Consider the following 288358-nt stretch of genomic DNA (forward strand, 5'->3'; position numbering starts at 1 on the left):
CACTCACAATATGAGTCCTTCTATTAGGAGAGACATGCTTGATCTCACAGCCTGATTTGTCTGTTGTAAAATCCGAGTGCATCAAAATCATGGATTGTGTCTTAAACATTTTTGTACCTCTAATATTCAATACCATGTTTGGCAGTGAATAGGCATTTAATGATGATTATCAAATTTTGAATAGTTGTATTTAAAATTAAAGTTTTGTATTAGTGACAGTCTACGTGTATCATCCTCGGATTACTGGGTATAGCCATATGATTTTTGACCTTCTTTTTAACATGCATATTTACTCTTTCACCAAACTGTTATTGACCACTTAATATGTACTAGCTGAGCAATGCCCTGGTAATGCTTGGAGCCAGAGAAACTGAAAAAACAGACATGTAACCAAATAAGGGCACAAGTGTTACAAGAAGATGCTGTAATTAGATTCAAGGTACAGTAAGGGCACAAAAGAGGAAGTGATCAAACATCAGGGAATGGAGAGAAAATAACGGCTTTATGAAAGAAAGGACTCTTGAATGGAATCCTGGAAGATGAGCCATTGTCTCTCTGAGGGACAATTTGGGAGAGGCTATCTCAGGTCTGGGCATGGAGGTATGAAATATGCACACTCGGAAAGGAATAACTATTCAGTAGAACTGGAGGAGGACATAAGAGAAGCCATTGAGGAGGCTAAACAGGTACACAGAGGCCAAGCCCAGAGAGGATTATTGGCCAGTCCCTATAAACGATGGTCAGTCTCTGATGTCTGTGAGTTGAGGGAAGGGCATGAGAATTATGGAAATTCAGAAAGGGCAGCCTGATGGCAGTGTGGTGGTCATATTGAAGGAGGGAGGTACTTGTCTTGGGCGGCAAAAATTATTCCAGAGATCTACAAAAGTGAAACAGGGTGTACATTTAGACTCCACTCTGGAAAGTAGGAGGAGATCGATGATGGACAAAATATTAAGGAGGTAGATTTGAAGGATTTACTAACTGGATATGAAGGGTGAAGAAAGAGATGATCATCCAATAAGTTACAGGTTTTTATTTTGAAGAATTTAGTGTTTGGTGTATGCTGCCATTCAACAAAATGAGAACATCAGGGTGAGAAATAAATTTTAGAGGAGTAATAAATACACAGAGAAAGGGGAGTCTGTAAAGAAGACCAAGAAGAAAAGTAAGAAAATAATCATAAAAGAACCATGTTGTAGAAACTTAGGGCTGGAGGATTTCCAAGTGTAGAGGATTATCAACAGTTAAAAATGCTATAAGCCGGCCTTGGATTGTAAGGACTGAAAAGCATAAGAAATATATTAAGATATACACAGCTGAGTTCAATAGTGCCTTTGACAAAACCTTGGCATAATGTGTAAACGTTTATTCAGTTACAACCCACGTTTATTGGAGTTAGTTCTTCTAGGTTTCAAGTTCTGGGCAAGGAACTGTGAATACTGACCTGAATAAGCCAAGCTCTGTTCAAGGACTCATGGCTCCAGAGAGCAAGACAAACTTGTCAACCAAGGTAGCCACTTGATGGAGCAACCTCACCTTGATTGAATATAAATGTGAAGCTTTAAAGATGTCCTTTATTGCCTTTAACCATAATATGCCCATTTTCTCTTTCCAATACCTGAACAGAATCTGGGTAGAAATGATAACTTTCTGACACATTTCAGTTATTAAATTCAGTCCAGGAGATGTTAAAGCTTCGGTAGCATAACCACTTCAAACTTCCTCTTCCCCCACATTAGGCCAGACCTGTAGCTCCAAAGACCTGTAGTGAGAAGAGGGAGGATGGTGTCTCTGGAGGTACCCCTCCCTCCCTGTCCTTTGGAGGACGCAGAGATGAATTTAGGCACTGGTTGCCTGTACATGGTGTGTGCACATCCCAGACCCATTTGTTTTCTTCGGATTCTATCAGTTAATTGTAGCCTTTGCCAATACTTGGCTCTCTGCGTAGCATTTGTGAGCAGTGTCACTTATTCCTGGTCTCTTTTCCTGATGGAGGAGAGGTGTCGTCCCTCACATCATAGCCCTACTCCACGTGCCTCATTAGTGACTCTGCCAGGAGCCCTATAGCGCCCTCCTGCAACCTCTGTGCTCCTTCACTGGAAGCACAGGAAGTACTGGAGTATGATCTCACTTGCTCTGGGGCTGCAGGGAACTGTAATGGAGAGATGCTTATCCAAGTCTTCTCAGGCACACGCCATCACTGTCCCTGCAAGGACTTCAGGTGACATGTGGTTTCCACCTTCAGAAATGTCTAGATCAGAAACTGGCTCCAGTCACCATGTCTGCATCCCCCTCTTAACTTAAATGGATCCATGTCAAAACTCAATTTTGTTGACCACACCAGGTAAATCTGTAGATCCGGCAGCTCAGCAACCATCCAACAAGGGCAATAGACACAGTCTCTTGTTCTGGACATCTTTTCTTGGAGCAAGTTCCAACTTAGCTGTCCAGATCTCTCCTTATCTCCATGATATAGAATTAAAAGAAATAGTTTTTCTTTAAGTAAATTCTGGAGAAAAGTGTCTACCCCGAGTTGTTGGTGAATCTCTTTAGAATGTGGGTGCTTGCACTGTTTATTCTTCAGTTTGGGGACTTTGACAAAATTCTGGGAATACGGGAAAGTCACAGTCAATAACCTGTTAAAGAAATAATTATAAAATGCTATGTTCTATATAATTATGTATGAAAAGTATAAGCATATACCATCTATAAGGAATAATACTGAGGAGGTGGTAATTAAAAATAGGGAAAACAAGAGGAAAGAAATTATGCAAATCAGAATAAGATTCCCAGCAAAAGGCAAGTCTGAGTTGGGTTTTCAAGAATGAGTAGGAATTCATTAAGGAGATTATGGTGTTTATGCTAAGAATATTCTTTTAATAATCCATTCTGGCTACCCTATGTAAAGTGGAATTTAGGTATGTGGGATAATATTGTATAACTTAGTTCTGGGAAGCATAAGCAGGTCCATGAACTTGGGAAGGTCACTGGGCAGCGATGCTCTATCACTCTCATTCCCTCTGTGTGGCCAAATGACTTTCCCTTTAATTCTTCTCTTCTCTCTCTGTAAATTGGCTTCTTGGATCACTCAATCTGCTTGGCCATGGCTAATCATGGCTACCTCAACAGGAAAACCAGATTGACCTTCCAGTTTAGTTCCCCAAGGACAACTGACTAACCAGTTGTCCTTCTCTCTCTAAAATTCCCTGAAGAAAAATGCTGCCTACCTGGACAGATGCCATGAATCCACTCCTAATCCAATTACATAAGGCCAATCACTAGAAAGCGACATAAAGTGGTTCATGGGAGGAGGTTGTGGACAAAGAAAAGTCTCTGCTAGGAGGCGTGCATAGAAAGGAAATGGCCAGGCAGCGTTCAGACAAGAAGAAAAGGAACTTCAGACTAATGAAGGATTTCGGCTTAGGGGTAGGTTTAAGGAAGTTCATTGTATGTTTGTATGTTTCCCAATAACTTGGGAACTCCAGGTTAGACAGGGTTTCACTGCTAAAGAAAATTTAGGGGACCCAAAAGGATAATGTTTAAAAAGTTATGTTTTATTTCAGGAAAGGGGTGCAGTATAGCAACATCGTTAGAAGAAGTAAAGCATCTGAGCCAAAGACTGTCTCCTGACAAGGGGCCCAGAGAGGTCAGGTGTGAGCTCCTCTCCTTCTCTCTCTGAACCAGTGAGCATAAACAAACAGGGAGCATCACCGAGCTTCACAAATTTTTTATGAACACTCTGCCCCATAATAGCTAATTCCAGTGACCCTGGAACTGGCCTTCGTGGTTGGGCTAGAGTAGGAGATCTACCTGCATGTCTCTGACACCTAGTCAAGGCATGAAACGTGGTGATGGGTAGTATTGTTCTGTAACCCTGAGGGTGAGATAAGTTTCAGGGGGTTTGTATCAGCTTGTCAGTATTGTTCGTTACAAACTATGGGTTCAATGATTTCCACCTAGCCTCCGTGAGACCCCTGAAGTGTTATGCCATTGGGGATGGTTACATAACAAGAATATTCCTACATGACCAGCAAAGTATAAGAAACCTGACCTAGATTCCATATTACACTCCCTGGTTCAGAGGAATTCTGTGCCCATGTATGTTGTTCCTAATCTAAGAGAGGCAGTAGACAGCCCTTACAGAGGGGAGGATGGTGGGAACCTGCACTTGACCTTTGTGGACCCCCTTATTGGAAGACAGTCTTTGGCGCTGATGAATATACTTACTTTACTGTTCTTGCTATATTGTATCACTTTCCTGCAATGAAGCATAAATTTATAAATATCATTTTAGGTCCTGTAAGGATTTTCTGGCAGCTACAGTTGGTAATAATATTTATTGAATTTTACCTGAGTAACAACAGTTTAGCTATTCTAAACATGTGCATATTTATGTTACCTAAAGCATAAAGCTTTCCAATAGTGTGTACATTTTTAAGGTTGGTTGATAAACTGGTCTGGACTGCTCCTAACCCTAAGAGCATAGTCTACTGGATAGTCAATGTCAGTTAGATATGAGGCTTGGGGAAGAAGGTGTTTGTAGATAAGAGAAAAAATACTTGCTTATCCTGGTGATGACACCATCATGAAAGGTCTTGAGCCAGTCGTCTTATATGGAGTTATTACTCTGGGGAAAAAAATCCGACTTTAACCACTTGAAACGTTACTCTTTCTTGTGGACATTTCGTGTTGACTGAGAAAGTTGCTGGAAGTGGCCATTTTTCATTTTGATCACTTAAGGTCTAGCTTTAAATCTAGCATTATGAATTCAGTATGTTTACTGCTGGTTCCTCTGAATTCAGCATATTCCCTGGATAAAAACGGTCTGGCACTTTGTCCTGTGGGAGTTGTTCATATCTGAAGTAAACACTGAGTGTTAATGCATGTCAAATCTCCTCTTGCCACTTTGAGATTTTTAACACCTGCTAGCTCTGAAAGTTAAAATGTGAAATCAGGTGAAAAACACTACAATGTTTTTAAAATTTAAATCTCAAAGAACTGAGGACATAGTTCAAGAATTTTAAAAGTTCAAATGTTTTGTCAATAAATAATAAAAAGTAATTTGTTGTCTTAAAGAAGGAGCAACAAATATGTGATACAACTGAAGCATTCGAGCAAGGGCTCTATTAAATTACTAAAGTCAGTTCAAAGAAACATTAGACCTATCAATTAATATACTCGACTGTTTCTGAAGAGAGTATGAGTTAAAATTTTTCTCAAAAATTGATACTAAACAAAATGTCAAACACAAATGGGGATTTAATTTGGTATTCTTAATGTAATCATGTACTTTAATTTAGACTGTATGCCAGTTAAAAAACCAAATGGATCTACTGTGAGACCAGCCATTTTAGAAACGAATATAGCTGAGGAAATTATGACAGTTGTTATGAATTCCTACTGATTACCATAAATACATGTACTTATATACATGCGTGTATATTCATATGTCCACATACACTTACAGATATATAGATATATTTCAAAGTTATATGTTACATGATTAAAAAAATGACTATACATTAGTAGGAAAGCAACTCTTGAGCTTTTCACAGATCTTAAAAACAAGCATTTGAGAAATGAATAAAGAGGAGAAGCAAGAGTGGGGGAAAGGGAGGAAGTAGGAGGGAGATGGGAAATGCCCCTGGGATAACAGTGTGATAACTTGGTGCATTCTGAAAATGTTATGTAATAGAGAAGTGACTCATGTTGGCAACTACAAATTGGTCTCACAGTTTCATGTCATGACTGTGCTAAGTACTAACCAGGCTAGAAATGCATTAATAGAAAAGACACTGGGATTGGAGGCAGGAGATCTGGTTCAGATCCGGGGCTGACACTTGAAGCCCTCTAGGGACTCAGTTTCCTCATGTTCCAAGTAAAAGAAAGAAAGTGACTAATGATTCATACCTCAAAATTTAATGTGAGGGTTAAATGCTATAATGAAGCAATGAGAATATTGCCTGCTGTCAATGAGTGTTCAAGATATACTATCCCTTCTCTTTTTCCCTATGAGAGGTGGTGGGTTCTTAATCTGTACATTTTCTTGTTTGTTTTACATGCAGATAGGGAAAGGCAAGAAACTATCTCAAGTTTTTTTTTAATCTGTGATTTGGAGAAAACATGTTTTCAGTCAAATTATCCTTGTGCATTGACTGTGCTATACTAGATAGTGAGAGCGTTAGTTTTCAGACTTTTGTGCAGGAATAGTAAAACAGAATTCTATACATCGATATGTTTAAGCAGAATTTCCACTGAGCAGTTCTAAAAGAATTAAACTTTTTTGTTCATATCCTCCTAATTCAAATTTTTAAATCAGTTGCTGAGGCAGAGACTAAAGATTACTTTTTCTTGCCTCATTGAAAGAACTACAAAAATAACATTTAAAAAAATACTAAAATATTATTGTGCATTTGATTAATTAATATGTTTAATATTAATTATTTTAGGTATCAGATAAGACCAATAACCTAAAAACTTTGTTTATTCAATCTGTTTTTATGTTCCTAAGATAAACTTTTTATAAACTATAATTTTATTTTCACTAGATCAGAATAATCTCAACTTTGTTTTACCTAAATCACTCAGTAGATCGATAAAGTTTTAGTCAGGAAAACGGGAACAATAGTCAGTTTTCAACAGAGGATATTTAATATAAGAATTGGTTAAATTGTATTGAAGGGCTGAAAAAGGACATAATAGGATAGCACAAAGATTACTGAGTGCAAGAAGCAGGTATTGCTCCCGAGACTGGGGCCACAAAGGCCAAAGTTTGGAGTTATGGGAACCTAAAATCTGAAAGCAGGCCTCCTGTCGAGCTGGCATTCACGCTTCTGAGGAGATGGTGCCACCAGGCTTGTGCTGGCATCACAGGAGCTCAGAGCTGCAATCAGACCCATGAGGAAATCAAACCCACCAGGAGGAAGCACTGCCTAGTGGCTGGTGCTGATAAGTCAGAAGCCCAGGAGAAGAGTCCCTCATTGTAGGGCCTCAGACATCTGAGGAGAGGGTGCTGCCCTCCTGGTCCTGAAAACCCAGAGAGGAGCAATGAGATTGGTTCTGGAAATTAAGAACAAAGCTAGAGATGAGGACCGATCGCTGCTGCTGGAATGAACGAAGATGGCTGGAGTTGGGTGACACTGATGACAGCATCAAGTAAGAAGGGTCAAATCCCTTCTCCCCTGCATCTATTATGCCTCTAAGGTCCCCATTTGGCAGAATCCAAACAGAAAGTCAGCAGGCAAGGGAACATGATCTGTGGGTCCTAGCCCCAGTACCAGAGAAAAAAGAAAGGAAAAATAAACTTGGACTTAACAGCAGTAGCTTTGTAACTGGCAGAGTGACACTTCATAAGTTTAGCAAAATCTTTCTTATCATCACTTTTTTCCAGCAAATTTAGTTACCCAGGTATTAATGTGTGCTTTTTTTGTAATACTCCATCAACAAAGAATTGAGTATCTGGTATTCATGGAAAACAAATTAATGTTGTTGTATAATTTTCAATTCAATGTTAAATATCTTGATTTAAATACAATCAGAGAACTGTTGAATTATCATCATCTGTTCAATTAATTACCCAAATATGAGGATCTAGTGCTAAAGTCAGCATTAGTTCTGATAAATTATTACTTTTTATCAAAACTCTATAAATATTCATTAATAAGATATATCTTCTTTAGGACTCTGTAAAATGATGAATAATTTATTATTATAAACTATTATTAATAAATTATTATTATTATTATTATCATCTGCGCAAATACTCTGCTTTGGTATTTATTCATACAGTAGAGTCCTGTATCCTGAATCTGCCCAATGTTGAAATCAAGCTCCTCTATTTACTGCATCCAGTGATGGAAAATGTGATAGTGATTTGATTAGGCACATAAATACATGATTTTAGTATATAAAGAAACTAGCCCTTCATGTTGCCAAAATTTTTCCTGCTTCTGTAATCATCTCTGTTCCTGGTGTCTCTTTTTAGCACCTATGAGGCTGCATTTATTTTAAAGTTTCACTTGAATCACAATGTTGTCACTGAGTATACATAGCAGAACACAAAGCACATTCTATCACAGTTGGAAGGACAGGAAATTTGAGAAATATAGTATAAAATTAACACAATAACCAGAGTATTCTAATTTTCCCCAAGGAATCCATGAATCTACACCCTACTGGATGGCAGCTCTCACACTTTCATTTGCTTTTCAGCGTTTCCAATAATTCTGTCTTTGAAAAGTGTTTTTGCCAGGATTGATGGCTGCAGAACTGAGTCTGGGAAATAAACAATCCAACATCCAGGTAAAAAGAATGAAGAAAGATGAGTGAGTTCTTCAAAGTTGTTCTTTAGTATTCTGATGTTTCTTCACCCTATAAAAATAAACAATTTTATCGTCTGGATAAGTTTGTTTTATTAATAGGAGAGTATGAATAATAAAAAACAGTAAAGTAGAAAACTGGATAAGAAAAGGGAAAGAATTAAATGCCTGAACCAATCTTATTCTAATGAAAATTTTAAATAGCCAAACTAGGATGATACAATATTTTTACTGAAGTATAACTGAGTTACAATATTATATTAATTTCAGGTGTACAGCACAGTGATTCAACATAATTGATTTACAATATTATATTAATTTCAGGAGTACAGCACAGTGATTCAATGAACTCTACAGATTATAGTCCCTTAAAATTATTAGAAGATGATAGGTATAATTACCTCTGCTTTACAATATATCCTTGTTGTTTATCTATTTTGTACATAGTCGTTTGTATATCTTAATCCCATACCCCTAATTTGTCCCCCCATAACCACTAGGTAACCACTAGGTTGTTTTCTATATCTGTGAGCCTGTTTCTGTTTTGCATATACATTCATTTGTGTTATTTTTTAGATTCTACATGTGATATCATACAGTATTTTTCTTTGTCTGACTTATTTCACTAAGCATAATATTCTCTAGGCCCATCCATGTTGCTGCTAATGACAGTATTTCACTCTTTTTTATGACTAATATTCCACTATATATATATATATATGTGTGTGTGTGTGTGTGTGTGTTTGTGTGTGTGTGTGTATATATACACACCACATCTTATTTATTTGTCTGTTGATGGACACTTGGGTTGCTTCCATATTTTGGCTTTTGCAAATAGTGCTGCTATGACCATTGGGTTGCAGGCATATTTTCAAATTAGTGTTTTTATTTTTTCCAGATATACCCAGGATTGGAATTGCTGGCTCATATGGCAGTTTTATTTTTAGTTTTTTGAGGACCCTCCATACTGTTTTCCATAGTGGCTGCACCAATTGGCATTCCCACCAACAGTGTACAAGGGTTCCCTTTTCTCCACATCTTCTCCAGCATTTGTAAACTTTTTGATGATAGCCATACTGACATGTGTGACGTGATATCTCATTGTTGTTTTGATTTGCATTTCCCTAATAATTTTTTGAATAATATTTTGGATCAATATCAAAATAGCATTTAAATCATCTCACAAGTGCAGCAGTCTGCCTTTAGGAAGTTTTTGGAGCAAATTGCCAGGTTTTCAAGATAAGTACTGTCAAAATCAAAGCAGAACCCTGGTCCCTGGCAGGATTCCCTTGGGTCAGTGGACAGTTTCCTGCAAAAGGAAACATTGGAATCCAAGGAGAGACTGAATCCTGTAAACTGGAAATCAAGGAGTGAAGAAGTGTTTGGGAACCTCCTGGATCCTTCCCCGGGACACATATGCCAGGCACCAAAGATAAAAAAAAGAGTGGGTCTCATTTGTTCAATAAATAGCCATTGTATGAACTGAATATTTAGTAACACATAGGTCCACCATCAGAATTTCAAAGCCCAGAAAAATACATGTAAAAGATGAATGCCTTAGAGTATAAATGATGCTCTCTATCATCTGTGCCCTATTTAGCAGTGAGCATGCACATCTTCCATTGAATTGTCTGGACAGTTTGGAAATGAAAGTCCTACAGGATAGAAAGTTTAAGAGTTAATGGATGCTTTTGATCTTCCAGCTGGTTATAATAAGGGTGGTGAAATCAGACAACACATTCTTTATAACCTGATTATAATTCAGTTCTTCAAATTCTCAGTCCTAAACACCAATGATTTTTAGGTTAACCTGTCCACCACACCTTTTTTAAGAATGAGAGCTGAAATGATAAGTCATATGATATTGGATAGAATGGTTTCAGAGCCTTAAATTCAAGCTTTGAAACGTTATTTTTGGTTGTACATATTTATTTTAAAATATTCATAGTGCCAGTTTTTGTTCTTTACCCCCAGATTTTGTTCTCCACCCTCTGAAGCCTGTAAAATACAACACAAGCACTTATGAAGGAGGAGATGCACTGGTGCTAATTCTATGTATTTTATTCCCTGGCATATCTAATTATGAGAGAGTAGACGAAGGGATTAGTGTGTGTAGGAAAATTGCAGCCTCCACATCATCCACTGGGGTGATACTGGTTGGTTAATCTTGGGCCAGTCCCATAGTTTCTACAAACTTCAGATTTCCTGGGAAAAGTATGATGACAAGGCTCACTGTGTAGCTACATAGTTTTATTTGAAAATATGACTAGCATTCTGAAGTATGTTATCTAGAGCTACCGTAACAAAATGCCACAGAGTGGGTGGCTTAAATAACAGAAATTTATTTCTCATTTTTCTGGGGCTAGAAGTCTGAGATCAATGTGTCAGAAGGGTTGGTTCCACTGTTTTAAAGAAACGGGGAAACTAAGTACTGGAACGTAAGTCAACCATGTGAAAATAGGACTTATGTCTTTAATTCTTTTACCATCAAGTTGCAGCAACATGTTTGTTTTCAGAAGATTCTTGGCTCGTGCAACTTCACTTTCAGTGACACTTGTACAGAGTCGCATCCTAAAAACCGTTTGGAAAAATCAAATGTCAAAGTAGTTTGAAAATGTTATGCGTTTCATGAGTTAATGACCTAAAGAAAGAAAGGATGCTATATTCTATGTATTACACCACAATGTACAAGTGATTATGATTTCAATTTAGTAAAAAGCTGAAATTACTAATGATCCCAACAGTTAAGCAAATGTTAAAATATTACTGATTATTTTCCTGGTAGTGTTAATTTCTCAAAAATGATACAGTTAGCAGAGATTCAATACAATATAAAAATAGGCTGACCGCATTTTGAGAAATGCTACAGTCATTTTGAAAATTCATGAATCCCCATCTGATAGGATCTGACTTGCTAGGGGATAGATAGGTCAGTGGGTCATTGGTTTCTCAAAAGAATCCAGTTGAGTCTAACTTAAACCTAATAATTAATGATTACACTCCAACTAGACTTAGAGAGATGTAAGCCATTTAAGAATGGTGGAGGAAAGGGACCAGAGCTAAATAAAAGTTTTCCAAGGAAAAAAAAAAAAAAAAAGAAGGGTTGGTTCCAGCTAAGGTCTCTCCCCTTGGCTTACAGCTGGCTGTCTTCCTCCGGTGTCCTCACATTGTCTTCCCTGTGTGTGTGTTTGTATCCTAACCTCTTCTTCTAATAAGGCCACCAGTTATATTGGATCAAGCCCACTTCAATGACCTCACTTAAAGTTAGTTACCTCTTTCGAGATGCTCTTTCCAACTACAGTCATATTCTGAAGTGCTGGAAGTTAAGACTTCCACGTACAAGTTTGGGAGGGACATGATTCAGCCCATAACACTTGGGATATTAATTCTACTAGCTGTTAGTGCCTTGGTAAATGAAGAGCAGTATTTTAGAAAGAGAAAGTCATGAGAAATAAAACGACAAAACTGAAAGAGGGAAAGGTTAGGGTGAAAAGAGGGAAAGAAAAATCCTGACTAAATGACAGGCTGCCTAATTATGTAAAGCTTCTGCATTCTATCCTCTACGTATTCAGAGAGATTTCTGTATTGCTCTACCTTCATTAAAGGTCTCAATATGTCAATCAGAACACACAGTTCACATATGGGAAATTTCTTCATGATGCCTTCTCTAAATCCATGGAAAAACTAAATTTTCATACCTGGCAGGCGTGCAGAAGCTCAACACCATTCCAGCACTGATAGAATAATTCGAAAGGATTTAGATGAGACCTGTCATATTATTACCATCTCTAATTAGCACTCTAAAAGGTATAACATTCTTTCTGTGCAATTAAGCTCTACTCAGAAAGGTGTTAAATTCATTTTTTCTCGGGGAGAGGAACGATGTGGAAGAAATCTTGAGAAGTAGGGTTATAGTAATCATGAGGGCATAAATCATCCAGGCCAAAAAACCAATGCTTTTATAGAAAAAAATATCATGCAAAAAATAATTCCATGGATGTTATTAGTTCTTATAAGCAGGAATCAATAGAAAACATGTTCTGCAGTGTCCTCTTGTTTGGGTAGGAGTTAAAGACTATGCTCCTTTCTGATAGGGACAAGTGACTTTATCTAGACGTTTCTCCTTGGAGAGCAGTCTCTCAGATTCTGACCCTTTCCACAGTGGAGAGAAGCACTTGCCTTGCTTCGCTACTGCTCTCCTCTGCCACTCTGCTAGGTCGTTTTTAGGCCATGATAATAAAAGATGCCTGAGAAACTCTGCTCATCTTCAGATAAGTCTCTGTGTACCATTGCAACAGGCATCCCATAGCTTTGTAATAAAGATAGGGGACCCTCACCACTGGCAAGATTCTCAGTCAAGATTTTAAATTTCCTGAAGAAAAACAGTGTATTTTAAAGACACTTAATATTAAACAACTCTTTTAATGACAGACGTATATATATATATGATTATTAACTAGATATTGTATATATATGCAAACAACGTTGAAAGCTCTTCAGCTATTTCAGTTGATGGCTCCCAAGATGCAGCTGGCAGTACTGATGCAATTTGATAGATTTTGGGGGAAGCTATTCTAATAGAGCTGACTTTAATGATAGGGAAGGGAAGGGAATTGTCTTGGACAAAATAATTTTTAATGTCTTTAAATATTTTCATCTCTGACAACTTTTGGCTCTTCTAATTTGTTTCAAATTTTCAAACTTCCTTAGATGTCTAGTTTAAAATACAACAGCATATACTATGTATATGTTGTGAATGGCTGACTCTTAACTCCTTCAGCTTCACTTCTTGATGCCAATCATTTCTTAAAGTTTTAATTTTACAGACAATAAAATTGAATGGTTTTAAATAAATTATTTTGAGAAATTAGTAATATATACAAGATACTCTTGGGCCAATTCTCCTTTGCTTCTAAGTAAAAAAAATTTTTTTGTTGCTTGACCTTTGTCTTGGTGTTTTTCTGCTTAACTGGAAAAGTTTTTATAACCTCATTGTCTTTTTCCTAAAGTTAGTAGCTCTTCTATGTCCAGAACTAAAATCTATCCCTCACTTCTGCACGCATGATTTCACCATATGCAGCATTTGTCTCAGGAGAAGAGCAGTAAAATGATTGATTAGCCTGCTTTTTTTTCCCCCTAAAATATGCTTTATAAGTTAAGTAGAATCAGTTCTTTCACATACCATCAAAATAATTATTTATATATATTATTTCAATCCATTTTCACCAAGTTGTGAGGTTGGTATAGAAAACCCTTATCTTTTCAAGAGCAAAGAGCAAGCAGAGAAAAAGGTCAACGGCAAGCATTTGGGGCTGCATTGTGTGCTGCTTAAGAAGAAAGAATATGGAGACAACATGGCTCATCGTTTACTAGTTGTGTTACATATCACATAAAGAGGAAGTGACCTTAGATAACTACCTCATCAGAAATTTAACTTGGAAAATGGCATTGGTAAATCTTTTTGTGTAAAATGCAGGAACATTCATACAGCTGTATAAAACAGCATAAAATACATTTCTTTGAGAATATGACTTCTTTTTTTCTAAGGATGTATTTCTAGCAGTGAATTGCAGTCAAAGGTATGGACATATTGAATGGTTTTGATATATATATATATTTTAAAATTTTTTTATAAAAGGTAATTTTTAATAGGAGAGTCAACAGGTTATCTCATGTTGCTGGACATACTGATATTTTATTTTTTTCCTTTTTCTTATATGCATTTATGTACTTTTCTTTAATGAGCATATACTTTTCATGTAACAACAAAAAATAAAGGAGAATTATATTTATAGACTATCATTTCAGTCTGTCCTGTCATGGCAATCCATTGATTTTTAACATATCTTGAGAGTGTTTTTTAATTATTTAAATGTTTCCTGCAGGTTAAGACCATAATCCAAGATGATCAAGAAGATTGAATTCTCAATTAATTGATTGTTGCCAAAGACTCTCATACAGAGATAAACTAAGACATTAAACAGAGGTCCCTTTTATATTGAAAGCACCTGGCAAATAACTTGACTACTATTCTTTCTTTACTGTATATAACATCTGCATTACGTGTATATGTGTGTATGTGTATTATATTTTTTTGTCTACATCTTGATGATCTTGTAAGTATATGCTATTTCCTTACTTGAAAATCAGCTGCACACATTTGAGTAATATCAGTTAGATTTTTTATATAAATCAGTTTTTCCTTTTGATGATTACATTATGTGAAGATGTCTGAATATTATTTTTTTCTTTCTTAGACATGTATTTGAAGACATATCTATGAAACATCTAGATTTCCTGTAGAAATTGGAGATTTACATATTTAGGCAGTCTATTTCTGTACTTTAAATTTTGGTAATGTAAAATAAAAATACACAACTTTGTTTTTTAATCATTTTCATAAGTTTAATAGCCAGTACTATTTAAAAAAATACTTCTTTGTGGTAATCTGATTACTTGGAGTTTCTTCTTATCCTGCTCTAAAAAACTAAAACAGAAGCTGAAAGCATTTAGTCCAATATTTTAAGGAGGAAAGTTCGGGGGAATTTAAATGGAAATAGGCTCAGAAAAGAATCTGTGACTTAAAGAACAATCATTGTTTACCATAGAGAAGTTGATTTAAAAGGAACTCATTCATAATACTTTATACATGAAAAAATTATTAGACTGAATATACAGACAAGTTCTTGTCCTACTTTTGTGAAGATAATAGAAAAAAACTCATTATATTTATAAAAAGTAACAAAAATAAATTAAAATTAGACAATTGATTAAATACATGATATAGTGTAATATATTTAGGCAAAATGTTATTACAACTCTGTTTATTTACATGGATATGTTTTGATGTTAACGTACTTATCAAGTAACTATTAAGAAATAATTTTTTTTTCTTGTCTTACTCTCTTAATAATATAAATTTCCAATTTTAGGTGGGATAACTAGCTTTCAAAACATTAGTGATGTGCTTTTTATATAGTGTTGAAGAAAATTTCTTAAATGTCACTTCATACTGTTAAATTATTTACAGAGGAAAGTATATCAGATGCCTTGATAATTATGGTATTATAAGAAACATAGTCCTTTTGCTAATTTGTTATGATTTTTCTGTTTATGAAGGCGTTATAACTTCAGTTTAACACATCATACAAAAACATTATACATTTTCCTGAAATGTTTCTTCATCCATTTATTTTGTGCCTTTCTGCACACAGATGCTGTTGAAAAGTATAAGTCGATCTGTCACTGTCCCATCAGTCTGTCCATTCTTCACTCAGTTGGAACATTAGAGGCTGAGTTTATCTCTGAACTGGATATTCATTCTGAAGCCTCAGGGTTGCTGTCACAATGAGTCTGGCAAACTTGGAACAGCACTTGTTGTATCATTTTATTTTTCTCCCTTAGAAAATTAACATAATTCATACAGAACTCTGCTACCACCCCTTTAAAGAAACCAGGTTCCAAGAATTTAAAACTATCAATAAAGACAGTGGCATATTTCTATTTCTCTATTTTATCAGGTTCCTCAAGCAAATTACCATGAGTGTTGTTGCTACTGTAATCTACACATTAAGGAGAGATAAGAGATATTGGCAGATTTTCCGCTAATGACCTCTATCAATGTCTCTTGACTCCCCACACGCTAATCTCCCCACAACTTCCCTCCCTGGTTGGAAATGTTTTACTTGCCATAGTAAGGCAAAGTTATTGATGGGGAGGCATCAGATACCTCAGACGTGTTGTGGTGGGAAGGGAGGTTGGGGAGGGCTGGGAATAATGTTGAAAACTCCTGCAAGGAAAAAAGTGTTTCCTAGGGTACCCTAAAATATAGAGGCTAGATAACAATAATGGCTACTTGTATTGAGAGATTCCACTGTGCGTGGTTCTTTCCTAAAAAGCATGTTATTTATTCCTTACAACAATCACACAAGATGTCATCCCCATTTTACAGATAAGAAAATTAGAGGTTAGAGAGTTTGGATACTTGCTCTCAGTCCTGCTACCAAGTAGTAGAGCCTAGATAAGTCCCTGCATTTAGCCTGTACCCAGTTCCTCTACTTTCTGAAGTCTACCATGCTTACTCACTTCTTGAGTTCATAAATATGTTTTCCCTTCAAATATTAAAGTTATTTGAATTTTTTGTTTGTTTCATTTTTAATTAAAAAAATTTTTTAAATTGAAGTATAGTTGATTTACAATGTTTCAGGTCTACAGCAAAGTGATTCAGAATATATATATTCTTTTTCAGATTCCTGTTCCATTATAGATTATTACATGATATTGAATATAGTTCCCTGTGCTATACAGTAGATCCTTGTTTTTTTAATCTATTTTATATATAGTAGTGTGTATACGTTAATCTCAAATTCCCAGTTTATCCCTCCCTCTGCCTTTCCCCTTTGATAACCATAAGTTCATTTTCTATGTCTGTGAGTCTATTTCTGTTTCATAAATAAGTTCATTTGCATCATTTTTTTAGATTCCACATATAAGTGATATTATATGATATTTGTCTTTGTCTGACTTACTTAGTATGATACTCTCTAGGTCCATCCATGTTGCTGCAAATGGCATTATTTCATTCATTTTTATGACTGAGTAGTATTCCATTGTACATATATGTCAATGGACATTTGGGCTGCTTCCATGCCTTGGCTATTGTAAATGTTGCTGCTATGAACATTGGGGTGTATCTTTTCAAATTAGTGTTTTCATCTTTTCTGGATATATGCCCAAAACTGGAATTGCTGGATCATATGGCAACTCTATTTTTAGTTTTTAAAGGAACCTCCATACTGTTTTCCATAGTGGCTGCACCAATTTGCATTCCCACCAACAGGGTAGGAGGGTTCCCTTTTCTCCACACTCTCTCCATCATTTATTATTTATACACTTTTTGATGATGGCCATTCTGACCAGTGTGAGATGGTACCTCATTGTGGTTTTGATTTGCATTTCTCTAATAATTAGTGATGTTGAGCATTTGTTCATGTGCCTGTTGGCCATCTATTTGAACTTTTGGATCCCCAAATATTTAAACATCTTTTCTATCTAGCTTTAAAGTCTTTAATCATAGAATCTTGCATGTCTTAATATTCTTAGCACCAAAAACCACAAGGATATTTAAAATGATGTCCAATTGAATTTTACATATCTCACATGGCACTTTCTTGTGGCTACAATTTATGGTCATTCGACATTATTGAGGATATACTACAGTATTAATAAATATGATAAATACATTGTGCTGGAATAAATGTCCATTATTTTTTGCTGCATGTGGTATTGTAGAAACAACATGAAGTTGTCCATGGGGTCAAATTAAATAATCTTCTCTGAACCCTCTATGTCTTCTTTATTGTTTTTCATATTTCTTTGGAGTAACCCTGTCTCAAGTGCAACCCCTTTCCAAAATCACACACAATGCCATCCCAACTGTATGCATTAGGCTTTCCCTTCTGTGCCCACTATGAAATTACAAGAGAAGCCTACCAAGATCTCACTACCTCCTGTTTTCCATACATCTACTGAAGATGAGAGGAAGGTGCAGACAGAGAATAAGAAACAAGTGGCCCAAGAATCGACATTACATTGCTCCTGTGTTCACAACAAATATGGAATATTATTCAAAGATAGTAAAGATTGTATTTTCCTTACTTAAACACATTAAATCAATTCTTATCCTTCCTTTAGCATATGGTCACGGGAAGCTTCCTTATTTTTCATGTTGTTCCACTTTGCACCTCAAGCTTACCACATGGCACACCTAAAAAATCAGTTGTTTTATGGGGAAGACAAAGAGAGCCTAGGTTAATCATGCATTTCATAGACTGTTAATCTTTAGCTAAATTACTCTATTAAACTCAGATAAAACAATCCTATTAAAAAGTAGCAAAATATTTAGATTTCATTTGTCAAAGAGAAAACCAAACATGAGTGTAGTCATTAACAAAATATGCACATCAGTAATGCCTCCCAATAGGTTATCCTTCCATACTCCTTATGAGGTACAGGCCATTCAATGAGTTAAATTTTTTTTTTTTTGTAGTTTAAATTTTAAAGTTATATTCAAACAGTTACAAATTTTCTCAAGGCTATGTTGTCACCTAATGATGAAAAGAAAAAAAAATCTATTAACTTTCGGTTCCCTTCTTTGTCCTTGAGTTGTTCTGCCTCCTTAGGAATACTGAGCTAAGAGAATACAGGTAGAATATAAGAAATGTCGCTATTAATATCACCAGTAATTAAAAGTTTATTGAATGCTGACTTGTTCAAGGCACTTTGAGGGATGAAAAGAGGAGTACGCAAGAAGGAAGAGATACGGGGACATATGTAAATGTATAACTGATTCACTTTGTTTTAAAGCAGAAACTAACACACCATTGTAAAGCAATTATACTCTAATAAAGATGTTAAAAAATAATAATAATGTGAAGAGTTTTGAAAGGTAAAAAAAAAAAAAGAGGAGTAAAACATAGACTTAAAATTTTAAATGACAAAAAATTAATTTATAATTTTCATTTTTTGTGTGTGGGTGATGAGGAGTCATCTTCCCCTATAATTACCAATATAGAAATGGCAACATTTCAAATATGAATGCAATGTTTTAGAACATAAATTCTCCTTGATTTCCATTGTCACCTCCAAATTCAAATGCTATTTCTAACAGAACTGGGTCCCACTTTTTACCTCCCACCCTATGCCATGTCCAATCTGCAAGGTTCCAGGGATTACTGCCAATTCAGGAGACAGTTGTGCCTTTTGGAACAGTTCCTGCTGGATTATCTCAGCTTTGCCACTTAAGAGCTATGCAATTTCTGCGTTTTACCAAAATTCTTTGAGCTTCAGATTCCCTGTCTACAAAAGATACATAATAAAACTTAACTTACTTGTTATGATTAAATGATCATACATTAGTCCTTTGCCAAGCATAATGTATCATATAAAGGTGTGGAATCATACCTATAAGAAGCACAAAAATGTAACAACCGCTTGAAAATAATGCTCTCATTGGTCTGCACAGGGCCTAAAATATCTGTCACTTTATTCACCCCTTTGACTTCTCAAGGAGGTCCCTGTTAACCTATAAATATGTCATATAATTGAATATGAAATATTCATCAAATATTTATATTAAATAACTAGTTGTGATGGGTCACAATGGAAAACATTTATTATTGGCAGTAATAAAAAGAAACATTTGGAAGCAATAAAGAGAAACATTATTGATTCACGCAACAACATGAATGAACTTCACAGGTATTAGGCTGAGTGAAAGGAGCCAGAGACATACAAAAAAAAATGTTCATAATGTATGGTCTTATTTTTATGAAATTCTAGAATATGTACAACTAAAAGGGGCATGAGGGAACTTTCTGGGGGACGAAAATATTTTATTTCTTCACAATGGTGAGGATAACACTAATGCATATATTTTTCAAAACTGATTTAAAGGAACACTAAAGAGATGAGCATATGACTGCATGTAAATTTTACTTATATTTTAAAAAAGCCCATTGAAACATTACTGTGTTTATTTAAAAATAGTTCTTATATTTTATAGATGCATGCTTAATTGCTTACAGATGAAAAGATATATGCAATTTTGGGGATTTAGTAAAGAAAAATGGAAGGCAGTAGTGGTAAAAATGGGGAGTGGATGAGAATATAGATGAATCGTGCATTGGAAAATAGTGGAAGTTGGGTGATATTCCACTGAGAGTTCTTTATTCTCTCTACTTTTGTCTATGTTTGAACATTTCCCGTAATAAAAAGTTGAAAAAAGAGGGATCATTTTGGTTCATCGCCCTTCACAAGAGAAAACTGAACAGAAGAAGGACATAACTTGTTCCAGCTCTCAAAGCCAGAAAGCAAACCAACTCCCAAGTTTAACCTACTTTCTCTGATCCCAAGGAAACAAAATATGAGCGTTTTGGAAAGGCTACTTTTCAAATGGGCCCACCGATAGTGCAAGGAGTTGTTTAAGCAACAAATACACTTGCTTCCAGTCTCTTTTGGTTTCAAATGGTTGTTTTGTAGATTTAAATTCCTTTTTACTCACATTTCAGAATGTGAGTGCAAGGATCAGAGAAAGCTTTTTTTTTTTCCTACAAAAAATAAACACAACACAAACAAAAAAACATACAGCAAAGACTTCTTTTCCCCTTCGAGTCCTAAAAGCACCCTCCCATTCCAGGCAAAGAAAGCAGAGGCAGATCTGTTACGGGGAGGCGCTTGGGTCTCCGTTCCGGTGTGATCCAGAACAGCTGTTTTCCCTCCAGCTCTGAAAGGTGAAACTGTGTTAAGCAATGCAAAAATTGTCTTGAAACCCGTGCGAGTGTCTGCCTGTGTGTCTGTGTGTGGGATGCGGTAGCGTGTCAGCACCGAGGACAACGGGAATCAGAAATCGGAAAGGTGAGTGGTGTGTAGCATCTCCCTTTGCAGAAGGGGCGGGAGAAATTGGATCTGCTGGGTCAGGAGACTCAGTCACGCTGGCTTTGTCCCTTCCAGCCAGGCCCTTGAATCTGGAAAGTAAATTCCATTCTGAGAACGAAAAGCCTTACAGCCGCTTGGTTTCGACGGCTGGGGACTATTCCTTCCTTGTTCCCCTGATGGGAAAAGCAGCGTCTGGCAGCCGCTGGTTGGTGGAAAAGAAAATGGTGAGAGTGGGGCGGGAAGAGGATTTGACGAGCCTCCTCCTGCCTCTTCAACCTGTAACTCTTCTTTACTAGTCTTCTCTCCACCCGCGAGACCATTTCGGGCTCATGAGAGGTTAAGAGCAAGCGTACATCTGGAGGCTCTTTAAACAAAAGCATCGTTAACGCTGTGTCCTACGACCATTCATCAGATTTCAGCGACCCGCGGGAAACGTGCTCTTGGCAGGGCCGGTGGGAGCACCCTGCCTAAGCTGCCTGTCTCCTTCCGCAGCTCCCCGAGAGGCTGGCTCTATCTTTGGGGGTCGATCCCCCAGACTTCCACTTCCCCAGGCTGGTTCTGACGTGGGGGTCCCCGTGAGGAGCCAGAGGGAAAGGCGGAGACGGGGAAGGAGGGGGGGTCGGCTGGGAAAGAGGGAGAGACATCAGTCCAAGCCTAACCGCTCCGAATCTCCGCAAGAGCGCCCGTGACCCCGGACTTGCAGTGAGCCCCAGAAGGCCCCACCTTCCCGTCTCCCAGGACCTGGCGGGCTGCTGGAGTTGGAGGGACCGCCCTCCTCCACCCCCCGTCCCCAGCCGAGAAGCGGAGCGAAGAGCACGCGGCGCGGAAAGCGGCGAGCGCCGGGAGAGGGGCGGGGCGAGGAGCTGACAAATCAGCTGCGGGGGCGGCGAGCGCCGGAGAAGGAGGAGGAGGACGAGGGGGAGGAGAAGGAAGGACCGCGAGGAGGAGAAAGAGAGGGGGCGAGCGAGCGAGCGAGCGCGGCCACGCGGGGTGAGCTGTGTGCCGGCCTTCGAGCTGAGCCGGGGACCGAGCCCTGCCTTTAGCGTCCTTGGCGCTCTTTCCCCTGCCTTCCCTTGCGACCTCCTGTCTTCTTCTCCCGAATCCTCCCGTGCGGGGGACGGGGAGTGGCAATTCGACGCCGGGTTTGCGGGCTGGCGTCCCACGCCCCCAGCCTCTCCTCGCACGGTTATGCTGACAGCCGCCTCTTCTGGGGACCACCCCTCTTCTGGTGCCACCTCCACCCTTCCTGTGCGCTCTGCATCCTCCCTCTTCCCACTTAAATAATATTTGGGAATTGTTTTACATTTTTTAAAAGTGCGGGTGGGGGAAGAATCCGAGTTCTGAGGAGCCGAGGGAATCAGGTAAGTACCTGTGGATCTCAACGGGCAGCTTGGGAAATCGTGGAGAAAACCTGGTGGGAGAAGAGTCATTGCGAACGCCCGGGAGGCGGGGTTGGTGCTGCTGCAGTGAGGACTCGCCGTAGTCGAGTCTCTCGCGGAGGTGGGTTCTTACCCCTAACGGTGAGCTTGCGGAAAGTAAATTCACCTGGCTTGCCTTCTGCTTCCGGTACTCCCCGCTTCTCGTCCTCAAAGGCTGAGAGGTCCGGATTCTCAGGGGTAAGCTGTTTCTTTGGGAAAGGCGAGGATGCTCGATGGAGTATGAGTATTCAACTTTTATTTTCCGCTTTCCTTAAATCCCGCAATCCGTTCTCTCTGTTAAGTAAACAAGCTGTGTTTGGCAAATCATTAAACGGAAGAGCAAAGAGGGCAAGCCAGCAGGTGGTAAGGGGTTAACAGGTGCGGGCGAGGGGTGGCCGGCGGGTTCAGCGCGCGGAGGACGCCCCCTCGGGGAGCTGGCGCGCATCCCGAGACTGCCCGCGGGTGTGAACGCGCGCCTGCGTGCGCAGGGCAGATGGCCGAGGGCAGGGTGCGTGGTGGGGTGGATTAGGGCGAGTGCGGGGGTGGGGGGGGGCTTAGGTTCAGCCACACCCAGAATAAGGAGTTCCCTCCCTTGCCCCCTTCACGTTTGACCTGTTAGCCGCCTTCGGGAATTTATTTTAAGAGTCCCTGACCTCGTGCCTCCAGCTCCCTTTGCTTTTCCTGTGACCTGTCTTCTAAACGTACTTCTAAGTTATACTGTTACCATTTGGACCCTGGGAAGTTAAAAGAGGGGTCAATCTTTTCATGTAATTCCACTTCGGAAAGGCTGTAAGAACAGCTCAGATGATTCATCCTAATCCATGTTTAGGCGGCTAGACTTTTTACCAGCCAAGATGGATGGGAGATGCTACATTTTTAATGCAAAAGCTAAAAAAAAAAAAAAAAGGCTGCTTTGTCCGATGGTGGAAATGGAGGTACACTTAAAAGAATCCCACACTTCTGGGGAGTCTACTGATCTTTCAGTGGTTTTTACCTTGGGTGGTTCTAATTTCGTTTTGTTTTACCCAGAAGTTCTCAAAGTGTATTTTGTGTTCTCCAGTGCGGTGTAAAGGAATTCATTAGCCATGGATGTATTCATGAAAGGACTTTCAAAGGCCAAGGAGGGAGTCGTGGCCGCTGCTGAAAAAACCAAGCAGGGTGTAGCAGAAGCAGCGGAAAAGACAAAAGAGGGTGTTCTCTACGTAGGTAGGTAAGACCCAAGTGTCACTTCGTTATTTATTTATGACTGATGCGTTAGGATGACTGATGTTTTAAATGCTGGTATTTCCCACTTGATTCAGTTTTGCATCTTCACTTGTCAAAATGATGAACTGAATCAGAGGTATGTGTAGGTAGGTGAATGTGTGTGTATGTTTGGGCTACAGTAAAAAGTGGGGCTATTTTGTTTCTCCAGATTATTTAATTTTGCAATAATACTTAGGACTTGGTTTCTTTTTTAAAATGAATGTTTCTATGCATAAGTAACTATAGCTCCGAGGACAGTTTTTAAAACTCAGTCTTAAAAAATAATCGAGACTATTTTAAGAATCAAACTCATACATGGGCTTTTGATTTCTTTTATCATCATGTATAATATATGCTAATTTTAGTGTATTCTAATTTAAAAATAAGACTTTGATATGACCTTGAGATATGTAAAGAGAGACCTGTGGCCCTAAAAAGGAAAGGACAAAAACGTCTTTGGTGGAGTTACTTCTTGCTACCACTTGGTAAGCTGGGGACTAAGTTCAAGAAAGTGCTTGAAGGCTGGTGATATCTCCGAGACATTTATATATTTCATTTATCAAGCGATACACACAATAAATGATGAGATTGATGCTTATTATTTCTACTTGTTTATAAATTCCCACCTTGGAGTATTCTTACAGACCCTGACTCTCATGAACTGTGTTAGGTTGGGTGTTATTTTACAAATCACCTCAAACTCTTTGGGGAAGAAGTAGGCACACACTAATCCATAGGAATAGACACATGCACACACATACACTTACCCACTGACCATTCTGCCTCTCCTCTTTCTCCTCTGAGCTCTTCCACATTCTCTGGCAGCAGCTGTAGCAATGGTAGCCAAAGGATGAGCAATAAAGTGGAGGATGAACATATTTAGAATACTCTGCCTGTGTCTGTGGGGTGAAAGAAAGCTACACCATCTCTCCAACATCGATGGGCTGGAGAAAAGTTATACTTGGAACGATTTTTATGAATCCTTCTCATATTTTTTTCTCACTGTTCATAGACTCTTTTTATGTTGGCTTAATCTTATCACAAATCTCTAGTTAAATTACTCTTTACCTTAAAACATATTTTCATTGGATTAAAAGATGTCACAAGAGGGAAAAAATTGATGAGTTAACTTCAAGTTTTTTTGTGAAGTGTGGATTATATCTTTTTAGATGGAATTTGGGACACTGAATCAGTGACATGCAGATAATCAACATCTTTGTATTTGTCCTCAGTTTTCCAAGTTGTGCAAGTGCATGCCTGCAACTATTCTTTGATTTCAGTTACTTTATAACTTACTAACTTTAAAGATTTTTTTAGTATGATAATATCCACTTTATTCATTTTTAAGGAGCCCAGAAAATACTGAATATTAAATTAATACATTGCAGTTTTCCAGGTAATAAGCAGGATTATCATCTGGAAAGCGTTGTATTTGTTGTCATTGTCAACTATGAGTTTGGGCAAATAAAAGTATTTTACTTTTTAGAGATTAATTCTGTTATTTGTTCTGAGATTATTATATGAAGTTTTAATTTGTTTATCCTTGCAGAGTTTTTGCGAGAATGTCATAATAAAGCAGAACATATGAATAATAACACATACTTTTAAAAAATTAAAGACTATTTTTTATAGCAGTTTTTAAGTTAACAGAGAAATTGAGAAGAAGGTACAGAGGTTTCCCATGTACCCCCTCCCCCCATACATTCATAGCCTCTCCCATTACCAACATCCTTCACTAGATGGTACATTTATTACAACTGATGGACCTACACTGACACATCATAATCATCTGAAGTCCATAGTTTCCATTCGGGTTTGCTCTTGGTATAGTATATTCTATGAGTTTGGACAAATGTATCATGATATGTATTCATCATTATAATATCTTATAGAATATTTTCAGTGTCCCTCAGCCCCAGGCAACCACTGATCTTTTTCTTTCCATAGTTTTGCCTTTTCCAAAATGTCATATCATTGGAATCATATATTATGTAGTCTGTTCAGATTGGCTTCTTTCACTTAATAGTATGCATTTAAAGTTCTTCCATGTCTTTTAATGGCTCATTTCTTTTTAGTGCCAAATAATATTCTATTGTCTCAATGTATCACAGTTTGTCTATCCATTCACCTTCTGAAGGACATCTAGTTGCTTCCAAGTTTTGGCAGTTATGAATAAATCTGCTGTGCAGGTTTTTGTGTGGACATAAGTTTTCAGCTCCTTTGGGTAAATACCAAGGAGCACAGTTGCTGGGTCATATGGTAAAAATATGTTTAGTTTTTAAAGAAACCATCAAACTGTCTTCTGCAGGGGCTGCACCGTTTTGCATTCCCACCAGCAATTAATGACAGTTCCTGTTGCTCTTCTTGCCTAGCAATATTTGATGTTGTCGGTGTTCTGGATTTTGGCCATGCTAATACGTGACTAGTGGCCACTAGTAGTGGCATCTCATTGTTATTTTAATTTGCATTTCCCTGATGACATAGGATGTGGAGCATCTTTTCAAATGCTTCTCTGCCACCTGCACATCTTGTTTGATGAGGTGTCTGTTAAGATCTTTGGCCCATTTTTTAATCAGGTTATTTGCTTTCTTGTTGATCTTTAAGAGTTCTTTGTCTATTTTGGATAACAGTTCTTTTTCGGATGTATCTTTCATGAATATTTTCCTGTCTGTAGATTGTTTTCTCATTCTCTTGACATTGTCTTTAACAGAAGTTTTTAATTTAAATGAGTTCCAGCTTATTAATGATTTATTTCATGAAACGTGTCTTTGGTGTTATAGCTAAAATGTCATTGCCATACTCAAGGTTATGTAGATTTTTTCCTATGTGATCTTCTAGGAGTTTTATAGTTTCACATTTTACATTTAAGGCTGTGATCTATACTGGGTTTTTTGTTTGTGAAGGGTGTAAAGTTGGTGTATAAAATTATTTTTTGCATGTAGATGTCCAGTTGTTCTAGCACCGTTTGTTTAAAAGACTGTCTTTGCTCCATTTTATTGCCTTTTTTCCTTTGTCAAAACACCATTGATTATATTTATGTTGGTGTATTTCTGGGCTCTCTTTTCTGCTCCCTTGATCTATTTGTTTATTCTTTTACCAATATCACATTGTCTTGATTACTGTAGCTTTATAGTAAGTCTTGAAGTTTGGTAGTGTCAGTTCTCTAATTTTGTTCTTCAGTACCATTTTGGCTATTTTTGGCCTTTTGCCTCTCCACACAAACTTTAGAATCAGTTTGTCAACATTCACAAAGTAACTTGCTGGGATTTTGATTAAGATTACATTGAACTATAAATCAAGTTGGGAAGAGCTGACATCTTGATAATATTGCATCTTTTATCCATGAACATGGAATAGCTAGCTCTCCATTTATATAGTTCTTTGATTTTGTTATCAGAGCGTTGTAGTTTTTCTCATATAGATCTTGTATATATTCTGTTAAATTTATATGCAGACATTTTATTTTTTTTGGTGCTAATGTTAAATGGTATTGTGTTTTTAATTTCAAATTCTACTTGTTCGTTACTGGTAGATAGGAAGGTGATTGACTTTTTAACCTTGTATCCTGCAACCTTTCTGTAGTAACGTATTAGCTCCAGGAGATTTTTTTGTTGATTCTTGGCAGTTTTATTTTTTCTTTCCCAATCTGATACCTTATATTTCCTTGTTTTATTGCATTAGCTAGGGCTTCTTGTACGATGTTGAAAGAAGTGGTGAAAGGGGATATTCTTGCTTTGTTCTTGGTCTTAGTAGGAAAGCTTCTAGTGTCTCACCATGAAATACGATGTTAACTGTAGATTTTTTGGTAGATATTCTTTATCAAGTTGAGAAAGTTCCCCACTATTTCTAGTTTACTGGAGTTTTTTTTATCACAAATAAGTGTTGGATTTTGTCAAATGCTCTTTCTGCATCTATTAATATGATCATGTGATTTGTCTTTTTGAGCCTGCTGATGTGATGAATTACTTAATTGACTTTCAAACGCTGAACCAGCCTTTCATACCTATGATACATCCCACTTGACTGTGGTATATAATTCGTTTTATACATTGTTGGGTTTGATAATATTTCATTGAGAATTTTTGTAAAGCACACTTTTATATATAGGAGCCATGGTTATTACTGTCAAATAAACTCTCTAACAGAATAATTACTTTGTCAATATGTTTTCTTTCTATCATTGCATCCTTCATTACAAGAACTATTATCAATAACTAGCTTGAAAGATTAGAAATGCCTAAGGAAAATTTTCTAATTTCACTTTTGCCTGAAGAAGTTTGGCACACGGTTTTCTTAAGCCTCATGAGAAAAGTAACCTCATTTTTACAATATTATATTTTTGACAACTATCTTTTAACTAATTGAAGAATCACCATAAGAATCAGTGTTATTTTTGTGATATTTTTTCTCCTTTTGTGATATCTTTGTGCATAAATTTTCAATCAACCTATTTCAATTTAATGGACAAAAAATTTCTCAATCAAATAGCTTAGAAATTATAAATTGAGAGTCAAATTCAAAAGCAAAAAAAAAAGAAGTAGTTCTTTCTATATAATGTCAAGTATTGCAACAGTAAAGGCAAGAAAATGATCTTCAAAACCCTTCCAATGACATTCTGCTCAGTAAGTAGCAGTTGTCAAGACTGTGGATTGATATCAAACTCCCAAGTCACAATATGCTTCACCTCCACCATATTCAGATAGTCAACATAACATGCACAATAGCATAACGGAGTCCTTGCAAAGATTAGGCATTACTTCTGACCTTCTCCACTCTGTAGCTTTGTGAAGTCCTGACAGACAAGAGGGGAATGGGTGTGGGCCACCTCAGCTCAGGGAAGCCATCAGATCTAGTGTCCCTTCAGCTATATCTATTATGAGATCTACCTACCTATCTATCTATCTATCTATCTATCTATCTATCTATCTATCTATCTATCTATCCATGTTACTAGTCACATAGCCACTTGGCACCTATTTTGTAGCTATATCTTTTCAATTACAGATTACTCATCAATTAAAGGTTAATCATCAATAACATATACTAATGAATAATTATGACAGCAAAAAAGGTGATTGGTTTGTGCAAAGCAACCTCATCAAGACTTTCACATATCTTTAATTCAGGATACTTTCCATGATTTAGCCAAAGATCAAATTATCAGTTATAACTGAGGTAGAGGGGAAAGACCACAGGCCAACTGTTAAAAATTTCTTTTTACTAGTCATTTTTTGAAATAAGGGGTTCAAGGAGTGGCAGGTGGGTAGTGATAAGAAATATTCTCTTAAATACAGGTTTTTCTCACTTTGCATAGTTCCAGTATACATGAACTTCAGTTACCACAGTCAGTTAAATAAAACCAGTCCCTAACAATACAGTTCAAATTTCTATCACTGCAATACATAAACTGTGAGTTATTACATAAAGTACAAACTTTGCTCCTAGCTCTTTAGCCCACAATCACTACATAAGTAACAGAAACTCATTATGATCCATGGCCAAATCACATGACTTCTTTCAAAGTTTATTTGTGATCAGTCCTCTGTAACATACAGTGGCTGTATGATCTGTTCTGTTATTCAGTTCGTACAGACAGCAAAGCCCATAGGTATGTTACCTCCTTGCCTCCCAATGATAAACACAGATGATATTTTACAAAAATGCATAATTGAAAGAGGAAATTGACCAAAGAAGTGAATGTCAGCAAAGAAATGAAGTGAAAAATGCTGAAAGTAAAATTTGAATCAGACATAAATGTATTTATAGAAGAAATAGCTGACTGTGAGAATGTGGATACTGCTGCCATTCAGGAGACTCTTGATATGCAGCCAGAGGAACTTCTCGAAGGTGAAGGTATCAACATAAATGGAAAATGTGTTTGAGATGAGTAGGCTGAAGCTGTCCCAGAGGAAGTGGTGCCATATAAACACCTCACATGAAAGAAACCATCAGAGATATATCATGACATTAAAAATACAAAAGCTAAGATTTTGGAAACTGACCCAAACTTATGAAGGAGTATGACAATTTTCTAAGACCTAGAAAAGATGCTCAGCTCAATATTGAAAGTTATACAATGGGGAGAAGACAAGCACTGTTTAAACCACTCATAAGTTTTTTACAAAGAAATAAAACACTTTTCAATGTTTTAAATTACAGTACACAAAATCAATATTACTTTAGTTAGTTTTTAATTTCCCTGTACATTTTTAAATGACTAGAAGAATTTTTCATGTTTTGACCAAATTTTAAAGGTCATGGAACAACAGTCATTTCTATCACTGATTAATCAGAATTTTCCTCATTGATTATTAAGATCACTTTCTATAGCTTCACCTCAGCTTGTGTGCAGTCATTTTATGATTCCACAATACTATGCAAAGTGATCATTGCCTGAAAAATACACACACACACACTTCATATTGCATATATGTAAAATACTATCCTGTAACCTTTAACATATTTAACAACTGCACAATTTCATTTATATGAGTTTACGATATGGTGATTTGTCCTGTGTTTTAAACTGAAAATCCCTTTACAAATATTATATAAGAAAAATAATAACAATTATCACTTACTAAGTACTGTGTACTAAACACTGTTTTAAGACCTATGCATGTGTTATTTGCTTTGATCTTCATGTTGATCGTGTGATGTGTATTTGTTTATTATGTAGTGAAGTGAAGATTTAAATCCAGAAAATCAGAATCCAGAGCTCACTTTCTTAACTACAAGGCTGTATTTCATTTTATGCTCTATATTTATTAGAGGTCCTTAAATACATTCAAATTGAAAGTTCTTAAATATACTTAAATTGCTTTATTAAATGTAGAAACTTAGCTGGACTGTTTTGTACAGTGTAAGTTTAAATGTAATGCATGCAAGTTATACTTAATGCCTTATTTATATATTTTTATTAAAAAATTCAATGAAAAATTTCAATATGATCATGTGTATTTATTTAAATCATATTATTGATCATCATATTATTTATATCATTGATACATACTTCTAAATAAATTTGGAACTAGAAACTGCCTCAGACCAGTGTTTCTCAAATTTGATCCATGTATTACCTGCATTAGATCATGAGGATTATTAAAAATGCAAATATCTGTACCTGATATTTACTGAATATTGAAACTCTCACTCAATAGTCAACATTTTTTAACCTTGCTTCCACTTAATTGATTCTGCTGCACTCTCCAGTTTAAGAACCAGCTTCTTAGAGATTATTTAGTTAATCTTATATATTAATTTTATTGGTAAGGATTTTTATTTGATAAGGAACTGAGGCTCTCCTACACTTTTTTCCTGTTGTAAAATGTGTTTACAGTTATTTCTAGTATACTCAGTAAGGGTTTATAAGTCAGTGCATTTTTAAACTGAAGATTGGTGACTATCTTAATATCCAAATATAGGTTTAAATCATTTCCAAGTTTTTATGTCCTAATTTCCTTACATTCTTCTCTGTCTAATAGAAGTACTTTATTTGACTTATAGGGTAATTTTCAAATGAATCTTCATTTTGTTGTTATTTTCTTCAAAAACATTTTATGAAAAAGCTGGTATCAATTACACTAAAAAATCCAATATTAAAGGGCTTATGAGTAAAATTGTTCACAAACTTAGTTTTAATGACACATATTAATAAATTACTTGTGTAAAAGCTTAGTAATGGTCAAGATTTGGGGAAAATTCCTATCTTGCCACTTCTTGAAGCTGGCATTAATCATACTTGAATGATAAAATACTGCATTCCTTCTAAAGGTTTGCCTGGCTTCGTAGAAAATATGGGCTTAGGGTCACAGAGCCCTTAATTTGAATGTGGTTGTAGCCAGTTATTACCTATGTGACTTTAGGCAAATCATTTAACTTTAATTTGTAATTGCTTCATATGGAATAAAATGGGCATGATATGAAATGGGTATTACAAAGTTTAAATGAGATGTAAAATACCTTTTACATAATAGGTGTTCAACAAATGTGAATTCCTTCTCTCCCTCCCCCATCTGTTTATTTTTCATGGGTTACCTAATCTCTCTTTTGTATTGTATTTTGGTAGAACTTCTGCAGTTCTGAATCCAAAATCACCTTCCCACCCAGCCCCAGTGTTATCTCACCATTTTTTTCCCCCTCTGTAAGTTGATGTGTGAAGTGGGACACGAGGGGTTGAAAAGTCATCACTGTGTGCTAAAATCATAATTGGAAAGTATCCTGTTAGCTTTGCTTTCTTCTATTTGTTGTAGTGATTGCTGGATTTCTTTGTTTTAGACTTTTTGCCCCCCTGAGGATATCTTAACACATGGGCTTCTGAAGATTGAGATACTGTTTTTCCATTAGATGTATTTCAAAGTAGCTCATTAGCAGTAAAGGCGACTTTGAGACTTATGGTTTCAATTTGTTTGTTTTTATAGGATCCAAAACTAAGGAAGGAGTGGTTCATGGTGTGACAACAGGTAAGCTTTGTGGAGCTTATATCCAGGGATGATATTGAAAATATCTAGTAAGCAGTATAACCCTAGCACTGATCATTCAGAATGTAATTGTAAATAACCACTCTGCCCATAGAGGAGCATTCTAGGGAACATCAGCTTTGTTTAATCTTGATTCTTTTTTTTTTTTAATCTTTTTTTAAAATCTTGATTCTTTATTAAATATTTTTAAATAGTTTAAGTATTTGTTGTAAATAAATAAAGCACAATGTGGGTAGCTGTCAAGAATGATGACTGAATTAACCAGTTTAATTGCTTAATTTATAGTAGTGTAGATTTGAGTATTCAGACCAACTTAGTGTTCTTGGCAAACCGATAGCATAAATATCATATAAGGATTGCCATTTTCAAGGAATGAATTAAAGTTTTCTGTAGTGTATAATGAAATATTCTGACACTACAATATACGAATTATAACATTTCCTTGATGATTCAGAAGACATTTTAGGAAACACCCTTGGGATGATCAGTAAATTACTTATTGTATTTATCTCTGTTTGGCCTAATTTCACCAAGATTTTGAATAAGTCTGTAAGAAGATTACAATAAATGAATAGCAAATATTATGAAAATTATGGTGGTGATAATGAGGAAGAGGAGGAGGATAATGATAGAAATAGAAAAATCAAGGGAAAAATCACAATTTAACGACCTTAAAAGCCCACAGACTTGCTGTGATTGAGTTTCATTTTGTACGTACTCCAAGCTTTCTGACAGGTGTGGTAAAACAAGAGATATAATCAGAAATATAATTCATATCATCAGAAAACAGTAAACATAACAAGGCTTCAGAAAAATAACATGCTTCTATTGATAAATTATAAAATAGAAATTGGGAAAATCAAACGGGAATATTAATACAGTATTGTGGTTAAGGCCATAAACACTGGAGCAAGACCTCTTTAGTTTGAATTTCTGCTTACCCCTTACTAGCTGTGTGATTTTTCTGCAAGATTCATAACCTCTACGTGATTCAGTTTCCTCATCTGTAAAAGAATTCAGTGAATGAATATATATAAATACATAAAATACTGAAGACAAATAGTATATATTATCTAGGTGTTACTTACTATCACTTTATAGTGGATCTATCTTGAGCTACATTTTTGCAGCTAGTGGAGAAAAGTATTTATATGACTATTTTATACATATTTTTGATAAAAAATTAGGGTATAAAATTAAAACAGGGAGTTCCCTGGTGGCCTTGTGGTTAGGATTCCCAAAATCGAGGCTGTGGACTTTGGGAGCAAATGTAGACTTGGGGTTTGCTGTATGCTACTGACTAGTTTTTGATTTTTATGTTTATCTTAGTATAGTTTTTAGCGTTTGTTATCATTGGTGGATTTGTTTATTGGTATGGTTGCTCTCTTTTTTTTTTTTTTTTACTTTTTTAAAAATTTTAATAATATTATTTTATATTTTACTTTAATAACTTCATTTTATTTTATTTTATTTTTTTCTTTCTTTCTTTTTTTTGCCTCCCTTTTCTTCTGAGCCATGTGGCTGACAGGGTCTTGGTGCTCCGGCCTGGTGTCAGGCCTGAGCCTCTGAGGTGGGAGAGCCGAGTTCAGGACATTGGTCCACCAGAGACCTCCTGGCCCCACGTAATATCAATTGGTGAGAGCTCTCCCAGAGATCTCCATCTCAGTGCTAAGACCCAGCTCCATTCAGTGACCAGCAAGCTCCAGTGCTGGACACCCCATGCAAAACAACTAGCAAGACAGGAACACAACCTGACCCATTAGCAGAGAGGCTGCCTAAAATCATAATAAGTTCACAGACACCCCAAAACACACCATCAGATGAGGTCCTACCCACCAGAAAGACAAGATCCAGGCTAACCCACCGGAACACAGGCACCAGTCCCCTCCACCAGGAAGCCTATATAAGCCACTGAACCAATCTTTCCCACTGGGGGCAGACACCAAAAACAATGGGAACTATGAACCTGCAGCCTGTGAAAAGGAGACCCCAAACACAGTAAGTTAAGCAAAATGAGAAGACAGAGAAATACGCAGCAGATGAAGGAGCAAAGTAAAAACCCACCAGACCAAACAAATGCAGAGGTAATAGGCAGTCTACCTGAAAAAGAATTCAGAGTAATGATAGTAAAGATGATCCAAAATCTTGGAAATAGAATGGAGAAAATACAAGAAATGTTTAACGAGGACCTAGATGAACTAAAGACCAAACAATGATGAACAACACAATAAATGCAATAAAATATTCTCTACAAAGAATCAATAGCAGAATAACTGTGGCAGAAGAACGGATAAGTGACCTGGAGGATAAAATAGTAGAAATAACTACCGCAGAGCAGAATAAAGAGAAAAGAATGAAAAGAATTGAAGACAGTCTCAGAGACCTCTGGGACAACATTAAACACCAACATTTGAACTACAGGGGTTCTAGAAGAAGAAGAGAAAAAGAAAGGGACTGAGACAATATTTGAAGAGATTATAGTTGAAAACTTCCCTAAGATGGGAGAAAAGATAGTCAATCAAGTCAAGGAAGTGCAGAGAGTCCCATATAGGATAAATCCAAGGAGAAACATGCCAAGACACATATTAATCAAACTATCAAAAATTAAACACAAAGAAAAAATATTAAAAGCAGCAAGGGAAAAGCAACAAATAACATACAAGGGACTCCCCATAAGGTTAACAGCTGATGTTAACAGTTTCAGCAAAAACTCTGCAAGCCAGAAGGGAGTGGCAGAACATATTTAAGTGATGAAAGGGAAAAAAAACCTGCAACCAAGACTACCCAGCAAGGATCTCATTCAGATTCAACGGAGAAATTAATATTTTATGGACAAGGAAAAGCTAAGAGAATTCATCACCACCAAACCAGCTTTACAACAAATGCTAAAGGAACTTCTCTAGGCAGGAAACACAAGAGAAGGAAAAGACCTACAATAACAAACCCCAAATGATAAGAAAATGGTAATAGGAACATACATATTGAAAACTACCTTACATGTAAATGGACTAAATGCTCCAACAAAAAGACATAGACTGGCTGAATGGATACAAAAACAAGACACGTACATATGCTGTCTGCAAGAGACCCACTTCAGACCTAGGGACACATACAGACTGAAAGTGAGGGGATGGAAAAAGATATTCCATGCAAAATCAAAAGAAAGCTGGAGTAGCAATTCTCACATCAGACAAAATAGACTTTAAAATAAAGACTATTACAAGAGACCAAGAAGGACACTACATAATGATCAAGGGATCAATCGAAGAAGAAGATATAACAGTTGTAAATATTTATGCAGCCAACATAGGAGCACCTCAATACATAAGGCAAATGCTAACAGCCATAAAAGGGGAAATCGACAGTAACATAATCATAGTAGGGGACTTTAACACCCCACTCTCACCAATGGACAGATCAAAATGAAAATAAATAAGGAAACACAAGCTTTAAATGACACATTAAACAAGATGGACTTAATTGATATTTATAGGACATTCCATCCAAAAACAGCAGAATACAGTTTCTTCTCAAGCACTCATGGAACGTTCTCCAGGATAGATCATATCTTGGGTCACAAATCAAGCCTTGGTAAATTTAAGAAAATTGAAATCATATCAAATATCTTTTCTGACCACAACGCTATGAGACTAGATATCAATTAAAGGAAAAAAACTGTAAAAAATACAAACACACGGAGGCTAAACAGTACGCTATAAATAACCAAGAAACCACTGGAGAAATCAAAGGGGAAATAAAAAAATACCTAGAAACAAATGACAGTGAAAACACAATGACCCAAAACCTATGGGATGCAGCAGAAGCAGTTCTGAGAGGGAAGTTTATAGCAATACAATCCTACCTTAAGAAACAAGAAACATCTCAAATAAACAACCTAACCTTACACCTAAAGCAAATAGAGAAAGAAGAACAAAAAAACCCCAAAGTTAGCAAAAGGAAAGAAATCATAAAGATCAGATCAGAAATAAATGAAAAAGCTATGAAGGAAACAGTAGCAAAGATCAATAAAACTAAAAGCTGGTTCTTTAAGAAGATCAACAAAATTAATAAACCATTAGACAGACTCATCAAGAAAAAACGGGAGAAAACTCAAATCAGTAGAATTAGAAATGAAAAAGGAGAAGTAAAAACTGACACTGCAGAAATGCAAAGGATCATGAGAGATTACTACAAGCAACTATATGCCAATAAAATGGACAACCTGGAAGAAATGGACAAATTCTTAGAAAAGCACAACCTTCTGAGACTGAACCAGGAAGAAATAGAAAATATAAACAGACTAATCACAAGCAATGAAATAGCCCAGGACCAGATGGTTTCACAGGCGAATTCTATCAAACATGTAGAGAAGAGCTAACATCTGTCCATCTCAAACTCTTCCAAAATATAGCAGAGGGAGGAACACTGCCAAACTCATTCTACGAGGCCACCATCACACTGATACCAAAACCAGACAAAGATATTACAAAAAAAGAAAACTACAGGCCAATATCACTGATGAACACAGATGCAAAAATCCTCAACAAAATACTAGCAAACAGAATACAACAGCACATTAGAAGGGTCATACACCATGATCAAGTGGGGTTTATCCCAGGAATGCAAGGATTCTTCAATATACACAAATCAATCAATGTGATACACCATATTAATAAATTGAAGGATAAAAAGCATATGATAACCTCAATAGATGAAGAAAAAGCTTTTGACAAAATTCAACACCCATTTATGATAAAAACTTTCCAGAAAGTAGGCATAGAGTGAACTTACCTCAACATAATAAGGGGCATATATGACAAACCCACAGCCAACATTGTTCTCAATGGTGAAAAACTGAAACTGTTTCCACTAAGATCAGGAACAAGACAAGGTTGCCCACTCTCACCACTATTATTCAACATAGTTTTGGAAGTTTTAGCCACAGCAATCAGAGAAGAAAAGGAAATAAAAGGAATCCAAATTGGAAAAGAAGAAGTAAAACTGTCACTGTTTGCAGATGACATGATACTATACATAGAGAATCCTAAAGATGCCACCAGAAAACTACTAGAGCTAATCAATAAATTTGGTGAAGTAGCAGGAAACAAAATTAATGCACAGAAATCTCTTGCATTTCTATACACTAACAACGAATAATCTGAAAGAGATATTAAGGAAACACTCCCATTTACCATTGCAACAAAAAGAACAAAATACCTAGGATTAAACCTACGTAAGGAGACAAAAGACCTGTATGCAGAAAACTATAAGACACTGATGAAAGAAATTAATGATTCAAACAGATGGAGACATATACCATGTTCTTGGATTAGAAGAATCAACATTGTGAAAATGACTTTACTACCCAAAGCAATGTACAGATTCAATGCATTCCCTATCAAACTACCAGTGGCATTTTTCACAGAACTAGAACAAAAAATTTCACAATTTGTATGGAAACACAAAAGACCCCAAATACCCAAAACAATCTTGAGAAAGAAAAACGGAGCTGGAGGAATCAGGCTCCTGGACTTCTGACTATACTACAAAGCTACAGTAATCAAGACAGTATGGTACTGGCACAAAAAAAGAAATATAGATCAATGGAACAAGATAGAAAACCCAGAGATAAACCCACGCACATATGGTCACCTTATTCTTGATAAAGGAGGCAAGAATATACAATGGGGAAAAGACAGCCTCTTCAATAAGTGGTGCTGGGAAAACTGGACAGCTACATGTAAAAGAAGGAAATTACAACACTCCCTAACACCATACACAAAAATAAACTCAAAATGGATTAAAGACCTAAATGTAAGGCTAGACACTATAAAATTCTTAGGGGAAAACATAGACCGAACACTCTATGACATAAATCACAGCAAGATCCTTTGTGACCCACCTCCTAGAGAAATGAAAATAAAACAAAAATAAAAATGGGACCTAATGAAACTTAAAAGCTTTTGCACAGCAAAGGAAACCATAAACAAGACCAAAAGACAACCCTCATAATGGGAGAAAATATTTGCAAATGAAGCAACTGACAAAGGATTAATCTCCAAAATATACAAGCAGCTTATGCAGCTCAATATCAAAAAAACAAATAACCCTATCCAGAAATGGGCAGAAGACCTATATAGACATTTCTCCAAAGAGATATACAGATAGCCAACAAACACATGAAAGGATGCTCAACGTCACTAATCATTAGAGAAATGCAAATCAAAACTACAGTGAGGTATCACCTCACACTGGTCAGAATGGCCATCATCAAAAAATCTACAAACAATAAATGCTGGAGAGCGTGTGGAGAAGAGGGAACGCTCTTGCTCTGTTGGTGGGAATGTAAATTGATACAACCACTATGGAGAACAGTATGGAGGTTCGTTAAAAAACTAAAAATAGAACTACCATGCGACCCAGCAATCCCACTACTGGGCATATACCCTGAGAAAACCATAATTCAAAAAGAGTCATGTACCACATTGTTCATTACAGCACTATTTACAATAGCCAGGACATGGAAGCAACCTAAGTGTCCATCAACAGATGAATAGATAAAGAAGATGTGGCACATATATACAATGGAATATTACTCAGCCATAAAAGAAACAAAATTGAGTTATTTGTAGTGAGATGGAGGGACCTACAGTCTGTCATACAGAGTGAAGTAAGTCAGAAAGACAAAAACAAATACTGTATGCTAACACATATATATGGAATCTAAAAAGAATAAATGGTTCTGAAGAACCTCGGGGCAGGACAGAAATAAAGACGCCGACCTTGAGAATGGACTTGAGGACACGGGGAGCGAGAAGGGTAAGCTAGGACGAAGGGAGAGAGTAGCATTGACATATATACACTAGCAAATGTAAAATAGATAGCTAGTGAGAAGCAGCCACATAGCACAGGGAGATCAGCTCCGTGCTTTGTGACCACCTAGAGGGGTGGGATAGGGAGGGTGGGAGGGAGACACAAGAGGGAGGAGATATGGGGATTATATGTATATGTATAGCTGATTCACTTTGTTATACAGTAGAAACTAACACAACCTTGTAAAGCAATTATACTCCAATAAAGATGTTAAAAAAAATTAAGTTAATCATCAAATAAAAAAAACAAGTATTCAGCTTACGTTTGCTCTGTTGCAATCCAAGATATATATAAACTGCCCTCTAGGGACCTTCTGTAAATGGGATGCTATGAAGTGTGATTTTTATAAGAAATGGATATCAGACAGTTGTAGACTATGCTGTATGAAGGGAGCCTATGTACAGTAACAGCTTTCCATTTTAATAGTTGAAGGAGAATCCATGTGGTTGAGAAAGCAGATAAGCACTTTTCAAGGTTCAGAGCCTGTGGTAGAAATTAAAGAATACAACTAATACTACCATCTAATGGAGACTGTGGAGATACGCTGCAAGGATAACTGTTGACAAAGTCAGAATTTTTGAGTCTTCTCCAGAATGACAAAATGTAAACATGGGTTTTGGGGTTCGTGTGTGTGTGTGTGTGTGTGTACACGCACACACGTATGTGCATGCTGGAGGTGGAGATACATACTGGGCAAGGAACAATTATGGTGCAAAACAACAATTCAGTAGTAAAGATATACCTAGAATTTTATGGGATCACAGGAGGAGGAACAAGGACATTTGTTGGGAGGAGAGGTTTTTAACATGGAGGTTGACATTTGAGGTGGGTTTTAACAAAGGAGTTCAAGGTCAGTGAATAATCCACTAGATAAATCAAGTCCTACAGAAATCTTTTAAAATGTGTCTATCATTGCTGTATGTAAACTCTGCCATTTTGTAATGTAACTAATTTACTTATTCTTACAGTGATAAAATCTAATAAAATTATAATGAAGTACAAAGTGCATTTTACTGTGCAGTTTATGTGCATTAAAAAAGTGTATATGTATGTAAATCTAGAATTATAAAAATAAACTTTCATGGCTGGCAGAAAAATGAGTCTGTAAAAAGATCAAAATTTATATTTGTCTTTGTGATTTTGTAACAAGAAATGTTCATTTTCAAGTAAAATTTTCTATTCATGTTCTTAGAAAAGAAAAAAATGAAAACTTAAAGCCCATAATTCACTATTTTTAAAGCATCAACATTCTGTAAATGTTTAAAAACATGAGATTTCCAGTACAGCTTTTCACCGGCATTTAAACTGAACTTTGCATTGAGAATAGCCATGACTAGTGAGCAGGCATCAACCATATCACCTGTTGTGAACTCTTCCTGGTTTTAGACTCTAGGGTCACTTCTGCTTCCCCACATTGCCTAGACTGAGGAGTGAGACTCTTCGTCCTTACAGACCTCTTCAGCTTCCTTGACCTACATAGTGTTTTCAAAACCCAGTCGTTTTGTCCACACGATTACTGTTTAATCATTGGCCTCTCCCAACTGGTGACATGAAATCTGTACAATAATCATGTGACTAGCCCATAACACTTAACAGCTAACATAGTGCAACTCATCAGATTCCTCAGAAAAGAAGGCAAACATTACATAGATAAAGGTAAGAATGCAAGACCCAGGCTTTATGAGTATAAATGTTATACAGTTTAGGTGAAGGGTTGTTTTGTTTCTCTATTGACCTTGAAATTGTTAACAGTGCAGAATCTCATCTTTTACCTCTTTTTCATAAAACTCTTCATTTAATTGAAACAAACTTTTAAATTGCAACTTCCTTTATTTGTATGGCGGTAATATAGAAAGATTAAATCAACAGTTAGATATAGTCTTAGAGAATTTTTGATGTGAGATTAAATCTCTTCTAATTCTAATCCCAAACTGTTTATACCCTCTTAAAATTTTAACTTATTTTTAAAAACCTACTGAATCACCATATTATATACATTTTTTTTTTTTTAATAAATTTATTTATTTATTTATTTTTGGCTGCGTTGGGTCTTTGTTGCTGCGCGCAGGCTTTCTCTAGTTGTGGCGAGCAGGGGCTACTCTTCGTTGTGGTGTGCGGGCTTCTCATTGCGGTGGCTTCTCTTGTTGTGGAGCCCAGGCTCTAGGCGCACAGGCTTCAGTAGTTGTGGCATGTAGGCTCAGTAGTGGTGGCTCGCGGGCTCTAGAATGCAGGCTCTAGCTGTGGCGCACGGGCTTAGTTGCTCCGCGGCATGTGGGATCTTCCCGAACCAGGGCTCGAACCCGTGTCCTCTGCATTGGCAGGCAGATTCTTAACCACTGTGCCACCAGGGAAGTCCCCATATTATATTTTTTTAATGAAAAGAACTTGTAAGTGTGCTCAACAAACCATTTCATTTTCATACTTTATGTCTAGCTCTTTTGTTCCCATTAAAATGGTTGAAAATCAATCTCATCACTAAAACCCCTTCTGTTTCAACTACCTGATGTTTCATAAAAGGATCAAAGTTCCTTCGTAATCTTCCCTTACTCTTATTTATTTCTGACGTGTGAGAGCTGTGACTTAGAGGGTGTGATGAAACAAACATGCTGAGTGAGATCAAAGAATTGGCATTGAAATTGAAATAAAGAAATAAATTTCATGCTAAGTTTGATACAACTGCCCCTGTAAGCATTGCTTTCTGTAAACTTTCCTTAATAAAAAGTAAACCAAACCGAAATTGCTTATGGTTCTAAATTTGTGATCATTAAGCTTGAAACACCACTTAATATCTGCATGATTACAACAGACTATCTTAGCAAAGATTCTATTGATATGTTTGGCTAAACCACGCTCACTTAGAAATCTCGGTAGCTTTTATTTTTTCTTACTCTTTAGTTATCTACATGTGCAAATATAGGCCTTTAGAAGTTGATGTCTAGTGGAAATGAAATTATTTTAAGTGGCGATTGGTCCATCATCCCTTAATCTGTCATTCTTGATTTATTCCAGTGGCTGAGAAGACCAAAGAGCAAGTGACAAATGTTGGAGAGGCAGTGGTGACAGGGGTGACTGCAGTAGCACAGAAGACAGTGGAAGGAGCAGGGAGCATTGCAGCTGCCACTGGCTTTGGCAAAAAGGATCAGTTGGGCAAGGTATGGCTGTGTACATTTTTTGTTTTATATGTAAGCTTGTGGATCACGGTGAGTTTTCAGGCAAGGCGCTAGGCAGGAATAAGATGCTTACTTGCGGGGGCTGACTGACCTTCCCTCATAAAAATGTACTACCTTTATATGTGTATTCTTTCTGGAGGTATTCACCCAGATAAATGCCATGAAAATTGTACAATAATCATGATTGTTTTATTTTCTGGAAAAAAGTTAATGAAATGGACAGTTTAACAAATGCCCAAAAGAACAGTGACATTCAGAAAGAATGGGTGCTTTTATGTTAGCTATGAATCTTGGAATTTCTCTTTGTTGGAATATAGCAAATGCTTTGTGCCCAATCTCTAAATGTTCAAAAATGAAGATCTTTTACTTGATTTCTTTATAGTGACATCATCTCTTATTAAAGGGCAGATTTGCTTATTACATAACAGTTCATTGCCAAATATATGTCTGTGGAAACTAAGAGACTTAAACTACATTACCAACCAGAGATCATTATTTTGGGGTGGTTTTTAAATTCTCAGAAGAATTCTGACTTTGCCTTTCTTGACAAATGTGAGACTCTAGGAAGATTATTCAAGAGTTATTATGACTTTCATTTTAAACAAGTAAGCAATAGAAAATGAAGTGTCAACTGGAAGATGAAATTTTACAAATTTCCTGACCACAGCAGCAGAATGATTCTTTTTTTAACTGAAGTGTAGTTGATTTACAATGCTGTGGCAATCTCTGCTGTACGGCAAAGTGACTCAGTTATATCCATAAATACATTCTTTTTTAATCCTCTTTTCCATTATGGTTTATCCCAAGAGATTGGATATAGTTCCCTGTGCTATCCAGTAGGACGTTGTTGTTTATCCATTCTTAATGCGATAGTTTTCACTTACCAACCCCAGACTCCTAGTGCATCCCTCTCCCTCCCCACCTCTCCCTTGGCAACCACAAGTCTGTTCTCTATGTCTATGAGTCTGTTTCTGTTTTGTAGATGGGTTCATTCGTGCCATATTTTAGATTCCACATATAAGTGATATCATATGGTATTTGTCTTTCTCTTTCTGACTTACTTCATTTAGTATGATAATCTCTAGTTACATCCATGTTGCTGCAAATGGCATTATTTCATTCTTTTTTATGACAGAGTAGTATTCCATTATATATAGGTACCACATCTTCTTTATCCATTCATCTGTTGATGGACATTTAGGTTGTTTCCATGTTTTGGCCATGGTGAAGAGTGCTGTTATGAACATAGGGGTGCATGTAATATTTTTGAATTATAATTTTGTCTGGGTATATGCCCAGGAGTGGGATTGCTGGATCATATGGTCATTCTATTTTTAGTTTTCTGAGGAACCTCTACACTGTTTTCCATAGTGGCTGCACCAACTTACATTCCCACCAATAGTGTAGGAGGGTTCCCTTTTCTCCACACCCTCTCCAGCATTTGTTATTTGTAGACTTTTTAATGATGGCCATTCTGGCTGGTGTGAGGTGATACCTCATTATAGTTTTGATTTGCATTTCTGTAATAATTAGTGATGTAGAGCATCTTTTCATGTGCCTACTGGCCGTAGATCTTCTTTGGAGAAATGACTATTAAGGTCTTCTGCCCATTTTTTGATTGGGTTGTTTGTTTTTTGTTGTTGTTGTTGAGTTGTATGAGCTGTTTGTATATTTTGGAGATTAAACCGTTGTCAGTAGCATGATTAGCAGCAGAATGGTTTTTGCTTTTTCCCTGCCAAAATGCCTCCTTGCTATTCCTTGAACACATCAAACATACCCTTGCCTTGACTCTTCCCACTGTCTGGAAAGCTCTTCCCCAAGATTATACCTTTGCCTCACTCCCTCATCTCCTCAGGTCTTCACTAATCAACACCTTCTCAGTGAGGCCTACTCTGACTTATTTAAAATTGGAACCATTCTCCTCATCTCTGGTATTCCTAATTTCCCTACTCTTTCTTTTTTTTTTTTTGGCCAAAGCATTTATCACCTTTAAAAATAATAGCTAACTTATTTTTATGTATATCGTTTATTTTATTTCTCCCATTCTGAAATGTAAGCACCACGAAAGTAGAAGATATTAGTTTGTTCACTGATATTTCACAAGTGTCTAGAAGAGTGCCCTGACACATAGGAGACAATTAAGGAATATTTATTACATTAAGAAGGAAAAGAAGGAAGGAAATCAGTGATAAGCAGAGTGACTTTTATTTCTGTGTCTTTAGTAAATATGTGTGTACTATAGCAACCATGGCTCTTCAACCATCCAAAAGTTATCATCAAAATGTTTTGGAATAGATATCCTGAAAACTATAACAAAGTATCTTTATTTGCTGACAGACTACTCTGGATTGTTTCCACTCCATGTAATCCTATGTAGCAGGCCTACCTTGATGGATCATTAAAACATCAATAAAAAGGAAGGACTGAAAACCTGTGACATATTGAGATTTTATCACATGTAGTTACATTGTCTGGGACAATTGATGCTACTTCTGGAAAATCTGGACTGGGCTTCCAGTGAAGTTCTTCAGCTAATACTTGAATGTATGGTTGATGATAGTAGTATTCCTTTGTACAGACTATGCTTTTCAAACTATCTTATTACTCATGCTAATAATTATACTAATTCCTATTTCCATCTGAAATTATAATTCTATGTATAGCTTTATTCCATTTCCAAAGTTCAGAGGGACCCTCAGATTTTAGCACAAAGGCAGTTAATGTGTTTTGTGTCCCAGATCCTTGCCAACATAATAGAAACTATGGACCCTCTTCCCAGAAAAATGTACACTCACATACACACACCAAAGGGCTTAGTGGGATCATGGAAGCCCATCAACAGGCAGAGTCCATGATTTAGATCAGTTTCCTGATTGTACAAATGAGGAAATTTATAGAGGGGAAGTAAGCAGTCCAAGGTCACATAGCCAATTGTAATAGACTGGATACCAGCAGTGCTTTTCCATCTACTAATGTCATTTCTCCAACCCCTTCCTCAAAATTTACCTTCCTTTTGGTTTTTCATAAATGAAATTTGGACAACCAGGTTTAACTGGGAAAATTCTTTACTTCAGAATATTAAGAAACCAGGGAAGCATGTACCGTCTGCATCTCACCCTCATTTAAGGCGTACAATGTGAATTGCAAATAAGGCATGAAAATGTTTCATTTCTTATGAAATTGGGCTTGCTTTTTACCTTTCTAAAAATATTGCTCTTTATTTTAATGTTTTTTAAAGCAGAAATCTAAATGATGTGACAAAATTAACCATTTGGAGATATTTCTCTTATGGGTACTTGTAGGGTCTTACAAATTTCTAATATGAAAATGAAGCCATAAACCTAGAAATTACAGCATAGTTGTAGCAAAAAAAAATTGAACTGGGAGTTTAAATGGCTGATTTTCATCCCTGCTCTGTCACAAACAGGCTAAATGACCTTTTGAAGATCTCATAAGACTCTTTCTTGTATAATGAGGGATATACTAGAAAATTGTTATATCCCAATTTAGCAATAAAGTTCTAAGTTTCTGTAATAATTCAAGGAAGATGCTGCTAAACTTTCATTCTGGCCACATCTACGGGATGCCAAAACTTCCCAAATTTAAACAAATTTGTTGAATTTGTTCGTTATGAAATTTGAAATAATTTAATCCTTCAAACTCTTATCAAAGTGATGCTGGTGAATGGAAATAAGCACTTTATTGTTGCTTTAACCACTTGTTAATGACCCCCATTTTGACACTCATTATTCATTGAAGAAATAATGCTTGCTCACTGTGTGCCAGAAACTTTGCTAGATATTGAGGTTAAAATGATAAGAAAACCATACAGTTTTTCTCTTCATTGTGCTTATAGTCTAGTGACAGAAATCAGTAGTAATCATCTAATCACCACACAATAAGTGTGTAGTTATAAACTGTGATAAATGCAATGGAGTACATAATGCCAAGAATATCTAACTGGAGACTTGACCCAGCTACTGCAGGGTAAGGGTGAGGGTGAGGGCAATACAAAGGCTTCCCTGGGGAAGTGATGTTTGAACTGAGATCCAAAAAATGACTAGCAATTTTCAGAAGTGAGAGTTAGAGGAAAAGCATTCCAGGCAAAAGCATCAGCAAGAGGAAATCTAATGTGGTAGGAGGGGAGCATGGCAAATCAAAGAGGACAGCTGGGACCAGAGAAAATAAGGATGTAGCCGGACCACGTCACAGTTGGCCATGATGAAAACATTGTCCTTTGTTCTAAAAATAAAGGAACCTATTAAAGCATTTTAAACACTTAATCTGGATGTCAGGTTATAAATTTGCCTGTGGAAATGATGTCTCTGCCTGTAGGGTGGGAAACAGATTAAAAAGAGGAAAGAGAGGAAACCAGGGACCAGTTAGTGGGCCATGATAGAAAGAGGAGATGATTGTGAATACCAAGGTGTTGGTGAGGAAAAAGAAAGAAATGGATTAATTCAAAGACTACACAGGAAGTAATATCAATGAGATTCAGTGATGCATTTCACACGGCTTGGTGGAAGAAGAATGTGATAAGCAGGCTACTAGGTGTTAGCTTGTTGAAGTGGATTAGTGGCTGTACCATTATCTTGGTCGTTGGTTTCTCCCTTTGAATATCAGGAACAGTGCAAAAGGACTGGCTGCATTGGTGTTCAGCCCGCATGCCCTTTGAGGGTATTTGGCCCATCATTCCCAGATTGATGAGGGGACAAATCTTCTTTCCTTTCTCCCTCCCTCCCTTCCTTCCTTCCTCCCTTCCTCCCTTCCTTCCTTCCTTCCTTCCTTTCTCCCTCCCTTCCTTCCTTCCTTTCTCCCTCCCTTCCTTCTTTCCTTCCTTCCTCTTTCTTTCTTTCTTTCTTTTTCTTTCTTTCTTTCTTTCTTTCTTTCTTTCTTTCTTTCTTTCTTTCTTTCTTTCTTTCTTTCTTTCTTTCTTTCTTTCTTTCTTTTCTTTTCTTTTTTTTTCTTTCTTTCTTTCTCCTTCCCTCCCTCCCTTCCTTCCTTCCTTCCTTCCTCCCTCCCTCCCTTTCCTTTCTCTTTTCTTTCTTTCCTGCCTTTTGTGTTTTCTTGTGTTTTTTTTAAACCAAGAGCTCTAGTACTCATTTTTATTTTTCTCTTTCTATTTGCTAAATTCATCTCTTCGGGAATGCTTGTTCTGGTGTACTCATCTCTTTTTGATGAGAGGTATGACCACAGATACCTAAGTGTTTTTGTGAATTTGATCATATGAATGAAGCCACCCTTAGTAATAATTTCTAAATATAAGATACTAGATTAAAGGACAAATAGGATGTCCCGAATTTTAAGAATTTTTTGTAATCAAGTATTATTAGCCTCTTTATTTAATACATCAGAGTAATACATCTACTGATCTCTGTTTTTACCTGTGTACACACAAGAGGTTACCAGCCATACAATTCATCTCCTGAAGCTCATTCACCTGATTAGCACAGTAGAAACAAGCTACAAATGCATTGGCAGAGGTATTCAAGTTTTAAGTTCAAACAAACAGTGATGTTATATAAATAAAATTTTTATGTTTCCCACTTCTATTGAGAACAAATGATCTTGTTGTACCAAGAATATTATAAAAGAAAGGCACTTGAGTAAGAGTTATTGTGTAGTGCGTCTGTGTTTACAGTACACAGCGGTTCACTACGGCATTTGCTCCATTCCAACCCCTCAGTGGTGCTCTGCATGTGTTTGCTGCTCAAATAAATCCTTACTGAATACATGAGCATCTCTTTAATGCTATCTGGAATGCCCTAGAACAGTTGGATCCTCAGTGTCCCTGAGGTTTATATTTTTGTAATTTTCTGCACATGTAGAGAGTGAAAGCTCTGAATAAGCTATAAAGCCACGGCCTGACAAATAGTACAGCAGTCAACTTCATTATCACATCCCATTTAGGCACTGCCCTATCTACATGGAGATGAATAGGTTTTATGGAAGAAAGAAGCTTGAAATATTTATGGCCTCAGATACTTGAAATATTCAGGTTTCATCTGTTTATTTTTTTCTTCAGAATCATAATAAAGTTCCTAAACAGTGCCATTTTGGAAAAATTAGATCATATTATAAACAATTTTTAATATCCCCAGCACAGTTACCCAGAAAATATTGATGTCAAATGTATAGAAGCATGCATAATCTGTAATCCTGCCTTAATTTGTAAGAGGATAGCTCACCAAATGTGTGCTAGGTGACTAAAACAAAGCAGAAATGAAAAATTTCAGATTTGACATTGCGATCTATAACATTTAAGTGTCCTTATTTCCTTTGACTTACCAGAGCTATTGTGTTTAGCTTGATGCAAATTTATTTTTAAACACTTGAGTGTTACAGACCTTCTAATTAAATGATTAATCAGATGATGAATGTTGGCATCAGCTAGCTCATTTGATGCTGATTTCACAAATAAGCCAAAGGTCACAGGTAACCTTTCAGATTTCTTTGAAGAAGCATACACATATCACAGACGTGATCTTAATATTGTTTATAAGAAGGTAATAAGAGATGTCAACATTAGTGAAGTATTTTAATTTACAGTAAACTTTTTCCTTTACTATTTATTAATGATTGATACAATGTATTTTCTCAAATAATTAGAAGTTTGAGTCTTACCTTGTGCTTGACCTTAGAACATAACCAACATGACTGTTAGTTGTATTTAAACCTAAACTAAAACTTCTGGGGCACAATGCTCTGCCTGATTTGTGTTTGTGGTGGAAGCAGTGTATATGGCTAATATCATTGTAATCTTAGATGAAAGCATAATGTGGTAAATAAAGAAAAAAACGAATTGACCTAGTTGATTTGTTTCAAAATGAATATGATCAGTAATAGTTTGTAATGTGGTGTGTAGAAGTCAATATTCTATACTCGTATGAAAGTCTACTAGTGTTACGTAAACTGTTTCCACTAAGAAACTCGTCTATTATGATGGGATTTCTGTGTATCTAATAATATTCCACTGGGTTCAGGATGGATGAATCATGATTCTTAATGACCCTTAATCTTGTAAGGTTGTAAGTAGGAAAGCACCCTATAATTATATATAAGATTGTAAGGGACATAGGCTTACGGTTAAATTTTCATTAAAATTCAATAGCATTCAGTCATTTAATGGATACTTTGTATGTGCTGATGCCCAGCTGGGCACTATGGGGAGTACAAAGGCGAATAACACGTGGATGGCTCCTGCCTTCAGGAAATGTGCAATCCAGGCAGGCGACCGATGTATTTACCCCTGGCAAGGAGGAGCATCTCTGGTCTTTGAGAACATGTATTTGTAACAAGTATATATCCATTATAGGGAAAAAAATCTTTCTGTTAGAAATGAGAGAGACTTATCCTCTCAGTAAATACTATCTTTAAATTTTGTTTTTGTCAGTAGACTGTGAAATTACTGCACACAGAGATAAGAGCTACAATATTTTAGCTGTTCAGACACAGCTAAAATATAAAACACTTCCACCTGAATCCTAGGACCAGTGTAAGCATTGTGTAATACAACAATAAACAATAAATTTAAAAATTGTCATAAAACAATAATGTGTAAGCATTACAACCCTGCAACACATACATGAGTACAGATCCAATTTCAGTCTTCAGAAAACCAATTGTGATGATAGTTTTGTTTGTTAGAGAAATATATTATAAGAAGGGTATGATAGAACTGCTCCAAGGCACACCAACAAATAGCTTTAAGTCATATTTGTGCGATTGGTTTATTCCTTCATAAATGCTTAACATGGATTGCAATTTTGCTGAATGCAGTGTGAGAGCAATACTCATACTTTTATGAACTCATTGTCATTGCGCTTGTGGCTAACGCGTATTGCTACCGTCCCTTCACATGCAAAGATGACATGATATTTTGATAGTGTTTCATTAATCAGATACTATTATGTGTCAGATGATTTCAAATTTAGGTGTTTTTTTAAAAGCTCTATTACCATCTGAGCCATATTTCCACCTTGTAATTCAATGAAAAACAACATTAGTAACATTAATAATTTTAAGTGGCAGGAATGAAAGAAACAAGGTGTGTTTATTTATTATGATATACAGTAATCTTATCCCACCCTTCAATGATGATCAACTTGTGTGTTCCTAAAAAGTAAGAATAATTTGATTTTCTTGTCCCTTGAAAGAAAGGCTTTTAGTTTTCTAATTTTCAGGGAGATGTTTGATGGTGGTGTTTGCTTTATCAAGAGACAATAGAAAAAGAGGTCCTAGGTTCTCAAAATATTCAAAATATACACAAATCTAGAACAAAATATGTTCACTTGAATTTTAGAGGAACAGAAATAAGATAAATGAGATGCCGATTGTGCATGCGAATACGTAATTATGGGAACTAGAGTTGGGCGATTCATCTTATCAATCTAATTGTTCTTCTATGAGGGGAAAATGAGTAGTTTGTCAACTCAAATATGAGGTAAGTCTTTTATAAAAAAACTTTATTAAAACCTTACCAAACATTTGTATATCTTACAATTTAAATATTCCTCTTTACCAGGTAATTCTGGTGTCACTAAACAGATGTATTAAGAAAAGTATTATTTAATTCTTATTAAAGCTATAGTGTACATTAATACAAAGAACACTGAGACAGAAATTATGTTTGTTGAGTAAATAAACAATTGAATGAATGAAAAAAAATAGAAAGAATATATATTTTATCTTCCTGATTAGAGGTGGAAGCTATCTTATTTTTCTTGTGTGTTCTTCACAACTACGTAGTATGACGAATGTATTTGGAACTCAAATCATAAGAATGAATTCAGTTGCAGCTTTGGGGATTGTGAAGAATAATGTGAATTTATAATTTAAGAAAATGATATAGAATTTAACTGTCTATGCTTACAAGAGGATGATGTAAGTCTGAGAAGCCCTATTAGCAAATCATCTCCAATTAACACGTATACACATTTTATCCTATTTGATTGTTGGGGATCCTCAAAAAAGCAGAAAATTGCCCTTTCATTATACACTGTACTATTTCTTGCCACACGGGTTTTCTGGTACATACAGCTTTGCCTTAAGGCCCCAGTTTTTACTCAGTGGATTGTGTATTATATACTGTCTGTAGCAGAAATGGAGGAGGCACATGCTTCCTACTTATGTCCCTGAATTTGGGGCTTAATATAATTACCACGCAAAGCATATAATGTCTTTAAAAATACTTCACCTTTAATTTCTAACATTGCAACATATGTAAAATAGGCACCTTTAAAAATAATAATCTCCACTAAATACTAATAACTGCTTATAGTAGCAATCCTTCTTCCATGGTATTCTTCCTGCAAAGGGAAGCGAACATTTGTGTTTGACGCAGATCACAAGTGTTCTGAGTAAAGCTGCTCTCTATCTGTTGTTTCATCCACCATGATAGCCAGCTGGCCTCTATCTTTGTACTGGGTTCCTGGTTTACCCACACCATTGGATTTGGTCAGCTATAGGAGAAACATGGCTTAGTGCAGAGGGCATGTGCTTTAAGTCAGGCAACATGGAGTTGGTCTTATCTCTTTGGATGGTGCCATTTTACCCCTCTGAGCATGGATTTTCTCCTCTGTGAAATAACAGTGTTGGATTAAATGAGTTCAAAATGTTTTGAGTCTGTGTTTAATGGCTTGAATTTTAGGCCAGTTTGTTCAATTCCGCATTGCCAGACTTCTGGCAACTCATTTAACCTTTCTAAACCAAACCTACTCATCTGTAACTGGCCAGTCACTGCACAGAGTCGGAGTGTGAATGAAATGAGGTATGGCAGACAAAAGATAAACAACCAACTGCAATGCATTGTAGTTATAACACTTTGCTAAGAGGAGCCTATGTTTTCTCTAAGTTGTGTTAGATATATGATTATAGGAGGTCTCCTTCTATATTTGTTTATATTTTGATGATATTTAACAAGTAAATTGTAAACACAAGGGAAAAACCATTCACTGAACAGTCTACTAAATAAAATAAAGTCATACTACTATTATTTTGTGTTCGATTTCCCCAGTACGGTTCCACTGATTATTACATACATGTTATAATTAGAAAGAAACAATTTTGGGAAACACTGGAGTAAACAAAGTTAAAAATCTCTTTTAAGCTAAAGAAAATCTAGAGCCCTAATATGTTGTGTTAGGGATATAGTTGCTGTCTTTCCTATTGCTTTTTGATGCAAAACCCATGGAGAGTAGTTCCGGGTATTCTGTGGAACACAGGTTTGAGATGCCCCAGGCTAACTGAAACTGTCCCCACTCACTCTTTTCGTCCTCTTCTTAATAAGCCTTGTTTTTTGGTTCTGGATTAGAGGTACTTAGAGAGATTACCAGGACTCAGCACCCCATGTCCAAATCCTCTTCTTTTATACCCATTTTCTATAAGATCCCTTGGGACAAGGCCAAGGAAAGGACTCTGTTCATATGAAGCTTTGGTACCAAATCCTGAAAAAGCTCCCAGGTGGGGGCAGGTCTAAGTAGCTTGCAACTGTGAAAATTGGCGGAGGCATCTTCTTGGCCCTTTTCCCTTTTACTGAAAGGCAAGGAAGTCCATCAAAGGGAAGAGGCCAGAGAGGTTCTCCTCAAGCTAATTTTCTAGAATGGGAGCAGTTCCAGAGGAGGAGCAACCCCATGCTCATCTGACTTTGGCACCTTCATGATAAGCGCTAAGGCCTAGTTTAATGTTTAAGGACTTGTATTTAATCTTATTTTAGTTATTTTTGGTATAAAACAGACTCATTGTATAAATATTCAATCAAATTCAAGATTTATTTGTTGCCAGAGCATAACATGAGCTCCAAGTTCCCTCTCCCCAAGTTCACTTGAAATGGGATGGTAGGTCTGCAAAGGGTGAAAGGACAAGGGATGGGGGCAGGAATATCCTTGCTCTTGATGGGTTCTGGTTTTCATTCCACACAGCCACTGATGTCCTGGGTGACTGTCTGATGTGGCTTCAGTGTGCCTGGCTGGTCCCCTCCTCACCTCGGGCGTCTGGGACAACCATGTCATTATCTCCACGTTTTGGCGGGCCAGCGCCTGCCAACACTTCTTTCCAAGGCCTGATCTGGACCCATGGGAAACCTAGGAATCCTTCCCACATCAGCCTTAACTCTTAGAAGTCAGGGTATGCAGGGGTGATGGAGATTGAGTTTGAACTCGCCAATGTTGTATGTCAGCCACCAGGTCTCTGTAGTTGTTGGCTCACACTCTGCTGGCACTGGGAAAGCTCAGCAGGCCCTGTTCCTCAGGCAGCATCCCACCAGGGAACAAGACACCAGCCTCCCTGCTCACAGACATCCCCAACCTCGTGAGGAGTGAGTGCCTCCACAGAGGAGGGTTCACAGGAAAAGACAAACTCTAATGCTCCACTTCAAATCTGTTCCCCTGAAAATCTCTTTTTTCTTTTTATACTTTACTGATGGAATAAGACAGAAGGGTCTGGTATTTGAACTTTAAAGATTTAGTTTCACTGTCTCAGCTATGAGTCCCTGCACCTTCTACTTGGATGTGGGATAGGGAAGGGACCAACTGTTAGCTGGGGTTCATTGGGTGTTACATTTTCAACAACTTTATGTTGGAAATGTCCTTCCAACAATATGGTTGGCGAAAAATTGATACAAATCATTCTTGAAAGGACATGTTGGAAATCTCTATTAAAAGCATTGAAATTATGCATATTCTTTAAATCAACAATTTCATTTCAAAGAATTTAAATGATCATAAACTTAAATAGAAGGATGCTCACCTCATCATTGATTATAATATTAAATTTTTTAAAAATGCTAGAAGTTTGACAATAGGGACTTAGTGAAATGCATTATGGTTGATCCATACTGTGGTTACTCTGAGCAGTCATCAAAATGTTGGTGTAAAAGAATAATTGATGGAGAGGAAGGAAGCTCTTGCTGCATTAAGTGAAAACAACATATAATAAAACAATATGAACAGTTTGTATAGTATAACCTATTTTTATGAAAAACAACCGTGTGTGTTATATGTGTGTACAAAGATCTGAGGTGAATGCACCCGGCTCTCAGTTTTTCTCAGTGAAGCACTCTTTGCGTTTCCAGCTGGATAATTCTTTGCTTTGGGGAACTCTCTCATTCACTGTGGGATGTTTCCCAGCCCTGGGCCTTACTTGTTAAATACCAGTAGTGCACCCCAGGCATCGTACCAACCAAAGAAAAGCCCTCTTTGAGGAAACACTGCAACTGAGTGACTGTTTCTGGGTCACGGATTATAGTCATTTTATTGTTTCCCTTTGCTTACTTACACTTTCTTCAATTTCCTTTAATAAGTATGTGTTGAATTCATAACAAAAGCATAAGAAATGGTATTTGTAATATTCCACACTATTCAACATTTATGTGACTAAGCATTCTTCTGCTTTAACCATAATGAGAACTTAAAGAGACTGATTTCTTTCTTAGTGCCCTAGTTCCTGCTTACCTTTGTTCTACTGATTTAAAAAAATCATCTTAGCTTCATAGATACTGAAAATACAGTTGTAGTATGTGCTGTTCATCCTTCACCTGTCTATTTATTCATCCATTCATCTGATTCATATTTATTAAAATTATGCTATGTGTAAACTCCTGTGCCAGGCATCATCAGAAATATAGAGATGTGTAAGACCAATTTCTTATGCTCTAGGCATTGACATCTAGCTGTTAATCATGATGAGTATATGTAGGAGTCTATTAGTGTATTAATATTGTGGACGCTGCTTGAAGATTTCTTCCCCAACCTCCTTCTCTTCCCTTCAGGTTTGAAGGAAGGCTGTCTCTGAGTGAGGTATTATAGCACTCACAGTCTCTTATTATTTCTCAAAATATCTGGTTTAATATACTTCTTCCATTTATTCCTCTTGATCACAATTATGGAACCAAATTAACATACTATCTCAGCAATTCTATTTTGCTATCTAATAATATTGGTTTCCACATCCAAATTTCAAGATAAATTTTAACAAAGATTTTCGAGGAGTAATGGGGTGTTCTGTCCAAGTGAATTGAATCATTTCTTTGTTCTCTCATTTTTGGCAAGTATATCTGATCATTTAGGGCCTTACTCACAATCTGACTTTGCCAAATATTATAACAAAATCTGATTATAAATATTTTGGGCTCTGAGAAAGCTGTCATCCTCTTATATTCATGTATCCTAAAAACTTTGCCTTTCTCATTTCAATATGGTTTAGCCACAGCATGCCCAAATCCCCAAGCTTACAAATAACCTTTCAATGTTTTTGTTTACCTGTCTTATAATATCTGGGAAGTTGTAAAAGTGTCACTTTTTTGATAGACTTTTTACTATAGTCGGTTTATTTCTATTGGAATTAGATAACTCCATCCACAGTGTTCGAGTTATTTTACATAGGAACAAAGGCCTTGTCCCTGGGCTGGGAGGACCTTACATTCTTTAGACTCTCTATAACCTCCAGTATCATCTCGTTAATAGGTACTGCCTTTGGTTAATAGTAACTAGCAGATCTGATCATTCCAAATGCCTAGGGTCACATTTTGAAATAAATTTATAGTTTTGGACCTAAGGTTTATTGAAATGTAACAAGGATTGAACCATTAATGTATGTATTTGGAAGTAGAATTCAGTTGCAAATAGAAATTAGTTTTTCACACTTAAAAAATATAGGCAACTATAAGAAAAAAAATTAAGGCTTTAAGGGGGTAAAAAATTCCACAACGTGCCTATTTTTTAGGTGGTAAATATCCTGGAACTATTTGAGAAAAAAAGTATATTTCTTATATCTAGCAAATATTTGTGTTTTCATTCTTTATAGAAAGAATGAAGTTTCTTTCCTCCTTTACACATTCCTTTTCCTTATTTGAAACTAATTGATTCCTTTATAAAAAGAAACTGCAAAGACTTATGGGGTGGGAGGTGCTCATGTTATGATGGGTGGTTCAGAGTGTGTGTGTGTGTGTGTGTGTGTGAATGTGGGTGTGGATTGTATGTGTGTAAAATGTGATTTATGGTAGCATTTTCTTTAGAAATCTTCCTGAGCTTCTCAGAATTCAACCATTTTATAAATGCATCTCCATAAATCTCTATCTTTGGAATACATGAAATGGTTTTTGGCAGTACTTCCTTTAATATAGTATACTGGAAATTTGAAAGTTACTAGCCAGGTTAGCCAGTGGCTGTCCGTTACCCATAGAATGAAGCCCCAAGGTCTAATCCTGTTATTCAAGGCCCTTCTTTATCCAACCTTGCTTTCTTTTCAACCATATGTTTCACAATTACTCAAGAAAACTCTTCAGTCAAGGCAGACAAGTGTCTTCAAAATACCTTCCAGTTACTTAACAGAATATGTAACTTTTAATCCTGCCTTACCTTTGAGAGGGCTTTATGCCTCCTGTCTGAATTTTATCCAGGCTAAAAAGCCCAGCTCAAGCCTTTGGAACTCCAAAAACTTTCCCTAACTACTGAAATGCACAGTAATTTCACCTCACTTAGTCCTCTTAGCGTTTGCAGATATAGCGTACATATTTGGTTGATCGGGCCAAAACCTTGATTCTTTTCCTTTCACATCCTCCATCCAAGCCTTTAGCTAATCAGTTTACCTGTATTTCAAAATATGTGCCTGATCTCCCCATGTCTCCCTTTTCCACTGCCACCACCCTAGGTCAGGCCCGCATCATTTCTCACCTACATTCCTTCCCTCGCCTCTTAACTGATCTCCCTGATTCCACTCACACAATCTAGATAGTCTGTTCTTCACCACAGTAAGTCTTTTGAAACAAACCAAATCATCCCTCCCCTGTTCTCAATCACCCAGTGGCCTCCCATCACACATAGAATGAATCCAGATCCTTCCTGTGGGTACAGGCCCTATGTCGTCTGGTTTTCATTAAGATTCATTTCCTGTCCCTTTACCCCTTATACACTGCCTTCCAGCTACACTGGGCTTCTTGCTGTTCTTCAGACCTGCCAAGCACATTTCCAATACTCACGAAATACATGTAAAATGAGTTTTATTCATTTAAATATGGACTGTTTCCTTCTTCTAAAAGCAAATACACATGCTACAGTTTCCTTTAAAAAAAAACAACTACCCAGAATTTCTGATCCTAATTTTAAAAAGATAAACTGTAAGAATGTGTGAAATGAGAGGGTGTGGAGAAAAGGGAACCCTCTTGCATTGTTGGTGGGAATGTAAACTGATACAGCCACTATGGAGAACAGTATGGAGGTTCGTTACAAAACTAAAAATAGAACTACCATACAACCCAGCAATCCCACTACTGGGCATATACCCTGAGAAAACCATAATTCAAAAAGAGTCATGTACCACAATGTTCATTGCAGCTCTGTTTACAATAGGCAGGACATGGAAGCAACCTAAGTGTCCATCAACAGCTGAATGGATAAAGAAGATGTGGCACATATATACGATGGAATATTACTCAGCCATAAAAAGAAACAAAATTGAGTTATTTGTAGTGAGGTGGATGGACCTAGAGTCTGTCATACAGAGGAAAGTAAGTCAGAAAGAGAAAAACAAATACCGTATGCTAACACATATATATGGAATCTAAAAAGAAAAAAAAAAAAACGGTCATGAAGAACCTAGGGGCAAGATGGGAATAAAGACACAGACCTACTAGACAATGGACTTGAGGATATGGGGAGGGGGAAGGGTAAGCTGGGACAAAGTGAGAGAGTGGCATGGACATGTATACGCTACCAAACGTGAAATAGATAGCTAGTGGGAAGCAGCCACATAGCATGGGGAGATCAGCTTGGTGCTTTGTGACCACCTAGAGGGGTGGGATAGGGAGGGTGGGAGGGAGGGAGACGCAAGAGGGAAGAGATATGGGGATATATGTATATGTATAACTGATTCACTTTGTTATAAAGCAGAAACTAACACACCATTGTAAAGCAATTATACGCCAATAAAGATGTTAAAAAAAAAATAAAGAATGTGTGAAATGGCAGATATTCTCTCCTTCAGATTTCCATGTGATTTTGGTGCATATTATTAATTTGGTATATTATAGAATATGAGCCTGTTCTAATGAAATGACTTGTATCCTTCATACTTATCACAAAAGTTTTGGCTTTTCCATACTTTTATAACCACTCTAGTTGATGGTACATGGATACATGAAATTAACTTTCTCAAGAACAAAGCAACCGTTTCACTTATAAGATAAATCCTGGAGATTTCAAAACTGCTTATCACTATACATTATTCATTTTGCAATAACCATTTTCTTAGTAAACCACATAAATTAGAACGACTGTTGAACAGATGGGCAGAACCACAGGCATCCAGTATTAAGCAGTTGGTGAGCATAAGATGCCAGAAAGAAGATTAAGACCAACAAGGCAGGAAGCTTCCCATTGCTCTTGAAAAGGGATGATCCTTTGCTTCTGACTTTTCGCTATATGTTTTCCTTTGAAAGTAATGCCTTCCAAAACAACTTTCCACGTTTTATATCCAAACACACACTCAGGGCTTTCACGTGGTAATTGATATATAAATAATAAAATGAAATGTTTAGGCAGATTGAAAAAGGAACTTCCCCCCTGCTTTTGCCTTTTACGCAAGGATGACAGCTCTGAAATGTCTTTCCTCTATGGAAATCTGACAGTGTTCAGTCGCAAGACAATGAGAGAGAGGAAAAGGCTGCACACTGAGGAACAGGGTGTCATTTGTCACTGCCTGGATTCATCAGCCGTGTGGAACTCTGAGCGGTACTGGCTGAGACAACAGACTTCTTTACTTATTTCTTCTGGAATACTTCAGCAATACAGATTTCACTAAGAGCAGAGAAAAACATTAAGAACTAGATAGCTAAACTTAAAAGCTTTTGCACAGCAAAGGAAACCATAAACAAGATGAAAAGACAGCCCTCAGAATGGGAGGGAAAATATTTGCAAATGAAGCAACTGACAAAGGATTAATCTCCAAAATTTACAAGCAGCTCATGCAGCTCAATATCAAAAAAACAAACAACCCAATCCAAACATGGGCAGAAGACCTAAATAGACATTTCTCCAAAGAAGATATACAGATTGCCAACAAATACATGAAAGAATGCTCAACATCATTGATCATTAGAGAAATGCAAATCAAAACTATAATGCGATATCACCCCACACTGGTCAGGATGGCCATGATCAAAAAATCTAGAAACAATAAATGCTGGAGAGGGTGTGGAGAAAAGGGAATCCTCATACACTGTTGGTGGGAATGTAAATTGATACAGCCACTATGGAGAACAGTATGGAGGTTCCTTAAAAAACTAAAAATAGAACTACCATACGACCCAGCAATCCCACTACTGGGCATATACCCTGAGAAAACCATAATTCAAGAAGAGTCATGTACCACAATGTTCATTGTAGCTCTATTTACAATAGGCAGGACATGGAAGCAACCTAAGTGTCCATCGACAGGTGAATGGATAAAGAAGATGTGGCACATATATACAATGGAATATTACTCAGCCATAAAAAGAAATGAAATTGAGTTATTTGTAGTGAGGTAGATGGACCTAGAATCTGTCATACAGAGTGAAGTAAGTAAGAAAGAGAAAAACAAATACCATATGCTAACACATATATATGGAATCTAAAAAAAAAAAAAAAAAAGTCATGAAGAACCTAGGGGCAAGACGGGAATAAAGACGCAGACCTACTAGAGAATGGACTTGAGGACATGGGGAGGGGGAAGGGTAAGCTGGGACAAAGTGAGAGAGTGGTAGTATATATATGGACATATATACAGTACCAAACGTAAAATAGATAGCTAGTGGGAAGCATCCGCATAGCACAGGGAGATCAGCTCGGTGCTTTGTGACCAGCTAGAAGGGTGGGATAGGGAGGGTGGGAGGAAGGGAGATGCAAGAGGGAAGAGATATGGGAACATATGTATATGTATAACTGATTCACTTCGTTATAAAGCAGAAAGTAACATACAATTGTAAAGCAATTATACTCCAATAAAAACGTTAAAAAAAAAAAAGAACTAGATAGCTTTTGTGATGTGGAGTAGTCATCTCTGAATTTTGATCAAGATTCAAGAGAAAGGCTTTGTAACTTATTTTCTCTCTAGGTTATACTGGTTTATCCAGAATATTCTAATTTCAGGGTGTATCTTTGGGTGTGCTAGATTTTCTTTACAGTAAATAAGATTCATTGAAAACCACAGATAAATTCTGCCTCCTGTAATGTCTGATCTGGCTGAAACCATTTTAGTTTAACAATTCCTCCTTTGTAGGAGGGAATCAATAGATATCCTACCTATAGGAAAATTATGTGTAAGGGCCACTAGCTTCACAGCCAAAGCAAAATTTGCATATATTTGCTCTTTCTTAATCCAAAATATATCTCTCAGATCTCGATGCCAGGGAAACTTGTGTGAGCAAGATGACTTGAGGACCACAGCCCCTTTCACTTCCTGTGCTCAGACCCCTTCTAACTGATAGAGTCAAATTTGAGGAGCCCGAGAGCAGACCATTGTGCCCCTCTCCATACAGCCTCACAAAGGTAGAGGTCATGGCAACCATAGTGATGGTGATCATCTGTACTTTATTTATGCCCAGGTAAATTTGGATATTTGTTTGGAACTCACACTTTCTGCCACATCAAAAATTTTGGGAAATTGGTTATGTGAATCAGTGTGCCAAATTTTGTTTGATTTATTCATTGTATTTTTTGTGGAATTATTTCAGTCTAAGATGTTCATTTAGTTGATCTCTACCCAAACTTTGAACCCAAAACAGCCAAACACATAGAAAGAGATGGTTTTTGCTGCCCTCACGGTTAATTCCTTTTTTTAATAATGAATTTTTAAAACTTGGTGAAATGTGCTTTTGAAAATGTTTATTCGTGTACTATTTTTCATGATTTCTTCCCTTTTACTTTAATTATATGTCTATATTATTTGTTGTTCAAATTGATTTACAACTTGCTTTTTTTAATTGGGATGTAGTTGCTTTACAATGGTGTGTTAGTTTCTGCTGTACAACGAAGTGAATAAGCCATATGTATACGTATATCCCCTCCCTCTTGGGCCTCCCTCCTGCAACTTGCTTTTAATGTTAGTACCTATGAGCTTCTCTCTCAATTCTAAATATTTCTTTCTTAATGTGTTTTCTATGTGTTCCTTTTCAGATTATTGATAGAAGGTTTATTAGTTATTTTTTTAGAGCTGTATTTGTTACTTTAGGGAATCTGTTTTAAAATATTTAAAATGCAGTTCCCAGTTAATATAACATTGGAGTTTTTCCTGTTAGAGATACGTTGTTTTCTCTACATCTCACTGGGAGAAAAGTTGGCATGATACTGTTATAATGTACTTGGCTGATATTAACTTTTCTAAGGTGCATTGTTTCTGAGAATACCATTGTTTGGTTTTATTCAGGCACACTTCTCACTAGTTGGTACTGTCAATTCTTCTTTTCAGAACTAATTATTGTCTAGATATTAAAACTTGCCATTTTTTATCTGCTCATTTCACATCCTTCATGTGATCTATGTTAAAGACAATTTGCATTCTTAGTTTTCATTCTTTTTAAACACTGTATTTTCAATGAAGGTTGAAGGTGATTCCCTAGATAGCAACCAGTAATGACTGTAACAGCAAAACTCTTTAAAAAGCAACCTTATAGGCAAATATAGAACTTAAAGAGCCCATGCAAATTATATGAGGTCCTATTTATATTACTACCTCTTTTCACATCTAATAGTCAACTAATATTTAATGAATTTCTGTGCAGTGCCATATGCTATGGTAACTTTTAGGATATAAGAATGAACAAGAAATGTTCTTACATCTTAGGAAAAAAGAACATCCATCTCTGTGTAACAGTTATTCCGACAAATCTCAGTAACGCTAAAGGAATAGTTTTCCCAGATCTATTTTAGACTCTAGACACTGAGTTCCATGTCTTTTTCTCCTTATCAGGCTGGAATCATTCCAAGCTTCTCTGGGCAACCATGAAAATGAGACAGAGAGGATACTAAATCTGCAACAAATTTATCTTGATATTCTATTCACTCTTGATTGGTAATGAAGGTCACAAATAGAATGAGGTTGTTGTTATGTGTATTTTTCTTTATTTTTTTTTTCTTTTATTGGTTGATAGGAGAAAAACGTAAAACAGCAATATGAGCACAGGACCAATATCTAAAACTAATTCTTGAGTAAATAGGAGTCTTGCCCTTAAGGATCGCCATGTAAAGAGTTCCCGCATTTTCCTCCTGTCAACAGAGTAATCTATTGTATGTGGTATAGTTTGAGTTCTAGAAATTTGAGTTTTAGAAATGGCCACTGCAGTTCAGGATATATGATGTAGCTTTCTCCAGTTCTCCATGAAGAATGGAATTACACTACAGTCATTAGCTGTGTAACCATGAACAAAGTGCTTTGTTATTCAGTCACATCATTTGCATGAAATGAGAATAATAAAATTCACATCTCAGAGATGTGGTGACCACCTGGGGTAAATGTGGGCCCAGAACCTGGCACAAGAGAGTTTCATATTTATAGTTCTCTCGCATTCTTCCTTAGTGCTCCAGAGGACATGTGTAATACCACAACTACAGCACTGATCATACTGTGCTGTACTTAGTTGTGAACTTCCCTGCCACACGGTGAACTCTTTAGGGTAAAGACCATCACTGATACGACCTTATCTCATACGTGGTGCTTTGTGATTCTCCAATTCTCCAATTCTCCAAGCTCTTATTAAGTGCTTATTGTTCTTGTTACAAGAGCTTCAAAGTAAGATGGGTAGAAAAAAAGAATCTATTTTCCTTTTTACAGATTCATTTTTGAGGCTTGAAGAAATCAAGTGAACCAAGGTTACATGATTAGTGAGTGGCTCAGATGGAACCAACCGAAACTCAGTGATGCAAAGCTCAGTGCTTGCCCCACTACATCATAGAGATCGTTGCATGTCCCAGGAGAGTTTCACATCTTGTATCACATGATTCTCATCTGTGTATTCGTATGTACCAGAAAAAGTGTCCTGCTACTCAAGCTTGCTAACAATTAGCAGGTACTGACAGCCATTAGTGCTTAAATCTTCACCAAATGAAACATTGATATCAATGCAAGAATGCACAGGGAAAGGTTTATATCCTATGTACATCATTAAGTCAGCTTTCTTCAACCACTCCTTAGCTAAACAGTTTAACTGTTAGAAAATTCTTTATATTTAGCATACAGCCTTTTTATAATTTCAATACATTTCCTCATCACCATCATAGAAAAGCAGAACCTTTGGTACCCTGATCTTTCCTTGGCCATTTGCCTATCCACAAAATAGCTATCAAACTGTAAAGCCCACTACACACCTATTAGAATGAGTAAAGTCCAAAACATTTGGAATGCAAAGTGGTGCAGTCACTTTGCAAGACAGTTTGGCTGTTTCTTACAAAACTAAACATACTCTTCTCATGTGATCCAGCAATCTTATCCTTGACATTTACCCAATGGAGTTGAAAATATATTCTCACAAAATCCTGCCCATAGATGTTTCTAGAAGCTTTACAGATAAGTCCCAAAACTTGGGGAAAACTAAGACGTCCTTCAGTAGGTAAATGGATAAACTTTGGTACATTCAGACAATGAAAGATTATGTGGTGAGAAAAAGAAATGAGCTATCAAGCCACAAAACACATGGACGAATGTTAAATGCATATTTCTAAGTGAAATAGGCCAGTATGAAAAGCCTACATACTATGTGATTCCAACCATATGACATTCTGGAAAAGAAAAAAGTATAGAACAGTAAAAAGACCAGTGGTTGCCAGAGGTTGGGGTAAGGACAGAGGCATGAGTGAATAGGTAGAGAACAGAGGATGTTCAGGGAAGTGAAACTATGTTTAATGATACTGTAATGATGGATACATGGCATTATACATTTATTAGAACTCACAGAACTATACAACACGAAGAGTAAACCCTAAGGTAAACTCTGGACTTTAGTCATAATAATGTATCACATTATTATCACCACAGAATAAGAGTAGGGTGGAGAGAGTTTCTGAAGGGTAAAAGGAAGAAACCAGTATATCCACAAAAGAAACCAATAAAAATGGAAGACATGGGAAGAAATAACACTGAAAATATAAAAGTCTCAAAACTATGTTTGGTAACGTTTTATGGAATTTATTAAAATTCAACCTGGAGTGTATAATATTTGGCAGGCCAGGTTTGTCTTTAGAAAAATCCCTGTGAGATTTATACAAGGATTTATTAATAAAGAGCACACACAGTACTCAGATTACAGGCAGTCATGTTATACAAAACATGGACAAGAATATAATAGAACAAAGGATTTCATGACTACACGGGCAATCCTCGATTGCTTTCATTTATGTACTGTTAAAGGCTATCGTGTACATAGTAATATAGCCACATAAGATAGTAAACTTGACATTTATGCAACTGTATGTTTGCACACACCAATATGCATGGCCTTTCTACCTAGCTGATATTGGATTCATTTTTTTTCTTCTCTAGTTTATTCCCTAGAACATTCTCTACAAAAACTGTTTCTCACATTTTCACAGTGAAGGCCGTTATTTTAATGTTGTATAGATTCCTGACTCACTGCCCTCTGAGTTTTGCTCTTTCTGTCTCAGAAATGTCAGATATTCTCATGACTATTTTTTTGCATGTTTCTAGCAGGATCTCTTTCCTAATATACACTCTCATATGTCTTTGTCCACTGAACATATTTACTTAGATATCACACCATCACTTTGATTTCATCAACTCTAAAGTTGAACTTAATCTTTACTGCAAACAAGGAATCCCTCCATTGATTTATCACCATTGACACAAGTATTTTCCCTTTGACCCACAATATAAACCTTTGGTGTATTCATAGTACCCTCTTTCCCACATTGAGCCATAAAATGATTCTGGGATCCTTATCTTTTCCATTATTTCTCCCATCTCTTCCATTGTGGTTTGGATAAGACTCTCATCAGCTTATGCCTACATCAGTGCACTAGGCTCTCAGCTCATCAACCTGTGGCTCTCCTTTTCCTCCCAGTAAAGTTTTAGCTGCCGTATGTTCCACCTCACATATCATATCCCATTCAGACACATTTAACTGGCTCCTCATTCATTAGAAGCCAACGTTTATGTCATTAGACTGATATTTTAGTGTTTACATTTTTTTGTTCCAATGTTATATCTTTCTTCATTTGTTTATTCATATGCTTAAGAGCTGGCTAACCTTTGAACACCCACCAAGTTCAATATCTAGCTTATGAAGTCTCTAATGATGGCTCATCCACTGTCACCAGATATATCAGGCTTTTCCTACTTCTGTGTATGTGTGTATCTTCTATATCTAAAACCCTTTCTTAAATCTCACATATTTAAGACACATTTTTGCCCAGGATCTCAAAAATCCCTGCCATAAATTCGTACAGAACCTGCCCTCTACTACTTCTGCTGAACTTCTCAGAGATGGCTGCATTGCGTCAATTATCTTTTCAGTACAAAACCTTTTTTTCAACTTCCTTGTAATTACTTTAGTGGTGCACTATGATTTTTTTCCTCTTGGTTTCCTTAGTAGCTAATACAATTTTTTTTTTTTTTGCGTATGATAGGTACTTAATAAATGTTTCCTGTTGATTTCTTCCCCTGCACTGTCCAATACGGGAGACATTAAACTTGTGTTGCTATTAAACACTTGAAATGTAGTCAGCCTGAATTGAGATGCAGGTGTAAAATGCACACTTGATTTCAAAGACTTATTATGAAAAAAACCCCATAAAATTTCTCAAGAATTTTTATGTAGATTACATGTCAAGACTGTAATATTTTGAATGGTATGTTAAACAAAATATAAAATTCATCTGTTTCTTTTTACATTTTAAGGTGACAATTAGAAAATTTTAAATTGCATATATGACTCACATGGTAATTATATTGGGCAGTGCTGCCCTAGACAGTAAAGCACATGAGTAATGTGTACTGCAAGTAATGTGATTAGATAAAATATTAATATTTCTTGATGGTACCTTATTTTTAAACTTGTTCCTTATGTGTATCTGTTTAACAATGGTAATATGAGAGTGCAGGTTAGTTACAGGTTTTCATCTTTGGACTAACTTGTAAGACTACAGGAGAGGACCCAAGTTATCTGAATACTTAACTCAAGAAATTTTTTCGCGAGCAGAATTCTGAGTGTCTTTATACATCTTCATATTCCTTTTAATTTGCTGTCTCAGTAAAAATTTTCCTTAAAATGAATACATAGTATTCAAATATATCCTTGTCTTCTACGATTACCTTTCTATGGCACTGAGATTTCCAGGAACACTTTGGGTTGTGTGCTGCATGTTGCACAGTTCGATTGCATGTAGTAAGTGCTCATTATTCTCCTAATAGTTCAAATCCCTGGGGTGTTTGAGTTTGTGTCCCAACTTCTGCTGTTTTTAACCTAAATGTTAACACTTTGATGAAACATTATGGCATCTCTAAATGGCTCAATAAAAATAGGTCTTCTTCCATAAGGAGTGATACAGTGTAGAGCGTTGGGTCTAGAGCCAGGAAGCGTGTGCCGCCCTCTGGTGCAAAGTTACATACATGCTGTACTTCTGGTTCTTCATCTGAAAAGTGATAACAATAATAAATTCCAGAGTGTTGCTATGAGGATTCAATGAGATTAAGCACTTAGAATATAAATGGTGCATAGTAAGCGCTCAAAAAATGTTAGGTATTACTATTGGTATCTCGGTCCTTTAAAAATCTTAGCTTCTTCGCTATCAATAAAGCTAAAGCTAATATTTCAGATAAAACTTGTAGGTAAACAATGGAAAGTTACCAAGTGTGTCTTGGTAAAACACTTGTATGAAGAATATTTAAATGACTCTTCCAACTCAATATGAAAAAAAATTTTTAATGGGCAAAATAAGACATATAATGCTCACCTTCATTGGTCAATAGAGAGATGTAAGATAAAGCCACAATGAGATACCACTACATATCCACTGTAATAGCTAGAATGAAAAAAACCATTATTACCAAGGTTGTCAAAGGTGTGGAACAACTAGAATTTTAACATACTTCTGATGAGATTGTAAAATGCTGTAGTAACGTTAGAAAAGCAGTTAGCAGTTTCCTATAAAGTTGAACACACAATTCATGACCAGTAGTTTCACTGCTACGTATTTAACTAAGATTAATGAAAAATATGTCTGTACAGAGACTTATACAGAAGTGTTCATGGCAGCTTCACTCTTACTAGTTCCAACTGGTAACAACCCAATTGTCAGTCAACAGTTTTGTTATAGTCACACAGTAGAATACTACTTAGCAATAAAAATGGAATTAACTCCTGATAACCTCAGCAAGACGGATAAGCCCCCAAATTGTCATGCTGAGTGAAAGAAGCCAAGCACAAATGAGTACGTACTATAATCATGGAAAACACACATCTCATCTTCGGTGACAAAAAGTAGATCAGTGGCTGTTGGAGATGGAGTGTCAATGCAGGAAGCCTTGGGAAGTCATCCAGGAAGCACATGCTAAGACGGTGATAGAATTACAAGAGATCTATTGGGGGCAGTACCCGTGAAGGGTAAAGGGAGAATGGGAGCAAAAGGAGGCTGGGAGCGCCTTGAGACCACCATGTAGGTTTGTGACCTGTTTAAGAAGAGGCAGAAGGGAGAATTGGGCAGCAAGAGCCTCAGGCTGCAGTGCAGCTCCGGGGATGTCCTAGCTTCCAGTGGGGAGCTCTGGTACAAAGATTGCTCTTTGAGGAGTCATACACTGGGCAGAAATGTCCAGGTCCTAGTTTTATTGCTGTTCTCAGTCATTGGCTGGAGCCTGGCCTTAGTTCTTATACTGCAATGGATCTCATCGCTGCTGCAGTGGGAAACTGACAGCACTCCTTGCCCCGAATAAACTTTTGAATAGAGACCTGAGAGGTGTACCTTCATTACTACCACACTGGGTCACCGTGGAGGTAGGGGGAGGGAATTAACGAGGAAAAGGCATAAATGAAATTTTGGGGAGATAGTGAAAATATATGATTTCTTCAGTGTGCTGGTGGTTATATGGGATTATTAATACATCGAAACTCTAGAAATGTACATTTAAAATGTGTGTATATTATTGTAGGCAAATTATACCTCAATATAATTGACCTTTTAAAGTCACAGACTCTCCTTTATGTATGAGAACAATCTAAAATCACCCTTCCTTCCAAAAATTAGTTGCCCTGTGATCAGCACAGCAGAAGTCAACTTGAAGAAGATGAATGAAACATGTGACATTTAGCAAGGGAGGAGAAGATGGACCTTGTCCTAAATTAATAAACTTTAAAAGGTCTACTAATAACATACATTTTGAAAGGGTTACAGTATTTTCCCATTATAAAATAGTGGATCTACAAAAGGGTTAGATGATTTGTCCAGGGAAATAAAACCTTGAAGATCTATTGAAGAGTCTAGACAAGTAAACTAGGAAGGATCTCTGTGCTAGATGAGATACTGAGCTTTCAGAACATGTGGAATAGGATTGTGTTGGTTATGCAGGGGTGATTTTCCATCACTGGGCCTGTGGTGAACTGATCTTCCGCGCCCTATCTTTCCCCTCTCCTCCTCCTGCAGTCTGTTGTTTCAGTAATCTTCCTCTCCTCTCAGTAATCTTCAGCTCTTCCTCTCCCTCACTTCTCTCACCTTAGTCAGTCATAACGTTCTGTGATTTTACTTTCTAGATACCATATTTCTGGAATTCGTCTTAAGACTTCAAAATCTCTTAGGTGGACAATTGCAGTATTGTATTTCCAACTCGTCTCTTTTTTTCTTTCTGCTGCTGTATCCAAATCCATGTCTCATAATTGTCAGGGTTGTTACCTGCTTAACCCCCGTTGGCGTCTCTCCTTCAGATTCAGGATGCGTTCCTAGGCATCAACCTGGCTGTACAAGCCCCTCTGTGTGCCAGTTCAGGCCTTCTCTCCCACCTCATCTCTTGCCTCTGTTGCCCCACATTTTCCCCTCTGGTTGCTTGGTGCTCCCTGGGCGTGCTCCGCATATCTTGTCATAAATATTATGGCTTTTGACAAATAGTAACTTTGTTAAATAATTTATTTCCAAAATTTGACAAGGAACTTCCTGGAGGCAAGGATTGCACCCTTCTCATTTTTAAAAAATCCACAGCATTTTACAAAGTCCTTAAGTAGAGAGGAGCTGCAAATGAAATAAATCAGTTGTTATTTAGTGAGTTACTTCTCTTTTGCTTTATATTTTTTTTAATAAAAAGTAAAAGTTATGACTTTTTATTTTGTAAAATAAATAATGCTGAGTTTGACATAAATTTTAGGAAACCTGGAGGTATTTCTTTCTAAAATTTTTCTTTCAATAATCATCCTAAATATTTTTCCATTAGGTGAAAAGTAAGAGAAAAAAATTAAGAGCTTCAGTATCTTTCCATGAAGTGATATTTTGATGAATGAGGCTCACGAGTTACTTGAATCTCACCACTTTTAATAGGGGCAGATATCAAGCTAGATTTTTCTATCTTAATGTAAATTAGTTTCATTGAAGGCTTCCAAATTGGACTTTTTTGTCTGTGGTGAGGAGTTATTTTCTCTTATGTATTAAAGAAGAGAAATTTAAAAAATTTTAGTCTACCCCGCCAATATATATTAGAAGCAATTTTAAGTGTCAATCCCCCATCCAAATTGAAAAAGACTTACCCGGACCTGTAAGCAGTAGTGGCTATGTCCTGTGAAATGAAACAGCTGATTTTTCCTCTATCTGATGATCAAGTAGCTCAGGGTCCTTCCTGACACCCTGACAATGGAAGTAGGAATACTATGTTCATTGCATGACTTGGTGATATTTCTAGGTATAATACTGTATTGCAGTGGTACTTGAAGCAATTCCATGGGACCACGTATTATGGACTTTTTAAAAAAAATTAATTTATTTTATTTATTTATTTTTGGCTGTGTTGGGTCTTCCTTGCTGCGCACGGGCTTTCTCTAGTTGCAGCGAGCGGGGGCTACTCTTCATTGCGGTGTGTGGGCTTCTCATTGCAGTGGCTTCTCTTGTTGCGGAGCACAGGCTCTAGGTGTGTGGGCTTCAGTAGTTGTGGCACACGGGCTCAGTAGTTGTGGCTCATGGGCTCTAGAGCACAGGCTCAGTAGTTGTGGTGCACGGGCTTGGCTGCTCCGCGGCATGTGGGATCTTTCCGGACCAGGGCTCGAACCCGTGTCCCCTGCATTGGCAGGTGGATTCTTAACCACTGTGCCACCAGGGAAGTCCTATGGACTTTTTAACAGTTGTCAAGTCCACTCTTTATAGATCAAAGAATCCCCAAATAATAATCATGTGGTGAATGAGGCCTGGATTGTCATGTGATGAGAACTAAAATAGCTTTAAGCTTATTATGTGGGAAGTAAATAGAGGAAAAGTTCATTAAAATGCTCCTGAACTTTTATTTCTTTATTCACAAGTTCTTCTCATAGCTAATATTGTTAACTGTTTTCATTTTAAGTAAAAAATATACAAAATACAGATCTGCGGAGGATAGCAATGTTGGAGTCAGGGATGATTTTTTTCTCCCTCACTCTCCAGAACACTCAGACCACTGACTTGACTTTGCTTAAGTCTTTTCTCTAACTCCACCAGGACAGTGTCAATTCAGGTCTTCAGAATATCTCACCTAGACTGTAATAATAACTTGCTGCCTGCTTTCTGTCACCATAGCCTATTCCTGCTATGTCAACATAGTGTATCGTATTAGTAACACACTATAACCTGTAGGTAAGAGCCTGTTTTAAGGTTCTTTATCTGAGACTTGTGAACATCTGTTTGATCAGTGGAGAGTCTTTAGGACCTCAGTGGTCCTTTGGACATTTATGCAAAATACTGTGCTGTGGTAGGGATGTGAAATTTGAGGGAAGTGGTCATGGCTTTCGTCAGGTTCTACTAGGGTTAAGTAACACATAAAACATTAAGAACTTTTACAATAGGGAGAATTCAAAGCTTCTCCCATCCCCACCATCAACTCAACCACCGCTCTACATCGCATTTTAGGTTCTGAAACTGAATCCGTATGGACACACAACAAAGTCAGCATATAATAGTGGGCACAGCTTTAAGTGGTAGAATAAAAGGCCCCTAAGGTTCTTTACCTACACAAGTAGCATTAATTCAACGTTCTTCAACTCCTACTTTGTACCAGTTCCTACTCTGGGTACTAGAGGTACAGAGGCAAAGCATGTAAGATTCTGCTTTCATGGGACAATTAATAAATGAGTAAAGAAATAAACAAACAAGGTAATTTGGCTAGGTGTAGGTGCTCTGAAGAAAATGAAACAGAATGCTGTTTTACTTAATAATAATAATACTGTTTGTTCATACTATATGCCAGGCTCTGTGCTTCAGGAATTCACAAACATAACCTCAGTGAATCCTCAAAACACCATCTTGGTGTTAATACCCCCAGTTTACATATGAGAAAATTAGGCTTTAGAAGTCTGTATTCCCCCAGATAACATAGCTATTAAGTGACAGAACAAAACTTTTGGCTCATTCAAAATGTAGACTGTGTGCCCATTATGTATCAGACATTGTTTTAAGGCACTAGAATACAGCTACAAACAGAACAAATAAAAAGTCCTGCCATCAAGGAACTGACATTTTCACAGAGGTTAGGCAAACAATAAATAAAAAATAGGTATAATATACGGGATACTGTGTCATGATAAGAGCAAAGAATGGCCTTAAGAAGCTAGAAAAGGCAAAAGGAAGCAGATTATCCCCTAGAGCCTCCAGAAATCAACACATCCCTGCCAACACCTTGGTTTTAACCCAGTGAGACGCCTGTCAGATTTATACAGAGCTCTAAGCTAATAAATATGTGTGGTTTTAAGCCACTAAATGTGTGATAATTCATTACAGCCACAATAGAGTAAAACTCTAACAAAATACTTACATTATAGAACAATAAAATGTAAATGTGACAAATAATATCTATGGTATTATTGTAAATGCTAAAGAAGTGAATGGATTCAAAGCACTAAGAACAGTGACATAAGTAATAGATGCTATAATATCATTATAATCAAAATTTAGGCACTAAAACAAATGGTATACACATAAGGAGGTATAAGAAGATTTCCTTGCTGAAATAGAAGTTATAACAGAGGATATAATGGTAGATAACAGCTATCAAATTAAGGAAAACTGAATGTCTTATTGGGTTAAATCTAATTTAAAAGGCCATACGAGATGTATGGTAGGCTTTTAAAGGAAAATGCAAGCTAAAGGATAGATTAGACTCTGACTACTCTGTGTATGAAAATAAAGAGATGATGGAAGTATCAAGAGAATAGGTTGACACACTTTCTATACAAGTGACAGGGTCATGACCAGGGAATTAGCAATGGGAATAAATAACTATACCAGAAGTAAACCAAGGAGGTGGTGTTAATATCAGGGAGTGTCCACAGAATGATTCTCTGGCCAGATGCTGGGCTGCTGTGAAGGAACTGCATCACTAGATTTCACCAGGGAGAAATTGAACAAATAGGCCTAATAAGTCAGTTATACCACTAGCTTATGGCTTAAGCAGGTCACTCAGACTCACATACCCTGTTTCCATTTGTAAAAATGAGGGCGTGTGTTACAGGATCTCTGAGGTTCTTTCCAGCTGTAAAATTGTATAACTTTTCCTTGTCTCCACAGTGGAAATTTGCTGTTATATTATTTGGGTTGGCCGAAAAGTTCATTTGGATTTTTCCGTAACATCTTACAGAAAAACCTGAATGAACTTTTGGCCACCCCAATACAAGTATTCTAAATGTATGAGATCAGAAACACTCACTTAAAAAACATTAAATATAGGGACTTCCCTGGTGGACCAGTGGTAAAGAATTCTCCTTCCAATGCATGGGATCCGGGTTCAATCCCTGGTTGGGGAACCAAGATCCCACATGCCGCGGGGCAACTAAGCCCGCACGCCACAACTACTGAGCCCACACACCTCAACTAGAGGGCCTGTGTGCCGCAAACTACAGTGCCTACATCCTCTGGAGCCCGCGCGCCACAACTAGAGAGAGAAAAAAACCCGCACGTCACAACTAGAGAGAAGCATGCGTGCCACAACAAAAGATCCCGCATGCTGCAACGAAGATCCCATGTGCTGCAACTAAGACCCAGTGCAGTCAAAAATAAAATAAATAAATAAAATTTAAAAAATAAAGGAATAAAAATTAAAAATAAAAAACAAAATATTAAAAAATAAGCATTCTAGAAGTAAACACAGATAACAGTTAGATTCTATATGTCTATTTCTCTTCACAACGTGTCCACAATACAAACCATCCAAAGGTGAGAAATTTTTGTGATGTATTAGTACAAGTGAAATATTTGTTTTCCTGAAGTTGGAAAGCCCTTTTCATTTTTGAGCCCTTTTAATTTCTATAAATAAAAGCAATTTGGAGGGCTCAATATTTATGTTTGAGGGTAGTCAGGTCAAAATTACTTGTTTGTAAGACAATTTTACCTGTAGGAACCATTGCCATATAACATAGAAGCCAGCAATTCGGCAGTAGGTATATTTACACAAAGCTTGAAAATTTTAATCAGCATGATTTTGAGGCAGCAGTGTATCATTACCTTTGCAAATGGTTGGGGTAAAAAACCCTTCACCAGGCTAAGTGTTTATGATGGGGGAGGGTGATGAAGGGAGGAGATTTGTACTTTGTTTTCTTTGTGGAAAAGGAAACACATTCTTCGTTTTTGTCACACTACTAAATCACAGCTGTGCAGAATTTCTGAATATATTCTTCTGAGACACGAAAACTGCCACTGAAGGAAGTCAACAACTTGTTCTCCTCACACCCGGAGAACAAGATGAGAAACATATCTGTCAGTGACATTAGTGTTGACCTGTGGAGTAACTCCTCTTAAGAAAAACAAATTAATTCAATGACTATCGTACTTAATCTTTGACCTTTATTTTCTAAGAGATTTTTCCATATGACATGCTGAGCTGTTTCAATTTTGTCAGTGAGTCCTCTGAGAAAGGTGAGACAAGACCACAAATATTACCTAGCACAAAATCTTTAATAGGCATTATACACCAAAGCATCACTTAAATACACAGAGTACAAATCATTCTCACTAATGGCAGAGAGCATAGCATAAAATACTGAATTAGGGCAGTTAAAAATATTGAATAGTAACTAGTATTTTGAACTAGCTTGCAGTGTTCCATTTAGGGTATTGAATTGATACATGCTGTGCGTGTGTGCGTGTGTGTGTGTGTGTGTGTGTATGTATGTATGTATATTAATGGCAGAGGTGATTTTCCCGAGGCTGGGATTCAGTTACCCACATAAGCTACTGCTAGAATTATCCTTCCACCCTTCCATTGTCCTTATTCATTGCCTGTAGTTCTCACTTTTCTTTGACCATCACTTGTCATCAAAGATGTGGTCCTTTACCTGCCAATTGCTGCTAAAGACCTAGCGCACAGAGATTTAGGTAGCATTCACTACCTACCAAGAACCAGACCACAGGTACTGCCCATGGTTGCTCATGAAGACTCAGTCCCTATCTGCAGCATCTTTCCTTTTACCCTGGGACCCCCCTCCTGCCTAGAACCTTGGGACTTCTCGTCTTCCTATTGAGACCTAGAAAAACCTACTACTGAGAACTAGGACAACTAGGACAACTAGAGCTAGTAGAGAAACCTGGGTCTTGAGAATGAACTTTTGGGTTTCTTGGTTAAATAGTAGTACCAATAATACAGTGTCGTAGTCTCATGACATAATAAATAAGAGAGACTGTTTTGGATTTGCCTTGGGAACTAAAAAATCCCCTTCATTTAATTCCTGTGTTGGAAATAAGGTCTTCATTCCAGCACATGACTTACAAACACATTTTTGGAGGAAACACATTCATAATTGAGGAGACAGTACCCTAGGTAACAATGTTCTCTTCCTGTTATAATTGTTAAGTCATAATTTGTTTTCTTATTTATCCTCACATGTATTGGTTCTTTTCAGCCCAGTTTGGTAGTAGTATTACAGATACTGAAGAAAACTTGTATTTTTTGTTAATTTATCAAACTACTTGATAAAATTTTGTATGTAGTACATTAATCAGGAGATTTTTATAAGATTATTCAACATAATGGATAAATGTTGAAATTGTATATAAAATCTAAATGATTATTGCATCTTAAACAAGATACTGCCCTGTCAGCCCTGTCTTTCTTTGTGAGAATTTTTGGCATCTATTGTGAATAATCAAAGAAGGGAGTGTATTTTTAGCATGAATCTCATACCTCCTACATAGAAGTGAAGCATTTACCAAAACATTTATTAGGCAAAATGTTTCTGAATGTGTACTATACACCTCCTATAAACCTCTTTTCTTCTGTAGCTAGATTTCAGAGAAAAGCTTTGCTTCGACAAAAAAATCATGTTGGCTTACACATATATTTTATAAGTAAGCAGCGTTTTGGTTTGTGATAAAGGAAATGAAAAGGTGAAAACATTAGGCCCACATAATTAGGATCTTGTTGGTCATCTGAGTTATGCTACTGGACAATTGAAAAAAATGTTCAGTGTCCTCATGCCACCTTTAGACTGTCTCAAGCCCAGGAAGATACTTTACAATTAAGGGAACAAAAGAAGAAAGATTTAGATTTCAATCTGAGTGAAGCATTCATCTTTGTGTGCTTAATCCTGCTATTTAGAGAGGTAGTAAAAAGATGCTGGTCATCAAAGAGAATTATAAGTCCAGGCAGCCAATTCCGGTTTCTCAGTCCTTTCAGCTCTTCTTTTCAATTCAGATAGAATTTTGAAAGAAATATACATGTCCACATTAGGTAGTCTCTGGGGGATGTTTTTACTACTAACTTTCAAAAATGTCACTTGCTAACATTTCCTTTCATGTAGCTTTAATTAAAAATTAATTAATTCATCATCTTCCCTTGCTCTTCTCATTTTCCTTTCCTTCCCTCATTTCCCTTCCCTCTTGGTATGGAGACATGTTAACATGGGTGCTGGATGTCTGCGCAAGGCTGCGGGAAGGGATTGCCCTGCAGGGGTTAACTGCGGTGTGCCCAGCAGCCAAAGAAGTGGGAGAGGGGATGGAGGGGTGCAGAGATGGTGGGTGAAACATGCAGCCAGAGTGATCATAATATTTGTCACACTGAACAAGTACTTGAGCAAACAATAAGTGTATAATAATTTCAGTATACTCTGCCTTCATGGTAGTGTTGTATCACTGTTGACTTCCTGTTTTTGAGTTGTATTGTGTCAGTGTAGAAGAACCTTTTTGTTTTGGGGATGTACATATTGGACTATTTGGGTTAATGTACCACCATGCCAGAAACACACACACACACACACACACATATAGGTGGGCAGGGAGAGCATATATTGTTTGTGTTTTTTTTCTTTTTTCTTTTTTTTTTTTTTTGAGTAGTATAGGAGTCCAGTTTCATTGCTTTGAATGTGGATATCCAGTTTTCCCAACACCATTTATTGAAGAGACTATCCTTTCCCCATTGTGTGTTCTTGGGGGTCTCTGTGAAAAATTACTTGGTCATATATGAGGTGGTTTATTTCTGGACTCTTTATTCTGTTCCAGTGATCTATGTGTCTGTTTTTAATTCCAGTGGCATACTGTTTTAATTACTATAGCTTTGTAATATAGTTTGAAATCTGGAAGTGTGATGCTTCCAACTTTGTTCTTTCTTAAGATTGCTTTGGCTATTCAGGGCCTTTTGTGATTTCATAGGAAATTTAGGATTATTTTTCTATATCTATTTCTGTGAAAAATGCCATTGGAATTTTAATAGGGATTACATTGAATCTGTAGATTGCTTTGGGGAGCACTTGACAGTATTAATTCTCTCAATCCATGAACACAGGATATCTTTCATTTATTTGTCTTCAATTTTTTTCATCAATGTCTTGAAATTTTCAGTGGACACATCTTTCACCTCCTTGGTTAAGTTTATTCCTAAGTATTTTATTCTTTTTGATGCTATTGTAAATGGGTTAGTTTTCTTAATTTATTTTTTGGATAGTTGTTGTTAGTGTATATAAACACAACTGATTTTGCATGTTGATTTTGTAAACTGCAACTTTACCGAATTGTTTATTAGTTTTAACAGTTTTTTTGTGGTCTTTAGAGTTTTCTATATATAAGATCATATCGTTTGCAAATGGAGGCAATTTATCTTCTTTCCAATTTGAATGCCTTTTGTTTCTTTTCCTTGCCTAACTGCTCTGGCTAGGATTTCTCTACTGTGTTGAATAGAAGTGGTGAGAGTGGGCATACTCTTTTTCCTGACCTTAGTGGGAAAGCCTCAGTTTTTCATGATTGAGTATGATGTTAGCTGTTGGCCTGTCATATATAAACTTTATTATGTTGAGGTACATTTCTTCTCTACCTTGAAAATATATTTAATATGAAATGTATTATCTAGCATTTGGTACGTGTGGCAGCATAGCAACCTACTGTTGTATGGCTGCACTATAATCTATTTGCCTTCCCCTTTCTTTTAACTTAAAAGAATAATAATTTTAATCACAATTACACATAAATCCATACCCATATCCAACAAACAATTAAGCAGACCATCAGTTCTGCAGTTAGAGTTCTGCAGTTCTGCAGTATAAAGAGTGTTCTGTTACAGAGAGTTCTATATCTAGAAATGGCTAACATACGTTTGAGTTCCAGATCTGTCCCTAACTACTACTGTGCCTATGATCAAATTCCGTGGGTCTCAATTTACTTATGAATACAGTACCACACTTTATTTGTAATTTTATGTATTATAAATAATGTTTTGATGAACATCTTTAAATTTAAATTTTTGTTTATATCTTCATTAATTCTTAGAAGAGATTGGAGAATATTGAAGATGCATATCTGCTGCTAAAAATATTGAAAAATTTTTGATGTACAATAAATGTATTATACTTAGTAAATATTTCTCATTTTTAATGTATTCACCTTCTTGTTTTTGCAGTAGTTTCCTGAACAAACACATACGAGGTCACTAAAGAATTAGCAGAATTTTACAAAGTCGTGTAACTGAATATATCTTTTGATATCAAAGAAAATAGCTGATCCTATAGAAATAATTTAGGAATTATAATCATCACATATTTTGAGAGCTCTCTGACTTCATTCATGCCATTTACCTTCTGTAAATTTTCTGTGTTATAAGAGGATAATATTGTCTATCTAGCACAGTGGTTGTGGGAATCAAATGAAAACATATGCACTTTACAAGTGATAAAACACTATCCTCCGTAAATTTTCTGTGTTATAAGAGGATAATATTATCTATCTAGCACAGTGGTTGTGAGAATCAAATGAAAACATATGCACTTTACAAGTGATAAAACACTATATATTTTTTATTATTATCGTTCATTTTTGATAAAATGCTCAACTTCATTGACTGACCTTTAGTATCACTTTCAGGTTATATTAGTTTTCCTCTAACATTTCTTAAAATTAATGAATAAATATATTGACCTCTGTCTTTCAATAAATAGGATACATTTCTACAGTAATGTCAGAACATGGTGAAATTTTCAAGCTCTTTTTAGAGGACAGATTTATGAACAAGATTAAAAATAATAAAATGAACAAATGGACTTATACGAAGCATCTTCAAAAACATTTAACTCCAAGAGGGCCCAATTTCAGGAAAAATCTGACTTGTTTTTCGTGGACATTTCAAAATAAACCTAGCTCATATGATACTGTTTTAAAGCGGGAAAAGGAAAGAGCCATCTGAGAATCTCTGGAATATTGCCGAAAGGGTAATTTGGCATCTTATCCCACCTTCTGGATGCAGTTGATTGGCAGCAGTTATATGATGCCAGAGGCATAGTGGGACTAGAAGGAGGAAACCAGAGAATTCAATGTTCTGGCTCTAAAGAACAGATTGTTTCTTTACTAATAAAATGTTGCCACCCCATCTTCCAAATCTGTATTACATGATGTGTGGGATCAGTCTCTTTTATGTTGCTAGACTTTCACATTCTCTTCCCTCACTCTTAGAAGAGTAAACATTGCTTGATAAATATTGTTAATAGTGCCATTCCATATTTCTAAAAAAGAGTTACTTTAGAATTTATGCATATGGATGAAAATGACTAAATTGCTCTTCAGATATTTAAAATAAAATATATTGTTATTCTAAAAGGAAGATTGTTGGAATCTTAAATTTAGTCAAGTAGAATGATCACAAATTCTAAATGAGTTTCTAAGATTTGTTCAGCTTCCACTACTTTGGGAAAGAACAACTTAAGAGAAATTTTAATGACGACATCTCTTTACACACGTGGTAGTGTTATGTTTAGAAAACACTACCATGAATATCTTATAAACATATACTAAATTCCTGATAGCCTTGTGAAGCTTCAGAAATGCCAGGGAAGTTTTCAAATGTAACTGTGAATGCAGAATCATCAGTCTTAACATTGGAATGGACCACCACAGGCCCTCATCTTCAGATTCATTTTTAGACCCAGAGTAATCAAGTGACTTGGCCAAGGTCATAAAACTAGCAGGTAGTAGGATGGGCGCTAGAATAAGTATTGCTTTCCCTAATGCTATAGTCTTATTACTAAGGCTTCTTTGTTTTGAAAGTAATGAAGACCCTTTCTGCTGTAGACGTCCTTTCCTTGATGTTTCATATTTTTAAGCAGTGGAGATACAATTCCTCTGTCCCCCATTTCCAACCCATCTTACAAAGAACTTAAAAAAAAAATTATTGTCATCCTCTCTCCTTTTGCTGCAAGATGATTGATAGTGACAACATCCAGTATAAACATTTCTCTCCAAGGCAGGGTTTCTCTGTTGATTATTAGAAATATTATGCATTATCAAGTGTACAAAATTTTTCTTCAACAAGAACCTTCAAGTTTTTTCCCTTCCCCTTATTATAGCAATCTGAATGTTGCAGTTCCATGTTCTCCTAATGCCTGTGCTTATGTCCATTTTACTCACAAGTGAAAGAAGCACGTCACATGGAATTTGTCTAAGAGGTTTGGACTGCTTATGCAAGATGGCCAAGGGTCACCAGACACAAGCATCCATCCATCCATCCATCCATCCATCCATCCATCCATCCATCCATCCATCCGTCCACCTTTCCATCCATTCCTTCAGCTGATAATTACTGACTGCTATTGAGTTGCCCTTAGATTTAGTTCCTCTCATTCTGTCATGGAGGAATCTGGGGAGAGCCATAGCATACTCTTTTCTTTTTCTTCCTTTTTTAGTGTATTTCCTTTTGTCTTGTCTAGCCCAGACCCTGGCCTCTTTGTTGTACTTCAAGTTTCTTATTGTTCAGAATTATTTCTGTACCATAGACTATTCTCTTGGTAACTTTGTTTCTTCACTTATGAAAGTAACTCAGAAAAATGACCCAAAGATTACTATAAATCATAGACCGTAATCTATAATACTGTCTATGTCAAATTTATAGTTTAAAGTGTTTCAAATACAGACATTGAAAAATATATGCCTCGTATAAATAATAAGTAGATTTTATTATTCCCCACCCCATACTGAAAATCAATGTTAAAAAAAGGAAAAAATAGCTGTCTTAAGACATTTATCCTGGAAAAAGGCCTGTCATTAAATAAAGGTATCTTCATACAGTTTATAAACGCACAGTTAAGAATATGTTTTCCTAAGCATCCATTTACATGTTAGACTTTTAAGATTGAATGCAAATATTTGTTCTTCTTCAAAAGAAATATTTAAAACTTTTGGTAAAGGCAGATATTGAAGCTAGAGATAATGAAATGTTTAAATTATTTTTCATCCTCTTTGTGAATGAAAAATGATGAAAAGTTTTTCCCACAATATAACCTTAGCTATACCTAAATGTAGACTCTAGAAAATATAATATATCTTTTCTGCCGTTCAAAAGCCACGCTTATAGATGCTAAAACTGGGTATGAAAGCAGAATTCGTTTGGCTTGATTGCCAATGGCCCATTCACTTGACCATAAGAACAATAGTTACAGGTAATGATATGAGATCGCCAGGCTCAAGGAAGAGTGTCTGATCCACCAAAAGTATGTATGTAATGATTAGGGAGAAATGTGTATTTTCTCAAGTCACCTTTGTAAAAAAATTTAAATAGCAGAGTGGAAGTCTGACCTTGAAATTTCATTGCAGACCCAACCTGTTTGTCATTCCTGTTCCCTGGTGAAATATATCAAACAACTGGAGCCTGGAACTACCATTCTCATTCTTAAAAATCTTTCTTAACATTCTGTTGATAACTGGCATAAGCATAATTTTTTGTCTTACCTGATTCTTCCAACATTTTATGATAGAACCTTAGAGTAGCCTTAGTTAGCAGATAAATAATAATTTAACCATTGATGGAGGGGGCCGTTAGTCCAAGGGCAATTAGAAGTAGGCTTGGAATGATAAGAAATAAAATAATTCTAGAAGAATTTGTAGTTAAGGTGTTAGTCTGACATTACCTGTCTCCCAAGCATCCAGAAACCACCAAGTCCGTGTGGATGCACCTTGTATTCACAAAGGACTAACCACACGGGTTCCTGCTGTCGCTCCAGAGAGACCAGTGGCAAGAGTACCGTTCTAAAGGTTTAAAGAAATTTTTTAAAAAGGCTTGTAAGTGTTGGTTCAGCTAAAACCGGACATTTTCAGTTGGTAATGGCTTGTAAAAATTAAAAGAAGTTCAGCATGTAGGTCATTAACCTTGGTTATGTTCTTTGCTGTCGTGATTATTAGCCGTCTGTTCTCAAATCTAAAGAGTTTTCTCTTTTCTAGATTATACTTATTCTCACATTATTAAAATAATTTCACCATATTTAAAGACAAGAAAACTGTAAAAGTAACACCTTCCACATCATTATTTTTAATGATGAATTCCGAATGAAATACTCCCTTCTGAGATTGAGAGAGGAACCAAATGACATTTTTGCTACTTAAGTTGACGAGTTTTAAGTGTTTATAAAAGACATGTATCTGGAAGAAAAATAGCAAAAGTCAGGTATTTGGCAATCTCTCCTTTGAGAATTAAGTTTATAAAATAAATATTAGGAAATGTTTTCCTTTTATGTGCTTGTTTAGAAGCAAAGCGTGAAGGATTTTTAAAAAATATCTAAAGCCAGTGTATAATCCTAAAGTGAAGGAAAGTGGGGTGCCACTGTCATTAGGTAAAATACTGCACTATTGTCTTACTGTAGAGCCATTTAACTGAGAATATAAGAAGAGGGCCTCTTGTTTAACATTAAGTGTGAGCTATAATCAGGTTTCTGTACTCACTGGGACGTATAATTTGCTTTTTCTGTGAGTGGTGTTGAATGGTACTGAGATATCTACCTCTCTTGTGACCACAGTTTGTGTGGCAGTGCAACTAGTCAGGCTTAGAGGTGCTCTCCCCTTGTGTCGAAGAGTGATACCTGGTGTGAAGCTATGAGTCAATAAAGGCTTTGACTTTATAAACAGTATAAACTAGGAAACCACACGACTTCCAGTTGCATTTTTACAGGATAGTGAAACATATTTCACACTTTTCCTACAAGATATTGTTAATGCAAGCCTTGTTACAAACTATAGCCAGTTGATGAAGCAATCAACTGATTTGCCATTGATTTTGTATGCTATGTAAGCGCATATGGGAGTCCCTGTATGTGAGGCTCTCTATATAAAGAAGTATAATTGAATTCAGCAATCATTTGGGCCTCTACTCAACTGCCCTTAAGGCTTTATAGTCTAATTGATAAGGCGAGATGAATGAACGAATGAATTTTTAAAAATCCCTTAATATGACTAATATTTTAATTATTTAATAAATAATAAAATCAGTGCATTCATAAATAAAATAAATATGTGAGTGTTACAAACAATAATTTTGGAGAAAAATAAATAATTATAGTAAAGAATTTTTTTGTCTGGGAACTACATACAATAGGGAAGTTTGATCAGATCCTTGAAAAATTTTAATGAGAGAAATAACATGATGAAATTGAAGCTTTCAAATAATGAATCTGATGGCAACACACAGAATGCTTTGGAGAGAGAAGTTAGAGGTAGGAATGATAATTTGAAGGCCATAATAGATTCATCTGAAATCTCAAGATTTTGGAGTGATTATTTACATATTCTAACTGGCAGTCAAATAATTAAAAAATTGTTTCTTTTAAGATAAAAAATTTTGCTAACAATGGCCCATGCATAATATTGATAATTTTTAAAAAGTATTTCTCCTATTTTACGAAATGGATTTAGAAAGACTTTTGAAAAATAATTTGCATGATACTAATTGATGGACTTTTACAGAATGATAAGCTGATGTAGTGTTTCTTAAGGTCCCCATTATAAATAATATGTGAAATATTTGTTATTGGTTTTGAGGTATTGACCACAGACTATTCTGTACATTCAGATGTTTCCTAAAAACTCTTTAGAATTTTTGTCATCTTTGACATTTGTTATCTTTGTGTTCAGGTTTGAACTAGGGATGTACATCTCATAATAGGCAGCAAAAAGAACCATTGTCTAAGATGTATAGCATTGGTCAGAAAACTCAGTGGCATCAGAACTCTGCACTTAGGGTTTACCAAAAGGTGGCAAAGCACGTGGATGAGATCCATGAAAGGTCTTCCTGAGGGAACCAGTGAAAACCACACACACACACACACACCAGTAAACATCTGTGCAGCAGGGAGGGAGGGCCATGATAGTACATCCTGGATGGTCATTAAGGAGTGGGTTTCTATTTCCACAGGAACGTGGCATGGACCCAGCCTAATAAGTGGGCACAGGTACTTGGAATTGAGAAGCAGAGTTCAAGGCAGGATCCTAGGTGTACAAATTGAGGCACCTCGGGCAGGGCAACTATGTCTCTGGAATGTAGGCTTAAAAACACCCTCTCGGGACAGAACCTTGTATGCCATACAGGGGTTTTTATGTGTATTATGGGACACAGATAGCAAGGAGATGATTTTATGAGCCAGGTGGCTACCATTAGCTTGTAAACAGATAATTATTCCAGGAGACTTAGATAAAAAGGTAGATGCCCAGTGATCAGTTCCCAGGTACTTCCATGATGAGCCTCATAGGAAGGTGACTTGGTGTCTAATGTCTCCCAGGTCTGACTCCAACAAAGCGAAGTTAATTAAGGACATATTATGGACAGAGAAATAGGGGAGAGATACAATATATCAATAGAAATATCGTAGGTAGGCATTTGAAGCTGCTTAATTGTCTAGAGCCTTAAGTCAGGCTGGTTTTGGAAACTGAGAGGTAGGTAAACCTCATGGGAAATCAGTGGGTCCAGGAATTACAGGAGTTTCAGAGAAATGGTGAGGGGTCATTTGTTTTTGATTATAGCTGATCTCACAATAGTTTGAGACCCCAAATATTTAGTTCTTGGGAATATGTTTTTTGATTTTAATCTTTTAGCCTCTGATTTTTAAACATAATTTTCAAGATTTAATATAATTACAAGGATAGTTTATGAACATGTGCGTCTTAATAACAGGGACTTTTATCTCTATGAGTCCACAATAGAAGGTTTTAAATTTCCAGACCCACTGAACCACCCAATCTTATGCAGCCTCTACATGCACAAAACACTTGTGCGGTTCACACTATGGGTTTGAGAAACAACGATGAATGGTGTCATGGCATCTCAAAGTATTACAATAAATGTGAGAGTACAATAATGGAAGTAAGTATAAAGTGATGCGAAAACACTGAGAGTCAGGATTTGACCTCTGAACGAGAAGGTTGTAAAAAGCTTCACAGAAGGGTTATTGAACATTAGCAGCACCAGACTGCATCTAACCAGGCTTTTCCTACCTTGGTGCCATGTGCTGCTTTCCTTTGCCTTCTTTCCCCTTCTCTTAACAACTCTTCCCCGCACTTCAAACTTCCCGCAGGCATTGCCTTCTCCAGGAAGTCCTCCTGAACCTCTCCTCCTCCTAGTCTGGCTTATTATATATCCCTTCTCTTTGCTCCCACGTGCACACTTCTGACCTTGCGCTTGCCAGGCTGTGTTACAGTGATCTGCTTATTCATCTCCCCAGTCAGACTATGAGCTCATTGAGAGCAATGGCTATTGCGTTCACTTGTGTATCCTCAGCAGCTTGCTGAGAGCCCAAGAGGGGGTACCCAGAGGTGAAGCTGGGAAGTGGCTTGGGCCACGTGGTGAGTGACTCTTTGTGTGATGTGAATTTGAACTCTAGCCAGTAGGAATATGGACACATGGACAGTTTTTCAACAGAGGTGTAGTGAAATCGAATTCAATTTCAGAAACAAAGCTCTGATGACACATACTGAAATAAGAGACTAGAGATGGGAATTCCAATTAAGAAATGTAAGCACAAGTATAGGTGAGAGATCACTGAAGGTCTGAACCAGATTGCAAGTGTGAGAACAGAGAAAAAAGTTAACAATTTGGGTGTGAGAAGGGTGAGAGAGAGAGAACGAGAGGTGTGAAGAATGACTAAGTGTCATTAGCAGTGAATGAAAATTTGAGTATTTGAGCTAATCAGGCCTAATACTTGCTTTTGGACAAAGTAAAATGCTTGCAACTTATCATTTCAGCCAAGGACTGTAAAAAATATAAATCTTCACAACTTTTTCATATACCTGATTTGACAAAAGAGTAGTCCAGCCAGTTTCATTGCCTCTAAACTTCACTACAATCCTAGGCCAGTAAAACAAGTGAATTCTACTTACCCCCAGAACTCTAGATGAAAAGTTTATTGACTTTTTTCTCTAGTCATGTGTCTAAGTGTGGGTAGAACTTTTACCTTATGTTTTAATAAATTTTTACCATTACCATTTATCTTCATAAATACTTCAAGCAAATAAATTGTTTCCCTAACCTGAAAAATTTACAGCTGGATAAAATTATTTTTTCCATAAAAAATAGAAATATTATAATAAATATTTTTGGAATTAAGTAATTATAATTTTGAAATATTTATTATATAAAATATTTCAGGTCATTTGAAATGTGATATGATTATAAAAATACTTCAACTTTGTCTTTTATGTGTTTATAATGATGCTATTCACATAATTACACATTTTTGTACCACTGCTAGTGATCTTTTCTCCAAACCTTGATAAGGCACACTTCTGTGCACTCCAGCCACTGTACTGGAATCTACATTTACATCTGAATAAACAATATTAGTTTAAGGCTATTGCTAAAATAGTAGTAAGAATATGCATGAATTTTACCTTCAAGTAAAAAGTTTTATAGTATTTTATGTGCAATCACACAAATACAGAATTCATTTTCAAACGTTCAGAATGCCAACAAAGGAATGGTCAGAAGACTCTGGGTTGATTATTACAAATCTCATGAACTTTCATAGGTGGATTAGTGACTATCCTATGGGGAGACCCCAAGTAACAATTCACTCTGGCTGTGCAATCAGAGGGTCAAAGGGACCCCGAACTATGCGTGATCCAGCAAATCATCAATATCCATGCTCTCCTGTAATGTTTTCCTAAAACTTTAAAAGACAAAGAAGACAACTTGGGAAACACTAGATATTTATAGCTGTGGATCTTGAAGAATAAAAATATAAATGGTCAGAGTGCTAGTGATTTGTCCAGGCAGGGCTGTCTTGGGGCTGCTTTGCAGCAAGGCTGACTCTGAGAGAGATGAAAGACACACTTGCTTTAGTCCCTTGTTTCTTCAGACCACAATTTTTCCCCCTCCAGGTTAATACCTCTAAATGTGAAGGCTGAGAAAAGGTACCTGTCTTGTTTTTCTTTCTGTCTTACAACTTATCAGAAGTTACACTGGGGCAATATATCTTTTTTCCAGACTTTGGCCATGCCTCTTCTTTTGGTGAGTCAGCTTCCTTCATTTTCTTTCGTTTCATAAATATTTTTGAGTTGTCAGTACTAGGTGCTATAACACTTGCAGGTGTGTTTTACAGGTCTGTATCTGTTTCCTAAAGTTTGCAGTTTAACAAAAAGTCCATGAATAAGAATTATGAGTTCATTATTTAATCATCATTTACTGAACATTTGTAGTTTGTCAGGGACTGGATTAACACTAGAGATTCAAAGATGAATGAGAGAAACCTCACACTTAAAGAAATTTCTATGATAAGTTCTGTGATAGAAGTAGGTTGTGTTCTGGGCCTTCTCTTAGCTTTGTCAGATTCTTCCAAAGCAGAGTCCGATATACAGTGCAGAATGCAGGTAGTTGATTTGGGTGGTAATCCCAAGGAAAAGGAAAGAGTGTGGCAGGTCAGGAGAAAAAGCCAGTATAAAGGTATGCTGTTGGATGCAATGGGGCCTTTAAGTCTCGGCAGCCTCTCAAGAACCATGTAGACAGCTTCCCTGAATTATCTGCCTGAAGGAAAAGAGGAAGAAACATTTATCCATCAGGCCCTGTGTCCCATTGTTTGAGAGCTGCCATTAGGGTATTAGCCCTGCAATTCTGCAGGGGTCCCATCTTAACTTTGGCGCTGGAGAAACCCCTAGGCAGAAGGCGAGAAGGCACAGCATACTTAAGGCAAGGTGCTGACACAAAATGAATCAAAGCCCTTAAGAAATTGTGCATCCGGCACTGGCTGACATCAGAGGAATTGGCAAGCAACTATGAAGAGTGGCACTTTTGATGTTCCTTTTGTTCTGAACCATGGTTCCCCTTGTATACAGGTTAGTGAAGGCATGCTGGACCAATGGATTAACATGCACAAAAGCATGGGCGGCAAAGAGCACAAATTAAATTCAAGAAAAGGTAAGCTGTGTTGTGCCTTTACTGACTCTGAGTCAGTTAGAAAGAGGAGGCATGTGGAAGAGAGGCAGGAGTTGAGATAAGAATGTTGGGGGCCTAGATCTCCGGTTAGGGAGAGTTAACTTTATCCCACAGGTGATGAGAAGCCCCTGAAGGGCCTTAAGATTTGTGTTTTAGTGGTGCCTTCCCACCAATATTGAGGTCTGACTTACAGGCAGCAAAACTAAAGTCAAGAAGACCATTCTGATGAATAATGAGGCAGGTATGAGAAAAACGTCATCTTAAACCAATGCATGATGCTTATGATATATAATCAAGAGGATTTAACAGACTTGATATGAAAGGAGAGGGAGAAAAAAAGAAGTAGTTTATTGTTTATTCTCCTTTTTTCTTTTTTTTCTTTTCTTTTTTACTCACCCCTCCATCTAAGTGTGGATAAACTTTTAAAATACTTATATCAAAAAATTCTGGGTGTCCCTCCTACCTGTCTCTTAGATGAAACAAATAAACCTTTATATATTTGGAAGTGTGTGAACAAGTATAAATATTAGGAATAAACATTTTTTTAAAGCACTAAGCAAATTTCTTTGGGCGGGGGAGACCTGGTTCAATTCTTTGCTGGCAGTGTGCTTTGTGACTTTTGTCCATGATCTTTATATCTATACTCATATTTTGCTAGTTGGAAAATGTTTCTCTTTCAAATTAGTGTGAGTGTTGTTATATGTTTTACTGTTTACTTTTCTACAATCAGAAATCAGTGATCCAAATAATTCTGAACATTTTAAAACATGCAGTCTTCAGGGCCAGTATGTAGTGCATGAAGAAGAAAATGCCATCAAAATCGAGAAAAGTCTATGATTTATCCACCTATAAATGTGGTCGTAGCTCAGGAGAAACACAGCTGTTTATGTGTTTCAGAATCAAACTTCCCTAAATGAATACAGAGGAAGAGTTATGGGTGAAGTATTGTTGAAGCAGCAGTCAGCTCTCAAACACGAAGGCCATCCCAGTAAAAATTTCTCAGCTTGTATTGCCTCAATCTAAAAGTTGATCTTTTCTATAATGGATGAAAGCAAAATAACTGAACACGATATGTTGCAATTTTGAAATATCTTGAAAATATATTGAGGTGAAGCCAGCTTCCCTTAAATGGGGGACAATTTGCTGGTTGTTTGCTCTCCAGGCAGATGAGAGTAATGCCCTTTCTCTCTTTCGTCTCAACATCTCATCTGTTACTATGCATCAGGAAAGCAGCACGTCGTAAATGGAGGTACTATTGAAGGAAGTAATTTGACAAAGGACTGGTAGGCAAATAAGATTGGTGTGGACAGCATTTATACAGGTCTTGTTTTTGTATCCATTCGGCCAGTCTATGTCTTTTGGTTGGAGCATTTAATCCATTTACATTTAAGGTAATTATCAATACGTATGTTCCTATTACCATTTTCTCAGTTGTTTTGGGTTTGTTTTTGTAGGTCTTTTCCTTCTCTTGTGTTTCCTGCCTAGAGACGTTCCCGTAGCATTTGTTGTAAAGCTGGTTTGGTGGTGCTGAATTCTCTTAGCTTTTGCTTGTCTGTAAAGTTTTTAATTTCTCCGTTGAATCTGAATGAGATCCTTGCTGGGTAGAGTAATCTTGGTTGTAGGTTTTTCCCTTTCATCACTTTAAATATGTCCTGCCACTTGAGGGTGTGGAGAAAAGGGAAGGAACCCTCTGGCACTGTTGGTGGGAATGTAAATAGATACAGCCACTATGGAGAACAGTATGGAGGTTCCTTAAAAACTAAAAATAGAACTACCATATGACCCAGCAATCCAACTACTGGGCATATACCTTGAGAAAACCATAATTCGAAAAGAGACATGTACCACAATGCTCATTGCAGCTCTATTTACAATAGCCAGGACATGGAAGCAACCTAAGTGTCCATCGAGGATGAATGGATAAAGAAGATGTGGCACATATATACAATGGAATATTACTCAGCCATGAAAAGAAACGAAATTGAGTTATTTGTAGTGAGGTGGATGAACCTAGAGTCTGTCATACAGAGTGAAGTAAGTCAGAAAGAGAAAAACAAATACCGTATGCTAACACATATATATGGAATCTAAAAAAAAAAATGGTTCTGATGAACCTAGGGGCAGGACAGGAATAAAGATGCAGACGTAGAGAATGGACTTGAGGACACGGGGAGGGGGAAGGGTAAGCTGGGACGAAGTGAGAGAGTAGCATCGACATATATACACTACCAAATGTAAAATCGATAGCTAGTGGGAAGCAGCTGTATAGCACAGGGATATCAGCTGGGTGCTTTGTGACCACCTAGAAGGGTGGGATAGGGATGGTGGGAGGGAGACACAAGAGGGAGGGGATATGGGGATATATGTATACATATAGCTGATTCACTTTGTTATACAGCAGGAACTAATACAACATTGTAAAGCAATTATACTTCAATAAAGATGTTAAAAAAAAAAAAGATTGGTGTGGACACAGGTGATTTAGGATTGGGGGATGATTTGGAACCAAAGAAATGATAATTAGCAGAACCTGGTGTGTGTATGTGTGTGTGTTTGTTTTAGCAGAATGCATGAGAGAGAAAAACAGGCAGACTTCTATCTCCAATGATTAGTCCTCGGTGAAATCTTGGAACACTTTTATAATTTGGGGGATAAATGAATCCCTGACCACTTCAGGTAGAATATTGGTCACTTGAAGATATGATAAAATATAAATTTATACTCTATACTAATTAAAAACAAGGAAAGAATTCCAAAAGAAGGTGGCCCAGTGATTTTTAGATCTACTTTAGTGTAATAGTTCCAGTCATGGAGCCTGTTGAAGAGAAAGAATACAGAGAAATGGTGAGACGATGACTTTTTAATTTGTGTCATAGTAGGCTCTTTTCTGTGTTTGTGGGAAAGACCTGGAATTAAGAAAAGATAACCAGATATAAATCATCTACTGATAGGTAAGAACTATAGTAAATTAGCGTCAGATGCAACACAAGTGCCATTACTTAATATTATTAAAATATTAGGATCAGTTAGTATGTCTTACTGCTAGTACTGGTACTTTTTACTATTTAATTAATATTTATTAATCTTAATTTCTAACTAAATTCCTGAGTGAAGGGAAGACATAATACTGAGAAAAAATATTATTTACAAAACAGACTTTGTCTTTCTTTTAAGAATGATATATTAATATTGTGGGCAGACTAATGCTCCCTCCTCCCGGTTTCCCACCCCCTAAAGAGGTCCACATCCTAATCCCTGGAACCTGTGAATGTTTTATGTTACGAAAAAGGGAACTAAGGTTGCAGATGAAATTAAGTTTGCTAATCAGCTGACCCAGCGATGGGGAGGGTACCAGGATTATCCAGGTGTGGCCAATGTAATCACAGGGGTTCTTATAAAATGAGAGAGGGATGCAGAAGAGTTAGTGTTAGAGTGACGATGCTTGAGAAAGACTCGAACAGCCATTGCTGGCTTTCCAAGAAAAGCCATACGCCAAAAGAGGCATATGCCAAGGAATGTGGGTAGACTCAGGAAGCTGGAACACACGGGAAATGGTTTCTACTCTAGAACTTCTACGAAGAAGTGCAGCCCTGCTGACACCTTCATATTAACCCGGTGAGACCCATTGCAGACTTCTGACCTGCGGAACTGTAAGATACACATTTCTATTGTTTTAGCCACTACATTTTTGGTATTTTGTTACAGCAGCAATAGGAAACTATATAATTAAAAATCATAAAGGAAAATTAAGTAGGCATAATACTAAAAGAATTTAGAAAAGATTATGAGTTTTGTTGCCAAAATAGGAATTTAAAATTCATTATTACTTTTAAAATGTAGTTCTATGAACTGTGTGATGATCTCTTTTCATTTCATAAAGTATTATTTGATGAATTGTGAAAAACAGAATGAATTATAATAATTTGAAATGGAAGTTAATGCTATTGAAAAAGAAACAGAAAGAGCATACCACACCGAAAGTCTTTCTAATGGATCTTTGTGTTATCTACCTATACACATGTTCATGGATTCAGAGGTGGGTTATGAGATATGATTATAAAAACAAAAAATTTTAAGAGAAATATATATTTTATTCAATGAAAACTCAATACAACTGTTATAGACCAGCAAACATGACATGTTTGGAACATCAAACCATATTTATTATATTTAAAATTTTAGGAGAGATTAAGTTAAAGTTGGTACTAGATCTTGACTTCTAATTTAAGACATAGCATAGATGTGGAACAGTTTCATATTTGGAGGGGGGAAGAAAAAGCTTAAAGAAATTCAGCTACACAGTTACACCAGGAGGTAGAAGATACTTTGTAACTCTAAATTTTATCAATTATACATTAAAGGAAAATGCTTCATTCTACTATCATTTGGAAAGAAAAAACAGAATTTTTACATAGTGTCAAAAGAATTGAATATCAGTATTAAAAGCAAGAAAGAAAGTGTTTTTACTCACTTCTTTCTCCTGCCCCTTTTAGAAATAAAATTCAAATTTTACTTTTTGTAAAAACTGAATTGAAGACTCAGTCTAAGGAAAGTCTAAGATTTAGATTTTAAGTGATTCACTATAGTAGAAGTTTTAATATTTTGTTTAAAATGTCTATGCTTTGTCTTCTACCAAGTCTAGATTTAAAAACAAAGAAACCAAAAAAACTTACCCGTTTGGACTTTAAGTTGCAGGAAACTGATTAAGTGGCTCAATAATATCACACTTTCTTCCCTCAATATCTTTTTTATTTTTTAATGCAGAAACAGGATTTGTATGGATTTAGTCTTGGGATCTCACAAGTGTTGGTATTGATATTTCACTTTCCCCCATATCTTGACAGCAACTTGAAATAGGATCTCAGTAGTTAAAGCAAAATTGGGCTCTGAGATTTGGTTAAAAATTATTTGGCTGAGAGCCTGTTGCTGAGGGAAGAAATAACAAATTCTGAGCATATTTTTGGAGCCAAATGCCAAATTGTCTGTGCTTAGTATCGCAGCTCCAGGCTTACCCTTCAAAATGATTCTAGACCAAATGCCAGAACTGTTCTGGTTCTGGGTATAGAATTCTGTTCACCAGTAATAGGAAGCAAGAAGCATTATCACGATTATATGTGACCCCTCTTGTTTTTCACAGTAAGGGTCCTTTGCCTTTTTGGTCATATACCATTCTGTTTTTTGTTTTTTGTTTTTACATTTCATAATTTTAAGTTGATTATTTCAATAATAAGGACTTCATATATGTACATATTTTAAACATTCAAAAATTTCTAAAAGTAATAACAAATTTTGTAATGTAAAATAGATATAGGAAAAAAGTAACTTAAAACATTTTTTTCCCTACACTGCCCTACTTTGGCATCTGCATTTTTTAAATTTTCCATTATTAACTCTCAGTTTGATGAAAGTAGCTGTTACCAAGGCAACTCTGTAACTCCACCCAGATAAACATGAATCTTGAATCTTGAAGATAATCTATGCTCAGAGGCATAGAAACTTCAAGATGTTTACAATTGATTAAGCAAGAGCAGATTTGAAGATAGAGAACCATATAATATATACATAATATATATGTATTATATACATATATATAAGTAGAACAAGAAAAGGGTTAAACATATCTAAACTTTTTTTACCAGTTTATAGCTATACATTCATAGCTATGCATTTTTATTTTAAATTTAAATAACTTTATAAAGCAGTTGCTTCTCCATGTAAATATCTGGTATATTTTGAATAGACTGGGAGACTTATAAGGTCATTTATGTAGCCAGCTATTTGTTTACTTTATTTCTTTCTCAATTTCACTACCCAATATTTTTGTTTAAATCTTTCAGCAAGCATTAAAATGCATGTGAAATCAAATGACAAAAATGCAATTTCAGCCTAAGATGAAATAGAAACAGAATGTCAATTGTTCATGGAGGAGAAGAATCTACTTCAGAAATTAAAACAATTTTTTTTGTTCTGTATTTTCAAATCTGTTCTTGCTTAATCAATTGTAAGCATATAAACCTACAGAAGCAATGATAACTTAAAAGAGGTTATCTACAAAGAATTAAATGAATTACAATAAATTCTCATCACTTTCAAACATAGGTCCACACCCATTTTTCACCCACAAAATCTGAGGAATATCCAGCAAGAAATTTAGTTCAGTGAACACTTCAAATGTCAAGATTCTTACCCACATGGGCAACAGCTGTCTAAAGATTGTGCTTCTTGGTCTATGCTTGTCTATCTGCTTCTCTGACACTGGAGATATTCTTAGATCAGCAGGTCCTTCCCTCCACACACTCATCTGAGGCTCAGAGAGATTCTAGGAGGCAGGGAATTTGTGATTGGGAGCAATATACCTTTAATGTAAGGATTAACAGTGTCACCATATTTGAGCGAGAAAGACCCTCAATATCTTTTAAGACCAAGGAGATCACATGACTTCCAAAATCATAAATTTGTCATCTACCAGTGGCTAGACACTTTAATTATATTCAAACATGTAGCGAGAATTCCTCAAGGAAATCCCTCACTCCTCCAAATAATTTCATTCCTTGGATCCCCATCTATCGCTACAGAAAACAACTATGTTGTAAGACTGTCTTCATGTGTGTGTTACCCCTACTGGACTTCGAGATCCTGAAGGTCAGGGATAGCATCTTATTCTTCCCAGAATCTCCAACACTTTGTGCTATGCTGGTAACAAGGCAGATGTTTGCTGAAGAGTTGAATAAGAATATGTACAAGGAACAGAATTAGTTTTGTTGGAGGTGATGTAACAAAATACATAGCAGCTTTGAAGGGTAAATCTTCAGAGCAACCAAGAATCTCTCTTTATGTCTTGGTTAACTGCCCTTACATTTCTGCCATTGAACCAAACATACAGCATAATAACCAATTCTATATGTTCTTGAATCTGACACCTAATAATAATGTATACTATGGACTTAACAGTATTACTGTAAGAATTTGAGGAGATGGACAGAGAGGGGAATATGCACACTAATTTAAAAAATGTATCCCAATATCAGAAGCCAAAAAAAATATGGACAATTGTGGGTCATTGAACCAAAGGAACACAGTATTTTAAACTACTGAGTTTACTATGACTTGTTAGCAAATCATTATTATCACTGACATATTGAGCATTCAATATGTACCAGGCACTGGATTATGTCCTTTACATGTATTATTCCATTTAATCTTCACAATAACCTAGGATGTAGGCATTTTGAGAAGTTAAAAATAACTTGCCTTTGATCAAAGACCTAGTATTTAGAATTCGCAACATGTCCAGCTCAAAGCTCATGCTTTTAACCATTAGCTCCAAAATTTATTTGCAGTCGGAACATTAGCTCCCAAATTTATTTGCAATCCGAACATTAAAAGGCAAGTCATAAACTTAGTGTTACCCATGTATCTACTTACTAAGCTTTATTTTCAAATGGTGGTTTTATCTTAGTTTATAGATTAACCAATATGGCATTGTTTCATCTCTTCGCATTATATAACAAGGTCTTATTTATAGATATGGACGGGCATGGTTACAGATACACCTATTTCCTGTGCTTTTTCACAATGGTGAAATGCAACAACAAAATGAAACAATTTGCAGATACCTGTAGGTCTATGGTATCTGAATCGAAATAAACACACCTACAACAGAGGGAGAAAGCATGTGACGTATTTCAGTGAACAAAGGCCACTCAGTCACAGATTAGGAAAAATGATAACTAAAGCACACTTAAATTTTTTCATGCCAAGTTCATAAACAGACCACTTTGTTTAAACAAACTGTGTTTTATACTTACTGTTTCTGTTGAATATCAGATTTTTTTTTCCTAATATTTCTTCTGCCTATTTCAAATTAATAGGACATGGTGTACTTTTAATTTGCCCTGATTTCTTAGGAGGCATATAGTAAAAGTGTTAAGACAAGGGTCTCCGGGTTGCATTACTGGTGTTAGAGTTCTGCTTTCCCATTTACCAACTCTGCCATCTTGAGCAAGTCACTGTGCTTCTCTCCCAAACCTCCCAAGTGAAGGACAATAGGAATACTCCAAATAAACAAGCTGTAACGTGTAAAGTGTTTAGAAAAGTGCCTGGCAGTTACTGAGCATTCAGTGAGTATTGGATCTTATCACCTTTCTGGAGATTAAGAGTGGAATTATCAGAGTTATGTCCCTAAAATCCTCCTAAGTGACAGAAATGGAAAAATTACCAGTCTGTTTAAGAGAGCTTTTCTGGAGTCTTGACAGATGTTTTTAGGACATGACTGTTTCACTCTAGCTTCAAATGAGAGAGCATACCTGAGTCTTTAGTACCCTGGATGTCAGGCTTCTTGCCTCCGTGTTGAGATAAAGATGCACTGATGGGGAAGAGGTAGAGTCCTTTATTTGGCTGCAAAGAATTTCTTGAAGGATGTAGACACCGTCCAGCCCCAGCTTTGAGAGTCACCTGATCCAGCCCAGGTGCCTAACTAAGTGAAAGCAATTTTCCCCTCTAAGCAGTCTAAATTCTTGTGATTTGGAGAGATATTAAGTCCAGGGAATTCTGTGTGTAGTAGGTTTTTATTATATAGGCCTGCGCTTCCCGGGAATATTCTAAGTCAGCACCTGGGTCAAAGCCATGACTTAGATGCAGCATCTTGCCAAGTCAACTTGTGTGTCACTTGCATAAAAGCCCTACCTGCTGCTACCCTGACTTTCATTCCCAAGCTATTTACGAGCTACCTACTCTGTGCTGGTCTCTGTGCTCGCCCCTGGCTTGATCTGCCTTTTCTTATATTGTTGTATAAGAACAACAATTTGTACAACAATTTGTTGTATTTTATTTTATTAAAACTACTACTGTAAGTTTTGCAGGTACCATTCCAGAAATTTTTCTGTATGTGCACATAGACAAATATACTTATGTACCTAACTTTTTTGTTGTTGTTTTTCATATTATTGTTTTGCATCCTGAGTTAGTACATTTTGCTTCTTACTCGATCTCCTGATACTTTCTTGAGCTAGTTGAGCATTAACTTATGTGACTCTGGACTTCTTCTAACCGGGGCTAACCTGTCTGGTATGAAGCATGGCTTGTCACAGGATTTCATAAGTAGAGCTAGGAAAAATGCATTTTAAGATCAGCTTTTCTGCTGAAGTAATAGAGGTAAATGAGTTATGACACCTATTTTACTTTTGCAACTAGGCAAGTGTCTTGCAAGTCTCGTGATTTTCATTATATAGTATTTGTGTGTGTATGTTTAATTTATGGATCCCCTTAAGTTACAGAAGCATGACTATGATAATTACCTGAATTGGGTCAGCATCCATGCTATTCTGAAGACTGCTTTGATGGAAAGAAGAGTTTTACTTGTAGATATAAGGAACCATTTAAATCCTGTTTTCGACCAGACTTTTGTTGTAAAGAACATTATTTGGAACAGATCTGTCAATGACTGAGATATTCACCATTACATAAGCAAACATACAGCCGAACTACCTGATCACTCACAGCCCAGCAGCCTCAGGCTTAACCATGTTCTTTCCCGTTTCTACGACCCAGATCCGTTGGGTGACTGAGAAATTGGAGTTCAGTTGCGTGGGGAGGCAGCCACGGGGGGTAGGAGGGCAGTGAGTCTAGGCTGAGAGTGGCACTGAGAGCAGGGCCAGAAGCAAACCACTTCTCTGATGCTGTGGCCATGATCGTCCTCAGTGTTTAGGATGTAGCAGCCAACAGCTCCCTCGTCCTCCGTCCAGGCAGTCACAGGTGCCTAGAAGATGTCCCTTTCCAAGTGTTTGCTGATGCTGTCCCTCCTCCCAAGCGTATCAACCTTAACGACGTTCAGGGCCCCCTCACCTCTCCCGTGGCCTCGGAGTTCTCCACGGTGCGATTCTGCATGTCCCTAGCTAGAACCCCTCGGTGACTTCCCACCCCAGGCAAAATAAAGTTCACACCTCTTGTTAACACAGTCAGGTACCCGAGGCCTAGCTTTATTTTCTTCTGCAGACTAATTTTTTGCTATTGACTTCCAAAGCCATTGAGAACGTAGTGTCATGAGTGCATGATGAATAAATTTAAAGCGGAAGATCCCAAATGTAAGGACCATGCAATGAAAGGTTTATAGTGATACACAGGAAGGCTTACAATACAGTGGTTGAAAGCTTCATTTTTACAGTCAGACCATTTGCCAACTATGAGATTTGGGGCAAGGTATCTTAATCTTTATGTGCCTCAATTTCTTCACGTGTGAGATGAGGATAAAAATTACCCCTACTTCATAGGATTTAAATAAAGGGTGGCAGAGTACACTTGCTAAGTGCCAAATAAGTGTTTAGGGTAACAACTGCAAAGTCAGTGGTGGTTATTACTATAAAGGGAAGATTATTTTTTTTTAATAGGTCTTTATTGGAGTATAATTGCTTCACAATACTGTGTTAGTTTCTGTTGCTCAACAAAGTGAATCAGCCATATGCATACACATGTCCCCATATCCCCTCCCTCTTGAGCCTCCCTCCCATCCTCCCTATCCCACCCCTCTAGGTCATCGCAAAGCACCAAGCTGATCTCCCTGTGCCATGCGGCTGCTTCCCACCAGCTAACTATTTTACATTCGGTAGTGTATATGGGTCCATGCTACTCTCATTTCGCCCCAGCTTCGCCCTGCCACCCCATGTCATCAAGTCCATTCTCTATGCCTACCTCTTTATTCCTGCCCTGCAACTAGGTTCATCACTACCTTTTTTTTTTTTTTTTAGATTCCACATATATGCGTTACCATACGGTATTTGTTTTTCTCTTTCTGACTTACTTCACTCTGTATGATAGACTATAGGTCCATCCACCTCACTACAAGTAACTCAATTTTGTTTCTTTTCATGGCTGAGTAATATTCCATTGTATATATGTGCCACATCTTCTTTATCCATTCATCTGTCGATGGACATTTAGGTTGGTTTCATGTTCTGGCTATTGTAAATAGTGCTGCAATGAATATTGTGGTGCATGTCTCTTTTTTTTTAATTAAATTTATTTATTTATTTATTTATTTATTTATTTATTTATTTATTTTTGGCTGTGTTGGGTCTTCGTTTCTGTGCGAGGGCTTTCTCTAGTTGCGGCAAGTGGGGGCCACTCTTCATCGCGGTGCGCGGGCCTCTCACTATCGCGGCCTCTTTTGTTGCGGAGCACAGGCTCCAGACGCGCAGGCTCAGTAATTGTGGCGCACGGGCTTAGTTGCTCCGCGGCATGTGGGACCCTCCCAGACCAGGGCTCGAACCCGTGTCCCCTGCACTGGCAGGCAGACTCTCAACCACTGCGCCACCAGGGAAGCCCCTGTCTCTTTTTGAATTATGGTTTTCTCAGAGTATATGCCCAGTAGTGGGATTGCTGGGTCATATGGTGTTTCTAGTTTTAGTGTTTTAAGGAACCTCCATACTGTTTTCCACAGTGGTTGTATCAATTTACATTCCCACCAACAGTGTAGGAGGGTTCCCTTTTCACTACACCCTTTCCAGCATTTATTGTTTCTAGCTTTTTTGATAATGGCCATTCTGACCAGTGTGAGGTGATACCTCATTGTAGTTCTGATTTGCATTTCTCGAATGATTAGTGATGCTGAGCATCTTTTCATGTGCCTCTTGGCCATCTGTATGTCTTCCTTGGTGAAATGTCTATTTAAGTCTTCTGCCCATTTTTTAACAGGATTGTTTGTTTTTTTGATATTGAGCTCCATGAGCTGTTTGTATATTTTGGAGATTAATCCTTTGTTTGTTGTTTCATTTGCAAATATTTTCTCCCATTCTGAGGGTTGTCTTTTCGTCTTGTTTATGGTTTCCTTTGCTGTGCAAAAGCTTTTAAGTTTAATTAACTCCCATTTGTTTGTTTTTGTTTTTATTTCTGTTACTCTAGGAGGTGGGTTTAAAAAAGTCTTGCTGTGGTTTATGTCAAAGAGTGTTTTTCCTGTGTTTTCCTCTAAAAGTTTTATAGTGTCTGGTCTTACATTTAAGTCTTTAATCCATTTTGAGTTTATTTTTGTGTATGGTGTTAGGTAGTGTTCTAATTTCATTCTTTTACATGTAGCTGTCCAGTTTTCCCAGCACAACTTATTGAAGAGGCTGTCTTTTCTCCATTGTATGTTCTTGCCTCCTTTATCATAAATTAGGTGCCCATACATGCATGGGTTTGTCTCTGGGCATTCTATCCTGTACCATTGATCTATATTTCTGTTTTAGTGCCAGGACCATACTGTCTTGATTACTGTAGCTTTGTGGTATATTTTGAAGTTGGGGAACCTGATTCCTGCAACTCCATTTTTCTTTCTCAAGATTGCTTTGGCTATTCAGGGTCTTTTGTGTTTCCATACAAATTGTAAGATTTTTTGTTCTAATTCCATGAAGAATGCCATTGGCAGTTTGATAGGGATTGCATTGAATCTGTAGATTGCTTTGGGTAATATCGTCATTTTCACAATATTGATTCTTCCAATCCAAGAACATGGCATATTTCTCCATCTGTTTATGTCATCTTTGATTTCTTTCATCAATGTTTTATAGTTTTCTGAGTACAAGTCTTTTGCCTCCTTAGGTAGGTTTATTCCTGGGTATTTTATTCTTTTTATTGTGATGGTAAATGGGATTGTTTCCTTAATTTCTCTTTCTGACTTTTCATTGTTGGTGTATAGGAATGCCAGAGATTTCTGTGCATTAATTTTGTATCCTGCAACCTTACCAAATTCATTGATTAGTTCTAGTACTTTTCTGGTGGCATCTTTAGGATTTTCTATGTATAGTATCATGTCATCGGCAAATAGTGACAGTTTTTCTTCTTCTTTTCCAATTTGTATTCCTTTTATTTCTTCTCTGATTGCTGTGGCTAGGACTTCCAAAACTATGTTGAATAACAGTGGTGAGAGTGGACATCCTTGTCTTGTTCCTGATCCTAGTGGGAATGCTTTCAGTTTTTCACCATTGAGTATGATGCTTGCTGTTGGTTTGTCATATATGGCCTTTATTATGTTGAGGTAGGTTCCCTCTTTGCCCATTTTCTGGAGAGTTTTGATCGTAAATGGGTGTTGAATTTTGTCAAAAGCTTTTTCTGCATCTATTGAGATGATCATATGGTTTTTATCCCTTAATTTGTTAATGTGGTGTATCACATTGATTGATTTGCATATATTGAAGAATCCTTGCATCCCTGGGATAAATCCCACTTGATCATGGTGTATGATCCTTTCAATGTGCTGTTGGATTCCATTTGCTAGTATTTTGTTCAGGATTTTTGCATCTATGTTCATCAGTGACATTGTTCTATACTTTTCTTTTTTTGTGATGTCTTTGTCTGGTTTTGGTATCAGGGTGATGGTGGCTTCATAGAATGAATTTGGGAGTGTTTCTCCCTCTGCAATTTTTTGGAAGCGTTTGAGAAGGATCGGTGTTAGCTCTTCTGTAAATGTTTGATAGAATTCGCTGTGAAGCCATCTGGTCCTGGACTTTTGTTTGTTGGAAGATTTTAATTACGGTTTCAATTTCATTATTTGTGATAGGTCTGTTTATATTTTCTAATTCTTCCTGGTTCAGTCTTGGAAAATTATACCTTTCCAAGAATTTATCCATTTCTTCGTGGTTGTCCATTTTATTGGCATATAGTTGTTTGTAGTAGTCTCTTATAATCCTTTGTATTTCTGCAGTGTCAGTTGTGATTTCTCCTTTTTCATTTCTAATTTTATTGATTTGCGTCCTCTCCCTTTTTTTCTTGATGAGTCTGGCTAAGGGTTTATCAATTTTGTTTATCTTCTCAAAGAACTAGCTTTTAATTTTATTGATCTTTGCTATTGTGTTCTTTGTTTCTATTTCATTTATTTCTGCTCTGATCTTTATGATTTCTTTTCTTCTACTGACTTTGGGTTTCCTTTGTTCTTCTTTCTCTAGTTGTTTTAAGTGTAGAGTTAGATTGTTTATTTGAGATTTTTCTTGTTTCTATAAACTTCCCTCTTAGAACTGCTTTTGCTACATCCCATAGGTTTTGGGTCATCATGTTTTCACTGTCATTTGTTTCTATGTATTTTTTGATTTCTTCTTTGATTTCTTCAGTGAGCTCTTGGTTTTTTAGTAGCACACTGTTTAGCCTCCATGTATTTGTGTTTTTTACAATTTTTTTCCTGTAATTCATTTCCAATTTCATAGTGCTGTGGTCAGAAAAGATGCTTGATATGATTTCAATTTTCTTAAATTTTCCAAGGCTTGATTTGTAACCCAAGATGTGATCTATCCTGGAGAATGTTCCATGTGCACTTGAGAAGAAAGTGCATTCTGCCACTTTTGGGTGGAATGTTCTATAAATATCAATTAGACCTATCTGGTCTATTGTGTCATTTAAAGCTTGTGTTTCCTTTTTTAATTTCTGTTTGGATGATCTGTCCATTGGTGTAAGTGGGGTGTTAAATTCCCCTACTATTATTATGTTACTGTTGATTTCTCCTTTCATGGTTGTTAGCATTTGCGTTATGTATTGAGGTGCTCCTCTGTTGGGTGCATAAACATTTGTAATCGTTATATCTTCTTCTTGGATCGATCCTTTGATTATTATGTAGTGTCCCTCCTTATCTCTTGTAACAGTCTTTATTTTAAAGTCTATTTTATCTGATACGAGTATGGCTATGCCAGCTTTCTTTTGATTTCCATTTGCATGGAATAACTTTTTACATCCCTTCACTTTCAGCCTGTATGTGTCCCTAGGTCTGAAGTGGGTCTCTTGTAGACAGTATATATATGGGTCTTGTTTTTGTATCCACTCAGCCAGTCTGTGTCTTTTGATTGGAGCATATAATCCACTTACATTCAAAGTTATTATTGATATGTATGTTCCTATTACCATTTTCTTAATTGTTTGGGGTTTGTTTTTGTGTGTCTTTTCTGTCTATTGTGTTTCCTGCCTACAGAAGTTCCTTTAGCATTTGTTGTAAAGCTGGTTTGGTGGTGCTGAATTCTCTTAGCTTTTGCTTGTCTGTAAAGGTTTTAATTTCTCCGTCAAATCTGAATGAGATCCTTGCTGGCTAGAGTAATCTTGGTTGTAGGTTTTTCTCTTTCATCACTTTAAGTATATCCTGCCACTCCCTTCTGGTCTGCAGAGTTTCCACTGAAAAATCAGCTGATAACCTTATGGGGATTCCTTTGTATGTTATTTTTTGTTTTTCTCTTACTGCTTTTAATATTTTTTGTTTGAATTTAATTTTTGTTAGTTTGATTAATATGTCTTGGTGTGTTTTTCCTCGGGTTTATCCTGTATGGGACTCTCTGTGCTTCCTAGACTTGGGCGACTATTTCCTTTCCCATGTTAGGGAATTTTTCCACTATAATCTCTTCAAATATTTTCTCAGACCCTTTCTTTTTCTCTTCTTCTTCTGGGACTCCTATAATTCGAATGTTGGTGTGTTTAGTGTTGTCCCAGAAGTCCTTGAGATTGTCCTCAATTCTTTTCATTCTTTTTTCTTTATTCTGCTTCTCGGCAGTTATTTCCACCATTTTGTCTTCCAGCTCACTTATTCGTTCTTCTGCCTCCGTTATTCTGTTATTGATTCCTTCTAGTGTATTTTTCATTTCAGTTATTGTGTTGTTCATCTCTGTTTGTTCTTTAGTTCTTCTAGTTCTTTGTTAAACATTTCTTGTATTTTCTCAGTCCCTGCTTCCATTCTATTTCTGAGATTCTGGATCATCTATACTATCATTACTCTGAATTCTTTTTCAGGTAGACTGCCTATTTCCTCTTCATTTATTTGGTCTTGTAGGTTTTTACCTCGCTCCTTCATCTGTGACATATTTTTTTCCCATCTAATTTTTTTTTTTTTTTTTTGGATGAGTGGGATTGTGTTCCTGTCCTACTGATTGTTTGGCCTGAGGCTTCCAACACTCGAGTTTGTAGGCTATTGGGTAGAGCTGGGTCTTGTTGCTGAGATGAGGAACTCTGTGAGACTTCACTCCAATGACTATTCCCTGGGGTCTGAGGTTCTCTGTTAGTCCAGTTGTTCGGACTCAGAGCTCCCACCGCAGGAGCCTCTGCCCAACCCCGGGCTCGCCAATCAAGATCCCGCAAGCCGAGTGGGGTGGCAAAAAAAAAAAAAAAAGAACAATAACAAAGTAAAAACTAAAATTAGACTAGGAAACTAACAGATATGTTAGAAAGAATGTAAAAATAAAAATATAGATGAATCAACAACCAGAAGGTACATCAGTACCACAATAGTAAAAAAGAGGAGGAGGGAAAAGAAAAAAAAAGGGGGGGGGTTGGCTGGAAGGCCTTGGCTGTGGAGAGCCAGGCCAAGCAAGCATGAGGTTTGGGTGGTGGGCGGGGCCAATACAGGACTCACAGGGTTGGAAAAGGCCCTGGGCCCGTGGGGGGTGGGGCTTAGGCTCAAGGAACAGAAGGGGCCCATGCGTGCCCCCCAGCCCTGGTCTTAGAGGGCAGAGGACCTCATCTGGGAGCCCAGCAGGCTTCCTGGGCTCGAGTGGGCGGGGCAATCACCCTCTGCTCACCAACTCCTCCCAGAGGGCCCCTCCTGCCTGCCTCTCCTGATCTCCCCTCGGCCACCTTCCTATGCCCCCAGGACCCACACAACCTGGAGGGGGCTTGGAAGGCAGGGGATCGGCCTGGGAGCTCAGCAGGCTCCCTGGGCCTGAGTGGGCTGGGCAGTCGCCCTCATTCCTCTCCTGCTCCTCCCACAGGGCCCCTCCTGCCTGCCTCTCCTGACCTCCCCAGCCCCAGGGGCGCCGATCTTGTCTGGCCTCCACTTCTCCTTCCCCCTCGGTCCCCCTACCTCCTACAGTTCACTCTGGGGTTCCTCCCGTCTCCTTGGGGGTCAGAGTCCCCCACCAGCTGCCGGCAGGCGCCCTAGTTGTGGAGAGACGCTAACTCCGCGTCTTCCCACACCACCACCTTGACTCCTCCTCCTAAAGAATGGGAAGACTATTAACTTTATATCCATGTTTAAAATGTTCTGATAGATAGAGAGGTATAGCTATAAAATAGAGGTTAGAGAATGCCCTGGAAAGAATTGGCTACAGGATGATTGAAGACAGTGATGGAAGAATAAAAGATGATGGTAAAGGGTAAACCTTCAGTGAGAGGAAGAATGCAGCCCCAGCTGTTGCGGGATCTTGGAGAAGGGAAGGACAGATCAAAAAGACTATTCTTGGGTTTTTGGCCTCTTTTGCCAAAATGCAAATTAGAAATTTGGGATTTAAAAATTAGGGCAATCATAGCATTTGGTTTCCACAGAATACTTATCCCTAAAAAGAATCAATAAGAAGCCCAAAAGATAAGAGGCAGCCATGGGGAGCATTGAATTTCAAACTCATCTGTTAATTATTAAAATAATAGTTTAATTTTCCAATATAAGTTGCAAATTAAAAGAAATGGGTTCCAAATTTGTGACGTAAGGATAAAACCTATTAAGATATGAATTCCATCTCTTTAGAGATCAAGTCTGTGATTTATCAGTATCCAATCAAACCTTCAGCTAGTACATTTAGACTCACCACAATTTCAAAATGTTACTTAATGATGCCAGTTAACAGTACAATATCTCTAGGTACCACATAGCCCTAAAATGATTTGTGCAATTTGATTGTCAGTAAAACTGATCTACAAGGAATATTCATGCTCTATGTGAATTTATACATACATGGACTATCAATGAAATAATATCTGCTGGGATTAGAAAATGAGAACTTTCATATCTCCCCAGTTCCTTTTTCTTCAAGGGTATGATCTTGTGTAGGATAGTTCTGCATAGCAAGGTGTGTATAAATATTCTTTAGCTAAGGTTAAAAAAGACAACTTACTGGTTCCATCATAGCTATTAAAATAAATTAGTTTGTCGTTAGGCAGCAATTATGTTACCAGTTACAGCTTTGGTCCTTTTATCATTTTCCATTCTATTTTCCACAGGTAGGGTTTTTGAAGCTGAATGTCCTTTGGTACCTATAAGCTTTATTGAAAGATGTATTCATTTGTTTGGGTCTGCTGATTTTTATAACCATAATTTCACTCTTACAGATTTCTTGCAGTAGTACATATGATTTATAAATTTTGTTATGTTGTACATATTAATAGGCTTTTCCTTATGGAAAGCAAATATTGAAGTTGATCTGAAGTTTCTTAAAAGACTAATCAAAAGTGTTACAGCTTTAAATGTTCTGGAATTTATATTTTAAAAGTTACATGTTAGGAAAACTCATGTTCTCTGGGTATATTAGAATCTATAGATAATCCACCCATCAACTCTATAACTCTCCAACACCACCTTTCCTTAATGAATAATGTGAAATTTAGTAGTGAAAATTTATCAGTGAGCTTAACTCTATGTAATCCAGTTAATTTAGAGATTAACTCTCAACCCCTTTTAAATTCAGTTTACGATTTACAGTACAAATTCCTATTCAAACTTCACTTATTCCTTTACTGAAAAAATATTTGAGTGCCTGCAAAGTATAAGGCATTGTACTTAGCCTAGAGTTTACAGTGTTATGTAGCTTATCCTTCAAATATTATCAAAGATCCTAAGAAGATGAAGAGAAAAGGTCTGAGGAAGAGACAAAGGGTTGATTCATTTTAAAAAAATGTTTGAGGATTTTTCTTGTTTTTTGTTTTGCAAGGCATAAAGTTACCATCTTTGTTAAGAAGAGACATTTCAGATTTAGGATGTGAGACTCAGGTTCCAATAAAGCTGACTGAATAGCTGCTCCACTGGTGACACTGTTACATGAACCCTGAGCAGTGTTGCGGAGGAGCTGCGACTTCAGCCTTCGTGGTGGTTAACTCCTTCCACTCTCATTAGTGGTTGCCTGAGCTTTGGGATTTCCTCTAGTAGCTAGGGTATAAAGGCCTATTTATCTAAATGAAACACAAAGAATGAGATGTAACAAATGTGCATAAAGTGCAAATGGCTTCATCCCTTTATTGTCACAGAAAATGGATGTGGGAGACATTAAAGCTGATGCTAGAACTTATGACTGTTTTTTTAGCTAGAAAATATCTCATGCCAAGTTTTATGTACTTCGGGGTTGAGAAAGAAATGAAATTTTATGCACTGTCCTCTCTTTTCTTGGAAGAGCTCTCTGATGAATGAGTGCTGTGTAGACAGAGTAGATATGTAATTATAGGCTTTCTCGACCCAGTTCCCAAATAGTAGATGCCGTTTTAGGAGTGCCTCTAATAGCCGTCCTTTGGCTCCAAGCCATATCTAGACACGCATCCAGTCTGCTCTCCACTCTCATTTCTATCCGCTGTGGCCATACTGTTCAGATAACACTTCTAGTTCTCTATTCATATAACACATATCAACTAGTCTTTTAGGATAGTGAAAGCTGTGCCTACCCAGGTTCATGGTGTTTGTCTGTCATTATGGTTTTATGAGGAAAGGCAACAATTCTAGGTCAGGTGCCACAAGAAAGAATAATCCACTGGACATTCGACTGACCCATTCATTTGCCCTCTCTTCACTTCAGGCAGCCCTCTCCCAAACCTGCAGCTGGCACAGATCAAAGTTAAGTTCAAAAAGCTTGTGGTTCTTGGCAAACCACTATCTTTCTTGGCATAAAAAAGTTTGGGGTCTCTTAAATATTTCCTGCCTAATGCTGGTAGATTGTATTTATATATAAAGATAATAAATATACCAAAATATTAGCAAATAAATAGGATTAAAAGGGTAAATTAGGTGGAAGATGTGTCTAACTATAAATAATGGAAATGATGATAGTATAATTGTATAAAACCATCCTATTATAGAAGAGAGGGGCTAGATTATAAATGAAAGCATTATTTTAAATGAGTTCAGTCACACGTCTGGAAACATATGAATAAATGTGTCTGTGATTTAGATTGTTCCCTCTCTGTAGATATAACCTTTGTTTTTTTTTTCTTCTCATAAAAAGAATGCCAAAGTAAACAACGTAACTTTTTTTCTGTAAACATTTCTGTATGAATGCCTCAAAAGAAGGATTATTGGTTAGATTTTCTTATTACATGAGAATATGAAAAGTGTCTCAGTTAATTCAGCACTATTTATTTCCAAGGGCCCTACATGGGGGGAGCCATTCCCAATATAAATTACTGCAAAATTCACAAAATCAGTGTGGACGTGTAGGCAGAGATGCTGATATAGCCCAGCAAGGGGTTTGCCCACTTGTTTGTGATTATACAAGCACAGTTAGAGAACTATGTAATGTATGTCTAGAATCCTATAACAGGGATTTTTTCACACACTGTACTATAAAAAGATTAAATGTCAAACAGATTAGGTAATGGAATTAATTGAGTGAGGACCTTAGACTATGCACCTTGCGCATCACTGTTTTAAACCACAAGTCTGTGTCATGCATTGCTCACTTACACTGAATCCAGTTGGATTCTGGCAGCTAGATGATATCCTTTTTCTGGGATAAATTTTTGTCCTCTCATATAGTATTCCTAATGGTGCACAGACCAGCATTGAACAATGGTTATTTTCTATGGCTTCCAAGACATCTCTTCTATAATCATCTTAAGTGTTTTAGAGATCATTCTTAAAAAGAACATCCATGGTGGGACTCACATAGAAAATTTTAAAGGGGTTTTAATTGCAGGTCATTTTTTATTGTCATTAGATAATGTTAATCAGATTGAAAACAAACCTGGCACTGAGCAGAACTCAAAACACCAGAGCCATTTGCCAAATGTAATCTTTTAAAATAGGAGTGCTTGCAGTTAAGATGAGTATTCTGTCACACTTGAGAGAATCTGGGTCCCTCAAGATTTATGTGAATGCTCAGCTCTTATTGAAACGTCTCCTCATAGATGACTTAGCAAATGTCTGTTTTTGCATCAGATAATGGCTTACAAGTTAATCTCCTCCAGCTCCCCATTATACACACACACACACACACACACACACACACACACACACACACACACACACACACACACACACCTTCTTCCCAGACAGCTTGTAAAGTGAAAAGGAAGACTTTGATTTCTGCCTGTGTAATTGATGATACCACCCAGCCACCTGCCCATCATCTGCTCATCTCACTGGCAGAGTTCACAGTTCCAAAGACCCTGAAAACTGTGCATATATTAGGAAACTAGCAGTTTTCTGAAATAAGTTTTATTGTAGTCTTTTAAATTACCTAACATCTATTTTTACCTCATGTTTTATAATATTTGATAATAGAATTGACAAATGCAATTTTGAACTCAACTGTTTAGAATAACTATCATAGCAACCCCCTAAATGCCTACATTTCAGGTCTTTCTTCCCTGCCATAAACATTTTGACTCGTAGCAGGTATCCTGGCCAGCTCCAGCAAATTCCATGTCGGAATTCATTGCATTAAAACAGACATTGTTTTAAAGCCTATTTCAAGCCAAAGCTGTCAGTTTTGATTCAAGCACGCCTTAAAAAAGTGACACAGAACAGTGAAGTCCAACCTTTCAGAACACACACATACTGTTTTTATTTAAAGATAGCATTGCTCTTTCCTGATAGACTACATTATGCATGTATTCCTCATAGAGAGTTTTTATAAACCATTTCAACATCTCTGAAATAAACATCTATATTTTAATCTTTCTCATTCCGTCAAAAATGTCTTATGTAGAGATATTTCTGCAAGTGTGATGCCGGTGCTTAAGAGACTGGGAGTGAAGAGAAGTAATAAACCAAACCCCCAGAGTAAATGTGTGTGAAATGTTTAAGGACTATAGACGGAAATGGTTCCAACAAGAAATATATTTGTCCAGTCCAGATTGCCTTAGCCTCAAGGTAAAGGTCTTTTCTGGTATATAGACCTGATTTTATTGAATGACGACCTGACTTTATTATATACACAGAATTTCCATTTCTGGCCATCTTTTGTAATTAGTGCCTAAAAATTATTTGGAGAATGACTAGAATAAGAGCAAATATCTATAAAAAGGACCTAGTTTATAAGCCCAAATAATGCATAAAATTCTTATCTCACATTACTAAGTTATCAGATATTGATTATTTAATGGTTCTTTCCAATTATTCCACTTAATTTTTTGCTTACCCATTTGCTGAATGTCAAGATATCACAGGTCAAAAGGGGGGAGAGTATTGAAAATTTTAGACAATTACACTTAAAAGGAAAACAAAATCGTTATTTGTAAATATACTTATATTGTGTGACATCTAGAGCCTTTAAAACATATTATTCTTATAAGTCTAGGTCTCTTATAATATCCATTTTACAGTTGAGTACTTTAAAATATATATATTTCCTTTTAATTTGCCTTTGAAAATGCCAAATTAAAAATAGGGTAGCTAATTCTGCATTCCACATTTACGTCCAAACATTTAATTTTAGCAATTTTGCAGGCTCTCTGGAAAACTGTCTACCATTTACTCTTTAAAAATGTAAGGAATAGATGACACAGGCCATCTTTCAACTTTCCCTGAGCTCTATAAAATCTTTGCTTCTTTCTATTCCCTTTTATCAAGAGCTCGGAGGGACTATAGTTTAAGTCTGACAAAGCATTTAGGAGAATATTTAAGCCTAAATTCTTTTAAAGCTGTTATTCTCAGGACAAAGTAACATTGTGTGTTTTGAGGTCACATATATATTTAAGGTTTCAAGTTATTTGTAAAATAAGATTTCCTTTCTATTAAATATATTTAATAATTTAAAATTATGAAAAGTATCTACCTGTTTACACTTTCCCCATGCTAATAATCATAAAAAATTTTACCCTGTGGTCAGAGCATACTTCCTGTAGGGTTTTTTTTTTTTTTTTTTGTATACAAAAAATCATGTATTTGCCTTAGTAGAACTGATGAAATGAAAATAGTATATAATATTAACAAATACATGCTGAGCTATTTTCTGTCAAAATTTTATGATAATTCTATTTAAAACAAGCATTTTAAATCTTCCAGTTTCTTTTGCATTTGTATATTTGTACATTTTTATTTTCAAAATAGGTAATTTTCTAGTTCCACTGAATAATTTTTAACATGGTCTGCAAATACTGCATCGTTTTCGGAAATTTATCATCATAAGTGCAAATTACAGTTGCCTGAGCTCCAACTGGAGACTAAATGGATGACTGAACTTTATTACCCTGACACCCACCCCCACCCCACCCCCGCTATGCAATATGGCCACACAGACGAGTACATACCCCCATCTGATTCACTCTCAGTGCTGTAAATGTTTTAATAGTTTTCTTGGAATCTGGAAATGTAGCCGTCCACAGATGATGTCTCTTCCTTTGAATCTCATTGTTGTCTCCTTTACAAATCAATTAATAAAAACTTAGATGTTAAATTAGCACTTGATGAAATTTTATACAGCCCTGTTATTATGATTCTGTGGGTCAATAAAAATCCCTGGAGAAATGAAAATCTTGCTCAGGTGCAGGAATACCTACACATATCAAATACATTTTTTAAGTTTAAAAAAAATTACTATCCATTTCAAAACATGTTAAATGTGATTTAGATATGAAATACTATTTGCTTTAATTTGTTTCCAGATTCAAAAGTAAATGCTTACTATCTATTTTAAATGGTAATCCCAGTGATTAAAACAGCAATTTGCTTGTCATATCTCAGCTAAAAATAATCTTTACTATCAGTTATAGAAGATACAGTGTCTTCATTGACTGGGGTGATGTTTCAAGTAGGTAAATTTATTTAAAAAATAATAAAAATTATTCCCATGCTCTGTTGAGTGTCTGTAGAAGCTAATTTGTTTCATATTGAGGGAGAAATCTAACCAACGGCCACAAGCTCTACCATGTTCACTTGCCCCTCAAATGCATCCTATTAGGCCAGAGGAAACTAGGAGAGATACAAGATGGTTCGTGATAGTCCATCAGCATCACAAGAAAAAAAACAGATACTGAAAGCACATGTTGTACTGACAGCATCATGTGCATGCGAGTGAGAGCACATTACTAGTGTCAAATCAGTTGCAGTTTTTCACGGTTGAGAGTCAAGTGAAATGCTTAAATGTATTGAGTCATTGAAGTTAGAGACTAATTACAGCTAGATTTATGGCTGTGCTAAAATAAAGCTAGCTAAAAACCAGACTAAATTCCCTGACCATGCCAAGTCTGACTGATGCCTCACCTTATATTTGGGGAGCATCATTTATCCTCACTTCTGTTTGTTTATTTGACAGCTTGCCAGTGTCCATTAAGTAGCCATGAGGAAAGGGAAAAGCACTATGTGATTTCATGATAAGACACTGGGATTGATTTGTGGCTTTTGATAATTCCTGGATGCTGTTATCTGGTTTAGTATAGAGACAGATCTGTAACTGTAGATAATCGCTGACTGTTACCATCCCAGGGGTCATTTACTTGACCTAAGTATCTTTGGATCTGAACAGCCTGAGGATAAACAACATTCCTCTCCATTGCAGAGTTCCATCTGCGGGGCCTAAACCTCCCCTCAGTCCCCCAGTGATTTATTGCAGTCTCCAAGGGCATCTCACATGTGCTCAAGAACAAGTCTGCTCACTTTCATCTGCTCTCCTTTCCTTTTTGGAATCTGCTGCCCTCGAGTTACCAAGGGAGGAATCATGCCACTGATACCCTTGCCAGTGACCTTGCCTCTTGTGCCCTGAGTACTTCAATTACGTCAATCAAACGGGCACCTTCAGCATTTGCTGCAGTTTTCTCTCTCTCTTCCCCTCCTTAAGATCCCTAGAGCCAGGTGGCGGAACAGATACTGTTTCCCCTTTTGCACCTTTACACCGGTACTTCCGTTCTCCTGAGACCACCTCCTTCTCATTTTTTTCCCAAAGCATTATAAAATAGATGCACAGAGAATGTGTAATAAGAATGGACACCCATTAACCATTTGGATTCAGTCAGTTCAGTTTATGGAAAGTTTATATAGGAAGGTCACCTTCAAATTGAGATCAGAAAGGCAAGAAGGGGTAAACCATGTGATGAGAGAATGTTTGGGGATGGGGTGATTAGAATGTGAGACAGAAGTATAGGGCAGAACAAGCTGACATGTGAAGGCCCTGAGGATGGGAGAATCTGGTGGTTTTAATGGCATGAAATGGCCAGAGTACCTAGAATATAGGGAATATGAGAGCGGAAGGAGGAGATAGAGGCTGTAGATATTTCAGATCTTATAGTGAAAAAGTTTGGATTTCTGTATAAGCTATGCGAAGGCATTGAAATTTTATGCAAAGGGAATTAAGATTGCCCTATTTATGTCATCTATGATTTATGACCAAAAAATGTGCAAGAAAGAAACAAACAAAAAAGAAACAACAACAACAATGGAACTGTGTGATGCTTTTGGCCACAAAATGCTATATATCCATTTTCACAATGTAAAAATCTTCTAATGGAAATTTGGATATGCATGAGTTTATAAATATTAAGCTTTATTGGGGAACATTGCTAAACATGGGATTTATTGCATGGATGCAACTTAACAAGTGGGAAACATCTCAATACCTATTGAGTTTATCTTCCTGGAAAGAAATTGTTAGATATGTACATAAAACACTTTGTTTCTTTGAAGAAAGTAACTCTATAAATAGAAAAATTATAACTGATATGTCCTGACAGCTTCCAAAGTCATCACTCAGAAGTGAATGTGGAATTTGACTATTGAAATGGCTCAGATAACAGCCAAGTTCTCGAAAGCATTTGCTTTCATCGTTTCCTTCAAAAAACAAGGACTCTTGAATTTAAATTGTCAAGTGTTCATCTCAGAGTAGAGATATTTTAAATCTGACTGTATTTTGTTTTGAAAAAAACAAACTATTGTTTATAACTGTATTATATAAAATGATTTATATTATACTTAAAAGGAACACCATTCTACTTGTGCATCTGTAGTTATGTGTCTGCCTGTAGGATCACAACCACCCATTTGTTGAAGGTGGTCAGATCTTCAGAGCATGCTATAATAGTAGATGTTTTAGATCCAACTGTTCATTTTATGTAAGCCTTTTAAAGTGACAGGCCATTGCCACAAAAACAGTAGGTACTTAGTACAAAATTTCATTGCTTTGTTCATATTTGTTTTTCAAAAAAAGTATGTTTTGTTCATACTTTTACCACAAATACCAATTTCTTTTGACTTTAAGCAAAAAGGCCAATGCTTGTTTCCTCTCTCAAAATATCTCCCTCTCCCTCCATAAGTTTTATACTTATTCACCAAGGCCTATTCCAATATCGGATGCTAGTGTCTGTGTTTCTTCCTGGAGTAAGTGTTAATTAATCTCCTTGGGTGTGTCTGTAAACTGGGGAATGTGGAGGGGAGGAAGAGGAGTTGTCCAGGGAGTTCCCTCATCTCTGTAGGAGAGCAGGTAGATGCTCCATATGCAAAGCTTTTGAAGGAGGAAATGGAGCGGCCACTTCCCTAGGGCTTCCTCAGTGGTCAGACTCCTTCATGGCTTTAGTTGCTCTGGTTTTTGTCCTTCGGAGGCCACTTGATTGGTTGGGTAGCCATTGTTCTTGTTCATACTTTGTCACACCTGTACTCTCCAGAAAAGATGCTTGGAATGAGCTACATGCTTTCTCTGAAACCACCAGAGTATGTAATACGTTCCAAATAAAAAGGGAAATGAAAGAGACAATATAATTTATAAAAATAATTTACAGCAACACCCTATGGGATGTATGTTTTTAAAAAAATCCACCTATTCTTGCTGAGTTCCTAAGTAAGGAGTCAGTATATTGAGTATGGCTTAGAGATTTGGAACATAGCTCTTTTTGCATGTATTTACCTTTAAAGGATGAAAATGTTCAAGGACGTTTACTCACCTAATTTAGGTAACAGATTATACTACTTAGGAAGACTATAAATATGAGCCCCAAATATTTTCTGAGTTTTTAAATAATCTGAAATAATACAGAATGTTAAAACTAAAAAGGAAAAAGACGATTCAACAATGCTTCAAGTAAACTTAGCAATTGGCCTTTCTATAGCGTGTTAAAGTATAGTTTTCAAAAAGTAAAAAATGTTTCACACAAAAATAAAATGAATGCATGTCAAAGGTTTTGTTCAACTGGCTAATTAATATGGGAACCACTAAGCTGGTTCAAAGGAGAATTTGAGGAATAAAGATTATAGAAACAGTGAGTCAAAGGAATTCTGAAATGAATTGGCTAATAAATACAAAACCAGTTAATATTTTACTGGCCACACAAGCTGTAACCTTTGGGATTACGTATTCTACTGGACAAAACTTAATTTACAACTTCAAGGTATTTGGGCTCAAATCAAATAGTTAATCACAGTCTAACTGAGATGTTTTCTTTTAGATGTTTTAATAATCATTTAAAGGACATTTAAATGTTATTTTTAACAGGTCACCAATGATTATTAAAACATCTCCTTTCTTTATTCCCAAGTTTTTACTTTTCTCATGTGTGCAAGTACTCTGAAAGTTTAAATAACAGACATCACATAGGCCCCAAAACCTCTCCAAGAAAGCATTCTAGTCTATGGTATATATATATATGTATGTATGTGTGCTTGTGTGTGTATATTTACAGATGCATTTGTGCATTTGTAACAAAACTAAATATGCGGAGAAACCATTATTAACTAATTTTAGAGCAGGTGGTATGCTCTAATGAGAGATAATAGGAGAATGAAACAGTATGATACCAGAGGCTTGCATTGTACTCAGACTTTTTTTTTCTTTTTCTAAACCCTTTCTTAGAAGTCAGTTATAAGCTATTAGTTTCTGAGAAATGTGGCACGATTTAACATCAAATCCAGAGGGAAGGAGAGACTTAGGAGTAGATGGTAATTGGAGAAAGTTTTTTTTTTCTTCAATATTTCTTGTACTTGTGTTTGAATCACACAGTTATAAAAGTTCCCATCTAACTGTTATATTTTAAATGTACTGCTGAGATACACAGGGATAAAACTGTTAACGAATTCCGCTAAAATTTTAACGGTATTCAAGGTATAAATATTGTCCCATTTGCCTGAATTCCAACCATTAAGGTAAACAGTAGTAGACGGTTTTGACACAAATAGCTCCCAGGTATGCATATATACCTAAACACACACCCACATACACCCAGGCTTGTTTTGAGAGGCGATGTGGCCTGGTAGTTCAGAGTATATCTTCTGCAGCCAAGCTTCCTGGTTCCATTTCCTAGAAGTTGAGAGAAGTGGGGTAAACAAGTTATGTCTGTAGAGTGAACCTCATCCTAGCACCTACCTCCTACAGTTATGGTAAAGCCCCCAATAAGTATCTAACAAGTGGTAAATTTAAAAAAATGTATATATTATATACTATTAATATCTAGCCTACAATTTCATTCTATTGTCAAGACACTTTCAATTAAAACATTGTGTATACCCATTCATTTTTTGTAATTCTGAAAGGCTGCTCTTTTTATTATTAAGTACTTTAAGATTGGTACTGTCTTTCTTTATCCAGATTCCTAAGCTGCTGTGGGAGTCCCATAGATAATACCAGGAATGGAAAATGCACCATGTGTAATGAGATTTGGGAGCTTCTTTTGCAAGGGAGTACGGGTTAAAGAGTGAAGGTCGCTCTCACTGCCTTGGGTGATAGAGCCACAGGGATCAAGGCTTTTCTCTCAGAAAAGCTGATTATCTTTTTTTCTCCCCAGATAAAAGGTCCTTTTCTCAAAAAAAGGAGACTTACCAGTCAATGTGTATGCAAAAGCCTGGGACTCTGCATTTATAATGAGAACCTCAGGTGTTACCCATGCATATTGGTGCTAATGTTTTATAACTAACTATACATAAAAGGTAAATAAGTTTTTAAAATCGTGTAAAAACGTAGTATCACACAATATATTTTTAACATATTATACAACAAATTGTGCTATCTTTATGGGGTGATAGTATCTCTTCTTACTTGGATCTGAATCCTAATTTCTGCTATATAAATCACTGAGGGATTCCTATTTTAAAACAACTAAATTGAGTTAATTTTTTAGTAACTCTGATTTTCTGTTTTCTCCACTGGTGTTTTATATACATTCATTTATTCATTTTTTTAAAAAAATTTTTTACTTGGTATTATTTGCTAGGCACTGGGCAAAGAACTGTAGAAGGAAAAGATGAATATGATGTCATCCCTGCTCTTGGGAACTTACAACCCAGTAGAAGACACCAGCCTACACCAATAGTTTCGAAATGGGCAGCTTCTGCTAAACTACCTCTACGGGGAAGGTGTTTAGGGGAGCACCCAGGAGAGAGATTAGCTCTGACAGAGGATATCATGGAAGAATTCATAGGTGAGGTACAGTCATTCGATGAAAATTTACGAAGCAAGTACTAGGTGCATGCACTGTTCTGGGATCTAAGGGTGCTTAGAAGACTTTTAGGTTACTTCTCTCAGATCCTTTCTCTTCTAGTGGGCATGTGAGCTGGCCTGATAAAAAAATAATTAAGGAAATAAAGGAAAATGAAGCAGCTCTTATCACTCAGTTTGCTTGCTTTTGTTTGTATTTTTATTTTAATGCAGCACAATGTAATGACATCCTCCAAAGGTTAGGACTGGATGTACTCTGGTTCGCATCCCTATAGCCAGGAGCCAGGATCTCCTATCACTGCATTAAGTGGGGAAGGCCCCTCTAGGTAGATCTGAATTGCTCTGGGGTTAATCAATTATCAGTTTTCTTCTTGTCTACCTAAGCTGTGATATAGTGTAAATATAACTTTGGCATCTTGATTGCAGCAAGCACCTGATTCCTATTTCTTTACTAGCTCAATTGAAATCAAATCAGAAAAGTACATTACAGGTTAAAAAATACAAAATTCATAATGACCTTCTTTAAAAAAAAAGTGCAGAAATAAGATTAACACCCATTCCAGAGACCTTTTTGAGAATATCTGTATATCAGAAAATTTGGCTGAGAAGCAACCTGTTTCTTAATGCATTTTTTTCTCTTTTGATAATGAAGAACTAAAAATACTTAAAGATGCAGAACAGCAGCGTGTCTCCAATGATCCTGTCTTAATTAATGTGGTGATCTATGTAGAGAAAAGGGACAATTGCAAGAGTCCCTTAATGATTAGCGAAGGGCTTCAGATAATTACAGCAGGAAGATTTTCAAGACGCGAAACACCCTGTAAAAATTTGGCCTCTCATTTTGATTCAGGCATTTTATTTTTAAAAAACTCTTTTCTTTCATGTTGATGTCTAAGCTTCACAAATTCAGCCTAATGTTAGATGGATCAAATCAAAACATTGCTGACTTCATAGTTGGAGGATTTCAATATAGTAAACCAGGCTTTTAAAAATCCTGTAGTGAGAATAAGAGGACTGAATGAAAAGAAAATCAAGAAATTTTCAGGTAGAAATAAACAAAGAAAAGTGGAGTGGAATAATGAAACATATTCAAAATAAGAAGTATTAACTCTTGGCAAAGAAAAAAAATAGTCTCAATGATATGTTCTGTTCGTAAAGATGATCATTAATTAGTGGTCTTGCTGGGGGAAACATTGGAGAAAACGCTGAACCATCACATTCACGAATATTAAAATCACCCATTAGCAAAACTTCCCTTTTGTTTAATTTCACAACTGATAGTCCAAATAATATTCAGGTTTCCCCCATTGTAATTTAAAAAAAAAAAAAAAGCTTAAGCTATCAGCTGAGTTTCTGGACTTTATAAATTCAGTCACTCAGGAAATGCATAAAAATATTTTTTGTTAAAAGCCAGCTTGCCTTCATGATCTTCCTAAATCTTAAAAAAAAATAAATTTCCTATCAGCCCTCTTTCTAACTTGAATAATGGTAGTGTTTTCTGAAAATGATAAACTCTCTCCTTGGTGTGCCTCAAGATAGAGTGCATAAACCGTCCTTAGAGATTGAGCTCTCGATTCTAAATTGTCCCTTGTGATACCAAGTAAGGACACTGCTTCGTATTAAGTGGCCACAGCATGAAGTACAGCCAGAGGCAACACTGACTTTCTAAACACCTTCTATTCTTTTTAAAATGACTGACATATAAATTAGATTATAAGCAGACAAATGCATAGATGTTATATTTCCAGCTCCCTGTCTTTTTCCCTATCTTGGCATCCTCTTTTCTCAGGTGCCTTGCACTCCACGGTGGTATGTATTCGCACTCACAAAGGCAGTTGTCTTTCCTGCCAGAAGTAGCTGTGAAATTTAAAGAGAAGACCAGAGGAGAGAGGTGTGCTTAACACCTAAGGCTGAATAGCTACTAAGAGTGAAATTGGGATATCAGTTACAGAGAGGTTTAAGGGTAATGGATGTGCAGGTTCATCTTTAAATATTTATGGAAATGATTTCTGTTCTGAATGTGATTCAGATTAACCCATGTCAATCTTGTTCGTTAATTTATTAATCCATTCAATACATATTGTGCTTGTCTGTGAAGAACGTAAAATTGAAGATCTAAGCTTTCACATTTAGATACTCGGGGAACACTTGTTTTAAAACACCTGTGTGTAACTGGTGGGTATGTGTGTTTTGAAAGTCTCATTTTACAGGTATGCAGGTGACATATGGATTAGATAATCTGTCAAATTACAATAATTTAGCAGCAGTACCTTGAAAGTGGCTTCGAGAAGTTTCTTAACTAGTGATATTCTATTATATCAGGCTGCTTTTTTCCTGAAGTAAAATGTTGGTATCTCTCTTTTGAGGGAAACATTGATGTAGTTGATCATTGCGGTTTTCACACCTGCTCCAAGGAGCTCCATGAATTCCTTTGACGTGCCTAAGTCCCTGGTACTGGGGGACAGGGAATGATGGGCAGGAACCACTTTTATCTGTTTACACAGAGATTTTGTTTAAGTTTCTTATAAAAAGTAGTTATTTTATACTTTATAGTAATTACACTGTGATGATGATGAAAAGGTTTAAAATGACTGGATTGTCACTTCTGGGCAGGAATTGCACTGTGATACCAATTAGTCACAGGGAAGCTCAGCCTGCTACTTTCTGGGCATAAGCACGTGAGAACACCAACACAGTTCTACCTTTTGTTTTGTTTTGTTTGAAACATCCAACGGCTTTCAAATATTCCATTTGCCTAGTAAAATTCAACAGAGGCAGACGTTCTTTTCCAGGCTAAGTTGCTGGGTCTGCTAGGAAAGTAAATTGTGTACACTGGCTCTTCTGCTCTAGTGGACTTTCTTATACAATCACCTTTCTGCTGCCTATGTCTTGGTTTCCACAGAGATGGGATTCATGGGTACTCCACACCAAGTTATGGTTTGAGATGTAAAAAATGGAAATAGGAAAGCCACACCGAATAAAAGAACGCCAGCACTTAGAAAGGTTAGGGTGAAAGAAGATGGACTATTTCCCTTGACTTAAAATTCAGAGATATCAAAATTAAACAAAATTAAGAGGACTCTAAAATGAAGGTAACCAAAACAATAGAAGTTTGTTTCGAAGGAGGTTAAAACATATATAATATTCATTCAGAATAATTAAATATAGATTTATATTGTTTTTATCTTAAAAATCAAATTTCAAGTTTGAATTTCCTTTAAAAATGCATTATGCACAGTCTCCTTTATATATGTCAATTTTATGTCAAAGTGACTTTTTTCTTGTTTCCAAATACTTGGAATTATTTAAAAATTTTTATTGTATGATTTAGAAATTTGGTTGACTAGAAGGTGGTTTTGTAGACACGTATGGTATTATTTATGTGTTTCAGATTTGGCTTTTAGTTAATGTAAGATAATCTGGGCCAGCCAGATTCTTTGTTGACAGACGAGCTATAAGGCCCAGAAGGTCAGCCTAGAGGAGACACTGGCAGTAAAACTCTCTGAGGCAGTGGTGGTTTTTCACTTCTTTATCTGTTGAGTACTCTTACATTATTGCTGTAAAACCGTTCACAATGAACTCAGCCCATATGAAAGCCTCAGAATTTAGGCTAAGGAAAATCAGGATATTGGGCTGGTTGACTCAACTAACAAGTGATGATACCCAGATTCCACTTGGCACTCCCAGCTTCTCAGCAGTTGTTTTATTTCTTTCTAATTGATAATTTATTTTTCAGAGTCCATTGTGGTCCACTTCCCTAAAGACCACAACAATTAAAAACTTAGCTTTAGCATAAGAGTGATAAGGTTTTGAACCCAGCTTGACTATTAATCATCTTTTTGTGACTTTAGGCAGAAATGTAATCTCTGACATTCATGTTTATCATCAATAAAATGGGATGATTGACTACTTTACAAGATTATTTAATAAATATAAGTTCCCTCCCCTGTCTTTTCCACCCCTAAACATTTCATCTGTGTGATCTCATTACTCTCTTACCTAGAAAATAGGGACTCCTTGCTGCAGGCTCCTTTGAGTTCTCTTGTCTCCATCTAGAAAGGTCTCTGCATGTTAATGTGTCCTGCCTCTCCCAAAGTAAACATCACCCGTGTTCTTGACTCCATCCCTTTCTCTGTCTTTTGAGATCTTATTCTATGAACCAACCCCTCTCTGCCTTGTATTGTGGAATTCTGCTCCTATTGAAATCGTTAATAAGCCTCTTCATTTCTTTAGAATAGCAAACAAAAATCAAAAACCCTACTCATCTCAAACCCTGTCGCTCTCAAAATTAAATGTCCCAACAACGTTCCCTACTCATAGCCTCACAAAATTTTGTCTGCCGTCATGGCCTCCAGTGGTCTTGCTTATTTCTTTATTCCCTGAAATTTGACTTTTTCCTCCATCTTTTTCTGGACTATTCAACAAACTTAAACAAACATTTAATAAACATACATGCATCCCCCAAGCAAAAAATGCTTAATATTGAAAGTGCATGTAATGTGGTTCTCTTCCTCATTTTCTTTTTTCATTGCTTGAAACTGCTAGCAGTAGTACCAATCCATTAGTAAAAGGCCTTTTTCATTTAGCTGCCGAAACATTGTTGCTAGCTGTTTCTCATATTCCATCTCTTACTTTGTCTTAGCTTTTTCCCTCTTTTTCTTGCCATGCCTCCTAACTCAGAAGGTTCTTCATGTGATGCCAGCTTCTCTTTCTTCACTTGCCTCTGTTTCTTAGTTTTGTGAGCCCTGACAGCTTCCTCAAATACCTCTATGGAGTAAATATTCAAAACATATCTCTCTGTTGCTGAAGTCTTAACTCTAGTATCACATTTTCAACATATATTTACGGAAGCACCTCAGACTCAACATAGCAAAAAATGACTTGGCCCTTAAAATCGACTTCCTCCTCTTTTACTATATTGCTATAATAATGGTCCCCATTTTCCTAGTCAGTCAAACTCAAAACCTGGTTATTTTTATCCCATGTCCTATGTCATTTGCCCACATCTAAGCAGTGCTGAGAGAACAAGTAGCTCACATTTCTGCACATTTTGCAAGCAAGGCACCTTGTGCCTTGTGTTTGAGGCTATGTTTCAAGGATTTTTGTATAGTGAACAGCTTGGAAGAGAGAAATAGTTTCTCTCTCTAAAACAAAGGGCGGATGTACTTACAGCCTTGGTTAGAGATAGTGTCTCTTTCTGGGGCAATCGCCAGTTAACATGGCGATTATAAAAGATTCAGGTTGCCTAAGCCGTGGATTCCTCTTCTATAATGCAACCCACTGGCTGTGTAGGCATTACCTGAATCTTTCTGTGGGAATTAGGGCTTGGGGAATCTGGTCAAGAAAATGATGATACTCTGGCTACTGCTTTTATTATGAGGAATAAAGTCATTTGTCTCTGACCCAGGACTCTTGTGTCTTTGGCCAGCATCCATAAAGCTGTGGCAGGCTAACTTGTTAGCTTGCAAGTAGGATAAAATCTGAGTTATCACAGTCATAAATAACAGTTGCTAAATTCTGTCCATTCAACTTCTACAATAGCTCTCAACACCAATCCCTTGGCTCCATTTCCACTCCTGTTCCTCTGGTCATCTCATTACCTCTCTCCGGATTACTGCTGTGACCAATCCCCTACATGATCCACCCATCCCTGCTTCCCTTCCTTCCAGACTGTTCTGTACATTGTTTCCAGAACATTCTTTTTCAAACAAAATATGTACCGTATAACTTTTCTGTGTGATACACAGAACAATTCTTGAATGTTTAAACCCTATTGAATGGCTATCAGGATACTCCTCTATCTCCATACCCTATTCTCCAGCCAGACAAATTCACTCCCCTGCCACTCTGTTTTGTCCATGATGTGTCCTCTCCCTGAAGTTCCCAGTCTAACCAGAATATTCAGACCCAGTTCTAACGATGTTTCCTCTAGCCAGAAGTCATCATACCCCATTCTGAACATTTTACTTTAACTTTCCTTATGCCCTTTTATCACATTTACTACCTTGTGTTTTACTAACTTTTATGTATCTCTTTTTATTTATCTAGCATTTATATAGCATTGTACATTCTATGATTCCTGATATAAGTACTATACATAATTATGTTTATTGGATTTATACTGCTAATTACTTTCTTTTGATTAGTTGAGTAGGTTAATATTGGCAATATGATTGCATATTTGATAATATAACACAAAATATAGAATCTCTATCTCTGAATTAGGCTGTAGAGAAACATTTTTCTGTATCATAGTTTTTAATCAAAATTTGGAAGTGCTCATGGATAAATAGTATGACAGAAATCATCATTTTAAGGTCAGTTCTTAATACAGAACAACTTAATTCTAAATTTGCCTTCCAAAATCTTACAGCCCTTTAAACACAAATATATTGCACATTTTTGGAAGCAAGTCACAATGCTACCAGTGATTGTATTTATGACAGTATATCACAGCCCCTGACTTATGATGGTTCAACTTAGGATTTTTTGACTTTATGATGGTGTGAAAGTGATATGCATTCAGTAGAAACCATATTTTGAATTTTGATCTTTTCCAAGGCCAGCAATATGCAGTACGATACTCTCTCATGATGCTGGGCAGTGGCAGCTAGCACAGCTCTCAGTCAGCCATGCGATTAGGAGGGTAAACAACCAATACACAACCATTCTATAGCTGTACACCCATTCTGTTTTTCACTTTCATGACAGCATTCAATACGCTACATGAGATATTTAATACTATATTATAAAATAGGCTTTGTGTTAGATTATTTTGCCCCACTGTAGGCTAATGTAATTGTTCTGAACACATTTAATGTAGGCTAGGCTAAGTTGTGATGTTGGGTAGGTTAGTTGTATTAAATGCATTTTCCATATAGGAGGTTGTCAACTTACGTAGGGTTTATTGGGTTATAACCCCATTGTATGTCAAGGAAAATCTGTAGTAATGTTACACTATTGGTATTTGCCACTTCTAAGATCTCAGTTCTCTATATTTTTCCTGTGTTTTATTTTTTATGGAGAGGTTATAATTGACTGATCTAGTAGTCTAAAGTTTCACAGGTACAGTACTGACCCTTTTGTGAGGTTGACCCAAGAGTCTACAAAGGAAAAGTGAGGGATTTTAATATATAACTTGTTCTGCTTCAATTATGAGAAGCTAGTTATTGTGAGGATAAGAGGTGTTTCTTTACCAACATTATAAATATCAAGAAAAGTATATTTATCTTCAAGTACTGGTTCTGTGAATATTTCTCACCCTTGATATGGTCTAAATATAACACTGCTTCTGCTTCAAAGTCTTCAGTTAAACACAATTAGAACATTGTACTTGTAGCATTTGCACTGATAGTTCTGTAGCATTTGCCTCTTATCTAAATCACAAGGATGTACTCAGGGTGTAACAGGCCCATCTATCATTTAGTACAAAAGTTTTCGGCTGTGTTTCTAGGCAGCTGAGAGAAAGGGAACAAAGAGGAGAGCCTGTGCCCCAGTTTGAGCAAAGCAAAACACTGCAGTTCATTGGGGAGTCAAAGGTGGCCAGTCAGATAAGGGAAAAGCAGTCATTCTTAAGAGGTTTTTGTTTGTTTCAGTCTTTTCCAAGAAAAGCATTTAAAAAAAAAACAAAATTAGCAAGAAGATGAAAGTCTAACAAAAACAATAGGTAGTATGTATTGAGACAATATATGATGTGCATTTATTAGGCTATTTAGATAACAAAAATAAAGTACTTAAGACAGTTTAGCTGCCTAGTAGATGCTCAGTAAGTATTTGGTACTATGTGTGCTGTGGTCATTATAGGCTAATTTATGTTTATCACCTCATTTAGTACAACACTCTGAGAAAGGTTTTATAATTACCATATTCCAGTTGAGACATCTAAATTGCTCAAAATCTCACGGATATCATCTGCCACTAGGTCAGTCTGCCACCATATCCCATGCACTTTAATGCGTATTTTCTTCTGTGCTTCCAAACTACAAATAGTACATACAGTTGTTAGAGGAAAGGGACTATTGTACAAGGTGTTTACAGTGATTGTGCAGCCAGTTTCAGTTTCTCAGCAGAACTAGAATTAGGAATTATCCTCAGTATACAGTTTTCCAACACACACACTCATACAAACACTCACACACAAGCATGTACCCACCCCACCTACTCCTTGAGACCATTGAGACAGTTGCAGCATCTTAAATACAGAATATTCTGTGTGTTCGTTTTTTCTCCCTCTGACATAAAAATCAGGAGTTCTACTCAAAAAAAAAAAAAAAAACAAAACCCAAAGGGAGATATAAATGAACCAAATTAAAGAAGCGAGAATGGTTGAAAAAAATAAATACAGAGCACTATATTGATTTACTGAGAGTTCAATAATGTAATCCAGAAATAATGGATGCTTTAAAAGTAATTAAAAGAACACAAATAAACATTTAGTGCTTTAATTAAAGGTAGAAAAAAGACAATGTTAGACAAAGCAAAGGCTATTCATTTGTTGTGATAAGGAAATAATCTTTTATTCCTCTCCAAATTCTCTGTGGAATAATGCAGGGTCAATAAAACATCATAACTAAGTGTAACATCTGCCCAGAGACTTACTGGATCATTACTTTTTTTTTTTAATAAATTTATTTATTTATTTATTTTTGGCTGCATTGGGTCTTCACTGCTGCTCGCGGCTTTCTCGAGTTGCATTGAGCAGGGACTACTCTTCGTTGCGGTGGGCGGTCTTCTGATTGCAGTGGCTTCTATTATTGTGGAGCATGGGCTCTAGGCACGCAGGCTTCAGTAGTTGTGGCACGCAGGCTCAGTAGTCGTAGCACATGGGCTTAGTTGCTCCGCGGCCTGTGGGATCTTCCCGGACCAGGGCTCGAACCTGTGTCCCCTGCATTGGCAGGCGGATTCTTAACCACTGTGCCACCAGGGAAGTCCCTGGATCATTACTTTTTATCATGAGAATGATAAATTCTGTTGCTGGGGATTGGGAGAGATGACCATTTCCAGTGTAAAGCTAGGAAGAGTAGGCCTGTGCCCCAGGCAAAAGTTTCATTGATTGGTCAAAAGGAGTGAAGAAAGAAACTCAAGCAATGACGTTTCAAACCATTGTGAAAACTGTAATTTCTGTGCCACATATTTAGGGGAAAAAATGAACAATTTATTTCTGACAATTTTATCATTATATTCTGTAAGAACCACTCTAATGGAAAGGTCTAAACCTGAAAAATGTTATGCATTGAATTCATAATAAGCTATTTTACCCTGTAACAAAAAGTTAATCAGTTTAGTGTTTGCAGATTTAATAACCATGTGGTTAAAATGATATTCTGTCTGATTTTTGCTCTTGTAAATATACCACTCACATATATATCAACAATTCTTTCAGCCTCTAACTTTTTTCTGATAAAATGGTGACAAACATTTAAATAATAGTAGAGAGAGCTCAATATTTACTCATAACATATTTTACATTGCATATTGAGAGTATTAATTTTTTAAAACTGAATTTTATCTTCTGTAAGCAGCTCAACTTAATGTTTTAGTAAGAAGTTTTTGTCAAGAAATTTGATAAATATTGCATCATAGCTAGGAGTTTGGGCTTTGGAGCTACACGGCCTGTCTGTTCATTAATTGAAAAAATAAATAACTGTAGTTGGTTTTTTTTTTTTAACATCTTTATTGGAGTATAATTGCTTTACAATGGTCTGTTAGTTTCTGCTTTATAACAAAGTGCATCAGTTACACATATACATATGTTCTCGTATCTCTTCCCTCTTGTGTCTCCTTCCTTCCCACCCTCCCTATCCCACTCCTCTAGGTGGTCACAAAGCACCGAGCTGATCTCCCTGTGCTCTGCGGCTGCTTCCCTCTAGCTATCTATTTTACGTATGGTAGTGTATATATGTCCATGCCACTCTCTCACTTTATCACAGCTTACCCTACCCCCTCCCCATATCCTCAAGTCCATTCTCTAGTAGATCTGTGTCGTTATTCCTGTCTTGCTCCTGGGTTCTTCATGACCGTTTTTTTTTTTTTTCTTAGATTACATATATATGTGTTAGCATACGGTATTTGTTTTTCTCTTTCTGACTTACTTCACTCTGTATGGCAGACTCTAGGTCCATCCACCTCACTACAAATAACTCAATTTTGTTTCTTTTTATGGCTGAGTAATATTCCATTGTATATTTGTGCCACATCTTCTTTATTCATTCATCTGTTGATGGACACTTAGGTTGCTTCCATGTCCTGGCTATTGTAAATAGAGCTGCAATGAACATTTTGGTACATGACTCTTTTTGAATTATGGTTTTCTCAGGGTATATGCCCAGTAGTGGGATTGCTGGGTCGTATGGTAGTTCTATTTTTAGTTTTTTAACAAATCTCCATACTGTTCTCCATAGTGGCTGTATCAATTTACATTCCCACCAGTAGTGCAAGAGGGTTCCCTTTCTCCACACCCTCTCCAGCATTTATTGTTTCTAGATTTTTTGATGATGGCCATTCGGACCGGTGTGAGATGATACCTCATTGTAGTTTTGATTTGCATTTCTCTAATGATTAATGATGTTGAGCATTCTTTCATGTGTTTGTTGGCAATCTGTATATCTTCTTTGGAGAAATGTCTATTTAGGTCTTCTGCCCATGTTTGGATTGGGTTGTTTGTTTCCTTGATATTCGGCTGCATGGGCTGCTTGTAAATTTTGGAGATTAATCCTTTGTCAGTTGCTTCATTTGCAAATATTTTCTCCCATTCTGAGGGTTGTCTTTTGGTCTTGTTTATGGTTTCCTTTGCTGTGCAAAAGCTTTTAAGTTTCATTAGGTCCCATTTGTTTATTTTTGTTTTTATTTCCATTTCTCTAGGAGCTGGGTCAAAAAGGATCTTGCTGTGATTTATGTCATGGAGTGTTCTGCCAATGTTTTCCTCTAAGAGTTTGATAGTGTCTGGCCATACATTTAGGTCTTTAATCCATTTTGAGTTTATTTTTCTGTATGGTGTTAGGGAGTGTTCTAATTTCATACTTTTACATGTACCTGTCCAGTTTTCCCAGCAACACTTATTGAAGAGGCTGTCTTTTCTCCATTGTATATTCTCGCCTCCTTTATCAAGAATAAGGTGACCATATGTGCGTGGGTTCATCTCTGGGCTTTCTATCCTGTTCCATTGATCTATATTTCTGTTTTTTGCCAGTGCCATACTGTTTTGATTACTGTAGCTTTGTAGTGTAGTCTGAAGTCAGGGAACCTGATTCCTCCAGCTCCGTTTTTCTTTCTCAAGATTGCTTTGGCTATTCGGGTTCTTTTGTGTTTCCATACAAATTGTGAAATTTTTTGTTCTAGTTCTGTGAAAAATGCCAGTGGTAGTTTGATAGGGATTGCATTGAACCTGTAGATTGCTTTGGGTAGTAGAGTCATTTTCACAATGTTGATCTTCCAATCCAAGAACATGGTATATCTCTCCATTTGTATCATCTTTAATTTCTTTCATCATTGTCTTATAGTTTTCTGCACGCACGTCTTTTGTCTCCTTAGGTAGGTTAATTCCTAGATATTTTATTCTTTTTGTTGCAGTGGTAAATGGGAGTGTTTTCTTAATTTCACTTTCAGAGTTTTCATCATTAGTATGTAGGAATGCTAGAGATTTCTGTGCATTAATTTTGTATCCTGGTACTTTATCAAATTCATTGATTAGCTCTAGTAGTTTTCTGGTAGCATCCTTAGGATTCTCTGTATAGTATCATGTCATCTGAAAACAGTGACAACTTTACTTCTTCTTTTCTGATTTGGATTCCTTTTATTTCTTTTTATTCTCTGATTGCTGTGGCTATAAATTCCAAAACTATGTTGAATAATAGTGGTGAGAGTGGGCAACCTTGTCTTGTTCCTGATCTTAGTGGAAATGGTTTCAGTTTTTCACCAGTGAGGACGATGTTGGCTGTGGGTTTGTCATATATGGCCTTTATTATGTTGAGGAAAGTTCCCTCTATGCCTACTTTCTGCAGGGTTTTTATCATATATCAGTGTAGAATTTTTTCAAAAGCTTTCTCTGCATCTATTGAGATGATCATATGGTTTATCTCCTTCAATTTGTTAATATGGTGTATCACATTGATTGATTTGCGTATATTGAAGAATCCTTGCATTCCTGGGATAAACCCCACTTGATCATGGTGTATGATCCTTTTAATGTGCTGTTGGATTCTGTTTGCCAGTATTTTGTTGAGGATTTTTGCATCTATGTTCATCAGTGGTATTGGTCTGTAGTTTTCTTTCTTTGTGATATCTTTGTCTGGTTTTGGTATCAGGGTGATGGTGGCCTCGTAGAATGAGTTTGGGAGTGTTCCTCCCTCTGCTATATTTTGGAAGAGTTTGAGAAGGATAGGTGTTAGCTCTTCTCTAAATGTTTGATAGAATTCGCCTGTGAAGCCATCTGGTCCTGGGCTTTTGTTTGTTGGAAGATTTTTAATCACAGTTTCAATTCAGTGCTTGTGATTGGTCTGTTCATATTTTCTATTTCTTCCTGGTTCAGTCTCTGAAGGTTGTGCATTTCTAAGAATTTGTCCATTTCTTCCAGGTTGTCCATTTTATTGGCATATTGTTGCTTGTAGTAATCTCTCATGATCCTTTGTATTTCTGCAGTGTCAGTTGTTACTTCTCCTTTTTCATTTCTAATTCTATTGATTTGACTCTTCTCCCTTTTTTTCTTGATGAGTCTGGCTGATGGTTTATCAATTTTGTTTATCTTCTCAAAGAAGCAGCTCTTAGATTTATTGATCTTTGCTATCATTTCCTTCATTTCTTTTTCATTTATTTCTGATCTGATCTTTATGATTTCTTTCCTTCTGCTAACTTTGGGGGTTTTTTGTTCTTTCTCTAATTGCTTTAGGTGTAAGGTTAGGTTGTTTATTTGAGACGTTTCTTGTTTCTTATGGTAGGATTTTATTGCTATAAACTTCCCTCTTAGAACTGTTTTTGCTGCATCCCATAGGTTTTGGGTCATCTTGTTTTCATTCTCATTTGTTTCTAGGTATTTTTTTATTTCCTCTTTGGTTTCTTCAGTGATCTCTTGGTTATTAAGTAGTGTGTTGTTTAGCCTCCATGTGTTTGTATTTCTTACAGATACTTTACTGTATTTGATATCTAGTGTCATAGTGTTGTGGTTGGAAAAGATACTTTATATGATTTCAATTTTCTTAAATTTACCAAGGCTTGATTTGTGACCCAAGATATGATCTATCCTGGAGAATGTTCCATGAGCACTTGAGAAGAAAGTGTATTCTGTTGTTTTTGGATGGAATGTCCTATAAATATCAATTAAATCCATCTTGTTTAATGTATCATTTAAAGCTTCTGTTTCCTTATTTATTTTCATTTTGGATGATCTGTCCATTGGTGAAAGTGGAGTGTTAAAGTCCCCTACTATGATTGTGTTACTGTTGATTTACCTTTATGGCTGTTAGTATTTGCCTTATGTATTGAGGTGCTCCTATGTTGGGTGCACAAATATTTACAATTGTTATATCTTCTTCTTGGATCAATCCCTTGATCATTATGTAGTGTCCTTCTTTGTCTCTTGTAATAGTCTTTATTTTAAAATCTATTTTGTCTGATATGAGAATTGCTACTCCAGCTTTCTTTTGATTTCCATTTCCATGGAATATCTTTTTCCATCCCCTCACTTTCAGTCTGTATGTGTCCCTAGGTCTGAAGTGGGTCTCTTGTAGACAGCATATATACAGGTCTTGTTTTTGTATCCATTCAGCCAGTCTGTGTCTTTTGGTTGGAGCACTTAATCGATTCATTTACATTTAAGGTAATTATCGATATGTATGTTCCTATTCCCGTTTTCTTAATTGTTCTGGGTTTGTTATTGTAGGTCTTTTCCTTCTCTTGTGTTTCCTGCCTAGAGAAGTTCCTTTAGTGTTTGTTGTAAAGCTGGTTTGGTGGTGCTGAATTCTCTTAGCTTTTGCTAGTCTGTAAAGGTTTTAATTTCTCCATCAAATCTGAATGAGATCCTTGCTGGGTAGAGTAATCTTGGTTGTAGGTTTTTCTCCTTCATCACTTTAAATATGTCCTGCCACTCCCTGCTGGCTTGCAGAGTTTCTGCTGAAAGATCAGCTGTTCACCTTATGGGGATTTGCTTGTGTGTATTTTTTGTTTTTCCCTTGCTGCTTTTAATATTTTTTCTTTGTATTTAATTTTTGATAGTTTCATTAGTATGTGTCTTGGCGTGTTTCTCCTTGGATTTATCCTGTATGGGACTCTCTGTGCTTCCTGGACTTGATTAACTGTTTCCTTTCCCATATTAGGGAAGTTTTCAACTATAATCTCTTCAAATATTTTCTCAGTCCCTTTCCTTTTTCTCTTCTTCTTCTGGGACCCCTATAATTCGAATGTTGGTGTGTTTAATGTTGTCCCAGAGGTCTTTGAGACTGTCCTGAATTCTTTTCATTCTTTTTTCTTTATTCTGCTCTGCGGTAGTTATTTCCACTATTTTATCTTCCAGGTCACTTATCCGTTCTTCTGCCTCAGTTATTCTGCTATTGCTCCCTTCTAGAGAATTTTTAATTTCATTTATTGTGTTTTTCATCATTGTTTGTTTGCTCTTTAGTTCTTCTAGGTCCTTGTTAAACGTTTCTTGTATTTTCTCTATTCGATTTCCAAGATTTTGGATCATCTTTACTTTCATTATTCTGAATTCTTTTTCAGGTAGACTGCCTATTTCTTCTTCATTTGTTAGGTCTGGTGGGTTTTTACCTTGCTCCTTCATCTGCTGTTTTTCTGTCTTCTCATTTTGCTTAACTTACTGTGTTTGGGGTCTCCTGTTTGCAGGCTGCAGGTTCGTAGTTCCCGTTGTTTTTGGTGTCTGTCTCCAGTGGCTAAGGTTGGGTCAGTGGGTTGTGTAGGCTTCCTGGTGGAGGGGACTGGTGCCTGTGTTCTGGTGGATGAGGCTGGATCTTGTCTTTCTGGTGGGCAGGTCCACGTCTGGTGGTGTATTTTGGGGTGTCTGTGGCCTTATTATGATTTTTGGCAGCCTCTCCGCTAATGGATGGGCTTGTGTTCCTGTCTTGCTAGTTGTTTGGCATAGGATGTCCAGCACTGTAGCTTGCCAGTCGTTGAGTGAAGCTGGGTCTTGGCGTTGAGATGGAGATCCCTGGGAGATTTTCGCCATTTGGTATTACGTGGAGCTGCGAGGTCTCTTGTGGACCAGTGTCATGAAGTTGGCTCTCCCTCTTCAGAGGCACAGCCCTGATGCCTGGATGGAGCACCAAGAGCCTTTTATCCACATGGCTCAGAATAAAAGGGAGAAAAAATAGAAAGAAAAAAAGAAAGAGAATAAAATAAAGTAAGATAAAATAAAATAAAGTTATTAAAATAAAAAATAATTATAAAGAAAAAAATTTTTTAAAGTAAAAAAAAAAAAAAAAAAAATACAGACGGACAGAACCCTAGGACAAATGGTAAAAGCAAGGCTATACAGACCAAGTCACACATAGAAGCATCCACATACACACTCACAAAAAGAGAAAAAGGGAAAAAATATATATATCTTTGCTCCCAAAGTCCACCTCCTCAATTTGGGCTGATTCGTTGTCTATTCAGGTATTCCAGAGATGCAGGGTACATCAAGTTGTTTGTGGAGATTTACTCCGCTGCTCCTGAGGCTGTTGGGAGAGATTTCCCTTTCTCTTCTTTGTTCGCACAGCTCCCGGGGTTCAGCTTTGGATTTGGACCCGCCTCTCCGTGTAGGTCACCTGAGGGCGTCTGTTCTTCGCACAGACAGGACGGGGTTAAAGGAGCAGCTGATTCGGGGGCTCTGGCTCACTCAGGCGGGGGGAGGGAGCGGTACGGAGGAGGCGGGGCGACCCTGCGGCGGCAGAGGCGTCATGACATTGCACCAGCCTGAGGCGCGCCGTGCGTTCTCCCGGGGAAGTTGTCCCCAGATCACGGGCCCCTGGCTGTGGCGAGCTGCACAGGCTCCCGGGAGGGGAGGTGTGGAGAGTGACTTGTGCTCGCACACGGGCTTCTTGGTGGCGGCAGCAGCAGCCTTAGCGTCTCATGCCCGTCTCTGGGGTCCGCGCTGATAGCCGTGGCTCGCGCCCGTCTCTGGAGCTCGTTTAGGCGGCGCTCTGAATCCCCTCTCCTCGCGCGCCGGGAAACAAAGAGGGAAGAAAAAGTCTCTTGTGTCTTCGGCAGCTGCAGACTTTTTCCCGGACTCCCTCCCGGCTAGCTGTGGCGCACTAGCCCCTTCAGGTTGTGTTCACGCCGCCAACCCCAGTCCTCTCCCTGCGATCCGACCGGAGCCCGAGCCTCAGCTCCCAGCCCCGCCCGCCCCGGCAGGGGTGCAGACAAGCCTCTCGGGCTGGTGAGTGCTGCTCGGCGCCGAGCCTCCGTGCGGGAATCTCTCCGCTTTGCCCTCCGCACCCCTGTGGCTGCGCTCTCCTCCGTGGCTCCGAAGCTTCCCCCCCTCCGCCACCCGCAGTCTCCGCCCGCGAAGGGGCTCCTAGTGTGTGGAAACCTTTCCTCCTTCACAGCTCCCTCCCACTGGCGCAGGTCCTGTCCCTATTCTTTTGTCTCTGTTATTTCTTTTTTCTTTTGCCCTACCCAGGTACGTGGGGAGTTTCTTGCCTTTTGGGAGGTCTGAGGTCTTCTGCCAGCGTTCAGTAGGTGTTCTGTAGGAGTTGTTCCACATGTAGATGTATTTCTGATGTATTTGTGGAGAGGAAGGTGACCTCCGCGTCTTACTCTTCTGCCATCTTGAAGCTCCTCCTGTAGTTGGTTTTTAAAATGAAATAATGCATGTAAAACTCTTAGAACAGTACAAATACAGAGTACACACTAAATGAACCTTACCTATTATTGTTATTCCATGTAAGAGTAAGATCGAAAATTAAGCTTAACAATACTTAACAATACTTCATTTGAATGATCTTCTGAGGATATACCCAGCCCATTATCTTTCTTGATAGTCTTCTAAGTAAATTCCGTTTTATCTCAGATTTGTTGAGACAAGGATAGAGGAAAGCTTTTCTAAGTAACCAAAAGAAACAACCACAACTAATGTGAAAAGAACTTAACAATGGTAGAAATTATAGGGTAGAGTAACTGCAACATCTTTTGAAATTGACTACTGTGGTCTGTGGGGCATTGTTCCCTCCGCATCCCATCTTAGATGCTAAACAAAGATATTCCAACTTGAAGGCTGAGATCCTCTTGAGGAGTTTTCTTTCCAGATCTTGAAAGCCCTTCACACTGGACTGGCATCTGTTCCCAGTAGCATGGAGACTCCTGGAACCTCAGGTTACCACCTGTGCATGACTGTACTGTGTTCCTGCTCTGCCTTTCTTACAGCTTTTCCTAGTCTTTGCTCTCTTACATGAGGAAGACAGATCTTTACTCGTTCTTTAAGCTTCTGGGTTTCACATGCACCAGTCTTGAAGCTCTTGCCTTCTCTCTCTGCTTCAGAGCCCTATGGGTCCTATCCACCCTTTCGTGTATGAGCAGTTTGTTTTGCCTGAAGTATTTTCTCCCAGTCAGGTATTAAGACCAGTTTCCCAGTTGTTTTTGAAAGCAGACACTGAAGCCTTGGTTCACTATGCTCTTCACAGGAATTTCCTCCTTCCCAGGAGCCTTTCAGCTTTCCCTAGGTTCCCTAAGATATGAAAGCAGACTCGCTATCTCTCTGTCAAAACCTGCACTCCCCACTGATTCCTCCCCCAGTTGCTAGTTTTAGACTTGCCTCCAAATATCAATGCATTTGCAAAGATGAAAGAACTGTCTCCTTCTGGGCTCAATAGAAGAGTTAGATCTTCCTCAGGCTGACCCACTTTCACTTTGATGATATCTTATTCAAGTACTAGCCAAGGGGCTGATCTTCAAGAATTCTATCCATGCAAACTTAAATAATAAGCAAATATAAATATATATTTAGACATATATAATAATATTATTTTATTAATGGATGAGGAGGATTAATCTTTGGACATGAAAACTGAAAATACTTTATCCCCAGACTTCCTACTGTGTATTAGTATTTGCAACTAGGTCTATATCCAAGTAACATGAGAAAAGCTGGCAATTTTTGCTCTGCTGTGAAGTCTTATTAGGTGAGTCAGCTAATTATATGCCACTTTCATAAATATGGCAGTCACTGAGCTACTTGTTATGCTTACCAAGGGTGAAGATTTAAGATAGAATACTACTTCTTTGCTATATAATGAAAATTTCTTCTAAAAAACAATTTCACACTGATTCCTGATTTATAGACCAATTAATAGACTAGTTATTTTATAATTTATGGCTGAATATATTTAAAACTAGATTCAGGGATAGTGATAAAGAACATCCAAAAATAACGCTAAAATAGATTTAATGTATTAGCTTTACTCTCTCCCCCAATCCCAAACCTTTTATTAAAAACAGTCAAACTAGTTCTCATTTCATCTGTTCACTTTATCTTGCTCTCTCTCCCTCTTTCTTTCTGAAGGGATTGCCAAGACTAAAGAAAGAGTTAGAAGAGCAAAAGGCAAGAAAATGAGTAATATGCTAACAGATTATCCAAAGTAGAGCATGAATAGCTTCTAAATACATATTTCTGTACAAGACTGGTTTCTCTAAAAGTATCATTTAATTAAAAAGGGATTGTGTTTTTAAATTATTTTTTAATTTATTATTTTCTTAATTGAAGCATAGTTAATTTACCATGTTGTGTTAATCTCTGCTGAACAGCAAAGTGACTCAGTTATACTCATATATACATTCTTTTTTATATTCTTTACCATTATGGTTTATCCCAGGATATTGAATATAATTCCCTGTGCTATACAATAGGACCTTGTTGTTTATCCATTCTATATGAAATACTTTGCATCTACTAACCCCAAACTCCCAGTCCATTCCTCCCCCACCCCGCTTTGGAACCTACAAGTCTGTTCTCTATGTCTGTGAGTCTGTTTCTGTTTTGTAGATAGGTTCATTTGTGCCATATTTTAGATTCCACATGTAAGTGATATCATGTGGTATCTGTCTTTCTCTTTCTGACTTACTTCACTTAGTATGATAATCTCTAGTTGCATCCATGTTGCTGCAAATGGCATTATTTCATTCCTTTTTTATGGCTGAGTAGTGTTCCATTGTATATAGGTACCACATCTTCTTTATCCATTCATCTGTCAATGGACATTTCAGTTGGTTTCATGTCCTGGCTATTGTAAATAGTGCTGCTATGAACATAGATAGGGGTGCATGTATCTTTTTCAATTATAGTTTTGTCTGGATATATGCCCAGGAGTGGGATTGCTGGATCATATGGTCATTCTATTTTTAGTTTTCTGAGGAACCTCCATACTGTTTTCTATAGTGGCTGTACCAACTTACATTCCCAGCAACAGTGTAGGAGGGTTCCCTTTTCTCCACATCCTCTCCAGCATTTATTATTTGTATACTTTTAATGATGGCCATTCTGACCAGTGTGAGGTGATACCTCACTGTAGTTTTGATTTGCGTTTCTCTAATAATTGGCTCTGTTGAGCATCTTTTCATGTGCCTATTGGCCATATGTATGTCTTCTTTGGAGAAATGTCTATTTAGGCCTTCTGTCCATTTTTCGATTGGGTTGTTTTTTTTTTTTTTATATATTGAGCTGCGTGAGCTGTTTGTCTATTTTGGAGATTAATCCCTTGTCAGTCGCTTCATTTGCAAATATTTTCTCCCATTCTGTGGTTTATCTTTTCATTTTGTTTATGCTGTGCAAAAGCTTTTAAGTTTAATTAGGTCCCATTTGTTTATTTTTGTTTTTATTTTCATTACTGTAGGAGGTGGATTCAAAAAGATATTGCTGTGATTTATGTCAAAGAGTGTTCTGCGTATGTTTTCCTCTATGAGTTTTATAGTATCCGGTCTTATATTTAGGTCTTTAATCCATTTTGAGTTTATTTTTGTGTATGGTGTTAGAGAATGTTCTAATTTCATTCTTTTACATGTGGCGGTTCAGTTTTTCCAGCACCACTTATTGAAGAGACTGTCTTTTCTCCATTGTATATTCTTGCCTCCTTTGTTGTAGATTAATTGACCATAGGTGCATGGGTTTATTTATGGGCTTTCTATCCTGTTCCATTGATCTATATTTCTGTTTTCATGCCAGCACCATATGGCAGTGATTTCCACCAATCTCTTCCAGCTCACTTGTTTGTTCTTCTGCCTCATTTATTCTATTGATAATTTCTAGTGTATTTTTCACTTCATTTCAGTTATCATATTGTTCATCTCTGTTTGTTCTTTAAATCTTCTAACTCTTTGTTAACACATTTTTGACCGGAGATGTATTACAGCCACAGGCATTAGTTTCTGTAAAAATCCCCCCGTCAATAATGTGTTAAACATTTCCTGTATTTTCTTGGTCTGTGACTCCATTCTTTTTCCAAGATCTTGGATCATCTTCACTATTACTACTCTGAATTCTTTTTCAGGTAGATTGCCTATCTCCATTTCACTTAGTTTTATCTTGTTCCTTCGTCTGGAGCATATTTCTCTACCATCTCACTTTGTCTAACTTTCTGTGTTTGTGGTCTCCATTCTGTAGGCTGCAGGATCGTAGTTCCTCTTGCTTCTGGGGCCTGCTCACTGGTGGGTGGAACTGGGTCTTGCCCCTCAGGTGGGCAGGGCTGGGTCAAGTGGTGTGTTAGAAGTGGCTGTGGCTCAGGATGACTTTAGGCAGCCTGTCTGCTGATGGGTGGGGCTGTGTTCCCATCCTATTTATTAGTTGTTTGGCCTGAGGTGTCCCAGCACTGGAGCCTGCAGACTGTTGGGTGGGGCTGGGTCTCGGTGCCAAAATGGTGACCTCCAGGAGAGATCACGCCAATGATCATTCTCTGGGGCCTCCACCACCAGTGTCCCTGCCCCCACAGTGAGCCACAGTTGACCCCCATCTCCCCAGGAGAGCATCCAGGACTCGCAGGTAGGCCTGACCCAGGCTCCTGTGGAGTCACTGCTTTGCCCTGGGTCCCAGTGCATGTGAAACCTTGTGTGCACCCTCCAAGAGCGGAGTCTCTGTTACCCCCAGTTCTGTGGAGCTCCTGCACTCAAGCCACGCTGGCCTTCAAAGCAAAATGCTCTGGGGGCTCCTCCTTCCAATTCCAGACCCTCAGAATGGGGAGCCTGACGTGGGGCTGAGAACTCTCACTCCAGTGGGAGAACCTCTGTGCTATAATTATTTTCCAGTTTGTGGGTCACCCAACTGGCAGGTATGAGATTGGATTATATCACGAAAGTGCTCCTCCTACCATCTTGTTGTGGCTTCTTCTTTGTCTTTCGATGTAGAATATCTTTTTCGGTAGTCTCCAGTCTTTTCTGTCGATGGTTGTTCAGCAGTTAGTTGTGATTTTGCTGTTTTTGTGAGAGGGGGTGAGCTCAGGTCCTTCCGCTCCACCATCTTGTTTCCTCCCCTCCCTGTCTAAATTGTTTTAGGCAGTTAAGGGCAGGGGCAGAAAGCTCTTCTGAGTCTGCTGGGCCTTAACTACTTTCAGCTTAAAATAATCTACCTGCCAAAGTAGCACGTTTTGGGGTGGCCCATTCTGCTCCTCTTCAATCCCACCTTTAAAACTTCTCCAGGAAGTTTCACAGTCCAGAAGTTGAGCTGGTAGATTGCTCCTCTCACTGAACCAGTGTCTGAGTCCTGAGAATAGGTCAATTCAGTTAAAGAGTTGTCTCATTTCAGAAGGCAGTGATGCAGTTGGGCTCCCAAAGTTAGGCCTATATTGTGCAAGCAATTAGATATTCAATAAAAAAGCATTTCTGTGGAAACAAAAGAAAAGCAAAGGTTAATGTTTGGAGCAGACTATAAACCCAGTTTGAGTCCTAAGGGCAGCCAGTTAAGAAGATTTCTAGCTGTCAGGGCCAAAACATCTTTTGCTGTTTGAATATTTCTGATGTCACTGGGTGTTCAGGTAAACTTTCTGAGGGGCCCACACAGCAACAGGCATAAAGACTATCTATACATGAGCTGCTGTGATGATTTCTGGGAAGTTTATATCAAGTTGTTCACATTTAGTTTTCAGAGCTTAGTTTGCAGAGTAAAAGTTGGAAATGTTAGCTTGGAGAGTTTTAGCCAAATATTGAAGGAAACTAGAAGAATTCAGGATCCAGTCCAGTTTACAGGTAGAAAACAAAACCTCAAAGACAATTAACAGCACTAGAATATGATATCCACAAAGGTATATTACTGAGACATGAGTTTTCTCTCTACAGTTAGCTTCATTTCTACCAAAGATAACCATGGTAAGACTAATGTCTCTGCAAATTAAGTCTAGTTTCAACAAACTTGGCCTTATTATTTACATAAGTGCAACAAGAATAGTGGCTGACCATATAGGCTCTTTTAAATCTGCTTTGTTGGAACCTTTCATAAGGAATCTCAGATTTAACTTTTAAACGCCTCTGGAGGCTAGGCAGCCAAGCCAAGGACTTACCATCAGACTTTGCCTGCAATACCTATATATTTGGGGTAATTCTTCTCCTCTTGAGGTCCCCAAGATATCTTGAGGTTCCTGCACCTGCCAGGAAGTGACTTTCCTTACTCATCTGATAAGGCTGCCAGGAACCCTGTAAGGAGGGTACCAGGCTGGTTTTTCAAGGGGTTATTATTGGCTCCATAAAGTCAACCTTAGTTCCTTAAACCTGTCTGGTCATATCTGACTCTGTGCACATTCTCAAATATGACATTCCAGTCAAAGCCTTGGTGTATAACCAATGTTTCCAATTGTGTCATGTTATGAGGACAGATTCCTATTGTACTTATGCAAATAATTGTAATGCCATGAAAATAAGAATACTCACTAAGAGTCTCCAAATTCTGGAGGGATCAGATAGTGAGAAAAAGTAATTGTTGTATCTTTGTTCACAAAGGTATATTTACCAAATTGCTAATAGCTTAAGAGAAAAAGAAAAAGGTTTCCTTAAATCTAGAAAAACAAAACCAAGGAACCAAGAATATTTCAAACAAAAAGTCATAAAAGTTGTTCTCATCCTCATCAGTCATTCACTCCCATGTAATTAATTCTTACTGATATTGATCTTTTGTTAGCAGTTTTATGAAGCCATCAGTTTCTCCATTAGATTAATGCAAATTCTTACCCAGTTTAGTGGTATGATCAGAAAGTTATCAAAAACCTGTACTTGTTAGATTCCTTTCCAGGAGTTTCTTGAAGGTGAAGCACTTTTGCAAGAAACCTTTTCCAAAGCATCAGAGTAAAAGAGTAACTGTCTGTTAATGACAAAAGAAAAGTCACAGTTAAAGATTTGATGAGAGTTCATTATAATGCAGTTGATAAGGAAATTTGATTATTTTTGTGACATACAACATTTTTAAGTAATAACTGGAATTGTGACTGAAAACAATCCATATCATTTTTAGGAATTTTATACAATTTCTGGAATACATATTAATAACATACATCCATAGAAATACAACATAAGAAGGTTTAGTATTACTTCTTGCCTGACAATACTTACCACGTAATTTAACATCAAATAAACTTAACTAGTTAAACATCTCTCTCCTTTTTTTTTTTTTTTTTAAATTTAAGGTGAGAGAACCAATCTTTTGGGATATTCCAGGGACCCTCTTGAAAATCCCAATTATTTCAAGGATAAAAAGATTTCATTTAGAATTTGATTTGGGGGATTCAAATAGGATCATAGGTCATTGTGGTACAATATTTAGTCATCCATTTAACCAAAGTGACAACAAAATACTTTGCAGGCAGATATAGAAAGTTACATAATTGTTAAAAAAAAAAAATGACTTCTTTTAATAGAGAAGACTCAGTTTTCTTAAGTAATCAAAGACTTGATAAAGAGAACATGAAACACAATAAATTATTTTGATAAAATACAGAATCTTTAACCTTTCACAATCTTATGAAGAGCAGACTAGTCTAAGAAAATCTTGTTCTTTTAGCAGATGAAAGAAAATTAAGTTTTAGTTTTACACAAATATAAGTATACTATTGTTATTAAAGCTTATTTTTTAAATATTTATAATAAATTCATTCAATTTTAGCCAGTTTGACTACACAAGGCAAAATTCTCTTTTCCTCTCCTTCCCTCCCTCCCTTTCTCCCCAACTTTGTATATCCACTTAGTTTGTCTTTTATTTTCTGCTTTCTTATTCTGAAATAATTAGTTATTTTAGGACAAAATTAGTCTTTTTCTCTTAATAAAAACATATCTCCATACCTCATACCTCTTCTTAGCCAAAAACACATCTTATTCCCTTGCATACAGAGTTTTTTTCTTTTATTTCTAGTAGTTTCAATTATGTATATTAATTAGAATTCTTAACTCTTGGAAACTTTAATATCTAGTGAAAACTAAGTAAGCAATTGTGAACTGTCACACTGTCATTCCATAGACTGGCAAATTTAGGAGTACATTTCATAATTTCTAGAAGTATATGCTTTCTCATAGTACAATTTTTTTTTAATGTGACACAAGACATTTTACTGACAGATCCAAATATCTTTAGTTTCTCTGTAATGAGAAGCCAAAAGTGGATAAACCTATGTTCTGTATTTTATCTTATTTGGAAATGACCTCAATGAATTTCCATCATTTAACTTAACACAGCAAAACTCTAAATTACCAAAGAAATTTAGAAAACTATTTAAGTAGACATATCATAAACCATAATTATTTTTGAAAAGTTCACTTAAAATTTTTATCTCCCCTAAAATTATTTAATTCACTTGTTCTTAACAATCATATTTAGATTACTCATAAAATTTCATGAGACATTAAAGCAGCTAGCCATCATCTTAGGTTATTTTTCTTTCTGACAAATTCTGTAACAGAGACAACATGAGCTTATTTGACTTTTAGTAAACCTAGGTAGAATAAATTATATTTAATGCTGAAAACTCTAAAGACATGCCGATTTTAATTAAACCAACAAACTTAAACTAGCTTTTAATTACCAAAGATTGTCCCAGACCACATGAACTTGAAAAGCATTTGGGTTACTGTCTATTATATTTCAGATTGTTTGTTTAAAAATATTTAAATTGATAAGTTCATGTTTTTCTTTAAGCCAGTTAAACAAAGTCAGTTAATTTTTTTTTTTTTTTTTGGCAAACTAATTTTGGCAATACCATCCAGAGGTAGAAATATATCACATATACATAACATACATCCATAGACACATATAAACACACAGATACAAATAGGGACCCTAAATTTTAGCCAAGAATCAGGTACAACAATACAAAACTCATTAGTTCGTAAATAACAGTTGAATCCAAATTGTGTCCTGGAAGATGGAACAAGTGAAGGTTACCACTCAAATGGCTAAAGCATTTTACTAATTTTTGTGGCAAGGACTTTTATTTGTCCGAAATAAGTAATCTTATGGAAGCTGTGGATTAAATTTTCGGCAAGGGAAATTTTATAGCAGTTTGTGTTTTATTTTAAAAAGCCTCTCCCCCCAGCCCCCCTTTTGCTTACTTCAGTCTCAGAGGATTGTGGGCTGTGTATTAGTTATATCCTTGGGGGATTTACATTTAAAAGACATGGAAGATTTACATCTTCAAGGGGCAAAGAAAGAATGTGAGTTGTCTCCAAGGAGTTTTGGAATACGTTTCTCTATAATTATCAGAAGTCTAGGGTAATTGCTATTTTCCTTCTTTTTAGAACACTTCTGTTCCAATGTCCTGATTTTTTACAATATGTGCAAGCATTTTGAGATGAATAGGGGAGGTTTGGGGGTTGGTAAAGATAGGTGTGTTTTGAATTGTTTCGAGAGCTGCATTTCTGGTTTTGCAAAGGTTTGCAAGATAAGGACAGTTAATTCCTCAAAGATTGGCTTGCAGCCTGAATACTATCAAGGGGCTGGCCCACCCATCCAACTACATTATCTTTAATTTGCTTTCTTATATCAGGGAGATTTCCAAAGAAGATGGACATCAAAAGATTTCTATGTTCTGGAGCTTCAGGGTTTAATGCAGTATGCCTTTTAAAAGTCTGGATAAAGTCTTTAACAAAGGCCTTCAAATGTTTTCCTTTTCCTGAATGTACAATTCAGTCTTGGACCAGTTCACTTCAGGAGGAAAAAACCTCTACTGTTGCTTCTATTAGCCCCTGAATATTGGCCTCAAGCTGATCCATTTCCTGATTATTTATAGGAGGGCCTGGTCATCTGTTTCTTCCGTGAGAGTTCCCCTCCACCCCACCACCTCCAGGAGCTGTCTGTTTTGTCTGTTAACTACAACATAATTTTGTTATATATAATCCAAAATAATTTTATGGAGGGGAAAGACACACCTTGGCAGCTGTAAGTGGGATTGTGAAGGTACATTAATCTTTTTAACTCCTCCCTAAATTTGGTAGGAACTGAAAGTAGAGGTAAAAGGGTTTTGTAATTTAATAGAACTACCGCCATCCATAGACATGAATTCTTGCATTGGGGGTCCAGAAAACGTTTGCAAGGGACATTGCATAGGAAAGCCTGAAGCTGGCAGAACCTGATTACAGGGCCTTGTAATCAGAAAAGTAGATGGAAAAGTAGAAGGAGTTGTAAGGGGCAGCAAAGCCAGGCCTACCACCCATCCCAAGTGATTCTGCTAAATTCACCTCCTGGCTTTCATGATTTACACAAGTAATCTTTATACCCTGGGCCTGGTGATCTGGACAGAGTGTTTTCTGCAGATCTTAACAGGAAAGGGAAGTTAAAACAGGCAGATGAACAAGACAAAAAGAATACTTCATCTCTGTTGTTGTTGTTGTCTTTAATATAGGGGAACCACAGCAAAGCTTGTCTAAAGAGATGCCAGTCTGGTGAGAATCACGAACTCAGCAGTCTGTAAGGCTAGCTCAAACAACAAGCTTATAGGACCTATGCCTGTATTCAACCCTATGATTTTCCTCCTTATGACAAACAACACAAAAGACAAAAGAAAACAATGACCTCGGAGGAAAGGAATCAATAGAAAGCGAGAATACTCATAAGAAATCTTTACCAGAGTCACTATACCAAAGGAACTGACTCACACAAATAATGTCTCCTGCTAATCTAAATCTAGAAGAAGGAAAAGGATTCTCCCCACTCTTGCTTCCACCACATCCTGCGGGCAGAGATCCCGGAGACTGATGTGGTTAGGATTCTTACCTTCTACCAGAGCTTCCAGGATCTCTCAGCTGCAGCAACCCCAGAACAAACAATGTCCAGCCAAAGGAGAGCCCCACATTCGGCACCAAACTATTGGGGAGGAAAAATTTTCCCTTCATTCCTTATAGGTTCCTTGGTTGATCTCGTAACTAAATTGACATAAGACAGATTAACAGGAGAAAAACAAATTTAATTTCACATGTATGAGAGCCCCACAAAGATAGGGAACTCAAAGGCAGTCGGGCAATTGAGGTTTATATACTACCCTGAGGTAAAGAATGGGATAGGGGCCAGAGCTTCAGAGGGGAGGAGGACGATTCCCAGGAAGATGAGAAGAGCAGATCTTTGGTAATCAGATGCTTTCCCTGCCATGTAGATGACGCTTTCAGATAAACAAAAAGTTCTCTCTGGTGAAAGCTCTCTTTCTGGTACAGGCCTCTTATCTACGTTCTTTTAGGCAGTTATGGAGGATGTAAAAAGCTCTTCCTGAGTCTGCTGGGCCTCGATTGCCTTCAGTTCACATTAATCTACCTGCCACATTTTAGGGCGCATATTATGCTCCCCTTCAAATGCAACCAATCACCACCACATAGACTCCTGTTTCTTCTACAGCCTATTCACTTCTCCCAACCCAAACCTGGATAATTTCAAAGCAATACCTAGATATCTTATTTGATCTAAAAACATTTGATTATTTTTTTTTAATTTATGGACTTTCTTTAAGTAAAACCCAAATATAATATCACATTTTAAAAGTAAACAGTAACTCTTTAATTAAATATCCAGTCAGTGTTTAAATTCCCCCATCTCATATTTGTTTCTCTTTTCTGAAAACAGGATTCCAAATAAGAGTGAAATAAGGTGCTTAAGTTGCAATTTTCTAATGCTCTCTGAAGTCCACTTTAATCTATATGTTTCCCAAAACTTTTGTTTTTCTTGCAGTTTACTTGTTGAAGTAGTTATTTGCCCTGTATCATTTCCCACAGTCCAAAATTTGCTGATTGCATCCAATGATGTGCTACGGTACAGTTTGTATAGGAAAGGCAAGATACATGTTTGATGGTTTTCCTGTGATTACATTTTTCCGGTCAATTCTGGTTCTAATTTCTTGCTTCCGTTATATAATCCATCTCCTACCTATGCTGTGCTTTCCTCATACTGCAGCGTCCTATTTTGACCACTGGGTAGCACTTTAGTGAATATTTAGGGCCAGCAGGCTATGTGTGAAGGATATGGTAGGATGGTGAAATTATATTGCAGCACAAGACTGGATAGAAAAATAGGAAATTGAATATCGTACACCCCTGTTCTTAAAGGATTTTGAGTAATTATCTTTTATTCTGCAACTTCATCCCCACTATTTCCTTAATCCTCACTAGTTTCTCTAGCCATGCCCTCGGGGTGGTTTCTTTCTACACACCAGAGAATTCATCAGTGTTTTGATAAACAAAGGCAATTCTCACTGTGCTTTAACTAATACTTTTTGTTTGTTTTTTCCTTCTGGGTAAACTTTGATAGTATGAAAGGTATAATGGCCCCACAGAGCATACAGTGCTTCTGAATAAACTTCTTTGATGGGTTTCAGCAATCAAATTATAAGGTAATTGTGTTTAGCAGGAATAGACTCTCAACTGGGTCTTAAAGGAATAGGCAAGGCATAGTCAGGGACGTGAGAGAATGTCCTATTTCTCAGTTTCTGAAATCTATAGATAGTTAAAACATTTTGACTGCCACAATTCTTTCGGGGAAGAAGCTCAGGCTAGTGGCTAAGGGCACAGAGTCTGGAGTCACCTCTGCTAGTTTGAGCAAATTACTAAACCTCTAAAGCCAAATTTCCTTGGCAAGATGTGGCTAAGGATAGCCTGCCTCATGGGCGGTCTATGAGCTATTTCCACTTCATATAATACAGTTTAAACCTTAATGATAGTTTATTAATATTAATGTATTTTTATCTTAATGAAATCAATAATCTCATTGACCAGAGAACAACACATAAAGTCTAGCAAACTTGTGAAAGCAACACATATTTATTCTTTTAGTGAGTAAAGATACCTGAAAGTATAGGCGTCTTCTTGTGACATGTTGCTACTTATTGACCATCCTGGTATTTATATTTCACTTGTTTCCTCTTTTTCACATTTATTTATGTGTCTTTACTTTCGTAGCTGACTTTGTGTCTCATCACTTATTTGACTTCTTTTTAAATATTATATTAGCATTTCCTCTGTGGCTTCTCAAATCCTTACCCACAAGTGATACATATTTTACTTTATAAACTGTAGATATTTGGAGTATGGTTTTAAAGATTAGGTAAATACATGCTCAGAAATACATATACTTTTAAAAATAGCAGTTATTATGTACTTGCAACCTAAGTAAGTCATTATTTAAAATTAATAGGGATGGATTTCACTTGATCCCAATACATGATCAATCTAGCCAAAGAATTCACCAGCAACATTGACCATTACTTGGATGACCTTTGAAGAATGCAACAGACACACCCAAATACACAAACACACACATATCCAATAACATTCACCAGTCTTAGTTGTATAATTAGCACCTCATTTGTGATAGAAAGGAAGTCAATTCTGCATATTTACTTGTCCAGTCTATATCAAAATCTTTTAACAAATTAGGTTAGAAAAATAAATCCCTAAAAGCTTAAAATGCAAAGAAACAGGAAATTTACCTTATTTTCCTCATACTTGACTATCACTAAAAGTTATCTAAATACTAATGAGAGGACTAATGATGTCATTGGCTCCTCCCAATTTAAAAGAGGTATTGCTGCCCCATTTTATCACTAAGGCTATTTGATGCTTAGAGAAAGCTTAAGAAACTTGTTCAACATCACAGAAGATCTAGAATCTCTAGAAGCTAGGATCTGAACTCAAGTCTTGTGATATTACAGCCCTGGTGTCTAACCACCAATCAGCAGAACCTATGTTCTTGACATGAACCAAGAGGTGAAACACTGAAAACAGTACCTTTACTCCACGTTTAGAAGTAAGGTATTTTGGGGATGGTTTATATCTTATTTAATTTATAAATAAGTTGGACTTTTAAAATTTATAAAACAGGAGTTAGGCAGAGGTGGATGATCTATAAGCTTCTCTGCCCAGCTAATGTAAGAATGAGCTTTAGTTTGACATTTTCTCACTGTCATCCATTTCCTTATCCCTTTCCCTACCTGTAAGTATTTTCAAGATGAAGACATGGGGAGATGTTATTTACATCAGGCATAGTTTTAACCAGAAGCCACATTGACTGAGGGACTATTTGATATCTTTGAGCAGGTTCATATAGGCTCACATTGCCTCCCTGCTCTTTTAATTTTCAATCACTTCTTTTTACAATTCCTTTTCTGGAATAAATGCAAAGCAACAAAAGGTATTTAATGAAGAACACTAATAAAACCATGACCACAACAGGTTGAATTTGTGGTATCCTAAGGAGAGATAATTGGAAAACTGACCAAATAGTTGATTTTTCTTCTGCCAAATATGTATGGTTTCAGTCTTGAAATTTGTTTTTTAAATTTGTTTCTTTGCCGTTATTAGAAATAAAGTATAAAATATGTATGCTTTTACATTATAAGTGATTATATAAGTTAAAAACTTACAAAAAGGTAAAAATAACATGCATAGCTACCCAACAAACAGTACTTTTAATATTTTGTTGTGCCTTCCTCCAATCTGTTTCACCTTTGTATCTGAATTCTACCTAGGCTGTATCTATAATATATACAACATTTATATACTGCTAAACATTGTATCATAAAGAGGTTCTTATTTTTTATATAATTTTTATGTCATAGTAATAGATGTTTTCATAATAATCTATTGAATTGTTGAATGATAATCTTCCTAATTCTTCATCATCCATTGAGTATTTAGGTTAACAATTTTTACTGCTGTCATTGATCCTGTGAGAAACACCTTTGTTCTCTAGCTTTGGACTGTTTCCCGAATGGTGCATTACTTGGCCAAAAAATTGTACATTTTTAGCGTTAATAACACCTGTTGCCTCAATGTTTTACCAAAGGCACTGTATAGTTTAGAATGCTAGCAGTGATACTAAGGAGTGCCATTTTTATTACATCCCTTCCAGTACTGTATATAAGATTTTTTTCAAAATATGATTGTGATTTTTAAAAGTGAATAATGGTACCTCCTCAAAGTCTTTGAATGCTTTTCATTTAAATTCTAGAGTGAGGGAGCCTCCCAGGAAGGAATTCTGGAAGATACACCTGTAGATCCTGACAATGAGGCTTATGAAATGCCTTCTGAGGTAAGAGTCTATACACATGCAACTCCGAAAATAAAGTTTAAGAGTTCGAGTTGGGTCCCATAATCAGTACCCCAAATCTGTCACTGTCAGATTTCCCTTATGTTTGTCCTTAAAGAGAATGACTTACTCTCTACATGCACAAGTTAGCCAAATCCAGAACATGTATTGTGTGGACAGCTTTTAAGCTATGAATGGTTTTTACGTTTGTAAAGAGTTTAAAAAAAAAAAAAAAAAAAAGGCAACAGCACGGATAGAGACGGTATGTGGCCCACACAGCCTAAAATATTTACAGCCTGGCCTTTTACAGAAAGAGATTGCTGGCCCCTACATTGAAGAATTATTTTACTAGAAACTTTACCTTCTAAAACAAATGCCAAAATGGAAAGTTAGAGAAATCAACTAAATGCCAAAAGTAGTAATTATTATTTGCCATACATTTCTAGTGAGATGTTTGCATAGTAAAATAAAAGTTACTCAAAAAAATTAGTAGAAATATGATAAATGCATAGTTTGCAATAATGGATACATTTCAGTCTAGCATTTTAAACGCATACTTTAATTTGAAAGTAAGTTTCTTTAATAGAAAAGGTATCACAAGAGAAATTAGAAAATACTTTTAGATGAATGAAACTGACTCAGGAAGAAATAGAAAATCTGAATAGATTTCTAATTAAAAAAGAATGAATTATTAAAAAACCCAGCCAGGGAGAGAATTCCAGGACCAGATGGCTTCACTGGTGAATTTTACCAAACATTTAAAGAAGAAGAAATACCACTAATTACAATGAATGCCAACTAACTTATCATCCAAAAAATAGAAGAGGGAGCACTCCCTAACCAATTCTATGAGAACAATATTACCCTGATATCAAAACCAGACATCACCATTAAAAATTGAGTTAAAGTGTGTTGTAGTTAGGTTTTTCTTCTTCTTCATGGCATTATTAAAAGGCATATTGATAATCATTCCATTTGCAGAAATTGAGCTTAAATTATTTGCCTAATTAATTTTACCAATATTTGGGGGTCTTTTTTATACATGGCACAATGCTAATAAACACTACAGAAATACAGGAAGAGTAATTGCTAGTACCAGGATGCAAGGAGTTTACACTCTAGTAGGTTTGAAAAACAAATACAAGTGTATCCCTTCATTTATTCATCATGATACCCTTAAACATTATTGACTGCCTTTTATGCACCAAGCATCACAGAGGCAAAAGTATACACAATGCACAAAAAAGGTTAACATTTTACAAGATTTCTTTAGATCAATCGGGAGAAGTTTTATAGCAGAGGTGGTAGTGATCTGCGTGGGAAGGGGTGGGAGATATGATAGGCCAAAATGAAGGGAGGACATTCTAACACAAGGAAAACTCCAAGGCATGCGTGTCTGAGAGTGCATGTGGATATGTCTGAGGCACAGTGAGTAATTAAATGTGGTTCAAGCTTTGAGAATAGTGACAGATGAAGGCTGCAGAGATGGGTCAAAGACAAATTGTAAAGTACTGGAAAAACCTGGCCATTTAAGTTTGTACTTCATTCAGAAAGCAGCTTGAGTTATTGAAAATATGTTTTTAAGCAGGATTCTGATATTATTAGAGTTGTTTTTTAGGAGGACTAATCTGGCCACTTTGGTTAACACCATCAGTATTTTTATTGTATATGTTATCCAAGTATTATAGGGGGAGAGGAGGAGCTTTGAAATAGTAATAATTGAAGCCACAGATGAAGATGATATTCCCAACTGGGAAAGTAAAAGGAGAGAAAATGTGACTTGCCTTTTAAATGTTGTAGAATCAAATCAATCAGGTGATTTCTTAGAAAGAAACTAACAAACACTTTAGTTGAAGAAAATGAGAGCCAGATAAGATAGACCGGCTACTGTGTCCTACAGGACTAGGTCATATGATTATTAAATGGCACATGTGGAAGTAGAATTCAGACACCCTAACTCTGACCACAAGAATAATAATTCACTTTTATATTTGACAGGAAGACAGACAAAACTATTAAAAAGAAAATTATACTGGATGTAGCAGAATAGTTCCAGAACTGTTAAGACTATAACCTTTATTCAAAGTGGCAAGCCATGTCCCATCTCATTTGCCCTAAAGCCCTGATTACTGGTCACTTACTTATACTAAAACTTCGTGTTGTCTTTCCGATTTTCCTGTTATTAGGAAGGGTATCAGGACTACGAACCTGAAGCCTAAGAAGTGTCTTTGCTCCCAGTTTCCTGAGATCTGCTGACAGATGTTTCGCCCTGTACGAGTGCTCAGTTCCAACGTGCCCAGTCATGACATTTTCTCAAAGCTTTCAGTGTGTTTTGAAGTCTTCCATCAGCAGTGATTGGAGTATCTGTACCTGCCCCAACTCAGCATTTCGGTGCTTCCCTCTCACCTAATATATGATCGCAGGGTCTCTGTGTGCTGTGGATATTGTGGCTTCAAATCTAAAATGTTAAATTAAATTAAAAACACCTAAGTGACTACCACTTATTTCTAAATCTTCACTAATTTTTTGTTGCTGATGATGTTGAAAAATTGTGAGTGATTTACTAGCATATACTATAAGATTTTAAGGTGTCTTTTAATGATTCTAAATATATTGATGTATTGTGAAATTTAATACAGTACTTAAATACGTGAGCATGAAACTATGCACCTATAAATATTAACTATAAAATGTTAGTTTTGTGATGTGTTTTCTTATCTTGTGTTTGTATATAAATGGTGAAAATTAAAATAAAATGTTCTCATTACAAAAATCTTATTTTTATCCCATCTCACTGTAATAATAAAACCATGCTTATAAACAACATGCAATGAGAGCTGACACAATTAACTTACTTAAATATAAAGTTCTTAATGGCCATTTGAAGGAGGATAGATTTTAGAGGAGTTTAAAAAGACGAGATGAAACATTAACCCTTTACTGTGGGAATTCCCTGAAGCAGCACTGCCCAAAATATGTTCTGATGTGCACTAGTACCTTAAGAGGCCTTACTAAAAAAGTGGGTTCCCCTCCTACACTGTTGGTGGAAATGTAAGTTGGTGCAGCCACTATGGAAAACAGTATGGAGGTTCCTCAAAAATCTAAAAATAGAATTACCACACGATCCAGCAATCCCACTCCTGGGCATATATCCAGACAAAGCTATAATTCAAAAAGATATATATGCACCCCTGTGTTCATAGCAACTGTTCACAATAGCCAAGACTTGGAAGCAACCTAAATGTCCATCGACAGATGAATGGATAAAGAAGATGTGGTACATATATACTGGGCTGGCCAAAATGTTTGTGTGGGTTTTTCACAAATGAACTTTTTGGCCAACCCAATACACAGCCATAAAACAGAGTGAAATAATGCCATTTGCAGCAACAAGGATGGACCTAGCAATTATCATACTAACTGAAGTAAGTCAGAAAGAGACATATGATATCATTTTGTGTAATCTAAAATATGACACAAATGAAACTATCTACAAAACAGAAACAGACTCACAGACATAGAGAACAGACCTGTGGCTGCCAAGGGGGAGGTGGAGTAGGGAGGGATAGAGTGGGAATTTGGGGTTAGCAGATGCAAACTATTATATACAGAATGGATAAACAACAAGGTCCTACTGTATAGCACAGGGAGCTATAGTCAATATCCTGTGATAAACCATAGTGGAAAAGAATATGAAAAAGAATGTATATATATATATATGTATAACTGAATCACTTTGCTGTACAGCAGAAATTAACAACACTGTAAATCAACTATACTTCAATAAATCAATAAATAAAACAAAAAAGTGGGTTCCATAGAATACAGAAGTGTAAGAAATGATATTGACTACATCCTCTTTAGGTATTCATAAGGCACGTTAACATTAGCACATTAAAGGCTCTGAGAGAAACTGGTTAACTTTAACCCAGGATTTTCTTTTTTTAAATCAAATCTTTTCCTTCCAGGAAGTACCTTTAAACATCTCTGGGAACTACCAGAGAATCGCCTTAACGTCTCTAGATTTATAAAAAGCTCTTGGACTCCTTTAAATTCTGGTAAACATATGAATTCTAGGATATTTCTTTAGGAAAGGTTTTTCTACTTAGGGAAAATCTGTTAATTCCCCATAGGTGCTGACAATAAACTTGAATGTCAAAAGACCTATACAAATCAATAATTTTTTTTAGCTTTTTAATTATTCAGGAGACAAATGGCATAGCCCCTTTAAAAAGTCCCCAACAGAAAGTATAATTTTAAGAAAATATTCTAGAAGTGCTAGGCAGCTCATATGTAATCATGAGTAATTTGATGTATATTAGGCATTGGCAAGGAAGGAAGGCAGAATGAATATAATGACTATCAGCATGATCACCACAGAAACTTAGTTTTTTGCTTAATTGGAAAGAGACTACAGAGTGTTAAGCTGCTGTGTATGTAGTCTTAAACTGGAGAGAAGCGGTAAGTCTCTTGTTTCATTAGATACATTCATGAGGAAACCACATGGAAAATTACAGCCTTTCTGTACAAGAAGCCTTCTAGTACCAATATGTGCATAGAAAATACCACGGGAAGATATACACCCGTAGTGGTCGTCTTGAACCAAGCACTTAAACAAAATTTGTGCAAGGCATGTAAGCCTTTTCAGGATTCTTGTCTCGCGGCCACTGCTGAGACAACTACCTGACAAGTGGCCTGAGGGTTAGTCTGCTCCCAGGCTTATTTTGCAGACATCATTCCCCCAAGTCTGAGTTATTCAGCCTCATATGCTCCATGGGGCTTTAGCAAAACAGGTCAGGATGGGCTTTGGCCACAGTTGGCAGCACAACAGTCTAATGCATGGTTTGGCATTCCAAGTCAGATCTTCTTCAAAACCTCCCACCAGTATGAGATATACTCCCCGTTCTTCTGGCTCATCCAGTGGCTAACTATTGGATCGGCACACACAGACACATACACATGCTTCAGGACACCCATTAGCTCTCAGGGATAGTGCTTTCCACATCCACACTGCGGAAGAAAAATGCAATGTTCTAACTGAAAACTTGACAGACACCTCCGTCCACCACACTGACACCACACTCTTTTTATCTGGGATGAGTTCATCCTACTGTGTTGTTTCTGTCTTGGGCAGGAGTACAACAGGGCTGGTACTTCCCTGTTTGCTCTGTCCCTGGAATTTAAATTGGAGATACTTTTTTTTTTATTACTATGTGTCAAATATAGATGTAAGTGATTTATCAATAGTAACTTGTTTAATTCTCAAAACATCTCTAAGTTCCAGTACTATCCTCAGTTTATATATGAGCAAACAGAGGCACCTGCAGGCTAAGTAATGTTCTCATAGCCACAGAGCTAAGAAGTGGCCAAAACAGAAGTCCAATCAATATGGGGCCAGAGTCTGTGCTCTCAGCCCCTAGGTCACATCATCTCTCAGAGTGAGGACATACAGCTATGTCAGTAACCCCCCAGAAGTCTAGAGAATGGGATCGTAGCCTTGCTTTTCTAGATATAATTATTAGTATATTTCTAGCCTTCTTCAGGCATCTATGTCTAGAATAAGTCATATTCATGTATACGGAGATTTATTTCTAATTCTAGGAGAAATTAGCCAGCTCCTGATTACCCTGAATGATCCTTCCTTATAACTAAACTATGCACATCCTGTTGCTAGAACTAAGTTATTTATTTTCAGTAGAAGATAAAAATATCAACATAATAACAGTAGTCTACAGTAAGGCAGGCTTTTTCATCTTCCTATTGCATCATGGGTACTTAGCTTCTGTCAAATGGCAAACATACATATATATAAAGTATAAATAAAACTGTTCAATTATACATATTATTAATGTAATCACTGAATTTATAAATGAATAAACTGGAAAGTGAATGAATTATTTATATTTTTAAATTATATTAAGCCTTGATTTTCTAGGTATATTTTTTGATATAGTAATGCTCTATTTTATCCTTTGAGTAAACCTAGATTTCAGAAATCCAAATGCAATAGAATAGCTATAACACCAAAACTATTTCTAAATATTATTTTAGTTCCAATATCGCCTGTATAATTATCTAAGATTTTCTTTAATGTTTCTTTGCTGCTACAACACTATCTTTGATTATTTTAAATCCAGTGGTACAGATGGTATATTGGAAGCAGTTAAAAAGCATTCCTTCAGAAAGTCCAGTTTGAGCCTCTAGTAGGTTTTGCTGATATAATATACTTCTAAAGTCAGGAAGGATTGCATAGTGGATTTCCAAAGTTGATCCTACAACTATAGTTAATACACTGGGCTAGCTCTTCTTATGAACCTTATGAAAATGTATTCTCAGATTCCCTTAAAGGTCAGTGACCAGAAATTCCCACTGTTTCTATGGCAACACAGCACGATACAGTGCCTTGGAAGTGTGCTGTATTTTAAATAGGTTCCTCTAGGGCTTCCTAACTGCCTTTTGCAGGTAGGCTAAATACCAGGTTGCTTTATATCTTGCAGTGAGATGAAAGCTAGCCCATCTGTAAATGTCAAAGCTAAACTGGGCTCCAGTAAAGTCAAATCTAAACAAATATAGTAGCAAGTCTATGTGTTTATCTTAGAAAAGAATACAATATTCTTTTCCAAAAATAATCAGGGGTGCTTGCTTAATTAGGTTGGCAGGAGTAGTAGTGAGGATCCTGGATTCTAAAAGTAGACTATGTAGGTTTGACTCCCAGTTATGTCATTTACTACCTGTGTCACTTTGAACAAGTTACTTAATCTCTTGGTGTTTCTGTTTCCTTGTCTGTAAAAATGCAGATGACAATAATAGTACCTCATAGCCATGTTGTGTGGATTAAATGAGTTAATATAAGTAGAATGCTTAAGACTATGACTTGCCTATGGTAAGTGATCAATGAATCAGTGATGCTATTAGTAGTATTAGTACAAGTGGTGGTGGTAGTGTTGATAGTAGTAGTAGAGAACACTATATTTTTAAAGATAAATAAGAAACAAATATTTTAAATGTGTAGATATATTCATTTATATATCCTAATATAAAAGTTATAATAGCCAATGCAATCTTAAAAAAGAAGAGCAAAACTGGAGGCACCATACCCCCTGATTTTAAGCTGTATTACAAAACTATAGTAGTCAGAACAGTATGGTACTGGCAGAAAAACAGACAGACAGATGAATGGAACAGAATAGAGGGCCCAGAAATAAATCTATGCATATAGGGTCAGTTAATTTACAACAAAGAAGCCAAGAATATACAATGGGGAAAGGACAGTCTCTTCAATTAATGGTGGTGGGAAAACTGGACAGCCATATGCAGAAGAATGAAACTAGACCACCATCTGACACCATACACCAAAACTAACTCAAAATGGATGAAGGATTTGAATGTGAGACCTGAAACCATAAAATTCCTAGAAAAAAACATAAGCAGTAAGGCCTTGACATCAGTCTTGGCAATTATATCTTGGATTTGACAGCAAAGGTAATAAAAGCAAAAATAAACAAGTGGGATCACATCAAACTAAAAAGCTTCTGCACAGCAAAGGAAACCATCAACTAAATGAAAAAGCAATCTACTGAATTGGAGAAAACATTTGAAAATCATATATCTGATAAGAGGTTAATATCCAAAATATATACAGACTCATACAGCTCAATAGCAAATAATTCAATTGAAAAATTGGCAGGAAATCTGAACAGGCATTTTTCCAAAGAAGACATACAGCTGGCCAACATGTACATGAAAAAGTGTTCAACATCACTAATCAACAGGGAAATGCGCATCAAAACTAGAAGGAGATATCACCTCACACTTCTTGGAATGGCTATTATCAAAAAGACAAGAGAAAACAAGTGTTGGCAAGGATATGGAGAAAAGGGAACCCTTGTGCACTGTTGGTGGGAATATAAATTGGTGTAGCCATTATGGAAAACATTATGGAGGTTCCTCAAAAAATTAAAAATAGAACTGACATATGATCCAGCAATCTCACTTCTGGGTATTTACCCAAAGAAAACAAAAACACTAACTCAAAAAGATAGATGCAGGACTTCCCTGGTGGTCCAGTGGTTAAGACTCCATGCTTCCACTGCAGGGGGCATGGGTTCGATCCCTGGTCAGGGAACTAATATCCCTCAAGCTGCAGCACTGCAGCCAAAAGAAAAAAAAAAAGATAGGTGCATCTTCACATTCATAGCAGAGTCATTTACAATAGCATAGATATGGAAGCAACCTAAGTGTCCATCAATAGATGAATGGATAAAGAAAATTTGGTATATACAGTTGACCCTTGAACAACATGGGTTTGAACTGTGGGAATCCACTTATATGTAGGTTTTTTTCAATAGTAAATACTACAGTACTACATGATCCACAGTTGGTTGAATCCACAGATATGGAATCGAGGATATGGAGGGTTTGATTATAAGTTGCATAAAAATCTTGACTGTGCAGAGGATGGGCACCCCCTAACCCTTGCATTGTTCAAAGGTCAACTGTATGTACAATGGCATACCATTCAGCCATAAAAAGAAGGAAATCTTTCCATCTGTGACAACATGAATGGAACTTGAGGGTATTATGCTAAGTGAAATATATCAGACAAAGACAAATACTGTATGATCTCACTGATATGTGGAATCTAAAAAATAACCCCCAAAATGGAACTCATAGAGAATAAATAGGTGGTTTCCAGAGGTGGTGAGTTGGGGGGGGCGGGGTGTGGAATGGGTGAAGGAAGTCAAAATGTACAAACTTCCTTCCAGTTATAAAGTAAACTAAGTCATGGGAATATAATGTACAGCATGGTGACTACAGTTAATAATAGTATATTGTACATTTGAAAGTTGTTAAAAGAATAGATCTTAAAAGTTCTCATCACAAGAAGAAACATTGTGGTAATGAATGTTAACTAGACTTATTGTGATCATTTCACAACATATACAAATATCAATCTTTATGTTGTACACCTGAAACTAACATAACGCTATATGTCAATTATATCTAAATAAATAAATCATACATAAATAAAACAGTAATCAGGATTAGGATGATGGTAGAGCCACTCTGGAGACTTCAGCAGAGACTATTTACTAATAGCTATGGGAGGATTTTAATGGTTTAATAACCAGTATGAATATTCACAGAATATCACCTAGCATCAAAGAAAGTTACTTACTACGAGATAAATATGTACCAAATCCAAACACTGTATTTATGGGCTACATCTATCTTTAGACCCAGCTATACTCATCAAGTCATACATCTTCACATCCAAGTGAGATGTGTTTGATATTTATATTTATATGATATATTCATATGTTCACTACTTTTGGTTCTGGTCACTAGAAAAAAAGACAAGCGTGTATATATATATATGTATATATATATATATATATATATACATATATATATATATACATACATATATATATGTATATATATATATACATAAAACTCACTAGTCTAAAACAGATTATTATCAACCAATTATTATTATCAAACAGCCACTTGAATTTCCATCTATTTCCCAAAAATCATTCATTTCCCATTATCTTCCCCCATACTCCTCTCACTTGGTAACTCCCATTTTTTACCTAAAAGGAGGCAATATTTTACATGAAAATGTCTGCATTATAAGAGAGGTAACAGAAATACCAACAGTCACAATGGAAAAACATTGTTTCTTTCCTCTTTGTCTTTAGCAAGTCCCTAGGATCACTGCTGGAAAAAAAGCAAGTGAGCTGGTAAGATGCTTGCCAGGGTTCTGTGCTGTCAGATCATCCTCGGCAGCATGCTTGGAAAGGCAATCAGTAGGACAAAGCACACTTGTCCTTTTACCCACTGGACTGTCTGAAACAGCCTAGGGAACAAAGTTAGAGTGGCAGGAAATTATTATTCAATACTACATTTTATATCAATGATCAACTCTTGGGGTAAAAATAACCAAGGACCAAATCCAGACAGATGAGCATCTAGAACATACTTTTTTGTCATATAAGGCATCACCCAGATCTCTATAGAAATGATCAAGGCAAGTCTTGAGAGGCTGCCAAGCATTTGTAGTTCAGCAGGACAGACTCCTGCTGTTGAAGATGGACTGCCATGTTGAATGATGAGAGATCTGGAAAGTCTTCTTGGCATGCTTCCCCAGCAATCAGCCGTGGGCACCCCCAGCAGCTTGTACCAAGGTTTTAGCTAGGCCATTTGCCTGAGAATGATGAGTAAAAGTATGAAGCTAAGATAAAAACCTTTTCCACAATTCTCTTAATGTCATCAAAACCAAAAAAAAAATATGATTTAAAGCATTTGTGTATTACATGTTGTTAATAACTGATGCTGAGTTCTGATTATCAGAGCAATGTTTGGAGATGAAATATTGTTGGATACTTGGTGTCATTCTGAAAAAGATTCTAGTACAACTCAAAGCCATGTCAGTCACGTCTAAGAACAGCTCTGCAAATCAATATTAAGGAGTGTTGATCTGGCTGCTTTGTCACTGTCCATTGGTGAGAACAGACATTCAAATGCTATACTCTTGGTTTTTCACTATCATACCTAGTTCCAGGTCATTAGACATAGTTTTTAGTCATTGTTTTCATGCCAACAATTCCTGGATGCCCTAGGGACAGTTTACGCAAAGCAATTCTTTCTGGAATAAGAATAATTTCCACATAATAGTCACCTTTTTATAGATGACAATTCATATTGACAGTTTGCAATTGACTTGAATTCCTGGAGCAGTTTCTTTAGGGATAAACCTCTCCATCCCTACTCCCACACACACCTATCACCAGCTTAAGATAGACCAGTCTTGCAATCTTGCATATTTAACTGTGGAATGCATTCAATATGAAGTTGTCGATGCTTTGTTCTTTAACAGTTAATATCTATAAAATGTTTCTGATTTCTCAATGCATTTTTTGTTCATATCTAACCTATATCCAAAATATTCAGACCTCACTTACAATAACAATGAACAAAGTAAAAAAAAAACTCTGGACTGTAAACTAAAGCTGAAATTTTTTAAAAAGTGAGACATCACTTATAGAGAGTGGAGAAATAAGCCTACTGAGAATATGGTCTGGAACAATACATTTAAACCCTACATTTAGATCTAAGTTTCTTCGTAGCCAAAATCTGAACGTGAAACACAAAGACTGTATAACTTTCAGTGCCTGCAGGAAGAAGATATTTTGTTGTTGTTGTTACTTGTGATTATTTTTATTATTATAATTTTGCAGAGGGGCAGAAGAGCCATTTTTTTTCTATTTTATGTCTAGTAGAAATGTATGACCAAACAGCTCTTTTAAAAACGTAACACAGTCAAATGGAACCCTTCCAAATCATAACTCCCCATAGTCAAAGACATTCATAATCAAGTTCTTTCCTGAGGAAGAAATAGTCAAAGCCCCAGGCTCTCCTAAGGATGGGTGACTGGGCAAACTACGCTGACTCCCTCTTTAATGCAGGCCCACATTACGACCAGAATAGACAGAGATGGATGTTTTAATTTTTAGAATTTCTAGGTTTCTAGAGCAGTAAGGAAAAGCCTCAAGTGATGCCTACGCAGTGGCAGAATTAAAAACATTACTTTTCCTTAAGGGAAAGGCCTGGTGGAGTGATCGATACAAATTGTGAAGGTACCTCACAACAGTCAGGTATAGAAGGCTCAGATGCTTTGTAGTACAGAACATATTTGGAGAAAAAACATTTTGAAATGTACACATCTGTGGGAAGAAGTAAATGCTGGGAAGAAGTCTAGATATATAGGCAACAGGGAAAAAACTATCCAATAAATGATAACGCACTAATGGTCCATCCAGGCAGCATCAGGGAATTCTGACAGCACAGCAGCACTACTCCCACCCAAAGCCAGGGAGGGGTTCTGTAGCGGGATTCTGGAGCCTTCTGTGAATTGGCAGGACCAAGGTCAGGCTACAGATCAAAAGGCTGGAGTTCTGAAGAGAATAAAAATAAGCTCTACTTAAAATGCCTTATCACCATGTCAACTCAGTAGCCTAAAATGTCAGCCTTGACTCAGAGGTGTTTGGCAAAATAATAAGCCAAGTTCTTACATGATCTTGATACTTTGAAAAATTTAAAGTTTTAAAGAAGGATTATATAGAGAATTTTGTTCAGAACCAAATGATTTCATACATATCTTAGGCCGAGGTAAAACAAAAATATGAAAAATGTATTTTTTTCATGTATTTGGACCTCACAATCTCTGAGATACAATACTCACTTTGCAGAAGTTCACTCTTTGTTTTGTTTTCTTTCGGGGAAAAAAATCAAAGCCTCCTAATATACGAATTCCAGGAATCTGATTGATTGGCATTGTGCTTTCTGAAAATCCTCAAAGCACACATTTGAAAAAGTTCAAATTCCTAGGTGGACTCTTGACTGAATTTATGTTGCCTGTGGTTATCTAGTTAGTTTTCTTTTCAGTGGATGCCTTCATTCTGTTAAGTTCAGAAGTTGGGAATGGGATTGCTATAGTGAAATTCCCCAAGTGGTAGCAAAGAGAGAACAGTTCAAGAGAGTCTAGATTGTTAAAAGGTACAAAAAAATTAGGAGTGAGACCAAGTCAAGATTTAGGATCTAACACAGATGTAGGAAGACTAACCAATCTCAGCAGTTCTGTATATCAGAGTCTAGCGAACAAATTAGTGCCGACAGCTCTCGCAGAAGATTGATCCCACCTTTCCTCCCCAATCCGACCTTCCCAGTGGTAAACAAACAAACAAACAAATAAAAATCCCTGCCTGACAGCCGAGGATTGGCTAAGGATCAGAAAATCACTTCATAATTGTCCAATGCCTTCATTTTATAAATAAGCAAACACCCAAGATTGCATGGTCTTGCCATTTTGGCTAGAATTAAAATAAACTTTCAACCAATAATACTTTATTGCTGCAAAAACTATTCCACGTGAAATCCACCCTAACTCATGGCAATATTCTAGTATATGTCTCTAGAAAGGATAAAAGTTATTAACACTAAAACCTAACGTACCCTGGAAGCATAATAATGCCTCGAAACCTTGACAATTCTCCTATACAACCGACTTAGGGTTCACTATCTCCTTCCTCCAAACCACTATATCCATTATTACTCCTAACAACTTCTTTATTGCTTGTGGGGAAAAATATATAATTTTTAAGTAATTTAAGTATAATAAATTTACATATAAGTGTACAAGAAAATAAACACAAAATTCAATGTCTAAATTTTAAGCACAAACAATAGGAACTTAGTATTTAAGAATGATCCAGTATACCCACACAAATATAATTTCATCAAGTTCCTTACTGAACACATTTTTAAACTTTCATAGTACAGTTCCAGGTAGAAACTTGCTCAGAGTAAATATCTGAATGAATGACTCAAGCTATTAGATGTTATTTCTAAACATCAAGTATCTTGTACTGGATGTATTAAGACTGAGATGGAAAGAAACCCATTTGTACAATTGCCAAATATGAAATCATGACTAAAACTTGTTAAATAATTCAAGTATAAAACTGATATCTTATAAGTATAGCATAGATAACCTTTCAAGTGTCTACTATCAAGTAGAATGATGTTTATTTTCAAAATGATATTTCTCTGTTCTTTAAACCATGACCAAGTTGTCTTAATCCTTTAAATAATCATTTAAATAATTCTTAATCCTTTAAACTCTAAATCATTGAAAACAAAAGAGGGGAGCGCTAATCTTTAGGAAAAGAAAACCTCAGTCATCTCAGGACACCATCAGCTTTAAAAAAGACAGTACTTTTTTGGGAGTATGGTTGACATTTTCCACGTATTTCAAGAAGGTTCTATACTGATCTAAAATTGTAGCAGATGGAGAAGCAGCAGGTGTGAACTCAGCAAATATACAAGAGACAAGATTCCAAACTAGGCCGGCTACATAAGGCCTTTCACATTTGAGGTTAAGGACTGGATATACTTTAGAAAAGGTATAAAATTGTGTGTGTGTATGTGTAATGCATTAAAAATTATGAGAGTGTTTTTCTATATGACATGCCATGGATCTAGATCCTAGGACAGGGAATATAAGCAAGGAAAAACAAAGGTAAGAGTTAGACACAAAAGTATTAAGAAGAAACATATCCCTGTCTATTGTACAAACTAAATCAATACTTACTGTGCCTTTAACCACAGGAATATGCTTCTCTAAAGGCAAATTTTTATTTATTTCAACAACCTCATCCCCAAAACTTGTTCTGCCAGTTATTTTGAAATTATTTTAAAAATAAAAACATACTGACTATTTTTAAATCAGAATCCCTGGGTTTAAGTTACAGCTCAACCACATGCTAGCTATGTTATCCGAGGAAATAGATTTGTATCTCTGAAAATTAGATGTAAATTAGAAATAATGGAATTTACTGTATTTGGTTATAAAGATTAAATGAACTTTACTATAATTAAATTACTCTTTATTACATATAGTATTTCTTCATTGCTTGTCTTCAGTGTTATAAAAAAAAAGTAAAAATTTTAAGAGTAAGATGTAATAGAATTAAAATGATACAAATATTATCCAAATAAATATACACATTTGAGCTTAAATGTAACAATTCCTTATTCTACTATGATGAATATTATAAAAAGAGAAGAAAAAAACCGAAACCCCAAAAACAAAAATCAAAACCTCGACCAGGGACAGGAGCTTCAAGATGGCGGAAGAGTAAGACGCGGAGATCACCTTCCTCCCCACAAATACATCACAAATACATCTACACGTGGAACAGCTCCTACAGAACACCTACTGAACGCTGGCAGAAGACCTCAGACCTCCCAAAAGGCAAGAAACTCCACCACATACCAGGGTAGGGCAAAAGAAAAAAGAAATAACAGAGACAAAAGAATAGGGACGGGACCTGTGCCAGTGGGAGGGAGCTGTGAAGGAGGAAAGGTTTCCACACACTAAGAGCCCCTTCGCGGGCGGAGACTGCGGGTGGCGGAGGGGGGAAGCTTCGGAGCCACGGAGGAGAGTGCAGCCACAGGGGTGCGGAGGGCAAAGCGGAGAGATTCCCGCACAGAGGATCGGTGCCGACCAGCACTCACCAGCCCGAGAGGCTTGTCTGCTCCCCCGCCGGGGCGGGCGGGGCTGGGAGCTGAGGCTCGGGCTTCGGTCGGATCGCAGGAAGAGGACTGGGGTTGGCGGCGTGAACACAGCCTGAAGGGGGCTAGTGCGCCACAGCTAGCCGGGAGGGAGCCCGGGAAAAAGTCTGGAGCTGCCGAAGAGGCAAGACCATTGTTTCGGGGTGCGCGAGGAGAGGGGATTCAGAGCGCCGCCTAAACGAGCTCCAGAGACGGGCGCGAGCCGCGGCGATCAGCGCGGACCCCAGAGACGGGCATGAGACGCTAAGGCTGCTGCTGCCGCCACCAAGAAGCCTGTGAGCAAGCACAGCTCACTATCCACACCTCCCCTCCCGGGAGCCTGTGCAGCCCGCCACTGCCAGGGTCCCGCGATCCAGGGACAACTTCCCCGGGAGAATGCACGGTGCGCCTCGGGCTGGTGCAACGTCATGCAGGCCTCTGCTGCCACAGGCTCGCCCCGCCTCCTCCGTACCCCTCCCTCCCCCTGGCCTGAGTGAGCCAGAGCCCCCGAAGCAGCTGCTCCTTTAACCCTGTCCTGTCTGCGCGAAGAAAAGATGCCCTCAGGCGACGTACACGCAGAGGCGGGTCCAAATCCAAAGCTGAACCCCGGGAGCTGTGCGAACAAAGAAGAGAAAGGGAAATCTCTCCCAGCAGCCTCAGGAGCAGCGGATTAATCCACAATCAACTTGATGTACCTGCACCTGTGGAATAACTGAATAGACAACAAATCATCCCAAATTGAGGAGGTGGACTTTGGGAGCAAAGATATATATATATTTTTCCCTTTTTCTCATTTTGTGAGTGTGTATGTATATCCTTCTGCATGTGATTTTGTCTGAATAGCTTTGCTTTTACCATTTGTCCTAGGGTTCCGTCTGTTTTTTTTTTTTTTTACTTAAAAAATTTTTTTCTTAAAAATTATTGTTTATTTTAATAACTTTATTTTATTTCATTTTACTTTATTTTACTTTATTTTATCTTCTTCTTTCTTTCTTTTATTTCTCCATTTTATTCTGAGCCGTGTGGAAGACAGGCTCTTGGTGCTCCAGCCAGGCATCAGGGCTGTGCCACTGAGGTGGGAGAGCCAAGTTCAGGACACTGGTCCACAAGAGACCTCCCAGCTCCACGTAATATCAAATGGCGAAAATCTCCCAGAGATCTCCATCTCAACACCAAGACCCAGCTCCACTCAACAACCAGCAAGCTACAGTGCTGGACACCCTATGCCAAACAACTAGCAAGACAGGAACACAACCCCACCCATTAGCAGAGAGGCTGTCTAAATCATAATAAGGCCACAGACACCCCAAAACACACCACCAGACGTGGAGCTGCCCACCAGAAAGACAAGATCCAGCCTCATCCACCAGAACACAGGCACTAGTCCCCTCCACCAGGAAGCCTACACAACCCACTGAACCAACCTTAGCCACTGGGGACAAACACCAAAAACAACGGGAACTACGAACTTGCAGCCTGTGAAAAGGAGACCCCAAACACAGCAAGTTAAGCAAAATGAGAACACAGAGAAACACACAGCAGATGAAGAAGCAAGGCAAAAACCCACCAGACGTAACAAATGAAGAGGAAGTAGGTAGTCTACCTGAAAAAGAATTCAGAATAATGATAGTAAAGATGATCCAAAATCTTGGAAATAGAATGGAGAAAATACAAGAAACGTTTAACAAGGACCTAGAGCAACTAAAGATCAAACAAACAGTGATGAACAACACAATAAATGAAATTAAAAATTCCCTAGAAGGGAGCAATAGGAGAATAACTGAGGCAAAAGAACGGATAAGTGATCTGGAAGATACAATAGTGGAAATAACTACTGCAGAGCACAATAAAGAAAAAGGAATGAAAAGAATTGAGGACAGTCTCAGATACCTCTGGGACAACATTAAATGCACCAACATTCAAATTATAGGGGTCCCAGAAGAAGAAGAGAAAAAGAAAGGGACTGAGAAAATATTTGAAGAGATTATAGTTGAAAACTTCCCTGATATGGGAGAGGAAATAGTTAATCAAGTCCAGGAAGCACAGAGAGTCCCATACAGGATAAATCCAAGGAGAAACACACCAAGACACATATTAATCAAACTATCAAAAATTCAATACCAAGAAAAAATATTAAAAGCAGCAAGGGAAAAACAACAAGTAACACATAACGGGATCCCCATAAGGTTAACAGCTGATCTTTCAGCAGAAACTCTGCAAGCCAGAAAGGAGTGGCAGGACATATTTAAAGTGATGAAGGAGAAAAACATACAACCAAGATTACTCTACCCAGCAAGGATCTCATTCAGATTCGATGGAGAAATTAAAACGTTTACAGACAAGCAAAAGCTAAGAGAATTCAGCACCACCAAACCAGCTTTACAACAAATGCTAAAGAAATTTCCCTAGGCAGGAAACACAAAAGAAGGAAAAGACCTACAGTAATAAATCCAAAACAATTAAGAAAATGGTAATAGGAACAAACATATCAATAATTAACTTAAATGTAAATGGATTAAGTGCTCCAACCAAAAGACATAGATTGGCTGAATGGATGCAAAAACAAGACCCGTATATATGCTGTCTAGAGGAGACCCACATCAGACCTAGGGACACATACAGACTGAAAGTGAGGGGATGGAAAAAGATATTCCATGCAAATGGAAATCAAAAGAAAGCTGGAGTAGCAATTCTCATATCAGACAAAATAGACTTTAAAACAAAGACTGTTACAAGAGACAAAGAAGGACACTACATAATGATCAAGGGATTAATCCAAGAAGAAGATGTAACAATTGTAAATATTTATGCACCCAACATAGGAGCACCTCAATACATAAGGCAAATACTAACAGCCATAAAAGGGGAAATCGACAGTAACACAGTCATAGTAGGGGACTTTAACACGGCACTTTCACCAATGGACAGATCATCCAAAACGAAAATAAATAAGGAAACACAAGCTTTAAATGATACATTAAAAAAGATGGACTTAATTGATATTTATAGGACATTCCATCCACAAACAACAGAATACACATTCTTCTCAGGTCCGCATGGAACATTCTCCAGGATAGATCATATCTTGGGTCACAAATCAAGCCTTGGTAAATTTAAGAAAATTGAAATCATATCAAGTATCTTTTCCGACCACAACACTATGACACTAGGTATCAATTACAGGAAAAAATCTGTAAGACATACAAACACATGGAGGCTAAACAACACACTACTTAATAACCAAGAGATCACTGAAGAAATCAAAGAGGAAATCAAAAAATACCTAGAAACAAATGACAATGAAAACACGATGACCCAAAACCTATGGGATGCAGCAAAAGCAGTTCTAAGAGGGAAGTTTATAGCAATACAATCCTACCTTAAGAAACAAGAAACATCTCAAATAAACAACCTAACCTTACACCTAAAGCAATTAGAGAAAGAAGAACAAAAAAACCCCAAAGTTAGCAGAAGGAAAGAAATCATAAAGATCAGATCAGAAATAAATGAAAAAGAAATGAAGGAAACGATAGAAAAGATCAATAAAACTAAAAGCTGGTTCTTTGAGAAGATAAACAAAATTGATAAACCATTAGCCACACTCATCAAGAAAAAAAGGGAGAAGACTCAAATCAATAGAATTAGAAATGAAAAAGGAGAAGTAACAACTGACACTGCAGAAATACAAAGGATCATGAGAGATTACTACAAGCAACTATATGCCAATAAAATGGACAACCTGGAAGAAATGGACAAATTCTTAGAAATGCACAACCTTCTGAGACTGAACCAGGAAGAAATAGAAAATATGAACACATCAATCACAAGCACTGAAATTGAAACTGTGATTAAAAATCTTCCAACAAACAAAAGCCCAGGACCAGATGGCTTCACAGGTGAATTCTATCAAACATTTAGAGAAGAGCTAACACCTATCCTTCTCAAACTCTTCCAAAATATAGCAGAGGGAGGAACACTCCCAAACTCATTCTACGAGGCCACCATCACCCTGATACCAAAACCAGACAAAGATGTCACAAAGAAAGAAAACTACAGGCCAATATCACTGATGAACACAGATGCAAAAATCCTCAACAAAATACTAGCAAACAGAATCCAACAGCACATTAAAAGGATCATACACCACAATCAAGTGGGGTTTATCCCAGGAATGCAAGGAGTCTTCAATATATGCAAATCAATCAACGTAATACACCATATTAACAAATTGAAGGAGAAAAACCACATGATCATCTTAATAGATGCAGAGAAAGATTTCGACAAAATTCAACACCCATTTATGATAAAAAAAACCGTCCAGAAAGTAGGCATAGAGGGAAATTTCCTCAACATAATAAAGGCCAAATATGACAAACCCACAGCCAACATTGTCCTCAATGGTGAAAAACTGAAAGCATTTCCACTAAGATCAGGAACAAGACAAGGTTGCCCACTCTCACCACTATTAGTCAACGTAGTTTTGGACGTTTTAGCCACAGTAATCAGAGAAGAAAAAGAAATAAAGGAATCCAAATCAGAAAAGAAGAAGTAAAGCTGTCACTATTTGCAGATGACATGATACTATACATAGAGAATCCTAAAGATGCTACCAGAAAACTACTAGAACTAATCAATGAATTTGGTAAAGTTGCAGGATACAAAATTAATGCACAGAAATCTCTTGCATTCCTATACACTAATGATGAAAAATCTGAAAGTGAAATTAAGAAAACACTCCCATTTACCACTGCAACAAAAAGAATAAAATATCTAGGAATAAATCTACATAAGGAGACCAAAGACCTGTATGCAGAAAATTATAAGACACTGATGAAAGAAATTAAAGATGATACAGATGGAGAGATATAACATGTTCCTGGATTGGAAGAATCAACATTGTGAAAATGACTCTACTACCCAAAGCAATCTACAGATTCAATGCAATCCCTATCAAACTACCACTGGCATTTTTCACAGAACTAGAACAAAAAATTTCACAATTTGTATGGAAAAACAAAAGACCCCGAATACCCAAAACAATCTTGAGAAAGAAAAACATAGCTGGAGGAATCAGGCTCCCTGACTTCAGACTATACTACAAAGCTACAGTAATCAAGACAGTATAGTACTGGTTCAAAAACAGAAATATAGATCAACGGAACAGGATAGAAAGCCCAGAGATAAACCCACGCACAGATGGTCCCCTTATGTTTGATAAAGGAGGCAAGAATATACAGTGGAGAAAAGACAGCCTCTTCAATAAGTGGTGCTGGGAAAACTGGACAGCTACATGTAAAAGAATGAAATTAGAACACTCCCTAACACCATACACAAAAATCAACTCAAAATGGATTAAAGACTGAAATGTAAGGCCAGACACTATCAAACTCTTAGAGCAAAACATAGGCAGAACACTCTATGACATAAATCACAGCAAGATCCTTTTTGACCCACCTCCTAGAGAAATGGAAATAAAAACAAAACTAAACAAATGGGACCTAATGAAACTTAAAAGCTATTGCACATCAAAGGAAACAATAAACAAGACGAAAAGACGCGCCTCAGAATGGGAGAAAATATTTGCAAATGAAGCAACTGACAAAGGATTAATCTCCAAAATTTACAAGCAGCTCATGCAGCTCAATATCAAAAAACCAAACAACCCAATCCAAAATTGGGCAGAAGACCTAAATAGACATTTCTCCAAAGAAGATATACAGACTGCCAACAAACACATGAAAGAATGCTCAACATCATTAATCATTAGAGAAATGCAAATCAAAACTACAATGAGATATCATCTCACACCGGTCAGAATGGCCATCATCAAAAAATCTACAAACAATAAATGCTGGAGAGGGTGTGGAGAAAAGGGAACCCTCTTGCACTGTTGGTGGGAATGTAAATTGATACAGCCACTATGGAGAACAGTATGGAGGTTCCTTAAAAAACTAAAAATGGAACTACCATACGACCCAGCAATCCCACTACTGGGCATATACCCTGAGAAAACCATAATTCAAAAAGAGTCATGTACCACAATGTTCATTGCAGCTCTATTTACAATAGCCAGGACATGGAAGCAACCTAAGTGTCCATCAACAGATGAATGGATAAAGAAGACGTGCACATATATACAATGGAATATTACTCAGCCATAAAAAGAAATGAAATTGAGTTATTTGTAGTGAGGTGGATGGACCTAGAGTCTGTCATACAGAGTGAAGTAAGTCAGAAAGAGAAAAACAAATACCGTATGCTAACACATATATATGGAATCTAAAAAAAAAAAAAAAAAAAATGGTCATGAAGAACCTAGGGGCAAGACGGGAATAAAGACGCAGACCTACTAGAGAATGGACTTGAGGATACGGGGAGGGGGAAGGGTAAGCTGGGATAAAGTGAGAGAGTGGCATGGACATATATACACTACCAAACGTAAAATAGATAGCTAGTGGGAAGCAGCCACATAGCACAGGGAGATCAGCTCGGTGCTTTGTGACCACCTAGAGGGGTGGGATAGGGATGGTGGGAGGGAGACGCAAGAGGGAAGAGATATGGGGACATTTGTATATGTATAACTGATTCAGTTTGTTATAAAGCAGAAACTAACATACCATTGTAAAGCAATTATACTCCAATAAAGATGTTAAAAAAAAAAAACCTCGACCAGTAAGATCTTAGGGCAAAAGAAACCAAAGGAAAAATGTTTGAAATAAAGTTTTCAACTTTATTATCAATGCAATTATCAATTCTAAAAAGCCTTTTGATTCAAAGAAATTTAAATTAAATTGCAAAGAAAAATCTATTTTTTTACTTACATCATCCTAACTTACATGGAGGCAAAGGAAAATAATAGAAAACTATTAAAAATATATTTGAAATAGACTTCACACTAACAAAATACATTATGCATTTTGTACCTGGGCTACAGCAAAGCTCAGAAATGTTTTACAGACTTGAACTCCTCAATATTATGCTTCTGAGTATCAGTAACACAAATGCCGTATGGAAATTCTAATATATCTCTGAACTTTATCTGCTAAAGAAAGGTATTTAAAATTTTATATTCTAAATACTGTAATTCACAATATATACAAGGGGGAAAAAAATCAACCTTGGCTGCCTTGCTCTCAGTGCTCTGATAATGTCTGTATCTTTCCACTTGAAGGTGATTCAAAATGGCCATGACAAGGGCAAAAGGCACATATTCCATTGAATAAAGGGCAGTAGTAAAACTCTGCACCACTTTTATCAATAGCTAAGTATGCTTCATGGTAGTAGTACCCAAAGAGGAGCTTAATTCATGAGTGAACCAAAAGGTTCATGTTTCCTTAACATGGCACCAGTGGTGACTTTTGAGAATCACCCTTAAATAACATGCAAAATTTTGAACTTGATGTAAAATTTAATGTCCATATGTCTATATAGCTTTCTTTGGCTAAAAGCATTGATAGTCCTCATCCATTTCTAAATTGGGTTTGACTCAGAGAGGTTAAGAAATTAAAGAATAACATTGTATAATTACTAGATATATCTCCAACTCACTGACTAAAATCTTGTTTTCATAAAATTTCTTCCTTTAAAGACCAGTTTCTAGGGAGTTAGATATAAAAGAATGTGACGGATAAACTAAATTTCTCTACCGCAGTATTTTTCAGAGCCTTTAACATTTTAGCATTTTATCTAAATTTTTCAATTTATCAAGCTTAATTTTTCATCTCTAAGAGTGTGATGTGATAGGCAGTATTTCAAAAACTCACCTACCCAGGGAAACTTCTTTAGGAAGCACTGCCAGCCCCAATGTTCTAAGGAAAACATTTGGGGGGAATGACAATTTAAGATCTCACTTCCTAACTAAATATTCAGTGATAGATAACCACGTGAGGATTTTATAATTCAATTCAAATCAACCAATTTTTAGTGAGTAAAGTGGTGCCCCACTACTCTCCAATGAGCAATAACCAGAGTTTTGCACAACTGGGTAAGTTGACTGGTAGGTCTCAATTGGATCATTGAGACCTCAATTAATCATCTGGGCATATTACCTTTGAAAAATATATTGCCTGGCTCTTTTGTCGCAGGATCCTTACTACTTCCTCTCTAGCTTGGCAGCAGGTATATAGAAAAAAGAAACAAACAAAAACATATCAGAACAGTAAAAGACAGGGAAGGAAAAACAAGAGAGGGAGAGAATGTTTACCTAAAGCTCCAGGGATTATAGTCACTGGTGAAATTGTGTAAAATGTGAAAAGTATAGCCAAGAACAATATTTTATCGGTATGATTACCAGGATTTGAAATTTAATCCATTGTAAACCTATGTCAAAACAAACTAACAAAACCAAAAAGAAAGAATCAAACATTCTACTTATTAAACTTTAGTATCGTGGATCTACACTGTCATACTGCCTAAGCCTCAAACATTCTATGTATCTGCTTCTACTGTTACAAAGACCATAAGGATTGGTGTTCCTTATGAGTGAATCTGAAACACATTTTATTTCTACAAGAATCACAGCTGCAACCTAAAGGAAGAAAACAAGACTACAGGTCATCCGTTTCTTTCCCACCTACTTTATCGGCTGTTCAATTATATCCACGGACTCCAGTTAAGCTGACAACTGGTATTTTTCTTGTACCCCCTCTGCTCACACTAATGTTTTGTAGCTTCTGCGTTCTACTCTAGCTGCAGCATCTTGTTTTTGCCTGCATCTGTTCTTTCATTAGCCTCCCAGAGAGGTAAGTCTTCATTCAACAATATTCATGGAGCACCCATGATAAGCTTGAGACTGAATATACGCATTTGAGATTTGTTTCACGATAAGAAAAAGCGAACAATCACACAAGGGAGCAAAGGACAAAAATAGCTGCTACTTTATCCACCAAGAATAAGATGAATTTTTGATAAGTGGCTTTTGTGTGTGTGTAGTAAATGAGATAGGGAATCACTTACTTGATTCCTCATTATAAGATGCTATTTTGATGTTACCTAAAGGTTGCTTTGGAAGCTGATATTTACTCCTTATTTGTAGAATGGCAAGAGGTTGTACATTTTAAAAAGAATTATGAATAATTTTAGAGAATCTATGTTGTTAAAAAGCTCTGCTAGACATGTAACATTATTTAAAATGCTGAGATGATTTTTATTACCCTGTGTCCTTTGGCAACTATCTTTTACATTGTGTCGTTAGATAGAACATTGAATTATCAAAAATTAATGTCGTGTACCGAGCAGTAGAAATAAGATTTCTAGGAATATAGTTATCCAAAAATATAATAACTGAATTTATTTAAATTACTTAGTTGTGACGGATTATCTTCTGTATATTTAGATTAAGGGCATATTTTGTCAACAATATTCAGTGAACTGCAATATTAAAGGTGGATTTTCTAATATGTAAATCCTTGAAATTTTGTTTCATTATGGTTAATGCAAATATTCTAATTTGAGTACAAATGTCCAGAGAAAAATATTTGTTGTTAATAGGCGGGAGAAATATAAAATGGCATTAATATTTACAATGTGGAAACAAATGTATATGCATGATACAAATAGACAATATACTAGTTGAGTTTCATTTGGTTGCAAGTAACAGATACCAACTGGAGCTAAACAGGTAAACATACTCTTAGAAAGATACTGACACATCTCACAGAAGCTCAGCTAGACCTGAATAAATGGGTCTCAGGTAAATCAGGTATCAGAGCTGATACCAGCTGCTGAAGTTCACAGGCTTCAGGGGCACTGCCATTTATAAAACAACTACCAGAAGCTCCCAGCCTCTGTGTCTCTCAGTTCAACTTCCTAAATTCCTGGGATCAGGTAATGGGCACTGATTAAATGAGGTGGCCACCTCTGACCCAATCAACCACAGCAGATGAAGCAGGCTACATAGCACAGCCATGACGGATGAAGACCCCCCTTGTGTATCAGGGTCAGTTTCCAAAAAAGGGAGAATGGTTGTCAGCTAGACACTAATCCAAGAGCTATTTCCTACAGCCAAAAAGAAAAGAGAGTGATAGTTGACCTAATTAAATTTTAATGATTATCCAAGTTGATGATTGTACCTTTAAGAATATTCGTTCACCAGTTATGAGTGGGTTATTTCCCAGTCCGGTGATACAACTAAAATATGTGCTCAGTCTTCCTTTGTAATACACAGAGAGAAGCATGACAAAATGTATTCAGTTTTATATATAAAAAATATATATATTGAATATATATATGTTGAATATATATACATATTCAAGTATATATATATATATACTCGAATAACCAAAAAGCTCAATAGGCTTTAATGTTTCTTTTTTCCTGTTTGTTCTTTGCACGTGAAATGTAATCATTCAACTCTATTAAATTTTATAGAAAGTTGAAAACGTAGTGGTATGATAAAAGAATAACCTAACTTTTCTCTATAATATATATATCAAAAATACATGGGGCGTTTCCTTTTAGAAATAAGCTAGGGTTTTCTTTCGTACATTACAAGATATTAGAGGCTCTGACTGCTTTTAAAGAACTTTACTGTTACTGACTGCTGTTGGAGTTAGTAAAGAAGTTTTTAATTTGCTCTCCAGGAAAATTAATAGTCATATGTCAGCCTTACTTGCCTTTATATTCAGAACTTACCAAGAAATTCAGTGATGATACAAGTGGCACAAAAATAAGCAAAGAACAAAAGAAAACAATGAGTTCTTCAGATAATTACATAATTTGTACTTGGTTTTTAACAACACAAATCATAGTTACTCTTCTGCCGGTTCTATGCTGGCATAATGCAGTGCCCGGTAGAAACCATGGCTGATTTTTTATGATTACTGTAAGTGAGGAAAGAGCTGACTTCAGTGGCTGTTCTGAAAGACCTCTGTGGTCAAAAATAGCTCAATTTGTTTTCCCTCCTCTGATAAGAACCAAACACTTAACTCCTTTAATGAATTCCTTTTGTTGGATCATGGGAGTGGAGAGTGGGAAACAGGAAATTGCAAGATGAAGAGACAGGCTCTCCTTGTCTGAGCAGCTGACTGCTGAACTGAAGCAACGTCAGCGGGGCTCAAGCAACAACAGAAATGCCCCCACCCCAAAAAAACAACAACAGATTCCTTTGTACATTCAGTGGTGTGTTAGATTCAGGGCCAGATACCAGCAGTGCACAGATGACAGGAACCAAGCACGGATGCTGGTGAGGAGACGAAAGCCTTGCTGTTTTGCACACTGGCACATGACATCCGTGCAAACACCAGGGATTTTCCACTAGCCTCCATCTTTCTTGTCCTTTCTTTCTTTGGAAGAAAGAAATCAATTAAACTTGGAGACCTTGCCCTTCAACCTCAAGGACAAAAACTAGCTAGAATGGCATCCCCGCTGTGAGAGCGTGCCATTCTGCCTTGAAAGAAATTACACTGGGAAGGAGAGGCAGATGATTCTGTGAGTACAGACAAAGGAGGCTATGAAGACTGATTCCATTATGTCCCACAGGTTAAGGCAACATTACCAGAATTTTGCTGGTATCCATTGTAAGTCATAATTCAATTTAAAAATTTTAACAGCAAATGTGTGTGTGTGTGTGTGTGTAAAGGTGATGACTTCTCCATGTAAGTAATATGGTTGATGCAACTAATATTGACACAGTTGATTCTAATTTTAACCTAGAAGTATAACTGAAGCTTATTTCATTACATGCAGAGAGGCTCTGTCAAGAATCCTAATGTCTACTTCTGATAAGCTTGAGCAAAAACTATGGCCTGGAGCCATCTTGATCAGACCCTAACCCATCACATTGGCCCGACCAGGCAGATTTTCAATCAATGATAACCACCGGCTTAGCTGCAATCTATTTCCAGTAGACAGAATCCAATTCCAACATATAAGCTATTAAAATTAGCCTGGTTCTATGTGCACCATATTAAAAAGGAACAAATTATTGGAATTAGTGAAAATCATCACACAGCCCCTAAAAGAAATCCAATATTTACACACTTAATAAACAATTATGTTGTGCCCAACACTGAAGTAGGGGCTTACAGCTCAGTTTGAATTTTGCTTAGTGGAAAAGAAAGCTATCAAACAAGAAAACAGAATGAAGTTGGATGCAATTGGTCGTTATTATACTTTCTCCAGATGAAATGGATGAAACACCAGGAAAGGGAGCTGCACTGCCTGGTTCAAGGCTTTTGGAAGGTTCCGTAGAAGCGCTAATTCTAAGGACAGTGGAATCAGATGGCTCTTGCTGAGTGTAACTGATACATGGGGAAGGACACTGAAAGACTGAGGGTAATTTCGCAAATCAAGAGCAAAATGTGACAGTCAGAGGTCCTCTTAGGCCACATACAAAGTAACTCTTTTTTTTTTTTAACTATATTTTTCTTCCCTCTCTTTGTTTGCCAAGTGCTATTTAAATTTATTTTTATTTATGGCTGTGTTGGGTCTTCGTTTCTGTGCGATAAAGTAACTCTTATCTTTTACAACCTAGGACAGATAAAGCAGAGGATCTGAGCTAGTAGCTCATCTCTAAAGAAGGCTGAAGTCTCAACGACATCAAGTCAAGGCTCCAGCGGGAGAGCAGTAAGACTCTTGAGACATGGGGTGGGGTCATGTGGGTAGATATTATTGAAGCTTCAGATCCCCTTGAACCCTCTGGATCTACAGGAAGTTTCCACACCTCCCTGTTAGAGGAGGAATCAAAAGTTCCCAGTTTTCTCTTGCTTGAAGACAATGCAGCAGTCTCTAGATTGTACCCCTACCCCACCATAAGAATCTAGCCCCACATCCTTTCCTGGCCACCAGACCAAGTAGTAGCATCAAGCTGCATCAGAGTATGGCCAGTGTAGTGCTGGGACCGGCAGAGAGGAAATGGACTATATCTTGAAAAACTGCATGGTTTAGCCAACACGCACCACAGGAGCCTGGAAATGATATAAAGAACTGGGTCCTGAGAGTGCCAGACTGTGAAGCTGGGGGGCCGGGGTGGATGGTACAGAAGGATGGCTAATGGAGAGTCTACTGACATGAGTATTCTCCCATGACACAAAATCTAATAACCTGGAAAGGACCCCAGAAGATGGTGCTAATATGCTAATTCTTAATATGCTAATTAGATGGTTCTAATTCTAATTTGGATGACACTTAGAAGTTTGGAGAGAACACTGGCCCCCAGTAAGTGAAATAGAAATGGAATAACTGCAGATAGTGGAAGTAGGCATCTAGATGGATATGGACGGAAAGTTAGAAACTCTACCAGCTGAGCATGTTCCGTGGGTGGAGTTGGATTGGAGGATACTTCTACAAAAGTGATAAATTATGCTCCAGTGAGAGGGGCACCAGCATCATTAAGACATTCAGTGATGACTTTTCCTCTGTAGGTAAGGGAAAACAGAAGGAGAGTCTATTACAAGTGGGTTCAGTAATAGAATTAGGAATGATAGAATTCCAAAATAATAGAGGCTAGGTAATGGCACTTAACTGTCAGAAGTTACAATGAACTCAAAGCCAGGCTGTTACAATGAACCCGGTGAGCTGCAAGGCTGGAGTGGCAGACAGTGACCTGAACCACAGGGCACCATGGAAATGGTTAAAAAAACATAGCTTCCCTGAAAGCAACCTAGGAGGGTAACCAAAAGGGTATTACTCAATCCATATAATATAAGAATTTAAGAAAGAAAGCTGAGGGCACCTGCCAATAAAATATTTCAAATTCTTGCCCAGGTTCTAGACCTGAGCCATTTTGCAGATCTGAAACATATTGACTGAAGTCCTCAGGAGGAAGGACCCTGCAAAACCATGCAAGTGGGCAGCATGTAGAAAAACGATCCCCACAGTCTTTCCTCAAAGAGACTTCCAGCCATTTACTCAAGTAACCATATACTAAGAGGAAGGGAATATGGAAATATTTCCAAGAAGATTAGATGCTGGGTCTGAGTTAACTTGATGCTCGGGAATGTGAAATATAATAAACAAAATATTGTCCCAGTTTGGCTCACAGGGAGTTCCCTGGGTCCCCAGAATCACCCAGTGGTCATTTCTCTGGGACCTGGCCCTGAATAATATCATAGGTATGGATATACTTGGTTGTTCTTAGACTCCCACAGAAGTTCTGTGGATGAAAAATGTCACCTGCCACATCAGTAAACAAAGGATGTTGCAGCCATCAAGCCAGCAGACACTACAGCCACACCCAGCTATGCACCCTGAGGGGATCCAAGAAGAGAAAAGCAGGATACTGGCCCTAGATAGCTGAGGTGCATATCAAAGGAATGATTTCAATGAACCCAGACTCATGCATCTTCCCATACTCAGAAAAGCACTAAATTCAGTAACTTGAGATGTCTGGTTTTCTTTAATTAACATTAATCTTTTGATATTCTGACTCCCTGGTTTTTGTTGCAAAAGCTCCTATATATCCTGGCTCTTCTCTTACCTCTTTGGAGCAGTCCCTCAGAGCTATCTGAGAGGCCATCTTTCGGGCTTCAGTCCTCGGAAAATCCACCAAATAAAACATAATTCTCAACTTTTAGGCTGTGGTGTTTTTTTTTTGCAGTTGACAGTTCCTTCCCCTGATTAGTAGATTATATTGTAGTGGGAAAGGCCACATGGAAACACCTGACACTGTCACCATCCCAACCCACCCCCACTGGCCAAGTTAGTAAATCAAAAACAGTATTGCATCTTGGAGGGAATGGCAGATATTAAAGTCTCAGAAAATGCAGGGGTGAGAGTCCCCACTACATCCCAAATTAATTCACTAATCAAGCAGATAAATTCTGTTTGCTGTGCAGAATGTGGATATTTAACATGGGCTCAGATACATGGTGTGTGGCCATTGATCTAACAAACTGTTTTCATTCCTATTTCTATTAAGAAGGAAGGTGAAAAAAAAAAGTTGCAGTCATGTGGAACAGACAGCAGTATACTTTTATGGTCTTGCTTCAGGGCTACATTAACTCTCCTGCCATCTATCATAATATATTTAGAAGAGATCTGGACCATCTGAACATTTACAGAACACCACATTAGTACGCTCTATGGGTAACATCATGTTAACAGAACCAAACGAGCAAGAAGTTGCAAATATGTTAGAGGTTTTGATTAAATGCATATGAACTCCAGAGGATAGGAAATAAAACCTATGAAGAATCAGGGCCCACTATATTGGTAAAGTTTTGAGGGGCCCAATGGTCTAAGCTATGCTGGGATGTCCCCTGCAAAATTACTGCATCTCACACCTAAGAGGACTTAGGAGTGTAGAAAGCTAAGAAGAAAGCATCTTTGGGTCTGTGGCAGAATATTCCATTGGTAACAATAGTGCTCTGACCTGTAGTAGATGTCATGAAAGACTGCCAGATGTGAGTGGGATCCAGGGCAGGAAAATGTGGCTATGAAAGCAGTTCTACAACTTGGGCCAGAGTCTTGTGAAACTACTATTGTTCTCACATTTCTGGATGGTCCTGGCTTTCTGAATAAAGAGTGATTGAATAGCAATCTTAAATACAGATCTCTCCTGAGGCCAGTTGTTTATATGCCAAAGTGTTGGATAAAAGCCAGAGACTTGGGGGCACCTGCAAGATGGCGGAGGAGTAAGACGTGGAGATCACCTTCTTCCCCACAAATACATCAAAAATACATCTACATGTGGAACAACTCCTACAGAACACCTACCAAACGCTGGCAGAAGACCTCAGACTTCCCAAAAGGCAAGAAACTCCCCACGTACCTGGGTAGGGCAAAAGAAAAAAGGAAAAACAGAGACAAAAGAATAGGGATAGGACCTGCACCTCTGGGAGGGAGCTGTGAAGGAGGAAATGTTTCCACACACTAGGAAGCCCCTTCACTGGCGGAGACGGGGGGTGGTGGGGAGGAAGCTTCAGAGCCACGGAGGAGAGCGCAGCAACAGGGGTGCAGAGGGCAAAGCGGAGAGATTCCTGCACAGAGGATCGGTGCCGACCAGCACTCACCAGCCCTAGAGGCTTGTCTGCTCACCTGCCGGGGTGGGCGGGGACTGGGAGCTGAGGCTTGGGCTTCAGAGGTCAGATCCCAGGGAGAGGACAGGGGTTGGCGGCGTGAACACAGCCTGAAGAGAGTCTGGGAAAAAGTCTGGAACTGTCTAAGAGTCAAGAGTCCATTGTTTCGGGGTGTGCGAGGAGAGGGGATTCAGAGCGCCGCCTAAACGAGCTCCAGAGACGGGCGCGAGCTGCGGCTTTCAGCGCGTACACCAGAGACGGGCATGAAACGCTAAGGCTGCTGCTGCCGCCACCAAGAAGCCTGTGTGCAAGCACAGGTCACTATCCACACCTCCCCTCCCGGGAGCCTGTGCAGCCCGCCACCGCCAGGGTCCCGTGATCCAGGGACAATTTCCCCGGGAGAACGCACGGCGCCCTCAGGCTGGTGCAACATCACGCGGGCCTCTGCCACTGCAGGCTCACCCCGCATTCCGTGCCCCTCCCTCCCCCCGGCCTGAGTGAGCCAGAGCCCCCAAATCAGCTGCTCCTTGAACCCTGTCCTATCTGGGCAGGGAACAGATGCCCTCAGGCAACCTACATGCAGAGGCGGGTCCAAATCCAAAGCTGAACCCCGGGAGCCGTGGGAACAAAGAAGAGAAAGGGAAATCTCTCCCAGCAGCCTCAGGAGCAGCGGATTAAATCTCCACAATCAACTTGATGTACCTGCACCTGTGGAATACCTGAATAGACAACAAATCATCCCCAAATTAAGGCAGTGGACTTTGGGAGCAACTGTAGACTTGGGGTTTGCTTTCGGGTTTTATGTTTATCTTAGGTTAATATTTACAGTTTATTATCATTGGTAGATTTGTTTATTGATTTGGTTGCTCTCTTCCTTTTTCTGTTTTATATATATATATAGTTTTTATTTTTTCCTTTTTCACTTTTGGTGAGTGTGTATGGGTATGCTTCTTTGTGTGATTTTGTCTATATAGCTTTGCTTTTACCATTAGTCCTAGGATTCTGTCTGGTTTTTTTGTTTATTTTTTTTGTTTGTTTTTTTCTTTTTTTTAGTATAGTTCTTAGCGCTTGTTATCATTGGTGGATTTGTTTATTGGTTTGATTGCTCTCTTCTTTCTTTTTCATTTATTTTTTATAATATATTTTTAAATTTTTTCTTTTAATAACTTTATTTTATTTTTCTTTCTTTCTTTTTATTTTTCTCTCTTCTGAGCCATGTGGCTGACGGGGCTTTGGTGCTCCAGCCAGGTGTCAGGCCTGAGCCTCTTAGGTGGGAGAGCCGAGTTCAGGAAATTGGTCCACCAGAGACCTCCCAGTCCCATGTAATATCAAATGGCGAAAGCTGTCCCAGAGACCTCCACCTCAACGTTAAGACCCAGCTCCACTCAATGACCAGAAAGCTACAGTGCTGGACAACCTATGCCAAACAACTAGCAAGCCAGGAACACAACCCCACCATTAGCAGAGAGGTTGCCTAAAATCATAATATGGCCACAGACAACCCAAAACACACCACCAGACGTGGTCCTGCCCACCAGAAAGACAAGATCCAGCCTCATCCACCAAACATAGGCACCAGGAAGCCTACACAACCCACTGAACCAACCTTACCCACTGGGGGCAGACACCAAAAACAACGGGAACTACGAACATGCAGCCCGCAAAAAGGAGACCCCAAACACAGTAAGTTAAGTAAAGTGAGAAGACAGAGAAATACACAGCAGATGAAGGAGCAAAGTAAGAACCCACAAGACCAAACAAATGAAGAGGAAATAGGCAGTCTACCTGAAAAAGAATTCAGAGTAATGATAGTAAAGATATCCAGAATCTTGCAAATAGAATGGAGAAAATACAAGAAACATTTAACAAGGACCTAGAAGAAGTAAAGAGCAAACAAACAATGATGAAAAACACAATAACTGAAATTAAAAATTCTCCAGAAGGAATCAATAGCAGAATAACTCAGGCAGAAGAATGGATAAGTGACCTGGAAGATAAAATAGTGGAAATAACTACTGCAGAGCAGAATAAAGAAAAAAGAATGAAAAGAATTGAGAACAGTCTCAGACATCTGGGACAACATTAAACACCAACATTCGAATTTTAGGGGTCCCAGAAGAAGAAGAGAAAAACAAAGGGTCTGAGAAAATATTTCAAGAGACTATACTTGAAAACTTCCCTAATATGGGAAAAGAAATAGTCAGTCCAGGAAGCACAGAGAATCCCATACAGAATAAATCCAAGGAGAAACATGCTAATACACATATTAATTAAGCAATCAAAAATTAAATACAAAGAAAAAATATTAAAATTAGCAAGGGAAAAGAAACAAATAACATACAAGGGAACCACCATAAAGTTAACAGCTGATTTCTCAGCAGAAACTCTGCAAGCCAGAAGGGTGTGGCAGGACATATTTAAAGTGGTGAAAGGGAAAAACTTACAATCAAGATTACTCTACCCAGCAAGGATCTCATTAAGATTCAATGGAGAAATTAAAACCTTTACAGACAAGCAAAAGCTAAGAGAATTCAGCACCACCAAACCAGTTTTACAACAAATGCTAAAGGAACTTCTCTAGGCAGGAAACATAAGAGAAGGAAAAGACCTACAATAACAAACCCAAAACAATTAAGAAAATGGTAATAGCTATATACATAGCAATAATTACCCTAAATGTGATTAAATGCTCCAACACAAAGGCACAGACTGGCTGATTGGATACAAAAACAAGACCTGTATATATGCTGTCTACAAGAGAACCACTTCAGACCTAGGGACACATACAGACTGAAAGTGAGGGGATGGAAAAAGAGATTCCATGCAAATGGAAATCAAAAGAAAGCTGGAGTAGAAATTCTCATATCAGACAAAATAGACTTTAAAATAAAGAATATTACAAGAGTCAAAGAAGGACACTACATAATGGTCAAGGGATCGATCAAAGAAGATGTAACAATTGTAAATATTTATGCACCCAACATAGGAGCACCTCAATACATAAGGCAAATGGTAACAGCCATAAAAGGGGAAATCGACAGTAACAGAATCATAGTAGGGGACTTTAACACCCCACTTTCACCAATGGACAGATCATCCAAAATGAAAATAAACAAGGAAACACAAGCTTTAAATGACACATTAAACAAGATGGATGTAATTGATATTTATAGGACATTCCATCCAAAAAAAACAGAATACACCTTCTTCTCAAGTACTCATGGAACATTCTCCAGGATAGATCATATCTTGGGTTACAAATCAAGCTTTGGTAAATTTAAGAAAATTGAGATCATATCAAGTATCTTTTCTGACCACAAAGCTATGAGACAAGATATCAATTACAGGAAACACACTAAAAAAATACAAACACATGGAGGCTAAATAATACACTACTAAATAACCAAGAGATCACTGAAGAAATCAAAACGGAAATCAAAAAATACCTAGAAACAAATGATAATGTAAACACCATGACCCAAAACCTATGGGATGCAGCAAAAGCAGTTCTAAGAAGGAAGTTTACAGCAATACAATCCTACCTCAAGAAACAAGAAAAATCTCAAATAAACAACCTAACCTTACACCTAAAGCAATTAGAGAAAGAAGAACAAAAAAAACCCAAAGTTAGCAGAAGGAAAGAAATCATAAAGATCAGATCAGAAATAAATGAAAAAGAAATGAAGGAAATGATAGCAAAGATCAATAAAAGTAAAAGCTGGTTCATTGAGAAGATAAACAAAATTGATAAACGATTAGCCAGACTTATCAAGAAAAAAAGGGACAAAACTCAAATCAACAGAATTAGAAATGAAAAAGGAGGAGTAACAACTGACACTGCAGAAATACAAAGGATCATGAGAGATTACTACAAGCAACTATATGCCAATAAAATGGACAACCTGGAAAAAAATGGACAAATTCTTAAAAAAGCACAACCTTCTGAGACTGAACCAGGAAAAAATAGAAAATATAAACAGACCAACCACAAGCACCGAAATTGAAACTGTGATTAAAAACCTTCCAACAAACAAAAGCCCAGGACCAGATGGCTTCACAGGCAAATTCTATCAAACATTTAGAGAAAAGCTAATAACACCTATCCTTCTCAAACTCTTCCAAAATACAGCCGAGGGAGGAATACTCCCAAACTCATTCTACAAGGCCACCATCACCCTGATACCAAAACCACACAAAGATGTCACAAAAAGAGAAAACTACAGGTCAATATCGCTAATGAACACAGATGCAAAAATCCTCAACAAAATACTAGCAAACAGAATCCTATTAAATCCATATTAAAAGGATCATACATCATGATCAAGTGGGGTTTATCCCAAGAATGCAAGGATTCTTCAGTATATGCAAATCAATCAATGTGATACACCATATTAACAGATTGAAGGATAAAAACCATATGATCATCTCAATAGATGCAGAAAAAGCTTTCAAAAAACTTCAATACCCATTTATGATAAAAACCTTCCAGAAAGTGGGCATAGAAGGAACTTATCTCAACATAATAAAGGCCATATATGACAAACCCACAGCCAACATCGTCCTCAATGGTGAAAAACTGAACGCATTTCCACTAAGATCAGGAACAAGACAAGGTTGCCCACTGTCACCACTATTATTCAACATAGTTTTGGAAGTTTTAGCCACAGCAATCGGAGAAGAAAAAGAAATAAAAGGAATCAAAATCAGAAAAGAAGTAAAACTGTCACTGTTTGCAGATGACATGATACTATACATAGAGAATCCTAAAGATGCTTCCAGAAAACTACTAGAGCTAATCAATGAACTTGGTAAAGTAGCAGGATACAAAATTAATGCACAGAAATCTCTTGCATTCCTATACACTAATGATGAAAAATCTGAAAGAGAATTAGGAAACACACCCATTTACCATTGCAACAAAAAGAACAAAATACTTAGGAATAAACCTATCTAAGGAGACAAAAGACTTGTATGCAGAAAACTATAAGACACTGATGAAAGATATTAAAGATGATACAAACAGATGGAGAGATATACCATGTTCTTGGATTGGAGGAATCAACATTGTGAAAATGACTATATTACCCAAAGCAATATACAGATTCAATGCAATCCCTATCAAACTACCAATGGCATTTTTCACAGAAGAAGAACAAAAAATTTCACAATTTGTATGGAAACACAGAAGACCCTGAATAGCCAAAGCAATCTTGAGAAAGAAAAATGGAGCTGGAGGAATCAGTCTCCCAGACTTGCGACTATACTATACTATAAAGCTACAGTAATCAAGACAGTATGGTACTGGCACAAAAACAGAAATATAGATAAATGGAACAGCATAGAGCACCCAGAGATAAACCCATGCACATATGGTCACCTTACCTTTGATAAAGGAGGCAAGACTATACAATGGAGAAAAGACAGCCTCTTCAATAGTGGTGCTGGGAAAAATGGACAGCTATATGTAAAAGAATGAAATTAGAACACTCCCTAACACCATACACAAAAATCAACTCAAAATGGATTAAAGACTTAAATGTAAGGCCAGACACTATAAATCTCTTAGAGGAAAACACAGGCAGAACTCTTAATGACATAAATCACAGCAAGATCCTTTTTGACCCTCCTCCTAGAGAAATGGAAATAAAAACAAAGACAAACAAATGGGACCTAATGAAACTTAAAAGCTTTTGCACAGCAAAGGAAACCATAAACAAGAAGAAAAGACAACCCTCAGAATGGGAGAAAATATTTGCAAATGAAGCAACTGACAAAGGATTAATCTTCAACATATACAAGCAGCTCATGGAGCTCAATATCAAAGAAACAAACAACCCAATCCAAAAATGGGCAGAAGGCAAAAGAGACATTTCTTCAAAGAAGATATACAGATTGTCAACAAACACATGAAAGGATGCTCAACATCACTAATCATTAGAGAAATGCAAATCAAAACTGCAATGAGGTATAACCTCACACTAGTCAGAATGGCCATCATCAAAAAATCTGCAAACAATAAATGCTGGAGAGGGCTTGGAGAAAAGGGAGCCCTCTTGTACTGTTGGTGGGAATATAAATTGATACAGCCACTATAGAGAACAGTATGGAGGTTCCTTAAAAAACTGAAAATAGAACTACCATATGACCCAGCAATCCCACTACTGGGCATATACCCTGAGAAAACAATAATTCAAAAAGAGTCATGCACCACAATGTTCATTGCAGCACTATTTACAATAGGCAGGACATGGAAGCAACCTAAGTGTCCATCATCGGATGAATGGATAAAGAAGATGTGGCACATATATACAATGGAATATTACTCAGCCATAAAAAGAAACGAAATTGAGTTATTTGTAGTGAGGTGGATGGACCTACAGTCTGTCATACAGAGTGAAGTAAGTCAGAAAGAGAAAAGCAAATATTGTATGCTAACACATATATATGGAATGTAAAAAGAAAAAATGGTTCTGAAGAACCTAGGGCCAGGACAGGAATAAAGACGCAGATGTAGAGAATGGACTTGAGGACACGGGGAGGGGGAAGGGTAAGCTGGGATGAAGTGATTGAGTGGCATGGACATATATACACTACCAATTGTAAAATAGATAGCTAGTGAGAAGCAGCCACATAGCACAGGGAGATTAGCTCGGTGCTTTGTGTCCAACTAGAGGGGTGGGATACGGAGGGTGGGAGGGAGACACAAGAGGGAGGAGATATGGGGATATATGTATATGTATAGCTGATTCACTCTGTTATACAGCAGTAACTAACACACCATTGTAAAGCAATTATACTCCAATAATGATGTTAAAAAAAAAAAAAAAAAGCTAGAGACTTTTTCTTCTCCTCCCTGGAGAAAACGTGCTTATATTCCAGAGCAAAAGTCTCCTTCTGGAGAGGAGGAAGGCAGATGTGTCAGCTGCCCTATAAGTTCTAGTTGTCCTAATTTCAGGGTTCATATTCTATAGTGCAACCTCTGCATGCAGAAGTGATCCTTGGCCCTCACTGTGTTGCCCCAGGGGGAGTTAGGGTACTGCTAAGATGCTCTGTGGGTAAACTGTCTTTTCTCTCATCCAGAAGTCTGCAGTTTCTCTTAGGAGAGAGATAGATGGTAGATAGATAGATAGACAGAAAGAAGAAAGGCCAGCTAACTTCTAAGTAGAATAACATCTCAGATCCTTCACAGTTTCAGACTTAAAAATGTGAATCACAATTTTAGGTGGAAAAAAACCATGTTGTGTGGAATTTTTGGAAAGCCCCAGTAGGAATTTAACAGCATAAATCCCACGGGTTTTGGAGCTAGACCATGTTAGCTACAAAAAAGAATTAAACACCACGTTTAAAAACAGCTTCTGGGTTGCTTTTTAGCCCTAAGAGAGATGGAGATCATGTAGGTGATTGGCATGAACCATGAAAAAGCATGTAATTTTTATAAGAAGGCAGAGGACGAAGAGTCTAAGTGACAGTGGAGTGCACAGATGTTCAGATGTTGCCTCTCAACTCTGAGAGATAAGAAGAGAGAGGATATGTAGATTTGCTTGGAAGAAGAAAAGGTCAATCAAGGTCTAGGGAAAACAAGATTTCATCTAACTCCAAAGTGCACAAAATATTTTGTGAAGAGTTTTAGGATCTCTGAAGTTCATTAATAATGGAGCGGTAGACTTAGGGAAAGAATTTAGGGAGAATAGAAGAGAGAGAGGATGGGGTCAGGAAACAGAAACTTAAAGTAGTATTGACATAAGAATAAGTCAAAACACTAATCCCAGGAGTCTATGTTTGGGTGACAGGTGAAAAAAATAAGGACATAGGACAGGTTGACCTTGGGTCCCAAAGATAAAAGCATGATAGTGAATGAGAGGCATTTGGTCAACATGATAGGTGATTTTATGTGTCATCTTGACTGACCTAAGGGATGCCCAGACAGCTGGTAAAATGTTATTTCTGGGTGTGAAACAATGTGTGTATTTCCAGAAGAGATTAGCATTTGAATCAATAGATTGAGTAAAGGAGATCCACCCTCACCAAAGTGGGCTGGCATCATCCAATCCTTTGAGGGCCCAAATGGAATACAAAACGGCAAAGGAAAGGTGAATACTTGCTCTCTCTTTTGGAGATGGACGTCCATCTTTTCCTGCCCTCAGACTCTGGAGCTCCTGGTTCTCAGGCCTTCAGACTCTGGGACTTACACCAATGGTCCCCTGGCTCTCAAGACTCTGGCCTGGGACAGGGAATTACACCATTGGGTTCCCTGGTTCTCAGGTCTTTGGGCTCAGCCTGAATTATACTATTGGCTCTCCTGGTCCTCTAGCTTATGGATGACAGATTGTGGAACTCTTTGGCCTCCATAAACACATGAGCCAAATTTCCTTAGTAAATCTCCTCTTATATTATCTCTATATATCCTGTTGCTTCTGTTCCTTTGCAAAGCCCTGATGAATACAGTCAGCTTGGGACTTGACTGTCACCAGGATGGAAAGCTGATCAATGGCAGCTACACAAGAGAGCAGGGCCACTTTCAATCAGCCATTGACTGACAAGGGCATCAGAGGGAGGGATTTCTCATCTCTCCGGGGTAGATAGGAACTCAGCTGTGTGTTCTTTTTTCCCAAACATGCCTATTTTCAGAGAGAATTTATCAAACTCTAGAAGTCTGCCAGGCCCACTTTTCCCTTTTAAGCACAGCTGATTCTATATTGAGCCCGTGAGACAAAAGCAAACAAACCTCAATTGCTTAGACAGAGTTAAAGTAACTGTGTCTAGGTGAAAATGCAGGGGCCATCGTGGATGATAATGGAACTAACCCAATCAAATTCTTGGGGAAGTATGAGAGGTCCAGGTACACAGAGAGGCCCATGTCGCATGCACTTATGCTATCTCCCAATGAAACTAAGCTACTCTCCCAGGGCTACCTGATGCCTACTGCACCGGAAGACTAGATGCTGGAGAATATCCATACGGTAACACCCACATCAGCCTAGATCCCCATGCGCTCACCCTCACTGGTGCCGCTTTTCTTGTTAATAAAAATAATTATGGCCTAAGAGCTCACATTTCCTGAGGGCTTAAAATATGCCAAGCACTGGGCTGTGTTTTATAAACTTTATCTTGTTTTATACTTAAACAACTTGATTTTTTTGGTTCTAGTTTTAAAACCTTATGTCACAGAAAGGAAACCAAGGCACAAAGAAGTTAACAAGTCACACAACTGATAAATTGTAGAACTTGATTTCAAACTCAGGTGGTTAACTTCAGAGCCCGGGCACTCAACCACTAACCACGTTGTTCTGTTTCACCTTTCTCTCTGCTTATTCCCCTTTTTCCTTTGAGAATCTCTCTGTTAGGACAGCTGCGGTTATTTGTTGCAGTCGTAATATGAGGTTTGCTCACCCAGGAAGAAGTGGCAAGACAGAGGTCACCAATGAGAAAGAAGTGAACGTGGGTTAATGTGAATGGAGCCAACTCATTTAGAAGCAAATAATTTTTTGTTCACAGGAGGAGAAAGTGGAGGGCAATTAACTGCTATAGTTCAAGCCTATAAAACAGGGCACAGTTCAGCTGCCACCTTAACCCTTTTAGCCAAGTTGCAAAAAGTTGCAAGTCTATTTTGGTATTATAGATCCAAAACCTAAATTTTAATTCCAGACTTTTTATTTAGTAAAAAATGGAATATTTATCACACATGTAATTTTAGACGTTTTAATCTCCATTTGCTTGTTTAACCATGTGTCAAATATCAATCATATTGATCTCTAAGGGACAGATTTACCAATAGATTTATCATGCGTTAACTCCTTCTCCCTCTCATTCCTCATCCTTGAAATCCAGCCACCATGTTGAGCAGAAGCTCAGGCCACAAGGAGAGAACGTGTGTAAGTGTTACAGCTGATCACCCCAGTTAAGGACTCAGTGGACAGCAGGATTGACTGGTAAATGAATGGGCAAGCATTCAGATGAAACCAGCACCTGGGCCACAAGGCCTCTTTCTGAGCAAAAAAAGCTATCCTTTCAACCTTCAGTTCTCATATTAAATGTTACTTCCTTAAACAGTTTTCTCTGAACTCTCAGATTAATTTGCCCTTTTATGCATTATCACAATGCCTTATGGATTCCCTCCATAATGCATATGGAATATATCTGCCTGTATAACTATTCATTAAAATTCTGTGCCCCCCTTACAAAGGCGTTAGGGGCTGTTTTTGTCCCCAGTATTCTAATTCTGACACTCAGTAGATGTTCAATGCATATTCGTTGTGTAAATTAATTGTTACTCCAATATTGTACTGGTAAGGGTCTGAGTCCCTAGTGGCTCAGAAAGACTTTGGTGTTTGACACCTCAGAAGATTGGAAGGGTGATCGTAGAAGACTGTCCACATAGCATGGTTTTCAGTTTTGCATTTATAATTTTGTAATATAGTGTGTGGGTTTTTTTTTTTAACATAAATAACTCATCTGAGCAGATTTTATTGTAAAATTACTTTTCTTCCTTTGGAACAGACAAATGACTTCTTCCACAATGTCCTTGTTTCTTTCTCTGCTGCACTCTGCTATCATTTATCATTCAGAGAATGAGGCTATGGTACAAAAGGTGAAAAAGAAAGGAGGGCATCCAGAAGACAGACACTGCAAATTTCATTCTGACTAAATGGCTGATGGGCTGGGTGACCTAGACCTGGGCATGTTTTAAATCTTCCTAGATCTGAGGCTCAGCAAAGCTGCATAAGCAAAGTTTTCCTGATGGAAAGAGATGCTCATTTATTCCCAGTTATATGTGTAGTGCAATTTGATGCCACGTAAAGCAATGACAAGATCTTGGAGATTTTTTTCAGGGGCAGCATGCTGTAGTAGAAAGAATGAGGGCTGTGATGTCAGCTAGACCTTGAATCTGACTCTTCCACTTTCAGCTAGGCCTCATCTAAAGTGGTCTATACTTAGAACTAAATAAAAGAAAGCATGTAAAACACACCATACAGTAAGCTCTCACTAATTGTAATCCCTTTACCTGATAAATATTAAGGAATCAAAGCTATAGTGCACTGTTCTGTATTTTAATTGAATCAATGTAAGTATTCTGGTTGTAATATTGTACTATATTTTTACAAGATGTTACCTTTGGAGGAAACTGGGTAAAGAGTACATGGGATCTCTCTGTGTTACTCCTTACAACTGTGTGTGAATCCACAATTATCTCAAAACAAAAGGTTTAATTTTAAAAAGTCTCTAGAGAGAGGGAGGAGAACCTCAATTCATACAGTGGCAGAGCTGGAGGAGACTTTAGAAATGCAATTATTCATTCCCCATCATTTCACAAATGGTATAAAGAGTCATTCCATAAATGATGTAAGGAAGCCCAATGTAGTTAGTTAAGTGACCTGGGTAACACACAGCTAGTAACTGACAGAAGCCACAAAACGTGCTCAGTGTCTCAGTTGAAGGTTGGGTTTATAACACAAATTCAAGTGTATTTTTGAAGAGGACCCCTTGACATCTAAGTATTCTTTATCGTTCTAACTCTGGGGCTGCTGTATTTGTATCTACAGCCTTGTAGAGATGACTATTTTTTTCTGAACAGTCTTAGTGATTCTCCGTACTATTGAAGAATTTCATAAAGTCCTTTCATGTTGTACTTTAAGAAAGCATCTTTTGGCAAATAACCTTGAAATTCTGGACTCAGGCTTAAATAAGTAACCAGAACTTAGGATTTCTGGTGTCAATTTTCTGTTGCTGCTCTTTGGCAGAAATGCCTTTGATAGGTCGTGTGCATCAAGTCCTACCGTCTACAGGACAAAAATAATGCTGTAGCTAGTAACATATCCATCTCTTCTTTGGTTAGAATATGATGAATGGGAAAAATTCAACATTTACAAATAAAACAAGTTGGATACATGAATTTTAATACTTAATTTAAAACATCATTTAGGGCCAAGAAGGGCTTTTGTGTAGTATGTCTTAAAGACCCCAGTGATCTCCCTCTCAAAAGGCTCTACATCTTTGACTGGGTTCTCTTTCTGTAACTATGCTATTGTTTTTGTTCATATGGGTTACCTCTAGATATAAGCATCTCAGAAAAGGATTTTTTTGTTGTTGTTACCACCAATGTTTTACACTGCTTTCCAACAGAAAACCTGCCGAAACTAACATCCTGTGGTTATAAGACACATGATAATTTTGTTGGAAGAAGCATTAAGCCACAGTAAGGAACGGCTGTTCTTCACGGGCCATGGTGATGGGAACCTTAACGCAAGAGCACACCTGAGTTAAGGGTGTATATGCGGGGGAAGCAGTAAATGAAAATGGGGAGAGAAATGTTAAAAAGGCTTAAGAGAAGGATGTCTCAGAAATACATTCTACTATTTTACTGTTTTATTCAATGTAAGTATTTACCATCAACATAATGGTGTTAAAAATATACGGATAGTATTTTCCTAAGAGTATCAAGGGGAATTTAATTAAGAAATATAAAAGTATCATGCATATAGTAAAATAAATGTCTTAACAAATGTTAGGTGTGACTCATCAGAAACACACTAAAATTATTAAAATTAACATGCAAGTGATGAGGAGGTACAAGATGTAAATGTTTTCCCACCAAAAATCATTTGCACATATTAAAGAACCAGACATATGTTTTAATGCCTTAACTGTAAGCTCTGATGTTAAAATGAAATCTCTTTTTCCATTAGTTGACTTAAAAATCCAGCTAGAATAATTTATGTATATTCCTCACTTCTACAAAAACAATTATTCAAATTTCTCTTCCATTCTTTTGGTTGTGTACTAGCATAGCTCTGCATAAGTGGATATATCACCCTGAGCCCTCAACAGATGAATCACACTTAAAGCTAACAACACGACACAGCAGTTAGAGATGAAGAACTGCATAGTAGCTCATTATGTGGCTGTTTTGGTATAGATATAATCAAGCCACTGATTGAATTCTATTTGAATTCACTGTGTTTAGAGCTGCATTAGAAAATATGAAAGCATTCTTTTACGTTTTTCTCAAGTATGTGCAATTATTTATTATTGAGAATTCCACATCTAAATGCAACAGTGTTTTAGGACAAAAGGATGCATGACACTCATAATGTCTTAGCATATGTGGCAATGTTTACCAAACACTATTTTCCTGATATGAGTGAAATCTCTACAAGGTGGGAAAAAAAATTAGGGCATTGTTTCCACCACTACCTTGCTTCTTTAACACCCCTCCCTTTTTTTTAATCATAAAAGGAATAAAACTCTAACACCTCAGAAAAAGAGCAAAACGCGATAGTCTCTTTCAAACTTTAACTCCATTTAAGGTTGACCTTCATATCATTATAAAAGTTTACTGTGTATCCTTAAAAACCAATTTCTTTCAAGTTATAAACACCTACAGATCTTATACAGACAGGCACCTACATGCACACACACACAGATTTATTATATAATTTATATTGTTTTGTGACTTGTTTTCTTCACCTAATAGGTTATATAAATTAAAATTTTATTAATCATATTTGCGGTATTTCCAATTACTTGCTATTACATACATAATGGTATGAGTATCTTCCTACTATATTTTATATATATGTAAAAATATGATTCTCATACAGTTTCCTAAAACTTAATGTACTTAATCCATTTTTAACTTTGATAGATATTACCACATTTCTTTCCAAAAAGACTAGACACATTTATACTCTCACCAGTAGTAAACCAGGGTCCCTTTCCCACCACCTCATTTTAAATCTCACAGGACAGCTCTTCCCAATAGAATTTTCTGCAATTATGGAATTATGTCCTATATTTATGCTATTTAATACAGTAGCCCCTAGCTATATGTAGCTATTTATTACTTGAAATTTGGCTAGCACAATTAAGGAATCAAATCTTAAATTTTATTTAAATTATTTTAAATTTAAATAGCTGCATGTGGCTAGTGTCTACCATATTGAACAGCACAGTTATACACAGAATGGGATCTGGTGTAATTTGTATTTCTCTGTTTATTCACAAAGCTGATCCTTTTTCACACTTTTAAAGTGGTTTATTTTTCACTTTAAATTATCTGCTAAATTTTGTTTGTATACTTTGTGATTTTTCTATTGTATTGTATGTCTTCATCTTATTGATTTATAAGTAATATTTCTCTTGTATGCTTATTTCTATGGCATGTTTATTAACACTTAATCTGCTATATAGGCTGCAAATATTTTGTTCCAGGATCTTATTTATTCATAGATTTTTCTCCCACTAGGTACTATCATGAATTATACATTTTCTTTCTCAATATACTATCTGGCTGGTAATGACTTGTGTATGTGAAAACAATTGGGTTTTGTATATTTATTTTATATTTTGTCACTTCACAACTATTAATACTAATTTTTGGTATTTTCATTAAAATTATTTTCTACTAATTTATTTTATAAGTTCTTCTGTCTCTTTCTCTCATTCCTCTCCTGTTGGAACTCCCACTTTGTGTATGTTGTTACACCTGAAGGTGTCCCACAGGTCCCTTGGTCTCTACTTATCTTTTTCATTTTTTCTTTCTGCTCCTTACCCTGAATAATCACAACAGATCTATATTAAATTTCACCTATTCTTTCTTCTGCCATTACAAATCTTTTATTGACTCCCCCTAGTAAGTTTCTCATATATGTTATTTTAGTTTTTAAGTAAAATATTTTTACTTAACTATGTTGTTATTTCTCTCTCTTTATTGATATTCTATTTGAGACATCATTCTCATACTTTCCTTTCATTCTCTAGATATAGTATCCTTTAGTTCTTGAAGGTATTTATAATCACTGATTTAAAATCTTTGACCAGTAAGTCCAATGTCTAGCCTTTCTCACGGGCAGTTTCTGTTGATTGTTTTCCACCCTAGGTATGAGGCACACTTCTATATCTTTGTGTGTTTCAATTTTTTATTGAGAAATAAAACTTTCAAAATAACATATTGTGGCAAATCTGGAAACCAGATAGAAATCAGACTTCCTCCACGCTCCAGGATTTGTTGCTATTGCTGTTTGTGGTTGTTTTTTCTTTTAGTTTATGACTTTCCTTTTGCTAGTTTGTGACTTTCCTGAACTAATTCAGTTAATCTGTGCTCTCTGCTATGTGTAGCCACTTAAGTCTCTGTTCAGTTAGTTTAGTCATCAGCTAATGATTATACTGAGATTTCCTTAAATGTCTTAGACCAATAAGTTCTATAGCCTTTGCAAGGGCATCTGTGTTTATGTTTGGGCACATCTTCAACACTCCAGCAGACAATTTACAACTCTCTCTTAACCTTCAATTCCTGTTGTAGAGACTCAAAGTCAGCCGTAGGTGAGAGACTTGGGCCTTCTCAGGTGTTTGCTAGGCATGCACACAATGCTGCACCTGCTGTGGCTTTCTAGATTACCAGGAATACAGGAGCTTTACAAAGCCATCTAAAGTCCTCTTGTTCCCCAGTTTTCATTTTAAATTTCTTTGTCAGCTTTTTATTAGCCCCAAGTGGTATTTCCACTTCAGGAAGCTATGATTTCAAACAACTGTTAATGATTGTTTTAGACACATACCCTGGGGATACGACTATGCTTACAGAGCAAATTCTAAGTCAGGCCAAATAAAGATAAGCCCTAGATGCAAACTATTACATACAGAATGGATAAACAACAAGGTCCTACTGTATAGCACAGGGAACTATATTCAATATCCTGAGATAAACCATAATGGAAAAGAATATAAAAAAGAAGCATATATATATATATACACACATTGTAAATCAACTATACTTCAATAAAAAAAATAAAAAACAGAGGGGGGGGAGAAGATATGGAAAAGAAATGATGTTCAAGACTGCATAAGGTTCTTATTCCAGTGAAGGATACATGACTAAAACAGAGTTCTAGGAGGACTTTCACTTCCAGCTACATCAGTCAAAGTCACCAAGTACATTATGTCAGTAAAGCTTACTGAATTAGCTGGAGATTAGAGATTTAGCATTTAATTAAAAAAAAAAAAAAAAGATGACCCTTGAGAGTGGAGCTTTTCAGGTATCTTCCATAAAGGTCAAATGATGACAGTAAAATGGGATGGAATTCGGGGGGAGTTCCAAGCCTCTTCTTCCCCCTCTACTGACTTCTATACTGGTGGTTTTCACAGCTACCATGGTTGCAGTTTCGAATCTGTTGCTTTTTAAAACTGCCACAGAGCTGGTTAGAAGGGAATGGGAATGAGGCATCTAAAACACCATAAGGCTCACAGTTTCTACCAAGATTCAGTGACTTTTCTAAAATAAAATTTCTTCTGATTGTTAAAAGCTTTTGGTTTGTTTCCAGAGTTCTAAAAAAGTTAATTTTGGTCATTTTTGCTAGTGTCTCTGCTGCTTTTGTGAAGGATTGGTTTTGGAGGGTTTTGCTCCACTATTCTATAAGTGCTTCTCCTTCTTCATTTTATTTTAAAACAATTATAGAAGATTAGGAAAATATATCTAGCTATAGATAATAAAATCAAAAGAATGTATAATTGACATCATTTATATCCAACAACAAAAAAATGCCAAGTGAAAACATTAATGGCAACAACTGGACATCTATATGATAAATAACAAATCTAGACAGAGACCTTACATGCTTTATAAAAATTAACCTAAAATGGATCATGAACCTAAAACGTAAAACATAAAACTCTAAAACTTCTAAAAGATAATATAGGAGAAAACCTCAATTATTTGGGGTATGGCAATGGCATTTAGATATAACACCAAAGGCATGCTGCATGAAAGAAATCATTGATAAACTGGACTTGATTAAAATTTAAAATTTTTGCTCTGTGAAAGATAATGTCAAGAGAATGAGAAGACAAGCCACAGATTGGGAGAAAATATTTGCAAAAGACATATCTGATAAAGGGCTGAAATCCAAAATATACAAAGTACACTTAGAAGTCAACAATAAGGAAGCAACCTGATTAAAATATAGGCTGAATACCTTAACAGACACTTCACCAAAGAAGATATACAGATGACAAATAAGCATCTGAAAAGATGCTCCACATCATATATCATCAAAGAAATGCAAATTAAGACAAGATACCACTACACACCTATTAGAATGGCCAAAATCTGGATCTGGAACACTGACAACACCAAATGCTGACAAGGATGTGGACCAATAGGAATTCTCATTCATTACTGGTGGGAATTCAAAATAATACAGACACTTTGGAAGACAGTTTGGCCATTTCTTATAAAACTAAACATACTCTTAACATGTGATCCAGCAATCCTGTTCCTTGGTATTTACTCAAAGGAGTTGAAAACTTATGTCCACACAAAAACCTGCACATGGATGTTTATCACAGCTTTATTCATAACTGCCAACACTTGGAAGCAATCAAACTATCCTTCAGTTGGTAAATGGATAAATAAACTGTGGTACAACCAGACAATGGAATACTATGTGGCGCTAAAAAGAAATGAGCTATCTAGCCGTGAAAAGACATCTTAAATGCATATGACTAAGTGAAAGAAGCCAATCTGAAAAGGCTACATATTTTGAATTCTAACTACACGGCATTCTAGAAAAGGTAAAACTGTGGAGTCAGTAAAATCATCAGGGTTTTCCAGAGGTTGGGGAGAAGGAGGGGTGAATAGGCAGAGCACAAAGGATTTTGGGGGAAGTGAAAATACTCTATATAAAATACCATAATGATGTATATATGTCATTATACATTTGTTCAAACCCATAGAATGTACAACACCAAGAGTGAACCTTGATGTAAACCATGGCCTTAGGATGATTCTGATGTGTCAACACAGGTTCATCAATTTGTAACAAATGTACCTCTTTGGGGGGGATGCTGATAAGAGGAAGCTATGTGTTTTGGGGGGCAGGGGGTTTATGGGAATGCTGCACTTTCTTCTCAATTTTGCTGTGAACCTAAAACTGCTAAAAATAATAGTCTTTAAATATGGACAAAAATTGTTGATGACTGAAATAGATATTTTATTTTTATTAAATAGGAAATTGTTATGGGTCTCTGTTTTGCAAACAACATGCCTTTGAAATATAAAAATTTTGTGGGAGAAATAGACGAAGGTACAAGGGTCAAGGCTTTAACATACCACTCTCAGAAATAATTATATGTATCTTGAAATAATACAGTATTTCAGTATTATACAGTATTATAATAGAGCTAAGTTTCAGAAACCTTTATACCTGACCAAAAAAAAATTTTACTTTTTAAAAAAATCTCATGAATAGTTACAAAAATGTCTCAGCTACAAAGAAAATCTCTAAAAATTCTCAAAAGTAGAATTTCAATGCATTACATTGTCTGAGCACAATAAAACTCTAGTTTAATGGTGAAAAGACAGAAAAAGTAACAAAATAAATAAACCTACCTAATCTGGAAAAAACACTCTTCTCAAATAACTCTTAGATTTAAGAGAAAATCAAACCTGAAAAAATTTTTTTAGGAAGCTATGACACTTTTAACTTTCAAGAAAGTTTTTTTCAAATAGCAGCTATCATTCTTTTTTGGATACATTAATTTCTTGACATTCTCTGAGGATACAAATTTCAAATAAAAAGTTGTTCTCTTTATACCTCCTCTTTGTTAAAAGCAGATTTTGACAGTATAAAACATAATAACATCCATAATTACATTGCTCAGAGGTAACTACTTTTTCTACTTCTATTTTATGCTATTCTGGTGGTTATCTCCTTAACTCTGAATAAAATAATATCTGTTTTTTGGATTAACAATTTTAGACATTATCTGTTGTTTCCTCTCTTTGAAAGATCAGGATTTGCTCACATTAGTCTCTTCTTGCCTTTGTCATTTTTAACTCCTCTGTGGTTACCTTAGTAATTTTAAATAATATTCCTAAGCCAATCTTTCTTATGATAATAACTTTAGACAAGGATCTGAACTACCCTCTGTGTAATAAGACATTATTGATCCTACCATTTAATTTTCTTCTCATCTCAAACTTTCATGTAGATACCTTCATTATTATAATTTCAAAGGACAATAACATTACACTTAATTTATCTGTGCTTAGTCAAAAATTTAACCAAAACATTCAAATTCAACAAACTGTAATTTCATTATTATGTCTCTGTTCACTCCTGAGCCAAGTAGTGTACTAGAATTTACTTTTCCTTCTCAATAGGTCTAATGCCACAACCCCTGAGACTCTAAAAACATCAAGCTCAGATGGATTTTTTTATTCTTATGTTCCTTTGACAAGTCAAAATCAGGCCACATTTTACACTTTGCTTAATATTAGGGCCATTCTTTGTGGTCTTTAAAATTTTTTTAAATTTTTAAATTTTAAAAAATTTTAGCAACGTTTCCTCAAAATTATCCAGTCTTTTAGAGACCTTTTATAGGTCTCTTTTAGAGACCAAGTTATAATCTGGTTGTGTTTCTCTTTTGTGCTATTGATTTTTTGCACACGTCTGGGGGTCATTTTTTTTTCTTCATTAGAAAGGGAAAACTAATTTGATTAATATTGGTGCTGGCACAGGGCTCTATTGTCTTTACGTATATTTGTTTCTCAAAGTATTTTCTTTCTTGAAAGGAAAAAAAAAAGCAATCTCTGCGCATAGAAAGGCATGTGAATTTTTAAGCTTTATTTTAGAAGACTCATGGGCAGGTAGCAGCCAGGCACACTGTCCCCCATCTCAAAAAAATGGATTTGTATTTGCTTCTGCCATCTTGGGGAACTACTAATTGGGGACCACTTTAAATTAAATTTGTGTTTGGGCTGTTTTGAGTCCCAAAGGCATTGTGAATTCAAAACTCTACTGGGAAGAATGGCTCCCACATCTGCTGAAATCTCTTTCTGTCTATTGTCTAGCTTCTGATTTCTCCACTCAAATTTTATCATTGTGTGTCATTTAAACGTGGCTCTTAAAAACAGCTAATTATGTTCTTTGTCTTTGATGGGGAATTTAATCAATATGTTTAAACTTTTTGCTGCCATCTTGTGTTATATTTTCTATTGTTCATGTTTTTGACTGTCATTTAAAAAATTTCTTTTGTATTTAATCTAACTTTGTTACTTCTTTCTCCCAAATGAATTGCATATTCTATGTCTTATTTCTACTATTCTATTAGTTATCCTTAAATTTGAAGCAAAATATTTCAATCCATTGTTTCCATCAATGTCAAGAATTAATCATTTGAATTCTGATAAATTACTATAATTATTTATTTAAGTAACTGTTTATGTAAGTTTATGTAATCCTCCTTTAAGGATTATATTAAATTTTGGAATGGCAGCCTCAATAATTATTTATTTAGGTGACCATTTTTCTGGCCCCTTGCTCATCACTGCTTCTTGAATCCAAAATTTTCCTCTTCCTTGTTTTGTATTTTTCTGATAATGTTTCCTCAAGCCAAGTGTATGGTTGCCATTACTAGCTAAACAATGGCTGTAGAAATACTCGCAACCATGCTAAAGTTTTACTTAAAATTCATGACTATGAACCATATGTGGCTGTTAATGCTGATCTGTGATCACAATACATTTCCCTATTCTATTCACTCTCCTATTTCTCTAGATCTGTGCTATCCAATAAGGCAGCCACTATCCACATTCAGGTATTTAAATTTTAATTTAGATTAACTAAAATTAAATACAGTTAAAAATATCCTGTTCTCAGCTGCACTAGTCGTATTTCAAATGCCCAATCACCATTAGATAGTGGCCACACTGCTCGAATCACTGGGTGATTCATAATCACCCCCCAAAGTTATGTCCACACCCTAATCCCCAGAACCTGTGAATATGTTACCTTACAAGGCAAAAGGGGCTTTGCGGATGTGATTAAGGTTAAAGACGCTGAGATAGGGATATTAGCCTGGATAATCCAGGTGGGCCTACTGTAATCACAAGGGTCCTTAAAAGTAGAAGTAGGAGGCAGAAGAAAAGATCAGAGTAATGAGATGTGAGAAGTACTCAACAAGCCTTACTACCTTTAAAGTTGCAGGGAGGCACTGAGTCAAGAGATGCAGGTGGTCTCTAGAAGCCAGAACAGGTGGATTCTCCATTAGAGCCTCTAGAAAGGAATGTAAGTCTGCCAACATCTTAATTTTAGCCTGGTGAGACCATGTTGGACTACTGACCTATGAAACTGCAAGATATTAAATTTGTATTGTTTAAGCCACCAAGTGTGAGATAATTTGTTATGGTAGAAATATAAAACTAATGCAGCTCTATGTCATATAGTACAGATATAGAACATTTCCATCATTTTAGGAAGTTGTATTGGAGAGCACTAATTTATAAGATTTTAAATAATTGAAGGTGTGGTAAATGGAGCTCTCATTCACTTTCATAGTCTTCTCTTTTTTATATATGCTCATTTTCTGGATGATCTCCTCTAGTCTCATAACTTTGCATAGATAACCATAAAAGCTGTTGATTTCCAAATTTATATCTCCAGTTTTGTCCCCTCTTCTGAACACCAGATGCATATATATATATATATATATATATATATATATATATATATATATATATATATATAAATACACACAAGTGAAAATTTGACATCTCCAATGAGGTATGTAATAGACATCTCAAACATAGCATATCCAAAATTAATTCCCGATTTCCTCCTCTGTACTCTTACTTTACCTACATCTTTCTCATCTTAATGGGAATACTACTTTTAATTTCTCAGGCAAAACACCAGAGTAATTTTTGACTCCTTGTTTCTCTCATAAAACTCATAGAACCCATCAGAAATCTTGTTGAATCAACCTACAAAATGTATGTTGGATCTGATGACTTCTCATCACTTCCACTGCTACCATCCTTTTCCAAGCCACCATCATCTTTAGTCTAGACTATTTTAATAGCCCTCTCTATTAGTCAAGGTCCAGTGGAATAACAGAACCTACTTTGGGGAATTAATAGAAACCAATTAGTTACAAAAATGTTAGAATATCTGAGAGAACAAATAGAAGAGTTAAAATAATCTGGACATTAGTTACTATAGGCAGCTGTTACCCTAACCCTAGAGGCAGTGTTACTGGAACCCAAGAGCCAAGATCACCCAACTGAAGTGGCAACCAGACTGGTCTGTCCAGCAAGAACTAGCCATGGACCATGTGCAGCAGCCACTAGAGGTACAACCCAAAGTAAATAGAGAGAGGGAGCTTGGTTCTCCCTTCTTCCTGTCTTTAACTTCATGACAGTGTTTATTCTTACTCAAATTCAGCTTGAAACCTTTTAGCAAAGGAGCCTGGGAAATCGACAGATCTGATCAAAGGAAGGACAGGGAATGGATTTAGGAGAAAAGAGCACACTTCTTAATATGTCCCCCAGCTTCCATTATACAGCTGTCTATCCACTACCACTCCCCAACACATATATTTTATTCTGACAGAGCATGCAAAAGTGATCCTTTTATAAATAAAAACATATATAGAATGAATAAACAACAAAGTCCTACTGTATAGCACATGGAACTATATTTAATATCTTGTGTAAACCACAATGGAAAAGAATATAAAAAAGAATATATGGATATGTATAACTGAATCATTCTGCTGTACAGCAGAAATTAACATAACATTGTAAATCAACTGTACTTCAAAAAAAAAATCATTCCAGGATTCTGCTCAAAATCCTTTAATTGTCTTTCCATAACTCAGAGTAAAAGTCAAACGGATTACAGCACCTACATGAGCTGCCTCCACTTTGCCTCTTTGACTTAATCTCCTCTTTTTTTCCCCAACTTAATTTTCTCCAGCTACAGTGATCAGCTTGTTGTTCCTAGAGAACACAAAGAACCTGCCTAATTCTATCTTTCCAGCTGCTGGGACTTTCTTCCCCTGATATCTGCTTGGCTTACTACTTTACCTGCTTTAGTCATGCTCAAATGTTTTCAGGCTAAAAAGAATAACGCTTGGGCCTCATAGAAACATATGGAGAACAGTTAACAAATATTGCATTGTAAAAGAACAGAACTGGGAGATCTATGTAGTGCCCACTGCTTTTATTGATGCTGATGATTCCTTTATTATATTAAACTATGCCAACTTAATTCAGCTTTGTTGTCTTCCTCTGTGAGCTAATATCTAATGAAAAACATTACATTCTTATCAAAGTAATAACTCTAAAAAGAATTGATCAAACAGAAATGAAAATTTAGATGACACCCAGAACACTTTTGTGGTTGATCTTGTTCAATACATTCATTTCATGATTCAATTCAGCACAGTATCCTGCTTGAACAAAATAATAATAGAGGAGAATTCAGTAGACTAAAGCAACAATTTCATTATTATACCAAAAACAAGTGCTATCTGAACAAATCATAGACTTGACAGATTTTCAACATGAAGAAGCTAATCTAGTAAAACAATCTTGATTGTCTAGGTATCTCTCTTGCGTTTTTTCCTTTTTTCAAGGAAATTCTTATTAAATACTGATTGAAGCATAGAGTTGCATGCTGCCACATTTTAAAGATATTCCTTAGTTTCTGTCAATAAAACAGTAACAACAAAACAATATGTGATTTAAAAGTAAAATCTGTTGACAAAGCAGAAATAAATGTGTAGGCACTTCTCTGTAACCACCCCACACCACGTAAGAAATCTCCTACCTGAATGTGGTATCAGCTAAGTCTCTGCCTTCAACCAAGATCAGTTTTTCCAGTGTTGACCTGCAAACAATCTTCTTGGCCAATGGCAAGTGGGGTAGTTTGCAAAAGTGACACAAAATCTTCACTCCTTTCTGTATCTATGCCCTTTTCATTGTGATTTTCAGCTCCTCCCCTCAAAAGGTGGAAGCTTTTTCCTCTTCTCTGGATCTAGGCTGGTGTGGTGAAGAGAATGTGGTAGGAGTGACAGTATGCCATTTCCAACCCTAGATCTCAAGAGGCCCTGCATGTAACACTGTCTTTCAGAAGTCTGCCACCACCATGCATACAAGGCCAGAGATGAGAGATGAGAGAATCTCACATGAAGAGAGGAGCTATCTCAGCTCAGGCAACCCTGGACCAACCAGCCCACAACCAACCCAGCAGCATATCATTCACACATGATTAGCCCAGAAAAACCACCCAGCTGAGCACAGCCCAAATTGCTAATTTGGAGATAGGTGTGCTAAATGAAGAGTTGCTGTTTCAAGCCCTTATGTTTTGGGATTGATTGTTACTTGGCAATTATTAGGTAATGTCTTCATTTGCTGGCAAATAGGGGTAAAAAAAGCTCTTGATTTCATCTTAAATTACAGCTTGGGTACTGACTGGAAAATGCAGCAGTTCTCTTTTAGCATCAACAGATTAGATAAATGAAATGACTTGTTTGTTCCCCCCAGTATCTCCTCACAGACTACAACTCAAGATGCAGGTGGCTGGCACCGGGGCAACAAGTGGCAGCACGGGGAGTCCATCCCCTTAGTGCAGAGTTGCTATCAGAGCAGAACTGGCTCTGTCAAAGCTGCTCAGGCCGTCAGGAGAAAAACTCCAAATTCTATCACTGTCACACAAATGTATTGCATTGATTTTTAACTTTTGCCTAATTGAATCACCTCTTTTGTGAATAAGGAGGCTAAAATCCTCCAAACACAAGTGACCACACAAACTGAAAAAAGGAATTAATAAAACAAACACTAGAGCTAGGACTCAGCTATTTCGGCAATACAGAAAAGGGAAATAAGTTTATTCAACAGAGTCTCAGACTGGAATATAATTGTTGCTGTAGCTACAACTTTGGGAGGGGTAGGAGATACCCTCCTGATACATTCTGAAAAGAAATGGACTATGCAAATTCCAACCTTGGTACGAAAAGCCAGGATACAGTACACTAAAATTAATAATGGAATAAGCTTTGAAAAGCAAAATTTATCTTCATCCAAAAGAATTTCTGAGTGGAGAAACTTTTTGCCATGAACTTCCTCAAGTCTGATGGATTATCCTCTGCCTTAGTAAGTGCCATTACTTGATATTCCCCCTGTCCCCCAGGCTCTTTTCTGTTTCTTTCCAAGTTGTTGTTAGATTTTCATTTAAAATGCTGATTTTTTTCTTACAAAGAGCCTTCTGGCCTTTGGTAATTAATTTCTGATGGTAAAATTATTTCTCTGATTATAATTTCATTTGAACAAACCAGTTAAATCAGATCCCTTTAAAAATCTTCCTGAAAGCCCCACACACTGACTTCCACTTATGAATCACTGGTCAGGGCTGTGTCATCTGACCACTCTTAGCTTAAAGGACAATTGACATTCTCCACCAAGGTGGTAGAAACCCATTTTGTACTATGAAAATAGAAAAATTGATCATTAAACTACAGAAAAATAAAATATATAAATGAATAAATAAATACAAATATGTGTGCATAGCTCTCCTCCCTCAAATTTGGGCACTCTGTAGTCTCTCTGTGATAAAAAAGTATCAAACTGACAGGCATTGACTTGAAACATGACTGGTTTCTTGAAAAAATTTCAATAGGGGGAGGAAAGTGATTACATTCACGAAGATGGTAAATTATATTAAAAATAGTATAATTTTTAAATAATCTCTTAATCAGCTGTACAAACCTAGCCACTACAAATGTAGCCTATTCATCTCTCCATTGCTTTAGGGCTGCCCAGATCCCCTCTTCCTACCCAATTTTCTCTATTTTTAGTGTAAAAATTATCCATCCTCTAAGCTCTCAGTTTTTAGTACCCTTTATGCTGATCAACAATTACCAAACAAACAAAAAAAGGACTTGAGCTTAATAAAAAAGACACAGAACATTTGCCTCAACTATCAAAACTGTGCTAAGAGTTGAATTAAACCAATAATTGAAGGCTAGGTCCTTCACTCTGTCTTAAAGAGTTTTTATTCAAGAACTATGCTCACTTTCCAGAAATAGACTTATCCTTGGCTTTGTAACTTATCATTCTGTACATCACATTTACTTTTTTAAAAACACGGTTGAAAGAAAATAACCCAAACTTGGAGAAAATTTATTGCAAAACCAATTGTCAAGAAAGAGATGCCCTTTTACTAAGCACGATTACAAATTCACTCAGTTGAATCACTCTAACCTCAAGCTGTACTGGTTCTTCTGAGATGACAATCACCTCAGCTTAGGTCTCATTATGGGTTGTCAACCTTAGGCACTTATAGACCACCTTTATATTAATGTGTAAAATGGAAAAACTTTCCATATAAGACCATAATATAGATCATCTCTTATATGTCTTTCTAATTTTGTAATATGCCAGATTGGACTCTTGCCTTTTAAATTAATGTAGTTCAAAATAAGAATAAGAATCAAAGAATGAAACCTAGAATCTTAGAAGTCATTTGGTAAACATGAAGCCAGTCTGTCTCAGTCAGTAGGCTTGAGGTCTGAGATCAGGGTGCCAGCATGGTTGAGTTCTAGTGATGGCCTTCTTGTGGGTTGCAGTCTGCTGACTTGTCATGGCATCCTCACATGGCAGAAAGCAGAGAGCCTGAGCAAGCTCTTGAGTCTCTTCTTATAAGGGCACTAATCTCATTCATGAGGACTCCACCCTCATGACCCAATTACCTCCTGAAGGCCCAACCTCCTAACACCATCACACTGAGGGGTTAGGATTTCAACAAATGAGTTTGGGGATGGGTACAAAGACATCCTGTCCATGATATTTCATTGAAGATTTCTATTATTGGTTCACTATCTCTTATGAGGTTTCATCCTTGACCTTGTTTTAATGGCTATAATCATTTTTCATAGTTTCTTTGCTTAGAATCCAAAACTGTTTTACTAATATTATAACTCATGTCTTCTGCCAGAATCTGTGAAAATGGCAGGACAACTTATTAGGTTTCAAGAAGAGTAAAATCACAGACTTCTTATAGTTCTTAACACAGAAATCAGAAAGTGGTTGCCTTTGGGAAGAAAAACATTTGACTGGAAAGGAACACAAGGGAACTTTCTGTGGGAAGTAAATGTTCTATTTCTTGTTTTGGGTGGTGTACGCGTTGTTAAAAGTGAACAACTTAAAAATTAAGCATTTATTATAAATTTCAACCAATTACAAGAAATAAAATTAAAAATAAATAAAAATGAATAAATTTAATGATTTAAAATTATAAATTTATTTTAAAATAGACACAAATAAATTGAAAATAAAATGTAATCATGTTTTAAAATCCCTCAAAATGCTATACTAAATGGTATTAAACCAATTCTTCTAGTGATAATTTTAAAATATACTTGAAATATTAGTACCATTGGCATACACAATGTTAAGTGACAAACATTAAATAAATATTTATGAACAGTAACAAAGTAGCAGTCACCAAATGAATTATATGAATGACAATTCAGAGGAAGAGAAATATCTGTTTGATGTGAGAGGCTTAAATGATGAATAACTCTTGATAAGTTTTAATGTTCATGTTTGGGTTTTGTGAAATGTCTAAAACTATAAGCAGGGAGGTTTTAGTGAGGATTCTCAGCATGTGGCTACTGAGGGAAGGCTGGAAAATATGTCAGCAGAATTTTGTAGAGAAGCAAAATAGCACTATTTGCAAAAATATCCAAATGCACCAATGACAAATTGAAACCAAACATTCTATTTTTGAAAAACTTAGTAAAAATTAACATTGGAAAACACAGAAAAACATATTTTAAAAGAAATTGTAGTGTTCCAATTTCCAGTCCTACATGTAAGAAGCTTGGAAGGCACCACTCCTTCCTAACAACACTCCTTAATTTTTTACCTAGTAAGTATAAAAAGCTGAATAAACTGAAAAGTCAACAACATTTCTTAAAGCTGTAAGAGAAGTGAGAACACAGGTAAAAGCACTGCCCCCCAAATTGGAGAGACTGACAGGCAAACACAAAGGATCACGATTTACTGGAGCAGAAACCCATGAGCAGCATCCTCCATGGGAACCAGTACCGAGACAGGAAAATCTGCACTGTAACTAATGAATTGCTGGAGTCTCAGTGTGAACAAGTTTGAGAAATAAAACCTCCAAGGAGACCAAGTCATTGGTGGGTGGGGGAAATGTGCCCATACTTTTGTGAATTTTTACCTCCTGGAGCCCTACCAGGTTCTCATAGTATCATTAAATATCAGAGAAAAAAAATCTCCTCATGCTTCCAGCAGGGGGAGAAAAAAGGATTTAACCTGAAATACACCAGAGCATTCTGTTCTCCTTAACATGGTCTACCCTCAGGAGACACTATTTTAACAGAGCTTAACCTGCTGGGGTTTGGTCAGAGCCTAATCCATGACCACCTATGTGTGCACCCCAGCTTGAGACACACACCCACGCCAACCCCTCTTGCTCCATGTCACAGCTCCACACTAGGGTAAGGGCTCCACCAACTGAGGAGAGTGCACAGTGCATGTGGATGGAGCCAGCTCAGACTCAGCACAGAACAGAATCTGAATGGGGCAAGGAAACAACATCAGGTGTGCCAACGTTCACATCATAGGGATACCAGAAGGAAAAGAGAGGGAGAAAGCTGTGGAAAATGTATTTGATGAAATTATAGCTGAAAAATCCCCAAACCTGAAGAAGGAAACAGATATCCAGGTAAAGGAAGCATGGAGATAATTAAAATGGCAAAAGTTAAAGATAAAGAGAGGATTCTAAAGGTAGCAAGAGAAAACAAAGTGTCAGTTACAAGGGAACCCCCATGGAGCTATCAGCTGATTTTTCTGCAGAAACTTTGCAGGCCAGAGGCAGTGGCATGATATATTTAAAGTGCTCAAAGGGAAAAGCCTGCAATCTAGGACACTCCACCCAACAAGATTATCATTTACAATTCAAGGAGAGATAAAGAACTTCTCAGACAAGCAAAAACTAAGAGTCCATCAATACTAAACCTACTCTAAAAAAAATATTAAAGGGTCTTATGTACATGGAAAAGAAAAGGCTACAACAAGAAGAATCTATAGGAAAGGAAAAATTCCACTAGTAAAGGCAAAAATATAGTAAAAGCTGAGGATCAGCCAGTTAAATAAGCTAGTATGAAGCTTAAAAGACAAAAAAAAAAAAAAGGTAAAATCAACTACAACGACAGTAATCAGTAAAGGGACAAACATGAAGATGTAAAATATGACATTAAAAACACAAAAGGTGAGGGAGGGGACTAAAAATGTAGATGTTTTAGAATGTGTTTGAACTTAAAAGACTACCTGTTTAAAAGAAGTAGACATATTTATAAGTCAACATTTACAAACCCCATAGTAACCACAAATCAAAAAGCTACTCACAAAAATGAGAGAGAAAGGAATCCAAGCATACCCCTCCCCAAATCATCAAACCACAAGGTAAGAAACTGAAAGAAGAAGAAAAGAACAGAGATACACAAACAACTGGAAAATAAGTAACAAAATGGCAATAAGTACATATCTATCAATAATTACTTTAAATGTAAGTGGCCTAAATATTCCAATCAAAAGACACAGGTTGCTGACTGGATAAAAAAATAAGACCCATCTATATGTTGAATACAAGAGACTAGCTTCAATGCTAAAGACACACACAGACTTAAAGTGAGGGGATGAAAAAAGATATTTCATGCAAATGGAAATGACAAGCATGTGGGGGTAGCAATACTAATATCAGACAAAATGGACTTTAAAGCAAAGTCCATAACAAAAACAAAGAAGGGAATTATATAATGATAAAGGGATCAATAAAAGAAGAGGATATCACATTTTTTAATATATATGCAGGTAATATAGGAGAACCTAAATATATAAAGCAAATATTAATATACATAAAGGGAGAAATTGGCAATAATACAATAGTAGTAGTGGACTTCAACTACATTAATGGAGAGATCATTAAGACAGAAAACCAATAAAGCAACAGTGGAATTAAATGACACGATAGGCCAGTTGAACTTAATAGATATCAACAGGACATTCCTTCCCAAAACAGCATAATACACAGTCTTTTCAAGTGCACATGAACCATTCTCCAGGACAGGCTACACGCTAGGTCACAAAACAAGTTTCAACAAATTTGAGAGGATAGAAATTATATCAAGCATGTTTTCTAACCACAATCATATGAAACTAGAAATCAACTACAGAAAGAAAAATGGGAAAAACACAAACGTGTGGAGAGTAAACAACATGTTACTAAAAAAAAAATGGGTCAATGAAGAAATCAAAGAGGAAACAGAAAATACCTTGAGACAAATGAAATTAAAAACAAAACTTACCAAAATCTTTGGGACTCAGCAAGAGCAGTTGTAAGAGAGAAATTTATACCAGTACAGACCTACCCCAAGAAACAAGAAAATGATAAAATAAACAACCTAACCTACCATCTAAAGAAATTAGAAAAAGAGTAACAAAGCCAAATGTCAGCAGAAGGATGGAAATAATAAAGATCAGAGAGGAAATAAATAAGATAGAGACCAAAAACACAACAGAAACATAAATAAAACCAAGAGCTGGTTTCCTGAAAATATAAACAAAATTTATAAGTCTTTAGCAAGGCTCATCAAGAAAAAAACAGAGAGGACCCAAATAAACAAAATAAGAAATGAAAGAGGAGAAATAACAGCCTATATCACAGACATACAAAAAAGCATAAGAGAATACTATGACCAGTCATGTGCCAAAAAATTGGACAACCTGGAAGAAATGGACAAATTTCTAGAAACATACAAACTGCCAAGACTGAATCAGGAAGAAATAAATAATCTGAACAGACCAATCTCTAGTAGTAAAATTGAATTTGTAATAAAAAAAATCCAGCAAACAGAAGTCCAGAACTGGAAGGCTTCACAGGGAAATTCTACCAAACATAAAGAAGAGCTAATAGCTATCCTTCTTAAACTGTTCCAAAAAAAATGAAGAGGTGGGAATACTCCCAAATTTATTCTATGAGGCCACCATTACACTGATATCAAAACTAAATATTATGATAAAAAATAAATAAAAAATAAAACTACCAGCCAATATCTCTGATGAATATTGATGCCAAAATCCTCAACAAAATATTAGTAAACCAAATTCAACAATGTATAAAATGGATCATACACCATGATCCGGTGGGGCTTATTATAGGGAGCCAAGGATAGTTCAACATATGCAAATCAATCACTGTAATACACTACATTAACAAAAGGAAGGATAAAAATCACATGATCACCTCAATAGACACAGAAAAAGCATTTGACAAAATTCAACATCCATTCATGATAAAAATTCTCATCAAAGTTGTTCTAGGAACTTCCCTGGTGGTCCAGTGGTTAAGAATCCACCTTCCAATGCAGGGGATGCGGGTTTGATCCCTGGTCAGGGAACTAAGATCCCACATGCTGCAGGGCAACTAAGCCCGTGCACCGCAATGAAGAGCCCGCGTGCTGCAACTGAGACCCAATGCAGCCAAATGAATAATAAATAAATAAATTTTTAAAAAATGTTGTTCTAGAGGGAACATATCTCAACATAATAAAGGCCATTTATGACAAACCCACAGTCAACATAATACTAAATGGAGAAAAAGCTGAATGCTTTTCCTCTAAAATCAGGAACAAGGCAAGGATGCCACTCTCTCCACTTATATTTAACATAGTATTGGAAGACCTAGCCACAGCAATCAGAGGAAAAATGTCATCCAGCTGGAAGTAAAGAAGTCAAACTGTCCCTATTTGCAGATGACATGATACTTTATATAGAAAACCTTTAAGTCTCCACCGAAAAACTATTAGAACTAATAAATGAATTCAGTAATGTTGCAAGATACAAGATTAATACACAGAAAACTGTTGCTCTTCTATACACTAATAATAAACTATCAGAAATAGAAAGCAAGAAAACAATCCCATTTAAAATCACATGAAAAAGAATGAAATACCTAGGAATAAACTTAACCAAGGAGATGAAAGACCTAGACACTGAGAACTATAAACTATTGAGGAAAGAAATTGAAGACAATACAAAAAAAATGGAAAGATATCCCTTGTCTGTGGATTGGAGAATTAGTATTGCTAAAATGACCATACTACCCAAAGCAATCTACAGATTTAATGCAATCCCTTTCAAAATACCCATGATATTGTTCACAGAACTAGAACAAATAATCCTAAAATTTATATGGAACCCCAAGAGACCCTGAATTGCCTAAGCAATCTTGAGATAAAAGAACAAAGCTGAAGTTGTTATTCTACCTTTATTCAGACTATACTACAAAGCTACAATAATCAAAAGAGCATGGTTCTGGCATAAAAACAGACATGTAGATCAATGGAACCAAATAGAGACCCCAGAAATAAATCCATGCACTTATGGTCAATTAATCTACAACAAAGAAGGCAAGAATATACAATAGACAAAGACAGTCTGCTCAATAAATGATGCTGGGAACACTAGACAGCTACATGTAAAAGAATGAAAGTAGAACATTTTTTTTCACACTATATACAAAAATAAACTCAAAATGGATTAAATACCTAAATGTAAGACCAGAAACCATAAAACTCTTAGAAGAGAACATAAGCAGAACACTCTTTTTTTTTTTTTAATTAATTAATTAATTAATTTATTTTTGGCTGTGTTGGGTCCTCATTGCTGTGCATGGCTTTCTTTAGTTGTGGTGAGCTACTCTTCGTTGCGGTGTGTGGGTTTCTCATTGCCATGGCTTCTCTTGTTGTGAAGCATGGGCTCTAGGCACTCGGGCTTCAGTAGTTGTGATTTGCGGGCTCTAAAGCGCAGGCTCAGTAGTTGTGGTGCACGGGCTTAATTACTCCGTGGCATGTGGGATCTTCCCGGACCAGAGCTCAAACCCGTGTCCCCTGCACTGGCAAGCAGATTCTTAACCACTGCGCCACCAGGGAAGCCCAGCAAAACACTCTTTAATGTAAATCATAGCAATATTTTTTTGGTTCTGTTTCCTAAGGGAAAGAATACAAAAGCAAAAACAAACAAATGTGACCTAATTAAACTTAAAAGTTTTGCACAGCAAAGGGAACCATCGACAAAGTGAAAAGACAACCTACTGAATGGGAGAAAATATTTGCAAATGATATGACTGATAAAGGATTAATATCCAAAATATAGAAATAACTCATATGACTCAATATCAAAAAACAAACAGCCCAATTAAAAATTCAGCAGAAGATGGGAATAGACATTTTTCCAATGAAGACATACAGATAGCCAACAGGCACATGAAAAGATGCTCAACATCACTAATCACCAGCGAAAAGGAAATCAAAACCACAATGAGATATCACTTCACACCAGTCAGAGTCACCAAAAAGTCTGTAAATAACAAATGTTGGTGAGGATATAGAGAAAAGGAAACCCTAGTGCTCTGCTGGTGGGAATATAAATTGATGCAGCCACTATGGAAAACAGTATGGAGGTTCCTCAAAATCAAAAAATAGAACTGCCATACAACCCAGCAATTCCACTCCTGGATATATATCTAAAGAAAATGAAAACACTAATTCGAAAAGATACATGCACCTCAATGTTCATAGCAGCATTACTTACAACAACCAAGATATGGAAGCAATCTAAGTGTCAACCAGCAGATGAATGGATAAAGAAGATATGGTGTACCTACACAATTAAGGATTACTTATCCGTAAAAAAAGTGAAATGCTGCCATTTTCAACAATGTGGATGAACCTAGAGGGTATTATGCTTAGTGAAATAAGTCAGACAAGAAAAGCAAATATTATATGTTATCACTTATATGTGGAATCTAAAGAATAAAACAAAGAATGAATATAACAAAACAGAAACAGTCTCACAGATTTAGAGTATAAAATTAGTGGTTACTAGTGGGGAGAGGAATTAAGGAGGGTCAAATAGAGGTAGGGGATTAAGAGATACAAACTACTATACATAAAATAAATTAGCTACAAGGATATATTGTGCAGTACAGGAAAATGTAGCAATTATTTTATAATAACTGTAAATGGGGTATAATCTTCAAAAATACTGAATTACTATGCTATACACCTGAAACTAATATTGTAAATAAACTATACATTAATTTTTTTAAAGTTAAGGAAAAATACAGAATTTCTCAGACAAACAAAAACTGAGAAGATGTATTGCCAGTAGACCTGTCTTGTAAGAAAATGTAAAAGAAGTTCTTTAGGTAAAAACAGTATGATATAGATCAGAAACTTGGATCTAAATAAAGAAACGAAGAGCACTGGAGAAATAAGGTAAAATTAAAACTTTTTTCTTATTCTGAATTGATCTAATAGATAATAGTTTCTTCAAAATAATTATAGCAACAATGTATTTCATTAGGTATGCATATATGTATGTATGTGTGTTTGTATGCATGTACACTCATATGTATGCTCATAAATAAGTGAAATAAATGATAGAAATGATACCAGAGATGGGAGGGAGGAATTAGGATTATTTTGTTATTATAAGGTATTTGCATTACCCATGAGTAGTATAGCATAATTTGAGGTGGACTTAGATTAGTTGTAAATGTAAACAGCAAACTCTAGAGTGAGCAGTAAAAAAAAAAAAAAAAAAAAAAAAAATTATAAAAAGAAGTACCAGCTGACATACTAAGAAAGGACAGAAAATGGAATCAAATAAATGTTTAGTAAAAGGCAGAAAAAGAGTAAAAGACAAAAACAGAAAAAATAACAAGTAACCAATATGGTAGATATTAATTCAATTATGACAGTAACCACGTTGAGTGTTGACTATATAAATGCACAAATTTTAAGCCAAAGATTACCAGAGTGGATCAAAGAACATGACTCTACTATATGCTGTCTACAAAAAACACAGTTTAAATACAAAGATACATACAGATTAAAAGTAAATGAATGATATATCATGCTAACAATTATCAAAAAGTTTTCAGGGATGAAGAGGGTCATTACATAATGCTAAAGGGTCCAATTCTCAAGAAGCCTTTAAATCCTTAACATGTACACATTTAACAACAGAGCTTCGAAACACATGAGACAAAACCTGATATAACTGCAAGGAGAAACACATAAATCCACTATTATAGTTGGAGACTTCAGCATTCCTCTATTAGAAATGAATACGTCCAGAAGGTAGAAAATCAGTAAGAACGTAGTTGAACTCAACAACACCATTTATCAACTGAATATAATGGACACCTATAAACTGTTTCATTGAACAACAGCAGGACCCACATTCTTCTCAAGATCACATGAAACATTCACCAAGATAGGCCACTTTCTGTGTGATAAAATAAACCTTAACAAATGTAAAATTACAGGAGTCATACACTGTATTTTCTCAAACCACAATAGAATTGAACTAGAAAATAATAACAGAAATATAGCAGGAAAATCCCCAAATACCTAGATATTAAGAACACACTTCTAAATAACACTTGAGTCAGAAAACTTTGAAGAGAAATTAAAAATTATATTGAACTAAATGAAAATGATAACACAACCTCAAATTTTGTGTGATGCAGCAAAAGCAGTACATAGAGGGGAAAATATCACAGAATTGAATGCATATGTTAGAAAAAAAGAAAGATCTAAAATCAATCATAAGCTTCTAACTTAGGAAAAAAGAGCAAATTTAATCCAAAGTAAGCATAAGAAAGGAAATAATAAAAATTAGAGCAGAAATCAATAAAATTGAAAGTAGGAAATCGAGAGATTTAATTAAGCCAAAAAATGGTTTTTTGAAAAGATCAATAATACTGATAAGCTTCTAGCTGAGCTAACTAAGAAAAAAAGAAAAAGGACACAAGTTATTAATATCAGAAGTGAAAAAGGGGACTTCACTACAAATCCCAGGGACTTTAAAAGGATAATTTAAAAAATTCTATGAACAACTCTGTACCCACAAATTTGATAACCCAGAAGAAATGTACCACTTTCTTGAAAGACACAATCTGACAAACTCACACAGGAAGAAACAGACAATCTGAATAGGCCTATATCTATTAAAGGAATTAAATCAATCATTAATAATATTCCAAAACAGATAGCACTAGGCCCAGATGGGTTCACTGGTGAATTCTACCAAACATTTAAGGAATAAGTCTTATCAATTCTCTACAGTCTCTTTCAGAAAATATCAATAGACAAGGAGGGAATACTTCTTAACTCATTCTATGAAGTCAGCATTACCCTAATACCAAAAGCAGACAAAGAGATTACAAGAAAAGGAAAACTACAGACTAACATAAGCACAAGTCCTCAACAAAATATTAGCAAATTGGGTGCAACAATATATAAAAAAATGTATACATCATGACCAAGTGGAATTTATTCCAGGTATGTAGGCCTGATGCAACACTGGAAAATCAATTAATGTAGTCTATTATATCAATAAGTCAAAGAAGAAGAATCAAATATCAACAGATGCAGACAAAGCATTTGACAAAATTCAACATCCATTCATGATTTTAAAAACCCTCAATAAACTAGGAATAGAAGAAACATCCTCAACTTGAAAAAGAAGATCTACAAAAAAGCCCAATAGCTAACATACTTAATGAAAAACTCGAAGCTTTCCCACAAAGATCAGGAACAAAACCGAGCTGTCACTGCTGCTTTTTAACATTTTACTGAATATCCTGGCTAATGCAATATAACAAGAAAAGGAGAGGAAAGGAGAGGGGAGGAGAGGAGAGGAGAGAAAGAAATAAAAGGAAATGTATACAGATTAGGAAAGAAGAAATTAAACTGTCTTTGTTTGCAGATGACATGATCACCTCTGTGAAAAATTGGAAAGAAATGACCAAAAAAACCTCCTGGAACTAATAAGTCATTATAGCAAGTTTGCAGGACACATAGTTAATATGCAAAGGGCAATTAGTTTCCTATATACCAGCAATGGACAAGCAGAATTTGAAATTAAAAATACAATACCATTTACATTAGTACCTCTAAAATGAAATATGTAGGTATAAATCTAACAAAATAAGTACAAGATCTACATGAGGAAAACTATAAAACTCTGATGAACGAATTCATAGAACTAAATAAACAGAAATACACTTTGTGTTCATGGCTAGAAAGACAATATTATCAAGATATCAGTTCTTCTCAACTTGATCTATAGATTCACTGCATTCCTAATTAAAATCCTAGCATATTATTTTTTGAATACTGACAAACTGATTTTAAAGTTTATATGAAGAGGTAAAAACCAGAATAGCTAATACAATGACAAAGGAGAGCAAAATTGGAGGACTGACAATACTCATTTAAGACTTACTGTAAACCTACAGTAATCAAGACAGGGTGGTATTGGCAAAAGAATAGGCAAATAGATCAGCAGAACAGAATAGAGATCCTAGGAATAGAACCACATATAGTGTTTCTGTGCTCCTTGACAAAGGAGCAAAGGCAACAAAATGGAGCCAACAGTCTTTTCAACTAATGGTGCTGCAACAACTAGAAACTCACATGCAAAAAAGTGAATCTAGACACAGACCTTAGACCCTTCACAAAACATTAACTTAAAATGGATCATAGACCTAAATGTAAAATGCAAAAGTGTAAAACTCCTAGAAGATAACAGGAAAAAATCTAAATGACCTTGAGCTTCACAATGATTTATCATGATCCATGAAAGGAAGAATCAATAAGCTGGACTTCATTCAAATTAAAACTTTCTGCTCTGCAAAAATGTCAAGAAAATTAAAAGAGGACTTCCCTGGTGGCACAGTGGTTAAGAATCCACCTGCCAATGCAGGGGACACGGGTTCGAGCCCTGGTCCGGGTGCCACAACTACTGAAGCCCACGTGCCTAGAGCCCGTGCTCCACAACAAGAGAAGCCACTGCAATGAGAAACCCGCGCACCGCAACGAAGAGTAGCCCCCGCTCTCTGCAACTAGAGAAAGCCCGCACGCAGCAACGAAGACCCAACATAGTCAAAAATAAATAATTTTTTTAAAAAGCCCTTTAAAAAAAGAAAAGAAAAAGACAAACCACAGACTGGGAGGAAATATTTGTAAAAAACATATCTAGTAAAACAATGTTATCCAAAATACACAAAGAATCTTTAAAGCTCAACAATAAGAAAACAAACAACAAATAAATTTTAAAATGGGCCAAAGACCTTAATAGACACCTCACCAAAGAAGATAGATAGATGGCAAATAAGTATCTGAAAAGATGCTCCACATCATATGCCATCAAGGAAATGCAAATTAAAACGAGATAAACATATTAGAACAGACAAAATCTTGAGCACTGACAAGACCAAATGCTGTCAAGGAGATGGAGCAAGGGGTATTATTATTCATTGCTGATGGGAATGCAAATTGGTACAGCCATTTTGGAAGACAGTTTGGTGGTTTCTTACAAAACTAAACATGCTTTTACCATATGGTCCAGCAATTATATTCCTTCGTGTTTATGCAAAGGAGTTGAAAACATGTCCACACAAAAACCTGCACCCAGATATTTACAGCAACTTTATTCATAATTGCCAAAACTTAGAAGCAACTAAGATGCTCTTCAGTAGGTGAATGGATAAATAAACTGCAGTACATGGGATATTATTCAGTACTAAAAAATAAATGAGCTATCAAGTCATGAAAAAACATGGACGAATATTAAGCACATATTACTAAGTGAAAGACAAGGCTACATACTATATGATTCCAGCTATATGATATTCTAGAAAAGGTAAAACTATGGAGATTGCCAGTGGTTAGTGGGGAGCAAGGGATGAGTAGGCAAAGAACAGAGGATCATTAGGGAAATGAAACTACTCTGTATGATTCTACAGCGGTAGATACATGACATTATAGATTTGCCCAAATTTATAGAATGTACAGCACCAAGAGTAAACTCTAATGTAAACTATGGACTTTGGATGATACTGATGTGTCAATGGAGGTTCATCAGTTGTAACAAATGTACCATCTGGTGAGGAAATTTTGACAATGGGGAAGGCTAAGCATGTGTGAGGACAGGGAGTGTATGAGAACCTCTTTACCTTCCTCTCAATTTTGCTGTCATCCTAAAACTGCTCTAAAAAAGAAAGTCTATTAAAAGAAAAGGAATTTTATCTGAGCAACTAACTTTTTTGAATGAGATCAAGTCTAGATACATAGATAAAATACACAGATAAAATAAGGCATTCAAGAAGCCTAAGACATTATCATAGAACAAGAGTTAGTGAAATTTGAAGAAATACATGAATGTGATACATGTAGGAAGGTAGAAAGGGGCTAGAGATTAGACGTTTAAGAGAGAAAATATTAATTTTATTATAAGCATAATTAGAATTGTTCCAAAAAATTCTAAAATGGTATATTATAAAGATGTATATGAACACTTTGCAAATGGAGTGATTCCATGGAACCGGTACATGTTCATTCTTTCAGTCAAAGCATAGCCAGCCAGGTTTAGTTTCTCTTTGATGGACTAATCTAAGCCAGTGATCTTCTAACTGCAGGTTCCAATCTATTTAACAAATATTTTTTTAAAAATAAAAGAAGCTATTAAAGCACGCTGCACGTGATCAAGGAAAGTATTGTTTTGTGAAGCTTTCATTTCCATTTTACATGTATGTATATGTTTTCTGTTCCACAATGTAAGATATATTTCTTATTTTAAGTTCAAGTTCATAAATATTTGAAAGCTACTATTCTAGTCAGATTTCTACAGTATTTGAATAGAAAAATTGATGGACTGATGCTAGAGGAAGGTACGTACTATAACTGATTTGTTCTACCCATCAGCTTAGGATACAAAAATGTTATTTTTAATAAATAAAAACTAATTGACTCTAAACCTCCAATCAACAAGAGTGATGTCTCATCTGTCTTGTCTACAACTTCCTAATAAATACCAGGATCTGGCGTTTACTTTTTGCAAGGTATTTGACCTTATTAGTATCGTCCCACTAAGAGGACAGCAGCTATCTGATTGGCCCTTTACCTGGAGGGAAGGGTTCCTTGCTGGTTTCTGTTTTTGTTCTGAAGGCTGTGTGATGTTGCTGTGGGATGAGGGTGGTTGACCAATCAGCCACAATGACTGAGGCATACACTACTGTGGCTCGTCTAGCAGTAGTTTCTCAGTGGCTAAGGGAAGTGTGAAGGTGCCTCTCCTCCCCAGAGTTGCATTAAGCTATGGCCACTCCACGCCACCCAAGGCCCTCGCCCCCTGTGTTAGAGCATTTCACAGATACAGCATTTTTAGTTCTCCTCTTCTAGATAGACATCCATTTCCTCCATGCATATGGATAATGATGGGGGAGTTGAATGATTTATGCCACCCACATGCTCTGCTCAGAAACAGCCCCCGCCTGTAGCCTCAGGGAGGGGGTGCTGCTCTTCTAATGTCAAAAGAATCAACCTCACTGGTTGCTCTATGATGCTGGAAGTTAGACATAAGCTTGAGCCTAGGGTTGTTATCCTGGGGAGAAGGGGTGGCGAGGGGCATCCCAGAGACTCAGTGACAGCATTGTTCCCTCCTGGCTTGTCTTTGATGTCCAGAGCACTTCATACCCAACACTGAAACCATTCTCCCAGCTACAAACTCCATACCTCCAGCCCCAGTATATAAATCTATAGGAAATCTCTTTTTCTTCTCCCTGCTTCAAGAAGAGCCAGGTCCACCACATTTCCTGTCACAGAATTATTGGCAATTGGGATATCCTCACTCTCTCACCCGTTCATCTGACATGTTTTGGATTAGCTAGGCATTCTCTCTGCTCTGTAGTCTTGCCCCTAGCTTTCTGTACTTTGAGAGATCTCTCTATGCCTGCAGGTAGCATGTTATGATGGGTCTTTTCTCAGTCTTCAAATTATACAGATTTGAAATTGACCTTGAATCTATTACTTCAAAGCTATATATCTTTATGACTTTGGGAAGCTGGCTTAACTTCTCTGAATTTCAAGTGAGGTGATTTATTTTTAAGTGCTAAAGCCATAGTAGACACTCAGAAACGATTAGTTTCTTTCATTTTATAGTTTTTCATCCAAATGTGAACACATGGTAGAAGCTCAATAACTAGTTGATTTGGCCGAATTTTTGTTACAAGAAAAAAATTCCCCAATTAATAATTGATATTAGGCTAGATACCATCTGTCATTGAGAAATTACCATTTTGGTACGGAAAATGTCAATCAGGGAATTTCTTTAAATTGCTACCAATGGTGAAGTCATCAGAGGTTAGTTTGAGAATGGAGAAGGGAGGCAATTGGATAGAAATGGGTCATGTTGTATGAAAAGTTCAATAAGAATGTATATGCTTATAAAAAAATGGAATGTACTGTGCTTTGAAGAGTGACAGAAAGGAATTATTCCAATAAGAATGACAATTACTAAAAATACCAATCCTAGCTGTGCTTGTTATATTTCTATCTGCTGATCCTTTGAAAAACGCGTTTCTTTTTTTTTTTTAAACAGATGGCTATCTTAATTTACCGGGTGAGTTGTCACAGCTATCACCTTTCTGGACTTCCTTCCAAAATAAAGAAAAGTTATTCCAGTGTAAAGAAGGAAAGCTATACAATCTGTTGAATTGTGTTCTCATGTCTCTCCTGAAAACTGTAATAGCATTTCATATGGATTTTTTGACCTGTAGGTAGAGGGTGATAAAATTAGTTGTTGGCATTATTTGCATTATGTATCTGATAGTAGTAGCTAGAGCTCGCCTTATGCACAGATGAGGTGTGTAGCTTTGTAGTAATCCTTTGTAATAGAATTAGGCATGCATCTGGAGGAAATGCATCTTCCCAATACTCCATAATGCAGATCAAAATAGTGTTAGTTCCCATAGGGACTAAAAAGAAATTTTGGTCTATTTCTCTCAGTTTTTATAGATTAAAAATATCACACACACAAAATTTTTTTTTCAATTTTACAAATCTCTTTGATACATAGCCTACCTGGGTACCTGAAATTCCACTTTTAAATATTTATTTGCACATCATAAGGATTTCAGGTATTAGGTATCTTTAGTGAAAATGCAAACATCCCTGCTAGGTATAATACCTTTATCACCCACAGGTAAGGTAAGGGTTTCCCCCAATGGGATTAGTAAGGGAATGAACAAGGGACAAGTAATTGTGATGACAGGAGGTGAGGTATACTTGGGAGTGACATCATGAGTATTCTAGGCACTTGGGGGAGTGGGTCTGAGAAAGAAAGTTACAAGAATTGGGAAAAACAAGCCCCAACCAAATTTTTCCCATCTCACCATTGTAGCTGGCTTTTGTCTGAAAGAAGAAAAAAATTAAGAAAATTAGGTTATATATCAATAATAGGAGATATAAGGATCTCAGGAGAAATGGGTTTATTAGTATTTCAAATCTGGTCTCAGAGCAGATGCATTTTTAGATGAAGCTCCAGGTTCACTGGAGGACGGAATCCCTCCTTTGCCTATAGGCCTTCCACCTAAATTCAAGGATGTTCCAAGCAACTTTTATTTCTGACCAAATGATCTGCTGATGTACCAAGGTGCATAATGGAGAGGGAAACCCCACTGACCTGTCTGCCAGCCCTTCTCATCCTGTCCCCTGCTTCCTCTGCAGAGGTCTCCCATTCTCTGCCCTACAGGAAGTCCCCCTTTAGATCACCCTGACTATCCCACAACACTTAATGACTCCTGGCTTAATATAATGTTCTCAAGCAGTTGCAACTCCTGGAAAAATATGGCCTTTATAGTAATGTCTGGTTCTAAGCAGAGCTACCTACATTCACAGCTGAACATGACAAAGTTTCTTTAAGTATGGCATTGCTTGGTCCCCACCCGGGTGACCACAGGAAACACAAACCTTAGGCAAAGTATCGATGTCTGCAAAGCTACATTTCTGTGTCTGCCCCTGGTCACCCTTCTCTGCCATTTACCTGCCTTCCCACCAGCTTTCTCTTTCACATATCAAATACTCTTATTGAAGGCTCAACTCCTTTCTCACAGACAATGCACATCCTATTTCTATCTCTTTTATACCCCAGATCGGTAGCTTCTCCCCAGACCTTTTCTACTGCCAACCAAAAACTGTCACCATCTGCCTCTACAAGGATTAAGTCACTAGCCACTGCAGTCGCTGACCTTCAACACACCCTGAAAGGAGTTCAGGGTGGAGATCAGGAATGAAGCACTCTGTGCTCTGGAAAAAACTGGCAAAGTAGGCCTTCGGGTAGATATTTTCTGCAGAAGACTTTATGAGCCCAAATTCTTGCATCTTCTCATATGTAGAAAAGCACTAAATCACTAACAGTGACATCTGCTCCTCATGACTAGCAGCAACCTACTGCCAAAATGTGTGCCTGACGGCACATATCCCTCCTTGACTAAAATCATATCTAATCCTGACCTTCCTCCCTACCTCTTCAGAGCAGTTCCTCACTCTCAGGGAGTTCCTCTCCCATAATTCCCACGTCTTTCTCCAAGATCATCAACTGAGAGCAACATCACCTGCCTGCACTCTCCCCATCGCTATCCTCTCACAGACACAAAAAGAATAACGTGGAGTTTAGTTCCAGGCCTTCCATGTGCTATAATTATAGTCTTTAGAGAAAGGTAATTAGTGTCTCTGGGCCTCAGTTACCCCATCTGTAAAATGGGTAAAAATGTTTACCTCTTAACATTAACATACGTGAAGTGCTTTCACGTAAACAGTTGACAGGCCAGTCTTCATGATAAACTGGTTCTAACAATGAATTGAAGGAAATTACAATTTCCAGTTCCTGGTTTTTATCAATGGCAGTTTTTGCTCATTGTGAGGAACACTATGGTATACTTTATAATTTTTAGATATTTTCAGGGTTTTCTGATAAGCTTTTTTTTTTTACCATCATTGTATTATTTTTCCTAGGACTCAGTAGATGCTCAGAAAATTATGGCTCTTTCTTGATTTCCACACATAGTCAGTCATTCCTATTTTTGTCCACCTAATGAACTTTGTTCACATCATTATTTCTATTCTTACTACACTTTAGTATTAAAGTATTATTAAGATATATTAACTCAATATAAATTAACTTAGTTTATTTTGTTTTGTTTTTAATATTTATTTACTTATCTGTCTACGTGAGGTCTTAGTTGTAGCATGCGGGCTGTTTTAGTTGCGGCATGCGGAATCTAGTTCCCTGACCAGGGATCGAACCCGGGCCCCCTGCATTGGGAGTGCAGAGTCTTAACCACTGGACCATGAGGGAAGTCCCCTAAATTAACTCGGTTTAAACAGAGTTCCCAAGGACAAGAATGCCCATTTTGCCTGATAGGTAAATAGATGTTTAACAAATGCTTATTGAATTGACAAATTAATACTTTCTGGGATGATTGGAAGTAAATGGGTCATAATATGACAAATACAGTTGAATAAATCAAAAATTTTGCTTTTTTAATGCAGGAATATTTCTTAAGTTATAGCACAAAATCTTATTTATGGCAGAAATGAAACCATAATTTTATTTGAATAGGATAATATGGTGCTCAAGATCATGGATTTTGTAGACAGACTTCTACTTTTTAGTAGCTGTGTTACCTAACCAAGTTACTTAAATCCTCTGTATCTTAAGATACTAATTTATAAATTTGAAATAATATTGATATAATATTTTTATAATAATAGTGATAATATCTAACTCATAGAGTTGTTGTCCACAGTTATTGAATCAGTAGGGTTTTCTACTTCCTGAGTCATGTTGGTACTTTATATTTTCCTTAAATTTTATCTATTTGATTTAGATTCTCAAACTAAACACTAAAAATTATATGTAAATTTTTTTATTAAAAATATAAATTTGTATCAATATCTCCGTCCCCTTTCTCATTCCCAAAATTTGACACATTTTTCTTCTTTTTCTTCATTATCCAATGGTTGTCCACTTTCTTCATCTTTAAATTAACTAGTATTGGTTTTTATTGATTAGACTATTTTTTATTTTAGTTTGTTTTTTAAGTATTTTGTATATCTATTAATTTTTTTCTTCTTTCTTACATTATGCGAGTTTAATATATTCTCTGAACTCCTTGGCTCATTTGATGTTAAATATTTTTATTCCTAAATGTATTTAAGGGTATAAGTTACAGCTTAACAATCTTGAGTCTTCCAATCCATGAACATGGTCTATCTCTTCATTTATTTAGGGCTTCCATTTTTTCCAACAATGTTTTCTATTTTCTGTAAGTATTGCACATATTCTGTTAAATATTGATGCTAATGTAGACAAGTTTTAATTTCACAACTGTTCTCAGCTTTTAAAAAATTTAGTTTAATATATTGTATATAGAAAAAATACTGATATAATTTCTGCTTTGAATAATTTCTTAGTGACTTAATGTACAGTCAACTTTAATAAAGATCCCTTGGGTGCTTTAAAAGATATAAAGTTGAATATATGACTATAAATAAAGCTTTATGATGGCTTTATTCAATCTTTCACTTTCTAATTTATTTTTATATCTTTAGTCCGCTGGTTTCTGAGAAAAATATATTTATGTCTTCCATTACAGTTGAGACTTTATTAAATTAACCCTATGTTTCTATTAGGTTTTGCTTAATTTGTCTTGTTGCTATACTATTTGATGTCAAAAATGTATGGAAGGTATACATTCTTTTGTATATTATTTATGTTCCCACTTCTGTTCTTCTTGTTGGCAGTTGTCTGAGATTTTTATTTGCACCTTGTTATTTTTAGCTTTTTAATTCATTTTGTATTACTTATGTCTCCTGCAAACAGCTTGTGGTTGTATATTTCACCCACTACCAAGTGTGACTAGCCCTCTTTCTCTTGATAATTTACTGAATATTTATTATGGGAAGTGATATGTTCAGAATTATTTCTGTAGTTTATTTTACATTTTTTTATTTCCCACACTTTTTGTTCTTTCTTAGTTTTTCTACAGTTCACTGGAATAATTGTGTTTCCTTGATTGTGTGTTTCTTGGTTTAGAAGTTAATCTATTTTTTATTCTTTTTGTGACCATCTTAATTCTATGTTTAATTCTACATATGTACAGTTAATATTGACTCTTCAAATATATCAAAAACATTATACCATTTGCACTCTCCTTTACTACTCTCCCAAATTATCACCTGAAATCTTCTTGGATTTAAATTTTAAAATGTTACTAATTTGTTCATAATTCCATCAACACTTGTGCATATTTAACTATAAATTTACTGATTTCTTTGATCGTCACTGTTTTCATCTTCCATCATATTCCCTCTTAGATTCTCTTTTTCATTTGCTGGATTAAATTTTCACATAATCATTTCAAAGGATCTAATTGTAATGTATTAATTAGGAATGTCCTGTCTGCAAGTGAGATACACATATAACAGTAGTTTAGACAAATAGGGATTTGTGTCTTATAACTACAAGATGTTGGTTCAGTACTACATAACATTAGGCCGACATCTCTGCAAGTTTCTTTTCCTCATAGTTACAGAATAGTTACTGCTACAGGTCTCATGTAAGCCTTAGTAGGAAAAGAAAAGAATAGAATCTGCATCAAGAAAAAAAAAAAAACTTTCCCAGGTACTCAATGAAAAAATTTCACTTATTATTGGCCAGAAATGTATAATGTGGGCAACCTTGGCTGTTATAAGGCTATGGGAAAAGAGGATGGGAATGATGGTTGGGTCTACCAAGAAACAGCAATTTGTCCAAGGGGCTAACTTTTAGAAGACTTACCTGACTGAAAAAACTTTTTATTGTCCTCAGTTTGAATGATAGTTATTGGGGGTATAGTATTTTAGGTTCAAACTATATCTTTTCAATACTTTGAAGACATTACTTCATTTTATTCTCCCATACAGTGCTGTTGATGAGTAGATGACTGTCAATTTTATTTTTATTCCTTTATAAGTAACCTGTCTTTTTGTTGGTGATGATGATCATTCTGGAGGATTTTCATTTTTTTAAAATTGTTTTTATGTGTTGCGGGTTGAATTGTGTTCCCCAAAAAGATATATTCAAGTCCTAACTCCTGGCACTTGTGAATGTGACCTTATTTGGAAATAGAGTCTCTGCAGATGTTATCAAGTTAAAATGAGCTCATACTAGTGTAGGGTGGGCATTAATCCAATGACAGATTTCTTTTTAAGAAGAGGGGAATTTGGACACAAACACACACAGGAAGAATGCCATGTGATAACAGAGGCAGAGATTGTAGTGATGTATCTACAAGCCAAGAAGCACGAAGCATTGTCAGCAATCATCAGACACAGGGAAAAGGTGAGGAAAGATCCTCTCCTAGAGCCTTCAAAGAGAACATGGCCTGACCAACACCTTGATTTAAGACTTCTAGCCTTCAGAAATGTGAGAGAATAGACTTCTGTTCTTTAAGCCACACTGTACTTTGTTACAATAGCCCTAGGAAGCTAATACATTATGGTTCTAAAACTTCTCTAGGCTATGTCTAAGTATGACTTTTCTTTTATTGATCCTATTTGACACTAGGTAGACACTGTAAATCTAAAGAGATATCTTTTCTTACTTCTGAAAATGTTGTTCTTTAATTTATTCCCTCCATTCTCTCTGCTCTCTCCTTCTGGAACACACTGACTTATGAAGGGAACCTATCATCTGCACTGTTAGTCACTCCATATTCAAGAGCATCATGAGCAGGAAAAAGTCCTGACTGCAGAGTCTGTTTGAATGCAGCCTTTACTGAATGATCCTGATTACTGTTCTAGAGGTCCTTCCTACTTTGTGTTTTTGTATACTCTGAACATGGGATTTCTCTGAGCATTGTGGGATGAACTGCGTTTTCCCATCCAAAACCACATCTCTGCCTATATTCTGGTCATAATTTTCTCTATCCTTACTCTAACATCTGATCCCATTGAGTTTCTGTCTTCTAGATTTCTTTCACAATTCTGGCCTATTATCAAAATCCATTCTTGTTTTACAGGTTTATGCTTCATATTTCCTTTTTGTTACATGAATAGAATTGTCAATCTATCATTTTGAGTCAGGCCACTGATGGGTTTTAATCTATTTATTTATCCAGGTTTGCACTGAATATTTTTTCCCATTAGGCCTTTCAAACCATGTTGGTATTCAAAGCTTTTCTGTAGTTTTGTTTTTACTTTGTCTAGGACCCAAGTATAATTTGTGACTGCCTCCGAAAATAAGATATTTTTTCCCTCCATAAGAGAATTATTAATTGGTTTTATGCAAGCTAAAATTTTAATAATCTCATTTATATCAGAAATAGAGGTGGCATGGTATTGGACAATATCTCCTATGAAAAATAATCCCTTAATATCCTTTAATATGCCCAGGTTTAAATTTATTTATGTTCCAAACTAGTCATGTGTATCCGTGTAAGCCCCTAAATTTGGGAGAAGGCTAACTTGTCTTCTTTAATAAAACTGCCAATTGAGATGTTTTTTCAAAATGTCACAGTAGTCCAGTTAGATTTTCTGATTCATAGAAACACACACACACACACACAATGCACAATTATAATACTTGCAGTATTATTTCCTAAGGCAAATTTAGTGCTTAGAGAAAGATTCTCAATTTGTACTTATGCAGGCAGATAATCTTAAGTATATGTGGCACAAAGTGCCCCAGTGATGATCTGCTTAATTAGCAGAAATTAATTAAAACAAATGTAAAATGAACACGACACTAAGGATTTGAAAAGTGAAAAGAAGCAGATAACACACAACATAAATTGAGCAGGTTTTATCTTTCATTTTTATCTCTTTTTGTTTGATTTCTTTAAGGAAACCTATTTTTCAGGGATCTCCAATATATTAGCTCTAGGAAAATGCTTCATAATCTCTTAAACTTCAGTAGCAGGGCCTGAGAAGGGGAGGAACTGATGAATTTACACTGTGATGATACATTTTTTTATTTTTCTTTTCCCTTGGTATTATTTTACATTTTGCAATATTTCCACCATTCAGAAAAGTAGAGAGAATGATATAAAGAATACTATACCTATGTATCTACCACCACATTCAATAAATGTTACTATTCTGGCATATTTACTTCATATATTTTGTCTTTTAACCTGTAAAAGGTTAAGACATAACTTGAAGCCCTCGCTCACTTCCTGCATTTTGGTTTCCCTTCTTTATTTTTTGACTGTATATTTTTTTCCTATGATATATAAAATTATTCCTTATCAACCTCCTAAATGAAGCAAGGATCTTGGCTTTACCTCCCTCCTCCCATCCAACCAATCTGCTACTATTGACAAGTATTCTAGTTTCATCTCTTTTAGCTCCTAGATTGGTTATTCTTTTATTTCATAATTAATAGTTAAATTTGCCAATGTATTTTATCAGTTTTCAGGCTTACTATTTTTTCATGCTCCCTATTCTTTTTCTCTGGATTTAATCTCCTTGCTACAGTATACCTTTGAGTAATTCTTTCTAGAAAAATATGGATAACAAATTCTTTTACTATCTGTGTGTGAAAATACATTTTCCCTTCTCTGTTGAATATATCCTAGGTGGAAATATTTATCGTCAGCACTTTAATGGTAAGTTATCGTTGTCTTCTGGCATGCTTTGTTGCTCTTGTGAAGTCTACCTTTAGTCTAACTGTGGTTCTTTCGTGGGGATCTGTTTTCTCTGGTAGATTTCAAGGTTTTTGCCTTTATTTTTGGCATTCTGAAGTTTCACTAGGATGTGTCTCCCTGTGGATATACTTTTAGTTTTCCTGCTTAGCTTTCAAAGTTAATTGCCAAGATTACAACTCATATCTTTATTAAAATTTGGAAATATTTAATTACTATAATTTTGAATCCTATTTTTCTTTTCTTCCAAAACTAAAATAGAATGTTTCATTGTTTAAATTGTTTAGCGTGTTGGCTTTCTTTCTTAATTTTTCCTCACATGGTCAAGAACACTGATTTGCAGGCTAATGTTGACCAAAATTTCCATTTCAACCACACCTCTCCAGCCTACATGTATTACAAGGGCTTGTACTTGGCAACCAGCACAATACTGGTGATTTTGAGCCATTGTGCACAGTGATGTTGACAATATCTCAGACCAGCCATTGAGGCCGTAGACAGCTCGGCTCAGATCTTGACTGGGAGGCTTTTTCCTTCCTCCTTCTCCGACCACAGTTGTAGGGGCAAGCCCCAGCTTTTTTGAGCTTTCTTCCACTTGAATGGGAGTCTTTGATTTCAGGCAGAGAACAGGGTTCTGTCCCTTATCCCACAAGAGGTACATTTAGTTTCCATTATCCAAAAGGATCAAAGTTTCCTGGCAGCATCAGCTTGTTTCTGGCCCCAAAGGCTGGCAGGCCTGGAGGTCCGACTTCATTTATCTCTTTGTGTTTCAGTTCCATTTACTGTCCACAAAGATGATTGTCTTGCTTCTGAACATAGCTAAATCTTTATAATTTTTACTTTTCATTTTAAATCTACCACTATTTATATGTTGGGAGAAGAAAAGATCTTCAGAATGTATACTTACTGCATTTGGCTGAAGCACTGGGGAAACAATTTTCACGTTGTATCATATGACTGAATTATATTTTAAAATATATAAATTTGTATGTCTATATATACATATACCTATATTTTACATTTTAAATGTTGACAACAAAGTCCTCAAATTAATACTTTTAAATTTATCATGTCTTTCCTTATACCATTATTTGAAAAGCACACTAAGTTCCAGAACCAAGTATCTGTCCATCCTTGAATGAGGAAATCTGTGTTGATTTTATGACTCTTTGTGGTATTTGAATACAAATCAATTGGGGGAGACTCACAATAAAATGTGAAGGATTCCACTCATTTTCAAATTCAACAATTAATTGTGTATTTTTACGGCAAAGTGTATTCTTCTCACTGAAATAGTGCCATCTACTGGTTGAATTTTTGTCGTAAAGACACAGAGTTGAGTAAAAAGAGTTGGTGGGAAAACTCGTTTTGCATCTAAACTGACTCCCTACTTTGACCGTCATATAATGGCTCAGTGAAGAGCTAGAAGTAGAACCTTGATCTAAAATATACAGCTGTTTCAATTTAATAATGGTACCATCTTTATGAATGACTGAGGACATGTGGACTTAGAACTAGCCATATCTGAGTTGGTAAACAAGAATTTTTTCATAGCACATTAGCTTTCTCTAATTTTTAAAAACTTATTTCCTTCAGCAGAAAATTTTTATATTGAAATGCAATAAATTAAAGGTACTGAGTAGTCTTCAGCACTCCTGTAACATAAGAAGAAACACTTTAGCTTCTGGAATAAGGTGGCAGGACAGAATGATTTGCATGTTTAGGGCATCCATCATTAATAACCTGCCTCTTCCAGAAGGCTGGCATTGGGGCTACCTGGTATCTTTGTCAGCTTGAGGCTCAGTATTGAGTGAAAAGGAGGCAGAAGGTAGCATGGGTCAGTCCATGAACTGATAAATACTAATGCAAAGAAAACAGCTTAATTATATGGCAATGATGTATCTCAAATAAAAGTTTAGTTCATAGGTTAATGTATTGGAGCTTTAGAATACAATGGTAATTTTCCTATAAGACTCATGTTGGTAAATATTTATTTACAAGATAGGCTCATTATGTCTCATTTGGATTTGATTTCAACCAGCAGCCCCAAATCCCACCCCTTGATAATTACCTTCCTTGGGTCTACAGCCCCTAAAGGCACTTTCATTGTTCACTGAACCATAAGATTATAGGAGACCTTAATATTTCAGTTCATCAATAATATGATTTCTAGACAATATATCCCTCATCGCAAACCCCAGATATAATCAGCTACAGCTACCTAGAACCATAGCTGTAAGACTGATTAGCAATCAGTCAAATAAATCTAAGATTAGAGAATCTTGACGACCCAATATCATTTTTAAGGTAAATGTTTTAAATCTCAGCTTTCTCATAAGAGAAATCCTAATTTTATTTTAAAAATTATTTAAGACATCAAAGATATGTATTAATTTTAAAGACAAAATTAAAAGCTCTTCTCTTAGTCCATGATCATTAGGGTTGAAAGTCATAAATTTACATGGTAAATAAAATAGTAAAAATATCAGCTGTTTTTAGAGTTGAACCCTTGATGATTCTGATCACTTAACATCCATTAAAGACACATTGATATTTGAAGAAGAAAATCATTTCATAATTTTGTACTTAAGATGATGATAAAGCCCAGTTTGCTGTATCATTGAAGTTGCGTAAAATATGAGGTAAACAAGAACATGTGAAGAGAAATATCTAAAGAACTAATAACTACATCTAATTATATAATTAAATAGTACTAATAACTGCATCTCCATTAAATGCTAAAGAAAAATTTTATTAGTTTCCTGAAGGAATAGAAAATGAAGGTCAGAACAACTAGACTCATTTTTCTCATCCAAGGGAGCAAATTCCCCAAGGAGTAGAGACTGAGGCTAGGCTGTCAACACTGAGCATCACAAGAGGACCCATTGGGCCGAGCCTTACAATTCATGCATAGATATTTGCTACCTGGGCTAAGGAGCCCCCCACAGACAGCTTGAGATTAAAAGTTGGTCCAAAAATGCATTAATTCCAGTGATAACGAAGCTGCTGCTGTCAGTAGTCAAGCTAAGCAATCAGCATAGTGATTGTGCAGGTTTTTCATTAAAATCAAACATTCTCCATGTGGTGATGAGAGCTTTGGCTGACAGGGTGGTAGCACCACAGCTTCTGGAGATAAATGTAATAGTCATAAACACTAATGGAAATTGTAATTGTAAAATGGGAGAGGAAAAGGCCTTTTCTCAAGTCATATGTGTAAATGTTTGTGTCTACTATGGAAAGTCAGCGAGAAAACCCTTACTTGATGACATTATAATTTTCCTTCAACAAATGAAATGAAAAATCAAGTTGTTAAGGGTCCATTATTTGCAAAAGGATACAAATGAAAAAAAACAACATGGGACAAGCCTTTAAATAATATTGCTTGCTGGAACAGGAGGTTGGTAAATGACATTGTGAATTAGAGAAACTAGATTCTTTTGGTTTCTAACTAGTTTCCTTGCTTTTGAAGCAACTAAATTCTCACCAAAACTCCTATCCTCCTTTTTGTTTTCCACCCACGTTCTGGACTGAATTGCATGTCCCCCAAATTTGTATATTGAAGCCCTAATCGCCAATATGACTATATTTAGTCATTGAGCCTTTCAGGTTAAATGAGGTCATAAGAGTGGGGCCCTAATCCAACAGGACTGGCCTCCTTATCAGGAGCAGAAGAAACACTAGAGCTCGCTCTCTCTCTCTTTCCCCACATGTGCACAGAGGAAAGGCCATGTGAGGGTAGTGAGAAGGTGGTAGTCTACAAGCCAAAATGAGAGGTCTTTTCTGAAACCAACCCTGTAGGCACCTCAGGCCTGTACTTTCAGTTACCAAAATGTGAGAAAATAAACAACGAAAACTGTCTGTCGTTGAAGCCATCCAGATTGCAGTGTTTTGTTATGGCAGCCAAGTCAGACTAACTTCCAAATCCCATGTTAATGTAATTATGCCTAAATAATACAAAAGTTAAAGTATTAAATGAAAACCATTTGGAGAAACTAAAAATTATTCAAATAAATGACTAACACTTAATCTGGCTACTTCTACGTGTTCTCTTTCTCTTTCCTCCTCCTCCTCCTCTTCTTTCTCCCCCTCCATCTTCCGCATCCTTCTCCTTCTTTTTCTTGTTATTGTTGGTATTGTTGTTATTGTTATTATCACTATTGTTATTGTTATTATCACTATTGTTAGTATGATATAGTGCTTAATGACTGTCATATTAACTCTGTAGCAACCCCCCAAGTGTTTAAACACATAATAGTATGGAAACTAATTTTTTTAAGCCATCTATTGTGTACTGTTCTAGGCTTATACATGATATATTGTCATCAAATTCTGAATTACCATATCATGTCTATTTAAATGTAAGAAGAACAAACTGTCCAAGGTTATAAACTTAGTAGTTGGGAAAGTTGGGAATCTACACATTTAGGCTTCTCCTAGAACTTGTGGCCTCTCCACTATACCATTATGCCTCAGGAGCACAATTTGCCCAGACTATTTCCAAATTTGTATGCTTTGTTTGAGATTATTACCTTAGCCCATTTAGTTAGAAGGTAGCATTAGTAGGTTCAAGTGCAGAGGTCTGATTCCTATTAGTTTTAATATTCTACATGACCACAATCTTACCAGAAACACATAGAACTGTTTTTTATGTTTTTAAACAAAATAAGTTGAAAGTCTGAATATCAACCAGTTATAGTTCTGAAAGGATATTTAATCTCTTAACTGGCTATCACTTTACTTTTGAATATGTAGATATTCCTGTGTCAAAACTGCCATTTGAAAAAAAAAAAAAGGTGCCTAACAAGTATTTTTTTAAAAATATATAATGATAGGTCTTAAAAAATAGTCAAAACTATTATATTTCAAATTACAGAATTTTTTCCTGATATTCATTTTTGGAATTTGTTTAGTTCTACTAAGTTATCAATTCCTTAAAACTGATTTGATTTTTTTCTAAAAATAGAAATAGACATTTAAAAAATTCTATCACTACAGCAGGGCATAAGAAAGAAAACTGATAATTCCACCACCAAAATTATTCATTTTATATTGATGGACTTGAACTAGAAAAAAAGCAAAAAAAAAAAGTCATTTCTTCTACTCCAAAAATACTCAGGAAAATAAGTGATGATTAAGTTAAAGAGAAAATATTCTATACTACCTTGTTACTATAGTTTATTTGGATATTGTTTGCAGAAAAATTCATGAGTTTTATAAATATAACTTTATGTAAAATAGGTATTTACACTGAAATAATGATCATACATTCAAAGCTAAAAACAATATCTGGAATACGTAAGCTGTTGTGGTTTTTTAGGGGGGGCAATGGAAGAAGGGTCAGTTCTAGAATGTATTCTAGTGGTAATGAATGTCTTTCTAATATAATGTAACAATTAATTTTCAAATATCCCTTTAGATAATCATTTTTCATTTACTTTTTGGATCCTTTTTCCCCTTTGTGTTATTATTCCTGTTCCTTCTGAATGATTTTATGATTGTGCTGGAATAAACAAGGACCTAAAAAGATATCAATTGCATTTCTTACTAGCAAAGTAATTAAAGACATACTAGCTCTCTTTCTCTCTCTCTCTCTCTCTCATACACACACACACAAATAAAAATTAAAAAATAAAATAAAGACATACTATGGCCTTGTACTTTATTATAGCCCCTATACAGTACATAAAGAGAAGCTGAAAATTCTGTGGACAATGGAGAAAAAGCCCAGTGTTGGCCAAATAAATATAAACCCAAGGTATAAACTATGACTAGATGATATTTAGACCATTCAACTATTTTGATCTCAGTCCTTAATGTTCATTAAAAATGTGTATAGAGTTATTTAAAACTGTTACCATCCTATTATGGCAGAAGTCACATACCAACATGAGTCCAACTAGGTCAGAGGGCAAGATCTGGAGCACAAATGCAGGGTTTATAAAGGATTTGCATCACATGTGCCTAAAGACATGTACAACAGAATGAGGTGGTTCCATTCACTCTCTGTATGGAGCCTTCTGAAAGCAGGTTGCTATGCCCATAAGGCAACAACTTCCAAACATTGCTACAATATTGAGCCACATCAAACTAGCATTTAAACCAATCCAGGTCAATAATCAGGGTGAATACAACCTTTTAAAAAATATTTCTGGGTCAAACTACTCCAAAAAGCAAGTGTCAAACAGTAATCACTCAGAACTATGTTTAAAAAATGCCTGCCAGTGAATTTCATAAATTGTCCAAGTACTGGTTCCATGAGAACTGATAGTAAAATCTCTTTAAAATAGTACTTCAGAACTAATAAGAATCATTTTTGCCCTTTCAGAATGACAATATATTGGTGTTGCTTAAGTTAAAAAAATAAAGCTTTAATTTTTCATTCTAGAAGCTTTACTAATAAGGCTAGTTCTACAAATTTATATTTATTTAATACTTTAAAAAAACTTAAAATGACTGCAAAAGAAAAATAGTACATAGTAAGCAAACTAAAATGGATAAAACATTCAAGTACTATACATTGGCCTCAGGGTACATATATATATTATTCAAGTCAATCAAATAAATATCTTTCAGGCTCCTAGCGTTGTGTCAAGGTGCGCTTCTGGTCCAAGTGATTTTCGGTTAGTTCTACCTTGGACCAGTACCACCCAATTCTGATGGTGATTTGTGGGACAGTTGCCAAAGGATGGACATAATTTAGGGATGTATCAAATTTTGATTTTTCTTCTGCATTTGGCCAAAATCTAACATTTAGATTCATATTTGGCCTTAACCTTTGAAAGTCCAAATAGCCAAATGCCTGCTGCAATGTTATTTTCGGCAGAGTCAACATATGTGTGATGAATGCTATCATATAGATTACCATCACATCTAAGCAAATAAAATCAGTGATGTGAACAAGGAACAAGAATATATACTTCTGATATATTGTTAATGTCTCACTATTCACTTTCAAATACAGGTAACTTGGAGATAAAATTTTATCAGTTAATTTGAAGTATAAATGTATATTTATTATTTCAGTAGTAAAATGGAATAATAATGATGGTTGTGAAAGTTGTTAATTATATTTACATAAGCCCTTTTAAGAACTTTTAAACAGTAAAATAAATAGAGAAATAGATTGGCCATAGAAGAAAATATTTTAAAGAAAAATATAAAATATTGAACAATAAAATAATTAACTATGGGTTTTCTTTGGATTTAATGGTTATATATCATTCAAATTAGACAGTGTTTTGTTTACTTACTCTTATCAGATAGAATTCAATAAGAGAAGAAAGGATATAAGAATGCAAGTGAATTGTAAAATTAACTTATTAAGCTTGATATAGTTTTATATAATAGAATTTAAACATAATAAACAGAATTTAATAATAAATAGATGTTGAAGAGATCTCAAAATCATATAATTCAACCATGTTGAAGAGATCTCAGAATCATATAATGCAAACATAAAACTAAAGGTATACTCCTCTCTTCAATATTTTGGCTAAGAAAATAAACCACAAACAAAACAAAAAGACAACCCACAGAAAGGGAGAAAATATTTGCAAACGATGCAATTGACAAAGGCTTAATTTCCAAAATATACAAGCAGTTCATACAACACAACAAAAAAAAAACAACCCCCCCAAAAAATGGGCAGAAGACCTAAATAGACATGTCTCCAAAGTAGAAATACAAATGGCCAATAGGCACATGAAAATATGCTCAACAATGCTAATTATTAGAGAAATGCAAATCAAAACTATAATGAGGTACCACCTTACACCGGTCAGAATGGCCATCCTTAAAAACTCTGCAAATAACAAATGCTGGAGAGAATGTGGAGAAAAGGGAACCCTTCTGCACTGTTGGTGGGAATGTAAGTTGGTATAGCCACTATGGAAAACAGTGGGGAGGTTCCTCAGAAAACTAAAATTAGAATTACCATATGATCCAGCAATCCCATTCTTGGGCATATATCCAGACAAAACTCTAATCCAAAAAATACATGCACCCCTATGTTCATAGCAGCACTATTCACAACAGCCAAGACATGGAAACAACCTAAATGTCCATCGACAGATGAATGGATAAAGACGATGTGGTACATATATATAATGGAATACTACTCAGCCATAAAAAATAACAAAATAATGCAGTTTGCAGCAACATGGATGCAACTAGAGATTATCATACTGAGTGAAGTAAATCAGAAAGAGAAAGACAAATACCATATGATATCACTTATATGTGGAATCTAAAATATGACTCAAATGAACCTATCTACAAAACAGAAACAGACTCATGGACATAGAGAATAGACTTGCGTTTGCCAAGGGGAAGGGGATTGGGGGAGGGATGGAGTGGGAGGTTGGGGTTAGCAATGTAAGCTATTATATATGGAATGGATAAACAACAAGGTCTTACTATACAGCACCAGGAACTATATTCAGTATGCTATGATAAACCATAAAGGAAAAAATATTTTTAAAAAAGAATGTATATACATATAACTGAATCCCTTTGCTGTACAGCAGAAATTAACAACATTGTAAATCAACTATACTTCAATAAAAAAAATAGTGGTTCAAATGCAAAAAAATAACAACAAAAAAACTTTTCCAATTTAAAATTTATCTATGCTAAATGTTTACTCAATCCAATGAATAAACTCTCCATTAGGAATAGAAGTCATCTGACAGTTGGCCCCCTTTCTTCCTCTTGAGATAGTGTTGGTGTAGGGGAAACTTATGTGTCCTCATGGAGGTGGGGCAAGAAGCCTCTGTCCCTGTGCTGTGCTTTGGATTCTTGTTGGATCCCACTGAGGTGACTTTTCTCCTCTCTGGTTACTGGAAATCTGACAATAGGGTACACTGAGGTGTGAGCTGGTCTGTTTCATGTGGTATTTTGGCCACTGGCCTAGTAGTCCTTACTACTGTCCAGCAACACTGCTATTTGCCTCTAGTTATGGGGTACCTTCAATCTGTGGTCTTTGTCTCATGACACCAATCCTGGGACTGAAAAACTCCTTGATGGAATGTTTCCAACAATACATTTCAATTGTATTCAAAAAAAATATTTTGGCTAAGATACCTTTTAAAGTGTGCTGAATAACTATCTGTAAAACAGGTTTAATCTCTCCAGTTAGAACTAATTACTCCATCCTTTGTATATTTACAGAGTTTTGAAAAGATCTCTACTCAGACTACAGCAAATGCTTTTAGGCCATTATGTGCATGTGTATGCTTCTAGGTTAAGTATGTATTTCTAGAAATCACCTTGAATTTTCAGGAGTTGTATAAGTATCTGGAATGCAGGTGAATCAAGGAACCTCTCCCAATAATAAGAATCATATCCCCTTGGGAGTCAGCCCATTAAATAGCTCTAATTGTTATAAAGTGTTGTTATATTGATGTGAATTCTCTCTCTTTATAGGATCTAATTAGAGATCCTTGTTCTTTTCTTGAGACAATACACAAAACTTGTTTGACATGAATTTATTTCACATGCAATTATTAAGGCAATCGATGACATTTTCCCACCCTATTTCCCTCTTCTGCATGCTAAGTACCCCATCCCTAATTACTCCAAACTGAAATCATGGGGCATGATTTCAATACTTTTATAAAACCTCTTGGTTCTTTTCATTTAAAAAACTTTATATATGTCCAGATTACTTAGAAAAATGGTTCTCAAAACTGAAATAGTATGTGTTTGAACATATAAAGCAGTACCCATCTTGTTCCAGAAACTTTATTCCCAAAAGGAATGACCTATTTGTTACAGGTTTACATGTAAAATCTGACTGTATACTTCTTCAGATAGAGCAATATTGGACAAACTATCTTTCCCAAGATGTTAATAGGTGCTATATACATACAGAACACATATACATAATTTGTTCTTTGGTCAAATTAGCTTGGAAAAATTTCAGTTAATTTAAGTTTCAGCAAATTTAAATTTAACAGGTTTTTAAGTTGTAGAACACATCAGAAACTTTACTATGCTATTGTGTCTGATGACCCTCTGAGGGATGAACATAGTTAGATGCTGCCCAAACTTTTTTAAAATCCTAAAACCGTTTTTATAGAGTGTCTTGCAGGACACGTTTTCAATTAAAATATTGTTACTCTTTGGAGCACAAAAAGTATAGGCGATACAGAATCACCTGAAAGGTGAAGTTGAAGTTATTTATGCAACATAAATCTGTCTAATTACTGTAGAAGATTCATGATTCTTAGTCTTAAATTCTGAACTGAATCAGAGAAGACTAAGATGTGTCAAGAGAACAAGGTATTCTGGCAGTTGGTTCCTGGAAAATGAATCAAACAGTGGCATTCTCCAAGCAGAGACAAACTAAGAACTACAGGTAACTCTGACTCTCAAAGAGAAAACTTCAACTCTCAAAGAGAAAACTCTCAAAGAGAAAACATACAGAGTTCTGTGAGCTCATTTAGGATGACATTTAGAAGACTTTTCTTTCCTTTGGGACAACATTTAGACCAAAGCAGTGTTTGAGCCTTGGGTTCAAATCTTGTGAGTCAACCTGTTTCTGTTTCTTGAGATCTCTGATAATTTTTCTTTTTTTTTTTTTAATATATCTTTATTGGAGTATAATTGTTTTACAATGTTGTGTTAGTTTGTGTTGTATAACAAAGTGAATCAGCTATAAGTATACATATATCCCCTTATCCCCTCCCTCTTGAGCCTCCCTCCCATCCTCCCTATCCCACCCCTCTAGGTCTGATAATTTACTTTGTTTTCTCTTAGTGTTAAATAAAATCCCTGAAAATTCCAACCAAGCCCAGTTTTATGATGCATATGCAAAATAAATATTTTTGTCCTTGCTTGGATTGGAGGGGAGCAACGAACACTGGCATCCAAATTCATGATGGCCTCTGTATTCTAAGTGGCTGAGTCTTGAGGAAAAGGAAAAATGTATTGAACAATATCGTATGAGGTCTGTTTTATCAGCTGCCCTTCCCCACCTGGAGACCCCTCATTTGCTACTAGCTGCTAAAACCTGGAAGATTCTGCATTTATTAGTAGAAATGGTTCCTTCACAAACTGTTAGTTCAGACAGAAATTCTTTTTTTTCCCCTTCTTTGGTTTTATCTGTTTGAGGGAGCCACATTACCTATGATGTACCTTGAGCTGATAATTCAAGGAAAAAGCTAAATTTTCCTTTTTTTTTTTTTTCTATCAATACTTTCTTCACCTCTGTTTGTTATTCAGTAATCTTTTCCTAATATGCTAATTTGGAGTTTTAGAACTAAGGACAAAAATTTATACTAATTCCTTTTAAATGCAATTTCTAAAGATTTAGCCCAATCTTCTAATCTCTCTATAATCTCTCTCTATATCATTTCACCTTGCTTCTCTCCTCCAGTGTATTTTTGTCACATCAACAATCTTATCTGTAAATGTGATAAGTATGTTAATTCTTCATTCAAAGAATAAAATGGTAACAGATTGTGATCAATCCATTAATAGCTTCTAAGTGTGATAATATAAGCACTTTCTTTTCTCCTTAATTACACTAACGTCTAGCCTGTATTTTTTGGTATTATCCTTAAATATATCTTGAGATACCTAAACAAATATCAATTGCAGATACACAAGGGAAACAGGAGAATTCAGGATTGAGTGATATTTTCTACAAATGTTAAGATGATTGAAATTTTACAGTACTATTATTTCTTGCTTCTATAACAGTTTTATGATTTAGCTCAGAAAATATCCATATGCTCACATAACACCCATATATATAAATTTGTATTATTTATTACAAAAACTTTTCTGTCAATGCATTGAAAAGAACTGGTTTTCTAATCATATAGACTTGGATACAGTCCTAGGCAGTCTAACAGTTATTCGTTATGAGATCTTATCTAAGTTATTTAAATATCCTGGGCTTCAGTTCCTTCACCTTTAAGCAGGGAATTAAGTAAAACTAAATGTCTAAAGTGTCTGGCAAAATCCTGGTACTTAGTAGATTTTCAGCAAAGATAGTTTTCCTTACCAAAGTCATTATAATTATCTTAATATAAAGTATTTTTCTTAGTTAAAGATGGGCAGTGTGTGAGAAGACCCATTTCACTGGTGTTGGAGGAGGTCATCAAAAAGCCATGACAGCCAGTTGACCCACAAACTGAACCCAGACAATTGGAGGCTCCCCACCCCCTCCCTGGTTCTTGGAATGTGCTTCTGCTTGCCTTCCTGGCTCCCAGAAGCTGCTCTAAGGATACAGCCTTGAGACAGAAATGTGGTGTTGAGGCTAACTGGACTGAGTAGGTGACTGAACCCATTGGAGGCCTCTATATAAACTTTTAAGATTCTGGTGGGTGGGTGGGTGCAGAAATCTACTTGTCTTGGGGCTGCCCAAGTCAAGCCTCTTAAGGAAGTTTCCTTGCTCATTAAAACTGCCACCTTCCAATACGGATCAGCCTGCCTCTTTCTTCCCTCTCTCCCCGGTTTCTGTGTATGGAGACCAGTTTCAGATTACTATATCTGGGAAGCTCCCAAAGACGTTGCAGAGCAAAAACTGGATTTAATTGTCATTGTGAAGTTGAACTTCATGTCTCCTAAGTGGCTTTATCTTTGAAAACAAAATGTTTTTGACTGATACTGAAAAGGGAATGTATAGCCATGTAGCAACAGCCTTTATCTTTACAATTATGTTAACCTTAAAAAGTAGATTTCTCTTAGGACCTTGAGTAAATCCTTTGGAGCCAAGGAAAATGTTGATATGATTTAGAGCTGCAAACCCAAATTGGAGATATTTTGTGGTTTACTTTGTGAATGTGAGTCAGTGAAAGGGAAGAACAAGAGGGTATACATGCGTATGAAATATACCACTTATCAGAATACTAGTGGCCATAAAAATAAAAGTATAAACATGTAAAATATAATAATAATGTTCATATTTTTACCACAGTTTATTTTTCAAAGAAATTTCACAACTTGTTGAATAGGCAAAAGTTGAAAAACAAATAAGCTTTTCAACAATGAAAGAATTTGCATAACACCTAAATAAAATAGATTAGGAAATAAGTCTGGTAAACCTGATATTTGAATTTCAAGAGAGTTTTAGAAATGTTATACTAAGCAACTACTAATACAAAATTTTGTACATGAAGTGAATTTATTTTCTTACCACATTTGGTTTTATACTATGTCCACCTTTAGTAAATTTACTTATTTTTGAAGTGTTTGTAATTATAATATTTAAATTCCAGGGACTGATGTAACTCTCCTGTATTTGCAGTTTATCTTGAAATACCAGAATACAAATCTTTTGTTATTAGTCTCTTGGATGACTCAAACCCCAGGGAAATGCTGGTCATTTGTACAAATTAGAGAAATTATAATCAGAAGTAAAGAAAGGATTACGTACATGACTGTAGGACACTGTTGTCATTTATTCATCTCTCTTAAGACTTATAATTTGTTAGAAAATTGATTTATTTTTTCAAATTTCAGCTTCACTTTCTAATTAGATTTACTGTCTTATTTTACTTGTTTTTATTCAATGCACCAAATTAAACACTGAATAAGAAGCTTTAGGGCAAAATAGCATTTTATCTTTTTATTACCTTTATGTCCTTTTTTCTTTAACCTACATTTCCAAAGTAAAAGAGAAACCAAAGTAAAAGAGGACCACTGAACATGAACTAAAAGATTTTAAAACAATCTAAAAATTTAATAAATTAGTTATGATAGAAACAGTCATAGACTCACTATATATCCGTTATTGGGCACTTACTATGTGCCATTCAGGAAGCTAAGCCCTATATATATATATCCATTAAACTTTATATATATACAGGTTCAAATGTTCAACCAAATTGCCCAAAGTTACATAGTTAATATGAGGTTTGAATCTGAATTTTTCGGACCCCAAAGCCCATGTAATAGCCATGAAATGAGGACAGGTTAGTTCATTGGTATCCGAGTGACTGAGAACAACGTTGATTCCAAATGAAAGAAAAATGGGGCTGCCAGGAACCAAGCATCTCCCCAAGGCATTCAGCCCTTGACCATGTTTAAAAAGAGACGGTGAGGCCCAGAGGCCCAGTCCAAGTGATCAGACTGCTTTCCTATGAATTTTTTTAATCTAGTTTGACTTTCTGATCTATCTCTGACTCCACTGCCAGTATCTGTTCAGTTTGATCTTCCCCTGACCCCTGCTTTTGTACCTGACTCATGCTTGCTTTCGCCCTCATCAGCTACATTCTGGCCCCCCCTTCTCTGGAATATCTTGAGTCACCTGGATTATAATACTGAGTCCTAGTGTTGTTTACAGGGTTTTGGAAACTTGGATTATTTTATAATATCCCTATTTTTTATGTCGGATTTGTTTAAAATGAGAATTACATTCCTGCTTCTTTCCCATGCAGAGACTCTCCTCTCCTAGACAGTGCTAAATAAAAGCGGCATCCTGCACTAGGAGTGGAAATAAAGCAACTGAGAAGCCCTATTCTGGACGCTGATCAACAAAGATACAAGTTCCTTTTAGAATTATCCCTTAATGTCTCAACTACCCCAGAGAATTTTACTCTTGTTTTTTTCAGAAATTAGACTTAGATGAAATTAAATCAGCAAATATCTCTTTGGTGATTCATGGAGGACAAGCATAATGTAGTGTGAAAATCAAAAGACCTAGTTTTTAATCTTGCTACAGAACAATCTTGATCAAGACACTCAACTTACATAAGTTGTTAATGTCATTTGAGAAATGAAAGAGAGAAGTGATCCTTAAAGTCTTTAAAAGTCATATTATATAACGGCATGATTTTAACTAGCAAAGGGGGAATTTAAAGATTAGAAGTGTGAAGGAGTGGGCTGATTAACCAGGCCTCTAGTGAAGTAAGGGCACCAAGTTAATATAATACTTTGGTATACTTATAACTAGGTCAATTTTATTTCATTTACCCCTGAAGTTTCAACTTGACATTCTAAAATTGTTTTTGTAGTCTTAATGACTGAGCATGGAAAATATTGAGAAATTCTGACAAATCTCTCTTAATGCTCGGGGTGGTTATAGCAGAAAAATATACTAACAAAAAATGTTTCAAGGAGTCTTGAACTTGAGTTCCCAAGCACATTTGATCACACATGATCCCATTTATGAGTTTAAGCTGCTTAAGATGAAATTTTTGCTGATTAGCAATATAAATGTGATTAAACAAATTAAAATCTTTTCTATTGAAATAAAAATTACCATGAAATAGAAATGTAAATAACAAACTAAAGTATATTTTGCAATACAAATGGCAAATAATTTGTTTAACAAAAGACAAAACAATGAGCCAATATATAAAATGTTAACTCAGAAAATATAGTATGTGCAAATTCATTCATAATTGAGGAGATGAACATTTTAAAGAAAACCATACTATACTGTACTTCTCAGTTTGGAAAAGTTTTAGAAGCCTGGTAATACTAGGTCTTACCAAGGATGTGAAAAAACTAATATTTTCATATGCTGTTGGAAGGAATGTAAATTGGAACCATATTTCTGGCAGACATTTTTATAGTATGTATTACTCTGTTTGAATCAGCATACTCTGATTTAGCAATTTCACTTCTATAAAATTATTCTAAATATATATGTGTATGTGTGACAATATTTATGTATAATATTTTTGCTATACTAGTATTTATAATCTGGACAATTCAGGGAAAGAAAACAAAAATAAGGGTGAGGAGGAGCTCCAAGATGGTGGAAGAGTAAGACGCAGAGATCACCTTCCTCCCCACAGATACATCAGAAACACATCTACACGTGGAACAACCCCTACAGAACACCTACTGAACGCTGGCAGAAGACCTCAGACCTCCCAAAAGGCAAGAAACTCCCCACGTACCTGAGGTAGGGCAAAAGAAAAAAGAAAAAACAGAGACAAAAGAATAGGGATGGCACCTGCACCAGTGGGAGGGAGCCGTGAAGGAGGAAAGGTTTCCACACACTAGGAAGGCCCTTCGCGGGCGGAGACTGCGGGTGGTGGAGGGGGGAAGCTTCGGAGCCACGGAGGAGAGCGCAGCCACAGGGGTGCGGAGGGCAAAGTGGAGAGATTCCCGCACAGAGGATCGGTGCCGACCAGCACTCACCAGCCCGAGAGGCTTGTCTGCTCACCCGCCAGGGCGGGCGGGGGCTGGGAGCTGAGGCTCGGGCTTCGGTCGGATCGCAGGGAGAGGACTGGGGTTGGCGGCGTGAACACAGCCTGAAGGGGCTAGTGTGCCACAGCTAGCTGGGAGGGAGTCCGGGAAAATGTCTGGAGCTGCCGAAGAGGCAGTAGACTTTTTCTTGCCTCTTTGTTTCCTGGTGCGCGAGGAGAGGGGATTCAGAGCGCCGCCTAAACGAGCTCCAGAGACGGGTGCGAGCCGCGGCGATCAGCGCGGACCCCAGAGACGGGCATGAGACGCTAAGGCTGCTGCTGCCGCCACCAAGAAGCCTGTGTGCAAGCACAGGTCACTCTCCACACCTCCCCTCCCGGGAGCCTGTGCAGCCCGCCACTGACAGGGGCCCGTGATCCAGGGACAACTTCCCCGGGAGAACGCACGGTGCGCCTCGGGCTGGCGCAACGTCACGCCAGCCTCTGCCGCCGCAGGCTCACCCCGCATCCATGCCGCTTCCTCCCCCCGGCCTGAGTGAGCCAGAGCCCCCGAATCACCTGCTCCTTAAACCCCATCCTGTCTGAGCGAAGAACAGACACCCTCAGGCGACCTACACGCAGAGGCAGGTCCAAATCCAAAGCTGAACCCCAGGAGCTGTGCGAACAAAGAAGAGAAAGGGAAATTTCTCCCAGCGGCCTCAGGAACAGCGGATTAAATCTCCACAATCAACTTGATGTACCCTGCATCTGTGGAATACCTGAATAGACAACAAATCATCCCAAATTGAGGAGGTGGACATTGGGAGCAACGATATATATATATTTTTCCCTTTTTCTCTTTTTGTGAGTGTTTACGTGTATGCTTCTGTGTTTGATATTGTCTGTATAGCTTTGCTTGTACCATTTGTCCTAGGGTTGTATCTGTCTGTTTTTTTGTTTTGTTTTGTTTCTGTTTTTGTTTTTTTACTATAGTTTTTAGCACTTGTTATCATTGGTGGATTTGTTTTTTGGTTTGGTTGCTCTCTTCTTTCTTTTTTCCTTTTTTTTTTATTACTTTTTAAAAATTTTTTTAATAATTATTTTTTATTTTACTAACTTTATTTTATTTGGTTTTATCTTCTTCTTTCTTTCTTTCTTTTATTTTCTCCCTTTTATTCTGAGCCTTGTGGATCATAGGTTCTTGGTGCTCCAGCCAGGCATCAGGGCTGTGCCTCTGAGGTTGAAGAACCAAGTTCAGGACACTGGTCCACAAGAGACCTCCCGGCTCCACGTAATATCAAATGGCGAACATCTCCCAGAGATCTCCATCTCAATGCCAAGACCCAGTTCCACTCAATGACCAGCAAGCTCCAGTGCTGGACACCCTATGCCAAACAACTAGCAAGACAGGAACACAACCTCAGCCATTAGCAGAGAGGCTGCCTAAAATCATAATAAGGCCACAGACACCCCAAAACACACCACCAGATGTGGAGCTGTCCACCAGAAAGACAAGATCGAGCCTCACCCACCAGAACACAGGCACTAGTACCCTGCACCAGGAAGCCTACAAAACCCACTGAACCAACCTTAGCCACTGGGGGCAGACACCAAAAACAATGGGAACTATGAACCTGCAGCCTGCTAAAAGGAGACTCCAAACACAGTAAGTTAAGCAAAAGGAGAAGACAGAGAAACACACAGCAGATGAAGGAGCAAGGTAAAAAACTACCAGACCTAACAAATGAAGAGGAAATAGGCAGTCTACCTGAAAAAGAATTCAGAATAATGATAGTAAAGATGATCCAAAATCTTGGAAATAGAATGGAGAAAATAAAAAAAACATTTAACAAGGACCTAGAAGAACTAAAGAGCAAACAAACAGTGATGAACAACACAATAAATGAAATTAAAAATTCTCTAGAAGGAATCAATAGCAGAATAACTGAGGCAGAAGAACGGATAAGGGACCTGGAAGATAACATAGTGGAAATAACTGCTGCAGAGCAGAATAAAGAAAAAAGAATGAAAAGAATTGAGGACAGTCTCAGAGACCTCTGGGACAACATTAAACGCACCAATATTCAAATTATAGGGGTCCCAGAAGAAGAAGGGAAAAAGAAAGGGACTGAGAAAATATTTGAAGAGATTATAGTTGAAAACTTGCCTAATATGGGAAAGGAAATAGTCCGTCAAGTCCAGGAAGCACAGAGAGTCCCATACAGGATAAATCCAAGGAGAAACATGCCAGGACACATATTAATCAAACTATCAAAAATTAAATACAAAGAAAAAATATTAAAAGCAGCAGGGAAAAACAACAAATAACACACAAGGGAATCCCCATAAGGTGAACAGCTGATCTTTCAGCAGAAACTCTGAAAGCCAGAAGGGAGTGGCAAGACATATTCAAAGTGATGAAAGGGAAAAACATACAAAAATATTACTCTACCCAGCAAGGATCTCATTCAGATTCGATGGAGAAATTAAAACCTTTACAGACAAGCAAAGGCTAAGGGAATTCAGCACCACCAAACCACCTTTACAATAAATGCTAAAGGCACTTCTCTAGGCAGGAAACACAAGAGAAGGAAAAGATCTACAATAACAAACCCAAAACAATTAATAAAATGGTAATAGGAGAATACATATTGATAATTACCTTAAATGTAAATGGATTAAATGCTCCAAACAAAAGACATAGACTGGCTGAATGGATACAAAAACAAGACCCATATATATGCTGTCTACAAGAGACCCACTTCAGACCTAAGGACACATACAGACTGAAAGTGAGGGGATGGAAAAAGATATTCCATGCAAATGGAAATGAAAAGAAAGCTAGAGTAGCAATTCTTATATAAGACAAAATAGACTTTAAAATAAAGAGTATTACAAGAAACAAAGAAGGACACTACATAATGATCAAGGGATGAATCCTAGAAGAAGATATAACAATTTAAAATATTTATGGACCTAACATAGGAGCACCTCAATACATAAGGCAAATACTAATAGCCACAAAGGGGAAATCGACAGCAACACAATCATAGTAGGGGACGTTAACACCCCACTTTCACCAATGGACAGATCATCCAAAATGAAAATAAATAAGGAAAGAGAAGCTTTAAATGATACATTAAACAAGATGGACTTAATTGATATTTATAGGACATTCCATCCAAAAACAACAGAATACACTTTCTTCTCAAGTGCTCATGGAACATTCTCCAGGATAGATCATATCTTGGGTCACAAATCAAGCCTTGGTAAATTTAAGAAAATTGAAATCGTATCAAGTAACTTTTCTGACCACAACGCTATGAGACTAGATATCAACCACAGGAAAAAATCAGTAAGAATACAAACACATGGAGACTAAACAATACACTACTTAATAACCAAGAGATCACTGAAGAAATCAAAGAGGAAATTAAAAAATACTTAGAAACAAATGACAATGAAAACACGATGACCCAAGACCTATGGGATGCAGCAAAAGCAGTTCTAAGAGGGAAGTTTATAGCAATACATTCCTACCTTAAGAAATAAGAAACACCTCAAATAAACAACCTAACTTTACACCTAAAGCAATCAGAGAAAGAAGAACAAAAAACCCCCAAAGTTAGCAGAAGGAAAGAAATCATAAACATCAGATCAGAAATAAATGAAAAAGAAATGAAGGAAATGACAGCAAAGATCAGAGAAACTAAAAGCTGCTTCTTTGAGAAGATAAACAAAATTGATAAACCATTAGCCAGACTCATGAAGAGAAAATCGGAGAAGACTCCAATCAATAGAATTAGAAATGAAAAAGGAGAGGTAACAACTGACACTGCAGAAATACAAACGATCATGAGAGATTACTACAAGCAACTATATGCCAATAAAATGGACAACCTGGAAGAAATGGACAAATACTTAGAAATGCACAACGTTGCAAAACTGCACCAGGAAGAAATAGAAAATATGAACAGACCAAACACAAGCACTGAAATTGAAACTGTGATTAAAAATCTTCCAACAAACAAAAGCCCAGGACCAGATGGCTTCACAGGCGAATTCTATCAAACATTTAGAGAAGAGCTAACACCTATCCTTCTCAAACTCTTCCAAAATATAGCAGAGGGAGGAACACTCCCAAACTCATTCTACGAGGCCACCATCACCCTGATACCAAAACCACACAAAGATGTCACAAAGAAAGAAAACTACAGGCCAATATCACTGATGAACATAGATGCAAAAATCCTTAACAAAATACTAGCAAAGAGAATCCAACAGCACATTAAAAGGATCATACACTATGATCAAGTGGGGTTTATCCCAGTAATGCAAGGATTCTTCAATATACGCAAATCAATCAATGTGATACACCATATTAACAAATTGAAGGATGAAAACCATATGATCATCTCAACAAATGCAGAGAAAGCTTTCAACAAAATTCAACAACGATTTATGATAACAACCCTCCAGAAAGTCAGCACAGAGGGAACTTACCTCAACATAATAAAGGCCATATATGACAAACCCAGAGCCAACATTGTCCTCAGTGGTGAAAAACTGAAACCATTTCCACTAAGATCAGGAACAAGACAAGGTTGCCCACTCCTACCACTAGTATTCAACATAGTTTTGGAAGTTTTAGCCACAGCAATCAGAGAAGAAAAAGAAATAAAAGGAATCCAAATCGGAAAAGAAGAAGTAGAGCTGTCACTGTTTGCAGATGACATGATACTATACATAGAGAATCCTAAAGATGCTACCAGAAAACTACTAGAGTTAATCAATGAATTTGGTAAAGTAGCAGGATACAAAATTAATGCACAGAAATCTCTTGCATTCCTATACACTAATGATGAAAAATCTGAAAGTGAAATTAAGAAAACACTCTCATTTACCATTGCAACAAAAAGAATTAAATATCTAGGAATAAACCTACCTAAGGAGACAAAAGACCTGTATGCAGAAAATTATAAGACACTGATGAAATAAATTAAAGATGATACAAATAGATGGAGAGATATACCATGTTCTTGGTTTGGAAGAATCAACATTGTGAAAATGACTATACTACCCAAAGCAATCTACAGATTCAATGCAATCCTTATCAAACTACCACTGGCATTTTTCACATAACCTGAAAAAAAAATTTCACAATTTGTATGGAAACACAAAAGACCCAGAATACCCAAAGCAATCTTGAGAAAGAAAAATGGAGCTGGAGGAATCAGGCTCCCTGACTTCAGACTATACTACAAAGCTATAGTAATCAAGATAATATGGTACTGGCACAAAAACAGAAATATAGATCAATGGAACAGGATAGAAAGCCCAGAGATAAACCCACGCACATATGGTCACCTTATCTTTGATAAAGGAGGCAAGAATATACAGTGGAGAAAAGACAGCCTCTTCAATAAGTGGTGCTGGGAAAACTGGACAGCTACATGTAAAAGAATGAAATTAGAACACTCCCTAACACCATACACAAAAATCAACTCAAAATGGATTAAAGACTTAAATGTAAGGCCAGACACTATCAAACTCTTAGAGCAAAACATAGGCAGAACACTCTACGACATAAATCACAGCAAGATCCTTTTTGACCCACCTCCTAGAGAAATGGAAATAAAAACAAAAATAAACAAATGGCACCTTATGAAACTTAAAGTTTTTGCACATCAAAGGAAACCATAAACAAGATGAAAAGACAACCCTCAGAATGGGAAAAAATATTTGCAAATGAAGCAACTGACAAAGGATTAATCTCCAAAATTTACAAGCAGCCCATGCAGCCGAATATCAAAAAAACAAACAACCCAATCCAAAATTGGGAAGAAGACCTAAATAGACATTTCTCCAAAGAAGATATACAGATTGCCAACAAACACATGAAAGTATGCTCAACATCATTAATCATTAGAGAAATGCAAATCAAAACTACAATGAGATATCATCTCACACCAGTCAGAATGGCCATCATCAAAAAATCTACAAACAATAAATGCTGGAGAGCGTGTGGAGAAAAGGAAACCGTCTTGCACTGTTGGTGGGAATGTAAATTGATACAGCCACTATGGAGAACAGTATGGAGGTTCCTTAAAAACCTAAAATAGAACTACCATATGACTCAGCAATCCCACTACTGGGCATATACCCTGAGAAAACCATAATTCCAAAAGAGTCATGTACCACAATGTTCACTGCAGCACTATTTACAATAGCCAGGACATGGAAGCAACCTAAGTGTCCATTGACAGACGAATGGATAAAGAAGATGTGGCACATATATACAATGCAATATTACTCAGCCATAAAAGGGAACGAAATTGAGTTATTTGTAGTGAGGTGGATGGACCTAGAGTCTGTCATACAGAGTGAAGTAAGTCAGAAAGAGAAACACAAATACCGTATGCTAACACACATATATGGAATCTAAAAATCAAAGAAAAAAAAATGGTCATGAAGAACCTAGGGGCAAGAAGGAATAAAGACACAGACCTACTAGAGAATGCACTTGAGGATACGGGGAGGGGGAAGGGTAAGCTGGGACAAAGTGAGAGAGTGGCATGGTCATATATACACTACCATGTGTAAAATAGATAGCTAGTGGGAAGCAGCCACATAGCATAGGGAGATCAGCTCGTTGTTTTGTGACCACCTAGAAGGGTTGGATAGGGAGGGTGGGAGGGAGGGAGACGCAAGAGGGAAGAGATATGGGGATTTATGTATATGTATAACTGATTCACTTTGTTATAAAGCAGAAACTAACACACCATTGTAAAGCAATTATACTTCAATAACTATGTAAAAATATATATATATTGGTGAGTTAAAATAGTGTATGATACAGTAGAATAGTATGCATGTAGGAAAAAAACCCTGATGATGTAGTTTTATATTTATTAATATTGAACAAATTTTGTGAAATATTATTGTATTTCAGGCTTATTATTGTTATTAATATCAATATTTTAATTCAATTGTTTATTCATCCATTTAACAAAACTTAACAAGCACCTACGCATGCCAGGAGTTTTTGTCAGCTGTAAGGATATAGCAGTGAGTGAACTAAAAAAATTCCAGTCCCTGCTCTCATTCAAGAAGCTTATATTGTAGTGGGGATGACAAGCAATAATTAAGTAAATAATAAATAATGAGTGAACTGAGGTAAAATCAGATAAGGGGTACGGAGAGTAAGAAAGTGGGAGGTGGTCAAGAAAGGTCTCTCTAATAAAGTAAAGATCTGCTCACGGATCTCTGTGAGCAGAGATCTGAAAGCAATGAGGAGGTAGCCATGTGGATATTTGGAGGAAGGATGTTCTATTCAGCAATTAAAAGGGCAAGTACAAAGGCTTGCAGGAAAGCATGTGGCAATATGTTCAAGAATGGCAAAGGAGTTAGTGTAGTGAAGAATGAGCAAGAGGACAAATAGTAGGGAAAGACAAGAAGTGGTATAGACATAAAAGCCTTCTGGGGCAAAATGTAAAGATTTTAACTATTCTGTGTAAGATGGCAAACCAGTAAAAGATGCTGGGCAATGAAGCTACATAAACTGACATACATTTACAAGGATGGTACTGGCTGCTGTGTAGACAATGCACTGTAACGGGTAAAGGTGGAAGTAGGGACACAGGGACATCAGTCAGGAGAAATGACAGTGGACTGAGCTAGAGCAGTAGCAGTGGATGTGGAAGAAAGTTGTCAAACTCTGGACATAATTTAAATGTCGACTACACATATGAGAAAGAGAAAATTCAAGAATGGCTATAGCAAGTAAATATTGCACGAATTTATGAGTGTATATATATATATATATATATATATATATATATATATATATACAGAGAAAAAAAGGATAGAGAGCTATTATAAAATGTTTTAGTGGTTATTCAATAGCAGAAATTTTGATTTGCTAATTTTTCTTCATGAATATAAAACATTTGTGAAACAAAAAAGCAACAGAAGCAGTTTGCTTCAGGAAGTACACTTGATCCAAGTTGCTGGTTATGTGTCCCACTTCCTTTTGCACTTGAATATTCTCTAAAAGGACTTTTAAACTCCATAAAAGATCAAAATTTAACAATCTTAGTGATATTTCACTGACAGCAAAAATGACAACAAAAACATTGAGAAGTAAGTATGACATTCCTTTTCATAAATTTAGCAAAAAAATAAGGAAACCAAACAAAGATATCACAAAAAGAAGATTGCAGGCCAGTATCACTGATGAACTTGAATGAAAAAATTCTCAACAAAATATTAGCAAACTGAATCCAACAATACATCAAAAGGGTCACACATCATGATCAAATTTGATTTATCCCAGGGATGCAAGAATGGTTCAGTATCTGCAAAGTAATTAATGTGATACACCACATTAACAAACTGAAGAATAAAAACAATAAGATCATCTCAATAGATTCAGAAAAAGCTTTTGACAAAATTCAATATCCATTTATGATAAAAACTCTCAACAAAGTGGGTAAAGAGAGATACAAAGTTAATATGCAGAAATCTGTTGCATTTCTCTACACTAACAACAAACTGTCAGAAATAGAAATTTTTTAAGAAATGTCATTTACCATTGCAACAAAAGGAATAAAATCCTAGGAATAAATCTCACTAAGGAGGTAAAAGACATGTACTAGGAAAACTATGATGAGAAGAAAGAAATTGAAGATGACACAATCATATGGAAAGATATACTGTGTTCATGGATTGGAAGAATTAATAATGCTGAAATGACCATATTACCCAAGGCAATCTACAGATTCAATGCAATTCCTATCAAAATACCAATGGCATTTTTCACAAAACTAGAATAATTCTAAAATTTATATGGAAACACAAAAGACACCCAAATAGCCAAAGGAATCTTGAGAAAGGAGCTCACAGCTGGAGGTATTATGCTCCCTGATTTCAGACTATACTACAAAGCTACAGTAATCAAAACAGTATGGTACTGGACCAAAAACAGACACATAGATCACTAGAACAGAATAGAGAGCCCAGAAATAAACCCAAACATTAATGGTAAATTAGTCTACAACAAAGGAGACCAGAATATAAAATGGGGTAAAGACAGTTTCTTCAAGAAGTGGTGCTTGGAAAATTGGACAGCTCCATATAAAAGAAAGAAATTAGAACATTTTCCCATAGCATATAGAAAAATAAACTCAAAAGGGATTAAAGACATAAATGTAAGACCAGAAACCATAAAACTCCTAGAAGAAAACATAGGCAAAACACTCTTTAACATAAATTGTAGCAATATTTTTTTGGATCTGTCTCCTAAGGCAAAGGAAAAAAAAATAGAAATAAACAAATGGGATTTAATTAAACTTAAAAGCTTTTTCATGGCAAAGGACATCATCAGCAAAACAAAAAGACAACCTACTGAGTGGGATAAAATATTTGCAAATGATATGACCAATAGAGGATTAATATCCAAAATATATAAACAGCTCACACAACTCAATATCAAAAAGACAAACAACCCAATTTAAAAGTGGGCAGAAGACCTGAATAGACATTTTTCCAAAGAAGACATATGATGGCAAACAGTCACATGAAAAGATGCTCAGCATCACTAATCACCAGAGAAATGCAAATCAAAACCACAGTGATATATCTCCTCATACCTGTCACAATAACCACCATCAAAAAGACCACAAATAGTAAATGTTGGTGAGGACGTGGGGAAAAGGGAACCCTTGTGCACTGTTGGTAGGAATGTAAATTGGTGCAGCCACTATGGAAAACAGTATAGAGATTCCTCAAAAAACTAAAAATGGAACTACCATATGATCCAGCAATTCCACTCTTGGGTATATATTCAAAGAAAACAAAGACACTAATTCGAAAAGATACATGTACCCCAATGTTCATAGAAACATTATTTACAACAGCCAAGATATAGAAGCAACCTAAGTGTCCATCAACAGATGAATGGATAAAGAAGATGTGGTATATGTGTATACAATGGAATACTACTCATCCATATAAAAAAATGAAATTTTGCCAATGGCAACAACATGGATGGACCTGGAGGGTATTATGCTTAGGTGGAGTAAGTCAGACAGGGAAAGACAGATTTTGTGTGTTATCACTTACATGTGGAATCTAAAAAAATAAAACAAACAAATGAATATAATAAAACAGAAACAGACTCTCAGATATAGAGAACAAACTAGTGGTTATCCGTAGGTGAGGGAAAGGGGGAGGGGCAAGATAGGGTAAGGGACTAAGAGGTATAAACTACTAAGTTTAAAATAAATAAGCTACGAGGATATAATGTACCACATAGGGAATATAGCCAATATTTTATAATAACTTAAATGGAGTATAATCTATTATAACTTGGAATCACTATGTTGTACACCTGAAACTAATATTGTAAATCAACTATACCGCAATAGTAAAATTATTAATAAATTTTTTAAAAAGAAAAGAAAACATATTGATAACTGCAAATAAATAATTTTATATTCATCAGTCTAGAACGTTGGAACACATTCCATTCTCCTGAGCAAAACATACCTAAACCTACGGCAGGTGCCCTACCTTTTGAGACAGGACAGTCCTTATTGCCTAACAGTGAATGTAAATGACATCTCCTCTTTTGACGTGAAGCTTTAGTTTATCACGGCTCTAAAGTTACTCTGTAGTGGGTTATTTATGAGAAGACTTTTAGATACTGTTTAAACCCCCAACCAAATGACTTCTTTTTTCTGATTTCTTTCCTTAAGTATTTAATTTTTCACCTTGAGCTATCTGCTTAACTACCTTAATTCCCTCTAGAATATGAGTTTCTTGAGCACATAGTAGGTGCTCAAAGCTATTTTTGTGTGTGTGTTGGGCAGACTCTATGATGCTTCTCAGTAATCTCTGCCACTTGATATTTAAGCCTTTGCATATCCCTCTCCTCTTGCGTGTGGGCTAACCTAGCAACCTGCATGTAACCAATACTAGAAAAGTAATGGAATGTCATTTCTGTCATTAGGTTACATAAGAGAGTAACTTCTGTCTTGCCAGCAGACTCTCCTTTGCTGGCTTTGATGAAGCTATATGGATAATCCCAAGTGCAAGAAACTGAAAGCAGCTCTGACTAATGTTCAGAAAGCAACCCTCAGTCCAACAGCTCACAAGAAGTAAACCTTGTCAATACTCATTAGAGCTGGTAGGTGGACCCTTCCTCAACTGAGCCTTGCATAAGACTCTGGCTCTGCCTGACACCTGGATTGGAGCCTGTGAGACCTTAAAGCAAAGGACTCAGCTAAGGCATGTCTAGATTCCTGAAACTGAGATAATAAATCTATGTTGTTCCAAGCTGCTAAATTTGTGGCAATTTGTTATGTTGCAATAGATAACTATTTGTGGAATAAATGAATATCTCCCAGTTTCCTATCTGTAAAGTGAGAAAACATAAAAATATTTATATTATGGGCTTTCTGTCAGGATTAAAAAAAAGACATGTAGTAAGTACTCATGTCTTAAGTAGTAAGTATTCAATAAATAGTAAGTAGTAAGTACTCAATAAATGTAGTAAGTACTCAATAAATTCATGTAGTAAGTACTCAATAAATATTATTTGCTATTATAATTGGGTAAACACAATTTTTTCTCTATTAGTATCCTATCTAGAATGTCTAAAGCTGCTGTCTCAGGTGCATGCAAGATTAAGTAAAAAGTGGAAAAGAAGGTATCACGCTCTGTGATTTCAAACTGTATTATAAAGCTATAGTAATCAAAATAGTACATGTTTGCACAAAAACAGAAACATAGATCAATGGAAAAGAGTAGAGAGCCCAGAAATAAACTCATGCACACATTGTCAATTTATGACAAAGGGACTAAGGAAATACAATGAGGAAGATACAGTCTATTCAATAAATGGTGTTTGGAAAGTTGGACAGCCACATGCAAAAGAATGAAACTGGGCCATTATCTTACACCATATAAAAAAATTAACTCAAAGTGGATTAAAGACTTGAATGTAAGACTTGAAACCATAAAACTCCTAGAAGAAAATATAGGCAGTAAGCTCCTTGCCATCAGTCTTGGTGATGATTTTTTGGATTTGCTACCAAAAACAAAGGCAACAAAAGGCAAAAAATAAAATAAAGTAAATAAATAAATAAACAAATGGGACCACATCAAACTAGAAAGCTTCTGCACAGCAAAGGAAATCATCAACAGAATAAAAAGGCAATCTACTAAATGGGAGAAAATATTTGCAAGTCTTATATCTGATAAGGAGTCAATATCCAAAATACTTAAAAACTCATACAACTCAATAGCAACCCCCCCCCCACCGCAAACAAACTGATTTAAAACTGGGCAGAGGATCCGAATAGGTATTTCTTCAAAGAAAACATACGGATGGCCAACAGGTACGTGAAAAGGTGCTCAGCATCACTTATCATCAGGGAAATGCAAAGCAAAACCACAATGAGATATCACCTCACATCTGTTAGAATGGCTATCATCAAAAAGATAAGAAATAACTAGTGTTGGTAAGGATGTGGAGAAAAGGGAGCCCTTGTGCACTATTGGTGTGAATGTAAATTGGTGTAGCCACTGTGGAACAGTATAGCAGTTCCGCAAAAAATTAAAAATAGAACTACCAACTGATCCAGCAATCCCACTTCTGGGTATTTATCCAAAGAAAACAAAAACACTAACTTGAAAAGATATATTCACCCCCATAGTCATTGCAGCATTACTTACAATAGTCAAGATATGGAAACAACGTAAGTGTCCATTGATAGGTGAATGAATAAAGAAGATGTGACACGTATATACAATGCAATATTACTCAGCCATAAAAAAAAGAATGAAGTAATGTCATTCACAGCAACATGGATGGACCTAGAGATTATCATACTAAGTGAAATAAGTCAGACAGAAAAAGACAAATACCATATGACCTCACTTATATGTGGACTCTAAGAAAAGTCAAGCTCATAGATACAGAGAACAGATTGTTAGTTGTCGGAGGCAGGGGGTAGGGGGTGGTTGAAATGGGTGAAGGGGGTCCATAAATAAGTCATGAGGTGGAATATACAGCGTGGTGACCATAGTTATTAATATTTTATTGCATATTTGAAAGTTAGAGTAAATCTTAAAAGTTCTCATCACAAGAAAAAAAATACATATTATAACTATGTATGGTCACAGATACTAACTAGACTTATTGTGGTGATCATTTCACAATATACACAAGTATGGAATCATTCTGTTGTAACCTGAAACCAATGCAGTGTTATACATCATGTGTACCTCAATTTTAAAACAAATTGAACACATTTCTTGCCAGTTACCTCTTCCCTTGTATTAGTTAGGTAGCAATGTTGGAGGAAATAGGAGTAGTGGTGAGGGTCACTGACTGGATTCAAATCCTGGTTTTACATTTATGAACCACATGAACTTAAGGAAGCCACTTCATCTCATCAAGCCTCAGTGAACAATGGGAGCAACAGTAGGTACCTCACAGGCAGGACTGAATCAAATAAAGTATGTAAGCACTTCCTACCATTCCTAATTCAGAGCTAGTACTCAATAAACAGTAAATCTTCCCTTTGTTACCCTCAGTACCTTTGATAAAGGAAGTCTTTGGTAATTCTGGAACTTGAAAGTTTCCAAAAAAAAAATCGTAATAGAGAACTGGGACCGTATTATTCTGTACCTTTCATTATGCACTTAGACTTGAATTGCCCCCTTGCCCTCTATCCTCGGCCTTCTCCTATTATTTTGCACCTAGCAGTCATCCTTCCTCTGTACAATGGGGCCTCTTTGGGTCAGTTTGTCACCATCCAATATGGTGCCGGTTCATCTTTGGTACAGGTGGCCTTCCTTATAGCCAATCTATGTGACTTATTCCAAGTGAATTTAAAAAATATGTTGTAAGTCTGCTTTAGAGGCCATATCTTAGTTCTATGGTTTATCATTGTGTGACAATAAAAACATTGCCTTTGGGCCTAAGATATCTATAAAAAAGGAGATTATATCCACCTCAAAGAATTTTGGAGAAGACTAAATGATGTAAAATGCTATGCTGCCACAAAGTAGTTGTTCAATCAACGGCAGTGTTTATTTAGTTGTCGATATCAATGTTATGACTGTCATGTTTGCCATTATCATTTTTGTAATCCCAGTACTTAGCAGTGCCTAGAACAATGTTTGCACATGAATGAATAAATGTAGTTAGAGTCTTACTACTGCTCGAGTTGTGTCATCTGGGTCTCCGAGGGAGAACAATGTTTTCCATGGGAAATATGAATGTGTATATTCGTAGCACCCATAGAACATATGCACGGTTATAAGTGGCACTTACTTGTAGCGTCTGAGGACAGTGTAACTCAGCCATGTGGCTCAGCGTACTGGTGAGCCCTTGAAAATGCAGCTGGTTTAGCTCCTTTAAATAAAAATGACTAGATAAGAAAAAGTGGAAAACAGATTTATTTATAAACCATCCTACATAGACACAAGGTGCAGTTTTGTTTTCGTGACACACCAGCAACTCTTTAAATATTTATTGTCAACCTGGGGAATTCATATGTAGACTGAAAGCATATTTAGGTCTTTAATATGCCATCTCAGCAGGGCCTGCGTAAGGCTGCCCATCTGGAAGATGAGACTTCAGAGCCAATTTGAAACATTTTTTCAAGGACAGATAAAACTGTTTCTAGCTGATTTTTACCATGACATATGAAAGCAAACCTGGGGCTTTTGTATTTGGGAGTTAACATTTAAACCAGAAAGATATTCCTTTTTCAGAACACCTGTAGCAAACTCCTACATAGTCAAGCGTAATTTAAATTCAGTTCTATAAGGCCAGCCTGAGAACAGTGTATGAATAGTGTAGAGAGATATATTTTTCCATTATGGTATCAAACTCAGTAAAAAATATAGTTAGAATTTTATTCTCATCTCTTCTCTTTAGACTTAATAGATAGGTTTAATGTGTTTGAGTCTCTGCCAATTGAATAAAATTACTCAGAACTTTACCGAGTATGTTTCTAAGTGTAATGAGGCAATATTACATTTCTCTTTTAAATGATCACTTTACCAACTTCTTAAATGTCTTTTAAAAACTTAAACTTCTGTCATAGAATCTCAAATGCCATAGGACTCCTCAGAATCAGTTCATTCAGTCTCTTACAAACACATCCCCTGTGATTTGAAGGGATATTCTTCCTTCCTTCCTTCCCTCCCCCATTCCACTTTCCCCTATTCTCTTCTTCCTGTCTTCCTACCACCGTTCCATCTTTTTTTCCCTCCCTCCCTCCTATCCTTCCTCTCTTCCTTTTTTTTTTTCCTTGAACTCTCATGAGCTAGTAAAGTTGGTATTCAAGTGTGAACAATGTCTAAATATTGAACACCCTTTCTGCTCCTGATGAAAGCTCCAACAGACTACTCTCTTACACCATACAAAAAATTGACCCAAAATGGATAAAAGACTTGAATATAAGGCCTGAGATAATAAAACTCCTAGAAGAAAACATAGGGAGTAAGCTCCTTGATAACAGTCTTGGCAAAGATTTTTTTGGATTTGACACCAAAAAGCAAAGGCAACAAAATGAAAAATAAACAAATGGGACTGCAGCTATATAACAAAGGAAACCATCAACAAAATGAAAAGGCAAACTTACAGAACAGGAGAAAATATTTGCAAATTATATATCTGATAAGGGATGAATATCCAAAATATACAAAGACTCACACAACTCAATAGCAAAAAACACAAATAATCCAATTAAAAACTGGGCAGAGTATCTGAATAGACATTTTTTTTTAAAGAAGACATACAGATGACCAACAGATACATGAAAATGTGCTCAACATCACTCATCATCACAGAAATGCAAATGAAAACCACAATGAGATATCTCCTCACACCTGTTAGAATGGCTATTATCAAAAATACAACAAATAACTGTTGGCGAGTATGTGGAGAAAAGGGAACCCTCACGCACTGTAGATGGGAATGTAAATTAGTGCAGCCACTATGGAACAGTATAGAAGTTTCTTAAAAAATTAAAAATAGAGAACTACCATATGATTCAGCAACCCCACTTCTGGATATTTATTGAAAGAAAATGAAAACACTAACTTGAAAAGATATGTGCACCTCCGTGTTCATTGCAGCATTATTTACAATAGCCAAGATATGGAAACAACCTAAGTGTCTATTGATGAATGAATGAATGAAGAAAATGTGGTATATACATATATATATATATATATACACATACATATGTATACATATATTCACAAAATGGTATATTTTTATCCAGAAAAAAATGAGAGAAATCTTGCCATTTGCAACAACATGGATGGATGTTGAAGACATTATGCTAAGTGAAATAAGTCAGACAGAGAAACACAAATACTGTATGATCTCACTTACATGTAGAATTAGAACAAAACCAAACTAAAACCCAAGCATATAGATTCATAGATATGGAGAACAGATTGGTAGTTGCCAGAGGTGGGGTGGTGAGTGGGCAAAATGGGGTTAAAGGTACAAAGTTCTAGTTATAAAATAAATAAGTCATGGGGTGGATGTAATGTACAGCATGGTGGCCATAGTTAATAACACTGTACTGCACATTTGAAAGTTGCTAAGAGAGTAAATCTTAAAAGTTCTTTCCACAAGAAAAAAATTTGTTTGTAACTGTGTATGGCAATAGATATGAACTAGACTTACCGTGGTGATCATTTCGCAATATATACAAATATTGAATCACTATATTGTATACCTGAAGCTAATATGTTTTATGTCAATTATACTTCAATTTACAAAAAGAAAAAACAACTAATGAGCAAAATCAGCCTCTCTAAAATGATTTTCTATAATCTGAATTTTAAAAAAGAAGTTTTACTTGTTCTAAAATAATCTTTTCAAGAATTGAGAGAAACATGTGACATTGCTCTCTTCTCTCAGCCCTCTTCATATCACTTTCTTGAAGTTAATACTGGAATCAAGTAGCCAATATAATCTGATAAAATCCAGGGCAGTAACAGTAGATGGCAGAAATGTCCCTCTAAATGTTATATCTCTTTTTGAATGAGGTCTGATGCTGCTGAAACAAAGAGCGAGAGCTGATTTTCCTGTTTGCAGTATCTGGTTGTAGATGTATAGTTTCCTAATGAACCTGACAGTTAGGACAATTCCTCAGGAGAACTGAGTAAATGGGCTTCTACTCACCTATTACCCCAGAGCTCACGTATAGTGAACACTTGAACAACATAGGTCCACCTATACATGGATTGTTTTCAATAAACATATTGGAAAATATTTTTGGGATTTGTGACAAATTGAAAAAACTCACAGATGAACCGTGTAGCCTAGAAATATTTTTAAAAATTAATAAAAATTAGGTATGTCATGAACACATAAAATATATGTAGATAGTCTATTTTATCATTTACTACCATAAAATACACACAAATCTGTTATAGAGGTTAAAATTTATCAAAACTTATGAACACAAACACTTACAGACCTTACATGGATCCATTTCCAAATGTAAAGATGCAGTATTAAGTCATAACTGCATAAAATTAACTGTAGAACATACTGTACTATAGTAATCATTTTGTAACCGCCTCTTATTGTTATTGCAATGAGCTCATGTGTTGAAAGAATCCACTTAAAATGCCATGTGATACAAATCACCTCCTCTGAGCAGTTCCTCTCTTCAGTAAATTGTATATTGCAGTAAAAAGTGATTCCTCATGGTTCTTTTGTATTTTTCTTCATGTTTAGTACAATACTATAAACCTTAATAGCATGGGACCCATACGAAGTGCCACCTCCAGTGATGCTGGAAGTGCTCCCCAAAAACAGAGAAAAGTCATAACATTACAAGAAAAAGCTGAATTACTTAATATATACCATAGATTGAGGTCTGCACCTGGGGTTGCCCACCGTTTCAAGATAAATGAATCCGATGTAAGGACCCTTGTAAAAAAAGAAAAGGAAATGTGTGAAGCTGTCACTGCAGCTATGCCAGGAGGCCCCAAAACCTTGCACTTTTGGCGAAATACCTTTTTATCTCTTATTGAAAATGCAGCTTATGTGGGTGCAGGATTGCTATAAGAAAGGATATCTATAGACTCTAATATGATACAAGAAAAGGCAAAGTCATTACATGACAACTTAAAGTAAGAAGAAGGTGAAGGATTTAAGCTGGAGAATTTAATGGTAACAAAGCATGGTTTGATAATTTTAGAAAGAGGTTTGGCTTTAAAATTGTCAAGATAACAGAAGAAGCAGCTTCTGCTGACCAAAAGGCGGCAGACAAGTTCCGAGACACCGTTAAGGAAATCATTAAGGAGAAAGGATATCTGCCTGATATCCTTTTTTAATACAGATGAAAGTGCCCTATTCTGGGAAAGAAAAATGCCACAAAGAACATTTATTAATAAGGAATAGAAGCAAGCACCAAGATTTAAGGCAGGAAGGGACAGGCTTACTCTGCTGTTGTGTGGCAATGCAGTCAGGTTTATGATCAGGGCTGCCTTATCTATAAAGTTGCTAACCCCTGAGCCTTGAAGAGAAAAAATAAACACCAGCTGACCATCTTTCGGTTGTACAACAAGAAGGCCTGTACTGGAAGAAGAACACTTTTTCTGGACTGGTTCCATCGATGCTTTGACCCTGAAGTCAGGAAGTACCTTGCCAGTTTTAAAGTTTTTTTTGATATTGGACAATGCCCCTGGCCACCCAGAACCCCATGAGTTCAACACCAAAGGCACTGAAGTGATCTACTTGCCCCCAAACGCAACACCTCTAATTAAGCCTCTAGATCAGAGAGTCATAAGGAACTTTAAGACTCATTACACACAGTACTCTATGGAAAAGATTGTCAAAACTGTGAAAGAGAACCCCGACACAGAAAACATGATGAAAGTCTGGAAGGATTATGCATTGAAGATACCATCTTTGTTATAGAAAAAGCCATGAAAGCCATCAAACCCAAAACAGTAAATTCCTGCTGAAGAAAGCTGTGTCCAGATGTTCTGTATGATTTCACAGAATTTATGACAGAGCCAATCAAGGAAATCACAAAAGAGATTGTGGATATGGCAAAAAAAGGTGGGGGATGAAGGGTTTCAAGATATGGATCTTAGAGAAATTCAAGAGCTAATAGACAGCAAACCAGAGGAATTAACAGAAGACAACTCGATGGAGATGAGTGCCTCTGAACCAGTGCCAGAGAATGAGGAAGAAGATGTAGAAGAAGCAGAGCCAGAAAACAAATTGACATTAGACAATCTGGCAAAAGTATTCTGATTATTCAAGACTGCTTTGGACTTCTTTTATAACATGGACGTGTCTATGACACGGGCACTGAAACCAAAGCAAACAGTGAAAGAAGGATTGGGACTGCATAGAAACATTTCTAGAGAAACGAAAATGCAAAAAGTCAGACAAAAATTACAATTTATTTCTGTTAAGTTACACTGAGTGTATCTGCCTCTCCTGCCCCCTCTTCCACCTCTGCCTCCCCTGAGACAGCAAGATGACCAACTTCTCCTTTTCCTCCTCCTCCTCAGCCTACTCAACATGAAGACAAGGATAAAGACCTTTATGATCCACTGCAGCTTAATGAATAATGAATAACCAACATACCATACAGTTAATAAACTTATCTGTTGTGTATGTGTGTGTGTCTTTGTGTGAAAATCTAGTAACTGTAGGGCAAGAACCGTATGAGATGTTTGTTTGTCATCATCATCATTGCTTAAGTATTCATAGTGTAGAACATCATGTGTAAAACCTGTATTGAAGTAGATAGCCTATACTTACATAGGCATAAACTGAGCGATATTTAATATAAAATTAATAATGTGCTCATTTTCTTACTGTTTTATAACTTTGCTTTCAAAAACTTACATTACCATACAGTATGCCTCTCTCTCATAATTAGAAAAACAGTATTAACAGCCTATCAACACAGGTGTTTTTTTTTAATGTAACAATGTTTCTAATATTGTATTATAAATATGACTGTAATACTGTATGCCATAAAAATTTTATAAGAATTCATTCATTAGTGTATCTGCTAGGCTACCATGAAGCAATCATATCAATTACACTAGGCTTTGTTATCAATGCATGAATGGTTATACTGATAAATAAATATGAATTTCTTTTTCACATTATCTTTTCATTTTTGATGTCTTGTGTTGGAAATATGTATAAAAGCTACAGTGTTTTGTATCATATAAGACAATACTGATGTAGGTACTGACAGACAGATGATTCATCTTGTAAACAGACAACATAAACTCACGGTATCATTAAGTATGGTACAGTGCTGTAAATGTATGTCTTCTTCCTTATGATTTTCTTTATAACATTTTATTTTCTCTAGCTTATTTTATCATAAGAATACAGTATATAATACATATGACAAAAAATATGTGTTAATTGACTATTTATGTTATTGGTAAGACTTCTGGTCAACTGTAGGCTATTAGTAAAGTTTTGGGGGAGTCAGAAGTTATATGTGGATTTTTGACTACACAGGGTTTGGTGCCCCTAACCCCTTCATTGTTCAAATGTCGACTTTAGTTTGAAAATACTGACCATCATTAGCAGACTCTTCATAGTCCTCATGCCAGGTCCTCAAATGTACTTGCAATTGGAAAATCATATAATTGGACAATAATTACCCTTACCGGAGAGGGATTATTGGGAGAGCTATTTTTAAAGAGCTCACATAATTAGATTTCCTCTCTTACTACATTTCTGTATAGACTTGAGAGAAAAAAAATGTGTTTACCATGTGCCTCATGTCCTTTCCCCCACTTGTTCTTATTTCCTTATTATGTTTTCTTAAAATATAAAATGGTTCACTGTGGTTCAATATTACCTAATGACTCTTCCTTAGATATTTCTACAAGTCTGTAGAAACTAACGTCTCTCCATCTTAACATTGTGAACTGATGATGATAAGCTTTGCAGGACCCCCTCTGCTTGGACCCAGGCTCCTAGTACTCAGGGTGAGTTCATTCATTTTCTACAGGACAGTTTCTAGAGATTTGTGGATTTCCTAAGTAGATCCAATTTACATGAGAAAGAAACAAACATCTATCATGTTTTAACTACTCTTTTATTGGGTTTTCTGTTTGATTCAACTGATCTTAATTCTAACTGATTCAGCTGCTTATCAAAAATAGGCACAAATCGTTCCTGCCTTCCCAGGGGAGGTAACACCTGACTTGAGTCTTGAACTAGATCTTTAGCCAGATGGAGTTTGGGTTAGGGAAAGGAGGTCGTCGTGACTTAGAAGAATGGAGAATGAAGGGGCATTTCAGGCAGAATACAGGCTATGTTCAAATGTACACTCGGGCTTACATCATTAGGCCTTGCTAAGGAGGCATCCTAAGAGGGATAGTGGTGGGTATGTCAGGCCTCCCCTCTTCTCCATCTTGCAATGCGCCCCAGGAACTGACCTTCATGAACTGAATCCACAAGCTCCTTTGCCTCCTGGCTTCTGGTTGAGTTCAATCAATGGGAGGCACCAGCAGAATATCAGAGCGAAGGAAGAGAGTGAGATTAAGGTACTTATCCCCTCACTTTTTTTCCTGCAGGATCACTCAAGGCTGGCTGCATCCCTCTATCAATGGTCGCAGCTCCTGCCGGGTGGCCTTTGGGTTCCAGTGACTGCTCTGTCCCTTTGGTTCCTTTAAACCTAGGGGTGGTTAACAGCATCCTGTTACTAGCCCAGAGGACCTACTCTCTCTTGTGATTTCCCTACATCCTGCTGATATTTTTGTAAATGAGACTTTTATTAAAAGCTCCTCAAATAAACCCAATTCAATATGCTTTTTGTTTCCTTATGGGACCCTGACCAAGAAGGGGTCCTACATGTTTTATTTTGCTAATTTAGAGCACTTATTAAAAACAGTAGGAACAAGCTACTCAGGAAAAGTACTTATATCTTAAAATTACCTGGAGGGATTCTGTGAACACAGCAAGAATCTTTTTTGAGAGTAATTAGAATCACCACAAGAAAATTGTGAGGATCCTTATCCTCTGGGTTCTGACTCTCCTAGTGAGCATCCGGGTGCAAGTGCGTGCTGTCTGTCAGGGACTCCCTTTACCATGTGGGAAGACTTCCTTTCCAGTCCCTGCTAACGCCATTGTTCAGTTTGTTTCAAAAATTAAGTCTTAACCAAATGACTTCTACAGAGATTTTGCTTCCCTCTCTTTCCCTCTCCTACCCTAATCCATCTGTTCTGCAAATTGCTTGCTGTCTAAATACTTTCCTTGTTAACCCCTAAAACAGCTTTCTTCTCTTTGCTCAGAGCTGTAGCTGTATTGGTTTTGTCTCCTTTACTATGTTGCTGGAGAGAAGGAAAGGGTTTTCTTCTTTTATTTTGGAAAGAGTCATTCCATTCTTGCAATCAGGGTTGAAAGCAGACTGTCTATTGCTCAGCACTCCACAGTTCTCATGAACACCATTTTGGGGCTCCATGAACTGACTGTAGCAGCAGAGGTAGCTTAGGGTTATACCATATACATAAACAGCGGCACTGATGCATGAGCGAGGACATCACTGTTAAAGAAATATACTGATTGCATGTAGCTAAAGTTTAAAATGGGCATGAAGAGTCACAGAAGAAGATGTAGAGGTAGAAAGGTGCTTTTAGGAACATTCCTGACATACGTTATTTATTACTAAGGTCAAGCAGCAGAGATCTAAGTCTGGAAACTGTTCTTGAGGACAGCAGGAGCTTCACACATTTACAGGACATCCACGTACAGCAATATACTAAACAAAAGGACCAACAAGAATCCAAGTAGTTATTGAAATATTGAGCACCTGCTATGTGCCAGAAATGAGGAAGAGATTTACCAACTTGGCTTGTTCTGCCACTACCTAGTTCCTCTTTTATTCCTTAAAACTACTAGAAAATTTCTTTTCTATGTCTAACAACAGATGTTGGTTTTATTTCTCCATGCTTTCATTTCAAATTGTTTTGATGAAGTGTTGTGATTTCTTGTGGAAAAACAAATCAGTACTGAAAGGCCTATTTTCCATTCTGCTCTTCTCATTTTGTCAGCTAGCTCTTACTGTGGTCTCCGGATGGGTATAGCAATACCAAACAGTACATGCATAAACAGCAATGTCCAGAGGCAAAACAAAGGAAGAGCAAATCCCTTGTGTGCCGTTATAAGATCTAGAAAATCTTTTTCAGAATCCCTAGCCATCTTCTCTTCAGCCTTATTGACTCAGTTTTATTGACCTGAATTAGGTCACACGGTACTCCTCAGTCAATCATCATCAATAAGCAATGAAATTACCAAAACTGGCTTAATCAATCCATAATTATCCAATAACATAATTGGGTTATCAAGATTTCTGCCCTGGGTTAAGGGCCAGGATTCCCTGAAGCATATCCTCACATGTAGGGATAATGACAACTAGAAAATGAACAAACATCAAAAAGAGTTCCATTAGTAAGAAGAGGGAAATAGCTATTAAGCAGAAAATCACCAGTGTCTGTGAGAGTGACTGAGAAATCTAAAGACTGTGAAAATGCAAGAGACTACAACTGAGCAAAGAAGACACCAGAAGTAGTGGTAAGATTTCATGTAATAATTGGGTAGAGGGGAAATTTTTTTTTCCTGGATATACCTTTACCCATCCCCTAGAGCTCTTAATTTAAGTAGCATTTTACCTTTTCTTTGGTAAGATAAAAGAGGGTGGCTGGGGAATATTTATGTCCCACATTAAAGAAGAATTGAATTTGTTTTTATCTAATTTCTTGTCCTGAAAGATATTCTGCAACTCATCCAACCATGGGTCAGAGTAAAATCTAATTTTTCCACTGAGCTCATTGACAAATTCTTATCTTAACAAGATTAAGACTTCATAGCAGAAACTTCTCTGATGCTTCAAAAGGCAATAGCTTTTCACTGATTTTCGTTCACCTTTGACCACTGCTTGTCTTGTTAAGTTGCCATTTGTTACTTAAATATCTTTATCATCCTTACATTCTCAATCTTTTTCATTTTCTGAGGCAATAGTGCTTTCCATTTGCCCTTTAGCTGACTGCAAGTCCAGAGTAGCTGTCTCCTTGGATATCTGAAACCGTATTCTGAAACATCTCTAAGATACCATAAATATTGCAAGGAAAACGTGTAGTGTAGGGCTGTCCTAACAGCAGAACTATGAATCCTGAGTCTAAATTCATGAGCATAGTATAGTATACGTATATGAAGTACAGGAAGACCATCTATGTGAGTATAGTATACTCTAAGTACAGCAAGTTCTTATATGTGAGTATAAACTTATACTTTCAACCAAAAAAGTAAATACCTTGTAAAAACTGTCTTCATTTATCTTTCAGTGAGTAGCATGTGGGAAGATCGGCTTTCCCAAAAGCCTTTTTGGTATGTGTGAGTATCAGTCAATTTATAGATCCATCTCCAAATAAGGGAGCTTGGGTTCTCTGGAGAGCTGGCCCAGTTATGAAAGGAAAGCTTAAAGTAGCCTGTCTGCTTATGAGTAGAGGTTATCTAATGTTAGCTTCTGCATGATGGAAAACAAATTTCCCTAGCCATTAATCATTGCATAACAGATTTCAGGATGCAGAAAGGATGTTAAACTAGTGATAGTTTTATCTGAGGGAAATATACCAATTGCATTTTATCCAGATTAATCAAATATTCATTTCTTCTAATTAAATTATTCTTTTCAATTCTTCCAGAAAAATCTGGTTTTCAAGTATTCTGATTTTACTTGAAGTTTGAGAAAATATGATCATGTGCACTGTAATTATTTTAATATCAGCAGGTGGTAAAAATATGAATGCTATACAAAATACAAGGAAATGTTTCCATTCCTAACCAGAAACCAGAAACCTAAAATAAAGTAAATTTAAAACAAAAACAGGGAGGGCCTAAAAGATGTTTTGGTCTGTTGGCTGGGATCTGAAGGAGTTCAATGGAAAGATTATGGTAATTTGGTTAAATGTGTGTGTCCAAGTTAGACTACCTGGGTTCAGATCCCAGCTCCATGATTTTTTGGCTATGTGATACTGAAAGGTTCTTTAAAGTGTCTGTACTTTAGCATCCTAATCTGCAAAATGGTGTTGATAACAATAATGACAGAATTGGAATATTGTGACTGTTAAATAGTATAAATAAAGTATTTTTGGAGCACATGTCTCAGTGTTAGGTACTATTAATTTTTTCTTACTCTTCCCTTCAAGTCTAAGAATTTCTTTCCAAATTCATTTTTATAATTTTTAATATGATTAGAGGTATTCTCATTCAAAAAGTGCTTAACTTTTCTTGCTTGGTATAGCCATACACTCATTGTTTTATAGGAAATAGAAAGCAGTAGGTTAGCCCCGCCCTATCAGTAAGTTTTATTAAAGTCCTAGTATGAGACAAACCCTGTGCTAGACGTTAAGCAGAAATGAGGGAACACACAAAGGAAACCAAATAAGCACTTTGTGCAGAGTTTACACTGCAGTTTGATCAATACACATGAAAACAACAGATGATAAGCTAGAATTATAATCTACACATTATGCATATGTCTAATAGTACACCTCCTCCATGATTCAATAATTATCTCTATGTACCTGTCTTCCCTCCACCCTAAGATTAAAAGTTCTCTGAGGCAGCTATGGAGTTCTGCTTGTCAGAGGTCTAGGTGTAGAACAATGTACTCTGTAATACAAAATGAAAGGATTAACCTAAAATCTAGATCAGTGGTATTCTTAGGGTTTTTTTTTCCTTTTTTCTCCATTTTAAATAGGGCAAAAACATCCTTCAAAAGAAATCTTATGAGTAAAAACAGATGAGAGTGGAGAACTACAGATAGCCGTGGGATTGTAGAGAAGACGATGGGGATGAATCAGTGTTTTAACTGAGTCCTGAAGGACGAATTGGAGCTACGCAGGAGAAGAGTGTGGAAATGAGAGAAGATTGTTCCAGAGGCTAGAAAGAGCATGGAACTAAAGTCCTTTCATTCTGGTTGAATTCAATAGTGAAGGGGGAGTAGAAAGAAATGGGGCATAAGAAAATAGGCAATGCCAGATCATAAAAGTCCATAGATATCACTTTAAGAACTTTGGACTTTATCCTGAGGGCAATGGAGAGCCATTAAATGGCTTTAAGTAAGGGAGTGATCTCAAATTTGTTCTTCAGAAAAATCACTGCTGCTGTAGCTCAGAGAAGGGATTTGAGAGAAGCCGGATTCAGGCAAGGATGCCATTTAGGAGACGGCTGCATTAATGTTAGTAAGAAAAGATGGTCAGTACACAGGTGCCGGTGCTGTGGGCAGCACGACCATAAACCCTGAGAACTCCGCCCCTCCCCGCGGAGGAGAACCCAGGAAAGCAGCTCTGCCTGTGGGGACAGCATGTGCTCTAGAGCGTGAGCTCCCACCTCTTCATCCTCTGGTCAAAGACTGATGCTGTCCTTTGCTTCTGAACCAAAATCTGTCTATTGGTGAGACTGACACTGGGCAGGAGGACCCTTGTTGGAGCCCTACTTAAAAGGCTCTCTAGAACTCCACAGCACGCACATTTTTCCTGGCTTGGACTCCCTTCAATATGTGATAAAAAATGAAAAGGTTTTTATCGAAAAATTAAAAATCCATAAGCATTGGACCTTCAAGATGGCAGAGGAGTAAGACATGGAGATCACCTTCTTCCTCTCCACAAATACATCAAAAATACATCTACATGTGGAACAACTCCTACAGAACACCTACTGAACGCTGGCAAAAGACCTCAGACTTCCCAAAAGGCAAGAAACTCTCCATGTACCTGGGTAGGGCAAAAGATAAAAGAAAAAACAGAGACAAAAAAGAATGGGGATGGAACCTGCACCTCTGGGAGGGAGCTGTGAAGGAGGAAAAGTTTCCACACACTAGGAGCCCCTTCGCGGGCGGAGACTGCGGGTGGTGGAGGGGGGAAGCTTCGGAGCCACGGAGGAGAGCGCAGCCACAGGGGTGCGGAGGGCAAAGCGGAGAGATTCCCGCACAGAGGATCAGTGCCGACCAGCACTCACCAGCCCGAGAGGCTTGTCTGCTCACCCGCCGGGGCGGGCGGGGCTGGGAGCTGAGGCTCGGGCTTCGGAGGTCGGATCGCAGGGAGAGGACTGGGGTTGGCAGCATGATCACAGCCTGAAGGGGGCTAGTGCGCCACAGCTAGATGGGAGGGAGTCCAGGAAAAAGTCTGGAGCTGCCGAAGACAAGAGACCATTGTCTCAGGGTGCACAAGGAGAAGGGACTCAGAGCACCGCCTAAACGAGCTCCAGAGACGGGCGCGAGCTGTGGCTATCAGCACGGACCCCAGAGACGGGCATGGGACACTAAGGCTGCTGCTGCCGCCACCAAGAAGCCTGTGTGCGAGCACAGGTCACTCTCCACACCTCCCCTCCCGGGAGCCTGTGCAGCCCGCCACTGCCAGGGTCCCGTGATCCAGGGACAACTTCCCCAGGAGAACGCACGGCCGTGCCTCAGGCTGGTACAACGTCATGCCGGCCTCTGCCGCCGCGGGCCTGCCCGGCATCCGTACCCCTCCCTCTCCCCCGCCTGAGTGAGCCAGAGCCCTAATCAGCCGCTGCTTTAACCCCCTCCTGTCTGGGTGGGGAACAGACGCCTGAGGGTGGCTTACAGGCAAAGGCGGGGCCAAACCCAAAGCTGAACCTCAGGAGCTGTGCGAACAAAGAAGAGAAAGGGAAATTTCTCCGTGTAGCCTCAGGAAGAGTAGATTAAATCCTCACAATCAACTTGATGAACTCTGCATCTGAGGAATACCTGAATAGACAATGAATGTTCCCAAAACTGAGGCAGTGGACTTCGGGAGCAACTGTAGACTTGGGGTTTGCTGTCTGCGACTGATTTCTTTCTGATTTTCATGTTTATCTTAGTATAGTTTTTAGCGCTTGTTATCATTGGTGAATTTGTGTATTGGTTTTATTGCTTTCCACTTTTTTTTCTTTCTTTTTGTGACTGTGTATGTTTCTTTGTGTCATTTTGTCTGTTTTGGTTTGCTTTTACCATTTGTCCTAGGGTTCTAACTGTTGGTTTTATTTGTTTGTGTTTAGTTTTCTTTTTATGAGTGTGTGTGTGTGGGTGTGTGTGTGTATGTTTCTTTGTGTGATTTTGTCTGTTTAGTTTTGCTTTTACCATTTGTTTTGGAGCTCTATCTGTTCATTTCCCCACCCCCACTTTTTTTTCTTCCTTTTCTTCTGAGTTCTGTGGCTGGCAGGGTCTTGGTGCTCTGGCCAAGTGTCAGGCCTGAGCCTCCGAGGTGGGAGAGCCAAGGCCAGGACACTGGACCACCAGAAACCTCCTGGCCCCACATAATATCAATCGGTGAGAGCTCTCCCAGAGATCTGGGTCTCAACAATAAGACCCAGCTTCATCGAATAGCCAGCAAGCTCCAGTGCTGGACAACCCATGCAAAACACCTAGCAAGACAGGAACACAACCCCACCCATTAGCAGAGAGGCTGCCTAAAATTATAATAAGGTCACAGACACCCAGAAACACACCACCGTATGTGGTCCTATCCACCAGAAAGAAAAGATTCAGTCTCATCCACCAGAACACAGGCCCTAGTCCCCTCCACCAGAAAGCCTACACAAGCCACTGAACCAAAGTCACCCACTGGGGGCAGACACCAAAAACAACAGGAACTACAAAACTGCAGCCTGCAAAAATGAGATCCTAAACACAGTAAGTTAAACAAAATGAGAAGAGAGAGAAATATGCAGCAGATGAAGTAGCAAGGTAAAAACCCACCAGACGAAACAAATGAAGAGGAAATAGGCAGTCAATCTGAAAAAAAAGTTCAGAGTAATCATAGTAAAGATGATCCAAAATAACGGAAATAGAATGGAGAAAACACAAGAAATGTTTAACAAGGACCTAGAAGAACTAAGGAGCAAATAAACAATAATGAACAACACAATGAATGAAATTAAAAATTCTCTAGAAGGAATCAATAGCAGAATAACTGAGGAAGAAGAATGGATAAGTGGCCTGGAAGATAAAAGAGTGGAAAAAATTGCCACAGAGCAGAATAAAGAAAAAAGAATGAAAATAATTGAGGACAGTCTCAGAGACCTCTGGGACAACATTAAATGCACCAGCATTTGAATAATAGGGGTCCCAGAAGAAGAAGAGAGAAAAATGTTCTGAGAACATATCTGAAGAGATTATAGTTGAAAACTTCCCTAACATGGGAAAGGAAATAGTCAATCAAGTCCAGGAAGTGCAGAAAGTCCCATACAGGATAAATCCAAGGAGAAACATGCCAAGAGAGATATTAATCAAACTATCAAAAATTAAACACAAAGAAAAAAATATTAAAAGCAGCAAAGGAAAAACAACGAACAACATACAAGGGAATCCCCATAAGGTTAACAGCTGATCTTTCTGCAGAAACTCTGTAAGCCAGAAGGGAGTGGCAGGACATATTTAAAGTATTGAAAGGGAAAAACCTACAATCAAGATTACCCTATCCAGAAAGAATCTCATTCAGATTCAATGGAGAAATTAAAAACTTTACAGAAAAGCAACAGTTAAGAGAATTCAGCACGACAAAACCAGCTTTACAACAAATGCTAAAGGAATTTCTCTAGGCAGGAAACACAAGAGAAGGAAAAGACCTACAATAACAAACCCAAAACAATTAAGAAAATGGTAATAGGAACATACATATTGATAATTACCTTAAATATAAATGGATTAAATGCTCCCAGCAAAAGACATGGACTGGCTGAATGGATACAAAAATAAGACCCATATATATGCTGTCTACAAGAGACCCACTTCAGACCTAGGGACACATACAGAATGAAAGTGAGGGGATGGAAAAAGATATTCCATGCAAATGGAAATCAAAAGAAAGCTGGAGTAGCAATTCTCATATCAGACAAAATAGACTTTAAAATAAAGACTATTACAAGAGACAAAGAAGGACACTACATAATGATCAAGGGATAACTCCAAGAAGAAGATACAACAATTGTAAATATTTATGCACCCAACATAGGAGCGCCTCAGTACCTAAGGCAAATACTAACAGCCATAAAAGGGGAAATCAACAGTAGCACAATAATAGTGGGGGACTTTAACACCTCACTTACACCAAAGGACAGATCATCCAAAATGAAAATAAATAAGGAAACAGAAGCTTTAAATGACACAACAGACCAGATAGATTTAATTGATATTTATAGGACATTCCATCCAGAAACAGCAGATTACACTTTCTTCTCAAGTGCTCATGGAACATTCTCCAGGATAGATCATATCTTGGGCCACAAATCAAGCCTTGGTAAATTTAAGAAAACTGAAATCATATCAAGTATCTTTTCCGACCACAATGCTATGAGACTAGGTATCAATTACAGGAAAAAAAATCTGTAAAAAATAAACACATGGAGGCTAAACAATAAACTACTTAATAAACAAGAGATCACTGAAGAAATCAAAGAGGAAATCAAAAGGTACCTAGAAACAAATGACGATGAAAAAATGATGACCCAAAACCTATGGGATGCAGCAAAAGCAGTTCTGAGAGTGAAGTTTATAGCAATACAATCCTACCTCAAGAAACAAGAAACATCTCAAATAAACAACCTAACCTTACACCTAAAGCAATGCCAGAAAGAAGAACAAAAAAAACCCCAAAGTTAGCAGAAGGAAAGAAATCATAAACATCAGATCAGAAATAAATGAAAAAGAAATGAAGGAAACAATAGCAAAGATCAATAAAACTAAAAGCTGCTTCTTTGAGAAGATAAACGAAATTGATAAACCATTAGCCACACTCATCAAGAAAAAAAGGGGGAAGACTCAAATCAATGGAATTAGAAATGAAAAAGGAGAAGTAATAACTGACACTGCAGAAAGACAAAGGATCATGAGAGATAACTACAAGCAACTATATGCCAATAAAATGGACAACCTGGAAGAAATGGACAAATTCTTAGAAAAGTACAACCTTCCAAGACTGAACCAGGAAGAAACAGATAATACAACAGACCAATCACAAGCACTGATATTGAAACTGGGATTAAAAATCTTCCAACAAAAAAAAGCCCAGGACCAGATGGTTTCACAGGTGAATTCTATCAAACATTTAGAGAAGAGCTAACACCTATCCTTCTCAAACTCTTCCAAAATATAGCAGAGGGAGGAACACTCCCAAACTCATTCTACGAGACCACCATCACCCTGAAACCAAAACCAGACAAAGCTGTCATAAAAAAAGAAAACGACAGGCCAATATCACTGATGAACATAGATGCAAAAATCTTCCACAAAATACTAGCAAACAGAATCTAGCAGCACATTAAAAGTACCATACACCATGATCAAGTGGGGTTTATCCCAGGAATGCAAGGATTCTTCAGTATACGCAAATCAATCAATGTGATACGCCATATTAACAAATTGAAGGATAAAAACCATATGATTATCTCAATAGATGCAGAAAAAGCTTTTGACAGAATTCAACACCCATTTATGATAAAAACGCTTTAGAAAGCAGGCATAGAGGGAACCTACCTCAGCATAATAAGGGCCATATATGACAAACCCACAGCCAAAATCGTTCTCAATGGTGAAAAACTGAAATTATTTCCTCTATGATCAGGAACAAGACAAGGTTGCCCACTCCTACCACTAGTATTCAACATAGTTTTGGAAGTTTTAGCCACAGCAATCAGAAAAGAAAAAGAAATAAAAGGAATCCAAATCGGAAAAGAAGAAGTAAAACTGTCACTGTTTGCAGATGACATGATACTATACATAGAGAATCCTAAAGATGCTACCAGAAAACTATTAGAGTTAATCAATGAATTTGGTAAAGTTGCAGCATACAAAATTAATGCACAGATATCTCCGGCATTCCTATACACTAATAATGAAAAATCTGAAAGAGAAATTAAGGAAACACTCCCATTTATCATTGCAATGAAAACAATAAAATACCTATGAATTAATCTATCTAAGGAGACAAAAATTCTGTATGCAGAAAACTATGACACTGATGAAAGAAATTAAAGACGATACAAACACACGGAGAGATATACCATGTTCTTGGATTGGAAGAATCAACATTGTGAAAAACACTATACTACCCAAAGCAGTCTACAGATTCAGTGTAGACTATCAAACTACCAATGGCATTTTTCACAGAACTAGAACAAAAAATTTTACAATTTGTATGGAAACACAAAAGACCCCAAATAGCCAAAGCAATTTGAGACAGATAAACGGAGCTGGAGGAATCAGCCTCCCTGACTTCCGACTATACTACAAAGCTATAGTAATCAAGACAGTATGGTACTGGCACAAAAACAGAAATATAGATCCATGGAACAGGATAGAAAGCCCAGAGATAAACCCACACACATATGGTCACCTTATCTTTGGTAAAGGAGGCAAGAATATACAATGGAGAAAAGACAGACTCTTCAATAAATGGTGCTGGGAAAACTGGACAGCTACATGTAAAAGAATGAAATTAGAACACTTCTTAACACCATGCACAAAAATAAACTCAAAATGGATTAAAGACCTAAATGTAAGGCCAGACACTGTAAAACTCTTAAAGGAAAACATAGGAAGAACACTCTATGACATAAATCACAGCAAGATCCTTTTTGACCCAGCTCCTAGAGAAATGGAAATAAAAACAAAAATAAACAAATGAGACCTAATGAAACTTAAAACCTTTTGCACAGTAAAGGAAACCATAAACAAGATGAAAAGAGAACCCTCAGATGGGAGAAAATATTTACAAATGAAGAAACTGACAACAGATTAATCTCTAACATATACAAGCAGCTCATGCAGCTCAATATCAAAAAAAAAAACCCAATCCAAAAATGGGCAGAAGACCTAAACAGACATTTCTCCAGAGAAGATATACAGAGTGGCAACAAACACATGACAGGATGCTCAACATCATTAATCATTAGAGAAATGCAAATCAAAACCACAATGAGGTATCACCTCACACCAGTCAGAATGGCCATCATCAAAAGATCTACAAACAATAAATGCTGGACAGGGTGTGGAGAAAAGGGAACCCTCTTGCACTGTTGGTGGGAATGTAAATTGATACAGCCACTATGGAGAACAGTATGGAGGTTCCTTAAAAAACTAAAAATACAACTACCATATGACCCTGCAATCCCACTACTGGGCATATACCCTAAGAAAACCATAATTCAAAAAGAGTCATGTATCACAATGTTCATTGCAGCTCTATTTACAATAGGCAGGACATGGAAACAACCTAAGTGTCCATCGACAGATGAATGGATAAAGAAGATGTGGCCCATATATACAATGGAATATTATGCAGCCACAAAAAGTAACAAAACTGAGTTATTTGCAGTGAGGTGGACGGACCTAGAGTCTGTCATACAGAGTGAATTAAGTCAGAAAGAGAAAAACAAATACCGTATGCTAACACATATATATGGAATCTAAAAAAAAAAAAAAAAGTTCTGATGAACCTAGGGGCAGGACAGGAATAAAGATACAGACATAGAGAATGGACTTGAGGACACGCGGAGGGGGAAGAGGAAGCTCTGACAAAGTAAGAGAGTAGCATTGACATATATACACTACCAAATGTAAAATAGATATCTAGTGTGAAGCAGCTGCATAGCACAGGGAGATCAACTTGATGCTTTGTGATGACCTAGAGGGGTGGGATGGGGAGGGTGGGAGGGAGACGCCAGAGGGAGGGGATATGGGGATACATGTATACATAAAGCTGATTCACTTTGTTATACAGCAGAAACTAACACAACATTGTAAAGCAATTATACTCCAACATAGATGTTTAAAAAAAAAAGAAAGAAAAGATGGTCATTTAAGCTAAGAAAATGGCGTTACGTTCTTGATTCTCATTCTCCCTTGATTCTCTTGCTTCTTTTCCAATCATCTATAGGGTTAATACCACAACCTGGCTAAAGCTAACTCTTTGTCAACTCGAGTCCTGTACCCAAGAAGCTAAAGGTGACTGGGATAAACATACAACTAAGCCAACTGGCCTCAATTTAAATTCATAAAAATAGCTGCCAGTGGGCCCTTAAAATGCTGCTCAGGAATCATTCTGTTCATCCTCTATGTCCCTCTGATTGTCCTAAAGACGAAACAAAACTAAAAACAATTTCACTTTTTCTCCCCTCCCTTCAAACTCCCAGTATCTTCTTCCCCATTCTCATGATGGTAAGATCGTCAAGAAACTGAAATAGTCAGAGACTTTCCCAGATTCCCACCACTGCATCTAATCAACTGCCAACATCAGTACCTGCCCCGTTCCTATCTTCTATCCGGTTGCTACAGGTGAATGTTCCATGCTCCTGTCCAAAGCCAATCCCTCTGCTACATCCCTTCTCTTCTCACCTCCTTTATTACATCACTTCAGCAATCCCCCCCTCTCTCCTTCATTATTAACTTTTTCATTCGTGCCAAATAATTCTTATCATCATTCAAATATAGTTTTATCTTTCTCATCTTAGAGAAATATTTTCATGACTCCACTTTCTTTGCCAGCTATTACTCTGATTACTCTGCCCATTTTTGCAGCAAAATCCCGTGAAAGATTTGTCTCTTCTTCCTTTTTCCAATTTCTCACCTCCCTTTTCTTATAAACCCACCTCAATCAGGCTTTTGTTCCCACTACTTCACTCCAATCATTGCTACCAATGTCCCCAATGACCTCCTCCTTGCTTCTCAGTTATTGGTGTTACTCTTGCTTAATCTACCAGTAACAGTTGATTCAGTTAACTGTTCTCTTCTTCTAGAAAAAAAACTTTTAACTTGGCTTCCAGAATAACACATTCTCCTGATTTTTATCCTACCTTATTTGATTGCTCCTTCTTGGTATCCTGTTCTGGTTTTCCACTCTCAACCTCTTAATATTAAAGGGCTTTTATGCTCAACCCTGGGCCTCCTCTCTCCTCTGTCTACACTCCCTTGGTAATCTTATCTAATCCTACAAGTTTAAATATCCTCTACATGCTAACAACTCCAAAATGTATATCTTCAGCCCAGTCCTCTCTTAAGAATTTTATGGCTGAAGCCACTCAGAGTATCTCACTGACTGGCCACAGTAACTGATTTAGGGGTGAGCATGCAGTATAGACCAGTTCAATAAGAATAAGCCTTAGTACCTATTCTGGGAATCCTGGGGCATAAATTCACATGTTCTCCACTGGGCACAAAGATTTGGAGCTGAAACTGCTGAAGTCAATATTTGCCAGAAGCCTACTCTATGCCTGAATTTGGAGTCAAGATAAGAAGGAACCAGATCCTAGAGATGAATCCTGATAACCTTGTTTGAGTCCTAGATGAAGTCAGATCTCAATCCAGAACTGCTCTTGGAATATTCAATTCAATGAGGATAAAATTCCCTTTTTGAGTTGGGATTTCTGTTGCTTGAAAATACATGCATTCAATTTGATACACATGAATTTTCCATGAGTTAGGTATTATCTCCACTTTCAGTAAAAGGAAAAACCATGCTAAGATGCCTACATGATTTTCCCAAAGTCAGTCATCTAGTAAGTGGTAGCACCAGGACATGATCCGTACAATCAGCCTTTATACTTCACATTCATAATTACCACTCCCTGTGACTGGGACTTTGGAGATACTGTAATTCAGCACTCTATGTGATGTGTCCCTCTAATGTGTATGTGTGTGTGTGTACATTCTCACTTTTACCACTACATCAGAACATGAAACAGACGCTCATATTTCCTAAGAAAATCCCAAAGAGCTGATTCTCATTCATTATTTAGCCCAGTTTCCACTGAAATACCCTGAGAACAAAATCAAACTTATTCTTTGGTCTGTGTCCTCAACTTTTATTCTATTCTTCACAGAAGAATGAACATAGTATTCTTACCTATGGATCTTGTGTTCTTATCTTTTCAGATCTGCAGATCATAACAAAGAATCTGGTTTCATAATGTCTAAGTTTTCTGAGACAAAGTTATCTTTCTACCCCTGAAATGATGTTAGTATAAGAGAAGAGTCACTGAAATGAACACAAAACAAGGAATCCAGGAAAGCTGGGTTTATGCACTGATTCTTTCCAGTGTGTGACATCAAGCAAGTTCTTTAGTGCACTGGAGCCCCTTTCTCCTCTGTAAAGTGTGAATCACAAACATCTACCTTACAGGACTATGGTGATGATTAAATGAGAAAACAAACACTTGACATATAATGAACTCTGAACAAATCAGTCTTTTTCCCCTTTGTTTTTCAAACTCTGTTGGAATATGTCTCTGTACTAGCAAAAAAAAAAAAAAAAAAAGAAATTCCTAAGCAACACTTCATAGCACATTTGTTTCAATAAGTGTTGATTTTAACAAATGGTGTGGTACATGACAAGACATACCCTTCCCCCAGCCATTTTTAACATGACATGAACCCTGCTGACAGGAAGCACCGAGTGTATTGATGATGAACCACGGGGGGTAGCTCAGGAATGTCCTGAGCAGAAAGAGAAGGCATCCTGGCATTCAAAGAGTCCAGACATGACACAAGAATGGATTAGGAAAATTGCCTCCATTGGCATTACGTGGAAGTGCCCTGCCCATTCCATAGCTGGAAAAAACCCACTCCAAACCTTGCATCGCAGAGAATTCAACTTGACATTGTTCAGTATCCTATGGAGTGAATGGGAAACTTATTGCATCTGTTATTTTATCTCAGAATGAGAGGGTTTTTCTTTAAGAATTCTCAGAAGGGAGTGATTCTTTGATAATTGAACTCCCTGTGGTGTTGGTCAAGTGGAAACAGTACACAGAGGCTTCAAAGAAATGAAAGCTTCAAGCACAGAACAGAAGCTTTTCTGGAGGTGATGAGAAGAGGCATCTCTTTGAACCTTTAAGTAATGAAAGCCAGTCGTTTAGAGGGAGCCTAGGCAGAAGTCCTGGAAGAGAGCAAAGGAGAGCAGGCGTGAGGAGAAGTTTTGCTACAGCTCAAGGATCCTCATTAAATGGTTCCTACCTTTTTCAGCGTCATGCTCTTATTCATAAGAAATATTACATAAATCCAAAGTTAGAAGCCAATAGAATTAAATCATATATTTTAAAAAAAAGTTGTGCCGCATGAAAGAACTGTTTCAATTCAGCAAAAATAAGAGAACTCGTAGAAGAGTAAATGGATAATTAGGTAGGCAGTAGACGTTCTCTGCAGGAGGACGGAACCTTGAAGACAAATGCAGTTTCACTGAAGAAATTCCTTTGAAAATCAAAACGTAGACAAACAGGGTTGTGGAGGTACTTTTGTTGTGTCTTCAGTTTTATTGCATCTTTACCTATTTCTTCTTACAACCAAAATTAACCTGCACAGTTAGTTCTTCAAACAAAAACCGTAAGTGCCACTTCTTTTCTTTCCTTTTTTTTTTTTTGAAATTGAAAAGTGAATTGTTTCAATTCCTTCTGGAGAACTACAGCTGCTTTGTTCCTTGGCTACACTCTCAGCTGCCTAAGGGATTTCTCTGGGGCTTCCTCACTTGTAGCTGTAGACGGCCATGGTCTACAGTAACCTGTTCTCCACAGCCTGAAGAAACCACACAGACACTTCTGGGAATTGGCATTTTTGTGTAAAGTAAAAACTTTCTGAAGTATTTTGCCAGAAATAACAAGGCACACCAATTGGTTTACAGGTTTCTGGGCCTGAAATACACTAGTATTCTCTGACAAGTTGTGGGTAGCTATTTAGCATGGCAAGACTTAGTTCATCTGTTACTTGGCTTATTCATTCATTTAACAGACAGGGAAATATTACATGCCTACTATGTGAAAGACACTGTATTCTGCCCCAACTCCATTTTATTTTCAGCATATAGTTTTTCTAATTCATTATTACAAGATTGTAGTGCCATGGTCTTCATCTATGTTATCTTCATCATTGAGGGCTTCATTTTCGAGGAGTAGAAGGTACATGTTGTTTTTCCAATAACAGTAATTCATTGAGCGGGCACTTTGTAATGCATGTTACGACAATCTCTCATTTACTGCTATCAGAAATCCTAGAACATTGAAATGATTATTTCCTTTTCATATGAAGAATGTGAGGCTTAGGAGCATTATGTAACGTGTCCTGGGCCACGGAATAGTGAGTTGCAGAGCTGGGGCTGGAGCCCAAATCTCTCTGATTCTGAGGTTCCTGCTGTAGTTATCTAGTCTTTCAGTTCACAAAATAAATGAATAATGAACACCAAATTATTTCTTCCTCAAAATCCTCCCGGTGCTTTAGCGTAAGTGCCATCTCAATCCTTTCTACTCTTGAAAAGGAAACCAGACACCTACATTTTACTTCCTAATTCTTAGCATGATAGCGGAGAGAACAGGGTTTGGGAATGAAATGCAAGCATGGGATTTGCCACAAAATGGGATCGTTGCTTAGGTTTTCAGCCCAAGAGGCTAATTTAGGGAAAGATAAGTATAAAATTTCAGGAAAGAGTCATCATATCCAGGCAAAATAAAATTAAAAACCAATAGTGTACTGAGGGCTGGGATGGAACCAGAGTCACCAGAAGAGTTACAAGTTTTCCTTCTGCTGAATAAGGATGAGAAAACCTGACATACATCTCAACAGCTTTGTCTATCTGGTGTTATAAATATATTCCATTAGATTGCTACAGTTAGGTTTTTCACAATTAAACCATTCATCCACGGTGCTAAAACATTGATCTCGTATGTGTTTCACTATATGTGAGGACATTCTGAATATTATTAAAATATTCTATCAGAAAGAAAGTTTTACCTTTATGGATTTACTTACATTTTCTCCTCTGTTTACATTCTTCTTATTTAAGGCAGAAATAAAAGAAGTGTCCCCACCCCTGCCATATAACAACATAATACATCTATGTTTTAATCTCCCTTTGGAATGCTGTGGTACCACGAGCAGTTTGGCATCCCTGAAGGCCTGGAAAGAGCCTGCATTACCTGAAGAGCAGTGAACTGTGTTTTAGTCTGATTTTCTGAAAGTAGATGAAATATTTTACAACTGATCTGAAGGGAGCTACTGCTCGTAATAACCACAGCTCCCAAGAGGAAGTCACACCGTGGTCTGGGCTCTATTGCTAAGGAATTTCATCAGTGTCAGAGCAACATCAATCAACCAGTTTGAAAATAGCTATTGAATGGTAAAGCATCATCATAATCAACAGATATTCTTTACTGGGCTCACTAGGAACAGAATATGCTATCAGGCAACATGGCTACAAAATGGCTCAAGAACCTAATATCTAGTTGCAAAGCTCCTCACTTGTACTCACTTTACTGGTCAAATCCATGCCAAGAATGTATGAAAATTTCTGAAACATTTTCTCTTTTCTTATATCTAAGCCAATTTTTCAAGGCAGCCATTATCAAATTTACAGGGGAATTAAACGGGAAAAACAACTTAACTGTTTAAGTGCCTTTCCAGGAATATTATATATTGATTCAGTAAAGGCAAGCAACAAGGCTGGGACTTTAGCCATTTCACCACCATGAGATTAGGAACAGAGTGAATATCCGGCACTAAAATAGTTCATGGTATTTGCACTTACTGTATTTATGCCAGCACAGTACATACATTTACCTGAAAATAATTAATCACTGTTTACATTTTAAGGTAAAGGTATGACTCTTACATTAATTTGAACTGGGCGAAGAATAGACACTAAAAATTGCACTGGGACTAGAAACAGAGAAATTTAACCACCCATTTAACATATGCCAGGAATAAGAGGCAGGGTGAACAGCTGTTCTGTTCTTTATAATACAAGTTCCAATACAAAAGCTAATTTTACCTTTCAGTGCGTGGAAAACAGTGTGATTCCCTTCGTGTTGTCAAGCATTCACCAAGCATCCAAATCAGCAGTCCGCCCCATCCTATTATGCACAGCATCATTTGCTGCAGCTAATAAGAAAAAACCTGCAGCCAAACCCCTGGCTACCAGACTGGAAACAGAAATCATGTGCTTCTTTTGGTGGCAGCAATCTAGTACTTATTTAACCTTTGCTAGCTGAACATGATCTAAAAAGGTATTTGTTTAACTTTGAAAGTAAGAATGAATTCTGTTCTATTCATTAGTATTCCTAAGTGCTTCCAGATAATACACTAATAATGATAAAAATAATAGCTTACATGTCTTGAACATTTACTGTGAGGGAGACACCAGGAGAAGTACTTTACATACATTATCTCATTTCATCCTTACCACAAACCTATGAGGTAGGTAACCTTATTAACCATAACAAGTTTAAATAACTTTCACTGGGTCTCATAGCTAATAAGTGATGGAGCTACAAACCCAGGCAGTACCCAATCTTTTAAACTTTGCCTCTTCTGCCTCACAGAGCTGCTCAGATGAGTGGGAAATCAAGTAGGTTCCACATAGGAAAAGTGATTCTGTTCTACTTAAGAATTTGGCTCTAGTGCATGAAGCTCCTAGCATTTAGATGAGGTCCACTGTTTTCAGAGAATAAGTCCTTCTTAAAATTCAAACACGGTGTCTGGAATGGATAAATAATTTAATCCATTTGCACCAATGAGAAGAGGCAAATATTTTAAATAGGAAGGAGGATAGATGGGAAGTGTCCTGAGAAGGTCAACTCTTAAACAGGGACATGCAGAAGAGGGTAGACTTGGGTAGACAGAAGTCACTGGTCTTGATGCAAAAGTAGAGGATGAGGATAGAGGAGAGGAGAAATGGAAAAGGAAGCAGCAGGTGGAACTTTACAGTAAGGTGGAAGCTTAGAATAACCTCGGGCTTTTCTTTAAAATAAACACCTTGCCCGGATCAGCTAAAGACATAGCTTCACCACTTAGTATCCTATTCTTGGATAAGTCAGCAAAAGACTTGAGAATTCCAATCCATTTTCCTTTGTAATATGAAATTCATACTTGTAACACCTTCTACTTTGAAATATCAAAATCTTATGTAAGGGAGAAAACATGGTGTTGGGTAATTATGTATTAAAATGATTAATTCAAAAATCATTCAAATTATTCCAACATAAATGAATATTAATGTCTCATAGATTTTCCTAAAACAAAATATGAAAACGTCAAATGAAAGTAATCTTTCCCTTTCTCAACTCTATTTACTCACATGAAGACAATGTATACTTTTCATATGGGAGCAGTCTATGACCATTTTCTTATACGATGAAATGAGTTTGCTAACTTATAACCCATTAGCACTGTTTTGCAAATTGGCTTTCTGACCTAGTCAACTTTTTTTTTACACTATAACGTTGATATTCAGGCTATGTGCAGAATGACATAAGCTGTGTCATATCTCCTTTGCAGTATTAATACAATTCTCTTTTTAAAGTTTATTTTAGTAAAATAGTTTTTAAAGTAGTTTATATTGAAACATATTGTTAATCCAACTTTTCTTGCTAGTTTAATTTTCAACATAAGAAAATCCTATGAATTATTTATAAAGTTTTCACAACAGTGTTGTCCTATAATGAATTTACACAATGAAACATTTTGAATGTACTGGTAAAAGCTTCCTATTGTGGATACAAAAAATTAATCACACAGAATTTTATTCAGTCTTCAAACTGAAACTATAACTTCATATCTATAGAAAACTATAAAGTATCACCACATGGTGTAATGGAAAGAGACTGGACTTTCATTTTGTACAAACCCAGGTTCAAAACATGCCCATCTTTCTTAGGTAACTGGTGTACTGAGGAGTGAACTCAATCAAGAATATGTAATCATAAGAACATGAAAAGAATATATATATATATATTTTTTCTCACTGAATCACTTTGCTGTACAGTAGAAACTAATACAACATTGTAAATCAACAATACTTCAATAAAATAAATTTTTAAAAAATAAAAATAAAAAATACATGCATCCCTATGTTCATAGCAGCACTATTTACAATAGCCAAGACATGGAAACAACCTAAATGTCCATTGACAGATGAACGGATAAAGAAGATATGGTATATATACACAATGGAATACTACTCAGCCATAAAAAAGAATGAAATAATGCCATTTGCAGCAACATGGATGGACCTAGAGATTATCATATTAAGTGAAGTAAGTCAGAAAAAGAGAGACAAATACCTTATGATATCATTTATATGTGGAATCTAAAATATGACAAATGAACTTAGTATGAAACACAAGAAACTCACAGACATAGAGAACAGACTTGTGGTTACCAAGAGAAGGGAGGTGGGGGAGGAATGGATTGAGAGTTTGGGGTAGTGGATGCAAACCATCATATATAGAATGGATTAAAAATAAGGTCCTACTGTATAGCACAGGGAAATATATCCAACATAGTTCTATAATGGAAAAAAATATGAAGCCATAATAAACCATAATGGAAAAAATGTGAAAAAGAATATATAATACATATAAAACTGAATCACTTTGCTGCACACCAGAAACTAACACAACATTGTAAGTCAATTATACGTCAATAAATTTTTTAAAAATTAAAAAACAAAACAAAAAAAGAATATGTAATCATAAGCAACTCTCCATCCTCCCACTGACCTTACATATCCTCTCATTGGGCTAGCTCTTTCCCTGTACTTGAATTTCTTAATCTCTTTTAGTTACATTTCACAAAAGCAGTGTCATTCCAAAATGACATGCTTTAAAATAACAACATCTGTGTAGTGAAGAATTAATCTTACCTATTTCCCTTCTTAAAATTCTGTCATACTGAGTGTAAAATCAATACTTTTAGACATATTTGAATTATGTCCTTGAAGCTCAAGGAAGCCTGAGAGCTCCTCTCTGTGGTATGAAAGGCATTTGATCACTGTTGTGGAAGCCAGATGGTCAAACTGACATTCACCTTTGGATTGACTCAAAAATACATGAATGCATTAATCTATAAGAATTTACATGTGAACTGATAAGAGGTTCAGAATAAAGAATAACCCAGCCTAACATTTGGCCTAAAACAAATCCTAGTTATTTTGCAAACAGCCATCTGCATGGTAATGGAAAACACTACTCTGTTGGAGTTGAGAAGTCAGATGGTCATCCCAGGTCTCATGCTGTCAGGAGGCATACTGAGAAGTGTTGGCTTTGAAGCAGAATTAGCGATGACTAGAAGCAGGGTCTTGAAAAGGCACCGCTAGCACAAATGTACACTCTCTACATCAAAATGTCTGCATTTTCTTGCCTTAGCTTTTGCATATGGCCCTTCATGCCAATCAGGTCTGTGGAATGTTCAATGCGTCTCTCTCTCAGGATCTGGGCATTTTGCATTGGCATGCTGAGTCCAACCACATTCACCTACCACACATGCAATTGGTTCCTCTATCTTTAA

The 288358-nt window shown here is 36.7% G+C and overlaps 1 protein-coding gene across 4 annotated transcripts; it reads left to right on the top strand.

The window, feature by feature from the left end:
* Positions 1-20640: 20640 nt before the first annotated feature.
* Positions 20641-151169, top strand: SNCA (synuclein alpha). Of its 4 annotated transcripts, none has more exons than XM_061192614.1 (6): positions 20641-20732; positions 23232-23377; positions 31837-31878; positions 41779-41921; positions 148359-148439; positions 150623-151169. In XM_061192614.1, exons 2-6 carry the CDS (start codon positions 23257-23259, stop codon positions 150653-150655), a joined length of 420 nt encoding a protein of 139 aa, XP_061048597.1. In that variant the 5' UTR covers positions 20641-20732; positions 23232-23256; the 3' UTR covers positions 150656-151169. The 4 variants fall into 4 exon arrangements, with proteins under 4 accessions (XP_061048597.1, XP_061048595.1, XP_061048596.1 ...); XM_061192612.1 differs by lacking the exon at positions 20641-20732 and adding an exon at positions 21667-21743 and having other exon boundaries at positions 150623-151168; XM_061192613.1 differs by lacking the exon at positions 20641-20732 and adding an exon at positions 21688-22114.
* Positions 151170-288358: the final 137189 nt, after the last annotated feature.

The sequence above is a fragment of the Eubalaena glacialis genome, chromosome 5 (assembly GCF_028564815.1).
Source record: "Eubalaena glacialis isolate mEubGla1 chromosome 5, mEubGla1.1.hap2.+ XY, whole genome shotgun sequence".
NCBI classification, from domain to species: domain Eukaryota; kingdom Metazoa; phylum Chordata; class Mammalia; order Artiodactyla; family Balaenidae; genus Eubalaena; species Eubalaena glacialis.

What these genes read in the sequence shown, in the direction of transcription:
- SNCA (XM_061192614.1), top strand. Translation starts at nt 23,257, where the DNA reads ATGGATGTATTCATGAAAGGACTTTCAAAGGCCAAGGAGGGAGTCGTG. An exon ending in AGAGGGTGTTCTCTACGTAG is followed by an intron (nt 23,378 to 31,836) that starts GTAGGTAAGACC and finishes TTGTTTTTATAG; the next exon opens with GATCCAAAACTAAGGAAGGA. An exon ending in GGTTCATGGTGTGACAACAG is followed by an intron (nt 31,879 to 41,778) that starts GTAAGCTTTGTG and finishes GATTTATTCCAG; the next exon opens with TGGCTGAGAAGACCAAAGAG.